This window comes from Anguilla anguilla, chromosome 4 (genome assembly GCF_013347855.1).
Source record: "Anguilla anguilla isolate fAngAng1 chromosome 4, fAngAng1.pri, whole genome shotgun sequence".
In the NCBI taxonomy this organism is placed as follows: Eukaryota; Metazoa; Chordata; class Actinopteri; order Anguilliformes; family Anguillidae; genus Anguilla; species Anguilla anguilla.
In genome coordinates, this window is record NC_049204.1 from 34970149 (window position 1) to 35239614 (window position 269466).

General features: G+C 45.9%; 4 protein-coding genes across 12 annotated transcripts; 2 read left to right on the forward strand and 2 right to left on the reverse strand.

The window, feature by feature from the left end:
* Positions 1 to 18058: 18058 nt before the first annotated feature.
* bambia (BMP and activin membrane-bound inhibitor (Xenopus laevis) homolog a) lies at positions 18059 to 23761 on the reverse strand. 2 transcript variants are annotated; one of them, XM_035412344.1, is made up of 3 exons: positions 23734 to 23761; positions 19612 to 19893; positions 18059 to 18978 (listed from the first exon to the last, which is right to left on the reverse strand). In XM_035412344.1, the coding sequence occupies exons 1-3, from the start codon at positions 23744 to 23746 to the stop codon at positions 18560 to 18562; spliced, it is 714 nt and encodes a 237-aa protein (XP_035268235.1). In that variant the 5' UTR covers positions 23747 to 23761; the 3' UTR covers positions 18059 to 18559. The 2 variants fall into 2 exon arrangements, with proteins under 2 accessions (XP_035268235.1, XP_035268234.1); XM_035412343.1 differs by lacking the exon at positions 23734 to 23761 and adding an exon at positions 22440 to 22914.
* Positions 23762 to 26678: 2917 nt separating this feature from the next.
* On the reverse strand, positions 26679 to 65386 carry waca (WW domain containing adaptor with coiled-coil a). 2 transcript variants are annotated; one of them, XM_035414115.1, is made up of 13 exons: positions 65284 to 65386; positions 61658 to 61691; positions 60601 to 60793; positions 50737 to 50828; positions 45748 to 45863; positions 45507 to 45622; positions 37153 to 37395; positions 34243 to 34365; positions 33357 to 33505; positions 31019 to 31131; positions 28832 to 29018; positions 28467 to 28594; positions 26679 to 28074 (listed from the first exon to the last, which is right to left on the reverse strand). In XM_035414115.1, the coding sequence occupies exons 1-13, from the start codon at positions 65337 to 65339 to the stop codon at positions 28005 to 28007; spliced, it is 1620 nt and encodes a 539-aa protein (XP_035270006.1). In that variant the 5' UTR covers positions 65340 to 65386; the 3' UTR covers positions 26679 to 28004. The 2 variants fall into 2 exon arrangements, with proteins under 2 accessions (XP_035270006.1, XP_035270007.1); XM_035414116.1 differs by lacking the exon at positions 65284 to 65386 and adding an exon at positions 61877 to 62148.
* A 4894-nt stretch (positions 65387 to 70280) lies between these two features.
* Positions 70281 to 199303, forward strand: mpp7a (membrane protein, palmitoylated 7a (MAGUK p55 subfamily member 7)). 5 transcript variants are annotated; one of them, XM_035413679.1, is made up of 21 exons: positions 70281 to 70519; positions 99953 to 100044; positions 110298 to 110476; positions 125076 to 125194; positions 137555 to 137632; positions 142923 to 143003; positions 146319 to 146450; positions 160357 to 160438; positions 160890 to 160975; positions 162541 to 162615; positions 164283 to 164479; positions 165041 to 165105; positions 171809 to 171829; positions 171977 to 171991; positions 172648 to 172689; positions 181557 to 181727; positions 185870 to 185950; positions 188873 to 188966; positions 190775 to 190883; positions 192737 to 192880; positions 197242 to 199303. In XM_035413679.1, the coding sequence occupies exons 3-21, from the start codon at positions 110440 to 110442 to the stop codon at positions 197419 to 197421; spliced, it is 1809 nt and encodes a 602-aa protein (XP_035269570.1). In that variant the 5' UTR covers positions 70281 to 70519; positions 99953 to 100044; positions 110298 to 110439; the 3' UTR covers positions 197422 to 199303. The 5 variants fall into 5 exon arrangements, with proteins under 5 accessions (XP_035269570.1, XP_035269572.1, XP_035269571.1 ...); XM_035413680.1 differs by lacking the exon at positions 70281 to 70519 and adding an exon at positions 80546 to 80693; XM_035413681.1 differs by lacking the exon at positions 99953 to 100044.
* A 14726-nt stretch (positions 199304 to 214029) lies between these two features.
* Positions 214030 to 258335, forward strand: armc4 (armadillo repeat containing 4). Of its 3 annotated transcripts, none has more exons than XM_035413673.1 (20): positions 214030 to 214096; positions 214559 to 214790; positions 215096 to 215253; positions 215503 to 215701; positions 215906 to 216012; positions 216701 to 216837; positions 218500 to 218616; positions 222935 to 223155; positions 223813 to 223956; positions 224989 to 225142; positions 235877 to 236023; positions 236395 to 236604; positions 238181 to 238414; positions 239119 to 239229; positions 239565 to 239719; positions 244143 to 244385; positions 247039 to 247153; positions 250414 to 250602; positions 250788 to 251009; positions 257928 to 258335. In XM_035413673.1, exons 2-20 carry the CDS (start codon positions 214567 to 214569, stop codon positions 258039 to 258041), a joined length of 3201 nt encoding a protein of 1066 aa, XP_035269564.1. In that variant the 5' UTR covers positions 214030 to 214096; positions 214559 to 214566; the 3' UTR covers positions 258042 to 258335. The 3 variants fall into 3 exon arrangements, with proteins under 3 accessions (XP_035269564.1, XP_035269566.1, XP_035269565.1); XM_035413674.1 differs by having other exon boundaries at positions 214055 to 214073; XM_035413675.1 differs by lacking the exon at positions 223813 to 223956.
* Positions 258336 to 269466: the final 11131 nt, after the last annotated feature.

The following is a 269466-nucleotide window of genomic DNA, read 5'->3' on the forward strand; positions in this document are numbered from 1 at the left end:
ACACAGAAGAAGGAGAGGAGAGGCCATGTTGCAAGGGGTGAGCTTGGATCAACAGTACAGACCTGCTTGCTGGCTATTAAAGTGCACTGGGCCTCGACAACAGCAACAAAAACATTTTGGTCACCATGGCCCAATTGCAATACTGGCAGTCTAGCACGGGATTGAGAATTGGATACATATAAGGTAACATGGCACTGACGGGGAGTAATTTCCAATCAAACCTCACTGCAGCAACAACCTGCAGATCAAAGTTCAGATCAGCTGGCATCTAGCAATTTCCATAAATCTGTAATAATACAAACTGCATTTTTCTATGTCCAGTTCTATTCATTGTAGTGGAAAATTATTTAATCATGCAACTGAGAAACAAAATTAGGAGATTTGTTTGTTGCTATGGGGATTTCTGTGGTGGACAAACTTGGCACTTGGAGTTTGAGAAAAAGAGTACAAATATGCTTTTAGTGTAGTCGAGACACTCACATGGCCACACATGCACACTATAGCCTGCATAGGTATTTTCTGTACTTGTTGGCTGAAAAGTTGTCTAGTTTGTTGGAGTCCTTAAACAGAAATGTGAAAACAAGTATTTTTTTGCCAGAGACAACTTATAGCCAGGTGAGGTATCATTCCCACTGTGGGGTACTTCTCATAAAACTCTCGGGTTAAACTATCCTATATAGCATTTACCAGAACTAATCTGAATGTTCCTCAAACTCTTGAACTGTGACATCATATTAAGCCAATGGCAGACTAGACTTTTATAATAGTCCCAGGACACAATCAGAATTCACTTCTGGCACCAGATTTGAGTGAATATAATGAATAAAATGGTTACACACAAGGACAGTTATTTCATCTTGTTAATTCATATCCCAACGGGGCAATGTGATGTTACAGTTGAGGCCAAAAGTTTACATACACCGAGGCTAAAGATATTCAAACTCAGTTTTTCACACCTCCGCACATTTCATATTACCATACATTTATTTTGGCAAGCCAATCACGGGCATCTACTTTGTTCACATGAGAGGCAATTTTAAAAATTGAATTTGAATGTCTTTAGTCTAGGTGTATGTAAACTTTTGGCCTCAACTGTATATTCCACAACATCCATGAATTGTATCCCCTCCTTGTGATAGTTCTTTTAATTAATGGTTTACCCAGTTCTTATTTTTGGCTGAAGATTTTCAGTAATATTTTTATGTTTTCCCCTGCACATCTTGTAACCAAATTCGACTGCGTATTTCCAAACTTAAACCATCACATTCATCATAAAGAGCTGTTTTCTTGTGCATCCTGACAGAAAAGGAGAACGGATTTTTGAAGGCTCGGTCTTCCAATGGTTTGATCTCCATGTGTCCTTCGTGGTCTCAAGGTGCTTAGCATTATGTTGATTAAAGTTATGCATGGCACAAAAACACATTAGCTCAGACACATCATGTTATACTCAGACATACCTTTGTTAAGCTCACAAATACTGCAAGGTCAGACAGAAGCAGTTGCTCAAGAACTGTGGTCAGCTGAATAGTGTTACAAGACATTCAATATTGTGTCACTGGACCACCATAGGGTCTATGATTGAGGAAGTTAGACATGTACTGCAGTGGGCAACAGCTTAGTCTCATAGGATTCTCTTCATTGGGTCACAAGTAATTTCTTCCCAAAAAATTTAAATAATGAAAGGATAACACAGAAAACTGTCCAAATCCGCAAACCCAGTCCACAGTCTAATATGAGGAACTGTGAACCCTTTGTTTACTTTGAATGTTTATTTGTTTTTTTATTTTGCATTTCTAGCCTGAACTTTAATCTTCAGAATAGCTCAGGAAAGCTTAAAAATCAAGTTCAGCTAATCCACTGGACATGCATTTGCACACACACATACACACACGCACACACACACACGCACGCATACACACACCACTGATCACAGGGGTAAGAGCAAGCAGTGGGCGAGAGAGAGCAGAAAGCTGAATTCTTCTGAAAAAAAGAACGTGCACTGTTGCCAAACTCTCCAGCCACAAAATCCCATAATAGTTCCTGATGTAAGTATAATGGCTTCTCAGACCCAATAAAGTGGAATTATGCACAATCCATCCTCTCCCTGCATGGACAATGTATGTCTCGCTTTCTTCCCTGCCTCACATGTAAGAGCTCCTGTCTCTTCTTAAAAAGGGGCACTGTCGCAATAGACCCTCATTTCGCAAAGCCCAAAAGGCCCAACTCCTTGTTAGTTGCACACTAGCATTTGAGCAAAACCCAGAAACACAATGGCTGAATCAAGCTGCTGAATCTTTTCCCTCACTCCCATGCCTGTTTTCCCCAGAATATAAAACTGAAACAAGAATCGCCAAACTGGCAGAAAACGTTACGTGCTTTAAAAATAGTTGTTCAGGAATATCTGGTGCATTTGCTCAAGAGGTGACTGGACATCCAGGTGCCGGTATACATTTTTTTGGTTCTATTCATGAACAGTAACAATTTCAGCAGTAGGTTATTTGGAATGTTTTTTTGTTTGTTTTTTGTTTGTTTGTTATTTTGTTGTTTTTTTTGGTTTGTTTGCTTTGTTTTTCAAAATTATATGTCAGTGTTCTAGATATCCATTGCTCTCAGTCACCAGAAGTGATTGTAAAATCAGCATTAGAATGTTCATTTAAACATTTTTAGAAATTATTATTTCATTTAATTAATGAAAAAATCTATCAAACACCAATATCACCCATGTGAATTGCCCCCATAAACTTAATAACTGGTTGCATCTCCTTTAGCAAAAATAACTTAAACAAAAATATATTTCACATTGTTGTCGAGGAACTTAAGACCACTCTTCTTAGCAGAACTGCTGTAATTCAGAGAAATTAGTAGGTTTTTCAGCGTGAGCTGCTTACTTCAGGTCCTGCCACGGCATCTCAGCATCTGGGTTCAAGTCAGGACTTTGACTAGACCACTCCAAAACTTAAATTTTGTTTCTTTTCAGCCATTCAGATGTGGACTTGCTTTTGTGTTTTGGATCATTGTCTATCATTGTCTTGCCGTATAACCCGATTATCCTTCAGCTTCAGCTCGCAGACAGATGACCAGACATTCTACTTAAGAATTTTCTGGTACAGAGCTGAATTCATGGTTACTTCAATAATGGCAATTCGTCCAGGTCCCGGGGCAGTAAGGTATCCTCATACCATCACACTCCCACCACCATGTTTGACTGTTGCTGTGATGTTCTTACTGTGAAATGTCGTATTTTCTTTATGCCAGATGTAATGGGACCTGTATCATCCAAAAAGTTCCAGTTTTGACTCATCTGTCCATAAAACATTATCCCTAAAGGCTTGAGATCGTTCAGGTGTTTTTTTCTTTTTTTTTTTTTTTTGCAAATGTGAGAGGCGCTGATGTTTCTCTTGGTTAGCAGTGGTTTCCACCTAGCTAATCTCCCATGAATCCCATTTTCCCCCTGTCTCTTTCTTATTATGATGTAATGAACACTGAACTTTGCTGAGGCTAGAGAGGCCTGAAGTTCTTGGGATCTCTTTTGTGACTTCCTGGATGAGTTGTGCTCATCTCTTCTGAAATGTCCTTTGAAAATGGCATATTGTGCTTGCAGAAACCTGTGGTGCCTGCATCACTGTGATGGTGAGGTTGAGTATGAGTGAGGTATAGATTCAACTGAGCTGGTTGCAATCTAGCCTGACTGTGATCAATCAGCTGAATTTAATAATTATCAATGCAATTTTGAGTAAATTCCTTTTTGGTTTTGGTAACGTTTTCATTAAATAAAATAAATTATCATTTTAAAAATGTGTTTTGTGTTTATTCGGTTTCCTTTTGACCAAAATTTTATCTAAAGACCTGAAACTATTTAGTGTGACAAATAATAGAGGAATTATAGAGGAAAGGGGCAAATATATTTTTACAGCACTGTATATATAATCTTCCCCAAATGTAGAATTACCACTACTTCATGTGTGATGAATTCAATTAGTTTCATTGTTTTTGCTCAGATACATTGCTTATGTAAGAAGTCATTACTTGTTCTGGCTTATAAGAGGCCTTTCAACATTGATGCTGGAAAAAGGGCTCCATGCTAAAATATTTCGCAAGTTATGTTAAAACGCAGATTACTAAATGGATCTAGCTTGCCAGAATGTAATTAGATTTGTTTCTTGTTTTTACAGCCACAAGAGAGCAAGAGAGAGAGAGAGAGAGAGAGAGAGAGAGAGAGAGGGAAAGGGGGGGTCTGTATTTAAAATGAGTCACAGGCCAGAGTATCAAAGACAACATTTAAGGTGTTCAGTTTTTCTTAACTGTTCTCAATGTGTGGTCCTACCTTTTCCAAACCATTTACCCTTTGTAGCTATTTCAAAAAACATCTATTACCAATTTCAGGATTTATGTAGTATAGATGTATTGTAAAATAAGTGTCATTATAGCCCACCCCTATTCTTGCATTTTGGCATTTGCATTTACTAAGTAAAGTTGCTTGAGTTTTTTCATTATATGCAGGTGCAGCTATAATATAGGGTGATGTAATTCAAAATCATGCAAAGAAGAAGGATAAAGATATTTTCTTTGGGCTAAAATAAACAACTCTGAATACTGTGTGAGTCACAACTGCATGGAATTCATCTCTTGTATATCTTTTCCAGGATACTGTTTCTCAATTATTATACTACGTGCAGTCACTGACCTTCAAACTTGTTCCACACAAACTAAAATCACAGAACAAATATTGGATCCCTTTTATCTTATTCTTTGAAGAATTAGCAGACAATTCTCCTGCCTGGAAACATAACCCTTTCTATGATTTGCCAAAATGTGCCTCCAGGATTTTTCTAGAAAATTCACTTCTATAAGTTGAGGAAGTCTTGTGAAAATGTCTTTGAAATTTTTCGCAAGCTATTTTCCTTTGATGGATATAATTTAAAGTTGCTGCGTGGAAATGAAAAGTTACAGGCGTATGCCTGATGAAGAAGAGCCTTTGCATTTTTTTTTTCAGAATTTTTTAGGGAAGGAGCTTGGATGGCAGAAAGCTGGCTAATGACCGTATATTGACAGGAACACGTCTTCCTTCAAAGGGCTTGTGTCCTCCTCATGCCTGTCAGGAAAACAGGTGTTAGCTGATTTGTGTTGTAATGTTTGTCGTGCCTGATCTGCGCTCTGTCAAAAACAGCTACTGTGGGGAGGGGGGGGAGGAAGTCGAGGAAGAACAGGAACAGCCTTAATATAAATGAGCCGTGACACATGGAACAAAAAGAAAATTGATAAACATAATTTTAAAGGATCACATTGATGATAAAGCCAATGGATGAGCACATTTCTGAGTGTGGCTGAGGAGCGGTCCTGTTTGTTTAAGATCAACGGAACGGACTGACTTAGAAGCGTCAAGTTTACAGTCAATGATGAACTGCAAAAAGCTGCGGAAGCACGGTGCATTTTTGGGTTTCTATGGTCATCGCCTGCGGCAGTTCCCCATCAGCCTCCTCTGTTCCTGTGCAGGCAACAAACTGCCTGCTGGTAGAAACTCTTCCTCACAGGAGGACTGCCCAGCCAATTTCGCAGCATCCTGCGGGGCTGCTGACCACAGCCAGTAGTGGCATGGTCAGGATGTGACACCAGACTGTGGGGCAGCATTAGTGCATTGAGAATGAGTGGCTTTGCTTGCCGGCTTCAATGCCTGACACCCCATGCCACACATGCTGTTTGATACATGCTATTTGCTAACGGGATGGATGTGAGCTTCATAAGAATTTAAGCATGGAAAGATAAACTAGCAGGAACGGCAGGTTTCAAGGGTTTATCTCCCACATTGTGCTGCTCAACAGGAACTTTAGCATGCTGTGAAGCGCATGGACCAGTAGACAGTAAGAAGTGAAGCAAGTGATGGTTCAGCTTCATTCTACATCATCCTAATGCTCTTTTATTTTGCTTCTAGGAGTCTCTGCATCCTTGTAAACAAAAGGTGAAGTAATGGAGATTTGCTTGCTTCTGTGCTGGAAGAGGAGGCACAGAGGCACTCGTGGTGTTCGTACAGGTACTAGTGAAGTGTCTAGCAAGATGGCATACATCAGAACACCACGGGGTCTCTGTACATGGGCTCTTTAGCTTCCCTTATAGTACTTGCCCACTGTAGCTACATGGCTGGAAGCTGAACCAGAAGAGAAACTGTTAGTATGTAGGATTTGGCAGTGCGACACACAGCGTGTAAATTACACTATTTAATATTTGCATTTATACAGATAAATATTTTTCTACTGAAGCAAGTCAGGTTAAGCACCGCACTCAAGGAAAGAACATCACTACTCTACTCGGAAATCAAACACACAATCTTAGAGTTACAAGCCCAGTTCCTTGAGCAGTACACTACAATGCCACCCGCGCACTAGCAACCACTGCTGACGGCTAATTTTTGCGTGTATAGAAAGGTGAGGGAAGCAAAAAAAAACCTCTGCAGTGTCTCAGGTGACGCTGTAGTTGCTATAACCCCAGTATGATCTGACAGTAACTTTTCTGCACCGAGGGCTCCCTTAACGGAGGCAGCCCGGCTGTCATCACCTCCACGCCACTCGTCAGTCTGCATCTGTTTCCTGTTTGCAATTTACAAGGCTGGTTTTCCTATGCCCGGACCCACCCTCGCCACTGGACCCGCCCCCGGACCCACCCCCGCCACTGGACCCGCCCCCGGACCCACCCTCGCCACCGGACCCGCCCCCTGGTCCCGGCTCTGGCTCCAGCCCCAGCGCTAGCAGCTATGGCTGACCCACGAGAGTTCAGATGGCTGAGACCACCACACCCCGCAACAGCTCCTACACGCCCCCCCCCCATAACTGAGCTATCAGACATAATCCCGTTAATGGAAATCACATGGGGGCCACCGGGCACCTTGCTGCCGAAGCGGCTCGCCAGGGCGGGGCCACCTCAGCCTCCCACGCCATAAACTCATTTCGGGAAAGCGTTGGAGGGAGGTTTCGGTGAGCGGAAAGACTGACGGCCTGGGGTATTTACGAGCCCCTACGGGACATGGTCCAGGGGCGAGGTGCTTCATGGGAAAATGCACCGCAGTAGGTGGGGTTCGCCTGCCTTTTTTGGAGAAAAAAAGATGACAATGACATCGCAACAAAGATGAACAAGGGGACGGCAGGTGAAAACGTATTCCTGGATACCCATTGTGTGACCCACATTGTGTGCACGCACGCACGCACACACACACACACACACACACACACACTCACACGCACACACACACTCGCACACACACACAGACACACTCACACGCACAGAAACACTCTTGCACACACACACACAGACATGCACGCACAGTCCAGTCATGTTCTGCTTTGGGGAAACCGTGGGGTTTCTGGTATTAGAAAAGTACGCTGTTTCACTCGGTCGCTGTGGTGACCCGGGGTTTTGATTTCTGCCCAGAGAGTGGAAGGCGAGATGGTGTTTGAGTGAAGAATGGCAGGGCTCTACATGTGTGACTGACTCAATGGGGTCAGAGACAGAACCACTGCTGTGGACTCAAAGTGATCCAGAACGAGCCAACTGTGGCATGCCCCCCCCCCCCCCCCCACCCCCCGAGGGTGGCTGAATCCTGAGCATGCACGTGCACTTCACTGTGCACACGGTATGGCTTCATGAAATCAAATCCTGGTGTCATATGTTCGTACGGCACCTTTGCCGATGTTTGCAGGGATGAAAGTCAAATATGCAACGGTGCCTAATGTTTGCAAAGGAACTATAGCAGAACATAATACCTCAGGAAACTTAGCAGCTTGTTTTAGAGAAAAGTAGAATGTTCAAGGCAGCATTTAACACCCACCCCCCTCCACTACACACACACACACACACTCTCTCTCTCACTCTCTTTCTCTCGTTCTCTCTCTCTGTCTCTCTCTCTCTTGATCTCTGTCTCTCTCTCTCTCTCTCACACACGCACACACAGCCTGTGGGTTACAATTCCAGTTTGATTCTAAGCACATGAGGAATTGGCAGTGAACTCCTCCACACTTTAAACAACAACTTCTTTACAGGAGCGAAATTTCCCCGGCTGTTAAAAGAAACACCAATATTAAAACCAGAGCCTTTTAAAAGCACAAAACATATTTTCCAGTATGGCGTGTGATCACCAACACAACGGTCTCTATGCATATAATCGCGCCGCAAGTTTTTATGATCATATTTATAACGGCATAAACAGATGTGTCAATCACTCTCTGACGAGGGAAGTCTGTATCTGGGATGACATCACCCTCTGCCTGTTTCAGGTTTGCGTAGTTAATGGAACACAGTGCCTCATGCTGATAAACTGTGTTTGTCTGAGCTCTGTAGCCTTACTGCTACTGTATTTGGGCATTGAATGTGAGAAAACTAGAACTTTTTTGTATTTCTGTGGAAAGGAACAAGATGTATAAATTCCAAACTCAAGCATTGAAACATGCATAATATTTTGGAGCAGAACTAATTCCATCCCTGTGATGTGACAGAGCTGCAAGCATTCCTGTTAATGCACTTTGCACTTAGTAGAAGAGTTTCGGGGTTGTATGTGTGGCATACGTGCAATAGCCAGCAATCTCAGCAGTGTTGTTGTGATGTTTGTATGCAAGCGTGTGTGGATGAGGAGAATATAAACTGGATTTTGGCCAGATTGATTAAGATTATAATTGCTGCATGATTTAACTAGATTTTGATGATCATCAATTAATGCCATACAGAATATTTTGCAACTTCCAGCGAGCACATAATATGTGTGTTTGTGGTTCCTGCTTGACTGCCAACACCTTTGGCTGCATTCAGCTGCATCCTTTCCTGTTCAGAACCACTGCCCACAGTGAGGCACACATGCGTAATGATCCTTCTGATCCAAACAGCCCATCCCCAATACTATCCCCACCTCCACCTCCACCTCCACCCCCACCCCCTATCATGACAGTAAAGCTTTATGCTAAGAGGTAGTGACTGGGGTATCTGAAGGATATCAAAGGGGAACCGGGAGGTAGTGATGGTCATTAAATGAGAAACGGTTTCTAAACTTTCCCCATGTCAAACCTTTTCTGACACTTGGGCAATGGACACACCTTCGAAGTAGAGAAGAGTGGAGATCACAGCCACCTGCAAGTCTTTGGAAGTTGGTTTGGAAAAGCAGGCTAACATAATGATAATACAGTACTGCAAAAGTCAGAGACCACCCTTTTCTTTTACTTTCCAGTGAAAACAGTGCAAGTGCAAGCTATTTATTATTTAGATTACTTTAGAAAATAATGCAGCACACAACAAGCCTCAACAACGATGTACAATATCAAATCTTTCAGCATTTAGTGTTCACCCTTTGCTTTTTTTTTACAGCTTCCATTCTTTTCAGGAGACTTGCTTTGAGATTTTTGAAGAAATCTGCAGTGATAGTTTTCCATGCTTCTTGTAAATACCTCCAAAGGTCAGTCTTTGTTGGTTACATTTTCTGTTTCTCTCAATCCAAGTAATCCTAAACACATTCAATGATGTTTAGGTCTGGACTCTGGGGTGGCCAGTCCATTGTTCTGAGTACACTAGCAACTTGATCTTCTTCAGTGTGCGTAGGGTCATTATCTGCCTGTACAATTTGCTCCCAGTCAGAGGGTATTGCATGATGTGTTCAGATTTGGTTGTATTTATCATGATTCATTATGTCTTCAAGCAAAACCAAATCACCAACTTCAGATGTTGTTATACAACCCCACGTCTGCACTGATCCTCCACCATACTTGACTGATGGCTCTAGACATGGTTCCCGGAGTCTTGCATTGATTGGGCAGCCTTTATACTGCCTTCTCTTACTTCCAAAGATCTGACATTTAGACACATCGGTGCATAAGACTTTACTCCACATCTCAGGCGTCCAGTTTCATTGTGCTGGTGCAAATTCTCTTCTCTTCTGTTTATTTCCTTTTCTCACTAGTGGCTTTTTGACAACTACACATCCTTTTAGACCCATATCATTGAGTTTCAGAGTGGAAGGATTGACAGAAACACCTGTGGATTTCTTCAGATCTGAAGCTAGAGGAGAGCTTGATTTTTTCCTGTCTCTCAAAAATAAAATCTTTTAAGTACTGTTTTTGTGATGATCATTTTGGCAGTCCACCAGTTCTTGAACGGTTGTTAGGAGCCCCATTTTCTCTGTATCTTGCAGTAATCTTTTGAACTCGTTTTGGAAACTCCTGTTTTTTCACTTATTTTCCTTTGACTTTTATCTTCCTTCTACAGTTAAATTGTCTTCTATCGAATCTCATCAGAAACATCTCCTTTAGCCATTTTAGATGTGCATGACAAAGAAATCTGCAAGGCAGCTAAGGTGTACTTGGATAGTTGGTTGTTTGAATGTTAGAGTCACTTCTGTAGGCAAAGAGTTCAAACATAACATTATTGACTTTTGACAAGAACTTTTGTTGCAAGGGCTCAGCTGGTGATTGGAAGATTGGAAAGTGTAGTAGAGCGCACAAAAAAGGGTGGACAAATACTGATAGATTTGAGATTATATGTAGTGGAGCAGGCTTTTCTGTAATTTTCTGTTAAACATACAATATGTCCTCCGCATTATTGTCTGACACTGAAAAAAACAATTGGCACTGAATGGCTGAATTGACTGAAAATTGAATAAACGAAAGGGTGGTCTCTGACTTTTGCACATTACTGTATTTTCGCATTTAAAAAATCCCCATTATTAGTAGCAATGTTTGCTCAAGCAAAGTAGATTCATTTCTCTTCGATCCTCTGTTGGGGGAGGAGGTGGGGAGGGGGGGCAGACTCTAAAGTGTTTACCCAGTTCATGTTGGATCTCAAGCCGCAGACAGACCCGAGGACATGGACAATAAGCTCGAGTTTGGCCCGAGAGCAGTGGGTAATGTTTAGCTCCAGCCCGTTTCTGAGTGAGTCTATAAACACACGGCTGGAACTTTGACCTCGGCAGTAAACAGTTTTCCCCCGGATGATAAACGGCAGAGCCCTGCCCCCGAGTCGGGGAAGAGAGGCCCTTTCTCAAACGCTCTGCTGTTTCCCCGCCCCTTTCAGCGAGGGGAGTACAGTGGTAATCTTAGATTACTGTAAATCCTCGGTGCCCCTTCAGCTCTAATTAAACCAGTGTTGGGTTTCCAGCAGGACCCCTGAAGTTTCTCTGCGAACGCTCAGGAATAAACGGCCGCTGGGTTCTGTGGGGTTAAGCAGCCTCCCATTTATTTGTTCTGCCTGCTCCCGGTGACCCCCCGAGCCGGTCTCACATTTAAAAGGTATTTTTGTTTGGAAATGAACTTCCCTTTTTAAGAGCTGTATCATGTCAGTGCAGAGAGAATTATGGACAGAAGAGACCAGTTCAGATGAACTGCTGTGCTCGCCTCTAACACAGAGCATAGCATCCCCCTTAGATGTGTCTTGTTTTTTTTGTTTTTTTTTTTGGGGGGGGGGGGGTTGTGTGGGAGTGTGTGTGGCGGTATGGAGTTGATGGAGACGGTTTCAATAAAGCACAGTCATTTCACGGCAAAGTTCCGTCTCTGACCTGCTCACTACAACGGTAATAATTTGAAAGTATTTTTGAACCCATACCAATATACAATTTGCGGAAAACAAAGTTTTACAATAAGTCAGTTTAATTTCAAGAAAAAAGAGTCACGCTTTCATGAGCACAAACAAGATAAAGGAGCCCCCTGCCAGATTTTGGCAAACCTGTCCCTACCAATGATACTCCAAAAAAAACCACTGCCCCTTACTGGGGCAGGGTGAGGAGGCGCTTGGTTTAAGTGTCACCAAATGCAGACAGAATAGCCAATGAAGCAGAGGGAACATTTATCCCTGGACTCTTAAGTTTCCAAATGAACCTTTTAGCTTTGGGACAAACAAAAGCTAAGTGACCCTGAGGTAGCCTGGAATCATGTTTATAGCAATGGCAACCCAGCTCCAGACTTAAGTGGTAAATTGACCGAGTGGATACGCTCTTATCTCGAACCCGGTCCAAGACTCACCCCCCGCTCCGGAGACAGACGGGGGAGAGGGGGGAGCCCCAGGTGGGGCAGGCTAATGACCACCAGCTGCAGACTGGCATAGCGGTGCATTCTTCCCCTGGACAGTGGCGGATGGCTGCGGAGTCCGGCTGTCTGTCAGTGGTAAGGAATGAACTCGCCTTCCAGCAAGAGTTAACGGGAAGAATGAAGGCTCGCCGGGGCCACTTCAGTAAGGTCGCACGTACAAATAACAGTAATCCTGCGTCCCCACGTTGAAGTGTATTTGCAAGGAGCTGGCAGTTTTACAGCAGCAAGCAGTCATTCCGGCAGTTGTGGCGGAGCCTCCAGTGGAAAAGCTGAAAAATATAGTCTAATCTGAGCTCTGCAATTGTGCTCGTCTGGATCTTGTCCTTTGATAAACCTACTTCTTGAGGATACGCACGATTCAAGAATGTTGAAATGTGAAGGCACGTGTTACGTAATCTGCAGAATTCACGTGGAATGTGGAATTTAAATCTGGGTTTTTTGTAAACTATGAGCAGAGGAACTCATTTTGTCAACAGGGGGTTTCATGATGCCATTAGGGTGTATCTCATATGGAGTGTTCGGCAGTGGCATGGTCACTGCAGACAATACATTGCAAACAGTACATTGCTCTGAAAGTGTCGACTATGAACACCACCGAATGGCTATCAAATGTGACGACATCACCTCAACAAATCAATTCAGATGGCATCAAACATGAATACTTAGAATACTGCTGAGCAGAACGTATCAACAAAAACATGTCAATCAAAAAATAATTAAATTGCTTTGCACTTAATATTAATCGTTTACCACGACCAGGGTGCTAAACATCCTTCAGGTAAAACCCTGACACGCTCTCTGGGTGACACTCAATGGGAGAAACGGGCCTGTTCATCAGAGGCACGGAGAGTCTGTGTGACAATGGGATACACGCCACGGGGCGTATCAATGCGTGTCTCCTTTGAGACGCTACGCAGGCAGGGTTACCGTCAGACTGACTGAGCGTTCTCCTCTTACGGGTTCTTTAATCGGAGCCATGCACACAATGCAGGGGCATTATGTCTTCAGAAGCATCCTGGGGCGGCGCTCGCAATTCAAGGTGCACTGTGCCATTCAGAGCTGGCACAGATCCAGACTGCCTAATAAAACCTGGTATTATGAGCCTTTAGCAGGCAACAAATGCTACTGCTTTTTTTTTTAATGGCTACTTTTTCAGTTTAACCCCGCCCCTTTTCCTCCCCTTTCCATAATCATTAAAGGTGTACCTCTTGCACACATTCCTCCAAAACCGACTCCCTGTAACGTGCTTAATCGCTTCCCGTAATCGCTAATGGTGGGAAATAATTGGCGGGTCACGTTGTGGAGACTAGTCATCGCCCGGCCTTCACCTTGACCACCATGAAGGAAGCTGGCAGGCAGAGCCTTTTGTGGCCTGTTCTCATCGTAAAAAGTTCTCGCACTCTTGTGTGTGTATGGGGGCAGGATAAAGAGCTGAAGGTGCTGTATCTGACTTTCAGGAGGAAGTTAGAGACCACGGTTCTGTCTCTTCTTCTGGACTGAACTTACCTTCCACACAGGGGCAAACAACGACACATCTATGCAGGCTCCATATGGGACATGTTGGCTGGCTGTTAGACTGACTAACTGATGTATAAAGAATCAGAAAGCTACAGGTCCTGGGGGCCAAATATTGGGAGTGTCCACACGGTCACTGGGGCCCGCTTGCCTGTGTCCCGCCCCCCCCCCCCCCCCCCCCCCCCCCCCCCCCCGACCCCACCCCGTCTGGAAGGCTCTGTGCCTAATCCCAGTGAGACAGAGGGAGACGGGGGCCAGCAGGACAGCTTGAGTGACAGCGCAGTTGTTTCTTAATTGTGCTGTGAGGACTAAAGTGTTTTTTTTCCTTTTGAACATGCTCTCTCTTTATCTAGTCCCATTCGTTGGCCTGGTCTTCGTCTCCCTTCAACTCCTGCTCCGGAGCCTTTCTCTTTAAATGCTTAGATTTGTCCCAACTTGTCCCGATGCGCCAAACTTCTTTCTCTAGAAACCAACGTCTGTTTACAGAGAAGGAAGCTTCAGCTGCAAGTGCTTGAGAGTTGTTTCATAAACAGAACCCCGAACTTCATTATCGTTGTTTTACATAGATCGATATCGAAATGTTAACAATACACAAGGACAAATGTTTATTCTCAAAGAAGGTAAGAGGAGAGAGTTTTTACCCAGTGTCTTCTCCACAGAAAAAGGGGAAGCACTATTCTGCTGGATAGAATTTTTATGTCAGATCTCATTTTAATGTACTGTACATCAGTAACTACTAATGAATTCTTTTAAAATATTCTGTGTATTTTCTAAGAGAACTGAGAAATAACTTACCGAGGCATTGTCAGAATTTAAGGGATATGAATATCAGTAGGAACCATCATTGCAAACAAGACAAACAAAGGTAGGGTTGTGTTTGAGTTTTCTATTAATGATTTAATGACATAAACATGTCAGTAGGTATTTCTGTAAAAAGGGGAGTCCTTCAGATGGTTAAAGATTACTCCAAAACATATGTGTGTATATATATATATATATATATATATATACACACACACACAGACAACCACAATTCTAAATTATACTAAATTAATTGATACAGATGTCACTGGAGTTGGACTTCCCATCTATCCTTCCTAGGTGTACATACGCCTTTACACCTAACAATGATGGCCGATTGAGAACGAGTTCACATTTTCAATGACTATCCTGATATCCACAGTCACTAAGCTACACGTCTTTGTGGGAGGAAACAGGAGTACACGCAGGAAACCCACGTGAACACGGAGAGAGCACACAGGGAGGATAGCAGCTAGTCAGGATTCAAATAAAGAACCCCCTTCTAGTGAGCCACCAGTGCTAACCATCACGCCACCCTATGTCTGTGGAGCTTTCCCATTTCTGATAGAAATCTCTTTTGGACAATCACCATTAACTTCACTCAGAAGGGTAAAATGAAAGACACAGCTGAGATAGTTTGAGCATCTTAAAGATGTTTCAGCATAAATCGTTTTAGTCTCTCTCAAGCCCACAGGTCAGCCATATTCAATAATGTGTTTGGTTTTTTTACAATGAGCAATGTACAATAGTAAAATAACCAACATGTAATGCATTAGGACCACAGGGAAAAGTTCTGCCACGGTGCAAGATGTAAAGAAAAGTTGTATGCAGTATAATATATACCTGTGAAAGTACCTAAAATAGGGGTAAAATAGCATTTGATTTAGTCATTATGAAGAATAGCTCAGCAGATGCAGTTAACTCACTATAATTGCATATCTGGTAACTGCCTTCTGTTTTATTATGGAGTCTGCAGCTGGTCTCATTTTAATCCCACTGGCTTTACATACTGCTGTTATGTGTATATTCCAGTAACATCACAACAGTTCCAGGAACGTGCAATTACCAGGAGTCGACTGCACTATTAATTCTAAATCCGCCAAAGTGTCTGAAAGAGGGACGGCAACCCGCCGTGTTATAAAAAAAAAACAGCTACAGCTAAGGGAGGTGTGCATTTATCGCCCCTCTGTGCTCCAGGCAACGAGTCCGCACTTAACATGTTAAAAATACGCAAATCTTCACACACCTACACAAAGGGCTTCCCTACATAAATTAATTCTCTGCTCAAGAGCATGATTCTTTAATCAAGTCTGAATGTTGGCGCCTTTTCGTTTTTCTTTACCTTATTTGCCTACACTAAGCAGAAGTCAATTCAACATGGCTACCAAAATCTTGCAGTGAATTACAAATAGAATGTTAATTGGTGATATATCAAGCTGGATCAAACCAAACTTAGCACTTGGGGAAGGCCCAGTGAGTTAGGGAGTTTTATTGGAATCGTGTCAGTGAAGACAGTTTGGGGAGGTGCGAACCCCACCCCCTCCCCCCATCCCATGGCAGATGTGGAGCTACCGTGGTTTGCCTCTGATTGCAGGGCACTGTTGCAGTTCTGCTCACATGGGGCACCACCCAGTCCTAAGTGTAGGGAGAGAGCCCGCCAACGCCCCCCTGCTATATCCAACAAACATGGCCGCCAGGCACGGGCTAATCAAGCCGTTCGAGCTCAGAGGGGTGGAGTGTGAGAACACCGGGTCACACTAGGCATCTAAACGTAGAGGAGTTTGTAGTTGTCGTCACGGTAACGTCCCCGAGCAGAGTTGCTGTGCAGTGAACTACACCAGGACTCTCGCTCGAAGCGGCTAGAGCGCTCGAGTCTAAGCTACCAATTAAACCCGGAATGACGGTTTGAGGGCGTGTGGGTGCTTCTTCATATCTAACAAACAAAGCAACTTAAACGTCAGTCCCTACGTCCAGCATCTCCCACGGCTACACCCAACCACTGATTAAGTGGTCCTTTCATATTTGAGGCTAAATTAAAATAGACGCTAAAACTATCGAGAAACCATTTCAAACAAAACCCAAATGATTTTTTTTGTAACAGATGAGTTGAATGAATTCCACTGGTGCTACAGCAGCTGTGTGGGCAGATTCTTTATAAAAAGGGAAAAAAACATCTCAAAACAAGCTGATAAAGTTACATTCAGAATCCCCAGACCCGTAAGGGGAAGTCCTGAACGATGTTGCTGCAAACATGCACAATAAAATATTAATTCTGCCATTGATACTTTCACCCTATTGTGTTTCAACTTGTATTTCAAAAGAAATTCTTCGAGTCACACTTGCGCATACTTGCACATTGTGTCAACAATGACCACAGTGGATGTGACACCTCCGTAGCCATTGTTTCCCTGAGACACAGGATGCCAAGGTGCCAGACTGTCTAAGCGGAGGTGGAGCGACAGTGAACGGCCTTCCGCGGCACTGCCCAAGGTGACAGGGCTGGCAAAGCATATAGAAAACGGATGCCAGGGACACCGATGCTGAAGTCCAATCAATGACAGAAAGAAATAGCGCAACTCACAGGAAATGTCACATATTTGATGTAGCGTAAAGTTTGGTATTTAAAAAAAAGGCTACCACAGCCCTAAAGGTCTGAAACAGTTTTTTCGTACTTGGCCAAGAGGTGCATGTGTATGTAAGAATCCACATAAAACCTGGCAAGCAGAGCAGTCATTTCAACTCAGGGGTACAGAAAAATGTTGCAGATTTTATGAAAACTCTCCAACAAAAAGGACTGAGGAGCGCTTCTGACCATTAAGAGTGAATGTAAAATAAATACCGCTGCCACTTACAGAATAAATCGAGGCAAAGGCATGCTAAAGCACTCCGAAGCCCAAAAACCCCGACCTCTGGAGGCAGGCCAAGCACGAGTGAGTCATACGTGCGGTTCTACCGTAAAGCAAGACATTGTCGGGGCAGCAACCAGACTGCACTGGCCTCCAGGGCTGGCCGATGACATCATAGTTACAGCGAGGCCTGTTACCCAGTGAATCGCCCAGCAACCACAGACTGATCATAAAAAAACGACTGCCTGTAGCCAACTTCTGACACTCTGGAGCAGTATACATTGGTGTGGGTACCTCCCCAATAACCTAGTCAGAGGGGGGTCAACCAAATCCTATACATCGGCCTGAAGGGTATTTCCCTCTTAATGCATTTGGTTTACTTTTAAATGGAAAAAAACTCAAAAGCAACCTGAAGTATGTTTCCCCAAGTCAAAAGGTCTTTTTTTTCCCTTGAACTAATCAAAGATATCCATCATGGCTGCTCCTCTTTCCAGGGATGATCTGGATTTCTGGACGCCAGTCAAATACCAGCGCACACATCTCTCCACCTCTTTGAAAACACTGCTCTTCTCATCCCCACAAAGAGTTCTGCTACTCATACTAATCAATCGGTCCAGTCGTACAGAGACATGGCCCTGCTCTGCAAGGTATATTGGGTAATTAGATTATGGCCTTCTACACCATCTATACTTTACAGATGTGGTCATCAGCGTATAGTCTAAAAAAGGCCTCTGTATTGGCACATTTTTCTTTAAATAGGTTAAAAAAAGCAGGTACACTCTGAGCAGAAGTGCACCAGTTTCTAAGAAGGTAAAGGTTCGCCAACAAAAGAAAAACAGCAAAAAACGGTTTTCGACAAAAAATATATATTTAAAATCTTTACAATGAACATACAGAGGAGTGTGCACAGCTACAGTTAACACTGAATTTTTTTTTTTTTTACTCCTCAAAGTCCTTTTGTACCCTGGTGTAAGTGATTTTCTCTAGCTTCTTTTTAAAGGAAAACAACCTATTTTATTTCATTTTTACTTTATACAAATGTGCAAATAAGACAAATTTGGAATCCTTCAGCAATCAGTAAAAGTCCAGGATTCTCTGGGCCTGCGCCAAGCGTCCTCTTTCGCGCTCTCCTTTATCGACGACTCCGTGCTGATTCAGCTTTTATTTCAAGTAAAGTGCTCCTTGGCGAAACCGCGAGGCTCGCGTTCGCTTGTGTCGTTTCCGTTGAAAAGCTGAATTTTTCCCCCCCAGAATTCAACGGGACGGACGTTGGTAATGGTGACGGGAAACAAAAACGAACTGCAGACGCCCCGGCGAAGCGGAAGACCGGGCTCTGTCCCGCGCGGCGGATCATACGAACTCCAGCTTCCCGTGCCCGCTGTACATCCCCCAGTGCACCAGCGACAGGATTTTGTCGTTGCCCAGGTCCGCCTGGCGCATCTTGTCGCAGGTCAGGCAGCAGTTCTCGTGGCCCGTCACGGGCACCATGCACTCCAGGTCCAGCTTGGTCATGTGACCCTTCTTGGCGTGGTGCCCGTGGAAGCTGTAGTGCAGCCGCGAGAGCATCTGCTGCCGCTGGTCCTGCAGGCGCTTGTTCTCGCTGCGCAGCATGCGCAGGGCCAGCATGATGAGCAGCACCAGGATCAGCCCGCCCGCGATGGGCACCGCGATCACCGCCGCGCGGAACCACACCTCCTTGGCCGACGCCAGCTCCTGCATGCGGGTGATGAGGTTCCTGCCGTTCTCTGGCGGGTACCTGCCGCCCTGGTCTGCAACGGAAACAAAGCAAACTATCAGACACAGAAACGTCAAAGCTGCTGCCTGTGTCTGGGGTAATGCACTATCATTTCTGCTCTCATTTACCCTGCAAGTACGTTTCAAATCGTGTCATATGCTTCTTTATTAGCCCCAGTCCAGGGCAATTTACGTAGCTTGTGTCAGTATATATCTGGTATGTGTTGACTGAAGCAGACCTGAAGTATGACCGTGCTGCCCTTCAGCAGGTACCCTGATTGGTTCAACTTCGAGACCACTACCCAAACTGCTTCCCAAAACCAATATGTGAAATCTCCTTTTCTTTCTGTACAAGCCCTCCAAAAACACTAGAACATAAGTATTTCTATATTTCATGTAGGTAATAACTATATCAAAAGGTTACAAGTTCGCCATCAAAATGCTTGAAATATCGACACAGTTGACAAGCCTGATTAATAACAATGAATGAGGGTGATTAAACAAATGATCGAATTTCCTCAAAGAGTAAGGGAATTATTTTTCATAAAAATCACAATTGAGTGCTTTGCATTAAGATGGCAGCATTATACCGTTCCCAGTTTCACTTCTACAAGTCCCAGGGGAAATACTGCACGAATGTGGAGGGTTGACTGACTGCCTTTTCTTACCTGAAGAGTCTCCTCTGTTCTGCGCAAGATCGTGCAGGCCTCGGTAATTGCACATATCCTCGTGACAGCACTCCATTTTGGAGGAGCCCCCAGTCAAATCACCAGCAGTTCTGGGGCTGCACACATCAGCTACATTCACCATTGGGTCCAAACACCCGTGAGTGAGAGGAGAGTTCGTGTTCTGAGGGTCCAATAACTTGGTGAAGCAGGCATTTTGTTCCGATTTACACATGTAACCGGTGGCCACGCACTGCGTTGCATCACAGTAACACCTTATTTCTCCTGTGAAGACACGACACAAAGCACACATCAGAACATAATAATAATAATAATAATAATAATAATAAAAAAAAAAAAAAAACAATAAATTAACCATATAAGACCAGGGCTGGTCCCGCGAAAACCTTCTAGAATTGGGGACATTACATTTCGCAGACGCTTTTATCCAAAGCGATGTTCAATAAGTGCATACTGAATGTTGTGTGACAGTTAGACCTTTGGTCAAATACGTATTGGTTTTTGATTCAAATACTTTTCTAGGCTTTACTGATCTTGTCTGGTGTATTGGAGCAAATGAAATACTCTCAAAAAGTGCAAACCCTGCCTTCTGGTCATGTTGGGAGGCTCAATTACACCAGGCAAGTTCAAAGCACAGAAAAGTATTTTTATTTAAAACAAATACGTATTTCACCCAAGTCTGGTGACAGTTGTGTGAAGTCAGCAAAAGAGTCTAAAGTTAAGCCGTTCATTATTCATTCGGTGTTTCAACTCGTTCTAAAAATGTCTCTTATTCGGTGATGGTTTTGACGCAATTGTTTAAATCTGACAGTATGGGACCCCAAATATGTAACGTCTAAAATTATCTCACAATAATCGTTCAAAAACACGTTTGTTTAAAATGGTAAATAATACATTAATTTCATTACAAAAACCAATTATCTATTACACCGGGGAAAAAATGTTCCAGTGTCCAATTTCAGCATTTCACGACGGTTACCCACTAACTATAAAAGCCAAACGTGTGGAAATTACTAGCCTTTGTAATAATTTTGAAAACGTCCCTATGTTCATGCTAAATCAAGAAATCTTTTCAAAAAGCAAGCTACTAGGCAACTTTAAGAGCTTTTCGTGCAAAGGGGTCCTTTTAGTCGGTATTATAAAACAGGAACCGTGTAGCTTATAATTAGTGGTTTGTTTGCCAAAGTCAATTTCTTTCAACCCAAATGGAAACTTGTAAAAAAGGAGGAGGTGAAGTGCGGCGCAGGACTCTCCTTGCTTGGTTTGCACGCAAGCTACATTAGGCTACTTGTAGTACCCTAATTGCCGAGGGTAAGAATTTGGATATCTCTCTTTAAAGGGGCTTTTGATAACCTTATTATGGCCGACTTCCACTATGTGAATGGCTAGAACAATAATGAGATATAAAATGCCATGACTTCAAATCAATTGTAACCTTAAGGCGCACAATGTTCACATACATGAGCAGCTAAAATGGCATATGACATGGGCCATGCAACACTTAAGCCAATGTTTCCGTATTTACAGAACTGTCGCCGCCCTGGCTTATCGGGGCAAATGACCAATTGTGCTTGGACGTCAGATCCACAAGCACAAACACAAACAAACACAAGCTTTTGTGTGTTGTGAGGTTGTTGTGGGCTGGGTGTGTGTGCCTTGGGCGGTTCGGGTTACATGTCACCTTATTAGCAACACTACAGACCATGGACATGGGAACATCAGTGTGTAGAGTAATACTGCCAGCTAAAGCACTACACAAACAAATAAAACGATTAAACCCGCGAGCGATTTATTATAACAGACTAGTATCGTTAAAGGATAACCCCGTTGCCTACTGACGGGACCGCTACAGTCAAAGAGCAAAGAGATACCAGCACACTATGTTCACTTAAATGCAACGTTACATTCAGTACGAATTGACTAGCCTAACTGATAATGTATTATTTTAGGCTACTTGGCTTTTACCGAATAGCGTACGTTTCCATACTTATCCCACCATAGAAATTATTAAAATGCACACGTCTGCACGGTCATCTCGAATCCGTTTTGGCAGCATAGCCTAGGTGAGGTTTTGAAAAAGAGGATTTCCCTTGCATTATAATCCGAACTATAATCGGTAGCCTACCGCTGCAACAACGTGGTACACTTAGCCCAAACAGACAGTAGCCAATTTCTCCCCATTAAGATCACATCCCAATTTTTTTTTAAATGATAAAATTAATGTAGCCTATCGTTCTTCGAACCTTTGTTACAAATAGCCAAAACTTTGACGTAAACTAGCATTTAAATATAATATCTTGCATTAAGTCTATTAATCACATAGTAACAATAAAAGTGAGTCGAAGTTCAGTAATTGTTATTTTGACAGCCAAAATGTTGCTTGACATCAAGAGAACCAGTGAAAGGATACATTTGGAACGCAGGTTTCCAGCCGATAGCCTACAGATTGTCGTGTACTTGTGCGGGCTGTTAAATTTACATGATTTCTTATAGGTGAACATAACAGACATTACGAAAACACTCATAGTCGTAGGCAACTCATGAACAGCCGAATTGCTTTAGCCAAAATGAGCCTACTTGCTCGGAGCGCGGAGTCAAGTCAAGAAAACTAGCAAGCGGCTTGCGGTGATTATTTTACTAGTAGGCTAACCAGCATAGACTACACTCATATTTTCCCGTTTCTATCAGGTTTGCCTCGGCTACTTGTTTTCTAAAAAAATTCAGAGCACGCTTAACAGCATCACCCAGCAATGCAAAACTCCAGGGAAAACTGTTTTAATACCATCAACGGCGATAATAACGTAGCCTACCTTTTGTTAGTAGAACAGCCATGGCACAAAGTTCCAACTGAAGCCAGATGGAAATGAAACTGGAATGGCGATCCATTTACGAAAATTAAATTAGTTTCAAGTCCTCTTTCCTGGTATTTTGACCCTCAGCGCAAGCCTCGCAGGCAATGTTACAAGAAAACTAGGAAAAACACCGGATTCATGTCCACGAGCGCGCACAATCCCCCAATACAGAGTAAAAATACCATCAAACGTGAAAGGGAAAACTTAATCCTGCATTCAAATTTCGCTACGGAGAATCTCAACGTTGGTGCATTACAAGATTCATTTTCTTTAGCTTGAAGGCTAGCGAACAAAACCGTTGATGTGTCTGCGACAATAGGCTAACTCCTGGACGGCGATTATGTTCAGAAATATAATAATCCAAAATCAAAGAAACGTGAGTTCATGTGCACTCCCTCTCTCCTTTTGAAGCCGACCTAAAATCTTGAAAGCTCAAGAAATAACTGCACCCCTCCTGTTGACCGAACTGTGACTCCGCCTTCAAAGAAACCCATTGGATCACATCGGATATTATTTACATATGCAGGATTATTTACTTTGCTATTGGCTCACCTTACAGTTGAGACAACGTGTTCAATACGCCTGTTTAATTATATTTTAAAAAACGGATTAATTGGAGGTAGCCTATTATATCGTTATTTCTTACCCATGCTATAACTTTGCATAGCCTTCCTCCCACCACACGCACACGAGGACATTTTTCCCATGTTTTTTATTTTATTTTAAAAAAAGGTTTACATTAAATGAACATTTTGTGGTAGCCTATTTGCATTTAACATAGTGTATATGTGCGTGCGTGTGTATGTCTGTTCTAAAACGATTTATACTCAAGGAGAGGTTGACACAAAGGTGAACAGGTTCCCCAGGCTACAAAAGCAAGAAGCGAGCCAGATGGACTGATGATGTATGGAAGAGTGTTGTAGGTGGAGCAGGCAGGCGGTTAGTGAAATTAGCACTCCAAAAAGGCACACGGCGCCATCGAGACGACAGACAGAGACTGGCGGTCAATTATCCCCAAAACAACCTCATGCAAAATAGGCCTACACAGAAAGCGCGATCGATTAAAAACGAACCAGACATGCTCAGTGACACTGATGACTTTGTTAGGCTACTGTCTGAAGACGGGTAAAGATGAGTTAAGTCAATGGGCTGGAAATTGCACAATGAGTTAAAATGTAACTAGATATAGGATGGGCCTACCCAATTCACTTGTACGAAGTGAAAAAAGAAACTGGCTCGCGAGGCTACTCACCAGGTGACAGCATGAGCGTGCTCCAATCTTAAATGTAAACGAAAAAGTTTTCTTCGGGTTTATCGGCTAAATCTCAGCATTGTTAAAACTATTAGTTAATTATTATTCCTGGTGGAAGAGTGATGCATGGAATATTACATGAAATTAACAGTTTATCGTCCAAACAATTGTAGTTTACCTTTTTTTTTTAGGCCAGTCTGAGTGACATATCCTACTTAAAAGACTAGGCTAGATGTAAATATAATAGCCATCAACAACCTTAAGGTATGTCGTGTTGTTGCATACCTAGAAACTGAAGTCACGACGTTAAACAATTTTTATAACATGTTTCCTGTTTTTGTTGCACCTGTAGGCCCGTTTTAAAATGGATAGCGTAATGCTGTAGCCTATTTTACAGGTCAAAAGCCAATAAGTCACCACTAGCCTAGATAGGCTAATTATCATTAAATTATTTTTGTTCTTTGTGAATAACATCTGTGGGCTACACGCTGTCTAACCATTTTTGAGACGATGTGAACAGCTGATTAATGCCTACTAAATATTGGTTACGCTGTGTTGATAAGACCGCCATCACAATTTAATCATTTGGCTATCGTTTTTAGCTAAAACAACTTACAGAAGTGCATTTAACATGGCAATCGGTCATCGGTGCCCAAGGCTGAAAAGGTCTATTCTGCTTAGGGGGACATAGGCCCACAGAAATAACTGGCTAGGCAACAATTGTAGTAATTGTAGCCTAGGTAATGACACTGAGGCGCCAGCTCAGATCTGCTTTGCAAATCTTAAACCTAACCAGACCAATACCCTATACCCGTATTTGCGAACGCTCCTCTTTCGGATTGTACATAGTTTGTTGTCTTATCCGACTTGATTTGCGTTAAACTAACACATTAACAACATTTATCTTGTAGGCCAGTCACAGGAAGAGTTGTCCGTTGCTGATAGTAGCAATAAGCGCAAGAATCCTCAAACGAAATTACATAGCCTACGTCCTTTCATACCTTTATTAATTACTGCTTTTGTGCGTTATATAGTGAACTGCAGATATCAGCATACATGTATATAGCCTACACATTTTAGTCTTTAAACAATCTCAAGTTGCCTAATATTTGATATAGGCTGCTAAACTCAGTAGGTCATATTTTTTAGAAATACAATACAATATTTTGTGTTTAAGATGTCGAATTTAGAAACTGTTCGTTTTTTTTTAGGCATACTAATAGTGTGTGACATCTTTGGATATGGTTGCATGCAAAAAAAAAATAATAATAATCGAGTGAAAATTGCGGTTTTGGTGCGAGTGGATAGTGCCACCTGCAGGCCGATTTTAATATTTCGTGTGGGCTGTGGGCTCCAGATGTTAAACACCACGTTACCTTTACGAGTAGCCTAAATATTTTTATGAACACTGGATTAGATTGTAGCCGACGTTTTAAAACATGGATGAAGATGAAGGCATTTCAAAGCGATTCGTTAATTAGCCTTGAACGAGACAGTGTTTTATGAATATAAAAATGCATTATATTTGTATTTGAACCAGTCTTCGCATCCAGCTTTTGTACTACACGTTGTTTCAAGTCGGAGTTCTTGATTTGGAGACCATGACATTTGAAGTACACTATTTAAGGTCGTGCCAGAGTACTCTGGATGTGTCTACATGTTGACTAAATGAGGCGGCACTTTAGCATGCAAAATATGGAACCCTGACAGTATACCAGGGTCTGGCCTTCCCACCAAACTGACAAACCAGACAACTGTCACAGCAGCGACCAAGAGGCCAGCTAAAATGCAGACTCAGCTGCATAGCTCATTAGCTGAAATGGGAGAAACTGTCCATAGACAGCCTATTCAGCACTACGTATATCTAGCCTCTTTGAGAGGGTTGTTACATGGAAACCCCTTCTGAGAAAGGCCAACCTTAAGTCCCACCTGGAGCTTGGCATAAGCTACACGGCAGACCCCCAGGACGTCTGGAAGATGATTCTGTAGTCTGATCGGCCCAAAGTTGAGCAAAGTGCATTTTCTTGCAATCCAAACCACAGCCATCAACCGAGGTAACAACACACCAGCTGGAAGTATCGGGGTTGCTTTGCAGCAGGAGCGAATTGAAAGCTTGTTGCCACCCAAGGGAAAAATGGATGGAATCAAACAGGTAAATACTTCAGAACCTTTTTCAGTCAGAGTGATCGGTGTTGAGGGAGAATACTCATGTTCAAACAGTACAATGACTCAACACACATGGCAAAAAGGAGGTCAGTATTCTGGAACGACCCAAGCCGAAAATATGGCCATGACCAACGCGCTCCAACGTTAGCCAGAGAAAATTCGCATGGCGGAATTGACAAAAATGAAATCAAAATGGGAGCTGTGCGTGTTGCTCAATACTTTGGTAAGTGAGAAATGCAAGTCTGTCATCTTTGGTTGAATTAGTGTTGAAGGGGTAAAAAAAAAATACTTCAAAGCATTACATTTAAGGTAGCAGGACAAAATGTGAAAAGTTAGAGGGCGGGGAATATTTTGAACATGTGCTCCCCTTTGAGTTCACAAGTAAAACAAAACTTCAAAAAGCACATTGAACTATTAGAAACACAAATTAAAAGAAAAAAAAACTTCTGTTAAACTCAATATGAAGAGAAAATAAATGACCAAATACCATAACATGCTTAGTTCAGCTAGAGGTACTTACAAAGGAGAACAAAAAAAAAAAAAACATGTCCAAAAAGGCAAACAAATATCCAGTAATCCAGAAGGTGCGTAAGTTTTTCTTATTTAGCATACATTTTTTAATAGACTTTAGGAAACAAAATACAAAGCAGAGCCTCTACCCATACCCTCCACAGAGCATACAACGAGGAGGGGGGTTTGATCTTCAACAAAGATGAGAAATGAACGTGTATTCCCATGGGGATTTCAAGCTTCGTAAAAAAATAATAAACAGAGCTTGCTTTCAGTTTAGCATGTTTATTACAATACATACATTTCACATTTGACCTTGTGTCTTCAGTGCTGCGAGTCCGCTGTGTGGGGTTTGGTGATGCTCGACCGCCCCAGCGGTGCCGAGGGCATGTGTTTCCTAGCAGCACTGTCACTCCATTCTTATGGGGGGGGGTGGGGGTGTGTGTGGAGGTGGGGGCAAAGGAAAATGTGTAGCAATAATTTATGAATACAACATATCTGATATACTAGTAATCACTGCAACTTTTTAATAAAACTTTTTGTAACTCCATTATTACTTTTAGCAACTGTACATAGGAATGCAATCTTGGTTGACCCAAGGCGCCTTGAAAACAACCTCATGTTAAAAGTACAGTATTTAAAAAGAAAAGAAAAAACCTTGCTGAAAGACTGGAAAACAGAGAGGGGAGATTGGAAAAGGAAAAAAGAAAAGAGTTAACTTGCCGCTGCCCTCTGTGAAGGAGCTGTGCGGCCCTACGGAGACAGAGGGGGCGGGGCAGCCAGGGGAATGGTTCTCACTCGAGTTCTCTCAGCTCAAGGGTCCGAGGTGCAGCATCTCCCATTCGCACAGCACCAGGCACTGGTTTCAGCTCTAGCAAACGCGGGCTCGCAGGGCAGTAGAAGCAGACGGCTGAACCATTACGACCGGACGTGACGAACAACCTTCCGCGAAGCGAGGGAGGGGTCAGGGGGTGGGAGGAGCACTGGACAGGCTGGAGGCGGGGCTATGCGTCGTTGCTCATTCCGGCCCAGGCAGAGGAAACAAATTCAAATGATCCCTCGTCTGAATTAAGTGTAATGTTTTATTCACAAAATAAAGGAAACCGAAACCTGTCAATTTTATTATTCTTTTTTTTTCCAGTCACTGACATTCTCAGGTCCTCCGTCGTTTCTACGCAGATTTTACCCGCGCTCCAAGCAATGGTTCGCTTCTCTTTTTTTAACAAAAGCTTTTAAGTTCGCCAACAAGTTAACATGGGGTGGGGGGGGGGGGGGGGGGTGGGGGGGGGTGGGGGGCTAAACACTTAGCCACCTCAGCACTGATTAGTTTGGATGTCAAAAGCTCAAGATAGACATGGCTTTCCATGGCTTCACTCTACAAAACATATTTACAACATGAATACATCTACAAGAAAAATCTACATTTCGAGGGCTTCACAAACATACTGTGTATAACCCTTCACCAGCAGTCTCCCTCTCCCAGCCCAGCCCAACGGTCCAAAGACTACTCAACTGCAGCTCAAAATTGTTAAGACTGGGCACAGAACCTAAGTTCCTGGGGTCCAACCATGTGCAATTAGTTCTCCCCTCAGTTCTCAAACCATAAAGGAATTTTGATTCTTCAACTTTTCAAGTTCTTTAATTTGTTGTCTCAAAAATAGTATCCTGTTCAGGAGGAAGGGGAGAAAGATAAAATTAGGTCAAATGTATGACATGAACAAAGCAAACAAAAACTGCAACTGACAGACTGACATCACAGAAATCAACACCGACAAAGTAACTTGGTAGTTTCCTCGGAAGAGGAAATGACTAGAATTTCATATTCAATAAAGCATTTTGTAATATTTATGAACACACACAAAGTTACTTTTATAGTTAAGATGGGAGGCAGTGGAGCCACTAACATCTCCTTCACTGACAAAAGAAGGGGGACCTTTAGTGACCTCACTGTAATGCGATTCAACCACCGACTGCGAACTGGCACCACAGTTCCTTAAACAGTACGGTCCATTCGGACGCGAGATGTAATTTTGGAAGCGTGTGAAGAGAAAGCATACCTCTGCTCCCGCAGCGTGGCCTGAATCTCACACACTCTAACTAAAGACCGGAGGTTTTTCAGCTCTGTGCAGTTCTCCGACATGTAAATGCTGCCCATGTTGTGAGCGTCCTCGCGTAACCTTGACGCCTGCAAGACAACAAAATTTCAGGGGCCTGAGACAACAGTGTACGCACAGAGCCAGGGAGATTCTCACACAGGCAGCTACTCACATACGCTCTTGTGGTCTCACACATACACCCTTGCTCTCACACACCCATGCACGCATGCATGCACTCTCCCTCTCACACACCCATACACACACTCTCACACACACTTGCAGTCTTGCTCTCACTCCCTCTCAAACACACACAAGCGCGCACACACCTGCTTCTCTGCGTGCTCGGCGGGCCAGCCCTGGACGTGTTTGATGAGATTCTCATTAAAGTGTGCGGCTAGCGAAGGTCTGGTGGTGGCGCTGGGGGGCGCAGAGGCTGCGCTGGGGGTGGAGCTGCTGCCGTTGCTGCTGCTGGCAGCGATGTGATTGGGACCCGGTGAAGGACTCCTCTGACTGCTGCACAGCAACAGGAAGAAAAGCAGAAAAAACCGGTCAGTAATTAGGACTGATTTGAGCTGGGTTGGGTGCTGGGTGGCTCGCTCTGTTAAGGTGCTGTTTTTGTGCATGGACAGATGAGCACCACAACCTGGCTTCAAACTGTACTGTGCTGTGCTAGAAGCAGCCCTGCTGAGGCAAGTCACAATTAGCGTTAGCGTCGCGCGGATGGGAGGGATTCAGCCAGTCGTGATGACGGCGTTTCATCCTGCGACAGCACAACACAACGGTTAACCTGGCACCGCGACCCTGTCCCTAGCATAGCACGTGAAGCACGATCCTCTGACGCACGCATTCACAAACCCAACTTGTGAACTGCAGTGTGCGAAGGCATGCATCACATGCTTATTTCTTCTCTCCTGAGTTGACAGAGGAGTTCGTGATGAATGTGATATGGAATTACAAACAGTGAGGGGGGGGGGAAGGGGGAGTGGCTCATTAGCCTTCTTTCTGTATTTCTGATCTGAATGTTCGGCTGAGGTTTACAGTTCCACGGTGCACCAGTAGATGGCACCATAACACTTGCTTTTACAGTACACTTGAAAAAACTGAATCCTGCCTTGTCACTCTGTCTGGGATTTCTCATTTTTTCCCCATTGCATCAGCTAATATTCCCTTGAAAACACAAACCAGCATACTGTGGGCACAGGGTTTAACCTCGAGAAACCAATGGAAAATATAAAGTGACATTCCAAGCCAGAGAGCAGTTATACCAAAGGGCAGTTGGAGGAAATTCTGCAGCACCTAAACTCAGCCAAGTGTGCCGACCAGCCACACACACACAATATTACATTTGAGCAAGAAGCAAAGCAGCTTCGTATACCGTGCAAATACCATCCAGAAAAGGATCAGTCAGATGTTTCACTGCTGCTAATAATAATGGATTCCATTCAAAATCTCACAGCACTTCGGAGAAGGGGGGGTGTGGCACACCTCACCCAACACCTGTGAGTAGTACCCATCTGGGGGGATGCACAGCAGCCATTTTGAGTCAGAATACTCCACACACAGCCAATGAAGTGGGGGGATAATTTGAGAGGTCAGGTTCAGATGGCTGGTAAGGCAATCTGGCACGGACACTGGTAAACCCCCTGTGACTGCTGTGTGATCGCTCATGGCAATAGTGCGTAAGGCAGGAGTCCTCAATCTTATCCAGAACAGATCGGTGTGGGCACAGGCTTTTGTTCCAACCAAGCAGTTACACACCTGACTCAATTAATCAACTAAATCAGGCATCATCAACTCTGGCCCTCAAATCCAAATCCAGCCCTGGTTTTCTTTTCTCCCGGGTAATTAGTGCCACTGATTGGCCAGACTGTCTTCACACCTGACTCCCAGGCAAAGGGAGGGTGGAAAACCTGCAGTTCACAGCCCTCGAGGGCCGTGAGTTGCTGATCCCTGCCCTAGGACCTTGATCAGTAGAATCAGGTGTGTGACTGCTTGGCTGGAACAAAAACCTGCACCCACAGCGGCCCTTTCTGGATAAGATTGAGGACCCCTGGCGTAAAGACTAGGGTATACACCGGACTATACACCAGAACACACCAAATCATATACCCGACAGCATACACCAACACAACAGAGGGAGGTCAGCGGACACGATAAACTAAATACAGCTGAGGCACACCTCAAGCACAACTGAGGCTGGTCAGTGGAGATTACACATTAAACACCGCTGAGGCTTGTTAGTGAAAATTATAACATTAAACACAGCTGAGGCTGGTCAATGGAGATTATACATTAAACACAGCTGAGGCTGGTTAGTGGAGATTACACATTAAACACAGCTGAGGCTGATTAGTGGAGATTACACATTAAACACAGCTGAGGCTGGTTAGTGGAGATTACACATTAAACACAGCTGAGGCTGATTAGTGGAGATTACACAAACACAGCTGAGGCTGGTCAGAGGAGACCACACCCACACCTCCGTTTAGGACTGCGCAGCGCGGCGGGCTCACCTCTGCCGCTGGAGCGTGCGTGGGGAGGCGGCTTCGTGTCCATGTTGTTTGTCAGCAGCGGTGGGTTGCTGGGGTACAGGCTGAGGAAGTGACTTCGCTGACGGTGTACTAACCTGCAGAAGGGCGGCAGAGGGTTATTTACACGGGACACACTCCCCCCCCCCCCCCACTCTCCCCACTGCCCAGCAGGACAAATTCACTAAACCACAGTCACTTTACCTCTTTCAGGGCCACTCGTTCATTCCACACAAGCTAATCAGTACTTTGTTCAAGCTGATGAACGAATGGGGTGCATGCTTACAGATATTACAAACTTTAAACAGTGGAAATGACTATACTGAGCACTGCTGTTGCTAACAAGCCAGGTAAGCAAGTGACAGGCTGCAAGAGAGCCAGCTGAGGATCTTATTCAGACTGATGCACAAGGCCATCAGGCGCATTAAATACTTCTCACAGAAGTAACAACAGATTCACAAGATCCAGTATCGGTGAACGATCCAGCTGAAAAACAGTACCAGAACGTGCTTTATGATTTTAAACACGGTGCAGAGCCACTGTTAGTGACCTCACCGTATAAAGCTAACACACAATCACACAGAGCCCGATAAAGACTCATTTTTTACAGTAGCATGGAGGTATTCCCAGTCTGACAGTGTGGGAAAACGTGAAGTGATTCTGCATCTCGCACATGCACAAGGTGCTCGTTCTGCCCTGAATGTGACCGCTGCTCCCGTACGCAGCCTGGGGCAGCCGCTAGCCTCGCGGCATCACAGCAGCTACCAACATGGCAACCAAAGGCTTACACTAAAGAGCTCTAGGGTCAGGCGATATGGCAGAATCGTCCTTGCAGTCGGTGGTTGCCAGTGTGTATTCGTCCTGCGAAGGGGGCGGGGCTCCGCGTGGTGTGGCTCCACATCGTGGCCTATCCGTTTATTTAACAGATGCTGCATCTCCAATCCCACCCGAATTTGCAATGTCCAATTCGCAAACTATTTCCAAGCATGCTCATGTACGGCCCCTGCTGCCAGCTTGGGAAAGTGAAGATCGCCGTTCTCCTCCGAAACGCCCCTTGCCAGCTGCTTGCTTTCACCTGCATCCGCGAGCCACAAGAGTGGAGCGCTTACCCCCCCCCCCATCGCGTGACACTTTGTGTGGGATGTTTGTGGACCAAACAAACATTTATTCTGTATCCAAAAATAAATGTGCCTTTAGCTTAGCCTCTGACGGCCATAGTCTTTCTTTACTGAAACAGTATGCCTGCTCTTCGTCAATTAAACAAAATAAATCACCTTGAGATTTTACAGTTGGGTTTCAGTCATTGTAGCAGAAACAGGCTGAACAGATTTACAACATCATTTGAATATAAATTCTCCATTACCTGGTTATTTTTTAAGGTTTAAAACAAACAAACAAGTATTAGTAACTGATAAGCTGCAACCAGCAACAGGTTCACATGGAGGTTGCAACGTTCCATTTTAAAATGTCAAAATGACTAATTCCAGACCACTTTCTTATCATCACTCTATCAAAGCTGTGGTCGGCAGTACTTCTCGGAATCTAGTCCAAAAGCGCACAGGTACACACACAGCATGTATATTAGTTAGCTGTGTCTCACTCAATTATCAGTGTCGGTACTGCATGTTCGAGCACGTGCATCTCAACTTAAGCATTTTAGACAGTCAGACCGATCTACAGAGGCCGACACACACCCACACAGAGTGGTTTATACTAGGTGCTGGTCGCAGCTAAAAAAAAAGACTTTCAATCAGCAAAAAACCAGCAAAAAAAAGGAAAACATTTTTAAAAAATGGATTCAGCCCATTCTTGATGTATTTGTCCAAACGCCCAACCTTAAAGAGCAACATCACAATTGTTTAGCAATGACCCATCAGCTCTTATTATACTTCCTGCATGCTAGCAATGATTTCATGACCAGTATCCTTAGACATGTGTAAACCTAAAAAAACAAAATGTGAACCAATAAATGGGATCAGCTTCAATTAATGGAAAAACATTTCAGAAAGAATGTAAGTCCAATATGTGAAGAGCAAGTGAATTTCACCATAGGAAAACGAACGGACTGAACTGTGACAAGCGTTTCTGTATGATACCCAAAACGACCAACCGCAAAGGTGTACCACAACCAAACGATCGCGGCATTGTCAACCGGCTCGGCAGGGGGTCCGTGTTTTCAGGTCGACTCAAACAAGTCCACGCCGAACGCAGCCCGGCCGACCGCGGGCTCGCCAGCGAGGCGTCGGGTTCAAGGTTCACGCTGGTGAACCGCTCGCCCTCACCGCCCCTGTGGGTCGCAGACGGTCGCCGGAGGGGGCCTCACCTTCGGCTGCGAGGACACGGGAGGCGTGCTCAGCATGGGCTTCAGAGGGACAGCGTTGGTCTGCGGCGTGCTTATCCTCGGCGACACGTACGATCTCGGCGACGAGGCGTCCGACGTTAAGGACATTGGGGACTGGTTGGATTGCTGGGCTGTTTTTTTTTTGTAGGGGGGGATAGACAAATGAGATGCACAAATGAGAAGACATCCAACGTACAGCAGTCTGCTGAAAAACAACCCCACATCCTGCATTTTACTGGTACAGCATCTCACACTAGGAGCACTGACCCACAATCAGCTTTTTCCTGCACGTTCCATCCTTACCCTTTACCAGCTAAAAGGCAGAACTGATCTGAGACCATGTTTGTGAATATGAGCCCTGAACTGCAATCATTTTTAAAACAAGACGCACACATCTAAATGAAATCTACACTTTTAAGTCCTAAATTCTGGATGACTGATGGAACTGTTTCCCAATGACAGCTGAAGCCACACTGCTTGGCTGATTAATTAACAGAGGTTCATTTAACTGCTGCTAGGCTGCAGCGCTTACCTCAGTGAGGACATTATAAAGTAATATCTAGCACACAGGAAATGCAAATAAAGATGAAGACAGACAGCATGACGCATAGGCATGCCATCTGACACCTTTCAACCCACGTGAAATGATCAACCATGAGTTTCAACATATCAGGAGTACATTAAATGAAGCTCCTAAAAACGCAGCTGTTCAAAGAACGTCGACATATCACATTTTCAAATGTAGTTTTGGATTGGGAGGAGGAGGGGGGGGGGGGGGGGGGGGGGGACACCATTAAAACTCCCTGATCCACAGTAATCAAAAGGTTCTGCGACTTTAAAAGGTAAAGGGCATCGATCGCGGCCGTACCTTGTGTGGACAGCTGAGCAGCTTGGGAAAGCAAAGTAGTGAGGTTGAAAGCAGATGGTCCGGCCGTGAGAATCTTATGAAGCACAGACTGTAATGAAGCTTGTGTGACAGCAGCTGTGAGGACTGAAGGGGGAGAAGAACAAAACAAGAGATACAGTGAGGGACAGGCTTCATGGGGCCAAATGGCAAAAACACAAACAAGAGATACAGTGAGGGACAGGCCTCATGGGGCCAAATGACAAGAACACAAACAAGAGATACAGTGAGGGACAGGCCTCATAGGGCCAAATGACAAAAACACAAACAAGAGATACAGTGAGGGACAGGCTTCATGGGGCCAAATGGCAAAAACACAAACAAGAGATACAGTGAGGGACAGGCTTCACAGGGTCAAATGACAAAAACACAAACAAGAGATACAGTGAGGGACAGGTTTCACAGGACCAAATGACAAAAACACAAACAAGAGATACAGTGAGGGACAGGTTTCACAGGACCAAATGACAAAAACACAAACAAGAGATACAGTGAGGGACAGGTTTCACAGGGCCAAATGACAAAAACACAAACAAGAGATACAGTGAGGGACAGGCTTCACAGGGCCAAATGACAAAAACACAAACAAGAGATACAGTGAGGGACAGGCTTCACAGGGTCAAACAGCTTAACTTCACGTGGCCTACAGGTCTGCTGGACACTCCAACACCCTATACAAGCCTGAGCTTTAGCTGCAGTGCTTTGCGCAGACTGAAATACAGAGGTACACCTGTGCGTTGCATAGGAGGCTAATTTACATTATTGGAGCATGCGCAGGAAAATGATGCAGAAGTAGGTTACAGCGCTTCCAGTCAAGGAGGGGGGATGCGAGGTGAACTGGTGTGTGAATCAGGAGGGAACCCTTTGTTCCTTGTTCCACTTCATTTACTGGGGAACGGGCCTTGCCCCTTGGCTTCTTTTTAAAAGGCCTACGCCTGCCGTTTCTCTGCACGGCTGTAGGCTGAGGAGCACATGGGTGTAACGAAAAGGCTAGTTCCACAGCTAACAGTTCCTCAATCCACTGAAGGCCTGTGACCCTGAGCTGATCTTGTTATACACTACGCTGAGCTTAGGCTGACCCTTTAAGACACTCAGCAGATGACAGTGCTAATATGCTACAGTACCGGACCCACATCAGAGAACAGCACCCACAAGCTACAAAACACTGTATTCATGCAGGGGCGACATAGCTCAGGAGGTAAGACCGATTGTCTGGCAGTCGGAGGGTTGCCGGTTCAAACCCCGCCCTGGGCGTGTCGAAGTGTCCTTGAGCAAGACACCTAACCCCTAACCCCTAACTGCTCTGGCGAATGAGAGGCATCAATTGTAAAGCGCTTTGGATAAAAGCGCTATATAAATGCAGTCCATTTACCATGCACTACAGAACCTGCCCAAACCAGCAAACAGCACCAACACACTACAGAACCTGCCCATACCAGCAAACAGCAGCAATACGCTACAGAACCAGCCCATACCAGTAAACAGCAGCAACACACTACAGAACCAGCCCATGCCAGTAAACAGCACCAACACACTACAGAACCTGCCCATACCAGTAAACAGCACCAACACACTACAGAACCTGCCCATACCAGTAAACAGCACCAACACACTACAGAACCTGCCCATACCAGTAAACAGCAGCAACACACTACAGAACCAGCCCATGCCAGCAAACAGCAGCAACACACTACAGAACCAGCCCATGCCAGTAAACAGCAGCAACACACTACAGAACCAGCTCATGCCAGTAAACAGCACCAACACACTACAGAACCTGCACATGCCAGTAAACAGCACCAACACGCTACAGAACCAGCCCATACCAATAAACAGCACCAACACACTACAGAACCTGCCCATACCAGCAAACAGCACCAACACGCTACAGAACCTGCCCATACCAGCAAACAGCACCAACACACTACAGAACCAGCCCATACCAGTAAACAGCACCAACACACTACAGAACCAGCCCATACCAGCAAACAGCACCAACACACTACAGAACAAAAGCAGTCAGAAATCTGCACGTTCAAAACACAGGCAATTAACCAGCATTCTAAAACTGATATCATTAATCTAGGACATTACAGTTCAAAGTTAACAAGCATTTTCAATAACAGTCCAGGCAGTAGTACACACACAAAAAAATAAATAACCAAAAACAATATTTTCAGAGGCCATTTGTTTTTTTAATAAAGTGACTCTGAAGCCTACAGACATGCAACAAACCACAATAAGCTGATGTGTTCAACATAAACAGTGCCAGCATGGCAAACATGAACAAAGCTGTAGTGGCAGCTCATTCATAAGTACCGCTTCTCTCAAAAAAAAAAAAAAAAAAAAAACCCACATGCTTTTGTGCATTAGTAACACCAGGTAACAGTGCAGGTAACAATGGCAGTGATGAGCGAGCCTACATTTCAGAAAGCTAAGTTTGTTAGCTTGCCAAGTATTTTGTAATGAGGCATCAAACTCTTACAGGTGTTGCTTACATCACAATAGGCCACTTCCTGGCAATGTAATAATTTTCAGCTTTCATTTGATCAGCACGCTGGTTCCATTTACACAACAGAGAAGCGTGCAACTCGAGACCTACTCATCAATCACTCCTGCTGCTGTGGGTGGCCAGAGAGTCCACACGCACGTGCATTTTGCACACGTTTCACATTTATGCCATGTTAATGTGAGCCAAGCCCTTTCCAAGCTCGCTTTACACTCTGAATGTACAAATCTACGCAGGTTTTAAGAATGAACACACATCTCTCAGCTTGAAATGGATCAGTACACCTCCACAATCAAGGAAGAAAAGCCCCGTGCTTGTTTTCAAAGACACGGACCAGGGTAGAGCGCGCGGGGAGGCGTCCTTACCCTCGTTGATTTTGGACATGTCCACGCTGGCGTTGTTGAGGGGCAGGGTGGCCTGCAGGGCCGGGAGCAGCTGCCTCAGGAGGTTGGGGTCGTGGAGCAGGGGCGGGGCGGGGGACTGGAGGACGGGGGACACGGGTACCGTGGAGGCCGACGAGCCCTGCGTGCTGGGGGGGTTGTGGCCCGGGGCCGAGGAGGACTGGGGCGTGCAGGACAGCGTCGCGGGCTTCTCCGCCGGAGCAGACTCTGCGGGAGAGGGTGAGAGAGAGAAGGAGAGAGAGGGAGAGAGAGAGAGGGAGGGAGTGAGAGAGAGAGAGAGAGAGAGGGAGAGTGAGTGAGAGAGAAAGAGCTACTCCACTCGGGAACATGCACGAGTGTGCGGCTCTGGGGAGGCTTCTGGCAGCTTCTGAAAAACAGAGCCGCAGGGAAACCCCGCCCCTGACTCCCAGCAGTCACCTCCCAGCCAGTCCATACGAGGATCCCCCGCTTTCAGACAGAGACCAGACCAGCACTGCACTGCCCAGGAACAATAAAGACCCCCAGCGGTCTAAATGACAAACCAGAAGGCAGCTGCTCTGACCTGACCCCTTTAGCTCACCGTTCCTACACAGCGTTCAAACGGTACAGCCCTGCATACTGACCAACGAGACGGCACAAACACCATCAGCACAGACGGTACCGCACTTTGCAGGAACAGAGTGGAAATGCACCAGAAATTGGCCTAAATCGGTGTAAACGCCGAGCGGCTCCTTTAGCTTTTAGCCTCAATCGCCTCAGCGTCTGTGTGGCTTTAGACCTGCAGGCCGACACGCTGTTAACTCTGCCTCAGTGGAGCCCTGCCGCCCAATTACCTCCGCAAATTGTTCCGGGGTCCACAGATGCACCACAATTAACGGAGGGTCAGACCAGCTCAGTGATAAACTGACTGTGAGTGAAGGGATGCTAGTGCTCCATGTTCCAGAATCCCATCCTGATTTGTAAGGAATAACGGTCACTGAGGAAGAAAGGGTTTCAGTGAGCACGGTATTCCCCACCTCACTGCACGACAGCAAGCCGCCGAGCTGCTGCAACTATAAATCACTGGGGAGTAGGGTTGGACTGATAAGAGAATGGACAAATATGTCGATTTGTCATCAAAAGTTTCACACTCCATGGTAATGAATATTGGACTGACATGTGAGTCCTCAGTGGTCTAAACCTCTTAAAATGAGGACATGGACCCTAAAAGGCAGCCCTACTGGTGTCCTCCAGTAGGAGATTGCAGTGATGGGCCTGTATCTGGTGCAGGGTAATAACGCATAGCTAATAACTGCAGCACTGGACTACAAAGTGAAATGCAGCCCTTAAACTACACAGAGCACAATCCAGCAGACGTATGGGCCTACAGTTATGACTCAGCATTCAAAACTCTGCTCGTGTGTGCGGATGAGCACGGCAGTCCTGGATGTGAATCGTCTGCGGCCGGCTGAGGCTGGCAGCCCTGCAGGGAGGTGAGTAACCGCCGGGGAAGGAGGGGTCTCGCCTGGACGCCCGCGCCTCATTGGCCACCGCCCGCCTCGCTGGACCCCCTCGGGCCGGTCAGGCCCACGCAATCTGCCTGCAGAAGCCGCGCATAACGTGCTCTCTGACTATCTCTGCGCGTCCTTAAGCCGGGGACGGCAAGTGAAAAGCCATGGCTCGGCACAACAGCACTTTCACTCCAAAACAGACAGGCGTCCGCAGCGTTACTGTAAGAACATTTCTTTAAATTTTTAAACGGGAAGTACATCACAGCCTCTTCAGTCTCAGTTTTTTGGTAAACAGTTCTTTAGCATGCATCAGCTAGAGATCAGCTTCACAAATCTCATCCTTGACTGAAGTAGCCATGAAAATGCACAACCAAAAAAAAAAAAACAGCTCTTAGTTGACCGGGCACAACTTCTGCATGCACTGCTAGTGAACAGTGCAAAAAAAGCAGTGGCTAGCTATTTCAGAGAATGGGTGTGCTAGTGTCTGCAGGTACAGATGTTGCAGCAGTGGGTCTGTTTCACATTGAAAATGTAAAAAATTACCAACAATGAGGATTTAACACTATTAAAGAGGGACAAAGAAGTATCTTAAAATGGAGGGAGGCGGAGGCAAACAGCCTGTGTCCATGAGAATCACGGACAGCTCATGTCGCTCAGACTCATAACAGCAACAGGATGGGGACAGCAATGCAACACCCTCCTGCCTTCTGACACAGTGCGAGCTGCCAGGCAGACGTCACTGCCGCTGACCGCTGGCGAATCCCGCCACGTCCCGCCCCCCTTCCTGCTACTTAGTCAAGCTTTCATATATCAATTCCACTGCGATTATTCTATACTCACCTTTTACTTTCTTACTTTTCTTTTTATAAAGTCAAACTGCCGGTAGTCAATAGCAGATTCAGCAATATTCTGCTGAGAGATAGCCTTTTATATGCCATTGAAATATAGTGAAATATAGGATTTAAAGCCAATGATGAAAGGGAAATCTGTTATCAGGGCAAGGGAAGATACTGCTCACCTGTTATCTGTCGAGGTGGACAGTGCCATTATAATGGAGCACTGTTGTTCCAGCAGCACTTTAGCAAACAATTCAGCTAAACATCACTTTGTGCAACCGACCCAGTGTTTCTTGCTAGCACTATATTAGGTGTGAATTACCCTTTTTCACCTCAATACATAAACGCAAGTCCTTCGGTTATATTTATTTGAGGTTATGCAAACACAGGATCAATGCTGTGTGAACAACTTAAGACTCGGCTTCTGAAGACAGTGAAAATGAGTGAAGAAAGATAAGTCAATAGATAGGAAACTTAAAAAAGATGTTGGTCAAAAGCAATTAACAGTTGTCTGCTAGTGTGCCTGCTGGACAACTTGCTTCTGAATGTCATAATGTATTTAGCAAGCAAGCTAGCAAAATAAACTCCTTAATGCCACACAAGTAACTAAACTCCATTATTTTATATATGCACAACTCTGAGAGTTTTGTGAGGTGAGAGTGCACTCTTCCACTTTTGACCCCGTAGCTGATACTTTGTATTTTTCACCTTTCATGAATGACGGCATGTTGCTCTTCAACCGCCCTGTGCAAGCTGAGTCACTTGTGGAGGTGCGCAAGGTAACTGGGGACTGCGAGAGCAGACTCCCACTCGCAAATCAAGAACACTCAACGGGATTAGCCAACTGAGGTTGTTGTGCCAACTGGTGACAAGGTCTGCCTGCAGTTAGCCATCAAAGGTCCTCGGTACTGAAGAGAGACCAGAGTCCACAATATGAATCCTGCAATAATGACGGGTGTAGTAAGGAAACAGTCTGGTCCTTATGGCGTTCACCATTTCCTTCAGCTCTTCATCTGAAAGATGCTTTAGATTTGACATCGGAAAACCCCACCACTCTCCTGCCTCACATTTTGAGCGCTGACCAGCTGGCTCGCTAGCGCACACCACCATGTTTCACACACACTACACACTCAAAACTCAAACATAGGACTGTGTCACTGACTGAATGACTTCCCTGAGACCGCAGATGCTACATACCTCACCTACACCCAAAAGTACATCGGGCACCAGTCAGCGACCTAGGCTTGAACCCCAGGCTACACACTACATAGCCACAGTACTTCCAGCAGAAGAACTGTGGAAATGCAGCGAAGATGTGAAAATGTTGCAGGATAATCCGCCACGGGTAAGGACCAGGTCTCAGCACCAGAACACCGTGGGGATTAAATGTGCCGTGTGTACTCCAATTCATCATCACAGACCGATCTACAGTGTTCCCTGCAGTGCTCAAAAATAAAAACATTTCAATACACAGCCATCAAAATGGATGCATCTCCTCAGGCACAGATACGTGAAACTCAATTAGGGACTAACGGAAGGATGAATGCACCAGCTAATGCAATTCAGGATCTCCAAATCTCCACAGCAATGCAGAGCTGCATTCCTCCTGGCCCAGACCACATGACCGAGGGCAGTCAGGCCATCACAGGTCTCTCTCTCTCTGACAGATCTCTCACAGATCTGTCTGCAGGCTGCCACACGGAGCCCCGCCCCCTACAGCCGCAGTCTGCTGCTCCAGGAAAGCGCTGCAGCCATTTATGTGGGCAAATATCAGCCATTTTTCCTTTATCATGTAGTGGATGGAATATGTGTCTATGTGGAAGAACTCAAAACCAACAAATTAATTAAGACGGAAAAAGTGGCATTGGTACTGCACAGACAGAAACACTGAACTGCAGTCGTTTTGCATTGGCAGGAAAAGTATATCATGTAGAAGGCTGCTTTCCAGTGGATGGCATCAGAACATCCAAAAGTTTTACCAGTTTGGGGCGATCCCATTCACAGGGTAGGCCTAGTATATATAGTTTAATCCTATAACAACCAATCCGTGACACACAAATGACTATCAATATATATTTTGATAAATTTCAAATGAAAATACTGGCTGTAGACTAGCTGAGAAACATATCAAACAGCCCATAACAATAATAATACTCAGAGTAAGTCTACATTTTGCCCCACAAGCGCTGTTTGTTTTCTTTTTTTGCCAATTTAGGCAGAAACTTACTCATGCATAGAAAAGAACAAACATAATCCCTCCACTGCATTCAACCACACATCCTCATATAAATACCATCAGAGCAGGATTAAGAAATGGAAACTGAATTCAAAATAAAACTTTCCTTAGGCCCACTGCACGTTATAGGCTACTCCGGTACAACTCAACTACATTTACAGCCCTAGTCTAATCAGACTACACACATTGTATCTATCACATTCTGTCAAACTAACAACTAAAATGGGGGGGGGAGTAGGACGGGTGTGCAGGATGTGACATCACCTGTGTGGGCACCTATACATTACATCACAAAAGTGAAAGTGTACGAATAGCAAAACATAACACCTAAAATATAGCAACGTGCCGATCAATATATCAATATTTTACGACATCCCTAAGAGAGACATCCCTAAAATTCCAATCACAGTTTTCACCAACATCTCACAAACAGCTTTCAGAACTGAATACAGCGCATTACTGCACTAACCTGTCTGGCTATCTAGCAGCTGCTCTGTTCACAGGACCCAGGCCTATGCAGTATTTCACCAGCTCGAAAGCAAACACACATGACAGGCCCCGTAACTGCCATCGGAACAAGCTGGTGTCAAATACTACAGAAGAACTACTAAAGCAGGTCGAGAGAAAAACAAAGACGTATAGGCTACACAAAGTGTTGGGGAGGTATGATACCGTTCGTTCACTAGCCAAAGAAGCAAGCTAAGGTCTCCAAATTATAATCATAACAGCCAATGGCCTGTCATATTTTAATGTGCATATACACCAGAAGAGTGGATTTCTTCCCAATACATTATCAGGAATACATTGTCTAACTTTAAGGAGTGCTTTCAATCTGCATTCTGTGTTTGCATTACTGCCTGCAGACAGTTTAAGTAAAATTTTTTAGTGTTTGTGGCTGAATATATACCAGCGTATCCAGCGTGATTTTGTGCACCAAAGAAAAAAATAGCAATACCAAACAACGCAAAAAAAAAAAATATATATATATGTATATATGTTATGTTTTGACATATAGTGATACAGAAGATGAAACACTGCAGTTAAAACATAATGACCCACTGAAATTCCAGTACGTTACTGATCATAGCCTCTGTATACAACTTTTTTCAGTTTGAATAAACTCATTTAAATGAATAACCCGTTTCATTAGTGGACTGCAACTAATAACTGTTTTTTCACCACAGAGAATAAGGCTGAGGTCTGATTAAACGCACATACGCATCCAAACCCGGAATATTTACTAATTGGGCCATTTCGGTTGGCTGTTCATTGCTCAGATCATGATAAAATGTGATAATTTATGTTGATTTCTTCGTATAATTAAAATTCCATAATCAGCAGGCTGCTTGCATCTGCACCCAGCTCCCTGTAATCCGCGTGCTGAAGCAGGGCCAGCCCTGGGTGCGCAGGGACCCGCCCTCCCGCCGTGGTGAACGGGTAAATGCGCGCTCTCGTGGACAGCGCAGTACACAATGTGTACTCAGCCAAGTTCATCTGAACAGCGGCCAAGTAGGTCTCAGGAAAATACACTCTACTGCATTCCTATACAGCTGACTCTGCTTGCAATAGAACAGAACGGCCCCATTTTTTTTATAAATCTACATGAATTACCACATTTGATCTCTATCGTAATTATTATAAGCAGTAGGCTATTGTTTATAGGGCGGTTTCGCACATCGTCATCAAACGGGTTTGTCCAAATTTCATTGGAGCCATCACACAAAGGAGTTTTTACTAGGCTAGGTTTTACACCCGAACAGAGATTTGTAAGCGGTACCATCAAGAGAACCAGTAACAGATAACCGAACACCCGTTTATTCCTCATTGTATCTCCTTTCAGTTTCTTCCAAAAGAAATGGGTAGGAAAATAGCACCAGTTTCCACAAAACAGGTGGGGGCAGTGCACAAAATTCACAGAGAGAAATGTTTGAATGATTTGAACAAATTTGACTAATAATCTCGCTGAACCGTTAGTTTTCAAATGAATGACAAAATCTCATTCAAACATTCCATTCAGCAAGTTCACAAAGTGAGTAGTACTGCTGTTTTTTTTTTTTTGTGTGTGTCTTGGCGAGCCAGAAATATGCTTCACAGCTAATCTGACCAATGAGGCCAGCGAAATGTCAATTCCTGACATCGGCCATTATCCCAGTGGTGTTCTTTTCAGTAGGGCAGTGGAGGGCAGACAAAACCGACAGTCTGTCACGACTGGACAAGGTCCAGAGAAATGCTTCTGCAAAAAAGGCCTTTTTACACATGATCAGTTTTGATTCTCTAAGTCCTGTTCCCAAAAACCTGCAATTACAGAGGTAGCTGAACCTACTCGGGCAGCCTGACTGGTATATCAGCATCATGTCATCTACACCAGCAACTTGAGCTCAGGCAGCAAGTCAAACATTTTCCCCTTCCTGTGTGCAAAAAGCATGCTTTTTAACTGTATAACGTACTCCTACAATTATTACAATTGGTTTAATAATGATGAAATATGACTTTTTCAAATCAAGTAAAACTGCAATGAAAACGACCAGGAAGTGAACTCTCCATTTAAGACTATCCTTGCTTACTTGAAAGCTGCCTTGGAAATGATCTATGTCAAGGGTACTGTGCCAAGTGAACAAAGTGGTGTCACCTTCATCCGTTTTCAATCGTCCAAATGGACCAAGTAAAACAAATCCTCCAAAATGGAAGCAGTATCCTATACAAAGCAACTTTCTTTACAAGGACAATGCAAAACGATTTAGAATAGTATTACATACTTATGCAACAGGTAAGATATTTTAAAAAGACATTTTAAATAACAGTTTGACGCTACCTCTACAAGTCTGGCAGGCTATGACAGAGCTATGGACTGACCAATGAAAACCAGGTAAAAAAAAGCAATTAGTCTTATCAATATCAAGTTCTTTATCATGCCTGATGCCTACTTCCAAAATCAGACATATTATAGGGGCAATAATAGGAAAACATTTCCACAGGAAGTGGGAAAATCAACCGTACAAAAAGCTGTTCATTGAAAAGCAGGTCTGTCACCCGCTGACCAAAAAGAAAATTACAAGACTCGCATAACCGATTATGAAAATAATTTGTTAATTAGAGCAAAGGGTCACAGCAAAGCAAAGTCATGCAGGCACAGAAAATGTTTTGTCTGCAGCTAGACGGACCCGGCTGTTACAGGGCGGTGTCTCTTGCAAACGAAAACAACCCGCTGCTCATGTGCTACTTAAGTCATCACCAATTTGAACTAAATCTCAATGAATTAAGCTTTCCCGTTTTGAGGCAACCAACTGCACACTAAACATAAGCCACTTAGCTTCCTTTAGAAACAGACTAAGCCACGTCCATGTAGTAGGAAATCTGTTGTTCCACCTGATTAACCCCAAAAGCACCCAACCAGTTAAATAAATCCTAGAATGTTATTAGGGATATGTTGCCAGTTTCTTCACTAATTAGTGACAGCAGCTTGAGTTGAGAAAAGAGGAGTCCGGTCCGACTCTGGGTCAGGAGCGCTCCAGTGCGTGCTTTGCTTGTATGTTAGTACATCTCCGCCCCCTGGCAGGACAGTCACAGCTTCATCCAGTCCGCCTCATCAACCTCACAGGTGAACTGCCGTTCCTGGATCAAATTCTCAAAAAGATCCTAAATCTCTATGGCGAAATAGATGGAGTAACGGAGCCCGCTCAACCAAACCCATCCCTTGAAGCAAGAATAAAAGGCAGCCCCAAAACCCCCACCAGTCTGCGCAGTATGAAATCCCTCTGGCCCGCATCTTGTACTTACTCACGCCGGTGAAGCCGCTGGTGGTGGTCGCCTGCATGGCCTCCCGCCTGTAATCCCTGTCTTTGGGGAAACTGTTGACGACCGCCAGCTTGGTCGCCTCCTTCTGCCTCTGCTCTCTGAGGACCACAGGAGGAAAAACAGAGAGAGGACCAACACAATCAGCCCATGCACCCTCCAACCACGAGATTGCATTTCACTGGAATTTCCCTTTTAGTTCCATTTGCTGAGAGACGTGAAATACCTCTCCAGCCACTCTTTGGGTTTCTCCCACTGCGACACCTCCGTCCTGCAGTTGTAATAGTATTTCTTCCCAGAAGAGCTAATGTGTTCAGACCAGTCATCTGCGGGCTCATAAGGCTGTGGAACAAAAAGGTGTTGGTTAGAAAAGCAAAATCTCTACGAGCACAAAACCAAAATGTTGAACAAGGGGAAAAAACAGGACTGAGACAGATCAAATGTGATGCAAGAGCTTGCAATTTGGAGATCTATGCCGACGGATTCTGGTTAGAATTCACTGCCTCGGTCGTCGCCACGAAAGTGAGCAGACAAGGGAAAAAAGGAACGCGTGGCCCAACACTTCTGTCCTACATTAGGAAACACTGCAGAACAGTTCATGAAAAGTTAAGTAGGGGTGCACAGGGAGTCAGTTTCCCAGTTAACACCCACGGCTCCCTCTAACCTCAGGTATAAATCTGTTCCTGTTCCCAAAATGAAATGGAAAACATGCTGCTAATTAAAAACTAGCCTGTGAGATGGAATGCCCAGCCGCGATGCTTGTGCAAGGTAAAATTAGGTGCATTCATTACTCTCCCATTCCTCCAGAGCAGATGCCCCATTTTTACAGATTAATAATTTCACACTTTTGAGGCGAGTGCTTGCATTTTTAAAGCCACAAATTTATTAGTTATTGCTGTTTTTCTGGAGGGCCAGATATGCTTCTAATGTTCAAAAACCCTCTGAAATACGGAATACACCGAGCACATCAAACCCACAGTTCCACAAAAATTCACCCAATTTCTATATAAAATTACACTGTGATGCATGAGGACGTATTTCAAATCCCACATAAACCTATGAGTGGCCAGCTCAGGTGCCCAAAGCACTGAAACAAAGTGCACACGGTGACATGCTGTAGATCTGTCTCGAGCATCAAACATAAACAAGGTTAAGCAAAAAAAACAGACAGACAGACCAGGGTGCTTGCACCACAGCATGAAATCAGCAGGAAAAGGCAGACTGAGTTGATTAAACTGGTCTAAGGTGCTACTTTCAAATTACACTACTCCAGCCAGACTACATGAACCCATTTCTAAACCAGCAAATACTGAAATAACAACCTCCTGTACCTTGCTCGCTCAAAAGAACAGCGTTGATGACTGGTGTCTTTGCGCAGTACAGCATGTGCCAAACCAACGGGTTTGAACAGAAACCCTTGTTTTGGTCACCCATTTCAGCCCCCTACCCACTCCAGTTACTTAACATGAGCCTGTAGGGTTCATGGACCAGTGGCACCATCCTCTGTGTCAACAATCAAACCCTCACACTTCAAAGGATATAGATGTCTTCAAAGGAAATGGATGCTTTTCTCAAAATATTTTCTTCCTGTAAACCAGGGCTGCCATGCGCTAGGCCTAGACAATCCCAGTAAGCAAACTGAGTAAAGATCCCACCGGTTCTCAGAGAGTAAACCTTACAAATCGAACGCTTCATTACAGTACTTTAGTAGTGATCTACTCTGGCAGTACTCTCTTCAATATAGTACATGGGCCATTAGCTTCCAAGAACTGGAATCACAGGGAATCTAGAGTTGTGAAGCACAAAATTAATGATTGTGGGTGATGCAAATGAATGGTTGTGGGTCCTTGCAGTAATGTCCCCGGAATAAACGTCGGCAGAGACTGGCAGATAACCTGTTGAGGAAGGCATCGCCACCCGTGACATCACCCAGGAGAATTTCAGCCAGGAGGATCAATCAATCAAAATGTATTTATATTGTGCATTGTCATTGTCACAATACGCTTCACAGACAACCCTGGCCTAAGCCCCCAAAGGAGCAGGCCTAAAGCAAGTGCCAAGGAAAAACTCCCTGTAAAGGACAGGAAGAAACCTAGGAAGAAACCTAGGAAGGAACCAGGCTCAAGGGGAGAACCCATCCTCCTCCGGTTGGCTCAGGATTCAGCTTCGTGACATGGTCAGTCAACGTTCACGTTGATCAAATTACTGGCAGCTAGCTGACAATCCTGAGGTAGCAGCTCAGGTTATGGGCGGGGCTGGGTGGTGATGGTGGGGAACAGCAGGCGGCAACAGAAGTGGGCAGGGTGGAGGTTGAGATGAAAGAGGGGCCGGACTGCAGCAGTGGGGAAGCCCATACGCCCCCATCTTACTGCACAGTTATGACCCCTCAGGAGGAAAGGACCAGCCGCAGGCTGAGGACAGGCATGCCAGCATCAGCCCTCCCAAAGTGACTGCAACAAGTGAACAGACTAATTGGGCCTACGTGACATTCCAAGGTTTGAGGAAAAAAGTCTAAAAACTAATGAAAAACACACAGGTGGACTAATAGAAGAAAACTTGATTCTCAAAAGTAAGGAAAATGAAGTACAGCCTCTTTGGTCTCAGTTTTTTGGTAAACAGTTCTTTAGCATGCATCAGCTAGAGATCAGCTTCACAAATCTCATCCTTGACTAGAGAGGCACACTACTCCAAACAGAAAGCAGCAACTGTCTGGTTTCAGACAACTGCCATCTAAGAAGTTCCTCCTCGAATACCTTTCCATTTGGCTGGTTGTAATTATGTCCAGGAAGAGTAAGCCAGTCATTTATATTCATATCAGTGAAAGCAGAGGAGCTTTATTTATCATGTAATTCAGAATTCTTAGGAAACAAAGCAGCAGCCCTCGTGGATTTTAAACAATGTGTCCCTGCACTCCGTATCAAATGCAGTACTTTTGAAGATGTCACCAGATTCACTGGATTAGCCACTGCTGGGAAATGCTAACGGAGAAGCGTGCGATTCAAAGCCCACGCCCCCGGAATGCAACGCACCATATGCCGCCTTTATTACGGAGCGCAAAAAGCTTGGCTTTAAAATGAGCCTGGCTCTTTCAATTACCCAGGTTCATTTGATCATCCGCCCCCAGCCTCCTTCAGCAGTTCTGCACGTAAAAGAACATTGCCTTCCATGAAAATTTCTTGAACGGCGATGGCGGAATAAAAAAAAAGAAAAAGTCTGCCTCAAATGCATTTTGCAACTTTAGAGCAAAGGAGAAGGACTGTGCCAGCGTGGGCTGGCGGTCCGTGACCGCGGCGGTGCAGGGCGGAGTTCTGAGGGTCACACGGCACGTTCAGCGACAGGCATGGGGGGGCGCTCTCAGAGGAGCCGCGTGAGAGCCGTCTGACGAGAGAACGACAGCCAGTATCACGGGGCCACAGTACTGCAGACGCCCAGCTTAACGGGACTCTCTGGACCATGATGCCACAGACTATGGGGCTGAAGGTGAGGGAAGAAGGGTGCTGAATAACTGGATACACCGTTATCCTCTTTGGGTTCATACTGTGTCCCCTTCAACCCATCTGCAGGGAGGAGAAAATCCAAGCCAAGATACAGGTCATGAAAATCCAGCGCAAACATCTCATTCACGCATCATGTTTCCAATACGCCATTTGTACTTGGCCACCTAAATTAAACTGTCAAAATAAAGAATGTGCTGGGCTTCTGAACTCCAGGCTTTCTGCAATAATATTTAAGATGTTAACGGTCTTGGCTTTACGCCGATTCCAACAATGCAACCGATCGCCATCGTTATAAATGCAGTGTCACAGCGGCTTGAAAGCAGCCTTGAGTATTCAAAATTCAGAATCAATTTGAGCCACCACAAGATTTTGATCGCAATGATATAACATCACTGCAACAGTTTAGGATTAAACCAAAAATCTTGGTTCTCTTTGAAACTGGCAGTCACCTCCCATGACATAGCACCTACATTAATGCCTTAAAATGGACAAACCAACTTCAGTTTTAAGCTGTGGAACAACACTGCAGTACAGCAGAAGCACAAACAACTCAGGAAAAGGTTGTTTTTTTCAGAATCATGAAATACATGCAAGTTTGAAAGCAAAGTTAAAATACACCAGTTTTAAGTCAGAATGCTTTCACTCAGTGGCTATATATCTTGGCCTAATAACTAACAGTGAAACAATGAAATCGTAAGTGAAACCTTGTTAAAACATACATTTTTATTCGTTATGACAGCTTTCCAAATTAGAACCTACATCTTCTACAAATTGATTCGTTTCAGGCCACTCCTCATATGAAACACTGCTGACTTTGTGTCCACGTTGTATTCTTTGGCAATAAAACCAAGACACGATCCATTTTATCACGCCGCGTATTCCGATAACTCGGACAGCGCATGCAGCATTGGCTCCCAAGCTACTCCGACGCTCAAATAATGAAGAGTGGGCGTGATGTAATTAGCGTACGCGTGGAGAATAATAACTTTTCTGTTGTTGACAACTTGGCAAAACAATGCAATCAGTCTTGAACTCTCAAAAACAAAACCAAAAACAAAACTAATTACGAACGGAGTTGAAATGTCAAAAAGAAAGCTTCACGCCCGCTGCAAACACGAACAGCTACTGAACAAGAACAGCACCAGACGGACTCGCAGGGTGGACCGTGAGTCATGATGGTTCTTAAATACTTAAATGGGGAGCAACAGTCTGCTGATAAGCAAGCAGCTTCTGATTACCCAGCTCAACACCTTCTAGCACTGTCACTGCTGTCTGTCAAACCAGGCAATGCATTACAACGGCCATTTCATGAATGCAGGTAGATGGCCTTTCTGTTTCGTTGATGCCACTCCCTCTGAAACTCGCTCTGCTCAGAAACATGTTGATTTCAGATGAGACACCACACTATTAAAGAGAGGTGCATTTCCAGTTCCCTTTTTTTTTTTTAATTCAATGAAAAGTATGACTCATTTCCATTTAACGTTCATTCTATTACATCACACTTATTATAACAAAAGCCAACGGGATCGTTTTTACAAACAGGATTTTGATTATTGTTAAAGTTAATTTCAGGTTCATACCTTGTTCGCCTGATTTGACTGGTTCTAACTGCCAGGTTCTACTGTATTTGATTGAAAACATCTTCAGCTTCTCCACAACTTTCCCTCCGATGCCAATGCACATCAACTGAAAACACAGACTCCCAAAGAAATACTCACTGCGTCCGATGCTTTGCTTGGATTAGAATGTGAATTGGAGCTATGGAGAGTGCTGTGATTGTGTGAATTTTCTTGTGGAGAATAACTGGTCCCTGCCAGAGGAGAAAAAAAAGCAAGCAGTTAGCAGAAATACTTGTACAGAAAGGAATGTCAAGTCCATATCCAGTTCGTCACATTTCAACAAGGAGCTTAGGCTGCCCAACCTAATCCGAATGTAAAATCTTAGTATTGCACAATAAAGCCATCAACTGCATGATTGGGTGAGAAATCATAAATCATGAAGTCTTTTCCACAATACATTTTTGATAAACTGTAAAAAAAAAAAAATAAAAAAAAATGTAATCTTTTTTATTTTTCAAGGCATACAACAACTAGGATTGTCTTGAAATAAAGTTAAATATAAGCAGCTTAACCATATTCAAAAGTGTTAGAGCTATTCAAGGGTGTGTCTTAATAATCTGATCCATCAAGGCCAGATGACCAATGACCTACTAGTTATGAAACTCATCACCAGCACATTTACTTCCACCATACAGTAGTGGGGGGGGGCTACATCTTGGTCCCATTATCCATTATACCGGTGTTGAGATCAATATGACCGTGATCCTTGTGGTGCATGTTTGCAGAATAGTGTTGTGTAACAGTTCAATGTAAAACTGGCACTTCTGATTACTTGTACCTTTCCCTTAATGAGTTCTATCCACTTTTGCACACACTTGTTACAGCAACAATTAAAAAACAGTCATCCAGCAGACACCACTCAAAACAAGCAGACATAAATACAGGAGAAAAAAGTTTAAAGTCAGCAGTTTGCACACACTGGGAAAAACACATAAGTCAACTAATAGCAGAACATTTGATTCTCAAAAGTAAGGAAAATGAAGTACAGCCTCTTTGGTCTCAGTTTTTTGGTAAACAGTTCTTTAGCATGCATCAGCTAGAGATCAGCTTCACAAATCTCATCCTTGACTAAAGAGGCAAACTACTCCAAACAGAAAGCAGCAACTGTCTAGTTTCAGGTAACTGCCATCTAAAAATTTCCTTCTCAAATACCTTTCCATTTGGCTGGTTGGAATTATGTGCAGGAAAATAAACCAATCATTTCTCTCCAGACTTGAACCATCAAACAGGTCAAGTCTCAGCCAGTGACAAAATGGGCACAAACATATTAGTGAAAGCAGAGGAAGCAGATGCTATTCAGAATGCTTAGGGAACAAAAACACACTTTTTACAGCTACAAGAAAAAAACAGCCATCCAGCAGACACCACTCAGCACAAGCAGCCATAAATACAGGAGAAAAAAAAGTTTCAAGGCTCACTGCCCAGTCTCCAGTCACCAGTGTCGCGAGAGGAGAAGACAAACTTCTATTTAGACTACCTTGCATTATAAGAAGCTGATGCACTTAGGGGGAAATTTGGCTGCTGCAATGCCCTGATAAGCTAGCCATGTCACAAAATACTAATAAGAGTGCCTCTGTGATGCAGCACACTCTGGGCAAGGTTGAGGGCAGAGACAAATGAATTGAGGGAGATTATATCCTACGGTCACTCAATTCTCTCAGGTTCAATTTCTCAGTAATTACAGGAGGTTGAGGTTGGATGCAGGAGTTTTTGGTGCTATATTACACTGTAGGACATCCACTGCAATAGTTTTATCCTTTGCACAGGCCTCTTAAAAGCACTTTGTAATATGACCCCGAATCGTAATATGATCATTTATTTGCTTTGTACCTTAGATAAGATTACGGCCCTGCATCAGAACTGAAATTGACTGAAACTGACATTTGCAGGAAAAAATAAGTTTGCTTTCTTGCAGCTACTAGAACTAGGGCGCAGCCATATTGGAATAAGCCAGGTTGCGACATCACAAGGCTGGTTAATTTTCACGAGCTGCCTCTAACTACTGACAACTACTGCGCTGCTGGCTGGCTGCTCTGTAATGGTCACCCCTGTGGCGGCGGGTCTGCGGTGAGAACTTTATCATTACGTCACACTGTGTGGCGGAGGGAGTCTTTGACGAACACAGATGATTTGTACTCTGGACCACACACTGACTGAAGCCGGATGCTGTGGTTGGGTGGAAGGGCAAAACCACTATGGCCTAGAAGTAGAAGAAACGAGCCGACCGGCTGCTAGCTGGCTACCTGGCATGACGAACTGGCGTAGCCACTCAGGCAGTCTGTGACACTAATTTTGTTTGGTAATACTCGTTCGAGCATCCTAGGGCAAAAAAAAGACCCTCTTTGGGCCTTCAGTTTTGGTTTTTCCTAATGATACATTGTTGAGCTCATTGAAAGTAAAAGGAAAAGCTTGCGCAGCCAAGACATGGTGTGATCACAAATAGTAAAATGTTGTCATCAACAAAGGATTACATACTATAGAGTACAAAAAAACATACAAGCTAAATGATTGCATATTTAGGGATGCGTACCACAGTGTGGCACAATGTTTTTGCACTATTTTCAATATGACATCAATGTTTCATCTCATACCATCATAAGGGTTAACTTTATATGCTTTATAATGGACAAAAAGAACTTCATTTCTGAAGAGGTTTTGGATAGTTTTTTGGAACCTTTGCTATCTTAAACCCCTATGCTGATGAAGATAGTAATTCCCACTTGAAATAGATGCAAAGCTGAGTTTCATGAGTCAAAACAGTTAATTTGTAGTGAAATATAAGATTGTTATGATTTACAGCAATTATGAATTTAGACATTATGGAGAGATTTGGAGACATTAAAGGACACCAGGGTACAAAGCTTACTTGTTGCTTCACATTGTCAGCAGTTCCATACATCACCTTCAGATTTTGAAAACCTTTGGTCAAGGAGTTTGTGATCCAGTTTTACCCGTTTCATACATGATCTCTCAGCGTTTCATTTAAAACTAAAGAACTTAATTTTTGCTAAGATCACTGCATTTGTGGCACTTTATTTCTACCTAAATTATGAAAATACATCGATATATGACTAAATACTGTAATTGGTACACATCTTGTTTCATTAAAGCCATCTTCCAAGTCTCTGTGATGCTCACATGGGGAGTTACAAAGCCTTAAATAGAACACTACCTAAATGGGTGATGATCGGCCAGATCAGAACCGGAACTTTCGATAATAAACCAGCTAACTAGGCTGTGGGTCTACAAACAACCTGTAATTTCAATGAGCAGAACAGGAAGTGCTGGAGAAAAATGACACCTCTGTTAATTTTCAACTCATACTTGCAAAAAATTATATATGTTATATAATTTACATTAATGCTTATAATTTACATTAATGCTACAAGAACAAAAAAAGTGGAAATAAGGAAATCTACTCAATCTGCATCCTGACCACGATTTCCTTTCAGGACAATTTCCACAGCTTCCCAGTGAAAGTGTTAAAAAATGTTACAAGAGGCGGACAAATCAGCAGTCTGATGCTCAAGACTACTAAACACATCAAGTGGACTATCAGTCAGCTGAGACTGAATTTCTTTTGGGTGACCTTCAGTTGGTTCTCCCTTGATTAGACAAGTAGGTGGAAATTCTCAGCTGATTAAGCATTTTGACGGGAGAGAGGAGCTAGGATTTCTGAAATTCCCATCTTAACTAACTTTAGCTCAGGCATGCCAGCAGTAGTCCATGCCTGAGGCATGACCATCTCTCCCGGAGCAGCAGACAAAACTATTATCATATCATTAAGGCAAAAGAAACCATATTAAAGCAATAACTCACCACTTAATATTTAAAAGGCACCATTATCCCAGACTTACAGGAATACCATGGTCAATTCAAGATATACGATGGGTGTTCATGATAATATCAACAGCATTTTTATACACCAATAAAATGTTACTTCCTTAACCGCTTCTGTAAACCGTTGCTTTTTAATCTGTTAGTCACCTTGTGTAGTTTACAGTATAGGTCTACTTGCCAGGGGCCAGTAATTACTCCAGTGACTATTCCAAATAACTGGGACAGATATACAAACGCATGTTCCAGTATATAAGCATACAAACAGGCTTCCAAAACCTGGTCGGTGATGAGACTTGCCTGCTTGGGAGCCCAGAGGACTACCACGTGATTTATGATTTGTACAGATATGTATTAATATTTATGCCTGTAATAGTGAAATTCACAATTTGCAAACTTTGGAAATGTGGACAACTGTATTTCTTTGTGTACTTGTGCTATTAATTACAACATTCCAATGATTTGGTAGTGCTCTTAAATTCCATCACTGAGCAAGCCAATTTATTACTAATAAGCCCACTGACATTGTTGGAGAGTTGGCCTGATATCAGGCCATTAAGTTAACCATACTAAATATTTCTCTCACCATACAACGGGAAAGGAAAACCGAGCTATATATTTGGTAACTCTTTAAGCAACTTTACAATTCGCAGGAAAACTGAATAGTTGACCTCGGTCTGTGACTTTCCAGGATTAAACTTTTTCCTAAGGACTGTGGAAACACTGGGTAAGTTCAACTTTTCTGGAGCTTTGGAAAGGTTTTACGGCACAGCACAAACAAAAGGGCCAATCCTCGTCGGAGATCCTATCCAAACACGCACAAAGAATGCCATCAGATGAGGCTTCATTGGGACTCATTAACCTGCGTTTTAAGGAATGATTCAAACAGCAGATTTGGAATTAACAGAAGCCTGTTATTTTCATTTCAACGCTCTCCCTCCATTTTCCCTCAGTTTGGAATGCACAATCGTATTCGCCAGCTGTGCTCACTGCTGCAACCGCTGCCATCGAGCGAGGATAGCATAGGAAGGAACGTGCACTCCTCCAAAACGAGCCGTGCGGTCGCTACTGCTTTCAGCACAGCGGCCCCCGTGGTGTGCCATACAGGAATGAGTCAGGCAGCAGCCCCAAGGCCACGTTTCCACTCTCACCTGACACTAAAGGCAAGACAAATATTACAAAGAACATTATCTTACAGGGAGGGTTTACTTGAGTGAACTCAGTGACGTTGCAATTTAGTTTAAAGTCTGAGTATCAGGCAATTAGCAAGTCAAACATGTTTATCTCATGTTATGAACTTAAACTGTATAAACTGACTTTGATAGCTAATTTTCCAGTGATCACTCCTACCCAGCATCTGAACTTAAAGCTGTGCGTATATGCAAAGCCAAACATACGGTAATCAAATTATTCCCCCCGCCAGTCACAGTTAAAAATCATGTCAGATCACCTGCTGGGGTAGCAGAGGGTAAATGGTTAGGGGAGGGGGGGGGGGGGGATGAACACAGACACAACATGGAGTATGCCAAGACCTGGCCATCAGAGGTCCCTGGGGCAAAAGCCAGACAGCACCAGCTGCCTAGGTGGCAAGCGTACCCCACTGCCACCGGAGTCTGGTATCCATGGTAACCACGACAGCAGGTTGGGGCTTAAGGAGGCGCCAGGAGTCTCTCAACAGGTGGGCCTATTCAACAACCAGGTACACGGAGGGGGGCACCGCCTCCGGCTAAATACTGGCAGTGGAGAGCCAATTTATTACCACTGCCATTTCCTCTTTAAACTCGGGAACACAATAATTAACAAACTATGTGACGGAAATGAAAATACAGAGGAAGACTGAAGGGCTTTTCTTCCCCCAACAGGACCGACTGCCAGGGACAAGAAATGTTTCGTTTTCGGCAAGCGAGGGGGTTAGGCACGCCCCTCCCCCATGATTTATGGCATTTCCCATCTCTTACATTTGCGTTCGATTGATTCTAATAACTGCGCCGTTCCCTGTGCACTTTCAGATGAACGCCTCATACGGTCGACGTCAGTGAGAAATGGCTGCTACATGGTACTGCTGCTGGACAATGGCGATTCTATTTGTTACCTATTGACAAAGCTGCCCCAATAGCTAACACCAGAGTGCCTTCAACAGCATCACTCAGACTGATCGGAAAAAAACTGACAACCAAATGATAACCTATTGGGGTCATAATTCCCCCAGCCAATTTTTATGGGCCGTGGGTAGGGTCGATGGCTAAATGGCACAGTGCATCAGTTGTTCAAAGGCAGAACATTAATAATTACAAGAAACCACAATTCCTCTTGATTGAGTCAACTTGAAAATACCGAGATGCAAACTGTTCCAGAATCACAATCACAGAGCAGGAACGGAATCTGAATACAATCACAGATTTCAATTAAATTCCATTCAATGGAGTGACGGTACTGAATAGTAATTTCAACGTGCATGCCATGCGAGTCACAGGTGGATCGAAAAAGGATTCACTCTTCACTACTTGCATTGCTATCAGACACCGTACAGATAAAAGCAAGCCACTCACACGCTGCTCAACTGCCGTATGTATTGCATTGCCTCTGAGAAACTGTCCAGCTCAATTATGAGGTGGAATTTACTTTGCGACTACCCTTGTGAAAGGCCCACTAGTTATTCTCCCTTGACAAAGTAAAAGGGGGAACAAATGACTTTAAACTCGGAAGGCGTAGTCTCCGGCCACGATACCCGGTGAAAACCACCAAGTTAAATGCACCGAGCAGTCCAATTTGGCGAGACCAATTTTCAGAATGCGCAAGTTTACGATTTGTGCTAGAGGCCAACCTCAAAGCAGTTTGAGAAATACCTGCAGGCCTCTCCCATGCTCCACACTCATACTGCTCAAGACACTGACAAAATGCTGGGTAAAACAAGTCTGTTTGTATAATCAGGCTACTCTGCCAGGTGAACATACTGCACCATTTAAAGCTGAACTGGAAAGACAAATTGAATTTAGGGCACAGGATGTTTTGTTTCTGTTATGCGCTTAGGTGAGCTGACCAGTCCTCAAACCTTGAGAGCCACGAAACTACTACCCAGCGAATTAAAAAACCAGTACTCAGCCAACCGACCAAGCAGTCTGGCAAATATGAACCTTTAAATCATGCAGTGTTGTTGACACCGATCCAAGGAGACACTGTATGTATAACTGTATGCATAACACTCAGAAGACTCAGAATCTACAGGGGAAAATAGGCTATGACCATAAAACTGTTTATCTGGGGAAAAACCATCATAAGCTGCAATGATTTAAAATTAAGTGTTCTGTACTAACTCAGCATACAGCAGCTCAAATAGGTTCCAAAGAAAAGGTCATTTTGGTTCCTTTGGAAGTTGAGCGTTTTCAGCTTTTTGTTAGTTTTAAAAAGGATTAAATTGTGTCATTTACACTGGATGGAAAAAAATCTTTCCAAATTATAATAATGACTCATCTTCTACATCTGACAGATCATAAGATTCCAGAGCCAATATAAAACATGGCCACGCTTAAGATTTCAAACCAGTAGCAGCGCTTGAAAGGGATGGGTTCAATCATGCACAGACCCATTAGGATGCAGTGCACACAATGACGGTTTGAGAAGGCTGAAATGCATCCCTCTGTAATTTCACACATATTAAGACTGTATATTTGATCCCAAGGCTGAATTTAAAAGAAACTTCTGACCTTTTTACAACCTCCTGTCCCCTGAAACTACAACTTACAAGTGTGGCCACTTTAAAAAATAAAATAAAAAAAATTTGTGACCCAGGCTTATTAAAAACAAACAAATCCAAAAGGGACTATCAACGTGCTATGCATTGAGATCAATTACAGTTTGAAAAGTGAACTTTTCCCCCACTGGTTTAATATTCCTTTATGTTCCGTGTGTAAATATACATATTTTCCAAAACGGGCAAGACTTTCCAAAAATACGGCGTTTCTCATGGTGACTGGAAAAACTGACAGGGTCGCTGGGTTGGATCTAAAATGATAAAATGCCAACGCACAACTTTACTTTTCTACAGCAACTATGTCTGGGTTTGGATCTGGCTGAACCACTAGTGCTGCTGAGGTAGCTGGCTAGCTATTGAAGAGGCCATATAAATGTCACTACGCTCACGAATGTCCAACCTTTCACATGAGAATGTTTCTCAGCTGGTGGCACAAGGCAAAAACTGTTCTGCACTGTTCAAACTTAACAAGGTTTACAGAAGCAGAGAAAGCAAGGGAACCGCTCAGTGCTACCCACTGAAACCTGGCCACACTTCAGAGAGAATCCACAATCAATGTCTGCTACAAGTCATTAAATGACGTTAAAGAAATCCACCTAGACCAGCGGTCTGCAACCCTGGTCCTGGAGAGCTACAGGGTCTGCTGGTTTTTGTTTTCACCTTAAAATCAGCACCCAATTCAGACCCCAGTAACCAGGTGAAGTGAGTTAACTGTGTATTCAACTGCTTTAATTGATTAATTTAGTGTAGAGTAACAACGAAAACCAGCAGACCCTGCGGCTCTCTAGGACCAGGGTTGCAGAACCCTGCTGACCTAGACGTGCAGCAATTCATTCTACACGCACCCACGGGTGAGACGTGTGGCACAGGTCCTAGGGCAGCCAACTCTCAAGCCCATATACCAATCCCATGAGGCCAGGGGTTCAAGTCCGGTTTGTGATCCTTTTTGGGTCATGATCCCACCGCACTCTCCCCATCTCTCTGCCTTTTTTGTGTCTGAATAATGGACTTCCCTCTCCGTGAAATTAGAAAAAAATAAATCACTTACACCCCAAAATTCATCTTGCGTCTTTAGCAGAATCCTTGACTGCCAGTGTTATGGAGTCTGCATTTGACGTCAAACATGCACACGGGAAAGGAGGCAGCAGCCAAGCTTAAGAACAGTTTGTCAATACCGAAAAACCCAAACTAGCTAGCTTGTGGAAGTAGCTCCAAAACATTTTTTAAAATCTTTTATAAAATCATGGTTATTGAATGAAAGTGTATAATTATTGTTGTCACTGTTATCAGTATGTCAACCAGTAGTGTCTGAATCACGACCCGTCGCAGGTAAATTCAATAACCACCATGCCAGTCAGAAATCAAGATCAATAATTTAGTTTCAAGTGAGATCATCTGGAGGAATGCATGCAACCTCCACCTATTCCCTCTCTTATAATTACTGCAATATCAATATCATGCGGTGGAGCTGGTGGTCTGCCAATCCTTTTAAATTGTCTGTGGTACATCCACCAGCGCTCACCATGCTGATAACTGCGGGGAGACCTGTCAATGATTCAGTGAAACAGTGCAGTTATGCCCTTTCAGTCATTTTTTGGAGTGGTGGAAGGATGACAGATTAGCCTCCTGCCTTTTACCCTCTATGCCAGAGGGGACGTGTCAGGCTCAAGTCCCGTGTGTCCGCTAGCCAGGCTTGCGCAGGGAGGGCAGTAAAGCTGAGCAAAGGCAGAGGAGCCGTAACTGCAAGTCCTGTGCATACCGAAGAGGAGACCAAGCGCCAACTTTGAAGTTACTCTTGTTGACGATACCCTAAAGCGGATTTTGAAGCTACTCACTATATGAAGAGGGAAACATCAGGTTACCATAAAGCCCAAAGCACATACTCCCCCCCCCCAAACAAAAAAGGTGTGCGTGGTTTGTGGATATTAAAATTAACATTGACCCCAAAGTTCTGGTATGTACTGAAAACAAGGAATCTGATGGGTATGAATTTTCTTAACTTTGACTACTGCGATTTTGTGCACTGCGTAAATGATGAATTAGTTACAAATATGCCTAAATATACCAACACATTTTTACTGACTAGGACAGCACTTCTCAATATAGGTTACTGTTTTATCTCAGCCCTAGATGCAATTCCCTGGTATTTGATCCTTCCCATTAAACTAGATTCATGCTTTGCAATACTTGGGTCTAGGGACAGTGCGCAAGCAATAATAAGAGTAATGTTTTCCAATGCGAGGGCTATGGATAACCAGTTTTGATAAGGTCCCTTACAGACCAAAATAAAGATGAATGGTAGGTTGATTCATAAATTCTTTTGACAGGTTTGTTCTGAACTTCTGAGGACAATTTCCAGTTGAGTTCTCTCTTACCTCCATCCCTTTCTCTGGCCCGATGTGTGTGAATTGCTTTCGCCCTGCTGTGTCCTGTGCTGTCACCGTGTTTGTTGTCGGGACTGTCTGACCGCCGAAGCATTTTGCACGGTGGAGAGGGATCTGATGAGTCTCGAATCTTCTCATGTCGGTGGTCACTGCCGGGGTGACTCTTTGAGGGATATTTAAGAGTCTGCAACGGAAATTGAACAACTCAAAGCATTCAAACGATAATGCATTGGATGAGGGGGGAGGGTCAGTGAATTCAGCCTTCTAATAACTTTGACCCGTAATCCAATAATTTTGACCGATAACCTAAATACTGGAAACAGAATAAACTGCCGTAGCTGAAGACGCTGTTGGCAAAAAAGCTGAGAGAAAATAAAACGTCCGAACATAAAGCCGATCTGGCTGATGCGACCACGTACGAGTCGCGTTTTCTCCTACGTCACCTGCAAGCTAGCAATATATCTATGTAAAACGTTAGCACCGAAGCTAACAAGTAATCATTTTAAAACGTGCTATATTTAAAGAATATGAGTATTGTTTAATGCTAGTAATTATCAGCTAACTACGTACGTTAACTTAAAGGCCGTGAATCTAGTTATTAAATAACGTAATTAAAACGAATGTTATCCATAGCTCCTTGTTAATTCAAATGGTTGCAGCAAACTTTTGCAAAACAAAAACGGATTAATGAGCTACTAAATGCATTCGTAAATATGTCTATTCGATTTATTTTACAGCGGTAGGGCTAGTTTGCTACAAAGATGTCATACAATCAGGCCTCACAGTTACCTATATTGCTAACGTTAGCTAGGTTGCTAGCTACCAAGATAAAAAACAACAACAAATGTTAATTTCGACGGTAAAAATAAACTAATTCATTTGTCAAGCATAACACAACGTTTAACTTTTATGCAGAATTTATTTTTTCTCGTATTCAAACGATAGGAGCTACTTTTCGTTTTATTTTTCCGCACTGAGGCCTGTAGGTGCTCCAAAAGCCTGCTCTAGAGTAGCAACCCCCTTTTTAATCTTATTTATGTTTTTATACCTGATAGGGCTGAGAATCCCTTCTGTCGTTGCACCTATAAGAGAAAAAGAAATGTTTAGCAATACGAAAAACAAATCGACATTCTGAAATAACACAGGAAATTGCAAGTCAAAACAGCTTGCTTAAGTAACTTATTTTGGTTTCAGTAAAAATGGCGGATTGTCAAAGCGGAGAAGGGAAAGAGGAAAAAATCTGAATATAAAACACTGAGCTGTTTACCCATCACTGAGTCTCGGTTGTTTCCTTGCATACATTACCATCAATGCCGTGTTAGTGTGTGTGGAGTGGAGGTGAAAGATGGGCTACTTATTTGTTTTGCTTTTTTGTTTTGAGCGCCCCGATCTCATCTATTATTTCAATAGTTCTTGGTATGCGAGTAGCTCAGAGGCTCGGCTAATCGGAAGAGCGCCCTCGGTCCATCTCCCACTCGCACACACCAAACTGAAGCTCTGTCTACAGAAGAGTGAAGCTCAGCCCTACAGCCGCCCCACTTCCCCCGCCCACAACTACATCCGGGACACATAGGCAGCGAATCGGCTGCAGTCGCCTGTCTTCATCCGGTCGTCGAAAGGACGGGTGATTCGCCGGGATACGCCGATTACCTGTCCATTATGAATGCAAGGTTTGCTTTTTCCGGATACGGTAAACACGATCCCATTTTCCCTTACCTAATAATATTGTAAATGTATTTTCTTATCAGTTTCTTTTTTGGGAGGGTGTATTTTATGCTTCATGCAAAGTCGATTGCTTATCTGTAATAATAATAATAATAATAATAATAATAATAGTTTAGGTAAAAGTACAAGTAAAAAGGTGGCTTGAGCTTCTGTATAAACTTGCTTAAACAGCCAGTGTAGCATAATATTTAGGGAGTGGATTTTAACAGTGAGGTTGTCAGTTTAATTCCCCGGTGAGCCACTGCTGTTGTGCCCTTGTGAAAGGTATTTCAGCTAACTCACTTGAGAAAATATACAGATGTATAAATTGATTGTATGCAAAGAATGTAAGCCATGTAAGTTGCACTGCATCTATTTAAATTCCTTTTTTAAATGCTTATTCAGTTCACTCCTCTATTAACCTTGTGTAGAACATTCCACAACATAAAAAGAGCAACATAACAGAAATACTTCTCCATTTGTTTTTTGTTTTACCTTTAAATTTAGCTAACTTACAACAGAGAATCTGAGAGCATGAGGTGGAATATATAATGATAGACATTCAGAGATGCATTTGATTGCTAAACCATTTAGGGCTTTGTATACACGTAAAAGTACCTTTAAAAGGACCTTAGGAACAACACATACAGACTAATTACCATTGCTTTAATAGCACTCTGAATTTATATAATACCTGCAACCCCAATATCAAATGCAAATTGTTAACCCCCAAAGAATTAATTTTTAAAATTAATTTTATTATTTATCAAAAATAATCAGTGTAAAAATCCATGTTTTTCCTACACCCCTTCTACTGCAAGTATTGTAACAAAATGATAAGTCAAGACATCTGGTGGACAATTGTAGGTATTGCAGCCATGTTGTCAAGGACTGAGACTGGTGTAGCCTGCACAACACTGAGTGCTTTGGTCAGTAGTACATCTTATAACGGTGACCATTGACAGCTCGGTCAGACATCCACTAGAGGACCCAGACTGGTGTTCATAGGGTTCATTTGTCGCCCTAGGCCCTCCCCCTCCCTCTTCACGTCCAGCTGGTTTTGGGTTTGTAGTATGGCAGATGGCTAGTTTAGTGCATGCAAATGATGGATGAGTTTCTCTGTAGAACTGTCCACAACAATAAACAGTACTGCAAAGGGAATTTTGGTGAAAAGCCGGTAACACATCACAAATAAGGTAAATCCCACAGCGCTCCCCCTGCCAGTGCAGTGGAGTGATGTTTCAGACAAAAGCGGGGGGGGGGGGGGGGGGGGGGGGGGGGGTGGAATAAAAAGCTGGATATTATTTATACACCTCTGCAGTAGCTGGAAGCCTTTTTTAAATTTAATTTAATTTTTGCTTACATTATAGTTTGCAAGAAGATGCTTTTTCGGAGTGCTACAGTGACTGCATATAGACAAAGACTGAACTTATATTTCAATGTTTAAAGATGGGTCAGCACAACCAAAATGAGGAGAATGGCTCACTGTGAATCACAAAGGAAACCTGTGGGTCAGCACTTTAGGCAACAACGTGTTTTGGTCAGAGGTCAAGAGGGCATAAAGTAGGGCTCTCTTTGTTAATCATTTCCAGAAAATAACTATTATTAAGGGTAGTTTCAATAAAGATTTGAAGAGTTATGTGAATGTTATTGAGAATTATATGAATTGAAGTAATATCAGTCTGTACTCAAAAGCACACTGGTCTTTCGTGGATTACTGTGTTAAATTTCACTATTTCATTTTTTTGCTACAAGACTGTTCACATGTAAAGTCATGAAAATCTGCAGAAATCTGATGATTTTTCTGAAAGGACTGTTTATACATCTCATGTCAGCATTTTACGCTGTGATCAACATGAATGATTTCTTCACCAGTTAAATCATTGAATCAACAAGACAATATGGTCTCCTAAAATGTTTAATCAACATTACATTTAATGTCATGGTCAATAAACGTGTTGTTTTATGTGTTTCTTTTCTATATATTTGTATTGTGCCTTTATGTAATTTTTAGGTGTTACTTAGATTTGTATGTATCTGTAGTATATTTGTTTATGAATACAGGACGAACAGTTCAATTAAACTAATGGGTTTCTAAATATATTAATTATTAGCTACACTTCAAAAGGGTAATGTACGTAGATATCTTTCCTACATTATCAATTTATAAAGCTTGACATTTTCTTGAGCAATTCTGATTTAGAATTTAGAGTTCCACCTGGGCCTTTGTGCTACAAGCGAAGCTCCTTAAACACTTCACCACACAAACACACTTGAAGGGAAATTACTTGATGAGCACATATCTACCTTCCATGGGAACAGAACATTTTCCCATTTCCCATGCTACTATGAGGAAGGCGTTTTGCCATGTTTTATATATTTGGTTTCACTACAAATTCCACTTTAGCCTTTTATCTCCCTTTGCACTGTTGTCTCGAAATTAGCCTTCAGGTTCTGGAAATCACAAGGGTAACAGCACCTTAAAAATCAAGGTTTGAGGTTAGGTGTTTGTGGCATTCAGTCCGCCAGAGAGGCGGATTGGTCTCAGCTGCGCCAGCTAGTGGAGAGAGAACACACACCTGGGTTGCGTTAGCTAATCAGCCCAGGTGCTTAGATGTGTGCTGCTCTCTGCAGTTTGGGGCCGAGACTGGGAGCTCGCACCAAGAGCGCGGTTATGATCTTCATTTCAGTTTATTCATGGAGATTTGTTCAAGCAAGCAAGCAAGCAAGCAAGCAAGCTTGAGAAACAAGTCACACGCCAGCATGACACCCCTGGGAGGGAGATATGGCACTGACGGAGAACACCGTTGGTTGCCGCATGGAGAGGGCGAGCGCACACACACAAACATGAAATAAAAACGACCCTCTTTGCCCTTCCCCCTCACGGGTTCCAGGCAAAAACTATAAACTAAAACTAAAACAAGCTAAAATAACAAAGACAAAAGGAAATGAAACGGCGTGACCACTTCCCTGTGCACCGCCCATAGCTGGCCCGCCTTCCCAGCTGGCTCCAGCTCCTCCAACATCCCAGTTGAAGATTACTTTCTCGGTCTTTCCAGCACAACACAAAACTCCAAAATAAAACTAAAATCATGACCACACTCCTGGTCTCGGCCCCAAACCGTGCAGAGCAGCACACCTTTAAGCACCTGGGCTGATTAGCTAACGCAACCCAGGGAGTAGGCCGCCTACTCTCATGCCACAAACTCTCATGCCTTGACTATCATGGATGCAACAGGTGGATTTTCATTCTCTTTTTTTCCCCTTTGTTTGGTACCCCCCTGATGAATTGTGCCATAGGTGATCTCCTTTGTCACCTATGTCTAGAACCAGCCCTGTCTGCTGCTTATTACAGTCTTTAAAAGTTGTGTAAACTTTTTTTGTTGTTCACTATCCTTTCTCCTAGATTGACCTCTGCGTTTCAACCTCCTTTAAAATATGTAATATTCCCTCGGTTCGTCATGTAGTCCAAATATTAACTGCATGCCCATTTAGCATATGTAAAGTAATATGTGGGAACAGAACCTTCTGAAAGTTCAGAGCAGCAATAAATGGGTGCATTGTTCATCTTCCTTGAACAACCATTCCTATATTAAGTTGATGAAAGTGAGTTAGAGTTTAGTCAGTCACTGATGTAAGTTCTTTAGGTATGGGCAATGGTGTCTTTGACCAAATTAACTGCCATTTTGGTCTGTGCTACTTTAGCTCTGCACCTTATTCTGTTTAGCTGAATGCCTTGCACAGGCATTCCCTCAAAGACATACTCAGCCTGTATAGTAAAAGTTAAAGTTAATAGTAAAAGTTAGTTGCCTTCTCATTTTTTATCAACGCGATTCAACCCCCCTTGACAAAGGTGCCAATTACTTACAGAATGATTAAAGAAACATTTGCGATGTTAATACAAAAAAAAAAAAACCCAGCCAAACCTTAGGCTTCCCAGAATCAACCGTTTGGTCATCATTAAGAAGAGAGCACTGGTGAACTCAGCAATTTGCAAGGACTAAGGAAGAACTCTACATTTATGACTGAAGAATTCTCACCATAATAAAGAAACATCTGTCTGGCAGATAAAAAAACACTTATCACGAGGCAGGCTTGGATGTGCCAGTAATTACTGTCCACAGAAGACAGTGAACGTAACTACAGAAGTTAACACTGCTGTCATGGTTCTGTGTTTTCCTGTCTGTGTTTCCCTTGTTGGGCCGCCAGATGGCGGCACTTCTGTTTTGTGTCCTGCCCCCTCCTGTTAATTGTATTATTGTTTGTCTCGTTATTCTATCATTGTTCCCACCTGTGTCTTGTTATCCCCTCCTTTTCTGGTTTGATTGTTTTTTGAGTTCACCTGTGTCTTGTTACCCCCTGTCTATTTAAGTTCTTTGTTCCCTTGACTTGGGTGCTGGTTCCTTGTGTTTGTTTCCGACGTATGCTCAGACCGTATGTACCTGCCTGCGTTTTTGACCTGTTTGTGTTTGTTCCTGACTTGCGTTTGTTCCCGATCTGTGCTTGTTTTTGACCGTTTGTATCCGCCTGTGTTTTGACCTGCCTTTGTGCTCTGCCTGCCTGTGTTCTGCCCTGCCCGTGTTTGTGAGTTCCTCTTGTTTTCTGTTTTATTTAGATATTTTTTGAGTTTGTGTTTTTGTCCATCGTGGCCTTTTCTGTTCCCTGTTTGTGTGCCTTTTTTGGTTAGTCTGTTAATTTTCCCTCTTGAGTTTGTCTTTCTTTACTCTGCGCCTGGGTCCCACCCCCCGTACCGTGACAACTGCATGATCCAAAGTACTAGTTGCTGCAACTACTCCACAATTTAATATTTGTAATCAAACGATTATGTGGTTAAAGTGCACATTCTCCACTTTAAGGGCATTATACATTGGTTTTACCACATAGAAATTGCAGCACTTTTTACAAATAGTCCCCCCATTTTAGGGCTTCATAATGTTTTGGACAAATGCCATCACGCGTATTTCTGATTGGTTAATTGCTTTAGTGCAGGTTTAAGAGAGCTGTCAGTTAGTGGGTTTACATGATGCTTGGAAAAAGTCGGTTTATTGTATTAGTACGGCTCAAACTGGACTTTTAAAAATCATGTAAACATCGTAGTCCCACTGAAATCGTACGAAGTCGAATTTTTCAAAGTCGGACTAACATACCTAGATAATGCGGTTCGGGGTCGATTTACTACGGCATGTATATGCTTCAATCGGACTACAATTGGCCTAAGCGTTCTGCGCATGTTCTATAATTTACATAGCAACTTTACGCTCACGGTGGCCAAGCGGAACCGATAATGTTTCTGAAAATATATAACTTTAAAAGATTTAATTCAATCTACTACTGGGACTTTTGCCGTTTGTTGAGGGTGTGACTGAAAATTTCGGTGTCGCTGACCATAATCGAATGTTTTTCACATTTACCGCTCGATTGAGCAAGTAGCCTGCCATTCAAAGTACATTTTTATGGGTTAGTGCTGTCCGATTGTACTTGACATTAATTGCACCACTTAATTATTGTCACTTCTATCACCACTGTAATGAACTAAATAAAAGGCGACAGACGACCTTTTCTGTGAGAAATGCATTGTGCAGCTCACGCTCATACACTGCTGACGACATTCTAAAGCTCCGTTTTGCCCTCCCTAGTATCATGGCGAAAAAAAAACAAATTTCTGGACGGACAAGGAGACTAACTTCATGCTATCGCAACTAAAGGAGTTAAATATCCTAAAATACATGGGTGGAAGAAAAACGCGGAATGACGAACCATTCAAAAAAGTTGCGACAAAATGGAGGACGCAGGATTTATAAGAAGCTTTAGTCAGACACACCTCGGTCAATAATTCGATTATTTCCGAGTCGTGTATATTGGGACAACGACATTAATCCAATTAAATCTAATGTTTGGCCAAATCGAGCTATTAATATAGCTTGATTTCAACTGTGCATGTAAACGTATTAACTATCTAGTTTTGATTCTAGCCTTTTGATTTCCTTTGGAGTCTGTTATTGGCATTTGCTGACACATAATTGTGCCAATTAAAATCAAGGAAGCCATTGTGAGGCAGAAAAACATGAAAACAAAACAGAGACATAGGCCAAACCTTTAGCAAACAAAAATCAACTATTTGGAACATTAAGAAAAAATATAGCACTGGTTAGCTCAGATATCACAAAGAGCCTACCACAGAATAATCTTCATTTCCTGCACAAAGTCTTGGGATAGATAAAATGCATAATTTATGCCAAGTTATTCTGGGTGAGTTGAAATATGAGATCAATGGCAAAGGGCCATTAATGTGAAGGTAACTGCAACTCAAAGTGGTAGGAGCCAAAGAATATTTTTTGATAACTTAATATGTACATGCCATTTCCACAAAAGGAAGAATAATGATAATTGTTTACGATACTCATTAAATATAAAAATAACGGTCAAAATTTGTAGTGACCAAATTTTTGAAACAACATGAAAACTTTTGAAACAACAAGTATTCAAAGATTGAAAATCCTCGTATTATTGAACACCAGAGGGCGATATGTATTCATGTTCTTTTTCATCGATTTGGGGAGGTATTCCATCACAATATTTTGTTTTGTAACCTGGCCTTCACTTTGAATTGCAAGACAAAGCCTGCTTTTTATTTTTATTGTTTTACTCTTTTTAACAAGCTTCGTTCATTTTCTTTTTAGTGTCATTCACTAAAAATACATCAAAGGGGATGCACTGTAGCATGATGCTTTGGGAAATGGGCTTTGCAAGGTTTTTAGGAGCAATGCTATTGGTCTCTTGAGCAGTGTTTAACCTGAATTGCTCCAGTAAATGGCAAACTGTATTTTAAATAAAATAACGCAAGATACTCTGGATAAGAAAGCCTTTTGATCATCAATAATCAGTATTCATAGCTGAGAATTATACTAATATTTTAATCGAAACATTAGGATGGCAATCTCAACGGACATTTAAAAATGTTGCATTCATTTTTAACTGTAACAATAAAAACGAAACTAAGCAGTGCCGAACATATAAAAGATAATGATATTGCTTTATGACTTGCCATTTTGCGTACAATATGCTTCAAAATAATTGCATATATAAATCCCGAACTTGCCTGTGAACTGCCCTTGCATATTATTTACAATCTCCTTAAATTACATAATAAATATAAACATAATTTACCAATGTGTTGTGATTTAACAGCAGAATCTGAAAAACGGGCACTGGCACAGCTTCTTGTTTGAGCAGCACCAGTCAATCCTGTTCTGTTTTGCAGAGACTTAAAATGAACAACAACAACAACAACAATAATAATAATAATAATAAACATCACTTTCAGACACAATGGTGGTTTAGCAACTTATAATTAACGAAATCAAGCCTCTGGTAACATGATTCTGGTGGAATTCTTTAAAAGGCTGACTTTGAGCTAGAGGTTGTTAGTGTTACCCATTTACACCCATCTCTCTTTTCTTGTTTGAATGAGTTGAATTGGGTTGAGTAAAGTCTGTAATCAGACCAAGAGCAATACGTTGTAAAAGTATCAGAATCATATTGCAACCGTGTCAGACCTCATTATTTAAGCATTTTCATTAGTAACGTTTATCGTTTATTATCAGGCTTATATCAGAAATATCAGGCTTATTCGTTCTGTTGATATATACTCATAAAAGGACAATATTCATCGTACAGAAGCAGCCTTCTGTGGCTTTTCAACTGACAAAAAGAAATACGTCGTTTCTTACTCGAAAGTGACCATAGACCTATTTTACCCTAAACGTCACCTGACGTTGATTTTCGGAGCTTTGCAGTGTGCACAAAAGGGGGCGGGATGAGACAGAGGGTTGGGTAGTGGAGGGGCGTGATTGATTGAGCATCAGTGACGGCCGCTGGTAGGGTAGAGCTAAATTAAAAAGTAGTACCGCCTCTTGGGTCATACTGGGTCCAATCGGGAAAAGGATTGAAACTCTACTTCCGCCACGCTAATCCACTCAATGAGGGTCGGGCTGGGCGTCTCGCTTTGAAAGGATCGCATCAGGAAAACAAGGATGCGGTTGAGTTACGAACGGGGATTGTGAAGGGTGAAGAACTGAAATTATTCGCCTTGAACTCAGTCAGCATTTGAGTTTGGCATATCGATTTAACATTCTGACCACCAAACTCTACTGAAAACTAAGAAAAGGAGTCATAGTGAGCAAGCTGACAACAAAAGGACTCCGGAGTAAGTATCTTGCTTGCTAGCTTACAACTGAGTAAGCTAGCTTGCTGTCTTTTTTTATTGCGCTTTAGACTGAAGTTGAATCGGCGCTTGCTTGCAGTGTATAGTTTGCTGAATTGGTACACTGCCGCTGACCAGCAAGTGAAGTTTCCTTTGATCGTTGGGCGGTCATTTGCTTGGTATATTTTTTCTAAACCTTTAGATGTGAAAGTTTACATTACATTGTTGTGGTAACAATGTGTTTAACGTTACATGATATAGAGTCAGCCGTTGCTAATCCCTTTGTAATGGAGGAAGGATTGTATTTGTTGGCTACCCGGACTGGCTGCATGTACGAAAGACGATGATTTAGTGCTTGACAGCGCCGTGTTTCCACGATGTCGTTGTTCACTCACTTGAAAGTAGTTTGCTTGTACAAGTTTCTGAACAGCAAAGGGCTCAACAGATGCAAAAGTCGACGTTGCATTTTAGTCGGAAGAAAGCCGAGAATTCCCGATAACAGCAGACGCTCCAGGAAACTACTTTGGTGACAGTGCGTAGCATAGACTAAACACCTGGCTAGCTTCCCTTAAATGTAAATTAAACCGGATCAGAGCTAAGGTAATTAACCCTTACTGACTGCATGCATTTTTTTCATGTTATTTGATTGGTTGCTGCTATTTTGCGTTATATATAAAAAGTTTAAAAAAAAAAAAAAATAGAATTTGGTAAGTGAAATTGTATTTTAGGATTCAATGTCACCCTGTGGCCTGACCAATAGAGAGATCTTGGGAGCTTGCTGGACTGCGAACCGCCCATTTCTCACTTGTAGCCTCCACAAACATATAATGCGGTGTGTGTGTGTGTGTTGCATACGTATGTAGAGGCTAATGCAATGCCAATAACCTGAGCCAAGTGACCTAGCTGCTGTGGCAACTGCGTGTTGGGAAACCTAGGAATGATGAATAGCTAGCTTTACTCGTCGTCAGGAACTACCTGTCATGCCTCTGGTTACCTTGCTAATCTAATTATTAATATCGGTAGTCCAAAGTTGCAGTTTGTTTTCCATGCCATGGTGCAGGTGTGTCATTTCGTTCCTCCTTCATATTCCAGGCTGCAACACATGGCTCCAGCCTGACGTCAATTTAGTAGCAGAACGTCTGATGTTTGATCTACAGTTAGATTATAGTACGGAAGATAAAAACAACTGACTGAAGACTGCGATCTGGTTAAAAAGATTTCTTGACGTGAACTCAACTACGGTCTATCGCCCGCAGATGAAAACCGTTTATATGGCCGCACTTAGAAATGAACTTAATTCTCCAAGAAAGTCTACTGTTTTCCATGCTAGGTGAGGGAATGTTTAGTGGAATGTTCAGATCTGGCTCTCTCTGGATTAGGTTGTATGATTCAGCCGAGTCCAGGGGTGGGAATCTCGTGTTGGGGTATGGAATGGCAGGATAAGGCAGTCTGTGCAGACTGGCATCATTTAACATGACCCGCCTGAACGTCTGCGTCCTCCATACACCCATACACACCTAATCCAGCCAAGTCACGTGCTGCATGCTGACTGGTCGTGCACTGACTTCTCAGCCATCTGCACAGGCTTATTTACAGCCTCGGCTCTCTAACCTACAGAGGACTCCAGTGCCAAGCATTTGGCATCGGCTCTACACTGTACCCTTCTCACCTCCTCTCTGGAACACATCTTGGAAAACTAGCTCCGATGTCCCGTTTTCCTTTCCATTTAAACTACGCAAATGGCCGATTGTTATTCACTTGTGCGTTTCTGAGATGCTGGCTGTGAGGTCCATCGCGTGCTATGCCTCCGAGTAATCTTCTTTGCGAGCTCTCTCTTTCGCTCTCTCTCTCCTTCTCCTCCCCTTTCCCTTTCTTGCTTTTAAGAGCTGTCGTTTGGCTGCCTGACACCTTCCAGCTTGTGCTGATTGTTTGAATAAGGGGAAGCCTGACCTACAAAAAGGCAAGTAATTAAATTCAGAGGAACAGCCTTAGCAAGAATGTGCACAATACGGTCAGCTCTGTGTGTGTTTTCACAAAAGCCACTAAGCTCCCTCAGTGCCATCTGACTCCTCGTTTTTAAGGGTCTTTCATACACTGCCCGGAAAAGCAGGGGGTTTCCTAATCTATTGCAGATTCCTTTCCTTTGAGTTGAGCAACCACGCAAATCAGATTAGTTCTGATTTGAAGACTGGCGATTGCTTCTGGAGTACAATCTTAGGCAAATTTTCTTTTCAGGAAATTTTTAGGGAATTCCCCTGTAAAGGTATATGAAAGAATACATAATTGTGATATACTGTATGTTGTACTAGCTTTTATTTTAACCTGTTATGTTGAGAAGAATTCTAATTTTAACAGGCTGCTGGACAAGAATGAGTTGCTCTGAGAGCATGTCACAGTTTTCCTTTGAAAATATTTTTAACTGGTCTGCTACTTTGGCTTGAATGTACCAGGACCAAGCAAACAGAGGCCAAGTGACATGACATGACTTTGGGCAGCGTTACCGATTTGATCCAGCACTGGCTGATCTGAGATCAGTTCTTGCAGGACCAGTTTGGCGGCTTATGAGAGCTTGGCAGCTTTCTGCTCCTTTAATGGCCCTGGAAGCTGAGGGGGCTGGCGGGGTTTTGGGGTTGGGGGTTGGAGTTAGGGAGTGGAGTGTGAACTCACCTGAGCTGATGTCTTACTTCTGTGGCCGTCCATGTTTATGACCGGGGTGAGCCATTTCGGATGGAGGCGGCAGCTGAGCTAGCGGACGCGGTATTCGGTCGCTGCGGAGGTGGGCCGTTGGGTCACGCGGTCAGAGAAACCCAGAATGGGCGTGTAGCGCTGGCCGCTCTCTCCGCGGCCACCCTGCGTAGTTCACATCCCCCTGCCTTGCTTTATGAGCTGCAGGTCACGGAGGGTCAGGACCGTCTCCGAGCGCAGCGTCAACAGTTGTTTTTGCACAAGGTTGCCTGTAAAGTTGCCTGAATGAAATTCCCTGAGCAGCAGGTGTTTGCTTTGTTGGTAATGAATGTTTCCTCTTTTTGACAGCGAATGCCATGTGTGGGGTTAAATACTGCTACATTAGTATGTCAGTTTGGCTGGAGCTTGTTTACTGAATACGAAGTGTTCTCACTGAAAAATGTTCATAGGAGCCCCATGAAGGAATTTTTCTCAGAATTTTAAACCAGGGTGCTTTCAGTGTAAATGGTCAGTGTCAGACAGTGAGTGACATAGCACATAACATGTAGGAGAAATGAGGGCAAATGGATATAGATCAGTTTGTTTCAATGTCTTGACCACGTTCAAGTTCCATTTTATAGCTCCTGGTGCTACATGGTTCCCTATGAATTGAACTGAAAGTCCTATGTGCGATCTCAGTTCCTGACCTGGGGGAGGCCACTGGACCCATTCCTTCTTTTTGCCTCATCGATTTGTCAGGGCCTTATTGGAAAGAACAGTAATTAATGAGCGTTTGGCCAGTTTGATACTGGCTTTGTTTGAGAGTCATTTCTGGATGACGGGTCCTAGCTGTTCCTTTATGTCGCACATATCGATGAAGGAAGATTTCAAACAAAATAAAGGGGGGTGGGGGTCATGAATCGAGTTTCTTTGCACACGTGTTTCTCATCGATATGGAGTTACTACAGGAGCTTACTGGGAAGCACTGGAATGAGGCCACCCAGAACATTTCAGCTATGGGGACCCGCTAGGTGTTTGTGCGCGGGCCTCAAACGGAGGTGGGGGGTCTTTAATGGAGAAAAGGTGCCCCAGAGTGACCTAAATAAAAGGGTGTGAGAATAATGGGCAGCCCGGGTCAATTCATGCAAATGTGTAAGGCGATCCTTACGCACTGCCTCACAACGCACTGCAGTCTGCACCGAGCAGCTACGAGCAACTATTCCTAAAACCGTCCTCTTAAACATTAGCGGAGACGGCCGGACCTCCCTGCCGAAGACACTGAAGAACTGACCCCTTCCAGCACTTTCCCCCTTCCCTCCTTTCCCCCTTTCCTCTTCCCTCCATATTAAACTGTTGGGTATGTGGGGAATTTTGACCAAATTGATCTTTAACTTGGTCTTGGGTGATGGGAAAATAGCAGTGTGGATATTTTGCTGTAAGAACACAATACGAGGCATTCGCTCCAGCACAGCACTAACAGCTGGTTTGTTTATCTTTTGATTAAATATTTAGGAGTGTTTCTATGCAGGGCGTCCCATTATGATGACGGTTCTCTTTATGGGATTCCTGTTAATAATTTAACTGTTTTGAGAGTAGGAATGGAGGTAAAAATAGATTTTCATCAGGTCTGGAAAATGTGGACGTCTGTCAACCGTAGATATCTTGGTCTTTCCTGATGGGGGGGATTTCTGTTGTAGTTCTCACTCTTAAAGAGTCAGTGGAGTTGATGTTGGCAAATTTTTCAGTGTCCCTACTATGCTGAGGCAGTGCTTATCTTGTATACAATAGACCAAAGACTGGAATTAAGGAATTGGGCCTATTTGTTCATTTGTTTATGAAATTAATTAGGCTAATTCCTTTGACTGTGTGGTGTAGCAGATGAAGGCTCTTTTAAAGTTTCCTGCTGTCAGTCTTTGTGGTTTGCAGAGGTCTGCAATATAAGGCAGAAAGAGGGGGGGAAAAAATCATAGACTGCATTTGAAACAAGATGAAACATCAAATATGGAAACTGTAGTTAGCTATGTACTTTAACCTCCCATTGTAACCTCCCACCAAAGAGATTCCCTGTGGGGATCTTTTAGGAGGCCATTACAAAAATGTATTTGTTTGCGGTAGCACCTTTTAAATACTACTATTGTGATTGAAGGGAGTTCAATCTCCCCACTCCAGGAACCTCTGACTTCCTCATTCAGAAGGGTGAGTCGGGACTTCAGTCTCCAGCACCTGCGTGTAGCTGCTGGGCATCGCTGTGTTCGGCGTGGCCTGGGGCTTTGGCCTTCGTCCAACCTTAGCACTCTCCGTCTCGTCGCACACTTGAGAGTCGCGCTGACGTCTGCCTTTTCTTTCTCCTGCGCTCGGGCGCCTCTCTTTCCAGGCGGGGGTCCCGGGGGGCGTGCCGCGTCGCCGCTCGAGCGCTAATCCGGTCTTTGTGGGCCCGTCCCGCGTGGCGTTTTCAGGGCGCCCGCCGTTTCCCCCGGCCTCCTCCTGGCCCCGCCGGCTCCGTGTGGCTCTGCGTCAAGTGCATTCTTTCCTGGGCTGGTCTGTCTGCCGGGCACCGGGCGCCCGGCTGTAGGGAACACCTTTTCTGTAATGAAAGAGTGGGAGTGCCGTTCTTTTCTCCCTCTCCCTTCCCAGGAGGGCAAGAAAAGAGGGCAGAGCTTCCCATAAAATCCTTTGTTGTTCACTTTTGCTGAGTGTGGCTAAAAAGGCATATGGGAGGGTTTGGTTGGTTAGGGATTTCTCTTTAGAAGCCCCTGTTGATCAATTGGACGGGGTGGTAATTGGGTTCGCTCAGCCCCACCTTGGGCGCCAGAAAAAAACCACGTGGGGCTTTGAAGGATCTCATCGCAGCGCGGCTCAGAGAAGGCTGCAGCCCACCAGTCCACAAAACTTATTGGAGGTGCCATTTTTGTGCTTTGCTCAAGACCGGCCAACGGAGGATGGGCTCCCCCTCTGTAGGCAGGTTCCTCTGAGATATCCTCCAGTCTGGGAGTTTTTTCCCCGCGACCTCTTGGGTGTTTTTTCTTTTTCCCAGCGTTTAGGCTGCCCGTAGACGTATTTTGCAGCAGATTGAAGGGTGTTGAGTGGGGAGCCGCTGAAGGACACTGCGCGGCGGGGCGTCTGCATTACCGCAGCATAATTTGAACCCTGCCTCGGGCCGCAGTTTGGCTTTGGAAGTTATTTATGGTGCGCTCGCGGGGAAACGTCTTCAGATCAAAACGGCCTCCTCGGGGTCCAGGCTCCCGCAAACGCACATGTGCGCGTCCTATCAAAGAGCAGGATCTTTGTGAAAAGCGGTTCCTTGCTCGCCACTAATTATTGTATGGCGCCCCTAAGAACCTCCTTTGTTGAACGTGGTGGATGCTTGCCCATCAGTGTGAGGTAAATATAGCAGGAAGAAATACGCAACTGGGAATTAAAAGGTCTGTGGTCTTTCCTGGTGGTGAGTGCAGGGGTAGCTGTGGGAGGAGCCCAAATGAGCTAGGATAGTCACAGGATATGCTCGGACTGTCAAGGGGAGGGGCTAGCACATTCACAGGAGGGGCCACGACGAGTGTCTGCTGGTTATTGGTGCGTTTCAGCTGGAGTGTCATTGGCTAAAAAATCCACACAGCTTGTTCTCAAGGCTTTAATTGGCTGCTGATTGAAAGGAAACAACGTACGCTGCGGCTGTCCAGGACTGGCGTTTGACACCCCTGCCTTCAATGCCCAGGGCAGCTGCAGTGTGTCCAGCATGACCTTGGGAGGGGTGATGGCAACTATGGGAGGGGCTAGCAGTAATAGAGCAAGCTTCTCTGGAATTTAATTCATTTGAATATGAGTGTAATGTTTCAATGAGCTTTGATCTGGAGATTTGGGTTCTTTGTGGCGTGGCTACTATGACCTGTATTTAGCCATTCTCTTCCCCTTACCTCCAGTAGCTAAATTTAGTTTAGTTTACATCAAGTAAGTTAATTTGATTGGTTCACTCACTGAAATGTAAACGAGAAGCTGTGAGCCTGTAATTCAGTTAGACAGCAGTTCAAATCTTTCTCAAGAAAGGCTTGTAATTTTCAGCTTTTTTAAGGAGATACTTCCACTGCAGTACCAGGCTCAAATACCTCAGGTTGCTGTGGGAACTCTTGGGTTGTTTTAGCTGCCAGGTGTATTTTTGGTCAGTGTGATTTAATTCATGCTGTAATGGTGTTATTTTCAGTTTTAAATGGAAATAAAAACAAGCAAAACAGGCTTTATCGTTCCTTGCCATTGTGAGTGCAGTCATTGTGATGTGTGCTCTCCTTTCATTGAAGGGAATGTAATCGCTAATTCCTTTACTGTGTTCCTAATTACTGTTGCCGGTGCGAGACTCCCTCATTAACGTAACCCGCTGGGAACCTCGGGGGGGTGGGTCTGTGAATTGGAATTTCAGTGGGACGTGGTAAAAAATCCTCCCTCATTAAGAAACTACATTAACCCAAGGTTGGCTCAAAACAACCGGGTCACACTCCCTGCACAATGGGAGCTTTTGCACTTGGAATCACGCTCGGAGTGCACAGTCAGGCACAGAGAATGGCTGCCGATTGCAGCCCAAATGTAAAGTGTAAAATGCGGAATCTCGCATTCCTCCTGAAAGGGAACATGGAAGGAAGTTTAAATTCTGCGAAAAGCCTGTCTTTGAGCCGGTGGTCCTCACTTCCTGGTCCTGGAGAGCTGCGAGAACCTCGGAGGATGTGTGGCTTCACCCTGTTTGTTGCTTCTGAACATCGCTGTCAATCATCGACTGTGCTTAATTTAACAACTTGGATTACCAAGGTGGTGCAAATGGGACAATTGTTTGAGAAGTGGCTGACAGAATGGCTGTCGTGACCTCTAGCTGGCAGAGGTCTGAAGTACCATGCGAGACAAACTGGTGGCCCAAGTCATTACTGACATTAGTCCTCAAATGGCATGCTTTTATCTTTCATTTTCTTTTACACTTCGTTTCCTGCATTCCCGTGACTGGACCAAAAACAATACATTTCATTCTCGCCTTTCTTTATAGTGGGTAACTGGCTCGACCCTTTGGCCTGCAGTCCTACTGAGGATCGGCGGCCCGCTGCCTTGATGCCGACCGCGGGCCGCTGAACTCGCCCTTGACCGCGGGGGGTTGAACAAGCGCGGCTTTGTCCCATGGGGCCGGAGGAACACTGCCCTGCTCTCTCAGTGCGCGCATACCCAGCGTGAGCGCCCAGGCCCGCTGGACCCCAGCCAGTCCCGGGGTCGGCGTCACATGCAGCATTGTATAGGGCTTGTGTTCCGGCATGTTCTGGCCCCAAGGCAAGGCACGAGACCCCTGTGCTTCCCACCCCTCCCCCCCCAATCCTCAGCGTGTCTGAAACACCTCTGTTGAGAAATGGGAAGGGCGCTGCTGTTCTGCAAAGGCTAGTCGATACTGGGAATGGTCACCTTGGCTGTCACTGAGGTTTGTGGTGTGGGTGAGTGTGGAGGTGCTTAGGGCGGGGCAGGGTGATTAGACATGGTGTCTCAGGTAGTGGCTGGGCATTCAATTTGGCTTCCCTCTCTGATCTTGCATCCACCCAGAACACAGCGGCCTTGAGCAATTCCGGAAAACGTTTTTTGGACAAAAGCAGAACCTCTTTTAAATGATTGGTGAGCTCCACCCAGACCTTCTCGACTGATTTTTATTATTATTATTATTTTTTTTATAAGTCAACCCTGCCAGCAAAAGATGTCCCTTGTGTAAATTTGACATTTAAATTTGGGTGCAGTCACCAAAAAAATAAAAATGGCTTTCCATTTATAATGCAAATGTAAACGGTGGCTAACCGGCCAACATTTCTTACAGAACAAAGTAAGGCACATTAGCATCGACAGTTTTCAATTTAGGTTCCCCACGAAAACAAGTTCTGCATGTGCGTTGAATCAAGTCTGTAATTGTTCGGTTCTCAGCACGTACCGTTACAAAAGTCCCAGGCTTAAACATCCCATGCCAAATGGTTCGATACAAATACGTGTATAACCGAGAGTATAAGCGCACACGATTAAGAGGAAATGGACGCCCAGTAATGAATTATAACAGGGTGTTATAATGAACGCTGTATGAAGGTATCCTCTATGGGAACCCGTAGAGCATCTGGGTGCTATGCGGCATTGAAGCAGGTCTGCCACAGGTTGCCATAGCGAACCCTTTCGACTGGGCTCCGCTGGAGGGCCAGATGGGACCGATCGCCATGATGATTTGCTGTGTGTTGAAAGTCGATGGTTGACACTTGTGTGTAAGCCCTGTATAATTGGGCCTTGTGTCACCGTTGATTCCCCAGAGGAAAAACCACACCCGGTATTTTCAGCCCTTTGATGTGGCTGGCAGGTGCTGAAATGGGATTCAGTAGCCTAATGTAAAACTGCCTTTTATTGGGGGAGGGAAAAGACGACTGCCATGGCTTTATGGATTAAATGCCATGAGCAGGGGAAGTCTGGGCACTGTGCCACAGGGTTAAGACCTTCCCAGGCCTTGGTGGTGAGGTGTAGCGTTTGGAGAAGTGATCTGTTACCGAGTAATTACTGGCTTAAACCTTGAAAGCCACCATTGTTTTAGCTGGTGAGACTAGCAGGCTGCTGCTTGGCTGGTGGTCTGCAGTCATGTTGCAAAGAAAACTTCCTGCCTGTCATAATCTTAGGGTCCCCAATCCTCAGACTGAGGGATAGGCTACTAGGTATCTGTTTTCATGCCTCTAAAGCTGTTCGTAATTTTGGCTTTTAAAAATTTTGATTTTGTTAAATATTTCAGTTTGTGGCTTTGCGAGCAATTATTCAGGCTATTTGCTACTGCTGTGAACCTTTTCTCTGTCTGGTAAACTCCTTCACTTGTGCTATGAGTCAGAGCTCAGCCTGACAGTCCAGTGTTGAGCGGTGTTGAGCTGTTCACCGTGGTCACTGTTGCAGTGCCTCATGGCTAATTCTTCCTGCAAACCAGTAAAACCTGTGGGGTGCACAGCCCTTTCAGAGGGCTTACGTCTTAAAGGTGCAGTATGTAAGTTTGTTTAGAACACTTTTGTCCATATGTGGTTAAATTTACTTCACATGTCGTCAGATATCAATAAAAACGTTTTTTTTTCATTTTTAAATCTGACTGCCCCATAATAAAAACTATAGTTATGTTCATTATGATGACGTTATGTCTTCTTTTCTACCTCTGAATGAGACATGCGCTGCACTCCTCTCCAGTACCAAGACAGTACTAATACATTCACGTGTTTGGAGGGAGGGGCTTTAGAGGGAGAGCTGCGGGGAGGGGTGGAACGTTCTTTTCCCCCCCAAAACCTCGCTCTCTTGCTTGTTCCTCCAAACTTATGCAATGCACCTTTAGACTGAAGAGGAGAATCCGACCTGCTGCTGTGTTTTTATCAGATCTGAACGCTGGCACAGGAAACCTCTGTCGCACTAGGTCGGGTCGCCGACACTCTGCTCACCTGACGAGGCCACGCCCTGAATTTGAAGCGTGTTTTGAGCAGCAGGAACTGTGCATCGACTTCAGGTATGCTTGATTCGCAGGAATATGTTTTTCCTTTGTATAGGCTGTCGTTTATAGTGCTGATTTGACAATTTCCTTGTTATTTTGTACTCGCTGGTTACTTGTTACTTGTCTAGTTTTTTCTGGTTAATTTTTTAAAATATGAGTTTGATCGCGGTTTGGATTGTATTTGACTGGCGGTTAGTGCATTGTTGTTGGTTATTCAAGTGCTAGTTAGTACGGTTGTGGGATTTTTGCTTGGAGCAGCCTATTTTCTTGCCCTACCAAGCTGATAGTGATTGTTCTGTTTAGTCACTGTTTTAAGGAGCAGCAGCAGCTATCGTGGAACCTCTCTCTTGCGCAAAGATCGCACAAAAATGAGGTTAGTTCAAACTCAAGTCCAAGGAGAAAGGCCGACTGTGTTCTCACCCATTCCTGTCTCCACCCTTCTTCACAGGAGGTGCTCGCACCACCGTGGCCTCTGTCTTTAGTCCCCTCCCATTCTCTCTCAACACTAAATCCCTCAGTCCTGTCATTGCGGCTCAAGGCTAGTCTTATAAACGCTTTGCTGATGACGCTCGGCTCTTTTAGTCCTTCCTGCCATCTGACCTATGTCTCCACATTCATCGCGACCTTCCAGCCTCCTCAGAATGGCATCTTGAGCTGGATAGAAACCTAAAGCTCAACCTGGTGAACATTTTGATGCTCTACATCTACGCCATGTATCCCCCAAATCCCCATGTGACCTTTCTCCCTGGGTGACATCATTCTCTTGGCTCCTTATAGGGCCAAGAGTGGGGCTAGATGACAAACTTGGTAACCTTGTGGACGTTGCGGCAGTGAGCCGGGTGTGCAGATTCTACCTCTGCAGCATAAGGAAAATGCATGTTCTCCTCACCACCTAGTCAGCCCAATTTCTGGTTCAGGCTCTGGTCCTCTCCTGCCTGGACTGCTGCAGCTCCGTCCTCCCTGAAGCTCTTCCAGAATGCTGCAGCTTACCTGCAGATCTTCAAAAACAGTTCTACTGCACCCTCCTTCTTGCTGCCCTCCACAGACTCCCTGTCTATGCACCAATCGAGATTAAAACCTTGGTGCTAGCCTACCAGACATCCAAGGGGGCTAACCGTTCATGTTTTCTGAAGGTTACCACACTTCACAGCAGCCAGACCCCTCCGTTTCGCGACCTTGGGATGCCTGACTCCTCCCCCTCTTCAAGCCTGCACTTCGCGCTCATGTCAGGAGATCCCCAAATTCTCCCGTCCTGCTATATCACAGGGAACCTTGAACGCTGCTCTTTCTCAGTCATCACCACACTCAACCACTGTACACCACTGGCTGAGATTTAAAGTCTGCCAATCAGGTGCTGCAAACAGGTGGTCTGATGATCCGACTGGCCCAATGGCAGCTTCTTCAGACATCTAGGGCTTCCACGTTTACGGCATATTATTTGTTTGCTTTTAAAAGAGAGAAAAATCCCTACAGTCTGTGTCACTGTGTCAAGGGTGTTATCCGCGCTGCTGCTGCTAGGTAAATACCACTTTCACCCATCTGTTGTGATCGCCTGGGTTATTTGTTTGTCTCTTCACCTAGCAGTTACCAAGTGCTAAAGTACTCTATGTGTTTAGTGACATGACCAAACATCTGCTATCAAACCCTTACTCTTCCAGGGCCAGCTGTGTCTGGCTGCCCCACAGTGCACCGGGTGATTAGCTGTAGCATTAGCCACAGGAGTCAGTGGGGTGTATTCCTCTGTCTTAATGACTGAGAGGCTTAGGCAGACTGCAGTATGAGCAAAAGCTGTGGCTGGCATCCTGTGCTCTGGAGTAGACCGCATCCTGACTGGGCTCTCCCAGTTTGATGAAGACACCGCAGTGATGGGCATAGCATTCAAATACGGCCATTCTGAAAGACTGGGGTTAATATTTGTTTTGGAAAAGGAAAGGGTAAGTTGAATCGTTTAAGTAATGTGTATGTAGCCTTTGAATTTGTTGTTGCTCTTTATGGACAGTCATAGATTCTACAGCTTTCATGTTTGTTTAGATTTTCTGGCACAGAGCTTGAACAGAAATTCTATAACTGTCCGCTGCAAGAGATAATTTTTGTTTTGTTGGAGTCACAGACAGGGTACTGACAATATGGTTTTATTTTCTGGCAGCAGAAAGCCATTCCCCTTGCAGGCTGGGGTGAAGAGTGGCTTGGACGCCCTCCAGCGAGACGGAGAAAATGAATTAATGACAACTCGATGAATGCTAGAAGTCGAGGTCGTCTCTGGAAGCCGTTGGCAGTGTGTGGGCCAGGAGAGCCGTGGCCGCTGGACTTGGGTACACGTGCTCTCTTCCACATGGGAGTTAGCGGCCCGAACGCATTTGTTCGGTCTGACGTTCACCATACCTCAACCAGATCTGATTCACCATATCTCAAACTCTCTGAGAGTTTATTTTTAACCCCCCACGGTTCAAAGCACGGAGAGAGGGAACTCTATTAGTGGTCGTTTATTGCACATTTGTTGTGTTGCTTGTATGTAGGAGGAGAAGAAAACTATATGATATAATTTTTTGATCATATTGTCCGCCCCCTAGTTGTGGTTTTGATACATACAGTAAATGGCTGCAAGCAAACTTTGATTTTGAGAGTACACAAGTGTGCCTGTGCCGAAGGCTTTGACACTTCTGTACATTTTTTGTCTGATATTTGAGATTTTAGAAACAAAACATGCATAGTTGTGACGCTGCTTTATTCATATGCACAATTTAGAAATATTATAAGAAAATGTAGGTGAAGCACTTTGTAAGTACCGATGAAAATCTTTGAAATGTTTGTTGTTCGTTGTTGTACATTTTCACTTGGGCACCTATTTTTTCCCCCATAATGCTTGAATTAGATGGTATATGTTTGCCAACTCAGCTTTAAGACTTTTATTTAATGGATTTATCCAGATTTTTAGCGATTTGGCAGTTTTCTTTTATGTCTGTGCGCACAATGAAGTTATGCACTCAAACTTAATATTGAAAAAAAGAAGAAAATTCTTTAAAGGAGACCCCAGGCACAGGGGTCACTGGGGTGCTGAATTTGATGTTATGGCTTTGGCAGTGTCCGTCAGCAAGCGTCCATTACCTGCTCCTGCTACAGTGTGCTTGATGAAAGGAGGGGTCTGTGCTGGGAGAATGCACAGGGCCCCTATGGCCTAATGGCTGGTGCCAGGCAGCTGCTACCCACTGGCAGAGCCTCAATTCAGGTTCAGTTTGTTGGCATGGTAACGGGCAGACAGATGATGTGCACCTCAGACATTGGTCACTCTCCATGCCCCCCCTCCCCCTCCACCCAATTGTGTTTGACCTGGGGTCAGTGCCCGCCCTCTTTACTGTCTGAAGGTGCAGGACGACCTTCAAAATCAGAAGCTCATGAATGATGACTCGGTGTGCCGTGTTTGGAATGTGGTTTCACTGAATTTCACTTCTTACTGATGATCTGTCTTTTAAAGCTCTCTGGAATGTGCGGTCTGGCTTTTGAGTCATTTTCTGTTTAAGATTAGATTTCTGTGTGATTTATAATTATGGAGATACGTGCAAAAGTTTGTGCTTGCGCAACCTTGCTCGAGGTGCTTATGATACTGCATGCAGGTGAAAAGAAAGGCCCAACACTTGCTTGCAAGAAGGTCTTTATTTAAAGCTTGGGCAGAATGACCAGAAAGGTGGTTGAAATGTCATGTTTTTAATGGTAGACATATTATGTCATCAATTCAGCTTTATTGCTACATGCAATAAAATAAATACGTACGTTTTTTTAAACATAGCTGTAGTCTAGGACCAAGGGTTTGGGAAATATCGCTCTGAAATGAACTGTGATAAATACCAGTTTCAGTTCTGGCCAGTGATTCAGATTTCATGTAGGGGTGAAGTTTGCCTTTGCGTTATGAATAAAGAGCGATTTGTTACATAACAATTCTAAAGCGGTTGTAGCGGCGCCATTAACAGAAATTTGGGGCTCTGGGGGGTGGGAGGGGATTAGTGTACATTCTGGCACTGCAGCAGTACCCAGGCCAGCCTGTATTCCTCCTTTCACAGAACTACGCAGCTAATTATAGCTAATTACAGAGCGATTCCACTCATTAATCCCCCCCGCAGAAGCGCCACACATAGCAGGCATGGCTGTTAGCTGAGAGGCTCAGCCTTTATGGAAATATAATTAGCCCATATACAGGTCCTGACAAGTGCATGCATGTGTGTGAATGTGGGCGTGTGCGCATTTGTGTATTTGTACAACTGCACATGCTGCTACCCGTTAAAAATTTGGATGTAAGTTAGACATCTAATCCACGCTGGTCGTGGAGGTCGATATGACATCGATTAGTGGGCCAGTAATGAAATGAATTTTTTTTTTTTTATGTCGATAGTTTGAGTACAAAACACCGATCTATTATATGTAGAAAAGTGGTCGTGTGATGACTCAACACTGTAGCCACGACGACAAATTGCTTGGGGGGTTTGGGTTAGTCACTCCTGAGGGAATCGCGTCAGCAGGTTTTGTGTATCGGCAAACGGGACCACATTGTTTAAGCTGTGGGCAGTCTGTTTGTCTGTCCGTACCGGGGGGGGGGGGGGGAGGTGAAATCCACGTTAAGGCTGCGTTCTGCTCGCGCCCCTATCGCAGAGCTCCTGTGACTAAGAGGACAAGCGGGACTTCGCTGCTCAGCGCCGAACAGGGCTGCAGGTGCGCTGCGTTTCTGAGGCGCCAGACAGGCGCCGGACGGGCGCCGGACGGGCGCCGGGCTTCTCCGCGACGCTCAGGGTGAGAGACGCTGGCGCGGTCTCGACTTCTCCGGTCCCTTCTATGTCGGGTTTGAGGCTTTGGCACGGCGAACAGGATTTATTTTTACACCGTTGCTTTTCTCAGCTGTATTTGCGCTCTGTAACGCCACCAGTTCCATCCCCCTGATGGTTCAAATTTCACCAGCCAGGCAACGATTAGATGCAGCTAACGCATTGATGTAACTCGTATAAACAGAACCCCCCCATAATGAAACGAGAGTAAGTGGGGGCGGTGTGTTATCGTCCGTGTCCTGACGAGGTATGGAGTGTCCTGATGACTGAGGAAGAGGAGGAGGAGGAGGAGTGGCAGTTGTGACTGCCACCACTTTATTTGGCACTTCCGCTTGCCTGGCTGATCTGGGTCAGTGGTGGTGACAGCAGGGTGTGGCGATGGCAGGTGTTTCTTTGTTCTTGGCTCGGCACTATGGAGGGCATTATTCTAGTGAGCCTCACACACCCTATACACACAAACACACACACGTGCACACTATACACGCACATACAGTACACGCGCACACACACGCCCAACACACTCACGCACACACACGCTTGCGCCCTACACACACAAACACACACACGTGCACACTATACACACACATAGTACACATTCGCACACACGTGCCCTACACACTCACACACACACACACACACACACCCTACATACACAAACACACACACACGTGCACACTATACACGCACATACAGTACACGTGCACACACGTGCCCTACATACACATTACACGCACGCACACACCCAAACTACACACACACTTACACTACACACACACACACACACGCAAACAAAATGCTGAGAAGAGCTTGAAAACACATCCGCAAAAACGTAGCCCTTCTCTACAGCCGAGAGCCCCCGCAGGCTTTTACGCCAAAGTGGAAGACCGAGCTTATGGGAGACAGGAGCACCGCCGTCCCCACGGAGACCGGCCCACCGCCGTCCCCACGGAGACCGGCCCGCCTGCCTCAGGCCTGATAGCGCAGGCGGCTCTGTCCGTGCGCCCGTCTTCAGTTAGGGCCCCGCTGCACCTGCTCCTGTTCAAACAAAGAGAACGTGTCACACGGCGCTCGCTGTGCACAGGCTGCCTCTCCCCCTTCTGCGCTCCCTGAACGGGCCCAGGTCCCCAGCCGCTGACCTTTGTGCGCCCAGTTTGCTTTGCACTCACGAGTTTGCAAACATTCGCGCTAACGCTCATTGACATTTCATAATACCTCGTCCAGACCGCATCAATGAGAGCGAACTGTAGACGAGCCACATTTGAGAGATGAAAATACACAAAAGGACAAGTGGTTGTTCTTGCATAGTGGTTACGCAGTTCTATAGTGATGCGCAGTAGTAAAATGTGTTGTTTTTCTCGGTGGTGAGGAGCGGTGTTCTGTTTTTTATAGTTTGGCTGGAGGCGTAGCGGGACATGAGTGTAATGGGGTGAGTAATATGGCGGGCAGGGGGGGGCTCTGGTTGTTCCCCTGTTTCCCATGTGAAGGGCGGCATTGTGCGGCCCGGCTCGCCCTCGTGACCCGGGTCGCCACGGTCCCCGCTGGATTCTTTGTGCGGTCATCAGCTGGCCCGGCAAGCTGAGCGGCCATCGCTGAGAGGAGGAGGAGGAGGAGGAGAAGACAAAAGGCGGGACGTCCTGGGGCTCTGCTTCTATTCTGACCACTCAGCCCAGGGGCTTTCCAGCTCGTCTCTACACACACACACACACACACACGCCCTAAGAACACACACACCACATACACACACTACACACCGCACACATGCCCTAAGAACACACACATCACATACACACACTACACACCGCACACATGCCCTAAGAACACACACATCACATACACACACTACACACCGCACACATGCCCTAAGAACACCTACACAGCGCACCACACACACTACGCACCACGTTCACGACACACTACACACACTACACACCACATACACTACATACCACACACACCACGTACACTACGCTCTACACTTTTCACCACATACACACCACACACCCACACACCACATACACCACACACCACACACACACACACACACACAGGGGCAGGCGGGGGGCGGCTGCTGTGAATAATGGAGACGCTGATGACTGGGACGTGGAGGCTGACGTCTAATTGCGGGGGATCGGATGTCCCTTTTATTGCAGGGTTTGGAAACGGCGCGATCGATTGTTCCCAAATAAAAAGGGGGAGAGAGATGAAAGGTGGGCCGCTGAGTCACCGGAGCGCTCTGTGTGTGTGGACAGGTGACCGCGCCGCGCAGACCGCCAACGTCAGGCCTCCGCAGGTGTCCTGACTAATTTTCCTGTCAGCTGGGGAATGGCGCATCGTCGCTTCCCTGCCTCCGTATGCTAACCGGGGTCAAAAGGTCAAAGTGTGAATGAATTACGGCTTTAATCTGAAAGCCGCTCGGTCATTTGTTAAAGGGTTCTCTATAGAGAATACAATCTGAAAAAAATTGTTCTATCTCCGCAAAGCACTTTGACTGAAACAGAACTGAAGCCAATGGCTCGTTTCTGCGTGCGATATCGGAGCAGTCACACGCTGCAGTGCTTTTCTTGTCTAATCTTGCTGGAATATTTGCCATTCTATTCTCCGTAAAGAGAGACGGGCCTGGCTTACTTCCGCGTTAAAAAAGAAAAAGAAAAAGAAAAAAAGAGAAGCGGTCTCTCTGCTTCTGAAACCTGTCCCGACAGGCTCGCGTGGCCCCGGGGTTTCCAGGTTCTCACGCCCGTGACCGTGAACGCTGGGGAGGAACGTCTCCGACGGGCCTTCCACGGCGACAACCGCTTGCCGAAGACAGACTTTTCCACGGCGGCGCCGGAGAGCGACCCTGCTGAAAAGCAGACGTCCGGACGCGTGCAGAAACGGGCCGGGCCGCTCGAGTCCCGCCTTCCGGCACGTTCTGAAAAAGCGCCGGTGTTGTGTCGCCTTGCGTGCTGCAGGACTTCAGTACCGCACGGTAAAAATGTTTGGGATAGTTGGGAACCGCTGTTCCAATTGATTAAGTCTTATTTAACTATGACTCAAAAGTAGCTCTTACTTGGGTGTTTATTTTGTTGGAATTTTGGCACGATTTTGGGCAGTAATGTAAAAAAAAAAAAAATCATGAGGTTAAATCACTTTAAATGTTTCCTGCCTTTCGTCCAGCACCCCTTGCGATCGTGACCAGGAATGAGTGGGTTAGATAATGGATGGATGCACTTAGAATGTCGAGCATTTTTACTGTATGCTGCTCAAGTGGCTTAATCCCTGGAACCCTCGGTGAACACAGTTGGGGAATCTGAGCCGGAGTCGGAACCCCTGCCCTTTTTTTCCAGCTTGCCTCTCGTCGTCATAGTAACGCATTGTGACAGGAAGGGAGACCTTGTGCCGATGGTTTGAACTGAGGAAACTAAGGCAGGGAGCAGTAATGATCTGTTTCTGACGATGAAAACAACCCACCCAAAAACAAAAACACCCAAGCAGCACGACCCTCTCGAGGAGCACGTCGAGTCATTTTTGTCTTTGAGGGCTGAGTCAGAAAGCTACCCAGGGTGCCCTGGGGCACCCCCACAGCCAGGCCTGGGAAGGAAGCTCCACACTGCCGGTTTTAACATTTTTTTTAGAAGCGTTGAATCCTGGACGGCGTCCGTTAGTTGCACTGAGGCGGCGGGCGGCGGGGGTGGCGCTACCGCGGGATGTCCCAGAGCGTCTCGGGTTACCGCGATCCTGTCCGGTCACGGCTTCTGGTTAAGCCCCTCGTCACCTAAAGTCTCACGCCCCTTTTTCCACTCCTGCTGACCTGGCCAGGCCCAGACTCCTCCAGTGCGTCTGACGGACTGAGCTGGGAAGCCAATGGAACGACATAATTTTTAAAAAACACTCTTCGTTCTTGCGAGGAGGGGCCCACAGAAATGGTTTCCTCTGTGTTAAAATTTGGCAGCGGTTCACAGTGCTGGTCAGGAAATGAGATCAATAAGAAGAGGAACTCTTGGCATTCTCTAACGGTGGGAAGACCGCCCTTCCTCTGTCTGGGAATGCTAGGTCTCGGGAACCTTCGACCACAATTGCAAAAGCACAAATTCATTAATCATGTAATGGCATATTTTTGAGAGAGCACACATAGAGCACGAATGGCACAGGAAAACTTGTACACACAGGAGCGAATGTACCTGCCAGCTCTGCCTCGGCGCGACTGCTGTGTTTTTTACTCTCCTCGCCGTAGCCTTGTTAATTCCTGTCTTCTTTTTTTTTTTGCCTGGCCTTCATCACTGTTTTTCATCGGTCCCAGATTGGAAGCTCCATATTGGTGCTTCCCACCGCTACAGTGTCCTCCTCTTTCCACCTTACAGTCCAGACTGCGAATGCCTTATTGACCAGAGGGGGCGCTAGTCTCTCCAGTAAGCTGGGAGATACCCTGCTGAGGTAACCCTCCCTGGGTGAGACTCATAATTGCAGTCACACATTGCTGTAGCCACTGAACCATTGGCGTGGTTAGGATTCGGTCCTGCGACAGCCTGCGGCATTGCTGCATTGAAAACCAGCTTTCAGTACGCCACCTGGGTGCCACCCCCGATTCCAGCTGTTCTGAGATGCGTTTCCTGTTGAGAAAAGCTGCCCCTCCCCCATTTTCCTAAGTCGCATTTCAGAGCGAAACTCCGCCCCCCCCGTCACTGCGGAGGCAGGGTGTTGGTCAGCCTCCTCAAGGTCACAGTCACGGAGTCGGAGCGGGAGACCCGCGTACCGCGGCGCGATGCGGAACATTCCGGCAGCCTCTCTCCCACGGGGGGAATGTCGGGGTGAACGCTGGAGGGGGCGGGGCCGTTAGGTAGCGCTGCAGCGTCTGTGACCTCTCTGTTCTGCTGCGACGCGTGTGTGAGTGTGGAGGGCGATCTGTCTAATTGGATGGACAGTAAATAAATCGAGTTGTAATATCTACTCCCGAATGCACAGTCAGACACCCATGCACGCGCACGCACACACACACACGCACGCACACACACACACAGACTGCGGCAGCATGGACCTGTATTAGGCTGTGCTGTCAGAGTTCTACAGGCTGAGGTGAGATCTGTAATACAGTAGCTGGTGGGGGAGGGGCAGCTGGCTTTAACCTTATGCTGCAGTACACCCTTCAGTGTGTCTGTGTGCGTCTGCCATATGGCTATGAGAGCAGAGTCCACTACCTGTAGCTGTTTCTGTGTCTTTGAGTGTGACAGTGATGTCATACTCTCCTGTCCTTTTACTCCAGCTCCCTCTCCTGCTCCTATCTCTCTCTCCTGCCCTTCTCTCTCTCTCTCCTGCCCCCCTCTCTCTCTATATCTCCTGCTACTATCTCTCTCTCCTGCCCTTTTCTCTCTCTCTCTCTCCTGCCCTTATCTCTCTCTCCTGCTCCTATCTCTCTCTCCTGCCCTTCTCTCTCTCTCCTGCCCCCCCTCTCTCTCTCTCTCTCCTGCCCCTATCTCTCTCTCCTGCCCTTCTCTCTCTCTCTCCTGCCCTTTTCTCTCTCTCTCTCTCTCCTGCCCTTATCTCTCTCTCCTGCCCTTTCTCTCTCCTGCTCTTTCTCTCTCCTGCACCTCTCACCCTCTCCGGCCCTTCTCTGTCTCTCTCTTTCCTGCTCCTCTCCCCTCTCTCCTGTTCAGCACCCTCTCCCCTCTCTCTCTCTCCTGCTGTTTCTGAATCGAGCACTGAAGCAGCTCGGAGGGTTAGCTGCTCCCCCCCAGTCATGCCACAGTGACAGATGCTCGTCCTGTGGGGCCAAAGTTCAGACTGGTGTAAGTGTCTCATGCTCATCAAGTGTCCGCAGTGATGATTTGTTGACCTGCGTGTGGCATTTAGAGAACTTAACCCCGTCAGTGCAACAGGGCTCGTCTAGACGGTGTACGTTGAGCTTGAGGGGTTTCACGTGTTCATTCTTTCTCATTAGCATTGAGCGCCATCGTTTTTTTGCGGTGCAGCAAACTGAACATACCAGTGTTGGATCTCTATTTGCTTTCTCATGGCTAGCCCTGCTCAACAGATGTAATCCTTGTGTTATCAGTTAAATTACAGGCTGCTGGTCCCCCTTCTGTATGGTCTGTACCTCAGTGCTATCGGACGCTGCTCCAGATCGGTCTCCCGCCCGCCCGTCCTGGCCTCGTTTCCTACGCGCGGTCGCTTCGCTCCGACGGTCGTTCCCGAGCTCCTCCATATCGCGTGTCGCTCCGTTCAGCAGAGGGGTCGCGTTTCACACGGCCCCCCCCCGATAGCTTTAAGGTGACCCAGAACGCACTGTGGCCCAACAAGTCAAAGGAGGACTCCAGTATTACATGTGCAGCATTTAACATTTGCTCTGTTGATTTAGCCCACCCCGCCTTTAATTTTATAACTGATAAACTGTTTTGAGCTCAGTTTGTCAGCCAGTGATTGAAAGGCACGTTAGGTTATTCTCTGAAAAAGAAAAAGTTAAACATAAATTATACTTCACCCTGTTCTCGGACCGTGCAGTATGTGCTAAAAGCTAAGCGCTACCTGAGCTAATTTGAATTTGAGGTCTCTTGGGTAATATTCTCAGCTGTCTGGGATATGAAACTCAAGGAAAGTGTTTGGTTTCGGGCACTGAACGCCCTGCACACGGACAGTCCATATGGCGCTTGGTGAGAAGTTCTTTATACACGTACGTATGCCGCTCTCTCTACCTGGTTTATTGTGCTGAACAGCCGTAGGCCCTGATTGGTCCACACGTGCCGGTGTAGGTCGCACGTGCTCAGTGCGCTGCGGCGTTCACGCTACCCGCAGATGTGTCGGAGGGGCGCCCCGGCACGGCTTCGGTCTGGCGACCCTCTCGTTCCCACAGCCGTGAGGCGGGAGGGGGGATACCGTACCTGTCCCAGCTGGCCTTATGGAGGGTCCCTCTGTGTTCTGGCAGGTTAGCCTGGACCCCTGGGATTAGGGGTGTGTGCTGCAGAGTCGGGGGGGATGCCACTGTCTGAATCCCCATCTCTCTCTCGCTGTCTGAATTCCCAGTGTCTGGATCTCACTTCCTCTCTCTCCCTCCCTCTCATGCTCTCTCTCACGCATGTAGACACACATGCTTTTGTCGGGGTCCTTGCAGGGATTTTTTTTAGGGATGGCTGCTGTCTCCCTTTGACCTGTTAGAGCTGTGTGAGGTTTATAGGAAGCTTCGGATTTCCATGGTTTCAGCGGGACAGTGACTGCGACCCGATCGTGAGATCACACTATACTCTCTGCCCAGTTCCCGCTGCACAATAGAACCGGGGTTTATGGAGCGAGCGCAAGAGTGAGCGAGCAAGTATGGGAGAGAGTGAGTGCTTCTATAATAAATTATTTGGTTCTAAGGATGCAGATTGTGTGTGTGTGTGTGTGTGTGTGTGTGTGTGTGGGGTATATCAGTAGAGATATGAGCTCGGTGCATTTTCTGTACATGCCTGGCTTGTCTCATAAGTCTGCTCCACACAGGCAGTGTGTTTGCCTTTGCTTCTTTTTGGCATTGATAAAATGCTACGCCAGGCAATAAATGACTGCAGTTGGTATCTGGACCCAAACAATGTGCCTTTATGTGCTGAGCCTGCTGGGAGAATACAGCACAGCAGCGCCCCTGTGCTCCTCTACAGCCATTCACAACGTCTCCCTGAGCTGGACATGCGATTTGTCAGCTCCCCGTCTGGCTTTTCCAGAACCTTTTCCGAACCTTTAACCCCGTACCAGTCTGCTCTGTTCCCCGTCCCCGAGTGCTGTGCTCACCGAGCCTCGGAATGCACCGGGCTGTAGGGGTGCCCCCCCCCCCTCCTCCCCCCCCTCCCCCCCCCCCCCCCCGCCGGCCCCGCCCAGCCTCCACGAACCCGCGGCAGACGAACGGCTCGTCTACGTCCTCAGCTCACTTCACTGGCTAGCTATTTCAGGTCAGGTCAAGTTTTAAAAGCTTGGTGCTAGCCTAAAGTGCAGCGAATGGAACAGCTGCACCACACCAACAGTCAATCTTCAAATTTCAAACAACCAGCCCAACTTTACAACCGGGCTCTCCTCCCTGCGTTGTTTAGTTTGCCCAAATGCAGTGCTGGATGGCAGAATTGTTGGCCATCTTCCAACAGAGACTGCACCTCTCTAATGGAATCTTTCAGGTTGTCATGGTACTTTTATATCTTGCTGTGGACGGTATCTGCATGGATCCAGGATTTATGTTTAGTTTTTTTTCTTGCTCCGTTACCTTGCGTTAGCGCTTTAATGATGTTGCGTTTACACTCGCTGGCCTGGTAATGTTGTTAGCCAGGCCTGTCGCTGTTGCTCATTGGTTAGTCCAAGTCAATTCAACACACTTTTGGACCGCATCAGTACATTTTAATGAGATTTGGCCTGCTTAATAGGTTTTACAAGATACCCCTGGAACAGAAATTACATTTGTCTCTGATCATTATATATCAAGGGAGATGTTTGCCCAAACAGAAGTTAATTAGTACAACTCCATGACTTTGACTTACCGTATCTACAGTACATTACTAAAGGTAATAGAGAAAGCTTGGTTGCAATGTCATCATTACCTCTAGAAAATTTGGTCTTGGGATTCTGAGTTGTTGTTGAGATCATTACTTATCTGGAATGGTATGAATGAATGAATGCTCCTCTTTTCTCCTTCACAGTAGGTCATCTAGATAAGAGCATCTGCCGAATGAGTGTAATGTAATCATGTAATGGAAGCGCTGACATGCAGAGGGATGACTTCGGCCAGCGCTAATGCTAACGCTAACCGAGGCACTCTCAGGCCGTTTGAGATCCAGCCGCACCCTAATGGCGCTATCGAAGCCCACCCTTCCTCACGTCACACATCTCCCTGCCCCTCTGCGCTCCCTCTTGCGTTTCGTGTTCCCGTACGTTCTCAAAACGAAGTATTGCGCCTCTATGACGGGTCAATTCAGAGGACCCAGGTGAGAAAGGCAAGCCTCTGGCCATGGCTCATGGTCTTAACGGGCCTTGAGGCCGAAGGGTGCGCTGGCATTGGCCTTAAAGGGGTGAAGAGATGCAGACAGAGCGAGAAAATGAACTTGGGGACCACGCTGCGTCTCCCGTGGATACGGAATCCGTTGTTATTGTTTGTTTTTCGACGCTAAGCGGCTTAGCCGCCGGATTTAGGCAGATTCCACAAATGCGTCCGACTCGGGATTCGAGGCCGAGAGCGTCGCGCAGTCCTGCTCTCATGAGGAAAGCCGGCTTTTTTTTCCTTCTTCAAATCGGAGTGAAAACTTTCCCAGCTAAGAGCGAAACCTTGGCCTGTCCGCACTGTGAGCTTCTGGGCACGGAGTCCTTCAGGTGAGGCGGGAGTCTGGAGTCTGGCGCTGGATAATGTGCCCTGCACTCTAGTGCACTCTGGAGATGACTCCCCGGAGGCTATTTTCATCGCATGATCGCGGCTGTAGATCAGGTTATGCGGAGGCCCCGCCCCCCTGTCGGTGGGGGGGCTCAGCTGTTGCCCTTCATTATGAGAGAGACGGCAGGTATGGGGTGAAGCTGCCTCAGGTTAAACAGCCAGGTTTTCCTGCACCTTCTTTCAGCAGCCGTGTTTGTGTTTGTGCCGCGTGTTTGTACTGTATGTGCGCTGTGTGTGCTGCATGTGTGCTGTGTGTGCGTGCTGTATGTGTGTATGACTGCATGTGTGCTGTGTGAGTCGATGTGTGCGTGTATGACTGCATGTGTGCTGTGTGTGCGTGCTGTGTGTGCTGTGTGAGTGCATGTGTGTGTGTATGACTGCATGTGTGCGTGTATGACTGCATGTGTGCTGTGTGTGTGTGTGTGTGTGTGTGTGTGTGTGTGTGTGTGTACTGGGCAGATGGAAAGTGGGTCCCATGGCCCATGGAGGCGGAGACAGTGGGCCCTGCAGTGTTGAATGAGTGACAGGATGTGGGCGGTGCTGCTGATTGGGTGGTTCCACACCACAGACCCTCATGAAAGACACAGCGCCTGACCGGTGTGGCCCACACGCCACCCTGCTGCAGCTCTGTGATCCAGGCTTTAATGATGCAGAGACTGGAGACCTCTGGTGTCACAGCACTCTACTGCTGCGCTGTTTGGGTCTGCAGACGCACACACGCACACACGTGTGCAGACACACAATACACACCAAATGTACCACACACACGCACACATACTCACATACACACCAAACGTACCATACACACCCTATACACACACCAAACGCACCACGCACACAATCACCCTACACACACACACACCAAACGCACCACAAGCACCACACACACACACACACACACACACACACACACTGGACACACCGCACCTACACACGCATACATGCTTGTCCAAAACACACTTCAAACATGCGTGCCCAAAACAACACAAACAGGCGTTCTGCAGTGAAGGCCAGTAACCTCAAGTTGACTGTATGGAGGTACAGGGAGCATGGTGCATTATTTGATATCCTCTTTATCACACTCACAAATATAAAGCAAAGGAAACAAACCGCTTGGTCACAGTTGTCGCTACACTCAACTAGCCAGTTCCACTGTGAGGGAAAGAAAAAACTTCCTGGTGAGAGAGTGGATTTGACCACCAACTGGCAGCCCCCTCCTGTCCTCACCTGAGACACGTCCTCCATTCTCCTCAGGGAGCCCTGCGTCATCACATCCGGGGGCAGCTGAAATTATTACTCACTTTTTACCAAATTTGAACTTTTCTCGCTCGCTTTCTCACGTTTTTAAGAGGAAAAAACTCAGAGATGCACAAAACCACCCATTTGCACTAGTTTTTGCAGAACGATGTGCCGAAACCAAAACAAAAGAGCTAGCTATCATGTTTTGCGGTGGACAGCTAACATTTTAACGGGTTCAGAGTTGATGATTGACGGCTCACGTTAGCTCCGCCCCCCTATGGGATCATTAGGCTTTGCTGTTCCATCAGTCGCCGGTTTACACGGCGCTGCGTTCGCGGGCACGGCGCGTGCGTTGGAGCCTGCGGGAGCCTGGCCTCTGCATGCAGACCCGACCGGCCTCTCTGGCCGAGGCACAATGGCTCCCCTTTCATCGCGGTTATGTCTTCATTACTTCCTGGATCGCTGTGCTTCTCGCGATCCGGCAGGAAGCAGCCCAGCCGAAACGGCCGCCGCCACGTCGGGCCGCTTGAATGCTAACTTTTATTTGGCCGTTGGCGGACCACCGAATTGGGACGGCACGGTGCGACTCGCGCAAAAAAGGAAAGGAAAAAAAAAGGTCAAGAAACTGAACCAGGGGTTTGTAAGTGCTGAAGTTGCAAGATCAGTTACAGATCAGAAGCACCTGCTTCGCTGACCGCTTCTTACTGATTTGTTTGTTTCTGTCAAATCCGACGTAGTCCGCACTGGGATTGCATCAGGCAACACGACTATTTCTCCATCTTAACTATGGATAAAAATGTGCTGTGGTCCCCTTCAGCCTTTAGTAGAGGGAATGTGTATGGCTGTGCCTATGTGATCCTTTCAGCAGTGTATGAGATGGTGAGCTGAAAATGTAGTGTAATGCTTAATAAATTTGTATTGGAATTTCAAGGTTGTTGAGTTTAATTCCCAGATGAGGCACCGTCATTGGACCCTTAAGTAAGGTCATTAACCTGAATTGCTTCTTTAAAAAACTTACATACCTTATATATAACCTAATAAAATGTATAAATTAACGGTTGTCCTGGTAAGTTGATTGAGATAAGCGTGCCAAATGTCTAAATATAAAAAGTAATGATGTGGGTATAGCAGTGTGCGATTTGCAGAACTTGAATCAAGAGTGCAAGAGTGCATGAGTTGGGGGTAGAGGAGTTTGATTTGGGAAACTGGGAGTGTGTGATTTGGGTGTAGATGAGTTTGATTTGGGAGTACAGAAGTATGATTTTTGGGGTGCAGGAGTGTGTGATTTGGGGGTACACGAGTATGTAGTTGGAAGGTATGGCAGCGAGCACGTCAGCCCTGCTAAAGCTGGTGCCAGTCAGTGGCTCCAGAACTGCAGCTTTAGCTTCCAGCGCTAACGCTCTGAAGGTCAGGCACAGCAGGGCTGCTGTGAAAGCCGTCCTTCACACAGGGCCATAAATGATTCATCTCTTAATGCTTCACGGGACTTCTGCACTCGTCCTCTCCATCTGCGGGCCCGTGCCCTGTGCATTATGGGCTTCCAAACGAGCCCGAACCTCGGCAGCTCGCGCTGATGGGAAGCCTTTCCGTGTCAGTCGCGTTGTGAATGATTTACCTGGCGTGGGTACAGTGTAAACTCTGGCTCTGAAGGTGTCCAGGATATGGGCGTTGCGTGTTTCTGCTGAATGAATAATGCAGTCTAGTACAGCGCATGGGAACGCATTCCGCTAAGAATGCACGCTGTAGTTTGTGCGTGCTTAGTTGCCCGGAAAGTGGGTTACCCGGCAACCAGACATGGAGAATGACATTCGGCAAGTGTGTGTGTGTGTGCATGTACACATTACATTACATTACAGGCATTTAGCAGACGCTCTTATCCAGAGCGACTTTCACAACTTTTTCATTGTATTCATTTATACAACTGCATATGTACTGAAACAATGCAGGTTGAGTACCTTGCTCAAGGGTACAACGGCAGTGCCCTACCCAGGAATTGAACCTATGACCTTTCGGTTACAAGTTCCTTACCCACTGTGCTGCACACACACGCCCACACTTCCTGAGACTTTTGGGAGACTCAAGAGAGAAGCATAATATAGCCATACTGACGTTTGATTGACTCTGAGTGTACCATGAATGAAAGGCACTCACTCACGCGCACTCACTCTCTCACACACACACGCAGGCACACACACACACACACACGCACATACATACACAGGCACACACACACACACACACACACACACACGCACATACATACACAGGCACACACACACAGACACACACACACATACATACACAGGCACACACACACACACATACATACATACACAGGCGCACACACACACACAGGCACACACACACACGCACACATACATACACAGGCGCACACACACACACACACACACACACACACACACACATACATACACAGGCGCACACACACACACACACACACACACATACATACACACACACACACACACACACATTCGCACACACACACACACAGGCACACACACACACACACACACACACACACACACGCACGCCCGCCCTGGATGCGCTGGGAAAAGGATTTGGCGCTAATGCGGCACAGAAGCAGAGTCACAGTGGGTGTTCAGTGTTAATCCGGAATGCTTTCTACTTGATGAGGTATTTTAATAAGGCGGAGTGACTCTTTGTTTTTTTTTTTTACTTTACTGTACCCGCTGTTTCCCGGCCTAAGTCGCCAGCGCATTATCAGAGCTGAGAAAGGTTCCCGCCCCGCAGGGACCCGGGACAGGGAGACGAGAGAGGGGCGGTGGAATTTAGCGGTGCGGTAAAGAACGGGGGCGCTTTCTGGGGCAGGACACAAAGCCCCGAGTGTTTGGGGACTGGGGGTGGGTGGGGGCGGGGGGGGAAATATACGACTTTCTGGAAGCTCCGCGACAAGGGAGTCGCGCCTCTCTCTCTGTCCTCTCGGCCCGCTTCGCTTTGAATAACAAAGCGCCCTGGCGAGAGACGGCCCCCTCGCCGCGGCCCGTCCTCGGAGGGGCGGAGCCTGCTCTCAGGCGAGGTCAGCCCCTCGCCGGGGCCAGGCCCGCCGGAGAGGTAGACGGCGAGGGACGCGCCACCGTCGACGCCGCTGGAGCCGGCGGTGCTGAGCGCTGTGATCCCCGGCCTCTGCTTTTGAATACTCCTCCGACACACGGCCTAGGAGCTGCTCTGTCAACACAGGTGTCACTGAAACGAGCAGGTGCTTGGCCGCTTGTGCTTCGTTAAATGCGTTTCGCCCCCCTTTTTTTGGGCATCCCGCATTGTGCCGCGTGTGTGTAGAATGCAGTCGGCTCCATCTAGTGTTATACTTTGGTCACTGCGATCAAGGCAGTGGCACCTTTTTCAAATGATTCCGCCTCCGTAGTGAGGAGGGCTTTTGCTTGTTACAGCTCAGCGGTGTAGCTGGTGGTGTAGCTTTGACAGATCCAGACTCTGGAGCTGATGGTCCTGGGGTTGAGTCCAATGTCAGACATGGCTGTTGTCACCTTGAGAATTATGCATTTGAAGAGTTAAATCAGATTAATGGACTAACTGAAACACCTTCAGTTCCCCCTGAATTAGGACATCTTCTAAGCAAATTGTTTATTTTAATAATTATAATTAATGGTTATATCACAAATGTTGATTATTGAGTAAATATTACGAAATGACTACACAGAGAAAATGTACATTTTTTTTCCCCCTGGGTTGAACAAATATACCTGCAGGTGCAGATAAATCATCCGCACGATTTGCGCCTTTGTTGGAAGCACTGAGTGTTGGACGCCATGTAGTGTTCAGGAGTGTGTTGAGGTGCAGGGCTCTTGTGTGACTCTTGCGTCTCTTCTGGTGTTCAGGTCGCGGGTGTGAGGTGTGAGGCGTGAGGCGAGGGTACGAGGGTGATGCTCCAGAGGCTTGCAGACAGGGCCAGAGTTTCAGGACCGAACAGGTGAGTGAGTCCCTCACGTATTCTCTCTGCATTGCACAGATAGCCATCTGCTTATGTGTGCAGTCTGGTATCAGTCAGAAATAAGCAGGCAAAACCTTTTTCCTTCTTTAATGAATGCAAAAGAGGAGTGCAAAAAGTAGCCACGCACTAAACTCGGACAAACCACATTTGGGTTAGATTGATTCTGAACTTTAATATACGTACTTTCTTTCTTTAATGCACAGTTTTTTTCTGATGTTTTTTATGCTTTCTTATCCGAGTGACGCATTAAAAAAATATTAGCTACGCGTATTTAAGCGCCGTATCTTTAAGCGACGGTGTTTGTCAAACACAACGGCAGAGTGTGAAAGTGAGCGGGCTAACAGCTGTAATGTTTGGCACTGGAGCCCATTGGAATCGTTATGAACGGAAGCTTGGTTTCCCCGCGTTGCCAGCCTTGCTGCAAGTCAGAAATGGCTGACACCTGTTCATCCACAAATTCCACCTGTTTTCCAGCAAGCAGGCGGTTTGCTTTTTTCTCCTCTTCCAGTTTAGCTGCACCCGCCTCTCTCTGGCAGCAACTGTGAGCGCGCCAGGACCTACGAGGAGTTTGCTACGATGAGTCACGCCATGCTGCTTAGATGAATGAGGCGAACAGCGGGCCGCGGGTTTGATTGTGTGCTCTGCACACACGGCGCGAGTGGAGACTGAAGTGCTGCGCGAGACAACGTAGCAGCTAGGGGCTGTAGGGGAGCTTCTGAAGAATGCCCTCCTGGCCTGTCCTTCCACACTGGATAAACCCGTTTTACGCATTGTAGTGAAACTGGCAATAAAACCCATCACCAGATAGCTATTCCATTTTTGGACATAAATCACCGCACACGAGTGAAGCCACAGATTAAAAAGTCATCCTCCGACAAGAAGCAACTTCGCAATCGCCTCCATTTCAATGGGAGCCGACTTTTCGATGCGAGGCAAACGTATACACTGTCTCCGATTTGAAATAATTTCCCCCATTCCACATAGTCCTATTAAGCACTCGTTAATTATTGCTGTGTGGGAATTTCCTAATTATGCGATCGATATACATTTTAAGAGCACTTTTGAAAATGGAGAACACACCCACAAGCAGCCGATTGTAGAAGAGCGATGGCTGGTGATTTCGCCGGAGGATGTGGCTTTACTCTAAATCACTGCGAGTATGTTGCGATCGAGACGCTACGAAAGGCACTGTTCAGAGAGGTGGATTAGTGGTGTGACGTGCCTGCGTCTGGTTTTTGCAGAAATGTTGTTGTGAGTGGTGGAATTGAGTTAGCTTCGCCTCCTAGTGGTCACTCTGCACTATGACGCTCCCTGCCCTAAGCTTTCGGAGGTTGCCTGGCAAGCTGCTGCAGCGGCCAAGCCAGTATTTAAAAAATATATATAATAACGTTCAACCGGTTCTCAGACTCGTATCAGAAGACAAATTGTCATAGTCACGGCGTGCATTATTAATGTGTTTGTTCATTGTTCCTTCTTTTGACTTTTTTCATTGCTGTCTAAACTCATTGTGCTTGGCAAAGAGTGCAAAAAGAGGCCACACAGAAAGGACAAACCGCACTGTGGTTAGATTGAATCTGAACTTCAGTCATGCTGGTTGGTGGTGTAGGATCAGTCCCCCTTCTGTGAATGTTGATGCTTTGCTGTTTCTGCAGCGTTTGCAGCAACTTTAAATGGACGGTAACTTGATGCTTCCAAGGCAATCCAGGAGAATAGTTCCCTTGAGTACTGATCCAGAAACTGTAAAATCGGCCATTTTGAGCAAACAGTTTGGGCTGGAGTGGTACAGTATCTTTCTTACCGTATCTTTCTTTGCACCAAAAGATGTGCAACGGTTTTTTAATCCTTTCTTTTTGAACCCATTTCTTTAAATCCCTGTTTGAAACTGAAAATTGCTCCTCTAGTCACCAACTGCACCTTTGCAAGCACTGCAGTTAAAGCTGCTCCATTGCACTGGTTTGGAAGCCAGTGACCATTTTGCACTCTTCAGGCCAGAGCACTGCAGTGGAGAGCTAGTGTACAGTAACCTGTGGACACAGAGAAAGCTCAAACCTGCTAGCGCTGCAGTAACCTGTGGACACAGAGAAAGCTCAAACCTGCTAGCGCTGCAGTAACCTGTGGACACAGAGAAAGCTCAAACCTGCTAGCGCTGCAGTAACCTGTGGACACAGAGAAAGCTCAAACCTGCTAGCGCTGCAGTAACCTGTGGACACAGAGAAAGCTCAAACCTGCTAGCGCTGCAGTAGCCTGTGGACACAGATAAGGCTCAGTGCAAAGTTGTCCACAATGGACCTGCCCCTGTACTAGAGGCAAGCACCTTTGCTGACTGAATCACAAGCAGGCTAATAATGCATTTAGTTTGAGCTGAACAGTGGTCTTTAAAATACCCTGGCTGCTGCAGTGCAGTGACGGCGAAATGGAAAACTTGCCGTCATCTCATTCCTAAATGATGAATATGGCAAATATAGTCAATAACGACCTATTTAAGGGATCATTTATATGATATGCTTTGCTCTCACCATTTCTGTCTAATTCAATTGATAAAAATGGATTTGATTATGAGGAATGTCCATTTAACCAAATTTCAGAACTGTTTAAATGTATGTGTAATATGTGTAATTTATTTAATGGAAATTAGCTTCAGGGCTTTTAAAATGACCTATGCTATGCTGCAGTGCTGGAAAGGTTTCTGCTTATTTTAAATAGCGCTTTAATTCACATTTTAACAAGTGTCACCAGTTACTCCAGGCTCCCCAGCCCCTGCCTGTTACAGATCTGCTACAGTCATGTCCAGATCATTTATTCAGCAAGCCAGTCCTATAGCCCTGACATTTAAATATGGAGGCTACCTACAGTAGCAAACAAATCCAGCTGCCGTGTGTGTATTCGTTTAGGCCCTTCGTTTAGAGTGCAGAACAAGGAAAGCTTTTATTCCATATTGTATTCTTCTCAAATGCCAAAGACATCCTTGCCTCTGTCTAAATTGCTTTAGCAACCTAATGTTTTTCCATTTCAAATCTACCATGCATGAGCAGGTGCTTGATCTTTTCGTCAATTAACACTGCGTGAATTCATGATGGATTATAGTTATGCCAGTAATGAGTGAAACTGCTTACAAGAAATCTTGTAAAATCATACTTGCCATTGTTAGTTATTACTGACTGTCCTTATTGTTTTTAAAAAAAATACATACGCTAGGGAAATTATCAGCTAAGACTGTCTGCTATCGTGACTATGTTCTGTGGAGTACTAGTGCCACCTGGTGGACAAAAGAGAGATGGGCAGTGTCAATGCAGAGCTCCGTTTGGACCTTCTGTCTCTCTCTTTCCATTTCATTTGTCCTTCCTTTCTTTCTATTTTTTTTCTTTTCATTTTCTCACTCATACTCTCTTTTCCTTTCTTTTTTTCTCGCTCTCCTTCCCCTCTCCTCCAGTAGTCTCATCACAGCACAAATATTTGGGCTGGAAGAGCACATTTTCTGTCACCCTTCCAACTTCATTGCAACACGGGGTGTACATGTGAAAACAAAGCAGTGCGGTCTCTGAACCGCGCGCTCGAGCGACGCAGCACGCCTGCAATAACAGAGCGTCCGTGCCGCGGGTTTCGGCCGAGGCCCAGGGCCGCCAGACGCGGAGATCACTCCTGCGGAGACGGGGCTCAACGGGAGAATTTAAATAACAAATAACGCATTTTAAAAACTTTTAAAAAATGAGTGCTGGCTGCGAGGCGGAGGGGGAATAGAAAGCTCTGGAAGGAGCAGGTCTCTAAAAACGCTCTCCACAGGCATGCTACTCCTCGAACAAGTGGTGCTGCAAATCACCCTGACTGCCTGGATTTGTGCCTCTTCTCTGAGGAGCCAGCAGGGGGTGCTGTGAGAGGTTTAGGTTTCAGAATCTACGCTCACCACTAACCTAATGGGGGATACATACTGACCAGGCTCCCTGACTGAAGTTTGCCTTGGCTTGGAGCTGCAGCAGTTGTAATGTGTAATGCATATGGCTGACTTGCACTGCCTAAGAAATTACTGGGTCTGGTTCGTGGGCTTGGTCCATAAGGGCTGGCTTAATTTATACACTGTGAAGGTGGGAATGACTAATCTACATGACCAGCCAAACCAAGACTGGGGACAGTGCCTTGGTGACAGCAGGGATGAGACACCATTGTGTAAAATTAAGTATAGCTTTTAAAAAAAAAAAATAAATAAATAAATAACAAACCTGGAAATGGTCCATATTGGTGCCCTTGGGGAAGAAGGCACCAATACAGACCTCATTTACATACCCTGTTAGTAGGCACACGCAGACGCGCACACACAAAGGCACGCACACACATGGACACAGACACACACAACACACGCACACGCACGCCAAAACACATGCACAACACAGACACGCACGCATAATACACGCACACGCACACGCACACGCACACGCACAACGCACAGACACACGCACACCCAACGAGTTCTCCATCCTCCCGCCGGTCACCTCCACCTGACCCTGTGTGGGCCGGCCGGCGCGGAGGCCGATCCGTTAACGGCGGGCCGAGGTCCCCTCTCCGGTTACGGTTACCGGGTCACCGCGGTGGGCAGGGGACGGGCCCGGAGGCCTGCTGGGGAATCACTCAGGCCAGGAGAACGTCACGCTATGCTTTTCACGCCGCTCTCCTCACCCCCTCGTTTCCCGCTGGACGCCGCGCGCCGTCTGAACCCCGCGCCGCGGCGCTCGGGAGAGCCGCTCCGCCCCCCCCCAGCCCTGCGTTGGGAGGCCGCGGATTTATGTGGCTCAGGAGCGCTTCTTTTAAGAGATCCGAGGGGCAGCGGGGAGATCGTTTCGGTTTCGGGTGAGCGGCCTGCTCGCTCTTTTTTTCTTTTTTTTGTCTGCGGCTGCTCCTTCGGAGGTGACCAGCTGGGATTCGGGAAGTTCCGCCCACACAGGAGCCAGGGCCAGACTGTTTTCAAAACGGAAAAAAATAACCTTTCATTAACGTGCCCCTGTCCACCTACCCCTCTCCCCACCGGCTCCCCACTGGCTGTTATGTCTTCTAATGATTTAATTACTTAAATTACATGCCGATTAAGACAAAACCGCTTCAGTGTCCGTCTCCTAACGTGTGAGCCCTTCACTCTGAGTCTGTTAGGCTCACTTTGGTTTGAGAGAAATATGTCTGGTGCTGCAGTTTGCCTGTTCGGTCACTAGATGGCAGCAGCGCTGCGGGAGGCTGACGGGCGACCGGCCCGGTGGAAACTCCAGCATTTTTCACATTCATACCTTTCATTGCGATCAAGGTTTTTTTCTTTTTCTTCTTTCCACAGTGCAGATGTCTCCAGGTCTGCGCTAGCTGCACAGGGGCAGGTGGGGCTGGGGTACTGCAGCCCGCGTCCCCTTCTCTGCGCTTCTTTGAGTCCGCTTACGGGCCTTCAGGGTGCCGTAAACGTTTGAGCCGCGCTCCGCGCTGCGGCTCGGTTTCCCGGCCCTCGGCGCGGCCCCCGAGCGGAAAGATGGATCGAAGTTCAATTTCGGGAATATTCGGTAATCCCCCCCCCCCCCCCCCCCCCTTCAGGTCCGCGGCGGCAGCTGGTATTCGTGCGCGTCGGGCGAATCGATCCCAGGGCTCCCTCTGTCATAGCGATCACGCTCTTATGGCAAAAACGTCCCCGTCCTCCGGCTCCTCCCTGTCCTCCGGCTCCTCCCAGGCCTCCGGCTCCCCGCGCGGACGGCGGGTGCGGTTTCGGCGCGGCCGCGTGCTCTCGACGGCGCGCCCGTATGTAATAACCCCTCCGGTCCGCGCCGTGTAACCCTGTGCCCCTGCCCTTTCCTCGAGGTTGCCGTTGTGAGCGCGGCAGCGGCCCGCTGGCTTAGCCTCTGGTGAGGCCGAGCGGGACAGCGCTCCCCTGAACTGTAACTCCCCCTCCCCCCCTTTTTGTTTGAGGCGGCTACTGGGGTCGCGCTCCATTGTGTGGGACACTTTCGGCCATTTCCCCCTAGCCTCGGGGGCCTAGCGAGAGCCCCGATGCTTCTCCTGGGGTGCGCGGGGCCACCTTGGCTCGGGCCCCACGTGCGCTCCAGGGTGTGTGTTTGTACGCGTACGGCTGAAATACAGCACGAGGCCTGGAGCGCCTCCTGTCTGCGCTGCTTGTGTCGGAAAGGTGTTGCTTTCTCTTTCTCAAATTCAAATTCAGAATGCTTTATTGGCATGACATATTTACGTTTTGCCAATGTGTAATAGTCAATCATAATAATAACAATAAAATTAATAACAATTAATATAAAGATTGAAATATAACAGACATAAACTGTATACTAGTACTGGTAGTGATAGCGATAGTAATACTATTACTAATAATAATTACAATACTGTAGTAATATAAATATATATTATGTATTAATTGGCAGGAGTTAGGGGTCACTGCTGTCCCTCTGACTGTGTCAGGTACCTGCATATAGTGCTGCCAAATTTTCTCTCCAAGGGGGAATTGTTACAGTTGGCTCTCGATTCAAAACGGTGCTCTCTAATTTTTTTGTATTTATCGCGCTGGGTGAGGAAGTGTGCGGCTCTGTTTCTTGTTGGTTACAGTGGGAGCACGTCCTCTCTTCTCGGGGCAGCCAAGTCTGCCGACGCCGGCCGGTCTCTATTGCTGGGGTGTGCTTGCTGTGTTGTGCTCTATTGCTAGTCTGTACTTTGTCAATGTTTTTCTAAGTTTATCATTTTTCACTGTGGTCAGTTAATCGTTAGCATTTCAGAGCCAGATAGTGTTGTAATTTGTTTTGATTGCTTGTTTGAGTTTCCCAGTAAATAATGTAATTTTGCTTTTGTTGCTTCGTAATTTGGTTCATTCTGATTGGTTCAGTTGGTATGAAGCTGTGCTGAGGCTGCATGGTGTTAGTGGGGGTTAGTGAACAGAGCCTCAGCACCAGCTGAGAGAGGTGGCTCTTCTCTGCTCAGCTCTTGCCATTGCAGGGCATCGTGATGGTATGAGTGGGAGGGGTTGTTGTTTTTTAGATGTTTCTAAAATTTTACTGCTCTTTTTTGGATTTTGATTAATTGTGGATATTTTCCTAATTGTGCCCTGCAGGCATTGTTTGCATGTTTTACACTGTGGGGATGTTTATTTGGTATGCACTTATTGTATGTCGCTACTTATTGTAGCGCCAAATAAATTAAGTGTAATTTTTTTACAAAGCTCTGCATGCATTCTCTCTCTCTCTCTCTCTCTCTCTTTCACTCTGTGAGGTGTCGATTCCTGCAGCAATGGTGAAGTCGAGCATGAGGGATGAGGTCTCTGATCTCTGAATGGCTGTGTCTGAGACTGAAGACTGCGGCCACTGGCCTGTTGCTGTTTGCTAACGCCGCTAGCCTCTGCTCTTCCACACCACCCCTTACCTTCTGTTACCGCACAGCAAAGTGCACACATTTGGCGTTTATTCTATGATCCTCCTCTGCCTGCCTTCATTTGACTGCCTGACCTTGCTTTCACACTTACATTGTGTGATCGCCCACTGTTTCCTTTGTGGCCTGGTGATTTCTGTCTTGCACTACACAGCTGTGGGATGGCCTTGCGACTGTTGCAGCTATAATAACTTTGGCATGCACACACACACATACACTCATATACGCGCGCACACACACACACACACACACACACACACGCTAGCAGCAGACAGGTTCCTTTAGGCCCTGCAGTTGTGATTGTTATAGAGGTTAGTCTCTTGCAGTAGCTGAGGGATCCGATGTGGGGTGTGAGGTGGGTTGGGGGGGGTGGTGGTGTTTGAAAGGTGGATGATGGAGGAGCTGCTGAAGCAGAGTGCACACGCGAGGGATGGCCAGCCTTCAGCCCTCAGCACGCGCTGCAGCGCTGGGCGTCATCGCTAGCGTTAACAGCCGCGAAGGGCGTCGGGAGGGGAGCGACCCGCCTACAAGGTGGAAATGACATCAGTACCAGTACCAGTCCTTACCTAGCCAGCGATAAACAGAGCTGAGTCACCGTGTCTGATCAGCAGAACGCATGGCGAGACTTCAACACCAAGTGTACACAGCACAGTGCCAAAGCCTGGCCTAACTCTGACCCACAGCACAGTGCCAAAGCCTGGTCTAACTCTGACCCACAGCACAGTGCCAAAGCCTGGTCTAACACCGACCCACACCACAGTGCCAAAGCCTGGTCTAACACCGACCCACACCACAGTGCCAAAGCCTGGTCTAACTCTGACCCACACCACAGTGCCAAAGCCTGGTCTAACTCTGACCCACACCACAGTGCCAAAGCCTGGTCTAACTCTGACCCACACCACAGCCATGACCTAACACTGCCCCACACCACAGCCATGACCTAACACCGACCCACACCACAGTGCCAAAGCCTGGTCTAACACTGACCCACACCACAGTGCCAAAGCCTGGTCTAACTCTGACCCACACCACAGCCATGACCTAACACTGCCCCACACCACAGCCATGACCTAACACCGACCCACACCACAGTGCCAAAGCCTGGTCTAACACTGACCCACACCACAGTGCCAAAGCCTGGTCTAACTCTGACCCACACCACAGCCATGACCTAACACTGCCCCACACCACAGCCATGACCTAACACCGACCCACACCACAGTGCCAAAGCCTGGTCTAACACTGACCCACACCACAGTGCCAAAGCCTGGTCTAACTCTGACCCACTCCACAGCCATGACCTAACACAGACCCACACTATAGCCATGGCCTAACACTGACCCACACCACAGCCATGACCTAACACCGACCCACACCACAGCCATGGCCTAACACTGCCCCACACCACAGCCATGACCTAACACCAACCCACACCACAGCCATGGCCTAACACTGCCCCACACCACAGCCATGACCTAACACCGACCCACACCACAGCCATGGCCTAACACTGCCCCACACCACAGCCATGACCTAACACTGACCCACACCACAGCCATGGCCTAACACCGACCCACACCACAGCCATGGCCTAACACTGACCCACACCACAGCCGTGACCTAACACCGACCCGCACCACAGCCATGACCTAACACCGACCCGCACCACAGCCATGACCTCACACTGACCCACACCACAGCCATGGCCAGAGTTGTCTCCCACTGAATTTTTTGTTTTTGTGTAATTCTTGGTTTTTGTTAAATGTTTTTGTCAGTTTTGGTTTTTGTGCATAATTAACATTTTTTCCATTTATGCTTTTTTCCGTCATGACAGTTTAAAGCTGTGTTCAGGCTTTCAGTGGTAATGAAGTGTCCAGCGACGTGCTGCACTCGGTGTTGAGTCTGTGTTGATGGATCACAGCAGTACATGTGGAAGGAAGGCTTGGGGTATTATTATTGGCCAGTGCTGTTGCATCAGTGTTCCCAGCTCATGACCGCTCGGAGTCCTCAGGAAATGCACCGGAGATGTGTCGCGGGGGTGGCAGTAATGTGGGATTTCCAAAATGGAGGAGAAGGGAAAAAAGTACGGGGTGCCAGCGCTATTTGGGTGAGGGGAGTTTAGATTGGACGGGAGCGCTGGAAAAAGGCTAGCGCGGAGCTGGAGGCTCGTGCAGGGGTCAGGCGGGGGCCTCCCCAGGCCCCGCGCCGCCGTGCAGCACAGTAGCACCACCTGCTGGGGCTGGCGGGGGTACAGAGGTCAAAGGTCGCACAGCTGAGGCCCTCGCGGTCCCTGCCAAGGCCGCCGCATCCCCCCCCCCCCCCCCCACAGACGGGACTCCTGCTCTCGCCCAGTGGATTCTCTGTTTTCCTTGCCTTTTTTCTCCCCCCCCCCCCTCTCCTCCTTTTCATTTTTTTTTTTTTTCCATCTTTTGTGTCTGAGATTCCTGGAAACCCAAATGAGCGAAAGTATCTTGTAGTGGCACACTCACATTCTAGGAATCTTCTTCCAATTATCTCCTGATGAGCTGTTTTTCCCTCCTCTGTTCTATGGACCCGAATCGTGTACGAGGAAGGGGAGCTGCTGAATTTTATCCCAGAGGTGTATTCTTTTATTTTGTCACTCCCTTTCTGTCGTGGGTCTGTGTTGTTTACCGGTTGCCACTATTCCTCGCCGGTATGGCATTTCTCTGGTCCGCGTGTAGCTCTCTGCCAGTCACACCTGTCGCTAGCGGTCTGGCCTGGCGCTCGGCGAGCTGGGGGTCGGCATCCGACGGCGTTGTCTGCGAGCGCGCCCGCATCCTGGCCCCGGTCCCGCCCGGCTGAATCCTGTCCCTGTTCCTTTCCAGGCAGCTGCGGCCGATGGCATAGACCCGCGGCGCGACGGCTGTTGGCCTGGGGAGCGGCAGTCCCTGCGAAAGCGACCGGCGGGCGCTCCGGGCGCACGCCGCTGCTCCGACGCCCCTGCGTGACGCTCGGCCGGCGGGAACCATGCCGGCCCTGTCCACCGGATCCGGGAACGACACGGGTGAGTGCGGTTAGCCGAGTCTCGGCGGAGCCGCCGCCGCCGCCACCGCCGCGGGCGCAGGAAAGGCCTGGAAAGCTGGCTGGCCTGTGCTGCCGGGAGCGCAGGGCCCCAGCAGCCTGCGTTTCCTCTCGTAACGGGCCTCTCCTGGAGACAGCTGGGCAGCAGCCTTCCGCAGCGCGAGCAAAACGCTCCCCCGGCGACTCGCACCACTTACACAGACCTGCTGCGCTCGCCACATCCGGCACGCTCGCGCACCCGGGCGCCAGACACACTCCTACGCTCCTGCACTTTCACAGCGACTCGGCCTGCCTGCTCTGAAATGGACATCACTAGTACAAAAATACTCATGTACTTCAGTCACACTCAGATACCCTGATTGGACATCACTCATACAGAAATACATACAGTATGTACTTCAGTCACACTCAAATACCCTGATTGGACACAACTCATACAGAAATACATATGTACTTTAGTCACACTGAAATACCCTGATTGGACATCACTCATACAGAAATACATATGTACTGCAGTCACTCTGAAATACCCTATTTGGACATCACTCATACAGAAATACATATGTACTGCAGTCACACTGAAATACCCTGATTGGACATCACTCATACAGAAATACATATGTACTGCAGTCACTCTGAAATACCCTATTTGGACATCACTCATACAGAAGTACATATGTACTGCAGTCATACTGAAATACCCTGATTGGACATCACTCAAACAATAATACTAATGTACTTTAGTCACACTGAAATACCCTGATTGGGCATCACTCATACAGAAATACATATGTACTGCAGTCACACTGAAATACCCTGATTGGACATCACCCACACCCTGATTGTCATACAGAAATATGTTGCACCGTATACTTTAATCACATCTATTCTTGCATTAATTTTTGCACCATAAGGAAGTGTGGATCGGCACATTCAAACAGACGGACAGGGACTGATACAATCATATGTATGAGTGCTCAGTATTATTACACACGTGCACTTTTATACAAATCCATGTGACAGCTATTGCCCTTATCCGTCTATGTTAGATTATGGCGCTGTTATTAATGTGTAATAAAGCATTAACAGGTTAATTTATTCTTTATTATTAACACAGATGATTTTCAGCTTAGCCTTAATAATAGTAGATAGGGTTTCCATAAATTGAATAATATGTATTTATGTTGTCACTGACAGTCAGCAGTATATTTAATGATTTGAATGCAATTTTAAATACTTTACGGAGTATTTATAACTGCACCATAATTGGTACCGCATAGTGGTAACACTGTGCAAATGGTACCAATTTCTTTTCTTGTGGAGGTTGAGAAAAATGCATGTCAGAATAAAATGTCAAGTGAATAAAAAGTAAGTGTAACATTTTCCTACTGACCCTGTCACTATGCAGTAAAAAGTGAAACATTATTACTGTAATAGCTGTATAACATGACCAAAATGAGCACTGGTGTTTATTTTGAGAGATGTCTAAGGACTCTTCAATAAAAAAAATGTTGAACTTGGATGCATTTTAGCCGTATAACATGAACAAAATGAACACTAGTTTTCCAGTGTGAAACTGTTACGCCGAAAATATTGAGACGAGGGTGATGGCGTGTAACTGCCCAAACTGTGTGTATGTTTCTTATCAGTGTGTAAATGTCCAAACGGTGTGTATGTCTTTTATCAGTGTGTAATTGTCCGAACTGTGTGTATGTCTTTTATCAGCGTGTAAATGCCCAAACTGTGTGTATGTCTTTTATCAGCGTGTAAATGCCCAAACTGTGTGTATGTCTTTTATCAGCGTGTAAATGCCCAAACTGTGTGAATGTCTTTTATCAGCGTGTAAATGCCCAAACTGTGTATATGTCTTTTATCAGCGTGTAAATGCCCAAACTGTGTGTATGTCTTTTATCAGCGTGTAAATGCCCAAACTGTGTGAATGTCTTTTATCAGCGTGTAAATGCCCAAACTGTGTGTATGTCTTTTATCAGTGTGTAATTGTCCAAAATGTGTGTATGTTTCTTATCTATGTGATTCATAATCTGTCATAGAACATTACAGAAGGTTTAAATCTCATCTTGTGTGAGTATTTTTATCGTGAAGTGTAGAAGTGATGGATTAAGCGAACGCCACAGGCTCGGTTGGTGGAGGACAGTGGGGTGCTGCGTCTTCTGAGGCTGGATTGGTCGCCTCTGAGGCGTCTCCTCCATCGTGCCGCCATGTTGGTGTGAGGAGGGAAGGGGGAAGGGGGGAGAGGCAGAGCCGGATTCAGAGAAGTCCCTCGTTTCGCCGCTAACCACTTCAGACGTATCGATCTCTGCCCAAACCTCCGACCCCGACGCAGAGGAGGAAAATGGGGAAAGGGGGAATGTTCTTTTAAAAAAAAAAAAAAAAGGAGAACGGGAGAGCGGGAGGAAAAAGTGATGGATAAAGAATGTGTTCATCTCCAGGCTCGGGGCTCTGACTGTTATTAAGTGCCCGTTGTGGAAATTTGTGTGGACAAAGTGAAAAGCCAGACCGTCAATTACTATTATGGTCATTCGAAGCAATTACAGGCGCGCAGTTCGTCCCAAACGAAACATGTAGGGCGCTCATCTATCCCTTTTCATTGGTGGCCTGGTAACCGTGCTGTGCCTCGAGGCGGCCCGGATCACAGCCTCTCTGTCGGTGCTGTTGTTTAGGGCGGGGATGACGCAAGGCAGGCTATAGTGGCATGACAGAATTTACAGAAAGATTTTCCTTTTTTCTCCTCCTGTGAGGGAATGTGCTTGAAATCGCTGTGGTACCAGAGCGCAGGCAGATATTTGGCTTTGTGAGGGAGAGGTGAGTAAGGCTAGGATATATATGAAATGGTGTTTGCTCTTTGAAGCAAAGGTGGATAAAGTTTGACTCTGTAATTGTTATATTTCAAATGGAGGCAGCTCTTTGAAGGAAAGGAGGATGAAGTTTAGCTTTGTGTGCAGTGTTGGTCAAAAGTTGAAAGTGGAAACTAATCAGTTCCGAAGGTTAAGATGTGTATGTGTGCATCTCTGTGTTGTGTGTGTCTGTGTTTGTGTGTGTGTGCGCGTGTGTGTAGGAGAGAGAGTCTCTGAATATGTCTGCTTGCATTGTCGTGTGTCTGTGTGCCTGTTATTGCGAATGGGAGTGCTCATATGCATGCATCTGCTTGTGCATCTGTGTGCCTGTGTGTATGTGGGCTTGCCCCTCTCTCTCTCTGAGTGGATGCACGCGCTTCGTGCATTTTCTGCCCTCCTACGCACATGTGCACACAGTGTGTTTGCGTATGCGTTTAGCTGGAAGGGGATCAGAAGCGGTCTGGGAGACGCCGCGTTTGAAATGTCCTCCGGGCGGCACACGGTTAAGTCGACTCCTCGCTGGCCGGGCCGGGTGGTTGGCGCGCGGGTTTGGTGTCGGGGAGGGACTTGGCAGGGCGCATTCCGTTTGGGGTTCTGAGAGCGGCAGGTGAGTGACGCTTTTATGCCGGTCCGTCGGCCTGTCTGAAGACAGGCGTGTTTGTGTGGGCACGTTCGGAGCGCGTGACGTGCCAGCGGGCAGGCCCCGGCTCACGCCAATCAAACGCGCCCATTAAAGCCAAGCGGCATTCTGCTAGCCTCACTGACGCTAATATTTTCCTTTCGCGTTTCTGAACACTGCACTTTATCTACGACACGTGAGCGTCTCATTAAAATGCTCGTTAAGTCTGTGTTTTGAGAGTAAATGCCGGGCTGGTGTGCAGTACCGCAGTTGCCCTGCGGGGGACACGCCCCATCGACTCTCAGCTGGCACGCCGTCGTTGCCCTGGCTCCCTGCTCACGGCCGAAAGCATCTTTGCGCAAATGAAGATCTAATAAATAAAACCAAATGGTAAAACTTGAAAAACAATAAAAAAATCTGGGAAGCTGGCCTCAGAATATCAGTAAGGGGTTGGTGGGAAAGACCTTCTCAGCAATTTGTCCCCTCCGCTCCCTTTCTTGTAACTTTTGGGGAGTTTTAATAAATATTTTGGATTGTGGTTAATAGGACTGGCCCTCAGCTTGCTTCTGAATCCTTACGAACGGTGGGGCGCGGGGGGAAAGAACTCGTCCGCTCCCCCTTGAGAATGGGCCTCTGCTCGTGAGGGCTTATTTTCGTACGCACCACCCGACGGTTTGTTGGCCTGGGCCTGTCGCCCGGGACCTGGTGCACACACACACACACACACACACACACACAGCCGTTAATTTCACATCTCTCCGAGCGGTTTGGTGTTAGCTGTGAAACGGGTCCAGAGTTAATCAGGCGGCAGAGTCGCGGGGAGGTCAGAGAGCGCGCTCAGCCGCGAGGCTCCTCGCACGCCATCGCCATCCTCGCCGTGACTGCGGCGGCTTCCGTTCGGGATGACCAGCGCCCGAGGGTTTCGGTTTCTCCTCGGGAACAACAGACTTTTGTTATGCAAAAAAAAAAAAAACCTCCCGATGACGTTCACAGACAGGGGAGGGGTTGTCCCTGGGGCCAGACGGAAAGCTGTCTGTCTTGGATGGTTTTAGACTCCACCCGTATTTTCCCAAAAGGTTTTCCAGTCATTTGGATTTATTTGAATCGTTAGGGATACTTTAGCAAATGGTGAAGAATGATGGAGGTGATTGAAACGTATAATCTTTGGGGGGGTGGGGGGGCGGTTGGGGTAGTAGGTGTGTGACTGTTAGGGCAGTGGTCTCGCTGCTCCCGGTCCACAGTTCACCACCTGCTTTCTGCCACCGGTCAGCAGGTGTTTGCAAAACCCTGTCGGTGCGGTTTCCTCCTCAGGGAGGGACGCGTACTGGCGAGCCCCGCGGAAGGCCGTTCCCTCTGGGGGCCGGACGGCAGCCTGTGTCTGGCTCTCCCCAGGTCCCCGGGCTGTAAGGACAGGCTGTGGGTTTCAGGAGGTGAGGGAAAGGAGTTGGGGTTAAGATGATGGACAGATGAATGATTCTCACTGTGCCTCGGAATTCAACGAGCGAATCTCCTGCTCTCCCTGGTGCGGGTTTAATCGACACCACACCTTATTTTGACAGCATCCTACATTTCCCAGAAACACCAATACGTGTGAAGCAGTGCCACCTTACTGTACATTAGCCCCATTTCATGAGTTTTGTGCCATCTCAGTGAATGCAAATCCAGTAGCCATTGTTTGATTTGTAGTTTTCTGTCGTGGTGTGTATTAATTCCCTGTGTGGCTGGACTCAACATCCTCCATTCTCTCAGTGGACTGGCAGATGGCTGCAGTGCCTACACCTGGCATTTATTATGCCTCCATGATGGCACAGCCGTGGCCGGAGGCAATTTGTTTTCGGGTTGTCCGTCCGTCCATCCCGATTCTCGTGAACGCGATATCTCAGGAACGCCTTGAGGGAATTTCTTCAAATTTGGCGCAAACGTCCACTTGGACTCAAGGATGAACTGATTCGATTTTGGTGGTCAAAGGACAAGGTCACTATGACCTCACAAACTCAAGAATTCATATACTATTCATATACTATGACAAAGTTTCACACAATTGTCTAATAGGATAAAATGAAGTGATGACATTTTATATCCAAACTGGCTACTGGTTGGCGGAGGCGTACAACCGTGAGGCGGTATCTCTAGTTTAATTTTTTTAATGGTGAGAAGACACTCTGCCCTCCTGTCATATTTTTCTCTTTATTCAGATGGGTAGAAAGCTGAGGAAGTAACAGATAGGGCAGGGATCCCAGCTCAGAATGTGCCGTTGGCAGGTGATTTAAGCCGCGCCCACTCAGTGGGACTTGCTCGCGGCTGGAGAGCGGGTCGCCCTGTGAACTGCACCCGAGCAGAAACTCTCGACGGAAAGATGGAAGACGTGGCCGCTGACCCACTCCGCCCCCGCCCTCCCGCCGGCCGGTTATTAACCCTGTAAAACTTTACAGTGTCGTCCTGGGGCTTTCGCGCACGCACCGTGCGTGTTTATCACCCCCCCCCCCCCACCCCCCACCCCCCGTGCGCAACCTTAGAAAGATAAAGCCAGCCCCCGCGTCCGCTATTCAGGGTGCAGCAGCGAGATGGGGGGGGGGGGGAGGGAGAGAGAGCCTTGGGCCCAAACGTCTTTACCAGATACGCCCTCTAATGGAAGGGCCTGCGCCTCCCGCGGTCCCCCTGGCCCGAGTCCTCTGCCGTCCCACTCGTTTCCAAACACGCTAATGCTTTTCTAATCGGCCCCGATAACCGAACGCAGGGATCCTCGCTTTTTTCTTTTTTTTTTTTTTTATCATTTAAGAACGCCGGGGCCTCATTGCTTTCGCAGACCCCCGGCCCCAGTAACGGGAGCTATGAGGGATATGACAAGAATGGCCGGATTGGATTTCCGCAGACCGCTCGGTAACTTTTTCCGTCCCCGGCGCGAGGAATGCCGAGCATCTGGAATCCGTGGCGCGAGCGCGGCGCTCGCCGCGGGAGCACTTCATCCACTCCCGGCCGTTTGTCCTCTGCCCGGGGCCGAGCCTTCCCCGCCGTAGGAGCGCAGTACTGTAACACAAGAATTTGTTGCCACTGGAAAGTGTCCCTGTTTCCAATTACATCAGAATGAAAATTTCCACTTCATTTTTCAGCAAAGCTGGGCAGAGGAGAGAGGAGAAGAAGAAGAAAAAAGAAAAAAAGGAAAAGGGTTGGAAATTTATTTAATTATATACGCGCGCACTGTTGAAGGGATGACCATGATATCCTCTTCTGTCCCTGTCCAAAGTACACACGGCAGTAAATAGGTCATCACGGCATATGGGCCATGAACACTTTGCGTCACAAAGTGGCCGTAACTATATTAACAAGACAGGCGTTTACGGTTTGAATGGCTGGGCAGCAGACGGTCGCGCACGCAGTTGAGAATAAGGAATGTTCACTATCGAAAGTAAGGAATCTTCTAATATTTTTTCCTTCTGTCACATTGTGGAGTGTTTGTTTGCGTTTCCAAGGAGCGCGCGGCTTTGTCAACGTGAATGCGCCGTGCGGTCATTGGATGGCGGTGTGCTCCTGAAACGTGGCCGCGGTTGCAGAAAGGAGACGTTGTGCGTCGTGCCAGAGTGCACAGGAGGGACTGGGCTTCTGTGATAAACGGACGTGGCAGGACGCTGGGCCCGGCTCCTTGCTGTGGCCTGTGTTTTGTCTATGGTAGCGGAGCCTGTCCCAGGCCAGGGGGATAGTTTTTTTTTTTTTTATGCAGAGAGAAGAGCAACCCGAAACCCACCCCTGAACCCTTCTCTACGGGACCCGAGGGGGGGGCGGGGAGCGGGGGGGGGGGCTGGCCTGGCGTGAGCTTCGCCGTTCCTTCGCGGGGGTCTTCAACACGCTCGTCCCGTTTCTCTCAGGCGCTCCGAGAGGCGAAGTGTTGGTTTTTCGACGATGAACAAACCCAGTCTTTCAGATTTGTTGGCCACCAGCAAAAGAACTCCGATCGAGACATGAGCGAAGCATAAAACTAAAAGAATCTGTTTGGCCTGAAAACTCGGGGATCAGCAAACGCAATAGAGTATGCGGTGTGCATGCATTCAATTAGGGTCATTAGCCAAACCTTTGCTTTTCAGTTTGTGGTGAAAGCTTCTTTTGAAGTCTACAGGTGTGTGACTAACCGTTGGGTAGACTTGAGGCCAGTGAAGTAGTGGCTGATCACAGCACTGCGAGAAATAAATAAATCCATTCTGAAAAGCTTGGCCCAAGCCAGGGGCTTTGATAAGTGCATTCAGCCTGGAACCTCTTTGCGAGTTGCGTTTGATTTCAAGGCCTTTGCTTTGTAGTTTTACTTTGTTGGTGACGTGCAGTTAAGGTTCTCTATGATCAGAGAAATATGGCTTGTACCAGGAATGGCCTTCGTAGGGTCATTTTTCCATAAGGCAATCTAGCAACTCGCCGTTCTCCCATTAGGCTGAACAATTTGGAATAGACGTGCTTAGCATAGCAATTACAGAAAGAAGCCAACGATGTGAGAAACGGTGTTCAGGGGACACTTATCCAGACCGAAGGGGAAAAGGCCGAATCCAAGCTGAAAAAATACGGTTTTACTTATTAATTTACCTTGCGTGTTTTCAGTAATGTTCGGTCACATACACGACAGCAAAATATGAATAGCTGCTCCCTTTGGTTATGGGAAATCATGTCAGCTATGAATGCAGTGTTTTGTGGTCTTAATGTGACCTGTTCAGAGACGCAACATCGGTATGACCGATGCCTTAACTCAACACGCCAGGCTCTCCCATTGTGGGACTCCATCGAGTGGTTTATTTTTTCAGCACTAAAAAAAAAAAAAAAATCATTGCTTTGTCAAACCTGACACAATGGACCGAGCAATGAAAACACTCAAAAAGACGTGAAGCCCCAATAAATGTTTAAAAGGGGTCGGTGGGATCGGTTCTTTCATGGGGGGCCGTCGGACCCTCGGCGTGCTGTGGATATCCACCCTCCCGGCTGTGAAGAGCTGGGCTGGGGCCTTTCCGTCCTCCGGCTCACTCGCCTTTCTTACGTTTCCCCCGCCTGAAGCCAACCCTCAGTCTCTTAGAGCCTCCGTTTCCTCTCCCACCAACTCATTTATCTCTACGCGCGGCTCTGCTGGGTCTGCTCATCTGTCCCGATAGGTTGCAAATGATGAGGTAAATCAGACTCCGAAAGGATGGTCCTACGCACAGTGTGAAACTTGAGGCAGCTGTTTCATTTTTATTTTTCTTCTCAGCTTTATTTTCAAAGTCCCACTGCCTGAAATGTGTTTGCTGGGGAAAAAAAAAGGCTTGAAACATTGACCCTGAAGACATCCAAATGTTTTTGGAAAAGGTTTGAGGTGTTCATTTTTTTTCTTAATACGTTCTAGACGTGTAACTGTCTGGTGTGGTCAAGTCATTCATTCTGCACCTGCGCAGTGAAAGTTAGGGCAGCTCCATTATTAATCGGCTTGTTCACGTTCTCTAGACGCTGCGTGCAATTGATACGAAGGTTTTATAGTTATAAATATATTATGTTATCAAGGTTATGCTGTTAAGGACATATTGTTCTATTTGTGAAATTGTCAAAAATGTGTCATATTGTACATTACCCAGGGCTTGTCTAAGAAATATGTGCAGGTTCATTATCGACCCGGTTTTTGTTTGAATGAAAATAGAAATGCCTTTTAAAATGGAAATGTTTCTCCTCCAGTAAAACACTCATTATAATTTTTCAAGTACTGAATAGTTATTTTTTGTATTTCAGCCATTTTATTTTGGAAAACAGTCTGGGAAGTTAGAAATATCATCACTGCATATCAGCAAAATAGGAAAAACTGTGCTGTTTTACACTGTTGTATGCTTCAGACCAGCTGCATTTCCATATTTTGCTTTTGCTTTCCAATGCTTCCTGTATTGATCTGTAATTGTATGGGACATTGTGCTGCACATTAATTCTTTTTGGCCTTTGAATGATATGACATGACAAGCGGGCCTCAGAAAACTAATTATGGTTGAAATATTTTAATTCATTTATTTATTATGAAGAATTTACAAAACATACATACATTTTCTATAAGAATATCTTACACTTTAATGTTACATATTAATGAAGATGTGTTTGATATACTTTTATTATTGTATTACATTGTACGATTGTTATTCATATGTATGCTTTTAAATTTATGCTTTGAAGTTGCTAGACTGTCCATGTACAGGTAGCCAGTTGTATTGACAGACAGTGAAGCTAAACAGCTGCTTCTACAGAACCGTGAGCTGTCCTTTACCTAATGAAAACATCCTCATAAAGATGCAAATGGACCAATCGGCCCAATACACCACCTGGACGTGCATTGAGGGGTCATGTTGAGGTCATTAACAAATACTGAGGCATGGCAGTAGGGCTGAAATTGTTCGCCCAATTACTGGAGAGGGCAGATTTAGTGGTGTGTCTGGTGTGAGCCTATAAAACTGAAAAGGAAGAGTTCTCTTTCAAGACAAGCACTTCATTTGGACACCCGGCAAACAGTGTACTGCAAAGTATACATTTGCTTTGTCCCTGTAATGTAATGTGAGTGGAAGAAAGCATGCAAAGGCAGCGTTTGCTGTTGCTTTGCAATCTACTGGAGATGAGGTGGCAGGTTTTTCATTGTCTGAATCCCCCCTCCCCCAGTGCGATATTGTCCTTCCCTGTGCTGGGCCGTGTACTTCACTTTGACAAAAACAGTGACCGCACGCTGAGGCTGCCACATTGGAAACGCGGTTCGGCGCTATAAAGACGCGATGTGAGGCGCCAGGCGGAGAGGAAGCGAGCGGCTGCCCTGTGGTCGGGGGCGAGCCTGCCCGTCACCTCCTCTTCTCTCGGCTGCCCTGTGGTTCCGGGGCAAGCCTGCCCCTCACCTCCTCTTCTATCGGCTGCCCTGTGGTCGGGGTCGAGCCTGCCCGTCGCCTCCTCTTCTATCGGCTGCCCTGTGGTCGGGGTCGAGCCTGCCCGTCGCCTCCTCTTCTATCGGCTGCCCTGTGGTCGGGGGCGAGCCTGCCCCTCACCTCCTCTTCTATCGGCTGCCCTGTGGTCGGGGGCGAGCCTGCTCCTCACCTCCTCTTCTATCGGCTGCCCTGTGGTCGGGGGCGAGCCTGCTCCTCACCTCCTCTTCTATCGGCTGCCCTGTGGTCGGGGGTGAGCCTGCTCCTCACCTCCTCTTCTATCGGCTGCCCTGTGGTCGGGGGCGAGCCTGCCCCTCACCTCCTCCTCTATCGGCTGCCCTGTGGTCGGGGGCGAGCCTGCTCCTCACCTCCTCTTCTATCGGCTGCCCTGTGGTCGGGGGCGAGCCTGCTCCTCACCTCCTCTTCTATCGGCTGCCCTGTGGTCGGGGGCGAGCCTGCTCCTCACCTCCTCTTCTATCGGCTGCCCTGTGATCGGGGGCGAGCCTGCTCCTCACCTCCTCTTCTATCGGCTGCCCTGTGGTCGGGGGCGAGCCTGCCCCTCACCTCCTCTTCTCTCGGCTGCCCTGTGGTCGGGGACGAGCCTGCTCCTCACCTCCTCTTCTCTCGGCTGCCCTGTGGTCGGGGGCGAGCCTGCTCCTCACCTCCTCTTCTATCGGCTGCCCTGTGATCGGGGGCGAGCCTGCTCCTCACCTCCTCTTCTCTCGGCTGCCCTGTGATCGGGGGCGAGCCTGCTCCTCACCTCCTCTTCTATCGGCTGCCCTGTGGTCGGGGGCGAGCCTGCTCCTCACCTCCTCTTCTATCGGCTGCCCTGTGGTCGGGGGCGAGCCTGCCCGTCACCTCCTCTCCTCTTGGCTCGTTTGTTTGATATCGCAGCGTCACGCGGCCGCGCCCCGTTCACTTTCCCCACTGGGCAGCGTCCACGCAGAGCTCCGCCCCTGAGTAGCTGCTACTGCACTGTCCAGAGTTTGGACCTTCTGTCTCTCTCTTTCCATTTCATTATTTCTCTCTCCCTTCCTTTTTCTTTCTCTTTATTTTCTCTCACTTTCTTTCCCTTTCTCTTTCGCTCTCTCTCTCTCTCCCTTTCTCTGTCTTTCTCTTTCTGAATTTAAAACTCATTGAAGCGGCTTGTTAGCGAAACCGTACCGGATGATCTGAGAAGGCCATCAGTGGTGTGGGAAGAGCCCATTACGCTGATGTGTTTTCCCTGCGCAGTCCGCAGCAGGCGACGCAAACGCGATTTACACGCTCCGCGCGGGTGAAGCTGGGCCGGTCCGGTGGCGCTCTCTGTCCTCCGCTCGGCCGCTCCTTTGAACGCCGCTCGTCCCCTCTGGGCGGCTTGCGGCGGGGGAGCGGGCGATCGTGATACGGAAGCTGAGACGCTTAGCTGGGAAAAACACCTCCATTATTCTTCAGGTGGACGAATTCAGAAACGCGTTCGGGCCCTGTTGAGCCTCGCTGCCAGTCTGGTCTGTTAAACAGGCTCAACTGGAGCGCGGCGCTGTCCTGTCCTCTGATTCCTAAACCTCGCATCCCCAATTGATTTCTTCCCCATACAGAGCTATTAAAATAAAATGTAAAAACAAGTTATTTTATATTTTCCGAACTTGTGGAGCAAGTGCGCCGCAGGGCCCGGCGGGTGACGTGCCGGTCAGGGGGAGGGTTTTTGGGGGGGGGAGTGGGGGGGGGGGGGGTTTAGGGGGTGAGGGGGGTGGGCGGTTTGGGTGAGAGCAGCCAACCGGAGCCTTCCTGCGGGCTCTTACAAAGGTTTTCGGCCGTGATAGTTTTTCCACATCTCCCTCCCTAAACATCGTCCCGTGTCCTTTAAATCTTTTATAATATGACATGTTATTCAAATTTCCAGCTTGTAAATTAACGAGGGGACCAGATGCCCCGAGGCAGGGCAGGGCCGGGCCTGGGCCTGGGCCTGGGCCTGGGCCTGGGCCTGATGCGCCCCGTGTAGCCTGATCCCGGGGTGGGGCAGTCTGACTGGGTTATCTCTCATGGCAGACACATCCTCCCCCTCCCCCACTGAGAGCCACTCCCAGTGCCCCTCCCTGCCCCCTGCACTTTGTCCTCTGGTCAGCTGTCTCTAAACCAGAGTGCAGCGCTAACCACGTGCAGCGCTAACCGTGTTAAATTGTAAATCGGTAATGCAGCACGGCGCATTCTGGAGTTCGTCAGGCTGCCGTTCGCTCCCGGGGTCGTCACCGCGGCCATGCCCAGGCAGCGGTCTTTCGGTGGACCTTGGAGAAGCAGCCAGTTCCCTGGCCTCGGGCTCCAGGGTGATTTCATAGCGCTTTTGTGCAGTAGGTGAGCTGCCGGGTCGTTCGACTTTCCTCGAACAAAAAATTCCTTTTCAGCCAATCGGGGCCGAGCGTCGGGTACACGCGGGCCAGAGGTTTTGCCGTTGTGCTGTCGGTAGTTTGTTAGCGGGTCGCGGCTCACCCGCCAGCGGGGGTCGCGTACGGACGGCGGGAAGAGCCTCTCGCCGGAGCGGGCAGAGTGAGGTCCGTTGTGGGCCGAGGGACCCCCTGTGGCGTGTGACTCTTTGATGGAAACGGGGACCGAGGTAGGTGGGGGGGGGGGGGGGGGGGGGGGGGGGGGGGGGGGGGGGTGGGACCCCATGCTGGGCCGGGCCCCTGGCTCCACACGAAGCCGATCTGCCTTTAATCTCCCCCCCCCCCCCCCGCGCCCCGCCCCCCGTTTTAAACGCACCTCCAGGGCCCCGGCCCGGCTTATCTGATGCGGCTCGGCCCCTCCCCTTTCCCCTGCTCCCGCGTTCGCTCGTTCCGCGTTTCCTCGTAGGGTCCCCCCCTAATCTTGAAACCATCGGCCCCTAGTCTGTTTCTCCTTAAATTGGATTAAGAAGTCCGTTCTTTTAAGCTTGGGAGTAAGCCTCTATGGAATTCATTATTACCAGTGTTTGTTTAAAGGTTCTTCATATGGCCCGGAGACATTGGTGATGCCAGAACTCATCATTGCTTCAGTCTGTGCCCCAGGCAGAGTGTTTTTTTTCTTTTCTTTTGCAGCTTCTCTGCAGGCGTTCGGTGTAAATGGCCTAAATGTGCTGAAGTGAGTCATTTCTTTTTACAGCTGAACTCTCGTGTGTTTTGATCTCTTCGCAGCCCTTTTGTTATCAGCGGGGCCGTGTGTCTGTCACACGTCCTTGACACCGCTGCTGTTAGCGTACGTAGCCTGCTGATGTCACGCCGAGATCTGTCAGGTTTAAACTGGTGGGGCTTTTTGTGGAGGGAAAAAAGGAGCAGTTAAAAAAAGCTTTCGGAGGTTCGCAGGAAAGGCGTAAATCTTCGCTAGAGCCGCTCTCGTTTTTTTTATTTTTGCGCGACGGCGGAGTTCCTGGAACAACAGGAAAGGGCGAAACAATGTGAGGAAGTGGAGGCTGTGAAAGGGTGGGGCTTATCGCCTGTGCACTGCGGGGTGCTGGGCCCGGCTCTGCATGCCGCGCACTCCCGGACTCCTCAGAGAGGGAACGGGGGCGACCCAGGGCACGGTGTGCGGTCCGCTCACAGCCCCGATTCCCTTTCCTAATCAGAGTTTGGGGAACCGAGAGTCCGCTCGGAGGAGGGCGCAGTGTCAGAGAAAGTGTGAGTGAGAGAGGTGGAAGGGGGGCTCTGGTCAAGAGTGTGTGTGTGTGTGTGTGTGTCAGTGTCTGTGTGCGGTTGTATGTGCATGTTTTTGTGTATGTGGGTATGTAGGGGTGCCTGTGTGACTGTGTGTATGCGTAGGTGTGAGTGTGTGTGTGTGTATGTGCATGTGTGTGTGTCAGTGTATGCATATTTTTGTGTACGTGGGTATTTAGGGGTGCGTGTGTGATTGTGTGCATTTGTGTGTGCGCCTGTGTGTGTGGGCGTTCCTGCATGTGTGTGTGCGTGTGTATGTACATAGGTGTGCGTGTGCGTGTGTGTATGGGCATGCGTGTGTGTGTGTGTGTGTGTATGTGCATGTGTGTGTGTCAGTGTATGCATATTTTTGTGTATGTGGGTATTTAGGGGTGCGTGTGTGATTGTGTGCATTTGTGTGTGCGCCTGTGTGTGTGGGCGTTCCTGCATGTGTGTGTGCGTGTGTGTATGTACATAGGTGTGCGTGTGCGTGTGTGTATGGGCATGCGTGTGTGTGTTTTCGAGGAGAACCCTTAATGGGCTCACGGCCTCGTTTCCTCTTCCTCCTCTTCCTCCCCAGGTCTGTATGAGCTGCTGGCCTCTCTCCCCTCCCAGCTCCAGCCTCATCTGGGCAGCCAGGAGGACTGTGCCTTTCTGCGGGACATGTTCGGGGAGAGGAGCCTCCACTCACTGCTCAAGGTAAGACCCCTTCTCCTCCTCCTCAGGGCTCCTCTCCTCTCCCTCCCTCCCTTTCTCTTCGTCTCCCCCGTTTCCCTCCTCCGTCTCCCTCCCCGTCTCTTCTCTCCGTCTGGCCCTCTCGTCTTCCGTCCCTCTCGTCGGTTTCCCTTACGCTCTCTCCTCCCCTCTCTCCCCCTCTCCTCTCCTCTCTGTTTATCCTCCGCTCCGCCGCGCACAAGGGCCCTTTATTCCGGGTTGCCGGGCGGTGGCGGCGGCCCCCCGAGCCGAAGCCGCCGAGGCGGGCGTGTCCGGCGGAGACGAGCGCGCTCGACAGCTTTGTTTCCTGCCGTCGGGCGCTAACGAGCGTAGCGTACGGCGTCTGCCCTCGGCTGGAGGAGCGGCGCGGGGAGAGAGGGCGAGGGGCTCCTGGAGCCCGCTCTTCCCACAATTCCCGGGGCGAGGGCGGCGTGGCGCGGCAGCAGCGGGCGCTGCTCTCGTTGTTTTTGTTGTTGTTGCAGGTCTCCGTATCGCCGTTGCTAACGCCGCAACAACGTTCCAGTCGCCAAACGCCGCGAGGGTAAACAGTATAACCTGTTTGGAAATACGTGCCGTGTGTTGGTACGAACCGCTCATGGATGCAGTTCAAATAAAAAAATTTTTGAGGACGGAGGAACAAAAAAAGAAAAGGGAAAAGAAAAACTTCTGACAACATTTCCCCTGGTACAAAACAAAGTTTTCCTCTGTTAACTTACCTATACAGGGTCCAGTCTGTAATGTGCCAGTTCATGCATGTTAAATGCTTCAAAATGATGGAATACTTAAAATGCCTGAAAGAAGACCCACGGCTGGGACTCGAGGAGGCCAAATGCTTTTTATTTCATTCCTCTTTCCGTATTCGACGTGCTTCGCATGACTTCCAGAACACCATAGCAATTTTTTAGCCGCGCTGGCAAAAACATTTCATTTCAAATTCAAAATAACTGTGTGACTGCTTCGATACACTGTATCCAATGTCATGAGAAAAGGTGATCAAATTAAAAATAAATTACCCAGTGCGCTGCTTGGAGCAAGTGGAGTCATTTAGATCCTACTGTGTGATGACATTACTAGTGAGGACACAGGGCTCTGGTCTCTCCATGTCCCGAATGGCAAACGCGGTACGTATTAAAGCTGGTGTTCTGTGCTGTACATACCGTACGTGTTTCGCTTGGGCTGCATGGAGAACGGTGTTTTCCCACAGCACGACCCCTTTTGCGCTTCTCCGATCCGCAGGAGTCCTCACAGAACAGGGATTGTGTGTATGTGTAACCGGTCCTTATGCAAAACACATGCATGAGCACAGTCCCTGTTTCTCTCCCTGCCTCGTAGAACGTCTGCGTTTGTCCTTTCCGCGGGAGGCTTGACCAAAGGTTAACTATGCACAACTAGCCGAGGTAGGCGGGGGGGTGGCGGGGGGGGGGGGGGGGGGTGGCAGGCGGCCCTGAGACCGAACCGCAGCAGGGAGCTGAGCTTTCAGGAAGTGCGGGGCTGCCAGCTGTAGGCTGTGGAGAAAGAAGCCGGTGTTACGCGCCAGAAGGCCCAGAGAAATCTACTCTCCTTCTTATCCTCTCCTAAAGCAATACAGATCGCTTGGCAAGGGGGGGGGACAGCCAATTAAACACTGAAGGTTAATGCCCTCATAGATTGTCCGCAGACAGGCCCGTTTTTTTGGGTGTTGAATGGTTTCAGCTCCATAATGGAGGAACATCATTCACATGCACACCTGTGTCCATACCGCTCTGGGGTCCCACCGAGCCGCGGTCGGTAAATATCTCAGAGGGATTAACTGCTTAACTCGTCCTACCGCAGCCGAGCTGCCGTGCTGCCGAGGTGTGAAATAGGCCCCAGTAAAGAAGAGTGATCGGTAAACCGGGGCTCGCCCGGAGGTGAGCGCATTCCTCTTCAGCGCGGACGCCATCCTTCATTTCTGCTTCCTCCTTTTCGTCAAATAAGAGCTGGGCTGATTAGCGCCTGGAGAGCAGGGGGTTGGGTGATTAACGCTGCCCGGTAGAGGAGAGCGAGGCGGGTGGAGTGTGCCCAAACTCGCCCGAGTGCTCGCGCTCAGAACGTGGCTAGCGTCACCTCAGCGCCGCCGGCAATGGGCCTGGGGGGAGGGGGGGAGGGGGGGAGGGGGGGTGGTTGGGTATTAGTTTGGGTGCTGTGAAGCGGGAGGTGCTGGGATGAGGGTGAAGTTGTGGAAAATATTACTGTTATCTGACTGTTTGAATGGGGACCCAACTCATTTAGAAGTTAGAAGCCCTTACCATGGAAAGTGTGGAGCATCCTGCATGAGGGTGGAGGGGGTGTTTGTGGGGCCCTCCGTCTATGACCTGACCCCTCTCTATTCCGTCTCTTTACACCACCTGTCACAGACCCCAAAAAGCACCCCCCACCCCCCCTTTCAACCACCGGTGCATTTTTTGAACTTCAGGCTGCATCATCAAGCACTCCAGTGTGGAGTGGATGTAATGGAGCATAGCTGTTAAATGCACACTTCCCTTTACTGAGTAATGGCAGAATTCAGAGGTCCTGTGAATTTCACAATGAAAGCTGACGGGCGGCTGAATTGATATGGATGCTTTCTCCCCCTCCCTCTTCCTTTCCAATTAAACTATGAGTGTTTTAAAGTGGGCTTTCCGTGTAAATTCCTCATTTTACGCAGCGTCTGCCAACTTTGCGCTGGCTTTCCGAAACGCGGGGGGAAATATAATACAGCGTTTAATTTCCACCTGTTTCAGGTGCTTGCTTCTGCGACCAAGTTCCTGTCAGCGCTGGTTTAGACTGCTGGAGCGGGACCAGCCTGAGTTTCTATGACACATTAAGCAAACTCAGGGGGGCAAGAACACACACACACACACACACACACACACACTCTCACACACACACACACACATGCACGCAAGCACGCACACACAAATATTGGGACAAGGGGAAAAAAGCAATGACAAGCTGTTGCTATCACAGACCCCCCCCCCCCCCCCCCCCCCCCCCCCCCCCTTGTGTGACCTCGTCAATGCACTCTCCATAGATTCAGGCTCAGGTAAATTGTGTTACCCAAGCAATTTCAATTCAACCCTCAGGATTGGTCCTTTCACAGTCTGGCAACAGAATATGAATTGAATATTAATTGAATTTCTGTGTAATTCCCAGAATTCCTCATACAGTTACCAGGAAAGCAACTGGGAAAGAAAAGTGGAAAAAAATAATGACTAATGTAATGACTAATGTAAGTGCTATGTAGGTCATCACAGTTATTGTTCACTTTTATTTTTTCACTTGGCGGAGCACGCGCTTGTTCTGTCGCACTGGAGGACAGAGTCAGGAGTTCAGGAGCTGGGCCAGGCGCGGTTTCTTACACCCCGAGCGGCGAACACCTGTTACCGCGGGCGGCCTCGAGCGTCGCCACGTTCCAGAGCGACCGAGGAGGCTGGCCTGGCAGGGTCACACCTCCCGAAAACATTCCTCCTCCTCACCTCCCTACCCTAACACCCACCCCCCCCTCCCGGTTCCTGGGGCCCATTCAAAGCCTGTCGTTTCCAGACTCCTTTCTCGTCGTATCCGATGGAGGCAGCGGGAAGCGATTCGGAGCCCTGGGGCGGGAGCCTGATCCGTCCCCGGAGCCGCGTAGGCCCCGCCCCGCCGCGCAGCGTGACCCCGCCGGGGGGAGAGGAGCCGGGCCTCCTGCGGTTAGCGCCTCCTCCGCAGGGCTCGGCTCGGACACGGCCGTTTGTTATTTCGCCGGGACCGGGCTCCCTCCAGGACCCAGCGCAAACAGCCCTGGGCTACTTTTGGAAAATGACAACCTGTGACCCCCCAATCGCCCCCCCACCCCCGCCGTGGCCAAAAAAAAGCTCCTCACCGCTACGCCCGCAGTCTGGCGTGTCTCCGACCGCTCCGTGCTCACGCTTGTGTAGCTTCTGTGTGCGGCTCGTTCTCTGCCCTCCCACAGTCCCATCTGTGGCTTCTGTGAGAATTTTGTATTTTTTAATTTTTTTTGAAAATGAGGAATGTTATTTACGGTTTGAGACTACTATTCGCGTCCACACGTTTTTATTTATTTTAGTTTTTTTGGTATGTTACATCTTGTAGAGCTGTACTGTCTTCAGAAATGTTTAAAAACCTGTTGAAGGGAGAAATGGCGTGAATATCGAGGGGCCGTTCCCAGCATGCACAAGCAAACAGTCCTCAGCGTGGTTTCCGAGCAGACAGACGGGGAGGTGATGGACAGGGTCTGTTTCTGTGTGGAGTGCTTTGTGAGGGGGCCGCGTAGGGTGGAGACGTCCTCAAACAGCACGCTGGTCCTTTGGGGGTAGAATGGGGTCAGAAATGAATGGAATGACTGGGACTTACAGCCTGTTGTGGTCCGGAACACTTTTGAATGACTGGCCATTCAGTTTCATTTCTTTCATCTTATGTGCGTGACAAGATCTCACGTAGTGTTAATGGGGTACAGTACATAAAAAGGGAATAAAAATAAGAAGAGTAAAACTGTGATTACAAATTGGATTTTGTTCTCTTGTTATGGAGGAGGTGGGGGTGTAGGGGTATTCATATGAATCTTGAAAATCACCACAGAGTTAACGGCAAGTTAAGGTTACTCACTCACAGCGCACAGAGGGCGTGTCCTGTGGCGTAGCCTGTGGACCACTGTCCGCATGCTCACGGCGAGTCGCGACGTCGGCGGTTCGGGTCTGGCCGCGCGGCCTTTGTCGCACGTCTCTCACTCTCTCTCTCCCGCTCCTCATCATTTCTCTCTCTATACTGTGCTGTTCGGTAAAGCTGGAAAAGCCCTAAAAATACGTATATGATCTGCGCTGGCACACCACAGAGGTTTTCAAACGGAGCGGAGTGCGTCTAGTCTCCTTCCCTGGACTCGGCAGTGACGTGGGAGCCATGCAGGGATTCCCATCAGTCAGTGACACTGCCTTACGTGGGCCACAGAAGATAAACGATGTTTCCACAAAGACAGGACTCGCCCAAAACGGAGTTTAAAGAGCAGACGTCCAGCCGGCTCATTTCTCATTTGGATAAAAGCATTAATGCAAAACATTCCAGAGTTTTTTTTTAAATCTTTCTTTCCAGTTTGTCTCTGTCAGTTTAAATGGTTCGTCTGGTGTGGCGCTCTCAAGTGGCTTCCAAACGGTGAATTAAGAGAGTGTAGGGACCACGAGGGTCATATTTCAAATAGTGAGATTTTTCTTATTTTCGAAGTTCATATTAACCTACGGTTCCTGGTTGTCTAAACATCGTGTTAAGATGTAGATGACAGTATATGAAAAGGAAAGTAAACTTCATGAAAGGTCCTGTTAAATAATCGAGTCCGACCAAGTAAAGGTGCTAACGTGCATGAAACATTAAGCGACGATACATTTGTATGACGCGGTTTGCAGCTTTGAATAAACTTGTGCGTAGACGCTGGAATGACTCAAATCTTACTGGCTATCTTAACGTACTGACATCATCACTCTGTGTAGTGTGCACAAGGCTTAAGGGCTTGGATGAAAATAGGAGTAGAGTCTCTGAGTGACCTTTGACCCCTTTGTAGATGGCAGGGTCCTTTTCAGTCGTTTCTCCGCGTAGAGGAGACTGAGCCGATGGCCGCCCTTTCATTTCGACATATAGCTTCGTTTGCAATCGGCTCGCTTCCATTAATAATTTAGATGCATCTTTTTAATAAACTGTGTGCGTAACAGATTTCCTGCGTGTTCTTCGTGAGTAATGAAATGGAATATTAAATATTTCAATGCAATGACGGTGTTCCCTTGCTCTGTTGTTTTAGCTCTCTGCAGGGTAGAAGGGGGGGTGATGGGCTTGTAACTTGTGCCCCGCAACTATTTTGGCACTGTGCTGTCTGCGCTGTGTTGAGTGTGTGTGTGGGCGCTCGTGCATGGCTGTGTGTGTGTGCACACGAGTGAGTGTGTGTGTGTGTGTGTGTGTGTGTGCACACGAGTGTGTGTGTGTGTGTGTGTGTGTGTGTGTGTGTGTGTGCACACAAGTGTGTGTGTGTGTGCTTTTGTTATGCAGAATCAACACACTCCTGCTCAGAAGTTAAACATGGGGCCCTGCCGGCTCCTCTCTCAGCGCTTCATAAGGAAATAGGCCCTGCAGCGAAATGACACGTCTGCCCCTGGAAACCGTGGAGTCCTGCTCTCTCCACCCTCTCTGCGGCCTGCTGCTAATTCACACTCATTTACACCTAGTGCATTTACCAAACCTGCCACAACAGGCTAATGCTAATCCAGCAGACACACAAGCCCCCCTGCCATCAGAAGGTGCGTATTCCAGGTAGCGGTGGTGGGAAACCGTTTCTCGCTGACCACAGGTTGTTGGTCTTGCGGGGGCGCTTGTGTTGCTCTGGTGGCGCTGATGGAAAGCCCTGCCTCTCCGGGCCGGATGCGGTGCCGCACACTACTGGGCGGGCTGCTGGGTTGGCAGTCGCCAGCGCCGCCAAGCTAACGGACACAGTCGCCCTCGCTTACGTTACTGAAACAGCTCACGCTTTCTGTGGGAATATTAGGCCTGGTTGCGTACTTTGGCTCCACGAGTCGGATGGGGTCGGAGCTGGTGGCGGTTTGTTTTGAAATATGCTCTTTGGCTGTGGTGCTTGTGTGCCCTGAGAGCTTGAAGGCGAGCAGAGGGCATGCGAGACGGTCTGTGTGAGCGCCCCCTGCTGGCTGACGTCTGTCTCAAGCCACTGTGCCGCTCTGTCTACCTCTCAGTTGTGATGGTCGTTCCCTCCTCGTATCCATCTCTTCTGTCCTTCCCGCCTTCTCTCGCTCTCTCTCCACTGTCGCTCCACCCTTCTCTCCATCTCCTCTGTCCCTCGTTTCTTCTCTCGCCATTTTCTCTCTCTCTCTCCGGCTTAATGAGGTGTTCTGGATTAGCCATTCTAATCCGGGCTCTGGATACCGGATACGCTTTTCCGCCGAGCGCAGATGGAAATGACACCGGAGGGTCAGGCCAATCTCTCGTCGGGACGTTAAGCAGGGCCCCCGCTCGCTCGGAAACCCAATCCCGCCCTCCGGTCCGGCCTCTGCCCCTTTCTGCCAGACGCTCGGCGCTCTGGGGCGGGTTTGGGGGGGGGGGGTGTTTTTACGCCTCTCTTACAGGACCCTTCAGCAGCGCAGCCCTCATATCCCACACGGAGGAGAGTTGACGAGCTCCCGCCATGAGCCGTTACCCGGGCAACAGTGGCCGGGCGTAAAGGTGCAGGGGGCTAGGGCCTTCTGGACTAATACTGGACGCTACGGTGCTCGCTCGCCCACCCACACGCAGCGGAGGACAGAAACAAATAGCTCGTCTCAAATTAGTTTTTAATGGCTCTCCTCGCCTCTGTCATGAATTCAGAAGGGACTTGAGTAGTTGTGCATAATTACTTCCTAGCTTAGGACACCCTCACGCAAGGCAGTTTGCATAACTTACACTTTTGTGCTTTATCCATTTGTGCAGCTGGATATTTAATGAAGCGGTTTGGGTTAAGGACTCAAACCTGCACGCCCATGTCCAATTTTTTTAGCGGCCATGTTGCGCTGAATTCCCTGCTGGTCATGGGATCGTTATCCTCCGGAAAAACCTGAAGACTGATGGATACGTTACGTTTACCAAGCTCCATTTTTTACGGCTGTATTTATTTTAGGCGTACAGGGTATTCGGACATCGCCAGAACCGACGGATCGTGAGCTCCTACTTCATAACGAGCCCCGGAATGAGAGAAACGGGCCCTTTTTGCTCTTCCGGAGAGAGGAGAGCTGGGCAGCCACCATCGCTCATTCCTGAAGCGAGTCGAGAAGGAAGCGCTCGTTCACCATCGTTCCTCGAGCGCACGCTCCTTACGTCTCTGGGAGCCGCGTGACGTACCCTTTTTTAAAAAAAACGAGCCGCCGTTAGCCGTTAGCCGTTGCTTCGTATTTGCGGGCTCTCCTTCGGTCGGTAATCCCTCTTCGATTCCGTCGGCGTAATTTAACCTCCGGGCTCCGCTCTCCCCGCTGCCGCACGCCGCCTCCCAGCCGTCCGTCGAGGGGCCGTTTTCCCGCGGCGCGGCGGCCGCTGCCAGCCCGGCGCGTTCCGGGGGCCAGCGGAATGCGCGCTATGCTACGTAAAGCGCGGTAATGGCTTTTAAATGCTCGACGTCGGCAGAGGGACGCATTCTTCGGTAGATGGGACAGTCTGTTGGACCTCTCCTCCAGTTGTAAATAAAAGCATTTAATCTCACGTTCGCGCGGAAAAATTCCACAGTAACTAACCAGACTCGGCTCGGAACTAGCAAAGCAGATGTCTTTTTTCTGTGTTGGAGCTCAGCTATGGCGACATTTTACTGTAAAGAGCCTTTTTTTTCCCCCACTCCCCTTCCATCCAGTGGTATTGTATTTGGCTCGATGTAACTGTCTGTCCCCGCGCCTGTTGAAGACGTAGTAGCAACGTTTTGCCACCAGAGGTCGAGCTTGCGTCAAAGGGGGTGAGATGTCATGGCTGTCTGGCCGTGAGGGCGGCTGAAGGGAGCCTTGGACGGTCTGATGTGGTGAGGGGACATGCACCCTTAGACAGGCTGGTTTCCATCAGCTGTAGTGGGAAGCTTGGTCTCACCTCCATGGTGCTTCCCTAAGTGCTCTCTCTCTCCCTTGCTGTCTCTATCTCTTTCTCTCAAATTCAGAATGCTTTATTGGCATGACAATATATTTATCTTTTTATTTCTGTCTCTCTCCGTCATACCATCTTGTTTTCTCTCTCTCCCTCTATCTTTCTCACTCTCTCTCCTTCTCTGTCTTTCTCTTTCTCTCTCCTTCACTCTCACTCTCTCTCTGTCTCACTCCCTTCCTTCTTCCTTTTCTCTCTCTCTCTCTCCCCCCTTTCTCTTGCTTGCTTGCTCTCTCTCCCTCTCTATCTCAGTCCCACTCTCTGTTTCCCTCCTGCCCTTCTTCCCTTTCCCTCTCTCCCTTTCTCCCTAGTTCCTCTCTCTCTCTCTCCCCCTCAGCGCTGCGCGAGGGTAAGCCCCTGTTGATGAAGTGAGTGACCCGCCCGTGCTCTGCAGGTTAGCTGACTGACAGCGCTAATGTGCGGTGTTTTATAATGCGGGGTCGGGTCTCCGCCGCGTGCGGATTTGAACTTCCGGGCCGCTCCTGCAGGCAACGTGTGTTTGACATCTGAAGACAGGTGTGTGTAACACAGCTCGGCCTGAACGAATCCATCTGTAGGTGCACGTGAAGTGCTCTTTTTTCCTCCGCGATCCAGTTTCTTCCCGTGGCGATCGACGCGGTCCCGCGATTCGCTCCCGGCTAAGTGAGCGGGGAAATTTGTCCAGCTCTCTAGGGCCCTGGATTTTAAACAACTGCAGGATCACGGACTGGAGCTGGCCTTTGCGTGGAACTGGGAATGTCAACATGAAATTGTGTAGTTTTGAAACCAACTAGCATAGTTACATAGCTTTTAAAAAAAAAAAACTGAGGTTATTACTGTGGTCACGGTTGATAAAGATAATATAAAAACATATTCTCAGGGAAATAAAATGATTTCCTCCATCTCGTAAGCTGGAGGTGAATGTTCTTCTCCTGCTTAAATTCACCATCACTGATATCCCAGATCCTATGGCCGTTGGTCATTTTTTTTAATACATTCGTTTTTAATACATATGTAAAGGTCAGAAGGCACTCTGCGAGCCACCTATCTCCTCTGGAAAATGCGAGGCTGACTGACAGCCCAAAGCCAGCGCTCTCTTCTCTCCTCTCGTTTTTCCCCCTCTGCGTCTCCCGGAGTACTGCTGGCGCGCGCCTCTGTCATCCTGCGTGCTTCTCTTTTCAGACCGCACCGCTTAAATCTTCTGTGTGGCAGGTGGCTCAGCCGCCCGTCGCATCCCCGTGTTTTATTCTTCTCTTCCCTCGCCGCTCCCCGCAGCTCTTCAGACACCGTCCCTCTGCTGTCATGTTTCCTGCTTTCCGTGTCCGCTGTTCTGCAGAACAGCGTAGTTGTTGTACGTCGTTCTTCTAAAACGGGGGATGCCCAGCCCTGTTCCCGGAGATCTGCTGTCCTGTAGGCTCTCATTTCAACCCTCGCCTAATTAGTAGCTCAACGAGACCTCTAGCTGTTGAATGAGATGTGCTTTGTTAGGGCTGGAATGAAGATCTACGGGACAGTATTTTTCCAGGAACAGGAGTGGGGAAGCCCTGAAAGGTTTTTGTCAGGAGAGTTCTTTCCATTCATTTCTGAGAACAGTGCTTTGCAATATGCCCAGGCCAATGTAATTTACCATTTAAAAACATTTAGTGAGTTATTGCATACAAAGTGTTGCAATATGTCATTTCAAAATCAAAATTTCTTTAAATTAAATGCTTTATGACTGATGACATGTGGTGTTAAAAACACTACATACTTTGAGAAGGCTTTAGAACTGTAGGCTTTGAAAGTGTGCCCACATCAGTCTGCACGTTTAATAGTGCCAAAGATTATCTTTATACAGGGGGTTGTGCTCGTTCATGACCTCTCAGGGAAGCGTGCCCATTTCTGGTCTTTCCAAAGTGCACAGAATCTTTGCAATAAGATGTGTTTTGCTTGGAGCCTTCATACTTTCCATCTCAACAGTGTGCACCTCTGTGAAATGCTAATTCTTTGGTTGTGAACTGAAACGCACTTATTAATTCAATTTAGTCTTCAATCTGTGCTTGTGCTACACCAAATAATATTAGTCTTTGTTATTTCTTTGTTAATGAGCAGAGGTTTTTAATGAAATTAGGACATTTCAATCATTGCATTGGATAATACTGCTTTTTTAAATTCTGTGAAGCAATATTCAGAAGGACTGGTGGTTCAGTTTTTTTTCAGATAAAATTAAAGAATAATAGGTGCTGGAAAGAAATTTTGCACCGCTGTCATGATGAATTAAGACATTCATGCGTTTTTGTACTCTCCTGTTAAATTCTGTTGTAAGAGCATTCAACTGCCTTCAAGTGCAGTATAATTTCATGTACCAGATCCCTTGTTGGAAATTCCTGCCCGTGCTCTTATACCTGACAGGCTAACAGATTCGAAGGTTCAAGCCAGTATTCCTAAAGCCTCTAAAAATCCTAAAAATGGCAAAGTAGCATCCGCTGATCTCAACGGAATACTGAACTTTTTATGAGGCACCGCGCAAAGTCCTGAAACCAGCCTTTTGGAGTGCGAAGTTTCCCGCAGTGCCAAGTATGGGAAATAGCGATGTCTTGCGCAAAATGTTTTAATAAATCTATAGTATGGCAACCACACTGCCTTTCACGGCACTGTTCGAGAGTCTGCGTATCTTAAGCCATGGGTGACAGCAGGGCTCTGCTGTGAGGCAGTTTGGGGGAAAATTCTGATTACTGTCCTCTAGAAGTTTCCATCTTTTTCTCTTGTGCCTTCTCCCCTTTCATAGGACTCTTCCTCTCCAGGTCTGGACCTCTCTTTGGCTTTTCGTTCTCAGTCTCAAATGAATACACTTGCGCAATTAAAGTGTAAACGTGTTTTTGGCTTGGCACTCCTCTAGTGCAGAATCAGTGAGGAATCCTGCAATGCCACACATGTAAGAGAATAAGCAGCATGTAGGAATATCAAAGGTAAACCCACATCTCGCAGGAGTTCCAGGGATCTACCATATATTGACCCGATATGTAACCGTTGAACCAGCTCTAAATGCCAGTTCCCTTTAATTTTATGTTTCTGTTTGTTTTTGGCTCGGTCTGAAGTTTTTATGTTTCAGTAGTATGGAATTATTGTGAATCTTAATGTTTTGTTTCGGAGCCTTCACAGAAATGTGGGCTCAGTCCTGGGTCTGGGTCTGAACCTTCAGATTTTAGTTTCATCTCTGTTTGGCCAGCTCAGCTGCTCTGGTGATAGCATGCAGCTTGCTTTATGTAATTTAGGGGTGAAAATGGATACGCGTGCTGTGATCTCCCTCTCAGCCAGTCTGTCTAATGCTCTCCAACTTTCATCCCTGTGCGTGCGTGTGCGTGCGTGTGTGCTTGCGTGTGTGTGTGCATGCGTGCGTGTGTACGTGCGTGCGTGCTTCCGTGCGTGCGTGTGTGTGCGCGTGTGTGTGTGTGTGTGCGTGTGCGAGTGCGTGTGTTTTCTCTCCAACTGACTCCGTGAGGACGATCCCTCCTCTTGTCTCTCTAGCCGTGTGTGAAGCCCAGCGCTGCCTGACTGGGGTGAGCCGCTTGCGGAGTGACCGGGTTTTCGGGGGTGCGGCGGGAGGGGGCAGGAGTGCGGGGCATTGGGGTCTGGGCTACCCGCGGAGGTGTTTTGGCGGGTCACTGCCGAAGCTTGGCCGTGGTGTTTGTACAGCGCCCCCCCCCCTCTGCCCGCGGGACTCATCCGCCGACTCTTCTCTGCTTACAGATCCATGAGAGGCTGCAGAAGTATGAGAATCAGAACCCCACTCCGGTCCTGGACAGCGCTGGGACCCTGGCCCACGAGGTAACCTTCACGCCCCACCCCCCCCCCCCACCCCTTTTCCCCCCGCTCCTGTGCAGTTAGATGAGGTTTCAGTGCGTTGGCCCCCCTACCCTTCTCCACCTCCAAACCAGACCCTCTTCACACAAGATGGAGGTCTTATATCCCTGCTTCACAAACAGATAGCCCCTCACTCCGAAACTCACAGGCCTCCCCATTAAATTTTAGCGACCACCGAACAGAAATCCAGGTCCGGTTCCTCGCGGGATCAACCCGCAACCGTCGCACGGGATACATGGGGCGAACGAGAGAGTCGAGGAACGAGCTGGCAAAGGTAAAGGTGGAGAGCAGTGTCGGGTGGCTGACGGGACGAGAGGAACAGCAGATGAAACAGAAGAACTGGAGCGTGCGGCATAAGTAAAATCGAGAGGGGCTGTCGTGACTTTACCCGAGGTGCACGGAACGCCGCGATCCATCAACCCCCTTCTCCCCCCGTCCAAACGGCCATCGCGCGCCGAGAAATAAATGACCCGGACTGTCAGGTCCGATGGAACGATTCATTTCCTCACGTCAAAATTTTGACTGCCCCCCTTCCCCCCTTCCCCTTCCCACCCGTCGAATTATAAAATAAGCCCCGAGAAGAGCCTTCTGTTTCTCCCGCCCACCGTTGAACGCAGCATGCGTCCGTATTGCCTGCGCACCTGTGTAAACCCAGCGCTCGTCTGGAGGAGGGCAGGGGAAAAGCCAATAGCTTAATGACCTGTGGTTTTGTTTAAATCCCCGGGTCTGTTTATTGTAATCAAGGTACTTTGGAGTATTTCTCTTCGTTTAACGTTAAGCACGGCAATACATCATCTTAATTAGTCCCGAATCAAAAAAAAGTGGACCGGGAGAGCTCAGAGAGGGGGAAAGGGAGAGGAAGAGAGAACAACGTGGAGACAAGGAGGAGTGGTGTACACGTTAGCGTTTTGGCCTGCTCTGGCTAGCTGGCGGGCAGTGTGGCAGTGTGCTTTCCTCGGGGAAAGGCTTTTGGTTCTTTTTAGCTTGGATGAGCGGACAGGGATGATGCCTGGAGGTGCAGGTCTGAGCAGCCTCTCTCTCCATGAGACGGATGCCACCATACACGCAGCTTGCGCGGTGAGGTCATCAGGGTGGCGCCCCGCCGCACGTTCGGTTCTGAGCCGTGATGTCACTGGGCTCGGAGCCCCACCGCGGACGCCCGTATCCGCAGTGAGGTCATCTGGCCCATCATCTCACCGCACGGCCCCGCCGCGCTACTGCCGGGGAGAAACGACGTCCTGAGGAAAGACGCCCGTCTCTCTCTCGGCTCCCGTTCGCACGCGTCTTTTTTTGTGCGGGGCGCGTATCTCGTTTCTAGAGAAACGCGATGCGTATTTGCATTTGCTGACCGCAGCGTAAACGCAGGTAACCGGACGCTGATTGGATTTGTCCAAATCCAATTTGAATGGCGTCTGGAGATGGTCTGGGTCCGATTGGCTGGTGTCTGATCCGAGCGTAAACGCATCGGCATGCGTCTTCTCCTGTCGCTAACATTCAGCTGACAGATAGCATTCCGTAAGCCTGCAGGAGCCCGCAGTCGAGTTTGCTGTCAGATTAAACGGAACACTGAGTGCAACAACTGGGACAAAAATCAAGTGTAACCGCATATATGGGATATACAGAAATCTTGTTTGTCAGCTCTGTACTGTGGGCCATGGAGTTCAGACCGGGTCCCCTGGGTTCCAGTGGGTTTATATGCACAGAATCAGCTTATATTCATACAATCTCATATATATGTATGTATATATATATATATATATATATATATATGCATACATTCTCTCTTTTCCATTTCGTCCTATGAGAAATGGCAAATTCCCACTTTTGTAGTTCTCTGGGACCGTTGCCGTTCTCTGGTGTTTTTTCGTTCTGGTGTTACTCTATTAAATTTGTACTTCCCTCGTAAAAAGGTTTTTATAATCTCGCAGAGGGATTATCCGGTATCAGGGTAAAATGTTTTATCAAAGTTTTTGGAAAAAAAAAAATGTAAGAGTGCCCTGGATCGAGCTGCCAATTACTCGGAGCACTCCTGTATTTTTACGAAGTGTTCCTTTGCATCAGATTACCGCTCGGGCTGAAACGGTGGACGCGGGCTCCGATATCGAACGGCTGAGAGGGCCTCAGATGCATTCGAGTTTAGAGTTTCAGTAATGCAGGTTTAATTTATGTTTGGTCGTAAAACATTGTGAACCCTTTTCTACCCCTGTCTGTGTGCGGACAAGCGAGAGCTTTTACAGGTTTGTGTGCTTCGCTCCTCCGGCCACTGGGAGGCGCTGTGATGCACGGCAGCACACGCAGTCAGCTGCAACCAATGTACCACACAAGTAACTTTTCCGGCTTGACTTTGGGTGGTTCTGTCAGCAGTGATCAATTTGTCAAATTTTAAGCCATGCCAACAACAGTTTCAGCTTAATTTAATGAAAAACCTCTATAATACAAAATAATTGGTTTAATATCTTTGAGGGTTGTTGCTATGTGGTGCTTACAACAACAAAACATCCCGCCCCTCTCACCAGCACCACTCAGAACAGGCTTTGCGCCTTAAGCCTGTTTGTATGGCTCTGGCCATTTCTCAAAACCGTGGCTCCTTCCATCAGTAAAGTCACCTGTTAAAAGGTAAAAAAAAAAAAAACTTCACAACCACACCCTTTCAAAAAGTGGGACCAGGCTGAATGTGATGCTGGCTGTGTGCGTGTGTGTATCTGAGTGACGCAGTGTACGTGAGCCATGGTGGGCTAGTTTCTCACCGTCATCAGGGTTATCAAGGTCCAGGCAGGTCACTACCAAGAGGGCAGGCTTGAGTAACACACAAAGCCCCTCATTACATTTAGCAACTGTTCAGGGTGGATGGAAGGGTCAAAGGAGCAATTATGTCATTGGCCATGGCTCTACAGAGGGCAGGTCAGGAAGCAGTTGTGTTTAGCTACTCCTTATTCTGACCACTAGATGGCCTCAGGGAGCATGTGGTAGCTCACTTTGATGTGTCGCTTTGGGGACTGGTGCTGTCATTGGTACTTTTGGTTGACAATTTAGCTGTTACTTTTGGATGGTTTTTTTTTGCACTCAGCCACAGCCAAATGGTCCATGAGCCTAATGCTGTGAGGAAAGCTCAGTGCCTCCTTCCATTTGATTTTCTCCGGGATTATTTCCAATCACCCCCATGTTCTTATTAAACCTATGCCACCTGCACTCCTCGCAGAGAGCACTACAACTGAAATATGCGCACTCCAGTGACTTTTCCACATTGCACGGAGCACAACATACTACAGGAGAGCTTGTGCTGTTCGTCTGATGATGACTTTCTTCCTCGGTGAGGATGAAACAAATTGTTCCGCACCAACTGCGGACTCCCAATTACAGAAGGCCAATTAACTGCACATAACCCAGACTTGAACTAGTGAAGTCAAGGCCGTAGAGCTGACGGAAAGTGCATTTACAGACTGAGCCGGCCGGGAGGGGGGTGAGTAGGTTTTCTGGAATTCATATACAGTTACTGTGTGGGCTCTGTCCAGACGGCCTTCGCAAGACGACCGCTTTAAAGGCCGGCAGCTGACCCCGCCGCTCCCCAGCGTTGAGATCTGCGTTCTCGCACAGATCAGTCCCCGGGGAGAAGCGCGTTAGCATATCGCCTCCGCAGCCATGGCCTTTCCCTCTGCTCCTGCGACATTTTTTTCAGAGCAAGAAATCGTACACCGTAACGCAGTCTCAAGTGTTATTGGAACGGACGTCTGTAATTTAAATTGAGCAGCATTCTGCTGATTTATGTTTTGGGTTCAGCGGCCTGCTGGCAAGGCGAACTAGGCTCTGAAGATTAGGCCGGTCTGCATGCGCATTATTCAGAGTTAGCGGGCTGCAGATTAGCTGAGCAAACACGCGAGGCCACAACGCGGAGCGTATACGTTTCAGGGAAGGTGCAGTGGGGGAGGTCGCTCGTCCGGCGAGAACGGAAAGCGGGATTTTATCGAGTAGCCGCGGATTGCGTACACCCCCTTTTCAGACGCGGCCTCGTCTTTCCCCGGCCAGCCTCCTCGTCCCACATTTTGAAACGAGGGCCTACAAAGAAGACAGCAGATGGGCGGAACTGTACGGCCGTCTCCTTGAAATCGTGGCCAGGCCGACATGGCGACCGGCAGCCGCCAACCCTCGTAAGCCACCCACCGAAAACGCTCAACGCGTACAGTATTTTCCGTACGGTCCCGCCATCGTTTAGGCGGCCTGCGCCTCTGGGCACGCTGACCTCATAGCGCTGTGGGCGGCGACTTGCGCTGGCAGCGGCAGCCTCTTGCGTCTGATTGATGGAGCTGATGGGGGGGCGGTGGGATTCGGCCCAACCGCCAACTGTCATCAGTCAGTCCGGCCTTTTTGGCCCGGGAAGCACCGTCAGTGGGAAAGTCCGCATAACAGAAGTGTGTGCTTGGTTGATAGAGCTCTGCTGTAGAGGGGGCTGGGAGGTTTGGACTGGGGGCAGGGGGGGGCAGTAGGGGGAGGAGGAGGGTGGTAGTTGAACGGGATGACAGGCTCCCAGCCACAGCTGAGCGTTATATTAACCTTCCCCACCCGAACAACCCCCCCCGCCCCGCCCCGCCGGCAAGCTCTCGCCTCACCCAGAGGTCGTTAGTCACCCCCCCACGTCCTCCCCGCGCATCAGCACTTTATCCATCACCATTCCACTCCGCAGCGCTCGCTGCGGGAGGGGCTGAGCCCCGGCGCTCACGCTCAGCAGCCTCGCTCTGGCCGAGGAGGCAGCAGGGGGCGAAGTGTGCGTGCGTGAGTGCGTGTGTACGTATGTGTGTGTACGTATGCGTGTGTGCTTCTCTCTTCCCGCCCTGAGTGACCCCCCCCGCCCCCACACCTGCAGGACGGCTCTCGGAGGCCGTGTGAGTTTTCGCCCGCGCTCGCTGCAGAAGCGTTCTCCGGGCCGCTTCCTGCGTCAGGCCCTTTCTCGTCCCGCTCCTGCACAAGCGGCTCTTTGTCTGAGCGCGGGTCGCTCTCCACCGGGTCACCATAAATCAGTCCAGTCCCCTCAGGGTCCCGGGCCCCGTCAGTACCAAACGCAGAGACGACCCCAGATTGATGGTCTGTTTTTCCCTCACGGTGGCTTCTGTTTGAACATAACCAAGATGGATGTGATGTGGCGGTGTGGGGTGCGGAGATGCGGCTGCTCACTCTCTCTCTGTCTCTGTCTGTCTCTGTCTCTGTCTCTCTCTCGCTCTCTCCCTGTCCCCCTCCCTCCCAATCCCGTCTCCCTCCTCAGGTGACGCAGGAGCTCCAGAACAAGGCGGTCAGCGCTGAGATGAGAGAGCTGCTCAAACTGCTGGATAAACCTCATGTCAAGGTGAGGAACCTGCCTGCAACCATTCACCCACACTGCTTCACTCACACAAAAGCACGCATGCACTCACACCCACACACACGCGCACACACACACACAGGCAAACACACACGGCACACACACACTCGTTGTGTGTATGTAAATGAACGCTTCATTCCGTGAAACGCTTTTCACGTTGGGTTAGTTGACTGATAGCTCATCGCACACTATGATATTTTGGACGCTTCAGTTTGGAACCCTTCAGTTTCAGATCCTCGTTCCCTCTGGGGCTGTCCTCCTTGTCACCATCGCTCCACCTGTCAGGCTGGAAGGAAAGAAAGAGTTCTTCCTAAAGTGGAAAGATTTAGGAAGCCTGTTCCAAGGCACGTTGCGATGAGCCGTGCCCTGCCGGAGTCCGAGCGCCTCGTGTCACACGGCATATGGCAGAGGCGCAGTAGGCCATTACTCAGGGAAGAAAAAAAGATTAATTACGCCAAACTACACTACGTTTGGCAGAGGGGATAAAAAGAAATTAGATAAATCGATTGTAAGTAAGAGATGGATCCATTTCTGGTTTTTGGTTTTGTTAAATTTCTTTTTTTTTTTTTTTCCTTTTTCTCCTCCTTCTCTCTCCTCACCACCTGTTGAAAATTCACAGATTTCTTCTTCTAAGAGACTGTTTTCTGCACAGTCCCTTTTTTTTAGGCAGTTGCATTTATTTTCATTGAAATTACAGCACGATGAGTCTTACACAATAACGTGAGTCCCGTCAAAACGGAATAGTTTCGTAAAGGAATCCCGCGGGTCCTGTCGCTAGGAGCGGCGGAAACGCGGCCTAAACTCTACGTGCCCCGTCCGCCTCCCCCTGCGAAGACCGAAATCACGCATCCCGCGATTCGATTGGTCGCTAGCAGAGGACCCTGGGATTTAGGTTTTGAGAGAGAAGGGCTGGTGGGCTCCGGAAAAAACACCTCTGACGGCCCCGGATCTGTGCGCGGGGGGCACCTGACACCGGGTCGCGACCGCGCGAATCGCCGCCGCGGCAAAAGGCAAGCAGATGGGCCGCGGTGAATGGGCCGCTCTGTGCGGCGGTAACCGTATCGCTCTCAATTAAGAGCCGCAGCCATCGGCTCCGCGGGGTGGGACATTCATCAAGGCTTTAAGCATTTTCCTCCCCCTCTTATGACTCGCACATGAAAAAACAAATTTCATCCACATTACCCTCTTTAGAAAGACTAATATTGTCAGTGATGAAAGTGCCCATTATGGCGGCTGGCTGTTTCTTGAAGGAGCGTGGCGCAGACGTCGTAGGCCACTGTCCAAGATCGCTTACCGCACCGACGGTGTCTTCACAGTGTAAGAATGGAGGTTATGGTACGCGAGGCAGCGGGTAAAAAAAAGATTTTTGGAATTGTGGACTGCTGTTGTTAAGATGTCGGTGCCAGGAATGCGTTCTCGGTTTGTTTTGCCGAGCTCGGCCAATCTGTTATTGTAGGATCGTATTTTTCCTAATGAAAACAAACACGTGTTTCAAGCGGGACCGTCGGCCTCGCGCAGTCAGAACGTTGGCCGTCGCTCGCCCCCGAACAAGTAGCACGACCGATCCGAGAGCTTAATTTGTGATGCGGAAATCAGTTCGCAATTCGATTAAAGGGCCAGCCCGCTGCCTCCGAGACATAGCCGGCTCCGTTGACTTGTCGACCTTGGGAAAAAAAAAGAAGAAGGAGAAAAAAACGCACGGTTGTGAGCGCGTGCGTTCGTCGCCACGAGCGAGGACTCGGCCATGTGCTACCTATTAACATCTCGGAATCGTTATTGCCTCTCATTGCCTGTGATCTTGGGTTTTTACAAGCCATTACTAGGCTGCACTTTTATTGGCCGCCAGGGGAACAAGGCAAACCTGGGGGTGGCGGGTGAACGGCGGACGTCGGCGGTAAGACGCGGGAGGTTCAGGATACCGGCCTTGATTGATACGAGCCGGAGGAAAGAGCGAGTGAAGAGGCTAATGGGGGAAAGGTCCCGGAGCGCGGCGCTGCCAGGACAGGAAAGCGGCCGCCGGCGGGTTCGCGTTCGCCCCTTGGGGGGGGGCCGAGCTGTTGAAATGTGCGCCGGCGTGATTGGCGGCTCGGAGGAAGCGTAATCGAGCTTAAATATGCGAGCCGGTGAGTCGGATGACACGGACGCGGCGGTGGGGGTGGGGGGCGGTGGGGTGGGGGGGGCTGGTTGGGGGGTCCGGGCTGAGCCGCTCCGACCGGCTCGCGGGTGTTCCCACACCGCCGCGGGATCCGCCACAGCGCGGGACCCCCCACTTTCTCATCCCGCCGATGTTTTTGGGAAAAAAAAACGCTTCGCCGCCGGACGTCGTGCCGCTGAACAATTTTTCTACCAGAAAAAAAAAGGCGGGAAGGGGGGGTCAAGAAAGACGAACGAGAAAGGAAAACAGAAAACGAAACGTAGCTAGGAATCGGCGAGGCTTCTGAAAATATTTATGCTGCAAGGTTTGGTTCGGCGGGTGGAACACATCGTGGTCCTGGGGGGGGGGCTTCTCCCCCCCCCTTTTTTTTCAGTAGTCAGAAAGGGGCTGTTTGGAAAGGGAGAGGAGACAGTGGCTATGGCCTTGGAGTGACTCGCAGGCTGATAAAGATGAATGGGAGATGGGTGTTTACTCCTGCTCCTGGTTCTGTAGACTCCCAGTGGAGTTTGGGCATGCCGCACCAGTTGTTTCTGTCCCGTCCCATCTGGTCCCTCTTAGTAACATCTTGAACGCAGTATTGCAGCGTGCTCCCAAGTAATAAAACGGCCTGCTTTGTTTTCTTTAATTTTTTCCACCCTCACTTTCTATGGTACAAGTTTTTTTTCTTTTCTAAAATCATATAAAAATGTTTCCAAAGCACCCTGCGTTACAAGTTGCGAAAAGTACAACACAGAACGCAACCATTTTTGTACTCAGTCGGCCTTTTGTTGTAGAGTTTTTTGTGTGTGAATTTCGTGACTTTCTGCTTACATGAAAGATCCTGTGCAGATGTCCTTTAATGGGGCTCATTCATGCCTGTGTGTGTGTTATAAATGGCCATCTGTGATCACTGTGAATCAGGCTGAAGCATTAAACAGTAATGAAAGTATTAAATTGAACTCTTTTCAGGGGCTTGTGCATGGGTATATGAACTGCTAATCATTTTAATGACAAGAACACTTTAGCTGCTGGACAACACGTTGCTTGGCTTGCCCACTTGTGAAAGACCGTCTTTGCATGTCCAACACCTTTGTGCCTAACCCTAACCCTGAACTGAACGTGTTTTTCATTTATTCGTGTTTTTTGCGTGCCCCCCCCCCCCACAGGGTTTGTTGTCCGTCCATGACACGGTGGCTCAGAAGAGCTACGAGCCCGAGCTCCCGCCCCTGCCGGACGACATCGATGACGACGAGGACTCCGTGAAGATCATCCGGCTGGTGAAGAACAAAGAGCCGCTGGTGAGCGGGACCGGGGCGCTCGGACGAGTTTGACGCCGGGCGGACACTGAGACCCGGGGGCCTGCCTCCTATTCCTTTCACCTGGTGGAGTCAGGCTGAAGGCCGGTCCCTTCGGACCTGGTCTTGAGTAGCATACCGTTCCACCCTGTTTTGGGAATGCTGAGAGGGGGACGGTATCTAAAAACAGATCGGTATAGATCATCACTTTATGAGAAGCATGTCCCTGTGGGACTCTGGGCAGTGAGACCAGTGATAGGAGCCAGGCCTCATCAAGGGGGCTCTTTACAGTTTAGAGGGGCTTAGAGGTAGAACACCCATGTGCCCCCAGAGAATCATACCATCTGTGGCACAGAGCTCTCTCTCTGTCTCTCTCTCTCTCTCTCTCTCTCTGTATCTCTCTCTCTCTCTGCCTCTCCCTGTCTCTTTATCTTGTACTCAGTGGGGTGAAAGTGGGTCAGAAGGGTGTGTAAATTAACTGATGCTCGTTTTTGACATGTGGGGATCGCTGCACCAGCTGTTGTACGTCAGCTGGTCATTGTGATGTCTGAACTCCACGGTGCTTTGAAGCAGCCTCTGTTTCTCGCTCTCTCTCTCTTTCTTGTTCTCTCGTTCTCTCTCTCCACCCTTTCACAGCGAAGCCTGTGTCTAGCGTGCTCCAAGGCCATTGTTTTCCTCCTGTCTGACCGTGCTGGTCTTTGCTCCTATCTCATGTTCTCGCTGACCTTGCCAAGAGTAACAACAACAAAAACATCTTGGCCCGTCCGCCTAATTTTTTCTCCTCTCTCCCAATTTTCTTTCTTTCTTTTTTCCCCTCATCCTCTTTTCCTGGGCGGCCACTCCTGACATGCCGCGCATTCCACCAGCCCTGCTGGCAAACAGGCGCCTGTCCGTGGTCAGCCGGGGCCTACCCTCTCTCTCCCTCCATCTCCTGCTCTCTTTCTTCCTCTCTCTCACTCTCACTCTATCCCTTTTTCCCCTCACTCGCTCCCTCTATCTCTCTCTCTCCCTTTCCCAGTCTCACCACAGATGGGTCCCAGCCCCAGACCTGACCCCAGTCTGTGCCCCGCCCATCCCTTCATTCTCTCCTCCTCCTCCTCCTCCCAGCATGCCCTGAAACTCATCACAGGCCCAATCACAGGGCTTCGTGAGCACGCGGGGAACACACCTAATTTAAAAAAAAAATTTTTTTTAAAGAGCACGCACCACCCTTTCCTCCGGGGACGGTTTTGATCTCTTCGCAGGAAGCCTCTGGTCTCCTCGGCCCATCGGAGGCCCTCCAGCGTTCGCCGGCTCTGTTTTCACATCGCGGTTTTCCGAAGGCCCGTATTCAGCCGTCCGCCAGACGCCCCACCTCTCCCGACCGCACTTTTGGAGATCAGGAACACCTATGTAATTCTCGGTTTCGGCCTTGTACATGTGGAAGCTGCCAGCCGTTTTTTTTTTTTTTTTCTTCAGTCGGCCAGAAAAGCTGCTGTAATGTCACATCTTGAAAACCCATAATGCGACAGACCGCTCGGGCTGGGTTTAATTGTCGGGTTGCGCGTTTGAGTTATCACGGGACGCTCTGTGTCCGCGCAGCACGAGATTGTTCGGCGCGAAGGGGGGCGGAGGGGGGTAGGGGGGTGGTGCGTGAAACCGGGTGTTATCAGGTGAGGAGAGGGGAAGAGGAGGGGGATGTGAACTTATGAGGGAAGAGAGAGACTGCCTGGAGTCGCCCCTCCCTCCCTCCCCAGAGCTCCCGCTGCGAGCGGCTCGGCCGCGCTGGCCTGGGTACCGCCTGAAAGGTCGCGCGGAGGTTTCGGCCTAATTGAACGCGGTTTCCCTAATTGAGGGCTTGCTAACCGGCGGCGGGATTTTTGTGTGCAGGGCCGTGTTCGTGAGAGTGAAAACAAAACAATAAATCCCCAAAAAATCTGATTACGGGTTCGCTTCCTTCCCGAGTGTCACGTTTGGCGGAGCTGTTCGTGCGGTTGGGGTTTGGGGGGGGGGGATGCGAGCACCTCCGGTAATGAGAGAGCCAAGGCCGCCCTTCAGAAGCCTCTCTCATCTGTTACAGCTCAGCGCTTCGCAGTTCTGCCATTTCCCCTTTTAACTCGCAGCCCTTCGTATTGTCCCACGCTAGGGGACTCCGTGCAACAGTGTGGTTCACCCAGTGCTGGCCTTCCCTGCACCATTCATGGGAACACTGCTGCGGCCACTGGCTGGCCCACTGCCATAGACTGGCCTCTGCACTGACAATGCACTTTGCATTTGCAAAGCTTAGCCTAGAGGTTAATCTCATCCATTACCTGTTGCCTGTGTGGGAGTTGTGTGTTGTCAGGAAATCTTTTTTAAAATAATGCGTATCTGCAGTTTTCATAAGCGGAGGTAGGGGTTGTGCTGCACTCCCTCTTCCAATTCATGCATTCATGCATACTTGTCTTTGTTTTGTTTTTTTTGTTTTGTTTCATTTCATTTTTTCTCTCCGGCGAAATGGGAATTTAAGTCCGGTAAGCCCAAGTTGTAATGGGTCTTCTCTACCCTTTTCGAAAAATTGTTTCTGATGTGCCCTTTAAACTTGCAATTTTATTTAATCAGTCTGAAATGTTCATGGTTGACATCCTAACAAGACAGCGATACGGTAACGGTATAATTTCTTTCCGCTCTTTCTGTACAGCCATGAATGTTTTGGCTACGTCTTTCGGGGGGACCAGGGTTAGGGCTCTGGGCCCTCATCGTAGCTCATCCATTAACTTAATTGTGATTAGTTGAGTGGATTGTATTCGGTAGCGCTGATTAATTGCTATCATTTTTCAGACCGTGACTTCATGGCGTAGTTTTGCAAGCCGAAAAACTTAATCTTCGTGATCTTTCCCCCCAAACTCTTGCTCTCCATCTGAAACCAGAGCCGTGTAATTTATTAGCTTGAATATCAGGACAATGAAATAATTAGGTTTCAAAAGAGGCATATCCATGTGGGTTCTTGGAGGGGTGAGAGGGGAAAAAAAAACAGTTTGAGCAAAAGAAAAAGTCAAGTGCAGCCGCATATTTAATAAAAAAGAATGTGTTATTTTGGATAGGATTACAAAAAACCCAAAATGAAACTACACAGAGTTGCACAAAGACCAACTTCTGTCCAATGCAATATAGCAAATTTGCTTTCCATGATAAAAAGTCTGAGAACAGACTGACTAATAGGAGCAGTGTTGACAAAACTGCCAAGTGCCAAAAATGAGGAAAGGAGGATAGGGAGACTGGTGGTGTAGTGTGCCCCTGAGCTTGGGAGAGAGGAGCCAAGAGACTATCTTTCCTTAGCATCTCGGGGAGAAAAAAATGTCAAAAATAAAGGACATCTGTAATGGCATAGAATAAATCAAGGAGATCACCGCATAGATTAAAGCTGAACTAAAGATAATGTGTAAACATTACTGAATGTTCGGAGCCTCTGTGGTCAGGTCTGTTCTAGTCATTTGGGGCATTTAGGCTTTCTGTCCCAGATGTAAGTAGCAGCTTGATGTTTGTTTGCCGTGCCATTAGCAGCTCTCTTGCAGTGCATTCTGCTGGGTGCGATCATTTGGTCCTTTTATTTTGGGCTGAAAAGGCATTAATGCCGCTGATTTCTGGCACATCTCTGCCTTGGATGGCCTCACAGGTTTTTGTGGATAAAGAGACATGGTTTGCATTTGATTACTGGGGGAAGGCACATTTCTGATTGCATTTCTGAAAGAAGTTGGAAGACTGGTATGCCCTCAGGCAAACGGGGCTTCCTGTGTATTTAACACAATCATGATTTCCATATCCTTCGTTCGCCACTTGCCATGTCAAAATAGGTCAGCTGACTAGAATTAATCGTGATTCAAATCAAAAGAAAACTGATCCTTTTGCATCAGACTCCCAGTGTGCCATTACCCTTTAGGAAAAAAAAAAAAAGCTTTTTTTGAATTTGTGTGGCACAGAGTGGCATTAATTGTTACCCCCAGAGGGAGGATAACCTAAATGAATTTACCTGATTTACATGAGTAATAGTGCCAGAGTGTTAGGGGGTGACAATGTGAGGAGAAACAAGAAGGAGGCTAAGTCGCCTGCCTGTATTCTTTGTGGTAATGTATGGCTGTATTCTGTATTGGTAATGTGTGGCTCAGGCCAGGAGACTGATGAGAACAGAATTGCAGATGTGAACCCAGATGTTAGAGTACTGGGGCCTGGACTAGGAGCTGTACAGAACAGGCGGAGACAAAGCCTCAGATTCTTCTGATGCTATATATAAAGAATCTGCTATCCCAACTCACTACCACTATGTAGAAGACACTTGATTATTTCAGGTTCCCCAGAGGTTCCTTCTGGTAGAAGTGCTTCTTACCGTAGAGGTTCTTCTGTAGCAAGACTGAAGGAGAGGTCTTTCAGTGGCAAGGACTTGGAGAAAGTGAAAAGCATTTCAGATTTAGCCAGATTGAGCTTTATGTGAATGTTGGCCTACCAACATGAAACTTTGTTCAGGCAAACTGAGAGGCATGATGAGACCTGTGTCTCAGATGAAGGAAAAGAGAGGAAAGGTAGGCCTATAGTGTCATCAGCATAGAAGTGGATTGACAAACCATGGAAGGAGATGGCAGATCCAAGAGATGCATGTAAAGGGAAAAGAGGAAGGGGCCAAGTACAGACCCTTGGGAGACACCTGTAAAAGGTCATAAGAAACAAGCAACCATCCCAGGAAACCCTAAATGCCCTGTCCAGAGATGTAAGATTCAGTCCGCTTAAAAATCTGTCAGTTCTCTCCGGTTGCAGAGGACGAGCGTGTGAACTGCGGTTTTAAAAGCTGCAGAAAGGTCCGGTAGGGTTAGGACAGATGATAGGGAAGAGGCTCTTGCTGACTGAAGTGCTTCAGTGATGGAGAGCAGGGCAGTCTCAGTGGAGTGACCAGCCCTGAAGCCAGACTGGAATGTTTAAGAAGGTTATTCTGTGGCCGAAAGTAAAAAAGTTTAAAAAATGCTCTATGTTCCACTGTTGTGGAGAGCAAGCAGAGTCCAGAGACTGGGCATTAATTCTGGACAGCTGAAGGGTCCAGAAGGAGGTGAATGGGAGTATACTGGGCGTGATTGTCTGGAGAAGAGGGGAGGTGGTTTGGTGATGTGATATCAGCAGCTGAGAGATGTTGATTTCTATGTAAGGGGAGAAAACGTAGCCCGAGAAGGTTAGGTCAGTGGAAAGTGGGTGGGCAGAATGAAGCCATTCAGCTGAGAAGATGGCGAGATAAGAGAAGGGGAGAGCAGAGCAGAGAATTCCCAACACTTTGAAACGAGTTAGACAGTTTCGCTGCCGCAGCCAGATGGGCGGGGTGTTCAGGAGAAAGAGCAGGCGGTGGAAAGAGCAGCAGAGGTTGCAGTGTTATCTGGGGTAATCCAGCTTTCAGTGAGGGTGAGTAACTGGAGGATGAGCGGGGGACCATGGGCTGTGATAAAACCAACTCATCCTCTTACAAGTCTTACAAGGGATGAGTTGTCAGCGGGGATCTCTGAATGGTTGATTAGCTTTCAAATTATGCGAGACTGAGAGTGACAGTGACGATGAGCGTATCTTCTGCCAGAAACACGAACAGGCATCATCAGAAAGAAACACATGCTTAACAGCTGACTGAATATTGCAGCTGTGAATGGCTGTCATCCACTGAGCTGCTCAATCAGCTGATTAATAATGGCCACAGCTTCCAAAACAACATGCACAGCTAATTGGCAAAACAAGAGCACAGAAACCGTGCTGCATAGTTAGCACTGAACGATAAACTAATGCAATGAAAGAGCGTAAGATGGCTTCAAAACATACTTCAGTTAAGTTGCACACTGGCCACTGCATTTGGCAGCCAAGAGGGACATCTTCCCAAGGCTAGAAACCCAACAGTGGCAGGAGTGTCAGCTCCTCTGGCTGTGTCTTTGCGATGCGTTGGGAGCTCATTTTTCCCATTAGAGACGGTGCCGTGAGTGGAGGCCCTGATGGAGCACTCTTGACGAGCCTTATTTCGGAGCCCACTCTCATCCCACCCCCCCATCCGCTCGCCGTCCAGCTCCCGCCATTGGGCTGCGCTGCCTGGCGCTAATCGATACTGCACGCCACGGCCCTACTGGAAAAACCAGATTGACAGAGAGCTTCTTTCCTTTCCTTTTTGACTTGTTTTGATCTCTACTGTCTCGTTTAATATACGGCGAGTCTTAAAATACTGTCTTTTCTGTGAAATTTCATACTAGAAGAGGATTTTCACTTATATGGACGAGCACTTTGAGACTGATATTTCTTTCCTGCTCTCCACGGGCCCCCACACGTCTAGCTTACATGCATTATGTGTCGGCTCACATCTGTGTGTGCATCTGTGGCGGGGAGAGTGGATAGGATTGCATTATATGTCCCCACTGATTGTGCCGTACATGGAGTTGCTGATAACCTATAACTGCCAGTTCTACTATGTGGATAATAATAATAATAATGTAAGGGAAACCTTGCAAAGAGTCAAATAATTGAGGTCATTACTCTTCAATTCATGCCGTTTAACCTGAATACGAATAACAGGGGTTGGCTGGGTTAAGCCTTGGCTGAATCATGTGGCAAAAATCATGCTGGCATTCAGCGGGAAGATTGGTCGTACACTCTGCAGCAGGATTTGAAATAGTTGGTCTCTTTGGAAAAGTAATTGAGGAAAATCTGTAACTTGAGCAGGGCAGAGCATGTTTCTTCCAAAGTGTGTGTTCTGTTCTATTGTGATGAATTAAGTGCAGTAATAGTGAAATTTTCTGGAATGAAAACAACAGGAAATTAGATCAGGAGACAAAGGACATGTGCTATTATAATAGAGATGCCGCGTGCATCAAAGGAACCGTAAAGGAATCATTAATCCTACACCGCGTGCGAGAGCATAGAGGCTCCAGATGATTAATGCTGAAGCTAAGCTCAGTGGAGGTGTCCCAAGTGCAGGGTTGATGTGAGCGGTCTGCACCCGTGCAGTACTAATGATACTAATGCTTTTGTTTATAGAGTTTACCTTAAAGCCAGATGTTGTGGAGGTGTAGTTTTTAAAAATACTTCAGAAACTGAAAATACAGTACCGCTGGTTTAAAGGAATACCAAACAAGGAGAGCATCATCATCAAAAGAGGAGTGAATAAAACGACAATTGAGCCCTGGCTCTCGGGTGAATGCACATGCTATGGCTGCAGCATTCATTTTGTAGGCACAGGTGGCATGTCATTTGCACATTTTGGCGAGAACAAATGGGGCAGGGAGCACGGTCAGCAGTACTGTGGTGTGCTGGACCATGGTGAGGACTCTCAGAACTGAGCATTAACATCAAAGCTGATGGACATATTCAGCTCCCCTGTCAGCTTGTCCAGTATATAATGGATTAGCCGCTGGCTTGTTTTCCCTTCAGGTGTGCAGACCACTGAACAGGAGGCAGTGCTCGTTAACATGTGGGATTAAGCTAAAGCTTCCACCCGCATGCTGTCCGCACTTCATAAACACAACAGTGGAAAACGTGGGGAGGAGCAGGGTGAGGGCAGGGTGTGGGGTGGAGGTCGGGGGTGTTAAGAAAAACCCATAAAGTGTTTTGATATGAACTTAGCCTCCTTCTGCCTCTTTAATCGTGAGATTGTAGATGAAACGCTATGCTGTTTTCGGAATATTTTTTTTTTTTAAGTGGTTATAGAGTGGGTCCTCACAAAGGTGGGCTTCACAAAGATGGATTTCAGTTTTTCATGTTTTGCACCAAACAGCAGCTTGTGTGTGTGTGTTTTTTTTCTCCCCTGATCCATCATTGCCCCGCTCTCCAGCGGACCTCCTCTATGCTCTGTGCATGCCAGCCCATGAATGCAGACTCTGTTGCTTCATGTGGCAATATTAATTGCCTTGGGCTGTCTGTTTCCCAGAGCACTTTTGGAAATGGGATATGACGTCTGAAAGTGGTATTTCTTGGTGGGATAGTTTTAATGAAAAATTGTCGCCACTTAAAAGGGAGAAAGATGTAGAACACGTTGCACAAACACTCCGCAAAGTGGAAGTGGCGTTCCAGAAAGATCCTTTCAAACTGAGATCATGTGACACCCCCATTGACCACACACACATACGTGCACGCACACTCACACACACATGAAAACACACACAGGCACAGACAGACATGCGTGCACACAGATTCCAGCCCACAGTGGTGAGCCCTGCTTTCAAGTATGTTTTTGTAGGGAGTGCGTAATGACTGAACTTCTATCAAACACAGAATTCTGGGGGAAAGAAAAATGAAATTAAAATGGCGCTCTCAAACCCCTGCTTTATTTTACCCATATCTGGCAGCTTCTTTCAGGAATTTCCTTCTAATTATCATGATAATGACCTGCAATTTTCTTTTTTCCTCATAGTGCTTGTTAATTACAGCTCAGGTTAGGATGGGGGTTAGGGAAATAAGGGAGGACATTTTTGAACCCGCTTCGTGAGGAGTATTGTATAGTGGCAATCAGAAGCTGTCTAATGAAGCAGGTAGGGAGACATGCAACAGGTCATCCGGAGGGGATAGCAGCGCCGCTATTGGAATGAAATGTGAAAATCATTCAGCAGACAGCCTGGTTCACCTCTTTCTCTCTGTCTTTTTTCATTTCCTCCTGTGAGGTGACTCAATTTCACAGGCCAGGTGGAGGAGTCACTTCTTCCACCTCCACACAAAACTGTATTCATCACAATATGATTACGTAGTGCAGGAAACTGCATGTATCGTCCAAATATGACTCTTTTTATTGGCTAATTTCAGGAAATGCTGCTACTCTATTGTTGTTGTCTTTGTCGTTGATGATGATGATTATGATTAAATGGCATTATTTTTAAAATAATTGATGTTATCCATTTAAAACACATAAATGCAAAATTATACTGCACCTGGAGGCTCTGAGATAGATGTTGAGCCTTGTATGTTGGCACTGTGAACATAGGAAAGAATAGAAAGAAAATTTGAATGTACGTTATGCAATGAGAGAGAGGCAACGTTTACATCTGCAATAAAAATGTGGCTTTGTGTTGAATAAATGGGGAAAAAGGAAACACCTGGTCAAGGCACTGCTGGCCACGTGATTTCACCTGAAGCCGCGTTCATTTTGACCCAGCTGAGCTCAAATCAGCGCGGTTTTCCTCAACGCTTGCCGTCCTCGTTACGTTCTTCCTCTTAAGCGGCTTCTTGTCAAAATACCAGCTTTTGACCCCCTGCTCACCGAACCCTCAAATTATTTTTTCTTGTCCGTCTCAATTTAGAGAGGAAGGTAATGTTTGTCAAATGACATCTTTTTACGCGCGGCTCTCCGGACCGTGTTTAGAGTGGCTGTTACGGTTACGGGCAGAGTGTGTGAAATGAATCCGCGCGCTTGTTTTCCCTGGCAGCTCCCAGTGGGGATACCCCTATCCTGGCCACAGGGCTGCACGGCTGTATTTAAAGACCCGGGCGATGGGCTTCCTCTTCCTCCGTGGGGTTCGAGCGGGTGTCTGTAGCGTGGTACTGTGGGCAGTCCGGGCCCAGCTGGGGTGCGTGCGTACCTGAAGGGGTCTCATGCTTTAAGTCTTGGCCCGAAACCCCTTCAGAATAGGGCTCAATGTTATCGTTCTCTTTTTGGGAACTGTATTACACAGCAGAACAAATCGGTCAAGCTTGGTTCTCGACCCCCTTTCATCTCTCTTCTGTGACGGAATAGGTGAAGCGCGAGCCATTTGTCAGCATGTATTTACCACCCCCCACCCCCCCGCCCCCCAATTTAAACGTTTTCTTCCTCTTTTGTGTGCTGTACATTTCAGGAAAGTTATGGCCTGATAGAGATGAATATTGGTTCGGTTCTCATCACACAGCGAAGCTTGAGCTATTGAGATTTTTTGGCTGGATCTACAATAACAATCAGAAGCATTTATGTGTTAAAAATGCGGCAACGGTCCTCAGGGCAATGCGTACATATGGACCTGATCATGTCAGAGAAAAGCAGCCCCCAGATCGTCTTACTGATGAGTAATTGACCGCCAATGGCTAAAAGTGCTCCTGATTCCTTAAGGATGAGCGTTTGGTCTCCAACATATAATTTTTGAGAGCCGTGCTCTTTTAAGTCATGTCTATTTTTAAATCGTCCTCTGAAGGCAAAGCCCAGTAGCAAAAAATTGTGATTTCCATCTCTCTCTTGTTTTCTCTCTTTCTCTCTCTCTCTCTGTCTCTCTCCCTCTCTCTCTCTCTCTCTCTCTGTCGCGCTCTCTCTCTCTCTCTCTCTCTCTCTCTGTCGCGCTCTCTCTCTCTCTCTGTCTCTCTCTCTCTCTCAGGCAGCTGTTCTGCGGGGCGTTCTATTTTGGGCTGTTACGAGGGGCTGCTGTTGCTCAGTGCTCATGCGGTGTCTGCCGTTAGTAGACACGGAGCGACTCGCTTATCTGGCTTAGGAGAGGGGCGCATCCATCATGTCTGGTCTGCCAGCCTCAGGTGGCCCCACACACCGTGTCCCCACCGCTCCCCCAGCTATACCTGTCTTGTCGCAGATGGCGGCTGGGAAACGGCTTCCATGCCCCCCCGGCTGTGGAGGAGGTCCCCAGGCAGCAGAGCAATCAGACAGAGCCCCGGGGTACCTGAGGGGCCCGCACGGCTGTGACTGGAGCTTATTTTTGTACATGCCGCTCTGTTTGTGTGTTTGTTCAGTAGGGCCATAGCGGGTCACAGAAGGGTGTGCTGATTAGCTGATGCCTGTGAATGTTTTTGACACGCGGGGGTCGCTTTAAAGGCGCACCAGCTGTTGTATATCAGCTAGTTAATAGGACGTCTGAACTCTATGGTACTGTTGAAGGGGCCCCCATCTCTCTCTCTCTCTCGTAGTGCTTTGGCAGAGCTGGAGAGCTGGGTGGTTATTTGATATCTCTACTCAGCTGATTTTCCCCCAGAGAGCCGTGATGAAGTGTACCAGCGTTTCCGAGCAGATCTATCAGGTTTTTAACGATGTGGCAGGGGTGCGCATGCTTGCCATCAGAGGGGTCAGGCTTGAGGGGGGAAAGACAGTCTTGCCGGATCGCTCTGTCTCGAACCTTCTGAAAGCGTGGCTGACTGACTGAGTGAGATGAAGAGAGATAAAAAATACGACGCGGAGTCCGCTCTATTGCAGTGACGCGTGGATGATGTGCGCAAGTGGTATGTTCCTCCCCCCAAAAAAGTTGTCATCGCCCATCTCTCTGTGGGGCAGCTCGACGGCTGGACAGAGCTCCTGTAGCCTGGCCTCTCTCCTCGGAAGTGTCTGTCTGTCGACTGACGCAGTGCAGATCGGCGTCTCCCAGCCGGACGCGTGTCTGCCGGGCCCCTGGCTCCGCGCGTCTCAGTACCCCCGCAGCTTCCCCCCGGTGTATTTCTGTAATCGCTCTCCGTGTCTCTCTGTTCCTCTGTCTGTCTCTTTCTTTCTCTCTCTCTCTCTCTCTGTCTGTGCCTCTGTCTCTCTCAGACAGCCTGCCCGCCAGCAGGCCCTGAGACCTGCCAGCAGCTATTGAGCCATTCTTATTTCATTATTATTGCTCCTGTATCGGTTACCGTTTGTCCCCCCCTTTCCCCCTAACCAACCCTCCCAAACCTCTGGCCTCTTCATGGCGAATCTCTGATTGCAGATTGCCCGTTGCGCTCATTGCGCTGCTTAATGACCTCACCAGGCCTAATGGCCTGTAATCGTGGAAACGGGCCACACCATTGGCTCTGGCTGAGCTACTGTTCCCTGGTTACGGGAAGGCCTGCCCTCCCGTGCCTTCATGCCGTAGGCCATGTGCCTGGCACTGCCATCTCCTCTGCCCAGGGGCAGCTTAAAGGGGATGGGGCACTACACTGTAGTTTTTGTCATTAATAATCGTAGAAAAACAATGGCTGGTTGTACAACACATAGGTCGGGCACCTGTTACATTTGTCTTAAATGTTCAAATAGTTTCCAAATTATTCATATCGTAAATGTACATTGAAAGTACACAAGCTAGTTGCTTTCGTAAAAGTGTTCTAATAATTCAGACGCTTTATAAAAATGTGCTAAATCGGAAAAAAAGGGACAATTTGCAGAGTTTGTTCCCCTGACTTGCAGCGGCCCCAGCCTCTGATGAGACGGCAGTAGGTCCAAGTCTGCCGGGGGAGCATTTAATATTGTCTTCTGCCTAGAATCTTCTCCGCTGCATCAGCTGCTCTCAGAAATGATAAACTGGGGACGCGGCGCCGAAGCAGAGGTCCTGACGGCCGGGCCCCCGGGGGAGTCCGCCTCACAGCTTTGCTTCCCGCCCTAAGGTCTCGGGTTGCCGCTTAATTGACGTAATGGCTCGATTAACCGGCGATCGTTTGAAGACGTCGGCCCTGAGCCGTGCAGTGAGGTGCGAGGGCGCTCTGCTTCCAGGCAGGAGGCGGCCTTTAATTCATCCGCAGTTTAAAAAAAAAGAGAGAAAGGAGGAAAAAAGGCCTCGGCGGAGGTGGACGGTATTAGATATGACCAGACAGGGGGAAAGTAATGATCTGTTAAGTCACTGAAACCCCAGGGTGGTACAATAACCAGAAAGCGGGTGCTCTCTTGAGGCCTGGCCTTTGACAACTCTACCAACCCCCCCCCCCTCCCTACCACCACCAACCCCCCTTGGCAATTTTCCTTTCGTCTGGAACAGAAGTCAGGGCGATATTGCTGCTGTAAAAGCAGATGAAGTCCTCACATGGGGAAGGGGGTAGGGGGGCTGTTTTTCCATGAGGTGCGTGGCAGTGATAGTGAGTTGGCTTCTTCTTGCGCCGGTTGTTTAAACCTGAAATGAGGCAGTGAGACCCATAAGCACAAATAATGTATAAATAATGATTGAAATTATGGCAAAACCGGGAAAAAGTTTTTTTTTTTTTTTTTTTTTTTTTTTTTTTTTTTTTACTTATATGCTGTAAATTTCAGTCCTGAATCGAAGCTGCAATCATAGGAGCTCTGCACGGGATGTGGTGGCTGTCGTCCAGACATTGTCTTCTTTTTGCTGTTTTGTTTTTTTTGGCCGGGCCTTCAGAAGCGCCTGGTTCTGTTGACAGCATGGGCGTGGCGTCGTCTCGGTTCCTGTCAGCGCCCGTCAGAACCGCGGGCTCCTGGCGCGGCGCACGCTGGCGCGCTCCGGCTCTGGAGCGTATGTGCGGGCGTAGCCGGCCGCATCGCTCCAGCACGCCGCCGGGTCGATGGGGACGGGCGGCCGCGTCCCCAGGCCTGGAGCTGGGAGCGGCGCTGCGAGGGCCGGCGGCTCGCAGAGAGCACGTGCAGAAGTGCTGCTCCTCGCTCGCCCTCTCGGGCCTCGCTCGCCTACCTCTGGAACACGGGGTCCTGGAGGGCCGTAGATTTTGCTGGTTTTTTATTTAACCTCCAAGTCACGTCCCAGTTCAGATCCGAGACAGCAGGAGGGTTACCTATGTAATAAATGGCTTTAATTGCTTAATAGACCGCTGAATAACGATGAATACCAGAAGGCCCTGCAGCCCTCCAGGACCAGGATTGAGAACCACAGTTCAAGAAGTATAGAGCGACATGCACAGGGGCTTATAAGTTTTTTAAAAGTGCATATTGCTCATTTTCATCAATCAAAGCCTTTTTACTTGAATCCAGCTTGTGCGTGTGTGTGAATGGTTTTTCCCAGCTCTGTGTTCAGGATGTTTTGGGTGAGTGTTTACTAAAATGGCCTTTGGGTGAAGTGGCCTGCATTGTTACCTTTAGATCCTCTGATACGATATGAATATACCTTGGGGGGGAAAAAAACGATTTCAATTTGTTGTCCATGTTTCAAACTCACCGTATGTCTCACCATTTGTGTTTTGTGTGTGTGTTTTGTCTTTGTCTGTGTGTGTGTGTGTGTGTGTGTGTGTGTGTGTGTGTGTGTGTGTGTTGTGTGTGTTGTGTGTGTGTGTGTGTGTGCGTTTGCTGTAGGGAGCCACAATAAAGCGGGATGAACAAACGGGAGCCATAGTGGTAGCTCGAATAATGAGAGGAGGTGCTGCAGACCGGAGTGGTGAGTTCCTGAATCCCCACCCAGCACACACTGGCCCTCTTTGTCCCCTTCCTGCATTTCCATGTCGCTGTATTCTGTCTGTTTCTCAGTATTAATTCTGTGACCTGTCAAGTTTCACAACCAACATGCCTCACGGCTAGCCATGGAATTTAAGACTCTTAGACACAGCAGATCCTACCAGGATCTTAGGGCAGACATTTTCAACTCAAGAAGAACTCCTGTCATGTAATAGCATGTGTTATATTTGTTTCATTAGAGCGTATATGTTATGTGACTATATGTTTGTGTTATGCATGTGAATTTATGTACCTTTGTGCTATTATGCGTGTGTGTGTTTGCGCACGCGTGTGCGTGCGTGTGCGTGTGTGTGTGTGTGTTTGTGTTTGTGTTTGTGTTCGTGCATGTGTGCGTGCGTGCAGTGCTCTGACTCTGCCGGGTGTCTGTGCTGCAGGCCTGATCCACGTGGGCGATGAGCTGAGGGAGGTGAATGGAATTCCGGTGGATGACAGGAAGCCAGAGGAGATCATTCACATCCTGGTATGCGGCTCTTCTCATCGAGCTGCTGTTTATGGGCCTGTTTAACTCTCTGAGCAGAATTACAGCTGTGTTTGCTATGGCGCTTTAATGCCTCCTCCTGGGGCAGCAGGGCCCTTTGATTCCTCATCTTGTTGATGGCTAAACACTCGCGTTATTTACAAGGTCGCTCCGTGAAATGTATGTTAAGGAGAACGGGAGCAGCGTGAGAGAGCGTGTGCTCCTCCAGACTGTGCTCTTAGTTTCTCCTGTGCAGTTCATCACAAGCAGTTTCACTGTGCAGTCTCTCCTGTGCAGTTCTTCCTGAATAATCTGTCTGGTGCAGTTTCACTGTATGGCCAAAAGCATGTGGACACCTGACATCCAACAGCTCATCCAAAATTATGGGCATTAATATGGAGTTTGTACACCCTTTTCTGCTATAACAACCTCCACTCTTCTGAGAAGGCTTAATTCTAGATGTTGGAGCATTGCTGCAGGGATTTGCTTCTGTTTAACCACAAGAGCATCAGTGAGGTTGGGCACTGATTGAGCGATTCGACCTGGCTCACAGTTGCCTTTCCAATTGGATGGGGTTGAAGTCAGGGCTCTGTGCAGGTCAATCAGGTTCTTCCTCACCGTTCTCAACAAAACCACTGCTGTATGGACCTTGTTGTGTGCCTGGGGGCATTGTCATGCTGAAACTGTTGGGGAAGCACAGAATCGTCTAGAATGTGAATGTATGCTGTATCATTAAGATTTGCCTTCATTGGAACTAAGGGGTCCTGCCTAAACCATGAAATACAGTCCCGAGCCATGGGGTGTCAGGATACTTTTGGTCATATAGTGTATATCTGTGCATAGGTGTTGTATGCAGTCCATCCTGTGCACTCTCTACTGTGCACAGTTTTCCAGTGCACACTCTCCTGTGTACTCTCTATTGTGCACTCTCTACCGTGCACAGTTCTCCTGTGCACACTCTCCTGTGTACTCTCTATTGTGCACTCTCTACTGTGCACAGTTTTCCAGTGCACACTCTCCTGTGTACTCTCTATTGTGCACTCTCTACTGTGCACAGTTTTCCAGTGCACACTCTCCTGTGTACTCTCTATTGTGCACTCTCTACCGTGCACAGTTTTCCAGTGAACACTCTCCTGTGTACTCTCTATTGTGCACTCTCTACCGTGCACAGTTCTCCTGTGCACTCTCTCCTGTGTACTCTCTATTGTGCACTCTCTACCGTGCACAGTTCTCCTGTGCACTCTCTCCTCTGCACTCTGTGCAGTCTGTCCCATTCCTCCTTTAAGGTTCTACAGTGGAGCCCTGTGTCCCAGGGCCAGTGACCCACAGGTCAGTTTTGAGCCCCTGAAAGGAAGCTCCTCCCCCAGGCCGGCGTGCCGTGACCCTGTGAAACAGTCTCCAAGCAGTCATCCTGTCCAGAAGGCGTACCATCGCTCAAGAAATAATAACAGTCTCAGACTCCATTCTCTGCTTGGGTAATTTAGTTTGATTTAACACTGCGTTTGTCTCCATTTCAGTTTGGTTATTCTTTTTGTCTCCTCTGTCCGTTCCCTTTGTTCCATGTTAAGGCGCAGTCCCAGGGGGCCATTACGTTTAAAATAATACCAGCCATCAAAGAAGAGACGCCTAGCAAGGAGCCCAAGGTACGTCCTGCCATAGAGATTAAATCGATTGTGTTACACGTGTGTGGACCTAACCAGAGTGAAATGAGAGGTTTTCTTCTTCTCAGTGACTCCAGTCTCTGGATCTGAGCTGGTGTCTAGAGGAAATCAATTCTGTTAGGAGGATAGTAGAGAGCGAGTAAATAGAAGACTGAGAGTCTGTGCATTTTCACCTTGTTGTGCATGTGTGCATTTGTGGACATGTGTGTGTGCGTATGTGTGTGATTGTACATGGTTGCGTGAGTGTTTGCACACGTTACGCTTGTTTGTATGGGCTTGAATGTTTGAATGCGGTCCTGAGAGATTGTGCTGAGAGATGATTTGGGTCAGTAGCGAGCCTGGGCCTTTGTCTAGAGCGAAAACCTTGTATTAGTCATGTGATATGTTTCACAGGCCCAGTTATTATGTGTATTGCCTTTTGTGGATATTTATCACTAACAGGAGGCTGTGTTTGTCCCCTCAGGTGCAGATTAGGCTAACGTGCAGTCTGAAATATCACGTCTTTAAAAATTTTCACGGTTTAATAGCTCTAATATGCCCATTTTCGACTTCACGATGAACTTGGGCTTTCAGTGTGCCAGTGGTTTTTTTTTTTTTTGTTTCATATAATAAATATCCGCAAGTGTTGCTAATTGGGTGCACATGTCTAAAAGAAGAAGAAGGGTAAATCAAGTCCTTTCAGCGAAATCAAGCCTGTTTCTGCTTTTCTGATGAAAACTCCTATCTTAAGCCAGCACCTCATCTCTGGGCCCAAACAACAGTCTCAGACTGACACAAAATATCACTACATGGGAAGTAGCACTTGTTGAATCAATAAAAGAAATCATTTCTGATTGTTCCAAATGTCTCCCTCTGTGCATCACAGCAGCTCCCCAGACTTTATTAACTGAGACACTTTCTGCTTTGAGGGGATCAGCCTGCATGGCGTAGTCCTTGAGTCTCTGTGGGGTGTATTTTTATATATTTATAAAAAATATTTATTAACCTCCACCACCTCTTAGAACACAGACATACACACACACCAGTCACACCACCACACACACACACACACACACACACCACGCACACACACACACGCGCGCACACGCCACCACCAGCCCTGTCCCCTCCGTTTTGCACCTTTTCAGTGGAAGTCACAGGCAGCCAGGATTCATGGGTCCTCCTCAAACCCTCCTTCGTTTGAAGAGATCTTCGTTAGCCACGGGCCACATAACGCCAGAAAAATCACAGAGCAGGACGGTGCAGTTTGGCGCAGTCGCGCTTGGTACCTCCCCAGATCAGTAGACATAAGTTTGGTAACGCTTGGGAGGACCTGACAGGATTTAGCTCTCGGGGAAGTTTTTGGCGGGTTGCACCCGGCTCCTCGCCGGCAGACATTAGATCCTGATTAGACTGACCTTTCCCGAGTTCCATCATGCTAACTGACAGTGAAGCTCTTTCAGAAGCCGGGGACGGGTTTAACACTCGCAAAGAGTGCCGGAATTTGACCTTCAAATGGCTCCTTGACGTCTCCTTGAAGAGTAGAGCAGCCACTCTTCAGGGATGGTGGTGGGGGGGGGGGGGTGTGGGGGGGTGGGCTTTTGGCTGTTTGGAGAACAGTAGATATGTAGCTGGACATATTTTAATGGGTTTTTTTTTTCTCCTTCCAGATGTTTGTCAAGTCGCTCTTTGACTACGACCCTAATGTGGATAAAGCCATCCCCTGTAAAGAGGCAGGGCTGGCCTTCAAGAAGGGGGACGTCCTTCAGATCATGAGCCAGGATGACGCAACTTGGTGGCAGGCCAGGCGCGAGGGAGACGCCAACCCCAGAGCAGGCCTCATCCCCTCCAAACAGCTCCAGGAGAGGTGAGCTACCGAGACGCCGCCGCCGCCCGCCCAATTATGCCCCCCTCTCCCAAAGCCAACAACCAAAGCCAGCTTCCCCGAGCAGCCTACCACCCAATTGCGGCGTCCGGTACAGCCTGACCGTGTTTGACTCCTGACGACCAGAGGAATGGGCTCTTGCCTCGCTTCGCCAGAATCCCTTGGATTTCCGCGCTCGTCTGGCCCGGAATGAGTAACGACAGAAAATGATAGCACTGGTGCTGATCCACTTTGGAAGGGGAGCGCATGGAAAATGGCACACTGATGTGCATCCCAGGAACACTTTCTTGGCACCACCCTGCAGAGGCTCGAAAAATTCAACAAAGCCTTGAGATTTATTTCAGCGGCTTTTGAATGGAAGGCATTGTTTTTTCGTCCCTGTTCCCTCTCTCTTTTTGTCCTTTTGTTTTTTTTTCTTTCTTTTTTTTTTTTGCTGGTGGACATTTAAGAATGTCTCTTGGTGCTGTAGGAGCAAGTGTTTATTGATCCCAGAGCGGTCGTGAAAACTGATGGTTTTATGGTTCCTCTCTCCTTCTTCTGCAGGAGGTTCGCGCTCCGGCGGCCTGTAGCCGTTGTTCAGCCCCAGAAAACCTCCAACCGAAGATCATGTAAGCTCGTATATCAGGCGACCGTGGGATGGGGGGGGGAGGGGGGAGAGACACAAATCACTCCAACTAGCCCTGCCTTTCTGGAGCAGGTGCTTGCATTTTAAGAGAGAGCGTCACCAGTCCTGGACACACCTCAGAGGGGAAGGAAAGTTATGGGGAAGGTTGTAGAGATGGCGGGGAGCCTTCAGCTAAAGAGAAATAAACCCATGTGATTGATGTATGCTTCAGAAAGCACTTAATCACAGTCGTCATCCTTCTGCAATGGCAAAGTCCTGGTCTGTTCGGGGGTAAACGATAGTGATGTCTCTGTCCCTCTCCTCCCCTCTCTCCCTCCCTCTCTCCTGCTTTTAGCAGAGGATTGGTAGTGAGAGGCTGAGATTTGCAGTCTCTGGAGCCGCACTCTGGAAAACCTCTCTGCTTCTGATACTAATGAAGAATTAATGGCCTGACAGGAGCAGGGGATGCGATAGACCATTGGCGTAGTAAATTACGCGCATCCTGTTGTACACATTAAGATGTTTTACCGCGTGTGAACTAGCTGGCCGTTAGCCCCAGGACAGGGGGAATTATGCAGCCACGCGACAAAGGATGTCAGCCCATTGGGGGATGAGCTCCATACCTGTTGGTTGTGCAAGTTAGAGAACATTCAGCATCAAGAATGTTCAGGTTCTGGATTTTAACGCACCAGAGGGCCTTCATACCGACACTGGGGAGGCTAATAATGCATCCCGAATTCATTCGAAAGGAGCAGGAAATCCGATGAGACGCTCATGGTTCAGAGCAAAGAAAGCTGTTCACTTGTCAAAGCAGCTGCCTGTTTTAAGGCTCTTAATTTTCAGCACAGTCTAAATCCTGCGGTATCGTATGCATGCCGTTTTTTCTTCCTTTTTATTTTCTTTTTCAGGAATGGTGCACACACGCCCCACTTAGTTCCGTAAAATTATTTGTACTTCGTGCCGAACACGGACCTTTCATCCTTTACACGCTTTCCCATAATCCCTTGCACGCAAAGTCAGTCAGCTCACTCTGTGTCCCGTCCCTCACTGCGCTGACGTTCATCCAGCCGCTAATCAGGGTCCATAATAGGATCAGACAGGGAGCGTGAAGCAGGGTTTTTCCTCCAGACTATGAAAACATTGATGGAATACAAATCTGCAGGAATATCGCAATCAAGTGCGAGGCTTAATTTGCAGTTACTGTCTCTGCAGTTCCCCCCCCCACATTTGGAGGGACCTGACTTGGTGACTCACTACCACAATGGCTGACCACTGTACTCTACAATACGATACAATATACAATATACTTTTTATTGAACCTCTTGGGGGTAATTTGTCCTCTGCATTTGACCCATCCTAGTTACTTAGGAGCAGTGGGCAGCCACAGTGCAGCGCCCGGGGACCAACTTCAGTTTTGAGGCCAGTGCCTTGGTCAAGGGCAACTGCAGGAGTGCACCTAGCATGTCTACAAATCAGTCAAGAGTGTGTTTAAGGGTCTATTTACTTATTTATTCATTTGTTTTTTGGGGGCTGAACATGTCCAATTCCCACCGTGATTTGGAATGTCCATCCACAGCCACATTCATGCGTGAACCCCACTGCTGACTTGGGAAAGTGCAGACATCCACAGCTATCCCCCGAAACGCGTCTTTCCTCCCCACCGTCCACAACCAAGATCGCATAGGGTCAGGGAAAACCTGTTTTATGCAGCTTTGGCACGCGGCCTACTGGTGTCCCATTGACCAATGGGGGTCGCTAGAGAGCAATGTAAGGTGGACTGAACACTCCCATACCCTGGGTGACAGAATTGCCAATTGCTCATTAGCCTATGGCGCTGCCTGCCACGGTCAGTAGTGCCTCAGTCCAGAATTGATCCGAGACTGTGGGACTCAACCAGGCACCAGCGACCTCTCTTTGTTTTTTTTTTAATGCAATTAAAACATTGTTACTAGTAAAAAAATGAGCAAGGTGCTGCATAGATCTAGGGTTTTGTCTAGGTTAATTTTCAACCCCTGTCCCCACTTTTGTTAAAATAAAATCTAATGGTACCAAATATAATTGGTCAATTATTCATAACTATATGAATGATTTAATGAACACAATGTGTCTGTCCTAAGTTGTGATAGGGAGCAAAAATCAGCTCCATCTGGTTATAATCTTAATTTGAATTGTTCACCACAGTGGAACTTTCCAGTGACATTTCATATCAACATAAAGAATAAGTTTTTCCCTAATATTAGAGCAGATTTTAAATATTAATAGATTTACTGTACGTACTCTTCAGGGCTGTATTTTGTCACTTCCAAATGTGTCTTTTTTTCCAGAACTATGGGATTCACAAAAGCAATGGTGACAGAGTGATGAAAACATTACCTGCGCATAATGTAGTTTTCCAGAGGTTTCCATTATATTTTCCCTGGGGGGAAGAAGAGGGGTCATAGAGGTAAAGGGTTAAAATATGGCACTTAGTTTTTCCCCCCCTGCAGTTAACCAGGCGTTCAAATGTTTTGAAGGGATGTTTAAGTTTCTGGAGTGTTTTTGTAAACAGCGTGCCGTGTGCGTGGCCCTGTCCGCAGGGAGGGGATATGGGGGCCTCTCCCCGGGCGGCGGCGGCTCATCGCGGGTAATAAACCACGACCGTACGGTAGGAGCTCCCGAGACAGGCCCCTGGGAGATGATGGATAGCGCGGGGAGCGATCCCAGCTCCTGCCGAGCGCGCAGTTACTGTCTCCCCTCCAGTCTGAAAGCGTTTATCTAATGAGTATCAGCCTTCACTGCGGAGGGAAGGAGCTTCCTCCACCGTCGCGCTTTACCGCCAAACGCCGGCACCAGAAGTGGAGCCGCGCTGCCGTGCTGCCGTGCGGGCGCTTCCTCTGGTGCGGTCCCGCCGTCCGATGAGCGCGCTTGGCAGGACGCACGTCTCCGTGAGCTCCTTTTGATTGAATTTCGCCGAAACACAAAGACCCGTCCGGGGGGAGGGAACCCGATGTCTGCGGGCCGGCGGTTCGGAAGCCTGCCTCAGCGTTGGCCTTGGGTCCTGACGCAGGCGCACTCCACTCCATCGCCTCCGTTCGTCACACGTGAGCCCCGCGCCGAAGACGTCTGAGTGGAGGCCGCTCTCCTCGCCCGACGCTTGTCAGCTGAAGGCTTTTTTAGGCGTCTCGTGAATTGCGTTGAGCCGAGGCTTCACTTTCTCAAGCGCTAAGGTTAGAAATCCTTTCCTGTCACGCAGACCCCTGTTTGCAGGGTGGACTGCCTGCACCCTCAAAGGTGGCTTGTTCTCTGGCTTGCCTTCATTCAGCCTCCTCCCTGCCTAGCCAGCGTGTGTTCTGACGGCTCGCTACATAATTTTATAGCAGATTTAACTACGCATTTGGCAAGTCAGACTTTTGTACCGCTGTTGGTTATAAATTTAAGGTGAAGGAGACATGCGGCCAAACACCTTGGTGCACTTAAAGCTCACCTTGAAGCATGCTGTCTCGCTGGCTAGGTTTCGTATTGTCTGCCCAGACTCCCCAGTGTCTCGCTGATGAAGATAAAGTGTCTCAAAGGAGCTGGGATATGTTGACTGCTCCTCTGCCTTGACAGGCGGATTATCCTAAAACAGAACTCGACCTATCATTTTTTTTGTTGTTGTTGGAGTCGCGATTAAGGTCTGACAGGTCAGCAATACAGAGGTATACAGGGGGGTGGGGTGGGACCGGAATACACAAATATAGATTGGACTATTTCATTTGGTTTCTTGATCAGAAGTTTGCTTTTCAAGTCAAGTTGCGCAGCCTTTCGATTGGATTATCTTTTTGTAAAAAGTACATAATGGAGAGTAAATTGTAATCATATGGCAAGTCAAACTCTGCTCTGTATTTTATTAGAGAGCGCAGGTTGTTAAATTGGTCTCCGCAATGGATAGATAAATGTTCAATCGGTTTAATTTTCATGTCATCTGGAAAATTTTGCTCATCTCGTCTTGGAAAAGAATTAACGGTTTGTTGAAGCAAATGCTTCTCCAATGAAAACGCACATGTCTGTTGGCCGAGGGCTACGTGAAATCAGCCTGTGATTTCGATCTGTTCGCGTGGCCATGGCTGGAGCTTATTTTACAGCCTTCGCCATAACAAACACTTAGCGCTGGCATCCTCGAGACCGAGGAGGAGCGCGAGTTAATCCTGCTCGTGTGAACCGAGAGGAGTTCGCCCTGACCGGTTCACTCCTCTGGTATCGGTTCTGCTCAGATCGGTCCGCTCTACGCGTCGGACCCGAGCCCCTGGCCCGCCGTGCCTGTCCTGGCGCGTCTCCGCGGAGCTGACCCGAGCGTCCCTCGGTTTGAGCGGCGCCGCCGGGAGCGCCGCCCGCCCCCGTCGGTAGCCCTTCGCGAGCCAGGCGCCCGGAACCAGATCCAGATGCCCGATAGGTCTGCGCAGCGAGTTGCGCTTCGTTAGCGGACTTGGAAGCGAAGCGTTGCCACCGCGTTGGATCGCAGCTCAAAACCAAAACAGAGAAAACGGAGCACGCAAATGAAAAACATCTCCTTCCCGACTGCGCCGTCCTCATCTTGAACCAATGAGTGACACGAGTGTTTGTGTTTGCGGTGCGGTCCGGCGCGCGCGCTGTCCGTGGGGGCCACGTGGAGTGTGTCAGCGGCTGGCCTGGCGTGTGGCTGTGTCAGCGCATCCCAGCCAGGGGAGCTGTTCAGTCCCAAGCCGTCCTTTACACAGAGCGTTAACCCCGGGGAGTAGGTGGAGCAGAGCCGGGTCTGATTTCTGTGTAAAGACGTCAAGCCGGAGAAAAGGTGGATTAAACTAAGCCGGGTCTGACCCACCTCACCACCTAGGAGAAAAGCCAGAGCTGACCCGGTGTTTGTTCTGTGTGAAGTAGAGCCGGAGAATAGCCGGAGCAAGACAATGTTTATTGTGCACGAGATACATAATTGGACGAGCCACAGCGAATCCCGCGGATTCTTCTCTGCAGTGTAAAGGTGTTCATACCGGCCAAAAGGTGGATAAAGAACGTCTGTGGAAATTTATCATCACTAATTCTACCTCGGGTCTGCTACAGCATTTTAACTCGGCTCGGCAGTGTAAAGACAGCTCCAGAGCAGGGGGTGTTGAGTTGGTACAGTTTCCGATGACTCTGTAGGTTAAGGAAGAGCCCAAACCAAACACACTAGATGCATAGTGCCGAGATAAATTATTATTCTTTTATTTTTCAGTAAAAAGTTATGGTCCCCATTTACCCCCGCCCCCGCACAGCCCTCCAGTGAGCCCCTAAAGTAGCGTATCAGCCCAGTATAAGAACACAAAGGAGCACGTCCGTTACTGCTGCAGCCCCCGGAGGCTGTGCAGGCCTTACACAGTGAACTCCTGACGCAATGCGAGCAGACTGCGAACGCAACGTGGGCGGACTGCGCCCTCTGCTTCAGTAAATGACTGGGGCTCTTTGTCCCTGCAAGCCCAGCGTTGGCCAGAGACGGTAACGACAATAACAGCAACTCCAGGCTGTTCTGTGCTTCTGAAGCTCTCTGTCTTTTTTCTCCTCTCTCACACACGCGCTTACTCCTCCCTCTCTCTCTTTTGCTCATACCATTTCTTCCAGGTGAGGGGGGGGAATTATGAGTGATTTCTTTCTCCCCGGCTGTATATCTGTGTCAGTTTTTATTCCCCCCTCTGACTGAACCAAGCTTTAATTAGTCTTTAAAAGTACATAGCTTTTTTTACATTTCTATTACACATTGTTTTTTCACATTTAGAATTTTAATCATGTGAAAAAGTAAAATTAAAGGGTTCTGAGAGCTCTTCCCCAAAATAATTTTGCCAGTATGGCCAACTGTACTGAGCGCATCATTTGTAAGACTGCAAAAAACATATAGTCATTCCTTTCTGAACTCTGTCCAGAGGCTGTTCTCAGTCACAGTGTCAAATGACTGTGGAGGTGACGTCAAAATGGTGGTGCTCATGAAACACAACGGTCAAAACAAGAACGTGATTCAGATTGCTCCTGCTGTAGTGCCACTTAAGAAGTGCTTTTAGTACACCACCACGGCCCAAATGATTTTTTTCCACGAGGGCCGATGACAGTTGTTATGTCTGGACATTACCTGTATCGCGATGCTCCATCTCGTGAATCAGTACTGTACTCTTTTAGGAAAAGTGCAACTGTAAGGTGAGCCTCAGAGAGTATAGACAGCCCATTTTGAATGTTTTGATGTAACCTTGTTAGGCAGAATTGGGACCACATGATGAAAAGGAAGTTTTTTTATTTATTTATTTATTTTTTTAACTGGATCCAAATGCTGCTCATTGGTGGAGGATATGGCCTTGTTCGGTGTCCATCTTGCATCTGCTCTTGCATTCGCTGGTTTCCATCTGACCCAGCTGCTGAAACTGAGCAAAGCTGCACTGTGTCTAAAGCAAAGACGACGATGCAGACGATGTCTCACTGTGCAACTTGTAGTGCTCCTCCATTTTAGGTTTGTTGCGGTATAGTGCAAAGGTCAATAAGGAGTGTGTTTGCACATGTGGGTTTGCGTGTGTATTTGTGTGTGCGCCTGTTTGCGTGTGTGTGAATACTTTAAGTCTGCATTAAAGATAGTAAGGAATTCAGTGCGTTTGAATCAAAGCCCTGTTTGCTGCTGGGGCATTTACTGTGTGGTTTTGTTCCTCATTTTAAGCTTTTAACTATCGTTTGTGTTTTTGTTTTGCTTTTCTAAGATGATGTGGCTGTTGAATGTGGTAGGTGTCCCTTCTTTTCTCCTTTTTTTTTTTTTGTTAGCTTGCCCCCCACCCCCTCGCCCGTCCTTCACTTTTAAGTTTTTTTTTTCTTTTCTTTTCACTAAATTTAACCCATTTTTTCATCTTTTGCTTTGCTTACGCTCTCAGCTGAGGAAATTGAAGGTACTGCTTCTTGAACTACCTAACCCTCCTCACCCATTTGCTGTGTTCGGGGAGGTCGTGCTGATTGTTCCCCGCTCAGCCCTTTGCTGTGTAGTGTAGAATGTCTGTTGGATAGGGAAGAACAAGTTCCCCTGTATTGTTTTGTCTTGTCATCTTTTCATCTCAAAAGCAACTATACAAACAGAGGAACCACTGGTGTGTGCTTGTTCACCCACAAGTTACTTTCGGCGATACATTGCCAAAATCCACAGCGCCTGGTTAGCCTATGTATTTTTCCCATTGCATTGGCCACAGTAACTCCTCTCAAACAGGAGTCGCGTATCGCACCATCACGCAAGCACCTCTACCTACCTCTAGGAGAGGAAATGGCAGGTGCTCACATTTGAAAGCTCTGTCCCGATGTCGGGTGAGGACCAAAGTGCCAGTGCCAGTACTGTGGGCGCCTCTGCTTGTCTCTGTGTTTCCTGTGGCGTGCTGTTCGTACGCGTAGCGCGTAGCGCCGTGAGCCTGCCCCTAGCGTGCTGTGCTTCGGCGGGCGGACGGCTCGCCGCGCCTGCCTGTGTCTGTGAATGTTCTGCCTGCCTCGGCTCTCTAACGTTTCTGCTCCCTCTCCGGTGGCTGTGTTCCTCCTCTCTGTGTGCTTACACTGCGCCCAGAGGACGGTGACAGTGGCGCCTATATAAGCGGATTCCACATAGGTGAGACACTCCTTTACACTCTGTGTCCCCTTCTCCATGACTCCGCCCCCGCCCCGCCCCTGCCTCCTGTGACTGTGTTGTCCTAGCAGTACTAACTTTGGCTGTGCAGTGACAGTGATGCTGTGCCCCCGATCTGTGATGTGCTGTGTGATCAGAGCCTCTTTCGTGAGCCAATTTTCCGCTTCTGTCTGTCTCTCTCCTCTCTCCCTCCCTCCCTCCTTCTCCTTTCTCTTTCTCCTTAACCCCATCCCTATATAGTTACCCAAATAAATTATTTCTATGTCTTTGTGAATGAGCGTGTCGTTTTGAAGTGTAATTGCATCTATACAGGCCCCAGTACAATGTTTTAAGTTTATGACGTAGTGCCGTTTATCTGGAGTTATGTGCATGCCACACCAGCAAACTGCAATCTCCGATAATGGTCATGTGACGACAGGGTAAGCTTTTCCCTTAACCTCCAAACACCCTTCTTCAAAAAACAATATTCAAACAGCATGCTTACAGGATTTGTAGAGTATTAATAAACTAAAAATGCTTTGAAAGCTGGTTTAGGCTGTGCTATGCTGACACATTTTTTTTTTACCCTGTTTCATTATATTTTACACCTTATTGCTGTCCAGTATGTATTACAGTACTTTGCTTGAGCGCGAGGAGCATTAATGCACACTGTGTTCCAAACCGATATTATTGTTAATGTTATTGTTGATTTAGCATCATCATTTTTTAAATTGTCGGCTCCGTGTGGCTCAGCAGCCAAGGAGAGGAACAGTGTTTTTCACTTTTAATTACGTGCTGTCTGACATTCTGAATGCGTTGTTTGTAAATGAGAAGCGCATTAGGGTAATACGTGTTTCACACGTTTTACCCAAAGGCCAGACCGCACCACAAACAAACATTTTAAAATGTTTTTTTTTTTTCCCCCTTCTGTTCTCCGTTCCCATGGTCGAGACCGCCCAGTTCTTTTCCGTCGCTGTGGAAACCCCCGGTTCCCCTTCCCACAGAATGCTGGGCTATTGGAGGCCTGTGTAGTAGCCGTTCGCGGCGCTGTTTTAAGTGCCATTTGCGTGCGGAACATGTTATCGTGTTGTCATTGCCACTGTCGCCTTTGACAAATCACAAGGTACAATCCCGCCGGAGCAACGGTTCTCAAGACTGGCCAGCTTAGAACTCTCTTTTTTTTCTTTTCTGTCCTCAATTACTGTGCCAATTTCGTGCCAGTCGTAGGCTACTGCACTATATTAAGGAGAATGCTAAACCAGAGAAGCGCAATGGTTTTGGTTTCACAGCCCTTTGAGCATGTTCATGAAGTTCAGTGTTTTTTTTTTTTTTTTTTTTTTTTTTTTTGTAATTTTAATTTCACAGGATATCCAGGGCATTTTAAGTTTAGACTCTACAGTGTGTAAGTTCATGTCTGCCAGAGGCAATCAGGGGTTGTCATTCAATAGTGCTGAACCGAGTGCCCTCCTTCTTCCCACCGTCTGCTGCCTGGTCCGTCTCACGCTGCCTCGTCCTAACCTCAGCCTTTCAATTTTTTCATTTGAGCCGCAACCGTGCCGTCGTCCGGTTTCCCAGAACAGTCGGCCCGAGTCACGTGTCCTACAGTAAACCGAAGCGACCCCAGGAAAACACGGAAAACCTAGAAAACGAAGCAAATAAGAAATTAAGAGTTTTCCGACACTCCGCAGGCCACCTCGTCTGCCAGCATGATTTGAGAGAGGATACGCAGCACTTGGCTACGCAAAAACAGAGCTTTGCATTTGCCATCTTTGGTCGGCTGATTCCTTAAAATTCCTTTTTCCCGTTCTCTCTCGAAGCGTTGTCTTTCGGTCTGTGCAGAGGTCGTCCCTGCGCGCCCGTCCCTTCCGCGCGTCTGTCTGGCGAAATGTCCGGCCGTCCTTTCGGGGCCTATTACTGGACCGTAAGGGTTGTGATGGTATGCGCTTCCGTCCTAAACCCGTCGCGTCTGCAGTATCGTCCTGCGCTTTGTCCCTCTGTAGCCGAGCACGGCAGCTCTGCGGCGAGCTCGTCCCACGGTGCCAGGCGCTCGAAAGCAGCGGAAGCACCTAGCGGCCCCGTTTTAAACTGTAGATTCTGTATTGAGACCTCGGTCTTTACAGGCGAATAAGAGAGTTATTCAAAATAACTGGCTGGTCACAGAGGGCTCGCTCTTTCCGTGGCACATTGGCAGAAATGCGATTTCCTTTAAATTTGTTGCGAATTTACGGCTGATATTATCAGAGTGAACCAACAAGGTTTTGGACCGTGGTCGAAGGGGGGTGACCATAACCAGTCATACCTCTTTTCTCATCCTCAGACCCTGCAGGCAATTCTCTCAGGTTCTGTGAATGGAGAAAAGCCTGGAAAAGGTATTAATTCCCTAAATACAGTTGAAGCACGCGGTTGTGGAAAACCTACATTATGTCTGTTTGCTAGGGATAAACAGGAGCCCAAGTATAGTTTCCTGAATTTCATTTTTGGCTCTTCGTTGAACCAAATTTTATGTTGCATTCTTGAATTCACCATCAGTACCTGCATTGGAATAAAATAATGAGCATTTAGAGTAATGCGGTCCATACTGGAAAAAAAAGCCTAATTATTTGATGCATACAGTATGTATGTAATAATGTTTAAGTGCTGTTTTCATTTGAGTGAAAGATTAGTCCTTCACTTTATTTTACCAATGATGTGGCCAGTCGTCTGAAGGTTTTGCCATTTCCTATAGGATTCAAGTGATTTGCATGCTTCTGATATATGATTGCATGTCTTTCTATTAAACCCAGACTTCTTTGGAATTAATGATTTAATATTCCCATCAAACAAAAACCTTTGTCAAAGTAATTTAGCACCGGAGTGACTTTCTTATTTAAATTGGAATCAACTACAGATCTATGTTGGGACTGCTGCCTTTCCTTCAGTCATGCACACGCACCCGGCACCTCCATTAACTAAAAGGGGAGCACAAAGAGAACGTTACTATTGGGGGGGGGGGGGTGTACTTGGTGTGCTCACTTACAAATTAAACTGGCGGTTTGGTCTCGGTTGCGCCGGCTGGTGGAGAGAACACACACACCTGGGCTGCGTTAGCTAATCAGCCCAGGTACTTAAAGGTGTGCTGCTCTCCACAGTTCGGGGGCAAGGCCGGGAGCTAACACCGGGAGCTCAAACCGAGAGCAAGTTTCTTTATTTGAGTTGCGTTTAATTTCACTTTTGTTTCTTTTAACAAGATGGGGAAAAAGTGAACCCCTGCTGAAAAGTGGGAGGAGCTGGCCAGGTGAAGGCCTGGCCAGCTACGAGCGGGGAACTGAAAAGTTGCCGCTCGGTTTTTGCTTTCTTTTCTCTTTGTTATTTTAGTTTGATGTTTTAGTTAATTGTTTTTGCCTGGAACCCGTGAGGGGGAAGGGTGAAGATGGCATTTATTTTGTTTTGTGTTTGTGTGTGTGCGCGCTCTCTCTCTCCATGCGGCAACCAACGGCGTTCCCCGGCACTGCCACACCTCCCTCCCAGGGGTGTCACAAGACTAGTGCCAAGCTGCACATAAATTATGTCAAGAGAGGCAGTACGCACTATGTATATTTGGCCAAATGGAATGCGTTTGCTGTACAGTTTCTAAAGGAATTAATGGCAGGCAACAGTTGTTTTACATTATGCTTTCGTACAGGACCTGTGTTTGCAGGTGGGATAAGAAAGTAAATTACTCACTGACACTATAGAATGATAGAGTTAATTGTGTGGAATCAGTTCCTGGAATGTATAGTGGACCTGTGGACTCTGGGATCCTCCAGACCTCCAGGCTTGACACAGTGATAGATTCGCTTTGGATTATTGGAAAATAATGAGCAAAACTGAGATGAATAGACTGTTCTCATCATTATTCTTCCCCTTAATTTGTTCACATGGAACCGCCATGTTCAAATGCTCAAAATCTCATCAATGTGCTTCTGTTGACGCGTAATCGATAAAACAGGGTTCGTTTCCTGCCGTGCACCAAGGGCACAAGCAGGCGTCAGCAGGGGCTGGGAGCGGGGATCCGTGAGAGCAGCGGGCCGGTGGGCATGTGGGTCCCTGGCCCTGACGTGGGGGATTCTCCAGGGGCGCGGTTCATGCAGGCACCTCCACGAAGGAGTCGCTGATTGATGAGACAAACAGGAGCGGGGCCTTTCCAAGTCAGCGTTCCTGGCATGCGGAGCTCCTCTCTGCGGTCTCAGACCAGAAGTGGAGCACTGAGGAAGACGCGAGAAGTGCGTGCACAGGCCTCCTCCTGTGAATTAGGCACCATCCCGCCCAGACATTCTTCTGTCTGAAGAGCTCAGGGATGAGACGGAGGGGAAAAGCAAATATCATTCGATAAAAGCAGCATTACTCATCCAAGGGTGGTATTGTCCTCATTACTGGGAATGCCTCTCTCCTTTATGCTCTCTAGCCCGCCCTCTAATAATTTCACAACAAACTCATTGGCTCATGCATTTTTGAGGTATCGCTGCTAAATTAGTTCACCGGTGTTCTCGGTTTTCCCCCCTAATTGAACAAAATTTAGTGTCTTTCTCTGGTATGGTCCCTGGAAGAGGTGTACACACCTGGTCAAGAGTCCCTAGAACAGGGAGCTCATTACAGCACAGGCATAGCCCCAACCCTTTTTGCCTTCCCAAGCCACTGTTAATTTACAATGGAATGACCAACAGTGTGATGGCTTCCATGTACGTGCCCATTTCCAGGGAGAGGGGAAAATGAAAAAGCACTATGTTGTTGTGCGAGATGGAATTGGAGGTGGGTAAGATGGAGAGGTTCTGTTCTTGCATGGTCCGGAGTTTGCCTCCCTAAGTCCATTCGCAGATGCGTGGAGAGGAGCAGACAGAGGCGACGGGCCGGGCCATCTGGCGGCGTTCTCCTCCGTGCACACGGATGTACAGCGTGACGGGCCCATTCCCATCTGAAACCCGTCGTAGGCAGACAGTGTGGGACGAGAGTCTTCCGGAAGCTCCAGAGCATGTGTTAATGCACAGGCCCCCAGCTGCTATTTTGAGGATCAGACGATCTCTCTCTTTCTCCCCTGCCTGCTGTGGTCATTCTCAGAGTGAAGGATGGACATCCAGGAGATACGCTGAATATAGGAAACAGAATTTTGTGTGTGGTGAGGGGGCGGGGGGATGGGGTTGGGGGTAACGTAGCTTTACAACAACCTATCATTTTCCAAATGAGGGCTAGTCACTGTCATTTCCTGAAAAGAAAGTTGTAATTAATGCCATTTTGAAAGTTTCTTAGAACCTTTTAACATTTTTTAGTTTCTGCATGACCTTCCACGTTCAGAGGTACCATAGCTCAGTTTGGAAGAGTGCTCCACCTGCCATCTTTCTCTAACCTGTAGGATATCTCAAATAGTCTTTAGCATATTCTAAAACAACAACTCATGCATATAATGAGAAAAGGAGCTCATAATGGTTACCACATTCTGGTGCCTCGCTTTGCTGCAGCCAGCTAAGTGTTGCAGTGATAAACCACATGCACACGTCAAGCGTAGCACTCACTTAATCTAATGCTGCGAGAGAAGGCTAATTCCAGGGCTGTCATCCCTTTTCGTCTGTGTTTGGCCTTTTCCGCTGCCAGGATGCTCCCGTACCTGTCAGCACCTCTCTGGGGAAAGTGATGCTTTGCTCCGATAACCCACCCCCCCCATGACACCCCCAACCTCCTCAGCAGGCCTGTGTGGGGATTACATCATCCTCCCCGCCACCTACTGCGCAGACATGGCCGAACTGTAGCTGTACTTCAATCATTTGTCAGGCCTGAAGCCTTTTCGTTCCTTTTAGGGGTTTCTGGGTTTTTATTAAAGTCCCTGGAAGCCTGCAGTGAGTCGGGGCTTGTAGCAAGCAAGGCCCTCGTTCACGTGCGTAACATTATTATTGATTAAATTTGCAGTTCTTGTTTTTGCAGACGCTGCTGTGCTGTGCGGGTTTACCACCGGGAGCGAGCAGTTAGCATTCACAGTGTGTGGAGTCCCAGGGGCTGCTAGCTGTGCACATGTTGAGTTTCCTACATGGCTGTAAGATATTATCAGGTTTTGGAAAATGGGCATGCCGCGGTGGCAGCTGCGCAGGCCGTAGCAAGCGTGGCACGTGCCTTCGCGTGTTTACTCTGCTCGGGATCTGCGCTCCTGTTTTAGAGAGGAAAAATTGGAACAGGAAGTGACTTATTCGCCGTGTGATTAAGTCACTTCCTGATTGCGTTGCTGCCGATCAGCTGGTCGCACTGCGGCACACGCCATCGTGGGGTTCAAGTGGTTCTTTTCTGATGAAAGTGGCTTCGGAACGTCCTGGGGTGCGTGCAGAGGGAAAAAAACCTCTGGCTTGTGTGCTGTGTGCTCATCCGTCCAATCAAACCGAGGCCCAGAGCCTCGCTTGTGTCAAGTTCCATTAACACGGAACGCGGAGGAATCTGTCTCTCTGGTCTTCAGGCCTGACGCACAACCAGGCACAGAGAGCTTTATGACTAGTTATGTCCAAAAAACTTGAGTCATTCCATTCTGGATCAAACAGATTTTCCTTTCTTGGTTTAAATCCTCATCCCACATCCGCAAAGCAGCTCATGGTATAGTACTCAAGCTTTGGTTGATCCAAATCACCACAGCCCTGGCCATGAGGAGAGGCTGCTTTATTATTTGGGTGGAGCTATCTGGAAGGGCTTCAGTGGTTTTGAATGGCCCACATTGTGGAGCCCCTTTTAACCCACCAGAGGCAAACTGCACCAGCTGCCTGTAGTTGAGAGCGGTAACGAAACACTCAAGCACCTGCCTCCCCAGGCAAAACGGAGGGATTCACTCTGACAGAGCCAACGAAACGGCAGCGTCTCAGACTCTGCTGGCAGTACGATCGGCCAGCGCGATCCCGCGCGAGGCTTTGCAAACGGTGGAGCGCTAACGTCGCGTCCTCCGCGGACCGCACAGCATAAACAGGTGCGACCGTAACTTCGTCCAGACGTTCTCTCCATGACTCACACCACAATAATGAGCACATTAACAAAAAACAACACAAAAGGTGAGTAATGATACCTTTCTGTCAGCTGACGTAATGCGGTTGGCGTCGGTGTCCCATCAGGACAGTCATCGCTCTTTTCATTGGACCAATGGCAGCTTTTTTTCCCTTTTTTTTTTCAAGGGACTGGCCGTACATAACTATGACCGTTTGTGCCCACGGCTCACCCACGCTGGGAAATCTGCCCGGACGCTTGTTGTAACGTGACGCCGTGACTCGAGCCGAGCCGTACATGTGCGTTATTGGTTATTGTGCCGAGGGGTCGTTTGAGTAACGGCGTGTTTCATTTTTTACTCCTCGGCGAAGGTCCGCTCGGTCCTTTATTAAGTGGCTGTTTGGAAAGAACAAGCTGAGAAGAATGTGGCCTCTCTCTCAGCCCATCTGCAGAGTGCTAGCGGTTTCTCCGTGTTGTGGAAAGTATTAAGGGGATTGGATCAGATTTTTTTTCCCCCTCTTTCCAGCCCATAATTTTCATGCTGCCTTAATCTGTCTCGGGCATCTTGCGTCATATTCCTGATTTCATTAATCACCAAAAAAAGAGAAAAACCCCCAATAAATCCTACGGCCTTGCTGAGAATTTGTATAGTGGGTGTCTTTGGGTTGGGATTTTGGTTTAACTAGGATCTGTCATAGATGCAAAACTGCAGTCCTCGTAAGAAGGGCACCGTTTTCCTTTTGGTACTGCTGGGGCTGGCTGTTAAAACTGAACGCTTGTGCTCTGAACCTTGTTTAAGGAAGCCTTCGTGGAAGTGGCATTGTCTGGATGAGCCGCATCTGATAGACTGGTCAGAGGCAACGAGCCGTAAAGTGGCCCAAACAAACAGCTGCATGTTCGCCTCCAGGCAGACAAGCATTCCCCCTACTGCAAATTAGCCCATAAAACAAATTTAAAATGACTCAAAATCACAGCATGGCAATTTTATGTTTGGAGCAAGCCATGAAGGACCTGGCAGTAAATCCATCTGCAATTAATTATGTGGCAAAAAAAAAGCAGATACCGCCAACCGCACTCTTAACTCTCACAACGACCTCTTGAGATGAGAGCGGTAGTTCAGTCAGTCCATTTTAAACACGCCAGGCAAAAATCAAGAGGCATGAATCAGGGCCTTGTTGTGAATGGAAAAACCACAGGTACATGACATAACTGGTCGTAGGAATGATTGGAAACACTTTTTTTGCCTTCCCGAGAATACAGGAAAGACCTGACTGTGGCCCAGTCTCTAAATGTATGCACCTGTTAATGCGCTCGGAGATCAATTTGAAAAACACATTTGAATGCCTAAACCCAGCGAAACTGTATGGGCTGACATGGCTGCAGCACATCAATCAGGCCTTTATGTTTGTGCCTGTTACATGAAAACAGACTTTTTAGTTCTGATTCTGAGAATGTAGCTGTTGTAGAAATTCCACCTACTCTGAAAATATCCCCTGATCAGTTTTGATTTAAAAAAAAAAAAAGTAAATTTAAAAAACATTCTGGTCCCACATCCTTAGGCAGTAGGCGACATGCTAATGTGAACATTAGTGCTGTATTCTTTGACAAGCAGTGAATGTGGGGACATATTTTTAAAATGATTCATCAGGAGTATTGTTGGTGTGGTTTAAAAGAAGACATTTGGTGGGAAAAAGTTAATTTTTCTTTTTAGTTTTAAGATTGTTACAAACTCATACGCACACACACGTGTACTGTACACGCACACATATACAAACACTCACGTGCGCACACACACAGCTTCCTTTTGCTCTCATGAGGGCGCAAAAGGACTGTGGTAGGCACGGCTATGAGGAGGTCATATATGTGTAACACGTCTTTAAAAATACATTTTTTATTATCATTTGCAGCTGGTCTGCGGAGGAGCTTCCGTCTCAGCAGGAGGGACAGGAAGACTAACAAGTCGATGTACGAGTGCAAGAAGAGTGATCAGTACGATATGGCCGACGTCCCCACCTACGAGGAGGTCACCCCCTACCGCAGGCAGCCTGGGGCCCGGCACAGGCTGGTGGTTCTGGTCGGTGAGTGTGAGATGGTTTGTGACCTGCTTACTGGGGATGTTGTGCTTGGCACAAGCCATGCCGGTACTCTGGCTCATGCATACAGACACACACACACACACACACGCGCACACACACACTCATACTCACTCACACACACTATATGACCTGAAGTATCTGGACACCCCTTGGTCTGGGGCTGTTTTTCTTGGTTTGGGCTAGGACATTTACAGTTCCAGTGAAGGCAATCCTGAGCTTTCCAACAGTTTTGGGAAGGCCCTTTCCTGTTTCAGCATGACAGTGCCCCTGGGCACACGGGGAGGTCCATATAGAAATGGTTTGATCGAGAACGGTGTGGAAGAACTTGACTGGCCTGCACAGACCCCTGACCTCAACCCCATCAAACATCTTTGGGATCAATTGGAAAGCCAATGGTGAACTAGGCCTAATCGCCCAATCAGTGGCCAACCTCACTAATGCTCTTCTGGCTGAATGGAAGCAAATCCCTGCAGCAATGCTTCAACATCTAGTATAAAGCCTCCCCAGAGGAGTGGGTGTATGTGATATACACACACACACACACACACTCACACATACATGCACACACAAACATGCACATGCACGCATGCACACACATACGCACACACATACAGACACACACACACACTACACACACACACACCTCCCACAGGGACGGGTGCCTGATATCATGCCAAAGCATATCTGTCAGTTCAGCCTAGCTTCTAAGATTGAAATTTGAGAGTACAATATAACAGCCCAGTTGAGGCAGCCCTCCAAGGTGCCCTCCAATGTACAGTCCATGGTGAGCAATGTGGCTCCTCAATGGAACTTGGGTCCAGACCAGGGCTGACCAGGCGCTCCCTTCCTGTGGACACAAGGCAGCGCATGCATGGACTTTGTCACATTCAGTCAGTTCATCTGGACTGTTTAAATGGCCCTCATTTTCCTGCCAACACATCAGGCCAGAGGAAAGGATGCCTCTTCCTAAACTCTTTTTTTTTTTGATCACTCTTATGTAAATATTTTCAGTGAAGTTCTGTAATTTGGAGAACACCTATGGATAATTTCACAGCCAGCGAAGCTGAGGCGAGAGGAGACCTGCGTTGTGTTTTGGCTCCTTCCTTTTCTGCCCTGGAGTCCTGGCTGTTTTTTTTTTTCTTTTCCTTTATTTTAAAGCATTTGAAATCTCAATCCCAGAGAACCAGGAAAGTAGGCATGTCTTTCAAAACATGGCGGGAGGCGTCTGTGCTTGACTTGGCCCGCCGCCTTTCCGCGTCCACTGCGGCACATTCTTGTCATTGTTTTCCTTCACGTTTAAATCACCTCAAGGTGTTCCTTAGATTAGCGGTGCGGATGTTTTAGGGGGAATAGCACTAATGTACAATGGAAATCTCTCTGCACTAACTTAGATGGCCATGCTGAAATTGACTGGTTTTCAACTGAAAATCTTTTCAAGATTTTAATCTGTGATTTAACAAAATAACAAAAAGGATTTCCATTCACATAACAGAAAATGTATCTGCAACCAGACTGAAAATACACTGTAGTGTTAGCTGATCTACATTTTGATTGCAGTGCGCTAGTCTGATCGGATATAATTGAAAGTTAGAAAGTGCGCATTAGGCTAAAAGACATCTTACTGGCCCAGATGTGACTGTATCAGATCTGCTTAGCATTTAGCCTGAAAGTTCTCAAGTCCAAATATTACGAGCTGTTTCTCTAATGAGGGCCGTAATGAGGGTTGACTTTCACTGGCAGTTGTTTAACTCTGGTCTGTACGTGCAGTCAGGGAAATGGATCAGAGAACATGAAATAAAATAAATTATTGCAAATCTATTGCAAAGATTAAAAAAGGCCTTTATTAGGTTCTTTTTGATTTTCAAGGTCTGCTACTGTGTTGCATTGCTAAGGTTTAGCAAAACAACAAGACGCAAAGAACAGCCTGTTTCTCCTCAGACAGCAATCCCACCGGAGTGTTCTGTTCTGTTCTCTATAATGAATATGATGGTCTGCTTATTTGGCAGACAGTAGCCTAGCTTGGAATTTCAAATGAATGGGTGTCTGTGACATTTTAAGAAAACCCGCTGCAGTGTATGAGAAAGGAGTTACAGTGGCTGACGAGCAAATGATGTAAAAAGTGAAAATTATTTAGTGAAATTTGCGTAAAGGGACGTGTGTCTTTCTTCGTCGGATGGGTGTAGCCGCTCGTAGCGAGCTTTGGCGCGGGGCGGCCTCCGCTGCCAACATCCTCGAGCTTCAAAGCGCGCGGCTTTGTCACCCCTGGCAGTGCTGGAGCAGGGCCGCTGCACAGCTGAGATAGGGGCCGTGAAATGCATGCGTCGCCGCGCTCCGCCAACCTAAACACCTACAGCAACACTAAGCGCCACGGTCGGTGATGCATGCTATTTTTGTTAACAGAAGCCAGTTCCTCAGCTTTTTCGAAGTAAATTTTAAAAATTAGGTCCCGTTTCCTTGTCCGAATAAATCACGTGTGGGCCTCGAACCTTTTTCTCAGAAACTGTTGAAGATTGATTAAGGTCTTTGCTTACCCGTGTGCCGCTTACGCTGTAGCCAACCACGCTTCCTAGAGCCTGCCGAAGGCTTTTGTTTCACTTTTGGGCCAAAATGGGATAAGTCTGCCAAGACTTTTGTTTTTCTCTTATCTTTCTTTTATCGCTTAATGCATGTGTGACTTCGGACATGCGTGACCAATAACAATGCATAAACGGGAAGGTAGGAATGTTTATTGTGGTCCATGAAAGTGTCGGTATGTGGCAGAGAAGATAAACCTCCATTAAAGCCAGTTGAGTACCTTTACATTTGCTGTTGCTTTTCTGACCCAAATTGATCAGTGTTCTTTCAACAGGAAGCTTGTTTTGACAGATAACAAAAGCAGTGATTCTGGGGGGTTGAATATCCTCACCAGAGTGAAAGGGCGCAGTGTTTACAGGACTCAACATTAAGGATTTTGTCTACTGGCCCAGTTGGGCCAGTAGGTCAGTGTTCTGCTTGCCCCAGGTACATTTCCACTGGCTCAGCTGGCGAAATAATTCTAACTATGCTTTTTTTAGGACACAGACTATTTGCATTAAAGTGTCAGAACACCAATCTATAGTGCTAGTTAAAAAACATATTAAATTTGAAAATTTTACAAGTTCTACTGGCAAATTATGGACAAATTATGGTTTGTTCGATGAGCCTTTCTCCCCCCCCCCCTTTCTTATGCCAGTTGCAGAACATAGTGTTTTTTGTATTTTGTCCGGAAAAACTCCATGAATAGGAACGCCCAATGAGACGAACACATTTAATGGATGATTAGAATGGCAACTATTCCAGGAATCTCTGTCAGTGTCAATGGCCCGTTTGAGCCTCTGCGCTAAGGGCGAACACGCACCGCACCTGAGAGAGACCGAGCGGTCACACTCCGCGATCTGTTCTGCATCCCTGCTATTTAGAGGCGCAGACACCCCAGCTCTCCTTAAATTAATATCATATGGATTCTGGTTCTTACTGAAGCGATGCAGCTTCTCGGGAGAGCAGAGGTTAGGCGCAAGAGCTCCGAGGGCTTGTGTTTTGGAAAAGTGCGAGCCTTTGGAACCGCAGACAAATCAATATTGCGCCCCCCCCCCTTTTCCTCGGGCCGTGGCGGTGGAAAACCCGTCTGAGTAATGGGCCTGAATCCTCGTTGATTTTTCAGACTGTTCAGGGAAACGCTACAAAGTCGTCTCTTGGCAGGATTTGCGAGTGTCATTTTTTATTATTTTTTCTTTATTTTCTTTTCCTCTGCGCGACTTACAGTAGTGAGTGCTAAAAGACGCTAGGCCGTGGGCTTCACGCACTCCCCCCAGTAGCCGGCGGCGAGGGGCCCGCTGCGCCGCGCGGCATCTGTAAACACCATCACACCCCGCGCTTCGGAGCCCGGGCCAGAGAAAAATCCATCAGCGTCCGTCCGTCCTCCAGCCGGCCCCGTGGAAAGCTTCGCATTCCTCCGGGTTTCTGGGCCCCCGTCGTCGGCTGCGGTTTCCCTTCTCGTCATCGGGGATGTGTTTGCGTTAATCGCGAGCCTCGGTGCGGGTTGTGTTTTTCCTTTTTTAAAAGTGAAACGAAAAGGTAATTGTTCTCTGTCTGTGTCCGTCCCTCAGGGCCGACGGGGGTGGGTTTGAACGAGCTCAAGAGGAAGCTGCTGATCTCGGACCCGCAGCATTTCAGCGTTACCATCCCACGTGAGTCCTCCACCTCGCTGTCACCTGGGGAGGTCCATTCTGAACCCCCAGCCCACCTGGTGCACTAGATGTGAACATGTGGAAACCTGCTCAAAACCCCCCTAATCTTCTCATTACTGCAAAATTACCCAGATATTCTGTGAGTTACATTGAGGAGCACTTGCTTTTACATCAGTGTAGTATGGGGACATGGTACTATGGGTCACGCAATGCAATGTAATGATATTTTTGGACCAACATGGTGGCTTAGTGTTTAGAGAATCCAAAACTGGAACCACAGTCGATGAGCCCACGGTCTCAGTTTCTCACATCCTGCATCTTGGATGTTTTTGGGGCAGGAATAACAAAACCATGTGAGATTCATTACAGTGAATATGGTGTAAAAACATATATAATAAATGCGTGTGGCAGTAGAACACAGTTTACAGACAGTTCAGTTCAAGCCACTGTGTCCAAATACAAACTATCATACTGAAACGCATGTTCAATGCCAGGGTGGCTGCAAAGGAAGCTCCTAATGGGATTGCAGGGATCTACATGCCACTCTGTATGTCCTTTAGCTGAGATTTGTGCAGTTGATGGAGGGTGTACTGTGGATGTGCATGGGTGGTTGGTACTGAGTAATTTACAGGCCTATTCTCAGTCTGGGAGGCAGTGCTGCTCGAGCAGTGGAGTGTTTCCTCTTGCGTAGCTGTCCAACAGCCCCAGAGAGCGGGGGAGCCAAGCTTCTCCTGCGTCCTGAAGACATGCCATTCCAGTGCCTCATACTCTGGCTCTGCCTCCTGCTCCTTTTTCTCTATAAGGACCACATGACGGCTCGCCATATTCCTGAGCGCTGTCCAACCGCGGTGCTCGACGGAGACCGCGGCCGCTGCCATTAAGAGCTTTTTGGGGATCGGGGGTTGAGGGGCAAAGTCTTCACTTGGCGAGGTCTAATGCTGTCATGTTAGAGCAAATTTAAACTGTGTGTTTTATGCGTTTTTAGCAAAGTAACGAGGTAAATTGTATATTTGGGGATGGTAAGGGGGGGGAAATTGTAACACTTTAAATTAATTGCCGTGTTTGTTCCACACAAGTGCATAATGGATGTGGGTTATTCACAGTCTTCACTGCATTTATTCACACTTGAAATGTCACTAGTATTAAAACCCCATTGTAACTTTTTCCTCCACATCTGTTAATTGTTTGCAAATGTAACCTACATTAGTCTTTCTCTTATACAGCACAGCTTGCATATAAGCTTTGTCCGAGACAGGGTGTTAAACTTTGGGATTTATTCGAAAGAAAAGCAACTCAGAAAGTATTTATTTGTTAAAATTGTTGCCAGACTATATTAATCAGGCATATTTAACACTTACTGTTTGCTGGGATCAAAACAAAAGTGTTACCGTACTTTACCCCTTAATCAAAAAACCAAAAACACCATTGGAGTACTGGTTCATGTTTTGCATTATGATTTTTTTTTTGCCTCCATGAAAATATAAAACAGCCTCCAGCCAGTAACACTAGGTACGTAATTAGTGATTAGAGCAGAGCGTTGACGATTTTTGATTGCGTTCCAGCCTTACGGTTATTTTCCATGATTGAATGCGTCACTCAAAAACGAATAAATTGAAATTCCTTTGTTCGGCTGTGAGTATTTCCTACGCCACGGAGCAGATGCTAAAAAGCATCTGTGCCACTCCTTTCAGCGCTAGGTTGGAATCCGACTTTGTGGCCCTGCCATCAGAAGCATAAATATATACAGCCTCCATGGCTCATGACAACCTGTCAGCGATAGAGCTGCTTTTCAAAAGGGCCCATGCATTTAATGCATTGATGAGCGAGTTATTCTTTGCAGAAGTATCCCTGGAAAGATTTTACGGAAGGGAGGGGGACACTTGCGCTCCCAGACTCAAATACATATGGAAAAATGTGGCCCCGTTTGCCCGCGAGCTTCCACAGCCCTTTTTTGCATGGTGCACGACCCCCATGTGGTAAAAGGACGCATCTTCGACAGAGCGCAGTCCTGGCACGGGCAGCCCACGGACGGTGATAAAAGTTTACGGTTTGTTTTGGGGCTGGTTGTGAGTGTGCAGACCATTAGCCCGGGGGCAGGACTGCGTGCACCTCTGACTTCTACGATTTCTGTTAAAAATACTACCGCCCATGTGGATGCCCCCCCGCATGTCCACCAGAGCCACACTCAATGAATTTAATTATTAGTGTTTTTAATAGCAGAAATTTACAAGCAAGTAAATATTGGTGTTAATGTTAATGAAGGCGTAAAAATAATGTTGCCTTCCCATAATTTGCTTGTTGCGGCCATAAAGTACTTCCACTGTTCATACACTATGGCTTAATTCTACAGACAATGTGTTGTCTGGTTTTAGCATTCCTGTCTGTTTCAGGCTCTCTTGATGTTTTATGGATCCAGACAACATGACTTAAAGATGACTTAAAAAAAAAAAAAAAAAAAAAAAAAAAAAATTCCTGGTCCATTTATTGATATGGATGCAATGTCTCTATGTAATTGTTCTGAATATTGTCCATGTTTTGTGACTTTTAAAAAAATTATATACTAAAACTAAAGTGTATAATGTCAGGGTATTGATCAGTGTTATATATTAGTAGGTACCAGTGTTAAAGTCGGTTCAGATACACCTTGTAAAGCTCTTTAGTGAATGTATATCTGAAACGACTTTAACAACTGTTTACTGTCTGCTTGCATATTGGATGCAAATAGAGTGGAAGGGTTCCATTTTTCTAGACATAATATAAATACTTTTCACTTTGAAGTTAAATCTGTAGTAGTTTGTTTGTGTCTGGAATGATGGTGATGTTTACATGCAGAGGGCTTTAGTTGGGTTGTGTGGACAGGTTGACTGACCCTGCTGTGACCGTGACCTTGCCATGACCCTGACCTCTGTCTGCATCCCACAGACACCACCAGGGCTAAGAGGAATCAGGAGAGCGATGCTGTGGAGTACTACTTCATCTCCAAGCACCTGTTTGAGACTGACATCCACAATAACAAGTAGGTAGAGCGTCTTCCTCTTCCTCTTCCTCCAACTCCAGTGTGGGCTTTCCCAACCTTCTCTCATCCACCCGCACGGCCCCTTTTGGGATCACTATACTTCTTCTTTTCCAACCTGTGCCATCTCTCCTCTTTTTCTTCTGCGCAAACCTCCATGTGCAGTTTATCAGCATTCAGCGTGGGCACGTGTGCGCACGCGTGTGTGAGAGAGGGAGAGGAAAAAGTGTGAGTCAGTGTGTACAGAGCATGCTAACACCACCCAGCATCATCTTAACTGCCAATTAAAAGACTTGACGTGGTCAGGCCCTTGTCTGGCCTCAGTGCGCGGGTCACAGAGAGCTTTTTTCCATCGGTTGTGGCTGTGACAGGTCCGTGACCCGCTCTGAGAACCCAGCCAGTCAACAAGTGCATGGAATCGACATCACAAATGATGGATGCTTTTTCCTCCCCGTTTTGGCCGCAAAGAGGAAGCCGTTTCCCCGTGTGCGTATAGAGTGTCGGGGTGTATTTTTAGGCGGTGCATGGCACGGCGCAGGCATGCGATGTTTTTGGTAAGCGAGAGGTAAATGAGAGAATTGCTGCTCTGTGGCTGGGCTCTGGGGACAGGGACACAGGGGTAATTATAAGGCGCAAAACCAGAGGCGGCTTGTTTTTGTTTTGCTTCATTGCATGCTAGCAGAACAATGCGCCGCCGTGCCCTCAGCCAGAAGGGGAGAATCTCCTCTGAAGCGCCGAGATGCTGACCCCTGTGACCCGTACGCTCCTTTCCCAAGGAAAGCCCTGAACCTGCTAAAAATGAACACTGGCCACGGTTCTCCCGTTTAGCCATAAACCACTCAGCAGGCTGGATGCCTTGCCCAGACCAGCACAGGCTGAACTATAGCATTACTATAATGGACAAAGTTTTGTATCAAAACAGTATGGTCACATTTGAATGAATCACATCTCATTTAATACACATTGATGACAGTTCACAGTTTCTACATAGGGATATGCAGTTTTGGAATTCTTTCCACGTTCTGTCTTAAAAATGATTTCTCTAGCTTTGTTCTAAAAATACTAGTAGGAACTTTATTAAATTCATCGATATGATTGAGCAGGATTATGTGATGGAAAAATGTTTGTTTTCTTTAAGTTTGCTCAGGAAATCTAGATTAAGAAAGACTTGGCATTTGCATTTAAAAATAACGTTTTTTGTTTAAACAAACAGGTGTTACTGATTTAAAATGTAACAGAAGATTATATAAAATATTACTGTGCCAAAATGTCTGGAATTGTGTTCTCAAGAAAGCTACAACTTACTCAGTGGTTGAAAGAGTTCCTTTCTGTAGGTTTAAAGAGTGGAAGACTTGTGTACTCGTCGTAGGGTTTTTATGTAATTATTTATAATAGTTCAGTGTACAGGAATTAATTATATACACTGTTAAGAGTCAGAGTTACTCCCGACAAGAAGTGAGTGTGTGTTTTTTATGGTGGTAGGCTACACCCTTTTCTTCCTGCATTTTAATTGATATGTTGAATATAAAATGTTTTAACTGGCCTGCCTGACATAGTTTGCGATGAAAGGTTTTTTCATAGAGACAGTATGCTCATGCTATATTTTCTGCATTGATATAGTGGGGTTCATTGTCTTAAAATGACAAAACCAGTCATGTAATGACAGAGATAAATGTAATATATGTAAATGTAGCAAATGGTGTGTCCATTAAAAATGAAAACTGTTACACATGCTTTTATGGAATAGGGCCTTGAAAAAGCACAATGAAATCTGCAATGTTAGAAAATTAACTTTGGGGTCTCTTCCACAGGTTCATCGAGCACGGCGAGTATAAGGGAAACTACTATGGGACGAGCCTAGACTCCGTGCGCTCTGTCCTTTCGAAGAATAAGGTGTGCCTGCTGGACGTGCAGCCCCATGTGAGTGACTGACAGCGCCCACCGGGCACCCCCTTCGTGTGTCAGAGGGCAGCCCGTGAAAGAGCCATTGTTCGGAGGTGCTGTGTTTTGCCTGCTTGGCACCACAGTTTTGCCCCTATCTCATAACGTGATCTTGCGAGTTTTAGTGCCCCCCATAGCCCTCCTCCACTCAGATAACCCGGTCACCACTCAAGGCTTTGAGAAACTGATTTTTGGAATGGTTACAGCTCACTTTAATTTCAATTGAAGATGATAAAGAAGATTTCTGAAAGTATTGAATGAGCTCTTTAGCTCAGCCAGTGCAGGTCTGAATGTGGACTGTGCCGTCAGTGGATTATGACCAGGAAACCCAGGTGATGGAGCACGTATGACTGTGCCCTCCTAGTGTGGGGTGGACTTCAGTCAGCTGGCATTGCTGTGGTTACTGCTGCCTCCTAGCAACTCCCCCGCAGCAGGGTATCAGTTTCCATCAGTGACGGATGCCATTCTCCTCTGATCAGCATTAGCTCTGCTGTAGTATACTGTGAGTCTTTCAGTGAGGAAAAGAGTTTATCAGTGGAAGGCCCATGTTTTAGCTGCAGCACTCCCTGTGTACTTATCAGCAGTATGGCAAGTACATACAACTAGAAGATACACATAACCCATAAAGAAGTGTTTTCTATATTCATTTTTTTTAGCTCATGGTCAGAGGAAAGACATCGTTTTGGCCCTGAAACCTCATTTTCGCTTTCCACAGATTGGACCCGAGCAGCTGAATTGATGTAACAGGGTTGTGATGTCAGTGATGGGCAGTGTTGTGCAGATCACTCAACAATGCTTCTTCAGGAATATAACTGTAATGATGTATGTGTGGTTTTAGGGCAGATCACTTTTCCCAAATTGCTGTGCCCAGATCATCCCGTGTGCGGTTTGGGTGAAGCGTGTTTTTCACACGGTCGTCCCGTGTAGTCTCCTTGTCGTCTCGGGCCCGGTCGTGTTGTTTAGCTCCTGTTGAGTGAAGGCCTCATAAAAGTGCCGATTCTGGCAGAAAAGCTCACCGCCATGTTCTCCCTTGCGTCCGGCGCAGTAGGAGATGGCGGTAATCGCTGCCGATGCCGCAAGCTTCCCAAATGTGCTCCGTCGCTCACGGCTTCGCCGCGAGGGAAAGAGGCCACGTGTCTCGTCGGCACCATCATGTGAGACAGAGGAGCTGGATTAACTCAGGAGCATCTGTTTTACAGTTCAGTCCCTCATAGTGTTTTCCTACAGAGACACAATACTAGCTCAGTGTTAACAATTGATTGATGCCTTTATGTTTTTGGTGACAACGCAATTTGACGTTATTAAAGAGTGCGAAAAAAGAAGGCGATGTGTTTTTGCAAGTTTATTGCAAAGTCTATTTTCAACCCCTGATCCAATTTTTATGTTAAACTGAAATGCAGTGGTACCAAACATACAATATACGGGTCTTCATAAGCACAATTTTTACAATGAATAGTAAATACAGAACAGGGCCATATAGTATGTTTCACGGTACATAGGGAAACGGTTGCAGTAGATGCAGTTTTGACAGATGCAATGTGTCAACAAATCTTAGTTAAAATGCTTGTATTTTTGTTTCTACCTCAGCCAGCATTTCACTTTACTCACTAAACACATGAAAATGGGCGTTTTCTTCATTTTTAACCTGACACTGGACTACCTTGCAGGTGTTGTATTTGCATTTCCCCTAGTGGTAACACTACTACCATATTGCAGTTTGTTAGGAAATTTGCTAAAGATTAGGGTAGCCATGTCGGACAGACGTTTCAAACCAACTTTCAAAAAGGAAAATTCAGTACAACTCTTTTTTGTTTGTTCTTTGCATGTTGCAGACCGTAAAGCATTTGCGGACGGCAGAGTTTAAACCATATGTGGTTTTCGTGAAGCCTCCACCAATAGAGCGCCTGCGGGTGTCCAGGAGGAATGCCAAAATCATCTCGAGCAAGGACGACAAGGGATCAGCGAAACCTTTCACGGTAAGGCACGGAGGGGTACAGGTGGGCTTTTGGGGGTTTTGTTGTCAGCATTGTTTAAAAACAGCACGTGCAACGACACTGTGGTTGTCAGCTTTTTTTGTTGTTGTTGTTTTTTTTTTTTTAGTGGACCAATTTTGGCAGACGTTGATGGACCACACGCTAACACCATATTACACAAGTGCACACGAGAAAGAAAAAACGGCAGCCCGCTGTGAACAGACTCCGGCTGACTCGTTAATTAATTACATAGAATATTTCTGATTTTATTCATTTTTTCCGTGATTGAAAAATTCATGCTGTCATGTTTTTTCATTATGGCACAATTACACCTTCATCAGAACGTGATTCTGAATGCACATGAGAATCTTAAACACGAGAATACGGTAACATGGGTTTCAGTTACACATATATCTTATTTCAGTGTAATCAAATTTCTGTCTATCAGGAAGTGCACCAATCCTTCTTTTGTTTTGATGCTTTTGGGTAGTTTAGCTTTTTGCTTTCCGTCACAAATAGATGTAGGCCTGTCTCATATCTTTCCTTCTTATATTGTCTCTTAAAATGTTCATCAGTCACTTTAAGACGATTGAATACACAAGTTGTCTTCTCTTTCTGGAACGCAAAAATTAATGAAAGTCTCCCAGTCATTCGTCAGCGCTGCCATGTGACTTCTGCAAGCTTACTATCAGATTATAATTTTTAATGTGTTTTAATTTCTATAGTAACCTCTACCAGACACACACCGCAGACTTTATCTCTAACACAGACCCACAGACAGAATTCCTCAGCCATGATCACAGAAGAGATGATGCAATCTCGCACACCTTGCGTACTCAGTTCAGACCCACATGAAACCAATTACCGTGACTGGGGGCCCCGTGTCGGGCACTGATGGCTTTCCCAGTCTGTGGGGTCGACAGCTCGCGTGTCTCCCACCCCCCCCCGGCCGGCGCAGGTCTGTGCGGGGCCACGGCGAGGGCCGGCCCCGCCGTCACGGCGGAGACTTTCCACACGCGAACCGCCAAGGTCGCCTTTAAACAGCCCCAGGGGCGCGGCGCAGGTGCGTTCCGCCAGCGGCCGGGGTCCTCGCCCTCCGTCCCGCGCTGTCGCGGTCGCTCCGCTCTGCGTTTCGTCTGCTCCTGTGCTTCTTCTGTTACCCCAGGCTCATTCACGGGCTTTCATGTTGAAAAGATTATTTTGCACGCATGCACAGTTCACCAAGAGTGTGGTCTTCATGCGTGCTGATGGCCATATGGCCAGAGATATTAAATGGTTCCTGGGTGGGGGTTGCCGCTCGTTTAAAGAGCTTTAGCTGACAGTAAATGCTTGAACCTAATGAACCAAAGTTCATCATTAGCCGGTCGCCATGCCGCTGAATATAATCACCTCAGACTCACCCAGTCAGTACACAGGGTTTCGAGTAAAGCTCACTTCTGTCTAATCAGTAAGACAGTGTATTTATGTGGTAAGTGTCTTCAGAGGACTGTACTAGATGCAAATTTCAGTTATTGCTCCTATGAATAATTTACTTTGTAGATATTTATACCTTTTTTCTCCCCAATTTGCTATTGGCAATTGTGTCTTTCGAGTTACCACCCGGCATACTCTCGTCAACCCGCCTCTTGAGGAATCCCGATTATGACAGGGCTGCTACTGTATAGCCCCCCGCATGCTGGCAGCAAGCCCCTTTTATGGACTGAGATCCTAATTTTATTAACAGCTTAATTATGTAGTTCAGTGGAAGCCCCTTTTTTCAGTTGCCATCATACTGTAAAGTCATGCTGAAATGGCGCATTTTTAACTCCCTCAACTTCACCGCATCAGGCATCTGCACTCTGCAATGTTCATTGAATCACATATAAAACGGTACAATATACTGTGTAAACAAGTAAACAATAGTAATTTCTTCCATTTTTCTGCCACCCCCCCCCCCCCCCCCAAATATAAATTTTCAATAACTCATGGTAAATGTTAAGATGACGTGCCCATTTTGTGAGATCCTCATCTTAGTGTAGTATTAAAATCACTGACAGCATTTTAAAGCAATCATATCTCGGTTATTAGAAGTCTGAGAGAAAAAGCATGTATAGTGGAAAAAGCACAGATGTATCTCATCCTCGACCTGCTGTCCCCCCCAACACCCCCATAAAAAAGTAGAATACAGGAGTCTGATCTGTTTTAACAATAAATAGGTCCCTATGTCTGTTCAGTCTATGCAGGCAATCATGGGCAGTCCTTTCATTATTAAAACAGACCAGACGTTCGGTTCTATTGTTTTAGCCTCAGCATAGCTTATGATGCTGATGTCATTTTAAAGCTACCAAAATACATTCGTTTCAGTCTTGAACTCAATATAGTTGTGGGTAATCACTGCCGCAGGCCTAGTCACATCTGTCTGTGGCAGCTGTATCATAGCCACATTATGTTTGGATAAATACTGTATGGTGAAATTCTGATGCCAGACAAGAAAGAATAATTTAAGTTGGCTACGAAGGCCACCATTTTGGTGGTTATTGTCTTTGTAGACTATACCCCTGAAAAGCAACAACTTCTTCAACAGTATAAAGGAAGAAAATTAAACCTGTTTAAAAATTAAACCCAATCCCCATCCAAATCTGGTCTTTTTAAGAATTGGAGAAAGAGAAAGAAAGAGAGACAGAGATGGAGGTAGAGAAGCAGGTGCACTTTTATTTGAATAGTAAAAACATATTTTTACTTCATGGGCCCAACAGGATGTGTAAAAATAAAATCTTCTACTTATGACCAGGCATTGCTCTTGATAACTTCTCCTTTCATTGGCTCTGAAAGATGGAGAGACAGTGTGAGTGAGAGAGATTGTCGTTAATATTTTTGTCAATACAGGCACAATGTTACTGCATTTTTAGGGATTCATGAATGTGGAAAATGTATGTAGTATATTTATCAGCATTCTAGTGAGGATATGCCCAAGGAACTTGTTTTCTGTGTTTGGCTTCCATTGGTTTCTGCTTATGATTTGGTAGCATTTGAATTGAGATTGAAAGACATGCACCCAGCTAATCACCACACAGCTAATCACCACAGAGCCGGTAGTCAGGCACTTATTTGGAACTTAATTGAGTCCTGCCAGCATTGGCCTGTAGTCTTCAGCTCTGGCAGTCGAAGGCCAGCCCTGACTTCTTAAGTAAAGCCACTTAGGCCGCTGTCCATCGTGGGAAAGCGCAGTGGTCAGCTCAGATCGCTTCAAGTGGAACATTGAAACATTTTCCCCTCAAAGCTGAGAGAGAGGCATATGATGCTAAAAAAGGACCTTTTACTGAGTGGACAGTACAAGTGGTCAGCTGGCTTTAACCACGTGAAAGAGAGAGCGAGATCTTTGATTGTGCTCTACTTATATTGCGTGATGTGATTTTAAAGTAATCCTGTTTCTTCTCACTCTCTGTGTTCAATTTCCTGTTGCTTAATCAACAGATATTAGGGGGAAAAAAACTTGAAATGTTGCAAAAGTAGCCTCTGGCTGTGGTTTCCAATCCCAGAGGACTGGGCAGGGTTCTGAACTTCAGTTTGTAAGGCTTGCCATGAGCATGTTCGGAGCCTTGCGTGTTTGTGCCTTTGGCGTGGATGGATCGTGTGACTGTCCAGCCAGAGGCCTGAAGCGAAATGGATGCGGTGTTCCTCTTGTTAAAAAAGGATAGCTAAAACTCACGTGAACACGGCCGTGTTTTCTGGGCGCCTGATGGAGAATGTGGCATTAAAACGCAACATAAACGGGTCATTATGGCGGCTGACGTGGCAACTGCACTGTGGTTGGACCATTATTGATGTTAAGAAATGGGTGGGAGAGAGTGACCAACAAGCGGAAATTCCAACTATGAAAGAAGTTTTGAAACGTATATAATCATCGTCCCTTGACCTATATCCTCTGAGGAATAGCTTTCCTCTCAAAGGAGTAAATGTCTCTGGTGGTGATGATGGAATATGACTGAAAAATTAGGCAGATGTCTGAGGAGGATTGTTGAGCGTGTGGCGTGCGCAGATCGGCTCCTTAGCAGTGTCTAAACTGAGCCAAAATTGAAATTAACACAGTTGACCCCAGACTTCAAAACCTGTCAGTCTGTTACCGCTGGAAAGAAGAAAAACAAAAAGAAAATCTTGCAAAGGGGAGGGGGGGGGGAAGGGTTTTTTTGTCTTTCTTTTTTTGGAATATTTTATGTTAAAAAGGAAAATGAGGCCTGTAGAATCTCAGGGGAAAATCATGAAAATTCCTTGAGGTTTGGTTCTTAGATAGCAAAGGGTTAGGGGAAAGGTCTACTTGTGGGTGTGTGAGTGCAGTGTTGACTTTTCTGATTGACTTTCTTCATTGCATTTTATTTTTCTCTCAGGAGGAGGACTTCCAGGAAATGATCACCTCCGCCCAGGCGATGGAGAGCCAGTACGGCCACCTCTTCGACAAAGTGATCGTCAACGACGACCTCACAGCAGCCTTCAGCGAGTTAAAGATGGCCCTGAAAAAGGTGGAGACAGAGACACAATGGGTCCCCATTATCTGGACACACTCCTAACTAAAGTGGAGGAAGTGAAGGGGGGAATATGAAAGAAGAAAAAGGGAAGGACATTTTTATTTTTTCACAGGAAGTCCCTTAGAAGGCTTGCAAGGTTTCACTTCATACGGTTGCGTGTGCATGAGTGAGTGTGTGTACATACGTGTGCGTGCTTGTGCGTGTATGCGTGTACACACACATACATGCACACTGCTCAACAGCACTGGGATAACTCGCTGGTTATTCATTCTTCCTGAAAGAGGGTTGCTTGCGTCTGTGTGAAAGCAGTGAATGCACTGGATTTGGGTTTGCATATGTACTGCCTGTGCTGTGCTGACGTGCCGTCTGTGTGACAGCCAACCAGCACTCTGCAGTGCAGACTTGTTGCTTAGTGTATTTTTAGCATTAGTTTATAGAAACCAAAGGGATTTATCACCTGGAAGCAAGGTTTACATGTACATTTATGTATAGTGAACAGCCTCAAAGTGAAAGAGGGGAATAATTTGCCTTCAGTCTTAAAGTAAAAAAAACTATGTTGACAGAACCCTCCAATTTTAAAATTCCACTGAAGTAAGTTAAAATGACAGAAGAAGAAAACAAATCACAGGTACAAGCAGAGGGCACTGTTAAATTTTATTTGAGATGAATTAATATATTTTAATATTTTTCTGCTGTTTTTATATGCATCTTTCCCAACTTTTTTAAAGAGCAATACAGTTTAAATACAGTGCATTACCAAGATAATCATTAATGTGAAAGCCACCGTTAATGGCTGTCTCATGCATCACAGCACAAGGGCCCCTCATTCCCTGAACAGAACATCATTTTGTTCAGTTTTATATTTCATGCAGGAGCTATTTTAAGTCACCCACCCTTCTTCTGATGGTGCCCAACATAACAGTTTGCCATTAAAGCGACCAGACTTTGGCTCTCCTTTACAAGAAATGTTCTCAATCTTGTGTAATTAGGGTGGAGTATAGTTGCATTTATTCTCATAAAGTGAGTCTAAAACAAGGAACCTAACACAAGGTTCTAAGCATTTCCAGATATACGGCTGCAAATAACTGCATAGCTGCTTCTGACTTAAGGGTCATGGTTTTATATGTAAAAGGTTCGAGCTTGTGGTTATTTGGGCACTTACTGAATTTCTCTTGTTCTCTAGCTCTGTTTGTCTGTCTCTCTCTCTCTCTCTCTCTCTCTCTCTCTCTCTCTCAGTCTCTGGCTCACTTGCTCTCAGTCTCTGGCTCTCTTTCTTTCATTCTGTTTCTCCTTCTCTCCCTCTATTTTCCATTTTGTTACTCAAATTTCACACGTCGTTTGTCAGGTATCGATCAGTGATCAGCGGTGTAGTGACTGTATGTGTGTTGTTTGGGAGAATATAGCGAGGAAGACTCCAGCCTCTCAGTTTTCTGCCTGTCTTTCTGTCGAGCCCTGACCCCAGACTCTGAACAATCTAGCTCAACATTCCACTTAAATACCTCTTTTAGTCCAGATTAGGTCACCAGCACTGCACCTTTTGATAGTTTCACTAGTTTGGATTTCCACTGATTGTTCTTGACATTTGCCCTGGGTTTCTTCCAATATCTGATGAGTGTCATTTCGCTCTCTTGATGCAATGCATTTATCTCTCCCACAAAAACAGCACACAACCACATTTTCTTAGATCTCTAAAGACGATGAAAAAGGTTTTTCTGTTTACTGACATATTTACATTTCAACTTAATCCCACTGGAAGCCTGTTCATTTGTTTCCCCCCCAAACTATTATGTGTATTTTTTGGTTTCAAAGGTGCATTGTTAATATTACCCTCTTAATATCAATATTCTTGATATCAAGTTTACCATCTGTGCAATTGAGCAGATTATCTTTTCTTACTGTACAATTAAATACTATATACACCAATCATAGTGTCCTTATTATGTTTTTGTTTGACTTTGAAATTGTGAATCATCTTAAAGTTCATTTAACATAAAAATGGATTTCTAAGAAATAAGAATTTACGTTCTCTGAACATTGTTTTCCTCTTTTGTCTTTCCCTGACCTTTTTTTTCTCTTTTGTCTTTCCTTGTCAGATTCAGAACTCGAGTTTTGAAGGGCATCTGAAACACAAAGTATTTTCCAAACCATGCCTGTAAATAGTTTTGTCTTAAGAGAGGTAGGGCTCACGTGTTTTGTTAGTGAAGCTCAACTCAAAAGCTTTGGAAATTTCACATGTGCCTGGAATTTGACTCTGTGCCCTTGACTGCAGTTACCTGCAGTTGGGCAGGTTCAAAAGAGTCGCCCCAGATGTGCCCATGCTCAGCACTTGTGTAAATAACCCCCAGAGCAAAACAAGAAGCACCTTTCATCTCCTAGAATTATTTCACCAGAGAGAAGAGTGCTGGGGTCCCTCTTTTCAGCTGTGCAATATTAGGTTTTGATCCCTCCTTCTCTCATGAGTACGAGTGCAATAATATTTTTCTCGCTGTCTGTAATTAGCAGACACGCCACTGGCATGCTGGTGTCCTTTGCCCCAGAGAGAGGAATGAATTGGGTAGCCACCCGCCCTCCTAGCCCTGGTGCTGGGAAACTTAAGCTTTAAACAGTGTCAGCGGTGTACCTTAATTAAGCCCCGTTGTCTGAGAAGTGGCCAAATCGCTAATTCAGATGTCATTGGATCTTCAGAAACAATGGCTGCCGCAGCAGTCTGGAGGCGTCTCCAGCGGCACTCGTGGGACTCGGTCCAGTCGCCTTGATGACGTTCCAGCACAAATCTAGAGCCAAATGGGTCGCGTGACCTTCACATTTCCTCTTTCCACGAGGCTCGCTTTGATGGTGGGAGAGCTGGACTTTACAGGCGGCAGAGAGGGCGTGTCCCAGGAAGGTCAAGTAGAGGTAATGGCTCTCGCAGGAGCCAGAGGAAAGTTTGGAGCAGCCAGCACTCACTTGTTAATTGCAATTCTGAAGCTTTGGGGTCAGGGGTATGAACAGGGTCCTTGCAGTCACACAGTGTCCTCACAGAGTGGGAAGCTGGCCCAGGTCCTCAAAACCAAAGTCAAAAAGAACTTTGCTCACAAAGTCATCAAGCCCAGTGATAAATGTTTAGCACAAGGTGTGAGTAGCTCTTCACTTCGTCCTGATCCTGACAAACCGTGGGGCCCGCGTGTCCAATGGAGAGTTGTGTCCAGAACCTTCCCCCACAGTTCCTTCCTGCTGCTCCTGCTGTGTTCAGGACCCCTTGGAGGGGTGAAAGCGCCTCTGCCTGAACGCATTGTACTTTAAACTAAAGGAAGGAATAACAGATCTGCACTAACGGCTGACCAGTGTATTGGAAGGGTCAGGCGTTTCAAATTTAACTTTGTATTTTTGCTGGGGTTGGGTCCTTATTTCTGAAAGCTTCAGTCTGAAAAGTTTAGGTATTTGATTAATCTGTATCTCATTATTTAATCCGCTATGACGCTTTTTTAAAATTTAAATCAGTAATTAATTCAGTGGCACTGTAATTTTTTATATTAATCTGTTTTTTTGTCATTGTTTATTTTTATCTGATTTCTTTAGCTCAAGATTTAACGTCCAATTCCCACCCTGATTTTTAATGTCCAGTTATTTGTTTACGGCCATATATGTGCTGCGTTCCCCACTACCGATTCGGGGAAGTAAAGACATCTGTGGTTCTCCTCTGTGGTTCTCCTTATACAGGAGACCCAGCCTGCATCTTTTTATACTGTACCCCACAGGCAACTTTGCACAGAGCTGACCCTGAGGAAAACATTTCATGTCTAGCTTTGGCAAGCACTCCATGAGCACACAGGCGACCAGAAGGGGTCACTAGAGAGCAATAAAACACAGACCCCTGACTGGCTAAACCCGCCCTTCCCAGGCTAATGCTATCACCAATTGCATGTCACCCCTGTGAGACAACTGGCCACAGTCAATATTGGCACAGTTCGGATTCAAACATAATGCACCAATGCCTTAACTGGATGAGCCACCCGGCAGCCCTTCTCTATCTGATATGTTTGAAAACTGGACTTTGTATCATTAGCAATGGTGTTTACTCTGGTCCATTATATGAGTGAACAAGCACTGGTGTATGTAGCAGTTCAGAAAATGAAGCCAGGGTAATTGGCTGGAACAAAACATAATTTCCCTTCAGGAACTGAGCTGCGTACCTCTTTCGTAAAGTAACTTTGGAGATCGATCTGACACCCCTCCAGGAGTAACAGACCCTTAATAATCAGCAAGTCGTTCCATATAGCTCTGTGTGTCACTTCAAGGTTCTTTTTTCCAGAGTGCTTATTTTATCATGTCTGCTTTTGCTTGATTTTGAATTTGATTTGGGGTGTTACTCATGGATTGTTTTTGAAATGCGTGCAGGAGTGATGAATTGCACATGAACGGTGCTGGAGCCAAATCAATCTCGCCCAAGTAAAATTCCAGAGAAACAGTGACTGACATCCACACAGCTGGGAAGTGACTGATACACGCTTTCCCTCCACTGTAGAGGTCAGGGGTTAAGTGTTTCGGCACAAGGCCCTCACATGCCCTCTTCCTAGTGATTGTGGAAGTGACATTGGGACACGTGGCGTATTTGTGGCTGCCTCTGTCCCCCTGCCATGTTGATGCCGACCCACTGGAGACGATGGCGCAATGTGTGCTGTACCCCCAAATGCCAAACACTCACTATGGTGCTCCCGGCATTGCATCAGCCTCTGGTGCTTTATACATATAAAAACGAAGAGGACAGAAACACATGTTCCTGGATTAGGTTTCTCGCCGTGTGCCATGGACAATCAGGGGCTGCTGGAAAAGACGGGAACTCCATTCCGTTTTTGTAGAGAGAACGTTGTCTCCTCTTCTCTCAAGCCAAGACTCAATCATACGAATTAGAGGCAATTTAACCAAAGGGGGTGCCTCAAGGTCTGAATTAATTTGGAAGCTGCAGCCCCACCCTCTCAACGTGTGTGCGCATATATGAGAGGGCTAGGGTTCTTTCACCAGAAGTTGAAAAGAGTTGTTAAAATAAATCCCTATAGGTCAATAAACCTCTTGTGTGCCCAAGAAGTCCCTTACTGATTTAAAAAAACAAATCTTCTTTTCCTACTACCTGTTCCCTGGAACAACATGAGGCCTGGGCCCACATGGAGCAGTGGCTTCCCCAGTTATGAAAGAAATTCAGGAGCTTACCAAAAATCAAAAGCCTGCCCTTTTTTTTTTTCTTCCTCAGCTTTTTTCCCCCTCTTTCTTTTCCTCCTCCCTGTTCCTATAATGCTTTAACTGGGTGCTTTGGGAATTTTGGATTTATAGGATTAAATGTTAAGCTTTTATCTCAGATCGAGAAGATTGATGTTGCTCTAGGAGCTTAAGATTCCATGAATTGGTCTGTTTCAGGCGTTCAGATGTATTTATTTTCATGTCCATAAATTTTCATATTAGCTCCCCGTTTGTCAGAGAAAAGGGGCTTCCTGGGCTGAAGCTGCCTGGGCGAGGAGCACACTGGCTGGAAAAACCAGATGGCCGCTGGGCACCAGTGACATGTCACAGAACTTTACTTGAATTGTGAGTTTTGGAAACCATTAAAGCAAAATGACTTGCCCTCCTGATACATGGCCATCATAGTGCACCAAATTACACAGTCAAGCCAATATCCTGATCCCTTCTCATTAGGATAAGTTCCATGTACAGCTTGTGACAATCTATGTTGTGTGCATTGGGGTGGGGATATTTTCTCCAGCTATATCTGATTCCATTTTTTCAAGAGGTACAATTGAAAAAGGTCTCTCTCAGAGTGTGTTATTCTATTATTATATTCTTCATCCTTTTTGTTTGTTTGACTGTGTAGTGTACGTCAGTGTAGCAAACAAAACCTGAGGGTGAGGGGATTTTCCCTTTTTCTGTCACGAACACCCTTGACCACAGAGGAAGAGTTCAAGCACTCCTGTGCTCGACTAGGTCGCCCACCCACCCAGTCCTCCGACTAAATAGCAGCACATTATCTTATTGCCTATAGGCTAAACCTTTCAGGGTCAGTTTCATTCTGTGTCAACTGTAAGATTTGAGTCTAGGATGTTTTTTTTTGTTACCTCCCACCCATTATCATATACCTGGCTTGCAATGTGCACACTGCTGGCATGTTGGATTTTGTAAAGATAAAGAGGAGGAGGCGTGGGTGCACTGCTTGTACTTGTGCGCACTTTAAGGGCAAAAGTTCAGGTGGAAGGGCCTGGTGGTTTTTTTAAGACATGAATTTGACATCCGTGGAGCAAAACCAGGGTACAGGAGGCCGAGGTTGCAAATGCATTGACTGTGCTACGGGAACGCGAAGCTGTCCACCTGTATTTTCTTAAACTTGGCTTCAGAGCCCCCGGGAGAGTCCTCAGCCTCCACGTACCGGTTTTAATTGTTGGGCCAGGAGCCCCAAGCGTTTAGTGTTAAAAGCTATGATGAGGCCAGGTTGCGATTGCATGCAGCAAATTAGGGTTTAGGGTGCCATGTGTTTTATTGCAGATCCTACCATTGTAAGGAGTAAAAAAAAAAAAAATGAACATTCGCTGCAACTTCATCCCATTGCAATTGTCTGTTTGAAATTCTTGATCCGTTGTGATTCATTCTTCAACTCAAAAGTGATATTGCAGTTTCATGCTTTCATCATGAGTTCTTTTTTTGTCTTGCATTTAAAAGGTATGGATTTTCTTGTTGGGTGGAAGTTAAAATGATGCTCCTTGTAATCATATCCTTTGCTTTAGCGATGACCTATTTCATTCTTAACGTTACAAAGCAACGTTTCGCCCGCATCTCAAATCGACTTGACCAGTCTGACGCATCCCTCTGCTAGTTTCATGGTCCTTTCAGGAGAGAGGTGACAACGGAAGAGCCAAGAGCCCGGGTTTCTCTTCCCACGTGTCATGTAAGGTCAGTGCATTAAGGTAGCTCTGATTGAGGCCTCATTAATGCCGTTAAGCCAATTATGGGCAACATTTATCAGCGGTTAAGCAACATTAAGAGCGCTCACACATGTTAATTCTTACATTACCATTCTGGCTGAAGCAATAGCACAGCTGGGATCAGGCTTGTCACGAGATCCCCAGCTTTTTACTTTTTATTTTATTTAAATGAGTTTCCGTAATTGCTAATGTAAAAGGGGCTACAGGATACCTTTGAAGACACTGATACGATACTGTCTGAATTCAACAGGCATGAGTTTGATACAGATTGTTAATTTAATATTTTCTTTTCTTGTGCATGTAATGAAATAGACAGTTAATGGAATCAAGCTGTCCCCTTAACCAATCATTTTTCCAGAACCAGAACTGGTTTTACAAGGTTCTGGTGTGCCTATTCTACCTTCTGGTATTACCAGGTGAAATAAGCACATATTTTATGGCCTTTCGTGCCCAGGCAGTTCAATGACAAACACAGTGGGCAGAATTGCATTCCATAGTTTAAATTGCAGACTGTGAAGTCTACATTGTCAAAGTGTGTCCTTAAACTGTGAGCTGTTTTCTTAACATTGCTACAACATTGATTATCTCTCAGCGATGATGCCTAAAGCATAGCCTGAAGTTCTCATTAAGCAGTCCCACACAGTTCACCTTGTTAAAAAAAAACACACATTTTGAGACCGGGAGCAATATGTATACATACTTAAGGATCCAATTTGTGCGTCATCAGGTTTGGCTTTGCAGCAGCATTAGCTCATATCGGAAATGTCTTGTTGCCTCATTGTGGGAGCCGGCTTAGGATCTCTTGTGACACCTATAAACCAAAGAGCTTTGCCAGCAGATGAAAGCAAGGCCCCCTGGTGTTGGTGATGTGGGCCAGTTTGTGGAAAAACAGGGACGCCCCCCTCGCTCCGGCTCTAAACGCGAACCTTGAAATCACCCGAAATAACATGGCCTCCCCTCCGACGTGCGCCCTGGTGTTTTGACATGTTGTCGCCTTCCCTTGGGCTGAAAGGCGGCAGGATCGTGGAGCTGTTGCACACCTTGTTATTGTTTCCAATCAGCAGTCCCCTCGGCTTGTCTGATTGCCGTGGTGGGAACCAAGAGCCGCACAATGGCTGTTTTTAAGTAAAAGTAAAGGGGAGAGAGAAGAACTGTCTGGTTTCGTGACGGAAGAATAACAGGGAACTGAACGATTCTGTAATGGGTCGCGTCCCTTCACTGGGTGACGTAATCCCTCAATAAAAAGCCATAGGCAGAGCACAGGCCCATGTGCAATGAGCCCTCTCGGTCAAACTTGACTGCATGGTCCTGCGGCTGGCTAATGCCCAGCCAGGTCTGGCGGAAGGGGAACAGGGTTATGAAAAGGCTTCCTCCACACATTAATCTGTCAGACTCCAAATGACTCGCATGAACAGAACCAGAGCAGACGTCTACACATATCTGTATTAAAGTTACTTTTTGAGTACCAGTAGCGTTTTCTTTTTTTTAAAGCAGCTAATGGGCTTTCTCCTAACATCACTTGAGGAAACCCAGCCTATATTGCTGGTGGTGCAGTGCTATAAGCTAAGAGCTGAGAGACAGAAGGTGAGCCAGGGGTCTTTTGGTGTAAGTTATAGGCAAGAAAGTGAAAGTTTTCCCAGCCGTGGGGGTGCCAGCAGGTGTTGATGTCGTGGTTAGTGCCATTTGAGTGGTCTCGGGAGCAGAGGCCTTGGCTGCGGGGAATGGGTTTCTAAAGAGCAGATTATTGAGTGATCCTGAGCAGACTGGGGTGACAGTCGGCAGACACGGAGCCACCCCTGATCCCATCTGAGCACCAGTGCCAGGACAAGAATGCACCACGACGCAACAGGCTGGTGCTTGCTTCACCCCTGTCTCCTCCACGAGGCAGGGCTGAAGAAGTCCCCCAATATGGAGCCACTTGTATGCTGAGTCCTGTGTGCTGCAGGATCAGACTGCATCGTGAGCACTTTCTGGAATGCTGGAACTTTCTTGAGTGCCTGCCTGGCCCGACGTAGTCTTCAGTTGCCATGTAACAAAATATGTTTTCAAAATAAATTCTTTGAAAACACAAGGGTTTGTCCCTTACCACTTTGTACTCCAGCCTTCGCAGGCCTGGACATTCACTGTTAGTTATGAGCATTTATCATCTGTTAGTGGTGCTTTTGTTTTTAGATGCATTCCATGCAACCTTTTCAAAGAGCAATTAACAGCAATAGCTGTGCCGCCCCAAGTTCTTGCAGTGAGCTGCTGGAGTGTTTGCAATAGCAATCTGTCTTCAAACTCCTCCTTCCATTGAGTCCCACACATTTTTTCTCAGAAACTTCCCAATTTAACAAAGCTCTATATTTGGGTGAATATTGCCAAACTGGCAACCCTGCTGAGAGCGCTGAACTGTCAGTACTCCTCCCCTACCCTCTTGGTGTGGACCTCGGGCACTCAGAAGTGTCTCATCCGTGCCGTGCCTTCTGTTATACATTTCAGCTGATTGAGCTCCCGCAAATCTCCAGGGGGGATTATTAAACAAATGTCAAAATGTATTAAATCTCTGAAAGTGTTACTGTCTGAGACAGAGCCAAACACAAGCAGCTTCAGAGACCAGCTTCAAAATAACAACACTTCAAATAAAGGAGAGAAAGCGTGAAAGGGGGAAAATGTGCATGGGGGCAGGGGGGGAGGTAGACAGAAGATCTGTGTTTTTATTCAAGTGTGTTGAGTGACTTTGAAATGGAACCAGCTGCTATCTGTGGCCTGAGGAGAGGCTGGGGACCGGGGGAGGGAGGGGGTGATCTGCTCTGCTCTGACAGGCACAGAGAGCCAGAGCTCATGTCAACGGAGGGACAACACGGCCCCTCCAGTGTCAGCCGGGAGCTTGGCCCGGGATGACCTCAGGTGAACCCTGCCAGGAAACAAGGACAAATTCCTGGACCTGTCTGTAGAGAGGCCCCTACCCATCCTGCTGTCTCATAGCCATCAGCATGGACCACTCATGCCTGTCCTGCGTCTAGTCCAAGAGGCTCCCTGCCTTCAGTGTCATTCCAATGTCAAGAGGGAGGAAATGTCTGAGAAAAAGCTACACTGTTGTGGCAAAGAAAGTACTAAACAACACTGGTTTATGCTGCACTGGACCATTTTCCCAGTTTGGTTTAATGCAACTTGAAAAAATTATTTTCATGGCCCTGTATGTCCCCATCAAAACCTTTTTTATTTTTTTCCCAATGAAACCACATCTATGTAATGATATGCACAGTCATGCCCATATGTCCATAATATAATATCCATAAATACAGTGTGCTGGTTAACTTGTTTTTTCATGTCTGTGATTTTTGCATCAGAGCACAGTTATAACGTGTTGCTATTGTTATGAGCCAATATTGTTACCACAATGTGGACAGTGTCAGCTGGACATCTGCGCTGATGGTTTGGGTAGTTTGACTGTGACAGCCACAATGGTAAGTATCAATCATTTCAGATCATTTCAATTTTACAGCTGTTATTTAAAAATTTAAAATAGTTACTAAAATGTATACTTTGATACTGCTGAAAATGTTGATCTTACAAAATATACAAATAATCCAGTTGAACAATGGGGTTTTTATGCTAAATTATAAACAGAATGAAAAGTAAACATGGTGTGACATTTTTCATTTTACAGTGCTGTGTGAAGTATGCATCTTTCATGTCTAGAGTTATGAACATCCATAGATCCAGAAATCTATTTTTTAATTCTGTATCTGACAAGCAACAGTTATGTCCAAGGAAAGCATTGGCAATAGAAACTTAAAAATACAAACGGCACTTAAAAGCCATAATTGCAGGTTAACTTACCATCCATAGCTTTAGAAGCATATTCATTGTTAGAGAAAACATTTTAAAGAGTCTCTGATTTTGTTTTCTCAGCCAAAACGATTCTGCATCAGTTTATTGTTTCTGTTTTATAACACCCTTTAGCGATAATGAGATGAATGTAAAATGAAGACACCGCAGGACATTGTCTTTCATTTTTGATAATGAATGTGAGCATGAATTATAGATTTTCATACAAATATGGCATGGGTAAAAATAACCAGTTCTCTGTCTCTGGAGCTATGGCTGGGATACAGACAAAATAATAATTTGGCAAAGCCCTTTTTGTATGAAGTTGGTTTCCTTCTGCTTTTTTTCTTCCAGTCTGACTTACCTATCCAACATGCAAAGATTTTTCCATGAGTAAGTCATATTGCATTAGCAGCTCTAACAGCCAATAAAGTTGAGCAATTATTTTTAACAAACAAATAATGGGAACATTTATGCTAAATTGATGTTATTCTATAAAATATAAAGGCCATAACTCTCAACATTTCTTGAAAAGGAATCATTCTAAAAATAAAACATGTTATAAATTCTTTCCCTGGAAAAGCTATGACAGGTTATCAAGTCTCTTGTTCATCATAAGTCACTCTCTGTAAATCATACTTGCTCCAAACAGTGCCCCATATTTTGTCTCCTGAACAGCTATGAGTGGGTAGGTGAATTATGAAATCACGTTTTCTGGTTCACATGGTTTCGATACAACAAATTCTTCTTGTAGTTGTCTTTTTGGTTAATCTCCCTATTTTTTTTTTAAGCTTGGTGTTGGAAATCCAACTGGTGTTCCTGCTGTCCAGTGTTTTGTAGTTAAACCCCCCACAGAATCTACCACAGGAACTGTAAGTTTTTTTGTGTTAGGATACTTAGGAAGGAAGCACAATTACAAAGTAGGCCTACCAGCATCATTGCACATGTAGTCAATTAGCATCCATCACTCTATCCATTCATTCAATTAGGTAAACCTTTTGGGGTATGTTTGATTTTAGCATTAATGGAATGTTTTGAGTTTTGGATAAACCATAGATGGATGTAATGAGAATCTTTAATTTGGCTTCACTACCTTTATAAATCTCTTTAACATGTTTTCCTTTTCATTTAGTCAGGCTCAACCCAAGCAATGAATTAAAAACACAAGGGCCTGGTCTGTTTATTATGTTGTATTAAGTTAAAGGAAGCAGCAGGTGCTTTTACCACAAACCATATTTATTTTAGATTTTGGGATAGTTTGGTTCTGTCTGGCCTCACATATTGTTCCATTTAACAAAAAAGAAAAAAAGAGCAATTAGGGCAGCTAATGGGATCATGGGCCAGATATATTAATACTCTCATTAACCCTTTCTTCTCTTGGCTCATACACATGCGCACACATGCACACCTATTCTGCAGTGCTCTACATGTTAACACTCCCCTCAATTAAAGGCTGTATTCTCTGTTGTTCTTAATTTAGAAACTTCTCTCATTCCAAATTAAATACGCAAAGGGGAAATCATAAATCGCTTCTGAATGGTTTTTCTTGATTCCAGGGATGAGCTACTGCCTCCCCCAGGGGAGCTGCATACTGATTTATAGGATGCTGCATAGTTCAGGGTACCACAGGTACAGATTGGAGCAAAAATAGTTCCACCTGCTGCGCTGGATAGAGCAAGAAAAAATAATAACATTAAAGAATACATTTCAGAATCGTTGACTTGCAGGGAGTGCAAAGGCAGAGAAACTCTAGAGACTGAGGAAATCGATTGTTTTATTGGCCATTGGATACTTGTGCTGTCATACCAGTGAACCATAAGACACCGGCAACAGATGGACAATGAGAAACAGCGTTGATTTGTACAAATTGGGAAACTCACTCAGTCGAAAAATACAGGGGGAAGTGGGGATGATGCAGTGGGGCTATTCAAATCGTATGAAAACATGTCTGCTCTCTAGCTATAAATCATACTTTGGGTACACGCTTATGGGAACACTTACAGAATGCAGGTACCTTTCCTGTAGTTCGCTTCATTTACCGTCTGTGTTCACTGCTAATCCAACTACGTGCCTTGGAGCAATTCACCAAGCATACACTGTTTTTTCAAAGCAGATTCAGTTCTGGGTTCCATATCAAGGTTTTAGGGCTGTCCGCTTATTTTCTTTTTGCATTTATCTAAAGGAAAAACATGTAATTCAATCCATTCGTTTCAATAGGCTGATAAGTGTTTACCTTTAAGGGCCTTGAAATCATGCCAATATCCGTGGCATTTCTGAGAAACTGGCTAAATGTATAATGGAGTCCTTGTTCTTTTTCAAGCGACCAGCATCCTTAACATGGGAAATTACTTCTTTGGTAAGATGGCTGCTTTCATGAAAACAAGTACATGGAGGATTTCTTCTGTAGAAAATTTACATCAAGGATGGCCGAAGAGCTGTACACACACCAGCTACCATAGATTACCAAATGTAAAATGGCACATTGAACTACTCCTGAATTTATTATGTAAACTAGGCCTAAATATGGAAGTTCATTGTTGTGCATTGAAGAACCCATATGTAGGTTGAGCAAATTTTATTTTAGGGAATGGATAGATTATTATTTTTATTGTTATAATGTTATAATATGATTATTGTTATTATTTTGACAATAATAACAGTAGTCATTAATGACAATGGTATGTCGATTTAAGGCTACAGCTAAGTAACAAGCTAAAATTAATACAATAAAAATTCATCCTACCTACATGATTTTCTTGTGTCTTTGTATCCCATAGTATTTTGTCACTGTTGAGTGCCATCCTACTTTGTGATTAATGTTCTTGAGGACAAACCTGTCAATTGCATGTCTGACATAGATCTAGTTAAGATTGCTAACTTTTCTTGGGTGGTATTGCCAGTAGTATTTAAATATAATGGATATGTTGTGGCATGGGTTATTTTTAACATTATTAGAACCATTTTTTCTAGATGAACCCAGGAATAATAAAACATGTGCCATCACTGTTCACATGAAAACAAGAGAGGAGCTCCATCTGTCATGACATCATTACACAACATGGTGATTGGTGGAATGTGTGTCCGGAAGGAATCCACTAATCACTCTTGGGGGTTATTATGCTTCTATAACCAATTTACTCTATGACTGGGGAGGCATACAGTGTAGGGAATATTGTCTCCAACTGACGTTCATTTAAAATTGGGATGGCAGGTATGGGGCGTGCCCCCATACCTATTCAGCACCAAGAGTTTGACACTTTTCAGGGGTTCCTACAGAAATAAAATTTACTTCTGTACCTTCTGACCTCATGCAAATACACAGAATTCAAATAGAACTTCACACGTCTTTCACAATTAAGCCCCAAACTTGGGTTATTTGACGTTTTTCTCCTTTTTCTTTTCCTGCCGATTTGATCATCACAAATGCTTCAGTCCTGCAATCAATAATTCTCCGCATTGGACATTTAGCTAGATTTTCTGCCAATAACAACATCTGATCAAAATAGTCTGATCAGTAGCCAATTGTAGAATCCTTGGATACACAGGCAAAATGGGCTGCATCTCAAACGGAAGACAGCTGCCTCACTATCTAGTGCCTGCATTCTTAGAAGTGGGCTCCATCCAAAGGAGCAATAGAAAAGGAACCTCAAAAGGCAATGAATTTGGGAAGCACTTTGAAGGCAGGATGAGGTCACAGAGAAGTAATGTGATTACGAAGTATGATTACAAGAAAATTAACTGGCTAGTTCATGGAAAGCTCTCCGAGGCTTAAACATATAATGTATTATACCACTGTCTTAATTAAAATATATTTAAAGACCTGGTGAAGGATACATCTGATGCTGCCTTCAAAATCGAAGAATGAAGGCAGCTAAGCAGGCATCATTTGTTTCTAACTTTCGAATGAGATGTGCTTTGATGATTTCCTGTCTTGAAATAATATCTATGAAGGCAGCATTTTTGCCACTAGAGAAGCAGCTGACATATAGTGCACATGTGATGCTATTTCAGCCAGTAGAATATGTTCTTATAAACTTGGTGGTCGCCATCTTTGTTTTGTGTGAAAGCTAGTTTGCTTACTAACTAATAATTGCCAAAAATGTTAACTATTGCTTTTACATCTGTATAATCATTGTGGGAAGCTTGTTTATATTTCTGAGATGCATTCTCTATCATTTGACATGCACATCCCACAAAATATTGTTTCATTAGTTGGGATGAGCTTTGTTTAAATTTTGATGATACAAAATTTACACAACAATACTTTTAAAACAATACTGTGCCTAAACGTAGTCAACCTTCTTTAAAATAAAGTCCCAATGTTCAAATGCTTTTGGGTAAAATACAGCCACACTTTAGACAGTATAAAATTAGCCAGTTTGCAAATGGTACCTACTGTAACTGACTTCGTCAACAGAGCAAGTGTAACAATAATGAAGATGGCACTGAAATGAAGCACCAAAATCTGTGTTGTGATTCAGTCTGGTAGGTAGGCCTACCAGTTCTATGGGAACCAGTGCCAAAGCACTACCAAGTGTCAGTATCCAACTTTATTCATGACTCAGACAGCTACATTACATAACCGCAACATAGGGCCTTAAACCTCAGATAACTATTGCAGGTTTCACTCAGCGTGAGGCTTGCTTTGGAATAGAGCTTGTTTCATTTCTGTGAGCTAAAATAGCCAGTATTGTTTATTTGTAACATGGCCTCATTTTGATAGCAATATTTTTAATGGCAGGCCTAGATTGTACAATTTTTCATTAATTACTTTGGATGTGTGAGTAAATTGCCATTTTTGCATTTTGAATGTTTTATTTTTTTGTTGTTGTTGGAACTGACTATTTTCACCTTGAGTATACATAATACACAGGAAGCTCTTTTTCATAGCTCTTTATTACAACAAACTCTTTCTTAAAACACCTGGGAATCATATTAATTTAATCATAAAGTTTAGGTGACAAATCATTTCATGGTTCTTGCAAAGTTACATATATCCTTAGAAGATGGCCTTCTCAAATTTGAATTAACAGACGTGAATTTACTTATCAAAATCACTAGAGGCAAATTAAGTGAGTTGCTCTTTAGTACAACTGCAGCGCCCTGACCAGCATGCAAACCTGTAGCCTTGTGGTAACAAGTCAACATTTCTAACCGCTACCCTACAGTGCCATTCCATTTTCTGACTGAAGGTCACCAGGAGTACAGCTTAATGCCAGTTAAACTGAATGAACTTTTCATCTGAGGCTGAGTGTGTAAAAAAGTTTTACTCAAAATAGCCTTTTTTTGTCGACACACTGTTTGTGTATGTCCTCCTGCCAAACCTTACAGGCTGGAGGAAGTTTATCAAGAGGCTCCCGAATGGGCTGCACTGTAGCCTCAGAGCCCAAGAAAACATGCCAAAATAGAGATCCCATTTTTAAGCGCAGATTCATACATGAGCCGTAGCCTACTAATCCAATATTACAACGACGTTACAAAAATGAATGACATATCGCAATATCAGAAAATAATGTAACCTGCTGTTATTTGAAGCCATAACAAACATAATGATTTAATGTCTAATAATGTGGATGCTAGCCATTTTTACTTGTTTTTGGATTTGCATCTTGTTTCAAGTTTTATGTTGTTTAAATGTTTATATTATTATTATTATTATTATTATTATTATTTAATCTTGAAACCTTAGCCTACCACCCTCGCTTGGTCAGACGAGTCAGCTCTTTATTATTTATTCACTGTGGCACTGGCGAGGCAGGAGGCCAGCCAGCAATACATTCCAATTCAAAGTGAACTTGTGTGTGGTACTTTTTGACCCATTCACGCTTTCGTTGTTTATTCGTATCACAGCAACAGTAGCAGCTGGTGGCTTTTGCACGTGCACGTCCCGTTTCCAGGACAACACAGCAACTGATCTTCGAGAAACTTGGTTGTAAGGTGGGAAAGGCGGACGTCCGTTTGTAAGTATTGGAGATAAAGTTAGAATTCTGCAATATTATGGCTGATACTTCTATAACGTAATGAAAACAATGTTCCTAAAGAAGTAAGACTGATAAATAGGTTTAAATTAAGCTCTAACGGTGTTAAACAGATAACTGCCTAAAACAATTGCTTGGTAGCTACTATAACGTTAGGACAGGTGGTGCTACGCGTAACGTTATCTTAGCTATAGCTGGAAATCGAACGTTATATTATTGGAACATGTGTTTAAAAGTGTCTTTGTTTTAGCTTCTAGCAAAATGGTTACAGTAGCATTGTTTACAAATTACCGCGCATTTGCAGTAGTTCGCTAATGTATGATATTTCTTTTGAGACTTCCACAATTGAATCCAAATGTCTACAGCCCCATGTTGAAGCACAGCATGCCGGTGATAGTAAAATCTCTTGCATTTTTTCGCCATTCTTTTCCCATAAATCTGCAGTGGAAGCCATGGGGGTTGCGCTGTCGAGAGCCGCACAATGGACCACCGCAAGCTCGGGAGCTGGCAAACTGGAAGTCACTCCCTTGAACGAGTCCCTGCTGAAGGAAATCCTCCGCTTTGTGGAGCAGTTCAGCTCCAAATACCCCCAGGAGGCGAGCATTCTGTTCATGGAACCTCTGCAGTGGGAAACGTCTTTACAGCCTTCAGATTTTAAGAATGAATATGACATCAGGTAGACTATGAAACATCACGCCTACAATGGCTATGCTGAAAATAGTATGGATTCACTGCTTTAATAAACCTTTGCAGATTCAGATTTACAGTCCCCCTCAATGTTACATGCCTAAAACAGTTCATACTATGCTGCTATTTTATACCATGTCTTACGTAGTCTAAAGGTGATTCATTGTTATTCATTGTTATTGGCTAGCTGAGTTTTGAATTATGCAGCATTTTTCAGGTAAGCACTGCAAAGCGTAAGGGTATAAGCAATGCTGGTACAGTATGTGTAGTTTCAGTGATGTTTATTTTCTACAGTGGAGTTACAGTGAAATCACAGGAAACTGGCCGCGATGGACAGCCACTTCTTCAGCTTTCATCCTCCACCATTTCTGTGTCCAGCTTCAGCCAGCTCTCTAAAATAGTGCAGCTGGCGAAAAATAAGAAATTAAAGGAAGTCCGTGCATGCCTTGAAGGTGAGCATGGAAGCTGCTAAATGAGATGGTAAATTTGAATCGCAAATTTCATCCTGCTATTCCTTCTGTAAGTTTGAAGTCTAACAACACATCTGCTAAGGCACATTATGTGCTGCTTGTGTTGTTTCATAATTTCAAATTTTGCCACTTTGAAGTGTCAGTAAAGGTACAGCTGTCTTTTAAAATGTTTGATATTAAAACAAGTGTGTTGCTTGGGGACCAAATGACATTTCTCTTTTGTTTATTCAGCTAACAGAGACCCGATTGTAAAGATTCTTGGGCCGAGTTTTGCGACAGTGGAGGGAGAGGACATGTCAGTTCTGCGCCTTTTGGAGAAAGTGTCAGAGGACAATGTGTCCAAAGAGACAGAAGTCAAAATGAAGCTGCTTCTCCTGCTCCAGCAGCTCGACACATTGCTACTGAGCAACTCCTTGAAACAGATCACTCAGTGAGTGGGATTTTCCTTCTTTGGAGCATTTAGTACAACTTTCTGAGGAGGAGTTGGCCATGTGCTTGTGATTGATAACACATGAATCTCAATCTGTGTTTTACATCCATGCGAATTGGAATACCCGTCCCCGGATCAGGAAAAGTTTATTAGGGACCAGGCTCTAAACGACCAGAATTAATTGGCGCGTTTTGTTTTCTGCAGGGAGGTTCGACTGAGCCCTGCCACAGTAAAGAACGATGTGGAGCTGCTGAAAGGCTTCTGTGGCGAAGGGGAGAAAAGGGTGTTGAAGTCTGTTGAATACACATCAGGTTTGAATTATTTTCACATCTCCGAGTCTCAAAAAAAAAAAAAATTGATTGCTATTACGGGCAATTCTGGATATTTGCAAACACAAGATGTCTGAATTCTGAAACGTGGAAATGATTATGTACGCCACATTTCAGTTTGCTGAGAGATTCATCAGTTTTTCACTCATCTAAAGAGGGACAGATTTGCAGTAACTTAGCAAATTAACTGTTCCTAGAAATGCGTCGCTTCGCAAGTGATAAATGCCTGTCTTTGAAAGATGTGTCCCTCACGCAAAGGAAAATTGAAACCTTCTACGCAAATACTTGCTCTGGAGATACTGCACTGATTAATATATGGCCATGTTTTCAAAAGATGATTAATAATGCTGTGAAATCGCAGCAATAATCTCCCTAAAAAATGCTCCTGTAAAATCTACTGGAAAGTAATAAATCATACTTCTTTTGGCAGCTTTGGCACTAGTGCTGAGTTAGAGTAATTGTTGACCACATGCAATAATGGAATGTTTTGGACAAATGTTTTATTATTATTATTATTATTATTATCATTATTATTATTATTATTATTATTATTTTATTTATTTTATCTTTTATTTTTTATTGTCTCTGCATACATTAAAATACTATTTAAACATACTTATTAATTTCTGTTGTTTCAGAGCTTTATGCGTTTTTCCTTAATATTCTGTAGATTTTGAATTTTCTAATGGTTGTCGCACCCCACCCTGGAGGCAAGTACATGGAGAAATCTGCTACCTCATTATTGAAACATGTGACACCGATCCTCTATACATCACCTGCAGCACAGCAGGAGTGTTTCTCAATGGGGTGAGTGTTAAAGATTAGAGGAACATGTGAGCAAAATGAAAGGAACATTTGTTATCAGTGAGTGTGTTTTGTTTTTAGGCAGAATCATTCTCTGAAATACAGTTCTGACAGTATATTCATTCTGTTTATCACAGCACAGTCAATAAAATAATCAAGCTGTGACAAATAGAATCTATACTCTCAGAACTATACTTCAGAAATATTTCTGACTAAAGAGAAATCAAAATGAATACTGAATAAGTATTATGAATACGTAAAACTGAGAGTAAATTTACATTTCCGTTTTGAATGGGAATGGTCTTTATTGTATTAGCTACTGAGATCATATATATTGAAAGTGGATGTCATCAACCTGTTTTTGAGAAAAAGTGTGCTGAAAAATTCTTAAATTCTTCTTTAAATTGTGGCAACTTTTCAAGGTGATTAATGAAGTTAAATCAGGCACAGTGAGTCCGTGATAAGCATAAATGAATGACATTCGCAATGTTAGTTATTAAAGTAATAGGCATGTGTAAATAAAAAAGATTAGCAATTTATGCGAATGGTGCAATTCTGAAAGTCCTTCCTAGCATTAAGCGCTTGCACCACTTCAAAGGCAAGCCTGTGAATGCTGTTAAACAAAATAGTGTTTCAGGCTTCTGCCATGAGGACTAATAAGTGAAAAATGATAACCGTGCACATAATTCAAAAACTATTTCGCTGTTTAAACGCATCATTTTAAAAGGACGGTAGTTCAAGTTTAAAGCCATGCCACGGATCTGAATTTATTGTAATCCTCTGAAGGTACTGGTCCAGTTCTGTTGTTTACCATTTGGTTACGGGCAGTGACTCCCAATTTGAATAGAACTGGATCCGCTTCACCAGATCTGTGCCAGAATGTCTCAAAGGAACCACAGCTGCTTTCACTATACATCCATGTGGACTATATCACGCACCAGCATCCAAAGCTTTCAATCACCCATGTCCCTGGAACGATCCATCCTTTCTTTCCATCCCTTTGTGCGCTCAGGATATGGAGCACAGCACCTGATCTCCATGACAGGTTCCATCTTGAAGAATACATACATATGTTTCATTTTCTCGCAGTTTCTTTCCACGGCTTTTTTCAAAAAAGCAATACGATGCTGTACCATTCCTTCTTGATGATACCAATTTGCCAGTCCTTTCTGCTATAACATTCTTTCCTGGTGTACTGCTCATACCTGCTCTACCACTCATTCATGGTGTACCGTACCATGCACAGCTTATCTACCACTCCTTCCTGCTGTACCCCTCTTTCTGTTTCAGTCCCTCCTGCTCTACCTTTTCTATTGCTGGCCTAACCTGACACTGGTTCAGACAAGGTCACACAATGCCGTGTTATACGTTGCACTCACAGCAATGCTATTGAATTATTAAAAACAACAACTATCTAAAGACCAGCTGTCAGTGGGGTGACAGAACATTGAACATTCAATCTTTGAGACCTAGTTTTGAAATGTAGGTGGAACAATGCTACTGGGCCCATGGGGAGGTTGATTTACCTCAATTGCTACAGCAGAAAGCAAAACTAAGATACCAGATTTTAAGCTTTGTACCATAAGTTGCTGTGGGTAAGACTTTCAGCAATATAAATAATAGCAATGTTGTGCTGTACTTCAAAGATTTTTTTTTCTCTTTCAGGGCATTAAACAGGAAGGAGACGACAAAGCCTATGAAAGGAAAAGTGATGTCTACAAAGATCTTGTGACACTTCTGAAAAATAAGTCTCCTCATTTTACCAAAAACATAGATAAACAGGTAATGTGTGCTCTTTTAAAAAATACGTTATCGTGCTTCTACATTTTTATATGTTTGTGTATTGTTGAAGCACATACTTTCAGATATTATGCATTAAGCAAAATAATTGTTGATTATTGTAGTCTTATTTCACTGACTTGACAAATTAGCCCAAAAAGAATACAAAGCCATTGGCATAAAAGAATTATAGTTGGATTTCTGTGACTCAATAGTACATTTATAAGTGGAAAAATACGGGATTGCGTGCCTACTTTATAAACAGAGGGCCAAATAATTTAAGAACAGTAGTCCTTTGTACATGCTTTTCAAAATTTTAATAGTAAAATACGTTGAGTAAAAATGAATTTTTAGCAGCTGGTGTTGGCTCACTGAAGCTGTGCTGCAGATGCATCCTGCAGAAACTTTGTGCTTCTGCTAAATGACATTCTTTAATGAACAAAAAAAAGTACATTAGTCAACACTAATATATTTGTCCTGTTTATGTTTATTTAATTCTGTAAACAAAGACCAAAATCGGCATTGGTTGTTCTGTTGTTTGTTACACTGCTTTTGAAATATAATTCTATCCCTAAGCTATCAAAACGGAAATTATATTATGAAGGCTGATTTCCTTTTGCCCCTGCTACAGAACATGTTCTTTGCAAAACTGCACAGATAGTATCTGTTTATATAGTTTGCAGATGTAAAACAGAATGGATGCGAATATAAATTGTAAATGACTGCAACACTGACTAATCTAGTACAGAAGCAACAGGGAACTTATAATCACTACAAGAACTTACTGAAATTGAGACATGCAGCGAGCTCCATATCAATACCAAAAAAGACAATTAGGTACCACTAACAAAATGCAAGAGGAGGAACAGTGTTGCAGTAGAATAAGAACATAGATGACACTCTAACAGGCCATTCAGCACATAGAAGCGTATCATTTAAGGAATCCGTGATAGAAATGTGATTGTGTATCTCTATATGTGTTGTGTTTTCTTTACCAGTCCACACTCTTGATTACAAATGTTCAGCCTTCATTACTAAGTAACAACCTGCCTTCTCAATAAAAGGAAATAAAGAACTCATGACCCCAGCTTGTATAAGAGCTGTAAATGGTGGCTGGGAAGAAGGTGACAGTGAAGAGGGTTTTTCGGAAAGGTTGTAAAAACGTTTTATGAATGTTAGTGGCAGTGCCAGGCAGGGAAGCCTCCGGGGTCTTGTGACTGAAGAGTGCTGCCGTGATCGGAGAAGGCTGATTGGACGATTGCCAGAGGCTGTAAAAGTAGTGCAGACGGATTTGTCAAGATACAAATTAAATGCATCAAATGTTTTTCCTTTGTGCTGATTGGTTGCTACATATGGTGATTCACATAAGTGCTGATTATTCAACCAATCCTTTCATGCTTTTCTTCACAGTTTTCTTTGAGCTTATTTGTCAGAGGATTATTGCTATTGCTTTCTCATATTTTAAATTTATCTTTCTGGAATGATCTTATTGCGGAGTTGTGAGCGGCCACCCTTTTCAAAACTGGCTCTTTCGTTACTCATGGGATGGTTAGGTCTTATTTTTCATTGGAATTGTCTGGTTACCCACATTTTCATGTGTCGCATGTAAGAGCTTTAAAGGAGCAGGCAAAAACTGTGTTGCTTTTTAAGGTCGAAACTATGCTCCTTTTAATAAACTGCAAATGCGATTGTCAGTTCAGAAATTTTCAGTTTGAGGCAGTTCACTCTTTGCCCCTGATGGCAGAGGAATGGAAGCTGAAGCACTGTAGTGCCAAGTAAACTTGAGCTTGCAAAGTGACAGCCAATAATAACAGGGGTTTCTGAGCATATCTCAGTGTTTGCAGTGCTAGGAATATCATTTCATATTTTTATTATATTAGACGTTCTTAATCAAATGAGTGAGGACTGCCAAGAAAAAAGAACAGATTTTGAGATGAGAAATAATTTTTCCGTTTTTTTCTTGCACTCGTTTTAGAAATTTCCATATGATTAGGATTTGGAATTATTTACACTCATGGTCATAAGTGTATTTAATACTCTGACTCAGTCAGTCATTCAAACAAGATATCAAACTTCATGTTAGCATTGAAAGTTATGTCCCAGCCACTGAGCTTTCCAGTCCAAAAAATTCTCTGCATCAGAACTTCTGAAGTTCTGAATAGTTTACTGTACACGTCCACTTGGCATATTCTCTCTGACTTTATCCCGTCCCTGAGAACGTCCATCAACGGCCTTGGAAAAATATTGTTTGAATAACAGCAACTCAAAACCATTGGAAGGTGACAAGATCCAGGTAAATGGCTATGATGTGATACAGAATTTGGGCTTCAAGAACGATGTCAACCATGTCAGTCAGGGAAATAAAATTATATAATATATATATATATTCTGACTTTTATAGGCCCACTGAGGCAACCAATCTACACAGCGTCCAGCCATTGTTAGCTACCTGCTGTAGTCAAATGTGCGGACTGACTGACAGCCTGCCTGACTGAGTGGGTCAATAGTGACTGGAGGTCCATACCCAAACCAGGAAAGAACACAGCCGAGCAGCAAGCCTGAGGCTGTCGCGTGATGTCTCATCATCAGTGTCAGGCCAGCCTAGCGTGCGCTGCCTCGTTTGCCATAAGCGACAGTGCTAATTATTTTCACTCGCTAACGAATGTAAAAAAAAAAAAAAAAAGATCAAATAAAAACTATCCACTTATTAGACATAAAGGTGTGTGCTCACATTTGAAAATACCCATAAATCACGTGCAGTACTGTGAAGTTGACACTTCTCCAGCGCTATAGTTGTTTTTGGAATGATAAAAATGTTGGCTAAATGTGTTCGTTGGCACGACGCACTGGACTGCGTAAAAGCAATTGGCCGGATGCCATTTGCACAGTAGCTGCTTTGTTTCTTGATGGTTTTCAGTGAAGTGTTTTTGTGGTTTACTGGGATACTTATAAAATCATTTTTGGTGACTTTTTGACTTCATTTTATTATTTTGGTTTAGGCTATTCAAGTTTTAAAGAACCAAAATTACCAGCACTATCTAGGATTCATTGAACTTCAGTTATATATCATTATTACTGCACTTCTCCATTGCAGTTTTGACATTTTTTAATGTTGGTTTTTTTTTTTTACCTTCACAATGGCACTTGTGTACGACAATAAATTCTGCTTCCCTCCATACAAAGAAACTGTTTTGATTTTGGTATAAGGTATTTCTAAGTTTATAATGCTGTTCATCTTATTAAATGTCCATGAGCCACTCTGTTTTATTAAGGGTATTATGAGCATTTGGTCTTATTATGTGTCATTAATGTCTGTTATTGTTTAAATTTCTGTAGCAATTGAGCTTAGACAGGTCTTCCATTTAAAAGAAAGTAAGTATCTCAGTGGGTCTTCCAGGTAAAATAAAAGTTAGACAAAATGTTTAAAAAATGCTACTGATTAAATGCAGTTATTAGAACAGTGTGAAGGTTTCCCTCCAATCTTTAGCAGTGTTACAAAGCTAAATAAAGCCAAATGGCCTGAAAGCTGCTGCACAGTGGGCAGCAAAGGCTTTTTAACTGGCCGAGGCCTGAGCAATCCTGTATTTGCACGTACGGCTTACCATGGTACAGCCTAACATAACGATTGAGCTTAAATGAGACCATTTGGAGTGTGAGTCCGTTTCTGCTTAGCAGGTGTCTGTGATTAAAATCTTTCTTGCCTGCAAACTGTTCCTGTGTCCTGTTGGCATGCTAATGTGGGTTGTAAAGGGAAAAAAGACCTTCAAAACTCAAAAATCATCACTGAATAGCAGTGACACAAAGGCTCTACTTTCTTGGTGCCAAGCTGAAAGCTTTAGTGGATGGAATGCACAGAAACAATAAACCTTTGAAGTTGTTCAGCAAATTAATTGAACAGACCTTTGCCGTGCAAAGCAGTGAAACGTGTTATTTCGACGCATAAAGGCCAAATTGTTCCTCTGCTGGTGGAATGTTCTCATGGCGCTTTTATATAGATGGGTGCTAATACAAGTTCATAACCGCAGCCATGATTATTTCATTCTTCACACGTTAGAATGTTTTGAGCCATGCAGACGTCCATGTGTGATATGTCCGTCAAAATTTTATGGAGGGGCAACGTCAGATGTAGGATGGAAACTATGCCGTGTAACTTGAAAGAATCATGACGGACCAGCGACTTTGTTATAAGAACAATCATTCAGAAGTTGTGCTTTTGTGAAGACCCAAGTCTGTATGATTTTACGACCCAAATTTACTGTATATTTCAGTGCTGGCATTTTTTTGTGCAAATTTAGAAAGAATTTCTTCCTGTTTTTAACAGGATTTCACAGTCAACGAAGAGCCGCTGTTGACTCAGAAGATGGAACATGTGGAATCGGTTGATGCGGAGGAACAAGGCCAAACCCAAAGGTCTTACGAGCTCGAGGAAAAGAATGTGCTCGAGAAGGCGAGACAGCAGCGCGTGCGGAACAAGCCAGGCGGCAGCAAGAAATCAGAACCATCTTTGAAATGGAAGAACCTCGGTCTCACATCTCCCTACGAGTGTGTAATAATTCCGCCCCTCGATGTCTTTGAAATGTCAGAATGACCCCGCGTTGTGTTTGCGGTGGGGCCCGGGTCCAGCGCTACAGTCTCAGCGCAAGCGCCATCTGCATGTGTGTCATATCCACAAGCCAGCAGACGCGTGCTGTAATGAATTTACACTATGGGAACTTGCGCTATGGGGATTTTCTAAGCGTGCCCACATTTTTATTATGTGAGCGCCCAAGCTAATGGTGGTCTTCGTGAAATGACGCCTTCTTATCAGTTACAGATAGCATGTGGAGAAACAATCTGTCCGGGGGCTGTCACACATGGTTTTGACAGATTGATAGTCGCGAATTTCATTTTAACCGAGAAAAAAAATTATTTTCAGGAGCAGATGTGGAAGATTATAAGTTGTTAGAGCATGGCTTACCATATATTTTAGTTTATTGCAACGGTGTATACTTAAAGCCTTTCCTTTTTAGTGACAGGATTTATGAAAACCTTCTAATCCATCCTTATTCCTTTGTAGAGCCATGCTGATTTGGAACTGAACAGTAATATCTTGCTGTAAGGTTCTGTATGTTAATGTAAATAATAGTTGTTTGGTATGTAATTCAGCAATTCCATTCGTACAATTTCCTACAAAATAAAGTTAGTAACACTGTATTATAGGGAAGCAGGTGGCAAGAAGTCGACCAAGCATGGGGTAAACAGCAAGTTTGTTGATGGTCAGGACAGACCCGTGCGGTCAGGGAGTAAGAAGAGGGCCAATTTCTCTTTGTCTTCTCTGGCTGGACGTCTGTCATCGCAAAAAGCGTAAGTCCTCCGTTTCCCTCCCATACCGTTTCTGAGGGAACTGGCCACAGGATAGTTGAAAAATCAGCTGAGCTGAAGAGGCTGAAGAAATGGGAACTTTCTGCCACCCCATTGTAGTATTTCATTTTGGAATTGATAATAAACCTGTAGACAAGCCAGTATAGCCTTGTACAATCCCCCCCCCCACCACCCCTTTGTAGAGTTTCAGTAAGATGTCTGTTTTCATAATTATGAGTGTGTCGAGGCTGATAGTAAAATTACTGGGTCGGTTCAAGCGTGTGCTTTGATCGCTCGGTGCCGTACACCAGTGAAACTTGGGCCAGGTACAGACAGGAGCACAGGAAGGCTGCTGCAGCGGACGGGGGTAGTGGACACACAGGGACTGTGCAAAGGTTCACAGTGACCGCAGTTAGCGTTCATCACGGAGTCTCCGGCCGGAGAAACGGTGGTGGCTGTTTTTCCCCGATGAAGGGCTCCCTGGAAATGCAATCTCGGTACATGGGAATGGCTTCCCTATGGCCCTATCTGTTTGTATACCAAATTTCATTGCACCACGGCATGCTGTTTTGATGATACAGTTATTTGAACAGCCCAACTGACTTTAAAGGACATCTGCATATGTGTTTGTGTGTACGGTACGGTATAGGCCTACTATATCTCTGTGTCCCATATCACTGCATTTCCGTTTAACCGCTTCCCGGATTCTTGGGAATTGGCATCCTGACATTTTAAGTTTCTCGGTAACAGATGAATAATTAACTATGGAATTCTCATTTTGGATTCGCATATGAAGACACGCTACATTGCCACATTGCTAACAGCACGGCAACATTTTTGATATTATTTGTTCACCATCCGCTGTCACGAGTCCACAGGAAGCTAAAAGTAGCTTCTTGGTGTTGGCATTAATGCACTTTTGTGTTAAGTGACTGAACCGTGGGCTGAAAATGTTGTGAACACGTTCTGAAATCCTGCTCCTCGAGGGCAGCCCGGTCTCCCGTAAGGTTTTCACTGCCTGTCGTTCCTTTAAAGCAAGAGCGCGGGAGGAGGGACCGGAACCGTGGACTTCAGCGAGAGCTCCTCAGAGAGCGAGGAAGACGAGGAGCAGCCGGAGCGCCGGCCGGAGAGCAACACCGACCTGCCGTCGGAGTACTGGCAGATCCAGAAACTGGTCAAGTACTTAAAGGTGAGGCGGACCCGGGCTCCTCAGCACCACACTCTGCTTTCAGAATCCCGCCGCCGCCCCAGCTGGAGAGCACTTCACCAACCGTACCGCCTTTTTTTTTCTTTTTCTCCTTTACTTTCACATGAATCACAGCTGCTGAAAGGATATTAGCCTCCCATTTTAGGCCTTTAGCCCTTCGGTATCAACCTGCTAGAAAAATGTCCCTCAATGGGTTATGACTGCCAAGATACGCGGAGGTCCAACGAATAGCTGACAGTTGGAGTGATGAATTCATCCTGGGTCCTGCAGGGTGGTTAGTGTTTCAAATCATAAGGTAATCTTGGTGTCTTTGTTTCCATTCCAAACAAATTAAAAGACAGGAATTAACTTACTTGACGGTGTGGTTAACTGGAATTTTTTGTTGTATCCCCCCTAGCTGAATATTCTTTTGGGTGCTGCAGTCTGATTGTGCCATACCTAAACCAGCCATATTTCTTCAACAGCCGTTGACTCATAGAGACTCAAGTCTGTAACAGACATTAAGAAGATATAGGCCATATTTCAATTCTTGACAAAGTAAAATCAACTGCTTTTAAAAAAAATCATTTTTGTTTTCTTTATTGCCACTGCTGACTTGTTTCGGCCATATCAGAATTTATGGTTTGCTATGTGCAGATTAATTTCAGTTACTTTACCGCTACAAAAGTGATTTTATCATCACCTGTAGAAAATATTTTCCCCACCTGCGCTACACATTAGCTTGGATTTGTGAATGGCTGATATCATGTTGTCCTCAGAGATTTAAATGCTGGTGGATAAAATAACATACATGTATAAGGTACTTCTGCTTTAAGCATTGCTTTCTTTGAGAACGCTTATTGAAGTGGTAAGTCTGGTTCCTGTGTTTGTGGTTTTTGACACAGGGCAGTCCAGTGAGCCAGAATTTTGGGAAGGTTGTCGGAAGACAGCTGTACAGTGCCGCACAGTTTGCCTACACCGCAACGAATAAATGAAAAGTCGCATCGAGGGTCTTTACTGCGCATATGGTACATATTAATATGTCAAAACACAAACGTGAAATACATGCGAGCGAGCCTGCCTGGGAACACTTCAAAAGCAGCGTACTCTCATCACCGCTTACCAGCCGGTTTGTTTTGCCATGTAGGCTAAAAACATTGAGGCCCCGAGCGGTATAACCTGCTGGGAAAGAGCCTGGAGCGATGCCCCATTCACTCCCACTGCTGCTCCCCACACTTTGCATCAGGTGCTGTTCGGATGGGCTTTCTGTGCGGTGCCAGTGGCTGCATTAGGCTTTGGGGCTCCTTTGACTAATCCTGACAGAAATAATAGAACTAAATGAAGAGTTCTGGGGAAACCGTATGGCACAGTCTGTGAGGCAGTCTATGCTCAACTCGTATTGATTCTGAAAGTACAGCTCAGGGTTAGATTTCCCACCATGGCACATTGTCTGCTGTAATCCCTTCTCTATCTGTAACCCTCTGGATTAAGGCAGCGATCCATGTACGATTACCTGTGCGAACAGCAGTTTATACTCCGTATCGAGTGAAACTCTGAAGCAAGTGAAACTCTCCAGCAACAATTGAAATTTCCTTTTCTGTACAGTTTTTTAGTGCAATGCAGTCAGAAAAAAAGAATATTTGATACCCTGATCCATTTATGATGAAAAATGAGATTAATAAATAACAACAAATTTACACATTTCATGTAATATATATATATATATTGTACGTCACATTAACAGTGTAGAAGTTTAAATCCTAGTGAAAGCTACTAGCTAAGAAATTGAAATTAATATCAGGTAGCACAATTTCAAAAATTTGCACCACTGCAAACAGTTTTGATGATACAGTTATTTGAACAGCCCGACTGACTTTAAAGGGCATCTGCATATGCGTCTGTGTGTATGGTACGGTATAGACTATATCTGTGTGTTCCATATAACACCATTTCTGATTAACCACTTACCTAAGAAATTTAAATTAATATTAGGTAGCACAATTTCTAAAATTTAAGATGGATTTCTATAATGGGACACTTTAAATCAGCTTGCTAACTTTGCACCATACATGCTAACTAACTTTAGAAGGCTACTGGGCAGCCACTTGTGGGATAGCCACTTTGTCTAAACAAAAGGATTGATGGTCCTGTGAAGTTTGGCTTCAGTTTTCTGTATTTCAACCATGCCAGTTCCAAAGAACAGCAGCACACACTAAATTAATGGTGCATGTCTACCTATTCAGATGAAAAACAAATCCTTAAATTCAATCCCTCTTTCCCTTTTAAGCCAAACAATAACAAGAATGATATCATGTCTACTACTGGTGCCCTGGTTGCTCTTGAACCTAAATCCAAAAGTTTGAATCACTAGCTTCTAGGTTTCTGATAAATAACTTTTCTGCCCAAAGTACATTCATACATGGACCCGTTATAATTTTTTCACCATACACATTAACAGATTAATTAGTGTGATTTTACAGAAAACTGCCCTAATTGTCCTTTAATGTCTTTCTTTAAAAGGGCTGCCAGGCTGCATGAATCTGTGTTTCTGTACTGCATTTCTATTTGATTATTTGCAGTGCTGTTCTACCTATCGTTCATTTGCTATTCCTGGTCAAAAGAACTAAAATGAACAAGGAAATATAAATATACATCAATATACACCATATTTTTAACAATCCAGAACTTTACCTGTCAAATTAGTCTGTGAGCATAGTCCATTTAACAAGGTGAAGTTTGATAGGAATCCCTTAAAAGATCAGTGGTCACAGTGGTGTATGACAAAAAAAAAAAGTTTCCCATGTTTTCCTCTGCTGTCTTCAGATTTATTTTTAGTTTTGAGCCTTTTAACCCATTTTCATCATAGTTTGGAATGCCCAATCACAGCAGTAAACCTGTCACATCATTGCAAGACCCTTTCATGTTTTGAACTGTTGAGTTTGGTTTGAGGTTCAGTTTCTAGTTTAAAAAAAAACCCGGAATGTTTTGATTGAGGGACATTTATAAAAACATGCATATTGTAGGAATATAGTCCACCTATCTTATATTCTCCAAAAATATTTGCTGTACGTCTTGCAAAGACTATGTGGTTGATATTTTTAGACAAGACCACAACTAAAGTCCCCTTAGGAATGCTCACATTCCTGACAAAAATCCATATTTGATTAAAAATAATTTGAAAAGTACCCCTTCATCTCTGCTGACTTTTTGCATTCAGATGTACAAGTGCATCATCAATGATAGCATGCCTCAGTAGCATAGGTTTGCAACTTGCACTTCCCCACATTCTTTCTGTGTGGAAACCACACTGAGAAGTTATTTATGGGGTTTGTCCAGTAGTCATTTTGTAATATCATTACCATCAGAAGCTAAAACTAACCGTGAGCCAAGTTAAATATCTGTTTTTATTTTAGGCACAAGAATATTTTTTCTGTGTATGGACAGACGTTTGTATTTTCAGGAGATTTTTCATAAAGTGACATATTAATGATCTACTTTGTGTTTTCAAGGTTCCTTTTAAAGCAGAAGCTTTGTATCTGAAATACATGCATGATATCACTGAACAAACATAAATGATATTTATCTGGGATCTGTTAAATGCCGTTATGGTAATGTTTGTGGGACTTTTACTTGTGCGTGTGAAGAAGTGAGATTTACATAAACACAGCCTTGGAGCTCTGAGGCAGCAGTTGTACTCAATGTTGCACTGAGCTACTGCACTATATACATCAGCATATATGCTTTGAATTATATATATATATATATATATATATATATATATATGTGTGTGTGTATCAGTGCAAATAAGCATATTAATATTGAACACATTTTCTACAAATGTGGAATCATGACCTTAAGCGCCAATGTGAGAAGTCTATTTTATTGTACAGTGAAAATAGTTTTATTGTACGCATGGTTATAATTTCCATACATCCATACTCGCATGAGTATGTAATTAATCATGGGCTGTTACACAAGCAGCGGCAAAACTGCCTCAGTTAGATATAGCCTATATGGTAGCAATACAGCATTTCATTAGAAATCTTTTCACAACTTTTTACAGACACTACAATGCGTCATAAACATAGAATGCCAGAACAGTACACCACCGCAATACTATTAAAGAAACACTACAGGTACAGATCTATAAATATGTTGCAATCGTCCTTATAGTCTGTCCCTTAGTTAGTATGTTACTCCGCTGAGCAGGCTGAGAGTGCAGGAATGGAGTTCAGACTGCCTGGACAGAATCGTTATTCTCCCCCTGCAGAACAATTCATCTATCAAGAGGGAGAAATGAGAAAATTTCACAATATCACTGATTTATTGTTTGTGGGGAGCCCTTCATTTGGTTTAACAAAATGCATTTCAGGGCCATGAAAAGTAACCAGTTTGCAAAGATGACTTTTTTGAAAGAAGAGTATTTCCAATCAACCATGGGGTCCTCTGAAATGGTGCCACTCAAAATATATGCTAATTCATTTCTTATTTTGGCCCAAAAAGAAAAAGAATCGGGCAAATCCAGAATAAACATGCTGATGTCCCTTTTTCTTTTCTGCACTTGAGACATAATGCAGAAAGCTGTGATTTCATTCCGTTACATATTTCAGATGTTCTGTGAACTTGTTGAATGATTTTATATTGAATTTCCCTGGTCCTATTTCCTAAAAGGATGTTACTGGCGTCTAACAAGGCACTCGTCCAGGATCTGATATCAAGATTACCACCTATGTCTCTTGTCCAGACTTGGAGCATTCCATTGGCCTTTGCAGTTGTAGTTGAATAAATAACATTTTACAAAATGTAGAAAAGCAGTGTTGGGGGATGTCACGGCCAAGACATTCAGACATCAATAGGACTTTGAACTGAGGTCCCTGGTGGAAAATGTACTTATAATTTCAGGCTGGAAGGTAGACATAAAAGTATGTGTGTGCGGTTGCTAAATTTGAACTGGGCTTACACCAGGGCTTCCCAAACTGTGGGTTCTCGACCCCATATGGGGTCGCTTGATTTGATGAGGGGCTCGCCTGAAAATTTTGGGTAGAGTACAAAGTAGAAAAAAAAAAAGAAGTTGTAATTTTTGTCTCTTTAAAGTATGTGAATGTAGGCTACTACTTGTTGAACATCACAACAACCCAACTGTAATAATGCAATGAGGCATGAGAGGACGTGTTATGCAGCCAATACAGTCACGGCTAAATGGTGTTGGGCACGGGGCGTGTGTAAATTTGTGAGCATTCATTTAGACCCACGTCTAACGTTTGGGAGCCCCTGGCTTACACATTACAGCATAATATATATGAATACACCTCTACTGTACATGTAAAAATTATGTGGTTGAATACAGCATAGTTGAGAATTCAGATTTTAAATAGCATTCCAAGCCAAATTGCACATAAGTTGTTCAGCTTCAAATGGAAGGAATATTGGCCTAACCTCATCATTATGGCATTTATTATGTAGCCATATATACTCACATGGGTTTGCTGTTTCAAAAGGATTGTTTATCCTGGGGGAAATATTAAGGATATTTTTCAGAAATAACTAATTTAATGTCAGTCACTTTTATATTGCCAAGCCCTAGTGTTAGAAAACTGTCAAAAGCCGCCTGGTTATTTCGGATCAGTGCAGAATCCTTGTTGAAAGTGCCCACCCTCTGGTGGTATGTAGGGGCACTGCAGTCTCATGCTGAGCTTCATGCGAGGAACTTTCTTTACAGTTATATACAGAATTCCCAAATGTCCCACACCATTACTGGGTCTCTGTGTGCATATATCAGCATCTGTGGAATTGTTTCATTTCTTTAGTTTATATTTTTAATCATAGATTCTGATTTGGAGAGGACTGTTTTAACAGTTAGTAGTTTTTGCTTTCACAAAAAATTAAGATGTTTTAGTCAGAAAGTATGTTTTTCTGGACATTAACATAGACCAGATTACATAGCTTTGACTTCAGAACTCACATATACAGTAGTTTTATAATCACAATTATTATTGTTTTTAATTATTTGAAGTCCCAGAAAAGTAAATCAGATACCTTTTGACTGTTGGAGAAATATGTATTCCAAGGCTGTAGTGTACTGTATCTAAAAATAAAATGGTTTACCGCACTGAAAATATTATTCCAGTTCAAAGAATTTGAGAATGTTTTTTTCTGAAAAAGCAATCATTCCTACAGTTAAACAGAATAATCCTATGTTCCCATGTAAAATTATTCCTAAAAAACGTCTTCTACAAAACGAAGCTTTTCAGTTAAGCACTACTATTTATTATGACAAATTGTAGCAAAAATATTTGGACACGTAACACCACATTAGCTACGTTTTTTTCTCTTTCAGCAGAAAAATACTGCAACCAGGCTGTCATTTGAGTTCTTTTTCTTTTCTTAAATAACTATATATATATATATATATATATACACACACACATACAGTGAGCTCCATAATGTTTGGAACAAAGTCTATTTTTTTTTTGATTTTGCTCTGTAATCCACCATTTTATATTTGTAATCAAACAATTCAAATGCGGTTAAAGTGCACATTCTCAGCTTTTATTTAAAGCAGGGGGTGTCAAACGGAGTCCAGTGTCTGCAGGTCTTTGTCGTTTCCTTTCAGTCAGCTGCCAAATAAGGCCTTGAGAACAAAGTGTATGGATTCCTTAGCCAATCAATGACTTAAATGAACCACTGGTGCCAAAGACACCTTAAAATTATAGTATTTAGTACATTGTTGCATATCCATTGCGTGCAATGACTGCTTGAAGTCTGTGATCATCATGGACATCACCATGTGTTGAGTACCTTCTCTGGTGATGCTCTGCCAGGCCTGCACTGCTGCCAGCTTCAGCTTCTGCTTGTTTCAGGGGCTAGTTGCCTTAAGGTTTCTCTTCAGCATATGAAACGCATGTTCAGTTGGATTCAGTTGGATTCAATTGGATTCAGATTGGGTGAAAATTTTGCTGTTTGTGGCTTTGAAAAACTCACTCTGAAGTGAATTTTGGTCTCGTCCATGACCTTCTTCCTTTTTCCTGCAGGCTCTTTTAGGCACTGTTTAGCAAACTGTAACCTGGCCATCCTCTATTTGCAGCTAGCTAGTGGTTAGCATCTTGCAGTGTAGCCTCTATAGATCTGTTTGTGAAGTCTTGACAGTAGTCACTGATGCATCCACACCTGCCTCCTGAAGAGTGTTCATGATCTGATGGACAGGTGTTTGTGGGTTTTTCTTCATTATGGTGACTGAATTATTCTTCAGTCAACAACTGTGGAATTGTTCTGTGGTCTACCAGGTCCGTCGCGATTAGTCACCTCTCCCCAGCGCTTTCTTCTTAGTTTATTTTTGTAAGCCTAACGTTTGACCTACCTTTTTTTTTTTCTTATTTCTCTGTCTCATAGCTTCCTTGGCTTTCATTGGCACAACTTTGGTCCTCATGTTAACAAATGCCGATAACCGACTCCAAAGACAATTCAAAGCTTAGAATCAAAACGAGATAGTGAAAACCTCTTTCATACCTGCACTATGGAAGCAATTGAACACACCTGACTCAGTAGAAAAACACCTGTGAAGCAATTTATCCCAAATATTATGGCACCCTGAAATGGGGGTACTGTGTAAGAAGTGCTGTAATTTATATATAGTGGAACCAAAATGTATTTTAAAAAAATACACTTTAATAAAAGCTGAGAATCTGCACTTTAACCACATGTGTTTGATTCCAAATCTAAAATTGTGGAGTCCAGAGTCAAATCAAGAAAGAATATGTCTGTGTCCACAACATTTTATATATAACATTTTATAGATATCTTGTGTTACCCAGATTGGATCTGGCTGCAGCCCTCATATTTTTTTATCCTCAGGCCTGGTGTACCAAGGGCGGTTAAAAGTAAAAACCACAGAACATCCCTCAGGGCTCGGCCTTGCCAACCCCGGTCGCTTCTTCTTTGGGCTAAGACTGTGAAAGACTAACTGTGACTTCTCTTCCACCTGACACCAGTCCGACCCCCACACACACTCACTTGTTCAGGGGCAGGGATCAACGTTCAGGGGTCAAAGCAGTGCTGCCAGCCCAGGATAACCACCTTGTGTCTATTTGGCCGCTGCTGCCAATGGAATTTATTGGCTGGAGTTCTCAGACAACCAAGCCTGGTTTCACACTATAAAGCTTCCAGCCTTTTGGCACGACGTTCCGTTTTCGTTTACACCTGCAGCAGGTGTCGGTTCTGCTTCCACTCTGTGTCATGTAAACTTGTGATAATGATTAGAAATGTAGAATAACTGCTGCTGTCATCCTTCGCTTTGATAATGAATAGTTCGCTTTGATAATGAATAGTTCGCTTTGATAATGAATGATAATGAATAGTTATAGTTAATCTTTGGTATTTGCTTTAGGATAAGTAGACATCTGGGAATTGAAGGTGTATTTTAATGAGGCAATAGACTTGAATTTCATTGGTCTACTTTTAACTAATTTGGTTCTAAATGCATTGCAAAAATATCTGTACGTACACATTTTTAAATCTAATAGTGGTTTCATATTGAATTGCATTTTGTTTGACAATAATTTGGTAATCCCTGGAAATTATCTTAAAATTAATGTTTAACAAGACCCTAATTATAGCAATGAAAGGAAAAGTTCACCCTCCACATCTGTGGGTCTCAGTAGCCTCTAACACTGGTGAAACTTTAATAATTCAGAAGTGAATGTTAGTTGAGCAATTAGCGGAAGTATCAAGGACTGATGGCTCTGAGACGCACGGGTAATCGCAGCTCCTGGACCTCGAGTGGATTTATGAATCTGCTTCATACTTTCCTAGTTTGTAATGTGTAATATTTAAAGATAGTTTCCTCGGAAAGTAATTTATGAGGGCATTTAGTCACCGCTGTTAAGAAGGCCAAATCCTCCTGGTAGTAAACGTCCTGAACAGTAGGTCTTAACTTTAAGCAGGCAACGTGCGGGAGGGAACTGTTCACCTGGGTTAAATCATCTGGTTGAAAGGCTCGTCCTTTCTGTAACCCCCCCGCCTCCCTTCTTTGTTCTATGATAAGAATATATGTAGGTTCATGTAAAAATAATACTTATTAGTGATTGGGGGAAATGCAATCTGAAAAATTTCTAATTATATACATATAATTACTGAAGGACAAATATCTTTTATGCTCTACATTTGTGAATGAATGCATTCCTATGAAGCTACAGACCCCTAGGTGTACAGTATAACTGATACAGTTATCTGCAGTTACAGATACAGTTACAGATACGGTTACAGATAGACAGACGGCCTTCGTGTTTTAAAGAATGCCTCCGAGGCCGAAAAATGCGAACATGTGATTCCCCCCAGCCCACCTCGCGTCTAAACATAGCTTTTGTTTTCACAAGGTAAGCTCCGTGCCCTCCCAATCCTTTGAAGACTAAAAAACGGTCAAGACAGAGGAACAGCGGATCAACCGCTGTTAGCGGGCAAGTGGTTTACATTTAGGCCGGCGTCGTAATGTGGGGCGCACATGTGGGGCGTCCAGGAGCGCTTCGCAGTCGCCTCGCTCCGCCTTCGCCGCAGCTTGATAAAATGCCCGTTCGGGACGCGCGCCGAGATCGCTTTCTAGATTTTTCCGCGTACCGTACCTTCCGCCGGCCGTCGAAGAGAGTTGCCGTGAACACAGAACTGAAACGTCCAGAGGATAAAAGAAACGCGGTGTAATATTAGTTGACGGTTATGTTATGCATATTTATTTTAATTTGCAAAGAGACATTGACACTACTTGGCAGTCTAATAATCGGCCTTGTGCATTCGTACACAGAAGATGTTTGTGTAGTGCGTAACTAATAAACTCAGAAGCAGTATCGCATGAATTTGCTGAATTTAAGTGAATCTGTGGTTAATTTAAAAAAACTGTGACTGTTCACTTGCCAAAAGATTTTTCTTTGTATCTAGCATCGCATTTCTAAGCCACGTAACACGTCCAGCATTACGCCAGCTTACTGCTTAATGTTCTACCTATTGCATTTCAGCTTTCTTTTCTTTCTGTTTCTCCTTTGTCTGTGAAGTTTCTTTTTTTGGAAATCTAAACAACAAAAACAGATGAACCCAAGCAGTTCCCTATGGCAATAGACTTATATACCATATCCCATATGTCATGACATTCTGGTGATGCCTTATGAATGCTTTTTTTTTTTTTTTTTTTTACAGTGGTAAAACAGAAGATCTACTTCTGTACTTATTAAAGTGAGAGCGTGTGCAAAAGTTCTATATCAAGAGTGCCATGGTAACCTTCAGACCACCTGTTTTAAATCTGTACAGTTATGCATATACATGTTCCATTTAAATGCAATAAAAACCAAAAGCTGTTCAATATCCTGCATGTCTAAAAAAAAAAAAAAAGTTTTTACCCTAACCACTTGTTTACTTTGCTGTTACTTAGTAGCTAATTTGAAGGAAGAAAACATGGTGTATGTGTGTGTGTAGCAACTGTCAAAACAAGTTTGAAACCAATTTTGGCATCCATTTTCTTTACAGTTCTAATGCAGATCAATGTCTATGGTTTCTGCCTACAGCACAGTGCAGTAGTCTGATTAACTTGTGTGAATTTCCCCGTGTTTACAGTGGAAAAACATAAAGCTTACCGACTTGATGTAAACAATGTTGCGCCAGAGGGGTGTTTTAATAAGCCTGTTCTTTCAATGCGTTAATCCTTTCTGTAATTCCACCAGCTATTTCATTAATCGTTGCCTTGAATTATTATTTCAGGGAGGCAATCAGCCGGCCACTGTGATCGCACTGTGCTCCATGAGGGACTTTAACTTGGCGCAGGAGACTTGCCAGTTGGCCATCCGGGATGTAGGTGGCCTTGAAGTTCTCATCAACTTGCTGGATACCGAAGAAGTCAAATGCAAAGTGAGTCTTCCTGCCAAAGATGCTACTGGGCTCACAGAAACATGCTGTTTGCCAGTTTGCATTCATAGCAGGACCCCTGCAGGCAACATCGCAAATCTCAGTGTTGAAAGGCACGGGGTAGCAATTATTTTCTTAAATAATTTAAATAAAAAGATATATTTATGATCTATTTTATTGGAAATTAACAGATGTCTGTTTTGAGCATACATACAGTTATTTATGCTCTTTGAGTATTGTCCTTGACAAATATTGTATTAGCCTTGACTTCAGCAGTGATCGCTAAAACACCTTAAAATTCACGTGCTTTTTGAAGCTGTTTTTGGGAGCATAATGTTTAGAGAAAAAATAGATTTTATTTTTTCCGTCTTTAGATCGGCTCTCTGAAAATCTTAAAGGAGATCAGCCGAAACTCGCAGATCCGAAGGGCCATCGCCGACTTGGGTGGGCTGCAGACCATGGTGAAGATATTGGACTCCCGAGATAAGGAGCTGAAGTGCCTCGCTGCCGAGACCATCGCCAATGTGGCCAAGTTCAGGAGAGGCAGGAGGACAGTGAGGCAGTACGGTGGAATAAAGAGACTGGTGAGTTGCTCCCAGGTGGCTCAGTCACAGTGAAGGCACTCATGAGTGAAGGCGATTTACAGAAAAACCCACACTGTCTTCCTCAACCTGCCGCGTTGTGCATTCTCAGCTGTCTCACTCACAGGTCAGCTACCTGCTGCCCATGTCCTTTACAGGTGAGTAGCTCTGAGGGCATCTTTAAAAACTGACAGGGCACCTCAGAAGGAAACGCGTTTGGGACACAGAATAGAATTACTGGAGACAGTGTTTCTGTGCAGCACATAAAATCAGAGTTTACAGAAGTGACACAAGGGCTAACGTTCTGACAGATACATAGCTAACGAAAATCAAATCAAGTTTCACAATCTCTTTATCTTGCGACCTAGCTATATTGTTCAGTAAAAATGGGTTTAAAAATTGTTTTGGTAAAACTCAATGATCATCTTTGTCGATCAACTGAACCTACCTAACTTTTCTGGCTAGGCTACATTAGCTATGAGCTATTTAGACATAAAATCTCCTTTGCTTGTGCTGCCACTGGTGTCAGGATGGATTACTCCCAGTAATACTGGGTACTACTGCTTTAATGCATATTAACATTTCTGAGGTTGTCGCAACCAGGCAGCAGGTACAGCGGATGTTGCCTTCAAATTTGGTTGCAATAAGGCACTTTGGAAGAATGCATTTTGGATGACCTCTGATTGGAACGGGTCTCGAAAAGACAGATGAGCAGAAGCTGCCTTCACAGGTAGCTGCCCTGCGATTGGGGCACAGGGCTCTTTTCAAAGGTCTAGATCCAATTAAACAGACCGTTCAGCCTCAGCAGAGCAGATTCGGTGACGTCAGGGTAGTTCCATAGGAAACAGGAACAGAATGTCTTCATCAGCTGAGTTTTTGTTTATTTGTGGAGCAACTATGATTAAAGCTAGCGCACTGTATATTTTCCTTAGTTCCACGGTGGATATATTCGTCCTTGATCCTGGATATTGTTTCTGAGATTCATTTCGTGCAAAATGGTGGACTACGTGAAACGAACTGAAAGGGCAGTCATTTTTCATGCATGCATGTTTGCATTCAGGAAATGTAGTTGAGCGAACGGGATGATCATTTCCTTAGCTGTAAAATTCCACCTGAAGAAAGGACCAGCTGCAGATCTTGGGGGGGGGGGAGGGGGGCTTGGGAGATTGAGCTCCTCGTGGCGCCCCTGTATTTCAAACTGCAAATAAATTGATTGTCATAACGATCTGGAAATCCCCCCCCACCCCACCCCGACTACGGCGCGGTCTCATATGGTTTTTCCCTTACAAAACAACCAATCCACGGGCTGATCTGGTAAATGGTGATTGGGTTCATGGCCACAGACAGATCCGTACAACTGAAGCGTAAGCTCGAGGTCATTCGCTGCCTTTGTCACTCACTCATTCAGTTACCATTTTGCCCTGAGTCATCCCTCTTTGCAATTATTTTGACATGTTGCAGTTTCACGAACGATATCAAAGGATATTATAAAGTCAGTTTGGACCACACCAGGGGGACAAACAGCTCAAGTTGAAAAATGGCGGATGAAAGTTTAACTGTGGGGTCTCTCCTGTGCGAGGTGGAGCTGCTGGACTGCGTGCCGGACTCGGCCGCGCTGACGCAGGAGCAGGAGCGGGACGTGGAGGTGGCGCGGTGCGGGGCGCTGGCCCTCTGGAGCTGCAGCAAGAGCACCAGGAACAAGGAGGCCATCCGCAGGGCGGGGGGCATCCCGCTGCTGGCGCGCCTCCTCAAGTCGCCGCACGAGAACATGCTGATCCCCGTGGTGGGCACGCTGCAGGAGTGCGCCTCCGAGGTGAGAGTCCGCCCCCCCCCCCCCGCGGGCCCCGCCCCCCGAGGGCCCCGCCCGCCTTCCCCGGGACTGCTGTCGCGGTTCACTATTCACCCGCTTATCAGATGGTCTTATCGAGGGCTGCTCGTAGGCCGTGTCTCTTAAAGTCTGTTTTTGCATTTGATCTGTTTGTGCTGCTGGGTGTTTGCTGATAGCGTTCAGGCTAGAGTGTCTTGCGCAAAGATGCCCAGAGTGGTTCAGTCAGTAAAGGCATTCTCCATTAGTGCAGTGCTTGGCGCTATAGCCCGGACATTGGAGGTTTGTAACCGACCAGTACCATTCGCTGGCTATGATTTGGCACGTTAGCCCACGCATTGGAGGTTTGTCACTGGCCAAAGTCATATGCTGCCTATGACTGGGGCGTGCAGTACATAGTGGGCTTTGTCCCGCTAGAGGTAGTGTTCCCTGTAGTGTGTAAAACAGCCCCTGGCTCAGGGGAACGGATCAGATAAGTGCACACTTCTGCGATGCATGCACACTGCCCCAGCGCTCCTGGCGTAGGGACGCGAGTGGCACAGAACGCCAAAATCAACAGCTCCAAGTTGATGGGAAAGAAACTGGAGGGAAATTTGTCGCCAACAGTGAACGCCGGCAGCGCCCTACCTGGGGTACTAGCCTGCGCGTAAAAGCGAACTGCCCCAACCTCCGTGTCTCTGGCCTGCGTGCAGGGGAGCTACAGGATCGCGATTCAGACCGAGGGAATGATCGAGGACCTGGTGAAGAATCTCAGCTGCGACAACCAGGAGCTTCAGATGCACTGTGCCAGTGCCATTTTCAAGGTAATCCGACCTTCCTCATTCGTTTCCTTTTACGTCTGTCGTAATGTCGTAAACTATTTTTGGGAACATTGTAGCAGGGCGTAATCGCAATTCCACTGCAGTTCAATATATAATAAATGAATTTATTCTGAAGTAACATTAGCTTGTAATTACGGCTCAAAGAATCCATTCATGCTCAGAGGCATTCTCCTTGGCTGTTGAGCGTTTTGGATTCTGAGCAAAACGAAACGTAAGCGGGGCCCTTCATTAGCGGTCCCTCTCGTTCCGTCAGTTTCCGTCTGCTTTTTTTTGCAACAACGGCGCACGTGTTCACGCTGCGATTTTTTCGGCTTCAGTGCGCGGAAGACAGGACCACGCGTGACCTCGTCAGGCAGTTCGGAGGACTGAAGCCCCTGGTGGCCCTGCTGAAGGAGACGGAGAACAAGCAGCTCCTGGCCGCCACCACGGGAGCCATCTGGAAGTGCTCCGTCAGCATGGAGAACGTGGTGAAGTACGGGATACGCCGTTAGCCCTCGTTAGCGAGACCGTCTCCGAATCCCCGCAGCGAACACGCACGCTCGGCCTCCACCGCACCTGACGCCAGCCCTCGGAGATGAAGCTGCGCTGCATCATGTCTTACTGTACGCACGTTGACAGCTTCTGACTTGTACTATTGGCTGTAAAAAAACTGTACTGATGCAGTAAATGTTTGATAGGATAATGCAGCTATTATTTTCACTTTCACCCTGAATTTTATGAATGCTTTCTCTTAAATGCAGTTTTGTGAAAATTTGAAAAGGACCAATTAGAGCTGAGAAGAGGCCCCATGTGATAGCAGTCAGCTCCCACACCGTCTTGCGGTTACCTTCGCCTGTCTTTACTGGAAAGACACTGTCCAGGAGGAGCTGTGTTCTGAGACCCTGTGGCCTAGTGCATTGATCCACTTCGCACTCAGACAGGCCCAAAAAGGCTGCCAGCAGCTACGGGTGGAGCAGTCACATGTTGCTAATTATTCACATAAGGAGTCAGGTTTTCCGCAGACCGAGCATTCTCACGTCCGTCTCCAGAGCAGTCAACGCGATTATGTGAACGGCGGCAAAGTTCCTGTACTGCGTCTGTACGTTCTGACCTTCTTTATTTGACCGTTCTGTCAGAGGAACGCGTCATTTTGACGCTCAGAACGAGCTTCGGTTTTGCGGACAGCTGGTGACGCGTTTGTCAAAGCAGCGGCTGATTAGCGCTTAACGCGGGCGTGCAAACCCAGGGAACGCGCCCCGGAAGCGGCCGGTCGCTCTCGGCAGCGCTGTCAGTTCGCAGATTTTCAATCATTTGACACGTAAAGCGTGCAAGGCCTTTAACTGCCACTTCGCTATGCAACCACCGACACTTGGAGAGGTTCCCTAGCCTTGTCAATGTCCGACAATTTGTTAGCAGGTAACTTTCTTTTTCAAAATAAATAATAGCCATGAATCGTGACCTGGCACACTTTTTACGCCCGTAAAGGTAGTCCAAAAAAAATAATGCTTTAGCCATATTTGTTTCACATGCAATCTGTGGCAGGGGACAGGACAAGGAAAACTCTCAAATGCATTATAAATGTATAAAACATTATTTATGTATGAACAGTATCCCATTAACAAATTTCAGGATTTTTGTGTTTTTCAGAGCCGCCACACTGACATGAGCTTGAGTTTCTTGTAATTTTTGATTAAGACTGACTTGAAATTTGTAGGCTTTGCGGTAATAAGTTAACCTTATTAATTCTGCCATCTGATTTGGAAACAGAAAAGCATCCCACAATGATTCACAGTGCGTTTCTGTCCCATTATTTTACAACAGCTTTTCTACATTGAGTGCAGGCCCAGTCCAGCTGGGATGACAGATTTTTCATTGGGTTGGAAGCCGCTGCCATGCTAATGGTAGAGTCAGTCATTTAACCTGCCCACGACACATTTATTTTACTGTGAGTAGTTCATTTAAGCCAGCCTGCTTTTTTTTCAAGGATTATAGGCACACTAGATTTTTCCTGAATTCCATGGACCGCTGAACCCATGCTAAAGTTTGAAATAATAAAACCTGCTTGAATTCCTCGCTCAGAGTTCGGGACTAAATGCCCCCTTCTCTCCTCTGAGCGACTTTGGATTTAAACACGTACGCACAGGACGGGAGAGCAGAAAGGTGTAGATGTCTTTTGATGGCGTGAGAGACGAGAAGACTTTCCTGCCTCACAAAGCGTCAGCAGAACAGCCGTGACCTCCCGCACATCATTGAGGTTATCGTGGAATAAAATGTTATAAGCATAGCGCAAAGTGAGTTTTTCAGAACCTTCCGGTCTCTGGCTGCCATATGAACCTTAACATGCGGTTGATTATTGCACAAAAGCACCAAGATTAGCAAATATTCAGAAAGCATCCAGGTAAGGTGATAAAACTAAGTTAACTGTACTGGCAGTTTGAAATGTAGCACTCAGTGCAGTTATTACTGTTGTTGGCCTTTGGTCTCTTTGGTAATTACTGCGTTGTAATAACAATGCTGCTATGCAGAAAAGCACTAATAGTTATAGCAAAGATACTTTTGATAGCACTAATTGCGTGTAAACAGCAATTGGTGACACTTCATTAACAAACTTCAAAATTCAAAATAGCCCTATTATGCTTATGAAAGGGGTGTTATAAATGACACAAAAATCCAGCTAGAAAAAAGTGAGGAATGCATCCTCTTGTAACACTGCCATTTAACTCCTCTTTTCCCAGGGGCTCTTTTAAAAAAACATGCAGTCATTCCGGTTAGTTTTGGACGGCGTGGCCAGGCGGGTGCAGACGAAGGTAGAGCCGCTCCATCGCACGCAGGCGGGACCCGAGCGCGACGCAGAGCGAATGCTTTAGCGCACGCTTCGCTTCGCCAGCAGCGCCCGCTCCTCGCGCTCTCCCAGCGTTTTCCGAGCGACGTATAAAAACGTCAAGTCGGTCAAACCGTCGGAGAGAAATGACCAAGCCATTACCGTCAGATGAGAAGCGCTCACTGTAATAGAGCCTCAAGGAGCGTTGTTCGAGGCCCGCTCTCGCCTCAACAGTCAGTCGCGTGCTCAGATGAAAATCAGCTTGAAATGTACTTTGCAGCAGTGATAATTAATGGGCAGGTTTGTAAAAGCTCACGAGCAGTACAAACAGCTTCAGTGGCAGATAATAGACAGTGCTTCTTTGTGTAAGGGATCTATGCCATACCATGCTTTTCCATAAGGAGCTCCCGAGATGTGAGCAGCAAGACCTTCTGCAAAAACCAGAAGGAGCATATGGCAGCTATTTGCTTGATTAATGATGCATAAAAATGAAAAATGATTGATAGCGAAAACATAATTGCGTTCATAAATAAGTTGTGCTTACTTAAACCTTGCATCTTGCCTTCGAATGTATAGCAAGTTTTTCTAGTTTTCACCATACCTGTTTCATAGGAGCAGAACTGTTAGGAATAACTAAGATTCATTATAGTCCAAATGATAAAAAGTGTTTAAAGTTAAAAAGCACTCATAAAGAGGCTTTTATGAGAGCACTGATGTCATTTGCAAGCGAGTTTTGCAAAAAATTTTTACTGAACACAATGCCATCTTGAACGCATTGCGTATTGAGGAGCTACAGAAAAAAGAAAGAAAAAAAAACATCTTAATGATGAGAAAGTCTTTATGATGGAAAGTCTCTTTTGCCAAGACGTGGAGTGCACTCGGCAGTCTAGGGCTCTGTCTGAGGTCAGGTTCCCGTCGTTAAGTGACGACTGCTGACCGTTTCCCCTGCTGTCTCAGCCGTTTATGTGACAGGAGCTGCCCTTGCTCAACAGCACATGTAATTTCAAGACAAAACCGCATTTACTGTCCATCATAAGAACGTCTGACTCTCTTCCTTTTTGCATAAATTTGGGCTCTGGGGCGCTGAGCCATCGTAAGGCGATGGGGTTTTCAGTGCGGACGGCGAATCTCGCTGCACAGAACACGTTGTGAGTTCACACGCATTCGGGCCAGCGGGCTGTTTTGTCAGCGTCTGGCTGATTCACATTGCTTTCTGCGTGGTATTCACGGGCTTGGAAACTGACTGCAATCCAACTGTCTTGATGCACCTAAGAAATATGCTTCCACGCCTTTGTAGAAGGGAAGAGTTGTATTATACTGTTACTCGGAGTGTGCCACGTTGAGACGTGATTCACTGTAAGGAAGCACGTGATAGATGGGAAATAGGCTGCACAGAAGCCCACGCCTGGCTCCGGCATCTTTTGACGAGGTTTAATAAGGCTTGCAGCTGCAAGGAATTGGCCGTTTGAAGCAAGCTCTAATTTAGCTCCTTCTTGCCTTGGCAATTTCTCACGTTGGCATCAGCGTTTACGAAAATAGGCGCGGCTCCCCGTCCATTCATCCGAGCTAATGCGCGCAATTAAGACACAGCCCCGCTGCAGATAACGCCGCAGCTGTGGCGCACGAGCTGCATTGTTTTTGCTGAATCCAGTAAGTTAACTTTGGCAGCCTTCTCCGTTCATTACCGTCTCACTCGCAAGAAAATCTTTCGGTGGACTGCGACCAAAACCAAGTGACCTTGGACACTTTCTACAATAGCCTGCAGCTCCGGGTGCCAGGAACCGTAACTGCGAATAAAAACAGTCGTATAACCCAGCCGTACATCATAGGTTTGTTGAGGCTTTCTGAAACCACATCATATCCCCTCTGAAATGTTTACTGGAGCTTCCCAGTGTAAATTGCTGGCCGGCGGAGCGAGATCACGGCGAGGCGGAGAGGCGGTCTCTCCAAGCCGCGAGGGAAGCGAACCGCTGCGGAGCACACGCATGTTTCGGACGCGCAGCGAGGCGTGGGAAAAGTCTGGCGCTGGTAAACAGCGCGCGGAGGTCGAGGTCGCGGCGCTGCCAGAGCTAACCCAAGCCCCCGCCGGTTTCAGGTTCCAGGAGTACAAGGCGCTGGAGACGCTGGTGGCCCTGCTGACCCACCAGCCGGAGGAGGTCCTGGTCAACGTGGTGGGGGCGCTGGGCGAGTGCGCCCAGAAGCCCGCCAACCGGGCCGTCATCAGGAAGTGGGGCGGCGTGGAGCCGCTGGTGGGCCTGCTCACCGGGACCAACCGCGCCCTGCTGGTGAACGTCACCAGGGCCGTGGGGGCCTGCGCCACGGAGCCGGAGAACATGGCGTGAGTGGGCGCTCCTCAGAGTACCGGGCCCATCGAGGCCCCCGTGTTCCTCTGAAGCAGGAGCCTTCAAACTTACCCGAAAAGGACCTGCGTGTGGGTGCAGACTTTTGTTTTAGACCAGCACTGAGACACCTGGTTCGACTTATCATGCTCTTGACTGAAGACCATCATTGGTTAATTAGTTGAATCGGGTGTCATAATGCTGGACCATAAGAAAAACTGTGTACCCACACCGGCCTTTTTCAGGTAAGGTTAGATGCCACTGCTCTAAATGCATCTGATGCCACTAAGCTATAGCTCCTCAAATGTGGACCTCAAATCCAAATCCGGCGCTGGTTTTCTTTCTCCCCAGGTAAGTAACTGAGCAATTAGTGCTTCTGATTGGCCAGACTGTATTGACACCTGACTCGCAGGTGAAGGGAGGGTGGAAAACCAGCAGTTCTTGGACCTCGAGTGATTTGAGTAACAGGGCGACTAAGCGCTGCTAACCGGAGCTGCTCTTGCCCTGCAGCGGGCTACATGTGGCCCTGATAAAACACGGCGCTGATGTGTAGAAGCAGGCTGCGGTCATAGCCAGAGCTAGGCTACCAGATGTGTGATTTATAAGAGAGGCCGTAGCCTTCACGATGAACGTACTGCTGTGTTTTATATAACCCAAACTGTGCTGGTCTGTTGAGAAACGTACTGCGTGTGCCACGCCATCTGATTTTCATTGCTTTTACAAGGTCGTTACGAAGTTAAAGCCCCCCCCCCCTCTCAATTAACACTGGACTCAAATAAAGAACTTCATGATCAAGTGCATTTTGTTAGTTAGCAGTTGATGCAATGAGCTGAAAAATAATACATTTATGGAGGTTTGCAGATGAAAGCAAAATGCTATTTGAAGGAACAAGGCTTTTTAAACAATTAACTGCAAAAGAGGCACAATTCAGCACAAGAATTGTTTTACGGCAAATGCTGTTCATGTTTTCCCAAGGAAGATATATTTAGGTCTCTTGCCCTTTGCATTTACACTTAGTTATGGGGAGAAAGTCGTTATTTCCACAGGTTTTTTTTTTTTTAACGTTTTGCGGGAGCGATTTATTTCGAGCATTGTGTACAGTAGTTTGCTGAGCAATTAGCATAGTTCACATTTGATTGTTTCCTGCCTTAGACCAGTATGGTCAGAGCTGTTTCTGAAATCAAGCGAGCCGGGTTACTCGAGAAGAGGGCTGTCATTCGGTGCGGAGGGAGAGAGGGAGGCTTCAAGGCTCCGCCCGCCCCGTTCCCAGTGCGCTTAGCGCTCTTCAGACTCGCGCCGCTAACAAACAGGACCTCTTTTACTCTGGGCCTTAAAACTGCTTTTATGTACGGAGAAGGGGTTTGTTTATATAGGAAAGGGCTATTATGGATCCATCTACATAAGATCGTCTGGTTCGGCGAAGGAGAACCACAAGCCCCGTTCCTCAAGCAGCTGACAGATCGACTCTCCATCTGGTTTACTTTAGCCCGGAGACTACACGCTACATACAGTACAAAGATGCGCGCGCCCATGCTAATTCTCCTTCGGTTTAGCGCCTGTCCTTTCTGCGCTACGCTCAGCGCCATTCCGCCTGTTGTAAGCAACAACCCTACGCTAGCACACGTAGCCTAGCAACACTCTCTATCACGTCTTTATTGTTTTTGCCCGTACCAATGGAAGTCGTATAACGAGTGTTTAAAACGTTTTGAATGCAATTTAAGAAGGTTGTGCACTGAACACCATCGGTTGAGCTCGGGTCAACACTGAGATGAATGCACAGCGTGCAGGTGCCCCGAAGATGATTTCAAATATCTGCCGTCTGATTTTTTTTTCCCCCCATCATCAGTCATCTCATCAGCCCCTCATTCTTCTTACCTGTCCGTACCGAAGAGGATAGTTTTTTTGTGGGCGATATTGAGTTTGGCTTGTCAGTGCGCTGGATTTAAAGCACCCGGCGGACTCTGATCTGACGTTATGATGTCCCAGACTGATTTATGTGCAGGGGGAGAGAGACGGCCGGGGCGGAGACATCTCTGATGAGATTTCATTCATGGCCAGCGGCGGAGACGCTCTGATTAGAGAGTGTTTAAGCAATCACCACCGCGTTCGACGTCAGGCCCGTCGGTGGAGAGCGCACATGGGAAACGCGTTACACGTTATTTATGCCAGACGACGGGCGCTCCGTGGCGTTCCTCCGCAGGCCCCCGCCCCCCGCCCCCCCCGGGCCTCGGCCACAGCCGCGCGCTCGACGTGAAATACGGCGCAGGCTTAAGTCAACTCCGCTCGGACGCGGTGAATTATTGCCAAATCTGTCTCTGGCTTGATTCGGAGAAAAAGTCCCTTGTTCTGTACAGCCAAAGGAAACACTGCCGTTTGTGTTTGCTTCAGATCGGTTTGTGAAACATATTAATGCTGTTGTACAGTAGTGAAGAGGTGTCAGGCTTTGACCTGCCCTTGCCTTGTGTGATATGCCTGTAGTACTCTGTTGAGAGAGGCGTATAGAGAGGCTTATCCGTGCTGATGGTCGGTCTGCTTAAGTGTGCGCCAGAGTGCGGTTTTGTGCAGAAAAGCCCCAACTGTGGAAATGCATGTTGTGTTATATGGAGCCTTTTGCTTTGCTGGTGCTGGAGTGTCTGCCTCTCTGTGCTGCAGAATAATAGACCAACTGGACGGGGTTCGCCTGCTCTGGTCGCTGCTGAAGAACCCCAATCCAGACGTCCAAGCCAGTGCCGCGTGGGCCATTTGCCCTTGCATTGAAAATGCTAAGGTAAGGCACACATTTTTGTACACATAGTCATACAGAATGTGGAGTAAAATGACATCTCTTTTTCTCGCTCACTGTAAGTGTATGTGCGTATGTGGGTGTGTGTGTGTGTGTTTGTGTCCACAGAAAAGAAACTATTTTTGTGAATTACATTTTTATGAGTGTATTCAACAGAAGGATTATCACTTCCTTGATTATATTATATTCCATCCAGGAAATTAGGACTTTTCGAAATTTTCACCTTCGAACTGCAAAAATGATCTTTGGCTGAAATTGAAAGAATACTGCCTGCTTATACCATCAGGCGCATGATCTGTATCACACGTTGCCTTTTATAGATGCCATTCTGAGGGCGCTGATGCCAGCAACGCCGAAAAAGAAAACCGATATGAACCGTTGGCTAATGGGAAGCAGAGTCCGCTGCACTCTGTTGGCGAGCTCGGAAACAGACAGCCAGAGACAGAGAGCAATTTCCTGCTACGCGAATAACCGATTCTCCAAAGAAAGCCCCTGCGCAGCGTCCCGGAGTCGGACAATTAGCGGCCAGCGCTTGGCAGCAGGCCTGGCTGGGCCCGGGCTCGCATCACATTGATCTTCATTCCGTGTAAACATACAGCGCACTGCTGCGACCCCGACGCAGAACTGCGGATAGCTTGCCGTCGTTTGACATTCATTTCTGTCTCCCCCCTTAACTTGAGGTTTTCTGAAGTCAACTTTTCTGTTTGAATATGGAACCGGCATTTAAAAAATAAATAAATAAAATAACGGCGTTAGATGTGGGGTACGATCCCGGTTCCGCCAGCACGACAGACCGCTTGAGTGAAAATAAACGCTGCGCGCAAGCAGGTGCATCGGGGCAAATCATATTTCATCGTTCGGGAGACGGGAGAGCTTTCTGGCTCAGGAGAAAGGGCTGAAGTGATGCACGGTGTGCTCGCCATATGGAAAAGAGGACGGGAGATCTTATTGAAAGCTAACAAAGTTTGACAGTGTTTGTCCGACGTTTATGGTGGCAATTTTCAGAACGCATGCCATTTCAGTGAGTTCTTCGGCTGGGGCAGCGTCGGGAGTGAAGCGGCGCATTCCGCCCGTACGGCGGGAGGAACCCGATCCTCCCCGGCGCGGTGGTTATTTAGATAAAACGCATCTGGTTTGAGTTAGCGACAACAGGGCGGATTTATGACGGACAGAGCCTCGCTATGAGTGCAGCTGTACGCTCCGCGCCGCTCTTATCTGTTAGCTCTCTGTGCGTGCGCGCGCGCGGAGGAAGCCCGCTAATGCTAAGCGCTTCGCGAGACGGGCGTATCGCTCGTTGGAGGATGTGACCCGTCTGTTGTTGAGGTGAGGAGCCGTGGTTGTAGGGCAGCAGCACAGAACTGCACTGCAGTCAGAAGCTACTGTCTGGGCTCTTTCCCTCTTCCTGGACTCACTGCTTATATGTACAGTACTGGTCTACATAGACAGATGAGTTAGTCGACATACAGACAGACAGACAGACAGACAGATAAACAGATATTCTTTATTTTTTACAATAAGTACTCCAAAGATTCAACGGAACAGGAAAAAAAACTAATAGTAATAAATATAAATAATTAAATAAAAAAAATTTTTTTTTAATCTCTAACATTCCACTTTATTTAGATCAATTAGACATGTCAACCTCTATTTTCCTGGAACAAATGTACCTTTCTTAATGGTGCAGTATGTAAGTTTGTTTTAGAAGACTTTTAGAAGACATATTTAGTCAAATTTCCTTCACGTGACAAAAAAATCTGGTCTCTCTGTCTGCCCCAGGCTCCACCACTCGCGCCTGAATCTTTACAACCAATCAGGACAGCTCTCTGCACGGAGGCTTCCCTACCTGCCTGTCAATTCTCTTACGTGTTAACAGCTCTGTCAGAGTAGGGCTACACAGATAAGTGCAGAGATAGCGCTATGACTGGCTCGTAGAAAACGAAGAATGGCAGGGAAAAAGTTTCCAAAATAAAAGGCTGAATCTAACTCTCTTGCTCGTTCCTCCAAACTCACATACCGCACCTTTAATGGTCAGGATGAAATCAGATTTGCACATGTGGCCACACCGTTACAACATTTTCCTCAGCACACCACATCAGATCATGTGTTAGCCATTTTGGTCTGGTGCTGGTGCCGGGCCGAGCTCAGTGCGCGCAGGTTCATAGAGCTGCGGTTTTACGGCCGTCGCAGTCAGAGCCCTCAGTGTGGCGCAGCTGCCGCTCTCAGAGAGCCCTGTCATCCCAGGAGCCATCAGTATTCCCGAGGAAGCGCTTCCTCTCCGCGGGCCTGGGGGGTCAAACAGCGCTCGTCCTCCTCCTCCGGCTCGCCTTCCGCGGGAGCTCAGCGGTCCGACCGCGTCCGCCGCACCCTCGCCTCCCCCCCCCCCCCCCCCCCCCCGTCCGAACGCTCGCGCACCTCTTTGCCTCCCTTTAACGCGCTCCTGCGTGCCACGGCGTCCGTAAGCGTAACGAGGTCGTTAACGCAAATCGTTCGCGTGCCGTTACGTTACTCGGGCTTTCTCTAGCTGCAGCACATCGGCAGCTGCATCTGGAGAGGTTGTGCTGTCAAGTGTATCCCCCGGACAGAGCGTGGACATCCGTGAGATTTATTGGCAGTAACCGGAGGTGCTAATCTTCGCGTCTAATGGGCACTGCTGTCTCCTCTCCCCCCCTGCCTGAATCTGTAACCACAGGCTGTGGCTCAAGCTTCATCTCACAAATACAGCCTTGCATGAAATATATAGGGCAGGGGATACTTTTAGGAAAATCGTAACATCAGCAGTAATATAAATTATTTTGTGATTTCTTTGTAATAAGTGTAATTATCGGGATCGTTTTTAGTGATTACATTTTTATATCTACCAAAATGATGAGGATTGCTGAAAAGGTTTGATTGTTGAAAATGAAACTCTCTGATACAGGCACGGATCCTGCAACTGCAGTGCGACTCACCAAAGAACATAAGAACATAATAACGTTTGATGATGAGAATAGGCCATCCAGCCCATCTTGGAATGTCATTTTCCTTAGCCTCAAGTAACTCCTTTTAAACAGATAGCCATTTATGAGGACAGAGCAATTTGCTTTTGGGTGGTTTATGCTAAAACAAATTTCCGGGGCTAGGTTTCCGTTGCTAAAAGCTAAGTTCAAATGGTTTCGCCGTCATTGTTGAACTGGGGCCGCCGTACTTCACTAATGCTCTTATTTCCCGGACGGAGAGCTCAGATTAACTGGCGGCCTCCCCTCTAGGACGCGGGAGAAATGGTGCGCTCCTTCGTCGGCGGGCTGGAGCTGATCGTCAATCTGCTGAAATCGGCGGACGGGGAGGTGCTGGCGAGCGTGTGCGCCGCCATCGCCAACATAGCCAAAGACGAGGAGAACCTGGCGGTCATCACCGATCACGGGGTGGTGCCGATGCTGGCCAAACTGACCAACACGGTAAGCGAGACCGCGACCGCGCCGACCGCGCCGTGTGAAGCGCTCTGTGGGGAAACAGGGGGGTGCGTTTAGCCGTACCGAGCGAGTAGAAAATGAATGAGTCACCGAAGACCTTCTTACATGTCCGTCTTGCTTCGCATGTTGGATCCTGTGACTGGCGGGGTGCGTTCCCTCCCCTTGGGCAGACGGATGACCGGCTGCGGCGGCACCTGGCGGAGGCCGTCGCGCGCTGCTGCATGTGGGGGAGCAACAAGGTGTCGTTCGGGGAGGCGGGGGCCGTGGCCCCTCTGGTGCGCTACCTCCAGTCCAGGGACGCCTCGGTGCACCGGGCCACCGCCCAGGCCCTGTTCCAGCTCTCCAAGGACCCCGACAACTGCATCACCATGCACGAGCACGGGGTGGTCACGGTACGATCGCCGCACACGCCGCCCTCCGACCCCTTGGCGCGCCGCACGAGGTGCGGGACGGTCGCCGGAACGTTCCGCGAAGCCCGCACGCTTGCGCTGTGTGGACTTCTGCTCCCCTTTTCAGTCCGTTCCCATCCACCTATGCCTCCACACTCCAGAAAGAGCACAAATATAGCATCTGGAGTCCAACACACACACACACACACGCACACAAGGGACTATGAGGCCAGTAATCACACTAACTTTGGTTATATGCGGTCCAAAAACATCGGTATTAAACTGAAATTGGGACCTATTTTCGGAGTCCTTTGACAGACGCCGCTGAAACAAGGCTTGTTTTATCCTGCGCGGAAACGCAACTGCATTTTCTAGCAGTCATGGGAATTCAGAAAAGTCAACATTTCAGTGTGTGCAAAGTGCCACTTCTCTTGTAGGCCTTAGATGCCATTACAAAACCATTCCATAGGCCGTCTCTTGGGCAACTGTTGCTATGCGTCGAGTGTGACCATGAAAGCAAAGAGCTGTACCAAGTACTGACATGTTTGAGGCTTTAAAGAAAGGCAGATGGCCATGTCCGCAAATGAGAGTGTCATGGTAACAGAACGGCCTGCTCACAGGCTTCTTAAGAACCCACAGAGAAAAGAACATTATCATGACGATACAGACCGCTTCATCCCATCCTGACTCACCATTTTGCCCATTTTATTCTGTTTTTGCTCTTTTCCTTGTTTTTAACGTGTGAATCAGCAACACACAGGTTTATTATCCTTATTAATGTGGATATTAACTTGTTTTGTATGACTGCTTCTCATGAATTACAGACAACTAAAATAGTGACAATAGAAATTGAACAGCAATAAAACTAAAATGTTTAGAATATTGACTTTACAACTTCAGTATCACATACATCATGAAAAACTGATGCCCAAACAGTAATTAATGTCATTTAAAACGTGAATACTGATTATTATAGTAATGCTTTTATACAAGATTTCAGTTATAATGCAAAGACTTATTATAGTAATGCTAAAAATAGAAAAATAATTTAAGGGGAATTATAAGAATGGTTATCGACATTAGGAGCAAAAAGAGATGTTTGTGTGTGATAAATGTGTTTAACCAGACTGTTTATTTTTATCTTTGGGAGTGCATAGCTGTGTAGTAATATAAATACTACTTTCACTGTACATACATAGGAGCAATGACATGGCTAGGATGTGATGCTGCTTTCAGTTGGATTGGATTGGAAGCAAGTATATATATTTTTGTGGTTCTCTACAAAAATGTGTTTATGTTTGCAAATGACATTATTGTGCAGATTTTATCTTCAGATGAAATTTCAGAAGGCATCTTGCATACGGGAGAGTAATTCAATGTTTGGAATAGTGTTTTGAGCTGATTTCCTAATTCGGTCACTGACATTTCAAGTACACAATTTCATAGGAGAAAACATTTGTGTCCGCTCAAAGCATTATTATTTTTTTAATGTACTGACTGCTTTAAAATACATTCTGAAGTGGTTCTACAGTTGCAGCCAAATATTCATTCCCATGTACATTTAATGGTGTACTTGCTCTATCTGTCGTTATGCTGTATGTGGTTCAACACCGCCAGTAATTGGTAGCTGAACTGAACATTGGCCGCTCCAAAAAGAGTTATGTTCAATTTGGAAAGGTTGTTCAGCAGAATGTTTTTGGTTTAAGACATGACAAATCACTGGGCAACCAATTTTTGTACTTTTTTTAACTGAATTGTCCAGCGGTTTTCTACAGTGCTACACTAATTCTTATCGCTTTTCATTATTAATGTACCGACACAGAATTTCAGCACCGCTCCAGAATGTATTTTGGGGATTTTAAAGGGGCTAATTAAATAGCCCGTCACAATTTTTTAAATACATTTTTTTAAATAGGAAGTGCTGAAACGCAAGTTATTATCATATTAGGCCTGGCTTCATGCTGAGAAATGATTCATTCCTGTTTGACCCTGAGGAAGCATTACAGCAGGAGAGGTCGTCAGTTTTAGAGGTGAAGTCAGTACAGTTATACGTCTTGCTCTTGATATATGTCCTGGTATGGCACAAAATGTGTTAAAACAATATTTCCTAAAGTTTTCGAGATCGTTTAACACGTTTATCGAGAACCGATGCTGGGTTCTCTCTCTGTCTCTCCACCTAATTTATGTCTGAGTGTAAAATTCAAGACTGGCTCTAGTATTATTGCAACAGTATTTCAAAAAAACTTTTTTTTTCCCTTGCAAAGCTCTCAAAACATGCACACCCACTGGCGGTATAATGATTTCCAATGAGTAGAGCGAGCACATGCCTTCTCCCAGTGTTTTGTTCAGAACGAAACTTTCCTCCCCAGCATTCTTAATGGTGTATAACTCAGTCCCCTAAGCTTAGGAGAGGAAATTAAGCATTGAAAAGAAAGCATTTCACACTGGAAAACACATTAGCGACCTGTCTGACTCGCTAATTTTTTCTGTCACTGCATCTTTAGCACGTCCAAATAATGCTGCACTGTAATTCAAGGAGATTTCTGAGCTACGTGCAAAACCGCTACCGCTGCTATCTTTCACCCTTTCCCTTTGATATAGGCTAAATAATACTGACCAGCGATGTGGAGATGCAGTACCTCTGCAGCCCTGAGCTGTAGCAGTTTAACCCAGAGATATTTTACAGTTGGAAGGTTGTTGCGCTCCACAGCACAAACAGAGCCAGCGTACCTCACTCACTCCCCCACGCCCTGTGAGAGGGAAGTGTTCGGAAACATGTTTTCACAGTCGCCGCGGTTCACGTCACACGGTCCCGCGGTTTCAACAGCATCGTGTTCGTCGGTTCCTTTGAGGACGCGCCCCAAACCTTCAGAACAAGGCTCGCTCAGGGCCCGGTCCCGCGGGCCGGGATCCCAGGGGAGGCGCGCACCGTCGCGGAACTGAAAAGTCCTGAGATTAATTGCCTTCCAGTTTGATTTGACATGTACGCTTGGTATCTCACAGCTCTGCAAGGATGGCCTTTATTTTTTTCCCCCCCTCTCGCTACAAAATCAGCACGCTCTCGCCTGGGCTTCCGCGACTTTGAGAGGGCTGGGGATTGTTTGCTGAAAACGTGAATCCTGGGAGACAGCTTTAGCCAGATTTTCGTATTAAAGAGCCCTTTTCATAAGAAAAGCTTTGTGAAGTAAATTGATGTAAATTACAAAATGCAGATGGTAATTATTGGTAATTTTCTACTGAAGGTATTCCAGAGAACGACCGCTGCCAGCTCCTGGTATGTATTTTAGGCCTCAGACGTAAATGAGAAAAACGTTTGTTACCCTTGTCGCTGCGTGTGCTCCTGCCCTTACAGTGTTCCTGTTCTCACTGTTCCTGTTGTCTGGACAGTCTGCATTCAAAGGAATGGAATTTGTGTAAAAAAAAAATATTCATGAATTTCAAGCAGGTATATTATCAGTGAACAAAGCTGTGTTTGTTTTAAACATCATTTTTTAACAAAATGCAGTCCTACAGTACTATATAGCGAAATAATACTTGCATTATTTTTTTAGGAATTAGAATTTCCAGCACATGAACCGCAATGCAATACTGCATTTGAACGTAGGCTAAATTTACTGGCCACATAGCAACACGGTTCACTCCAGTGAAACATGAAATTAGGAGATTGTATTTAGGCCTCAGTTGTGAAGAATGAAAAGAATGTCGCTGGATCTAAATCGCATTGTACACGTATAGCCAAAAACGCAGCGCTGCCAAACAGACCTTTGAAACGAATGAGCCATTTCACTCGAGTCATTTTGAGACCTGGCAGCAGTCGCACAGCAACATTAGCCTTCCCTTTCATAAGCCTGTCCAATGTTAAAGATAAGCCCTTCAGTGTTTTGGTACGCACACGCTAGCTTTTGGCATTCGTTCTCTGTCTCCCTCATTTCGCTTGTCTTCGTCCCAGTCTTTGAGAGGCTTTGAGAGCATAGCCTGAGAGAGGCTCGGCGGTTTCACTTTTCATTCTCATTTTCAGGCTGTCGGGAGACTCGAGCAGGCAGTGATTTTCATTCAGGAAGAAGCGTGCTTTTATCTGGCGCGTAGAAGAACGAGTACTTGCTGTATTTCGCGTGATCTTGTTTACCTCAACATTGTACGTGTAGCTGCGAGCCATTGCTGTTGGCTTTTTTTACGAGAAGGTAGACATTTTTCAAACAAAAAAGCCTTTTATTACCTCATCTGTTATTCTGAAAAGAAAATGAAGAATTGTTATGTGACATTAAGAGACTGTTCCTTCTATAGATATTTTATGTTTTGACAGGGCCAGAAAGTATTATTTGAAAATTGAGTGCTTTTTATTATTACATGGAAAGTACATGAACAGGAGCTTTTCTGTCCTTTGAAATTTCATTATTATGTCTGGCTTATTCTTACGTCTGATATTCTCACAAACAGACGCCACTGTATTCAGATTGTGTGTCATTGAGTGAGAAGGGAAAAAAATAAGGATGCAGTAGCAGCTCCCTGAAATATTTTTGAGTTTCACGCTGTGCCTGCTGCATATTTTAAGGTTCAGACGCAGGGAAAAGCCCACCCCCGCTATACAGTACAAGCACTGTTCCCAGGTTTGTTTCTACGAGCCACAAGAGTACTGCGTGTTAGGCACCATCTGACAAAGGTCATTGGAAACTTCATCTGGAAGAAGGAGGGCTGGGCCTGAAATGGACCTCTACAGAAACGGGGTTCTGGGGAGTTGGGGACAGGCTTCAGTCAGGGTTTCGCTCCGGACGTTCCGCGCGAATACAAGGTCCAGTCAGGAGGTTTGAAGCGGCGTGTTTTTCAGAGAGAGGGGCCGAGTCTGAGCGGCTCTGCCCAGAGGCCCCCGGGAGGACTGTTTACCTTCGCTGGGCTCGGCCTCTCCCGCGGCGCGGGGCTCTGCAGACTGGGCCTGTTTGTGCTGTCCGCCCGAGGAGCGGAACCCGCTGCGCGGAAGGCCCGCTCGCCCCGCGCACCCCGCTCGCCCCCCGCACCCCGCGCGCCCCGCCCGGCCGGGCGACGGCTGCCAGACAGGGGGCAGGCCTCCGCCGGGGGGTTCGGGACCCGTGTGTCAGGACGGAGCGGACCTCCCGCCCGCGCGCTTAACGTCGCGGCACGCTTAACGCCGGCCCCGGGCCCTCGCGCGCCACAGCCGGGACCGCAGACCCCCCCCCACCCGCGGGTCAAGAGGCTCGGCGGTCTGGGATTCCGTCCCAAACCCAGGGCGATTTTTTCAAACGAGGCTCCGTGCTATCGCGTTACGGAGGTTTCAGAATACCCAACAAGAGGCGCATTATAGCCTTTGAGGTCCCAGCTGGGCTGAGGTTTTTTTAAAAATGCAAAGAGAGACGGGCTTATCTTTGCCTTAGCTGTGCTTCAGGAGCGCTTATTTGGCCCAGGCTGAATAACATGCTGTGAGGTTGGCAAAAGGCTGCTTTTGGCACTTTTCAGGCATCCTCTATTTTCACAAAAGGGACTTGTCTGAGGGGGCTGTATGTTTCTGCCGCTGCTGTGGATTAGCTTGCGACTCTGTGTTGTTTTTTTTAATTCTGTTGAGGCTGTGGCGGGTTGTGAGTTGGCAGAAGAAACAAAATGCACGTTAATAAATGTTCGACTAAGGAGGAAAACGCCTTTTGCCTTACAAGTTGAGTGAGAAGAGAAAAGGTGAAAAGTTTTGTTCCAGGTGAAATTTTATTCCAGCCACTGTGTTGCTTCCTTTTTTAAGCCATGCTGAATTGCCTCTGATGTGTTATACCTTCTGATAGAGGTTTTTTAACAAAATAGATATTTAAAAATATGCCAAACAGGCTCAGTGCCCTCGCTCCTCTGAACGTGTGGTGAAAGATGAATGGATCCCGCCGCTTCCTCCCTGGCTGGACATCTGGTCCGGGGAGAGAGATGCACTTCCTGACCGGCTGAGTCGCGCATAATAACCATCGTCCCTCCGCCGTCGCAGGACACTAGACCTCGGAGAGGAGCTCGCCCGAGAAACAGAGGCTCCACTCAGTGACTCGAGCGCACAGGGCAGGAGCAGCTCGAATGAAATGACGGCCAAGTGGTTTGCCGCTTTAAGGTCGTTACTGATGTACCGCAGACTACCTCTGAAGGGAATTGTCCGTGTTGCTTAAGAGGGTTCGATGGCACAACGTTGCGATTTCGCGGAGGAACACGTTGAACGAATTTAAAATGCTTTCCATGCCAGACTGTATTTTTTTTTTGTCCCTGAATTTGTGTTTATTTTCATTTGAGCCCGCAGCTCACCACGGACTTGATGCACTCTTTTTTTCCCTCTCGTTTTCATTTGTAAAGGGAAAAAGAGGATGGGTGTACCGTAGCCTTAATGCATCCTTGGCCGTTCTTCTTTGGGCTCATGACATGCGACAGTATAATAGGAGCTCTTTAAACACAATAAAAGAAGAATCGCAGTGCATTTTATTTTATGTACCGTGTTCTTTAAAATGGAATTTCTGGAGGGAGAAAAGTCGTGTTCTGCAGCGAGCTCAAAAAGGCTTGTTATACAAGCCAGTAATAGTCGGATGTAATGCGACCTTTGAGCAACGGTGGGCTGTGAAATTGGGCGATTCCTGTTCATGTTTCAATGCCCATGGCTTTCTGTTAGACAAACGCTTTCATCTGAGCTAAACTTTACATAGCGTCTGCTCGCAGCTGTAGCGTACGCTAAATCATACCTCTTGGATCCAAAATAGGTAACAGATATGAAGCCATTTTGGCCTACAAGTGAATGTCACAGTTAATATATTTGCAGCCAGACTATTTAAATCATCCCAAAAATAGGGCAGATACCTGTGGCGGGTGGGAGGATGTTTTGTATGAATGAGTCTTGCGGACTGGCCGAAGCCTGTTCAGAGCTTGTCTTTCTCTCCTCTCTTTCCTCCGGGGCAGCTCCTCCTGGCCATGATGGGATCCACGGACGAGGTTTTACAGGAGGCGGCGGCCGGGTGCGTGGCCAACATTCGGCGACTGGCCATGGCCAATGAAAAAGCCAGATTCGGTTAAAAAAAAAACCCCGAAAGGTTCACGCCCTCTTGGCTTCTGCGAGTGCTCCTGTGACAGGCGATCGCCTCCGAAGGGTCTGTTGAGCAGCCCGTTGAGAAAACGCGTCACAGGCGCCTTCCTATAGGTCGGAACCAAAGCCGAACGTCTGTAACGGCATGGATGTGTGCACACGCTGTATGTCTATGTCACTGAGCATGTAATAGCAGGAAATGTTTTTGGAAAATCCTGCCGATACATTTTGAACGATTATTTAATTTGGATTTCATACAGGCCTTAATAAAAGACTCCCTCTTCCTCTGTTTTTTTTTCTTTTCAGTGTCTGATTTAATAATAACAATAAATGCTTTCTTCTTCTGTTTGTGCCCATGCCAAGTGCTATATGCTTTCCTTTCTGTGGAGCGGTTCTGAGTACAAATGGTCTGCTCAGAGACTGAATTCAATCTCTGTGAAAGATTAATATCTAATCAAGCCCCACATCTGGCTGTATTACATTCAGAAATCTAGCAGCACATTTGAAAATCAACCGTTATCAGATTTATCACATATACGCTCACACATGCTGATTTGTGTGTGTGTGTGTGTGTGTGTGTGTGTATGTGCTTCTGCATGTTTATATATTACAAATGAAGGGGGGAGAAACATGACATAAAATGTTAAGGTTTCTTTTATAAATAAATTCACAGTGATATGTGTATGCAATGAGGTCACATCCAGAATACCTACAGATGAAGATACAGCTATGCACAGTCCAGTATTAGCAGTATTGTCACCAATGGGTTTCATGAATAATTCATATTAGCAATTTCTACTTAATATTATTCATTATAAAAATGGTTCAAAGATTATGTAAAGCATACAGTGCAGTCTGTATGTACTTGGACTGTGACAGTTTTGGTTGTTCAGCTTTAATTTGAGGGTATTTACATTTTGGGTGATTCGTATGTGAACTACAACCCTGTTTGTGCATAGTTCCCCAATTTGAGGGGACCAAAAGTAATTGGATAAATAGCATAATCTGAAATAAAGTTGGCTTATTTAGTACTTGGTTACAACTATTTTTATGACTGCCTGAATTATGTGACTCATAGACATCACCAGATGCTGAAAATCTTCTCTGGTGATGTTCTGCCAGGCCTGTACTGCAGCTGTCTTCAGTGTCTGTTTGTTTCAGTTGCTTTTTGCCTTCAGTCTTGTCCTCAGCAAGTGAAACACATGTTAAGTTGGATTCGGGTGATTGACTTGGCCAATCAAGAGCATTCCACTTTTTGGCCCAAAAAAGCACCTTGGTTGGTTTTGAAGTATGCTTGGGGTCATTGTCCTGCTGCAAGGTGAAGCACTGTCCAATGAGTTTTGAGGCATTTGGTTGGATCTGAGCCGATGAGATGTTTCTGTCCAGTTCAGAATTCATCCTGACGTCAGCAGTCGCACTACCAATAAAAAACAAGGGAGACAGTTCAAGTGGCAGTCATATATGCCCAGGCCTCCACCGTGTTTCACAGCTATGCTTTGGATCATGAGCAGTTTTTTTTCTTTCTTCAAACTTTCCTCTTTCCATAATTTTGTATAGGTTAATACTTGTCTCTTCTTTCCGTAGTACTTTGAAGAACTTAGTCTATGTACTTTAAAAAAATTTTTTTTTTTTGCTAATTCTGATCTGGCAGTTCTGTTCTGGAGGCTTACCAGTGGGTTGCATTTTGCGGTGAACCCTCTGAGGTTATGCTGCTGTATTTTTCTCTTTATGATAGTCGTTGATACATCCATGCCTGCATCCTGGAAAGTGTCCTTGTTCTGTTCGAACATTCAAAAGTGGTTTTTCTTTACAGTTGAAAATATTCTTCAGTCATCTTCGTTGGTTTCTATCGCACAGCTCACCAGTGTGTTTTTAACTATGTACCAAACAGTTGACGTTGACACACCTAATGTATTAGCCATGTCTCTGATTGATTTATTATGATTTTTCAACCTCTTGACTTTGGTCTGCATTTTGAGACCACAGAAACACTGCAAATCAACTCTACACCTTCTGTTAGTTTGTTAGTTAGTGCATGAACTAATGATGCAATGGGACACAGCTAGCCAAAAAAACAGTTGAGCAGCCAATTGTCCTCTAAAATGCCCTTTAAAATGGGGGGAACTATGTATAAAATGCTGTAATTCCTACACGGTATACCCGGTATTAATGCAAATACCCCCAAATTAAAGCTGACAGTTTGCACATTAACGTCATTTTCCTTGCTGCATTCCAAATCCAGCGTTCTGGAGTACAGAGCCAAAACAACAAACATTGGGCCCTTGTCCAACTGGACTGTCCATACTGCACTGTATTTCCTCCAAGTCCTCGGAAATTCCATTTCTAATTGAATAAGATAATATTACTTTTTAAATAATTGTACTGATGGCAGAAGGACGCCTCAACATGTAAACTGACAGCCCAACATTCAGTCCATGTGAAGTTCATGAAAAGAAATATAACTTTTTATTTAAAAACATAACACCTGCACCACATTAAGGTTAAGTTCATCTTAAGTCAGAGATAATCTGTTTATGTATTTTAAGAACAATATCCCCTCCTAATTTATAGTTCTCAGTAATTCAAACAATTTATCAGAAACTTTTGTTTTCTTAGAGTCGCGATGTGATTTATGGCCAGTAAGAAATTCCAGGTGCTGAGATCTTCCTCAGGCTCAGAGATGTTCTCAGAAAGCAAACGCGCATGTCGCAGATGTTTAGTGAAAACACGGCGCGTCGGTTTCCACTGTTTTTCGGGCCGGCTGCGGCGTGCCCCGGCCGCTCTGGCCCGCTCCAGCCGCTCTGGTCCTGATTAACTCCGCAGACTGTGCGTTTCGTCACCGAGACGGCTGGAAAGCCCGCCGGGCCTCTGTCCTTAACGCGAGGCCCATATTAAAAATTAGCCGCACATGGGAAGCGTGCTTCGGGAAACCTCCGTCGCCCTAATGTGTTTAAGGCGGCCGAAGGAGGCGGACCCGGGGAACAGGGAGAGGGGAGAGCAGCGAGCGTGGGTGTTCTGACAGGAGGGTCTGCTGCCAGGGTGCAGGGAACTGGGCCGAGCCACCATTGTCGCAGAACCATTCCCGATAAATCACCGTGATTGATAGTATTCTTCAGCCCTTGCAAGCGCTCTCAGCAGCCTCAAAGTACCCTGTATTTGAAACTTTAAAAAAAATGTCTAATAAGAGCTGTTTGACAACCTAAATGAGCAGAAACCTAAAGATTTTTCTCATTGTGGAGATGCAGTCACTGGAGAGATGGCTATGCATAAGTAACAAATATTGCATGTTTCTCTGAATTTCTACTGTAAGATATGCAGCTTTGCTACATTTCTAACCAATGGTGAGACATGCACTGTCTGCATTCTGGAGGTGTTCAAGGTGCTTGACATTATGATCCACAGCACTGAAAGACTGCAAATTCCTCTTCACTTTCAGCTCCAGAAGCCATTGGAATTCTCCTGTTAAGCATTTTAAGGTCCTGAAGAGAGGAGTGCAGTATATGCAGTACATGAATAGCAGTTTTTCATTATGTATTAGGGAGGGAATAGAGAACATAGTGATCATTTTGAAAGCCACGCAAAGCTGTTGGTCTCAACCCCACGGTTCAGTGTATTAACAGAGCCACAATCCCACAGAGAAAAAAAATACAGCTTTCTATGGAATTCTGCATGGGTACATTATTCATGGGAAATTAAACGTTCTCTTCCCTGTAGTTTCAGTGCTTCCGTAGGGGCATATCTTAGATCCCGCACTGCCTATCTGCAGGGATGCGTGCAGTTCCTTGAGCGTCCACAGGGTGCGCAGACACAACTTTTCAGGTGAGTTCTCTCAGCGTCACCCCGGGAGACCAGCATGGCTCGGTGACTTCGCTAACCTCCAAATCCAACCTTAACCAACAGTCAGAATCTCATATGTTACACAGTACCACAGTACAGAGTATGGAAAGGATAGTCACTGCCGTTTTTATTTTTCTTAACTAGAGTTGAGTGAAATTTAAACTAAAAGGATTAAAAGGTTAAAAGGATAATTTGCCAACCAGTGAATAATGTCCATAGGCCAGGAGAACCACAACACAACACAGATGTCAACTAATAGTGCCCTACCTGTGTAAATGCAGGTGACGTGGCCAACAATAGGTTGGGATGTCATACAGCTATTGACTTTATGGTGCTAGATTTGGCAGACAGCGCTTAAATGTGAAACATCCAACCTTTTTCAGTGTTTTTGTAAAGTGAAACTTTTCTTTGAAACTCCCAACTCTCCCACATCTCCCCAGGCATTAGACCTCAAAAATTTCATAAAGAAACTAATGAACAGTAAAAGTTCCTTCCAAATAACAGAAGTGGTTTTCTCCCCTAAGAAGCCGAGCACCATTTTAATAACTCCTGACACAAACACTGTGTCACTGCGCACACAAGCCCTCTGTGTTCTAACAAAGCAAGAAAGAGAGAACATAGAGTCCACAGCATAGTGAGCAGAGCTTATTCCCGTATCTAGACCCTCTAAGTTTTATAATCATTAGCGCTAACACCGCTATGCCCTTTAATACATTTTCAAGCTTAAGGGTTGAATTATTTGCACAGAACATTACAGCCCAACTTGTTTCGGCTTTTTGGGTCATGTGCCTTCTGAAATCACTATTCCTTAAAGGTTAAATACATTATGAAATTTGTTGATTTGCATCGCTGGGCAGTTCCGAGACATTTGAAACCATTTCACTGCCCTAATACATTTTGACATTCCCATCTATAAAACATAAAATAACTCGCTGGCTTGGCAATAAATAAACAGACATGGGCAAGTAAATTCCACATCTGGATAATTTCTCTGCACTGTGAGGGCTTATAAAGTATTAATAATTGATTGGTACAAACAAATGGTCAATGGCATATACAAGAGTGAAATTCAAAGGAAATTAGCTTGAGAAAAGGTAGGTTAGTCAAGATTAGCTGGTCTTGACATTCAACTTTTTTTTGCTTTCTTCATAAAATGAAAGAAAAATAAAATAAAATAAGGAATAATTGTGGAGACGCAGAGGGTGCTTAAGTGTCTAGATGGCACGGAAGTTATTTTCTTGGATTTACAGAACTCCGCGGTTAATAATAGCCTCCTCGGCTGTCTGCTTTGATATTATAACGTTCTTAATGACAATGAGTACATACATGGTGCATACATGTCTGTGCATACACACACACACACACACACACACACACAGCATTTCTGTCTTCACACACTCAGCTGGGAGCCATAAGCCATAAAATCTTTTCACTTGGTTTGTAACCAACCTGAAAGCTCTTCATGGCAGCCAACCAAAAACTATATTATTATTCCATTTTCATTGTTTTCATGCAGCTATGAAACTTTGAATGTGAGAGAAACATGCAATGCTGCGGAATCATCTTGGAAGAGAAGTCTTTCCTGATCCAGTCTGACTTCTGGGTTTCTTAAAAAAATAAATAAATAAAATTAAAAATCCATATTGCTCATGGACTGTGATGTTCCTCAGGTAGGTTCAACAAAAATATTCCTCCTGCTTAAAAAAAAAAAAAAAAGTTTTTTGTTTTTTTTTGCTGTTGTTAGTTTACTCTGACTGCAAGGGTGGCTTTTAGTGCCATCAGTCCTGCCAGGAGACCCGTCCAACCCGTCACTCTCCTCATGTTGCGTGATCTGTCACTGATCTGTCACTGATCTGTCACAGTCTGTGCTCTCCGCCCGCCACCCTTGTGTTTTCTCTCTCCAGCAATGATCCTGACATTGATTAATCATTTTTCCTCCCAGAGCTATGTATCATATTCGGAAATATAGCATAATGTTTAAATATGCTATCTTCAGGCCTTAAGCGGTCAGTCTTTCCATTCACATTTAAACAATTTCTGGAGTGCCAGCATACTGTAAAATCACACTGATGTTCTGGAATTCTGAATAAGAAGAGTATGTCAGTAAAAAGATGTATTTACATGGGTATGTACAAAGGGTATGTACAAAGGGGTGCGTACATATATTTTTTTCTTTATTTTCTCTAGAACCCATTCATAAAATATGAAATGTACATTAAATGGTCCATACGAAAATACAAAAAATGGCGTGAAGAAATATGTCTGAGAGGAGACCATTATTTCCAAACACACTGTCATTGCCAGCATAGCACACCAAACAGCCACTAATGATATCTGGCTCACACTCCAGTAGGTGTGAAAAGAAAGTACATACAGTGAGCTCCATAATGTTTGGGACAAAGATATATTTTTTCTTCACTTAGTTCTGTACTCAATTTTAGATCAGACAATTCACGTGGTTCTCTTCTTCAGCTCCTGCTTGTTTCAGGGGCTAGTTGCCTTAAGTTCTTTTCAGCATATGAAACGCATGTTCAGTTGGATTCAGATCACGTGAATGACTAGGCCAGTGAAGACTTTTCTGGATTTTGGCTTTGAAAAACTCCTTTTTGCTTTAGCAGTATATTTGGGATCATTGTCTTGCTATAGGTGGAAGTGTCATCCAATGATTTTGGAGGCATTTGTTTGAATTTAATTGACTACGATTATGATTATTATCATATCGATTAAAATTATTGGTTATGCTGCTATCAGCTATTACATTATCAATGAAGACAGGTGAGCCAGTACCTATGGCAGCCATACATGCCTAAACCATAACACCCCTTACCACCAAGTTTCACAGATGAGGGGAGGGGCTTTAGATATTGGGCAGTTCCTACATCTCTGATATACAGAACACTGCAGGCTCATTTAGGTAAGTCTCTTTTTAGAGTTTTCCCTCTTATGTAAGCTTCTTTTAGTATACATTACACAATTAGACCAAGTACTGGTGTGAAAATGTCATAATAGAGAGGCAGACACAAGACAAGGCACATAGCTCAGGAGGTAAGAGCGTTTGTCTGGCAGTCAGAGGGTTGCCAGTTCGATCCCCCGCCCTGGGTGTGTCAAAGTGTCCCTGAGCAAGACACCTAACCCCTAATTGCTCCCAGTGAGCTGATTGGTACCTTGCATGGCAGCCTTTCACTGCTGGTGTGAGTGTGTGTGTGAATGGAAGAATTGAGAGGCATCAATTGTAAAGCGCTATATAAATGCAGTCCATTTACCATAATCTATAATGGAGCAGGAAAGGGCATGGTAGATTTTTTTATTAAACCTGTGAACAGCCTGTACCAATAGGGATCACTGTGACCTTTAATCTGTCCAAGTACCATAATTCTCTACTCACACATCTGTGCAAATGAAGACTTTGTGATCAGCTTAAACTTTCCTTCTTTCACTAATATACAAGCACATACCACTTGCCCATCTTTCTGTGATGTATGCATAGTCAACGAGATGTTCTGGACATCTAGGACCTATTTTGCCACTTCTTCTGTGGTCCTTTCTAACAGATTATAGGACCTTCACCAAAGAGCACTCTCCTCCTAAAATTCCCAGAGCCTGTAATTGGTGTTTATTTAACACGCATAAACACTTAATTGTCCTTTTAAGCAGATGTTGTTACTGCAACACTGTGTACATAAAAACCCCAGATCCATGCTCCATGAGAAGAAAACATAATAAACAGAGAGAAATAAAAAATAATGAGTAACACTCCTTTTCCCGGCTGGTGCCAGAACGCTTTCGGTTGGCGTTCCCTGATGGTGAGTGAATGACGTTCAGAGGACAACGCAGGCCTCTCCGGGAGGCAGGCCACAAGGCCACCTGCTCCCAGCGACCCTTGGCACAGATGGGCAGTGGACCAGGGGAGCCCAGATGACCTGTGCTTAAAAACCCATTCCTGCAGAAGCTCCAGCCAGCTTCTTGCAATTCTATCGAAAACGGAAATAGGTGGCATGGCCGTGAGGAAGGCGTTTACATGAATATCTTCCATGTAAATATTCATAAAGTGGGCGGGAACATTCGTCATATAGCCCCGCCTGTTAAGAGGCTGATGAAAACCAACTCAACTGCTGTCATGATCAAGGCTATTCAATTGGAGGCATTCGGGACAAATAATAATAATAATAATCCACAGACATTCTCTTTACCCTTTGATGGTTGAGCAGAAAATGAAAATATTATTCAGATGTATAACAGATAGGTATCCCATGGGTTTTGACCCATGACCCTTGCCAGTCACTCAGTGCAAGATACAATTACCAGATATGCACTTGCATAGTGTCGGTATACCACCCACTTATGACAAAATAATAGTACATTGATAGTCATGGATATGATATGATTATTCTACTTTTTTAAACATAATTACAATAAAAATAAAATGTAAAATTTTTTTTTTTTGGTCCACCATTTTATAAAGAATTTGGACCCTGGAAGGAGTCAAACCCTGATATACATGAATGGCTATAAAAGGCAGGCTCCACCCAAGCGTCTTACAGGACACTGGAGTGGGTCTGTGCAGTACGTACCGCAGCAAACCCTGCTTTCTCCACTTAGTCTGCCCTGCCAGTAATGCTGAAGCTCCAGCAGATGGTCAGTCATCTGTGGTGGGTCCTCTCCTCTGCCAAGTGGTGACCTCACTCACCCACATGAGACCCAATGACCCTAAAAACTGACCACACTTGCCACCAGCTGACCATACCATAGGCTTTGGCACAACAGCTGATTCCGGGTTGGGGCTTCTGGGTATAAAACAGCCCCAAGGTGGCTGCTTATCTGCAACACTGTCAGAGTATAGTGGGCTAAAATGAAAATGAGCAAGCAGCCAAATGTAGAACAGAATATATAATGGAAGCAGAGTGAGGATCTAGAACTGTATGTCAGCAGCTTACTAAAATCAACCGGTATCTGTTCAGGACAAAACGTTAATTTTCACACTCATTTAAGGCCGCTGCATATGATTTACTGTACACCACATTTGCTCCACAGATCCGAATATAAAGTTGATTGGAGGGTTTGTATCACATATTGTGCATGCAAAAGAGATGCATGTTGGAAGTATGAAACAGAAAAGGCGAAATGTCTGGTTATAGCCTACTCACTCATTATTACGGGATGGACAGGTGTGTCAAACCCTGCCAATGATGTCTGACTTCTTACAGCCAAGAAAGGTAGATGAGTGGCTACATCAAATAATAAAACTAAGGCCTATTTAGCCATATACTTTGCGAATAGCTGCAGTCGTACACTTAAAGTTACAATCTCAAAGATTTCTGTTTCGTTCTCTTTGGCGGTACCAATGGAGAAAAGCAGTAATTGCAGGTGTGTTTTTGGACCTCACTTTCCATAGATCCAACCGGATCCAACCAGTGTCGCCTGTGTGACGTCAGTCAGTTGGCACCTGGGCCACGCCAACTATAACACTTACTATTTACTGAATAAAAATGATTGTTATAAAAGTAACGTTATGTACACACTCATTCATTGTCTAACATTAGGCTAACTTAAGCTGCCTTTATACTGCCGAGCTGGGTTAAAATGCTGTAGCAGTCCTGGGGTAAAATTATTTATGATCAATTTCCAGACTGTTCTTTATCCACCTTTTGCCCTGTATGAACATCTTTACACTGCAGAGAAGAATTTGCGGGATTCGCTGCAGCTCGTACAATTATGTATCTCGTGCACACTAAACAGTCTTTCTCGTGAATGATTGTTATGTGATATTTTTGAAACAACTGCCTTGACAAATGTTACCGCTGGTGTTTCTGGTTTTGCTAGCAAACTGTTCGAGAATAAACCGGAGCTGGGTGTTAAATTAGCAATCAGAACAAGAATAATAAAACTTAAACAAAGGAGATTTCATCAAAAAATGGCAAGGCTGAAGGACCATATGAGGAAGCGTAATAAAATAATAACTCTAATCCCATACTGCTGTATTCTTTTATTTAGTTTTCTCCGGTTTTACATCTTTACACTGAAATCAGACCTGGCTCTGCTCCACCTATACCCCTGGTTAATGCTCTGTGTAAAGACGGCTTTATTCCGATCATTATAATATATTGATGAACTTGATGGCAATGTAAATAACGGTAACGTTAAGGCCAATTCAGATCAATGATTCGCAACGAGACAAAATGGTTTTAGAATGTTGCAGAGAAAATTGCAGCGGTGTGAACTGGTTAGTTGCAGAGCGTCTGAAGCCGTTGCCTGGGGTCTCAAAAGACCCACCTTGTCAAATTGCCAAGTGCAGTTAGAACGTTTACAATCAGACGTCTTGGAATTTTAAAAGTTGCATCCAGTCTCGTAGCGAATCATTGATCTGAACTGACCTTTAGGTAGCTACATTGCAACGTTGCAACACGGTAGCATTACATTCGAGAGACGTTTTGCGAGGTCGGTACCAGTCGGTAGCATTAGCTAGCGTTTTTTCTAATTGTTAGCTGACATTAAATTGTGTTAATTACATTAGCTAGCTAGCTTGCCTTTCTTGACATGGTCCGGTAGCGAGCGTTAGCTGTGCAAATAGCTAGGCTATGTAATTTAGTATAGTTACATTGTCATCAAATGTAATACGAAATCTACATCAACAAATAATATGACCTCTCATGTTACACAAAAACTTTTTTAGGGTTCAATAACCCCCCTCCTTTCTCTGTTATTGTAACGCTAGCAGACACCGGAAAAAACAGTACACCACTCACACGCAAGTGAGTTGAAGAGCGAGCCTGTTGCGTTAGCTCCGTCTACCCTCTCTGGCGGACCAACCACTGATGGGTGATGGAAAATGCGTCACTAACTATGCGCCGCTTGTGATTTTTTCCCGGGAATGTCGCCACAGACACCCAGTTCTTTAATCATAAATTATTATATTAATAATAATATAAATTAATATAATAATAGTCTCAATCACCATTGTGTTACCTAATTCGGCGATAGATAGTGACTTAACAGACATTTATTTTAATGAAAATCTTCGAGATTATTACTTTATGTAATTTTGCCAAATTACATTATTTTATCTAGCCTGGAGTGCAAACACACGTCTACAGGTGAAAACAACATTTCACATGAATGCTTGAAATTAGACAATCATTGCCAAAAGTGAAGAACATCGATGAAAGAGCTGAGTACTGTACAGTGCCTTCAGAAAGTAATCAGACCCCTTCACTTTTTCCACATTTTGTGCCACAAGTTACAGCCTATTGTAAAATGGATAACATTAATTTTCATTCTCATCAATCTACAGACAGTACCCTATAACGACAAAGTGAAAATAGGCTTAGAAATTTATTAATGTATTATGTATTAAATGTATTAAAAATAAAAAAAACCAAAATACCACATTTACATATGTATTCAGACCCTTTACTCAGTACTTTGTTGAGGCACCTTTGACAGTGATTACAAGCCCCGAATCTTCTTGGGTATGACGCTACAAGCTTGGCACACCTGTATTTGGGGTATTTCTCCCATTCTTCTCTGCAGATCCTCTCAAGCTCTGTCAGGTTGGATGGGGAGCTGCTCAGCTATTTTCAG

Bases quoted from the DNA above. Each gene is read 5' to 3' on its own strand.
- armc4 (XM_035413673.1), top strand. From the start codon at position 214,567: ATGGGGGTTGCGCTGTCGAGAGCCGCACAATGGACCACCGCAAGCTCG. The intron at 218,617-222,934 runs GTAATGTGTGCT...TGTTTTTAACAG, and splicing joins CCAAAAACATAGATAAACAG to GATTTCACAGTCAACGAAGA. The intron at 223,156-223,812 runs GTGTGTAATAAT...ACTGTATTATAG, and splicing joins GGTCTCACATCTCCCTACGA to GGAAGCAGGTGGCAAGAAGT.
- bambia (XM_035412343.1), bottom strand. From the start codon at position 22,515: ATGGATCGCCATTCCAGTTTCATTTCCATCTGGCTTCAGTTGGAACTT. The intron at 19,894-22,439 runs GTAGGCTACGTT...GTGTCTTCACAG, and splicing joins GGCTGTTCTACTAACAAAAG to GAGAAATAAGGTGTTACTGT. The intron at 18,979-19,611 runs GTAAGAAAAGGC...TTTCCGTTGCAG, and splicing joins GAACAGAGGAGACTCTTCAG to ACCAGGGCGGCAGGTACCCG.
- waca (XM_035414115.1), bottom strand. From the start codon at position 65,339: ATGTTGGAGGAGCTGGAGCCAGCTGGGAAGGCGGGCCAGCTATGGGCG. The intron at 60,794-61,657 runs GTATAAAAACAT...TTTCCGTTGCAG, and splicing joins GGGATTCTCAGCCCTATCAG to ACTCTTAAATATCCCTCAAA. The intron at 33,506-34,242 runs GTACGGCCGCGA...AAAAAAAAACAG, and splicing joins TGCTCAGCTGTCCACACAAG to CCCAGCAATCCAACCAGTCC.
- mpp7a (XM_035413677.1), top strand. From the start codon at position 124,333: ATGCCGCGCACTCCCGGACTCCTCAGAGAGGGAACGGGGGCGACCCAG. The intron at 165,106-171,808 runs GTAAGCTCGTAT...TGCTTTTCTAAG, and splicing joins AACCTCCAACCGAAGATCAT to ATGATGTGGCTGTTGAATGT. The intron at 192,881-197,241 runs GTAAGGCACGGA...TTTTTCTCTCAG, and splicing joins GATCAGCGAAACCTTTCACG to GAGGAGGACTTCCAGGAAAT.